Source organism: Cyprinodon tularosa, unplaced genomic scaffold (genome assembly GCF_016077235.1).
Source record: "Cyprinodon tularosa strain WSP-4 unplaced genomic scaffold, ASM1607723v1 ctg199, whole genome shotgun sequence".
NCBI classification, from domain to species: domain Eukaryota; kingdom Metazoa; phylum Chordata; class Actinopteri; order Cyprinodontiformes; family Cyprinodontidae; genus Cyprinodon; species Cyprinodon tularosa.
Window position 1 is genome coordinate 691474 of NW_024038729.1, and position 283122 is coordinate 974595.

The 283122-nt window shown below is 38.6% G+C and overlaps 9 protein-coding genes and 2 long non-coding RNA genes across 23 annotated transcripts; 4 read left to right on the plus strand and 7 right to left on the minus strand.

Annotated features, from left to right (window-relative positions):
* Positions 1-426: 426 nt before the first annotated feature.
* On the minus strand, positions 427-23886 carry LOC119782887 (interferon-induced, double-stranded RNA-activated protein kinase-like). The gene is made up of 16 exons (XM_038284075.1): positions 23716-23886; positions 16349-16478; positions 16124-16263; positions 15917-16040; positions 15661-15686; positions 13191-13281; positions 8776-8828; positions 8126-8186; positions 7613-7668; positions 7413-7532; positions 7203-7325; positions 6923-7115; positions 4886-5020; positions 2327-2425; positions 2101-2163; positions 427-1982 (listed from the first exon to the last, which is right to left on the minus strand). Exons 1-16 carry the CDS (start codon positions 23829-23831, stop codon positions 1860-1862), a joined length of 1653 nt encoding a protein of 550 aa, XP_038140003.1. The 5' UTR covers positions 23832-23886; the 3' UTR covers positions 427-1859.
* A 5575-nt stretch (positions 23887-29461) lies between these two features.
* Positions 29462-47029, minus strand: LOC119782913 (interferon-induced, double-stranded RNA-activated protein kinase-like). Its single transcript, XM_038284121.1, has 20 exons — positions 46732-47029; positions 41119-41248; positions 39501-39559; positions 39280-39414; positions 39039-39171; positions 38909-38964; positions 38742-38823; positions 38356-38414; positions 36373-36522; positions 36132-36264; positions 35074-35129; positions 34900-34990; positions 34498-34553; positions 34283-34408; positions 34078-34200; positions 33792-33984; positions 32001-32135; positions 31061-31159; positions 30839-30901; positions 29462-30747 (listed from the first exon to the last, which is right to left on the minus strand). The coding sequence occupies exons 1-20, from the start codon at positions 46842-46844 to the stop codon at positions 30625-30627; spliced, it is 2115 nt and encodes a 704-aa protein (XP_038140049.1). The 5' UTR covers positions 46845-47029; the 3' UTR covers positions 29462-30624.
* A 7603-nt stretch (positions 47030-54632) lies between these two features.
* On the minus strand, positions 54633-75756 carry LOC119782888 (interferon-induced, double-stranded RNA-activated protein kinase-like). The gene is made up of 19 exons (XM_038284076.1): positions 75565-75756; positions 70277-70403; positions 70053-70195; positions 69835-69958; positions 69657-69721; positions 68327-68476; positions 68102-68234; positions 66246-66301; positions 63993-64086; positions 63770-63843; positions 63650-63692; positions 63490-63563; positions 62023-62145; positions 61768-61896; positions 61478-61694; positions 58161-58304; positions 57648-57749; positions 56071-56133; positions 54633-54997 (listed from the first exon to the last, which is right to left on the minus strand). The coding sequence occupies exons 1-19, from the start codon at positions 75669-75671 to the stop codon at positions 54860-54862; spliced, it is 2106 nt and encodes a 701-aa protein (XP_038140004.1). The 5' UTR covers positions 75672-75756; the 3' UTR covers positions 54633-54859.
* LOC119782914 lies at positions 70881-72508 on the plus strand. Its single transcript, XR_005280725.1, has 2 exons — positions 70881-71250; positions 71823-72508. It is a non-coding gene; the product is annotated as an uncharacterized LOC119782914 (long non-coding RNA).
* Positions 75757-77348: 1592 nt separating the features above from the next.
* gpatch11 (G patch domain containing 11) lies at positions 77349-84753 on the minus strand. Its single transcript, XM_038284129.1, has 8 exons — positions 84631-84753; positions 82287-82513; positions 82158-82199; positions 81954-82074; positions 81771-81861; positions 77983-78090; positions 77730-77811; positions 77349-77652 (listed from the first exon to the last, which is right to left on the minus strand). The coding sequence occupies exons 1-8, from the start codon at positions 84678-84680 to the stop codon at positions 77597-77599; spliced, it is 777 nt and encodes a 258-aa protein (XP_038140057.1). The 5' UTR covers positions 84681-84753; the 3' UTR covers positions 77349-77596.
* A 138-nt stretch (positions 84754-84891) lies between these two features.
* On the plus strand, positions 84892-123143 carry heatr5b (HEAT repeat containing 5B). Of its 3 annotated transcripts, none has more exons than XM_038284085.1 (36): positions 84892-85045; positions 86935-87091; positions 87177-87388; positions 89941-90049; positions 90156-90305; positions 91343-91514; positions 91618-91775; positions 91872-92166; positions 95808-95963; positions 96047-96297; positions 96393-96504; positions 96582-96734; positions 96811-96910; positions 96997-97106; positions 97179-97342; positions 101228-101403; positions 101522-101627; positions 101700-101890; positions 102034-102193; positions 102282-102471; positions 104624-104793; positions 110356-110503; positions 110598-110777; positions 110855-111109; positions 112306-112484; positions 112570-112638; positions 114758-114937; positions 115016-115256; positions 115848-116084; positions 116200-116327; positions 117495-117639; positions 117720-117992; positions 118070-118294; positions 118417-118568; positions 120315-120528; positions 122084-123143. In XM_038284085.1, the coding sequence occupies exons 2-36, from the start codon at positions 86966-86968 to the stop codon at positions 122389-122391; spliced, it is 6195 nt and encodes a 2064-aa protein (XP_038140013.1). In that variant the 5' UTR covers positions 84892-85045; positions 86935-86965; the 3' UTR covers positions 122392-123143. The 3 variants fall into 3 exon arrangements, with proteins under 3 accessions (XP_038140013.1, XP_038140015.1, XP_038140014.1); XM_038284087.1 differs by having other exon boundaries at positions 91872-92121; XM_038284086.1 differs by having other exon boundaries at positions 84954-85045; positions 86938-87091.
* A 1346-nt stretch (positions 123144-124489) lies between these two features.
* LOC119782885 (striatin-like) lies at positions 124490-164079 on the plus strand. Of its 2 annotated transcripts, XM_038284065.1 has the most exons (17): positions 124490-124860; positions 141042-141145; positions 146201-146274; positions 149408-149486; positions 151569-151739; positions 152383-152518; positions 152606-152771; positions 154682-154792; positions 156443-156586; positions 156675-156811; positions 157639-157814; positions 159046-159093; positions 159188-159309; positions 159404-159571; positions 159664-159804; positions 160874-161062; positions 162516-164079. In XM_038284065.1, the coding sequence occupies exons 1-17, from the start codon at positions 124648-124650 to the stop codon at positions 162683-162685; spliced, it is 2349 nt and encodes a 782-aa protein (XP_038139993.1). In that variant the 5' UTR covers positions 124490-124647; the 3' UTR covers positions 162686-164079. The 2 variants fall into 2 exon arrangements, with proteins under 2 accessions (XP_038139993.1, XP_038139994.1); XM_038284066.1 differs by lacking the exon at positions 154682-154792.
* Positions 164080-169560: 5481 nt separating this feature from the next.
* Positions 169561-210356, minus strand: vit (vitrin). Of its 9 annotated transcripts, none has more exons than XM_038284103.1 (23): positions 210203-210355; positions 201268-201355; positions 200977-201042; positions 199081-199237; positions 198871-199004; positions 198710-198787; positions 197101-197286; positions 196568-196612; positions 193211-193249; positions 193082-193132; positions 191366-191428; positions 190847-190900; positions 185088-185162; positions 184896-185006; positions 184385-184447; positions 178780-178842; positions 177054-177101; positions 176530-176598; positions 174987-175134; positions 174795-174898; positions 172355-172581; positions 171768-172281; positions 169561-170506 (listed from the first exon to the last, which is right to left on the minus strand). In XM_038284103.1, exons 2-23 carry the CDS (start codon positions 201296-201298, stop codon positions 170328-170330), a joined length of 2505 nt encoding a protein of 834 aa, XP_038140031.1. In that variant the 5' UTR covers positions 201299-201355; positions 210203-210355; the 3' UTR covers positions 169561-170327. The 9 variants fall into 9 exon arrangements, with proteins under 9 accessions (XP_038140031.1, XP_038140032.1, XP_038140035.1 ...); XM_038284104.1 differs by having other exon boundaries at positions 170328-170506; positions 184896-184961; XM_038284107.1 differs by lacking the exon at positions 190847-190900 and having other exon boundaries at positions 170328-170506; positions 184896-184961.
* Positions 210357-217779: 7423 nt separating this feature from the next.
* Positions 217780-228839, minus strand: LOC119782877 (visual pigment-like receptor peropsin). The gene is made up of 6 exons (XM_038284060.1): positions 228595-228839; positions 226043-226248; positions 223749-223848; positions 219640-219744; positions 218518-218741; positions 217780-218435 (listed from the first exon to the last, which is right to left on the minus strand). Exons 1-6 carry the CDS (start codon positions 228731-228733, stop codon positions 217977-217979), a joined length of 1233 nt encoding a protein of 410 aa, XP_038139988.1. The 5' UTR covers positions 228734-228839; the 3' UTR covers positions 217780-217976.
* Positions 219834-232143, plus strand: LOC119782878. Its single transcript, XR_005280721.1, has 3 exons — positions 219834-220058; positions 228809-228914; positions 231827-232143. It is a non-coding gene; the product is annotated as an uncharacterized LOC119782878 (long non-coding RNA).
* A 35385-nt stretch (positions 232144-267528) lies between these two features.
* On the minus strand, positions 267529-276782 carry spast (spastin). Of its 2 annotated transcripts, none has more exons than XM_038284151.1 (16): positions 276435-276782; positions 276274-276357; positions 276118-276201; positions 274854-275005; positions 273314-273447; positions 273149-273242; positions 272988-273062; positions 272798-272869; positions 272644-272719; positions 272471-272562; positions 272277-272356; positions 269597-269639; positions 269420-269499; positions 269271-269341; positions 267963-268003; positions 267529-267874 (listed from the first exon to the last, which is right to left on the minus strand). In XM_038284151.1, the coding sequence occupies exons 1-16, from the start codon at positions 276550-276552 to the stop codon at positions 267749-267751; spliced, it is 1422 nt and encodes a 473-aa protein (XP_038140079.1). In that variant the 5' UTR covers positions 276553-276782; the 3' UTR covers positions 267529-267748. The 2 variants fall into 2 exon arrangements, with proteins under 2 accessions (XP_038140079.1, XP_038140078.1); XM_038284150.1 differs by having other exon boundaries at positions 276118-276204; positions 276435-276781.
* Between the last annotated feature and the right edge of the window lie 6340 nt (positions 276783-283122).

Below are 283122 nucleotides of genomic sequence, written 5' to 3' on the forward strand. Positions count from 1 at the left end.
TTACTATTATTATCTACATAAATTGATTCTTTAATAAGTTTGTATTAAAATAGTTATGATTTCACTGACACGTTATTTTTTTCTTTACCCCATATAACACAAAATCTAGTTCTGAAAAGGGCATTTATTCTGTACTTATCTTTAATGTTAGTATATTAATGTGCATAATTAACCACAGTGGTTTTGTTGTCAAGTAATTATGAATATATGAAAAATTAAAATGTTTGAAATATTTTACTTGAGAGTATTACTGCTGCCACCGTCTGTATTAGAGGGAAAATATTGGTAGGGGTGGCCACAGGGGCGGTCAGTGATTAGCTAAGGGGGGCCATGGCCACCCCTGGCCCCCCATCTAGCTCCTCCCCTGCTCATTTACAAACTTTTTTTTACATTTTAGGTTATAAAATTATAATACAGAAACAGGTATTTGATATAAAATGATTATTTATTGTCAGCGTCGAAATACACCAGTTGCAGAAACACCGAAGCATGAATATTCACACAAAGGTAATGACAAACAAAAATAAATGGGAATAAGAGACTTTCCAGTAAGGGTAAATTTACAGCATGAAAGAAAAGACAAAATGATGTACCTCATCAGTATTATGCATGGTCAGCACCATATTAGAAAGCCTGCTGTTACTCCTTTTATCATGGATACACAAAGTTGAATCAGGTTTAAACCAGACTTTACATCTCTGATGGTGTTTACAGTTCTATAATAGTACTCAGCAAAGTACAACAGACTTGCTTTTAATGTCAGGTAGTGAAGGGAAGTTCTTGATGGTAGAAAATAAGCACTATTTTTATGACCTGTAGAATTATTACTGACAGTTTGTATAGAGGGTCTGTTTGCTCTGTTTTAGCATTTTATATACCGTAATTGAACAGGAATTATATTTAGAAAACAGGTAAAAATAAACAGTATTCAGTCAGTATTTTTTTTATTATATCTTGTTTACACTGATGTTGGTACTGATTCATGATGGGGTTTGTAGAGTTGAAATGACTGAGGCCAGTTCTGTCATTAAAATCCAAATGTATAAAAAAAAATACATTTATAGGAAACCAAAAAAATACACAATACATCTGTATCAGAAAGTTTCATAGAATATTTCTCTAGAGATCATTTTATTAAAAAGAAACCCATCGTTTCATTTAATGTACTTACAGCTGCGTCATATCGATGAACTCAATTAAGGCAAAATGTGCTTTTTAAAGGAGTAACAGTTCAGAAAAACTACACCTTGTTTACCAGAACTTAAACCAGTGAGCCCTCCTCCATTATATTCTTCCTCTATATATATCCCATCAGATCATGCATTTGCTAGGGTAAAAAAGATTTTACAAAGCTGAACCATTTTAAGAGAATAGAAAACAAACCCATAAATTCACCCAAAACATGGTGATTTAGAAAAAGTATATAGTCACACTCACTGCATCTGTTTTATATTTTTTTCAACATTCCTGACACCTGAGCTGGCTTTGATGAGCTAAGATGTGGGGAAATGGCTGATACCAGGCTATTTTATTGGTTTAAATGGGGCAAAGCTGAAGGTGAATTAAAAAATATAAAAAACTTTGTACTTTTTGGTTGAAAAAAGGTAGGGTTTTTTTGTTGGGTCATCACAAAGCAAAATAGATCCCAGCCCTGTTTTATTGTATTACCTGTGAAATAAGATATTTTCATGCAGCCCTTGTAATGCAGTCACAGACCACTAGAGCAGTCCGAGTACCCCTTATTGTGAATCACTGATCTAAATTGAAACTGAAGAAAACTAAGTGCAGCATTTCGATTTTTTTGTAGACCATGAGGAAAAACAGCATTTCTTCCTCACTAACTCTCAGTCTTTTGATAGTCAGACAGTTTGATTTTCCAGGTGCATATGTTGTTTGTTTAATCTTTCCAGCTCTTTCTGAAGTTCGCTTGCTTCTGGTCGATCTTTTGGGTTGTTGCTCAGCAAAGATTTGATTACTATGCACTATAATGACAAAAAAAAAGACAATTAAACTTGTATAGCAATGAGGTTTCCATAAAAGCTTTTTTCTGTAAGAGGATTTTCAGTATAAATCAGGAGAGAATTCAGCATAATAATTTACCTCGAGGGGAAAAGCCTGGGAAAACTCTGTGGAAAGCTTGTTGTCTCTCACATCATCCCAAATCTAGTGGTTGCAGTTTATATAGCAAACAATAACAATGAATTAGATCTGTTTTTTGAGACATTGATCTGTTATGATCATTTAAGGGTAGAATGTTGTCAAGAAATGTAAACCACATTTTCCATTTTTTTAATTTAGATTAAAAATCTCTTAATAATCAACTCACCGTCATTTTTTCATGGAAGGTTGAGAATTTCCAAAGGAGTTCAAAGAAGATGAGTCCCAAAGCAAATATGTCCACTTTATGATCGTAACTCTTACTCTTCTGTTAAAACAAGAAAAGGTCTGTTTTATTTTAACAGTCTGAACATATGTGGTCTAGAGATGTACAGTACACCTGTTGCATGCATTAAAAGGAGATTTTAAAGAATGTTGTGTTGTGTTGGTTAATGATAAACTCATGAATCAAGAATTTACATCATCTGTTGGACTTCTTACATCAATTGATAGTTTTCATTGACTGGTAGTGGATCAAATGATTTTATTTTATTATCTTTATTTAATTATTTAATTTTCAATGCAACCACAACATTTACAGCCCTCGAACTGATCTCCGAACAGTAGAGTTTTTCTTCTTCGCCTTTGATGCCATTTCTATGAATGAACACCTTCTGACAAGAGTGGGAAATCCTAGCTTTCCTGCTTACATGATTATTAAGCAAATGTACATTTGAAACGTGTGCTCACTTAAGCACAGGTGTAATTAATAATATTTACGCAGATAAAATATGATCATTTACTGAAGTTTACTAAAGTTATGGTTGTTGAATCTGATGTGGCTAATTCGTAAAAGCTCACTGTAGTAGAAAAAGTAAGAAAAAATGTATAAGAAGACTACGAAAATGTTGCTAAGGCCCATTGGTGCATCAGAGATGGACAAGAAGCTGAGTACAAGGAGCTGGTGAACCGCTTTGTCGGAAGGTGCAGAAACAATCATATGATTGTATCACACCATGATGATGGTAGAAGTGGTTATTGAAGGACTATAAATACCTCATGAGTCATCTGGACAACATACTGGCAGCAGCACCAAGGGGAAAAATGTTATCTGCATGCCAGATTTAAAAAGAAATCACATATAGCACTGGACTGACAGTTATTCAATTGACATACCAGCCTCAAAAATGCCATACTAGTGAAATAGTGGAATATGACACCAAAATATGTGAAATACCATGAGAAAGGTAGGAACAAGACAGCAAAGCCCAAAACGAAAAAAGAGTAAAAAACAATTATTTCTAAAAAACAAAACAAAAAAAACTTATATATATTTTTAATAAAATGTGTAATTTAAATACTTGAACAGACAAATATGTGTCATTATTTTTTTCTTATTTCAATGCGAAACAAGTTCTTTATTTGTTTTATAAAACAAAACAGAAAAATGGAGAACAAGCAAAATATATAAAATAATTGATAAATTCATTTTTCAAAAATTCATTTTGGGCTCTTATTGCATCTCTTAATGAGCGTTTTAACAAATACTTCAGTCTGTGAGACACTGGTCACGTGAAAGCCGGCTTTATTTAATAAAAATGATATCAGCTGTTCTACCGCACAGTAGAGGTGTGCAAAATAATCGTCATGATGATGCATCGTGATTCTAATTTTCGTGATCTACTGCATCGATTCTTGACGCCAAGTATCGATTATTAATTTAAAGAAATGAATAAATAAAATTGCATGAATGGTTGGCGAACATCAACCAAAAACAAGTGTAATACAACTTCCAGTCCAGTAGATGTCGCTGCGGATGTGTTGACGCACGTTGCCTTGTGTCACAAGCATTTCCGGCTGCGGGATACTGCGCAGAGTCATTCAAAAACAAAACATTGAGGAGAAAATATTGCAATGCATTGCAATAATTCAAGTATCGTGATGCATCGTGATAGAATTGCATTGTGGCCTGTGAATCGTGTTTCGAATCGAATCGTCACTTCTTTGGCAATACCCACCCCTACCGCACAGTCTACTCTTTAATCCCAAATCCACCAAAAACCATCAATAATACATTTATTAATATATTTAAATTCATATGTTCAATCAAATGTTGGAGTCCTTAAAGAAAAAAGTTTAGCAAAATGTCCTCATACTGCCCATCAAAGACCACTACCTGTGCAGGAGGAATAATCCAGCTGGAAGAATAATATGATATTAAAGGCTTCCAATGTAGAACAATAAAACTCAGCAATTTGTGACAGGTTATAGGGGCTGCTCAGTGGAACAGTGGGTATCACTTCTGCCTTGCCTTGGGTAAGTGATTTTAGATTCTTCATTTTGGAGAAACTGCGGTACGATGTTAGAGGCTCCACGAAAAAGTTCTGTAGTATCTGGCAGCCAGTTTTGGACCATCTTTTTCAGTCCATGACTGACGCCGACGGCTGCTCGGTGGCGCAGTGGGTAGCACTGCTGCCTTGCAGCAAGAAGATTTAGGGTTTGATTCTCAGCCCAGGGTCTTTCTGCATATTCTCCCTGAGCATGCATGGGTTCTCTCCAGGTACTCTGGCTTCCTCCAACATTCTAAATACATGACTGTTAGGTTAATTGGCTTCTCTAAATTGTCCTTAGGGTAACCCATCACTAAATTAATGTATCTCCAGTGAGTATTGATAAAACCTTATAAAAACAGAGTTGGATAAAAAATGGTTTTAATGCTACAAACTTTTTTTTCTTTAAGTCATAAAATCAACACTTGTGTCAATTTTCAACTCATCATTTTACGGACCTGTTCAGGAGCCATGTAGCTTTTTGTTCCTCGTCCTTGTGTTCGTTCCATCACGTCCTCACTTTTGTCAACAGTGACGAGACCAAAGTCTCCAATCTTCACCTTCCCATCTTTTCCAAACATTATGTTTTCAGGCTGAGCAGTAAATAAAAAAAAAAAACAGAAGTAAGTGATTTAATTTATGATCAAACTTGCTGAATCAAAAAAAGTATTAATTGATTAAAACAATAATATTTATTAGATACAGATAAAACATAAAGAAAGTATAAAAAAAACTCAGTCAAGAGACTCAATTGACCTTCAAAATGTGAGAAACACAAAATATTAAAATAGACCTTTTGCTCCGATCCATGTACATATTTTTCATATAAAAAATTCCCCAAAAAGATGTTAGTTCTACACTCACCGGCCACTTTATTAGGTACACCTGTCCAACTGCTCGTTAACACTTAATTTTTAAGCAGCCAATCACATGGCGGCAACTCAGTGCATTTAGGCATGTAGACATGGTCAAGACAATCTCCTGCAGTTCAAACAGAGCATCAGTATGGGGAAGAAAGGTGATTTGAGTGACTTTGAACGTGGCATGATTGTTGGTGCCAGAAGGGCTGGTCTGAGTATTTCAGAAACTGCTGATCTACTGGAATTTTCACGCACAACCATCTCTAGGGTTTACAGAGAATGGTCCGAAAAAGAAAAAACATCCAGCGAGCAGCAGTTCTGTGGGCGGAAATGCCTTGTTGATGCCAGAGGTCAGAGGAGAATGGCCAGACTGGTTCGAGCTGATAGAAGGGCAACAGTGACTCAAATAACCACCCGTTACAACCAAGGTGGGCAGAAGAGCATCTCTGAACGCACAGTACGTCGAACTTTGAGGCAGATGGGCTACAGCAGCAGAAGACCACACCTTTCAGCTAAGAACAGGAAACTGAGGCTACAATTTGCACAAGCTCATCAAAATTGGACAATAGAAGATTGGAAAAATGTTGCCTGGTCTGATGAGTCTCGATTTCTGCAGCAACATTCGGATGGTAGGGTCAGAATTTGGCGTCTACAACATGAAAGCATGGATCCATCCTGCCTTGTATCAACGGTTCAGGCTGGTGGTGGTGGTGTCATGGTGTGGGGAATATTTTCTTGGCACTCTTTGGGCCCCTTGGTACCAATTGAGCATCGTTGCAACGCCACAGCCTACCTGAGTATTGTTGCTGACCATGTCCATCCCTTTATGACACCAATGTACCCAACTTCTTATGGCTACTTTCAGCAGGATAAAGCGCCATGTCATAAAGCTGGAATCATCTCAGACTGGTTTCTGGGGCAGTTCTGAACGCAAAAGGGGTTCCAACCCGTTACTAGCATGGGGTACCTAATAAAGTGGCCGGTGAGTGTATATGTTTACTCTAAAATATAAATACTAGCATATCTTTTTATAATTTATGGTAGATATTTTTTATAGTGGACAGGGTTTAAATGTAGATCAACACAAACCGTAAGAAAAGATGAAAAGAGAGAAACAGAAAAGAAAAAAAAGCAACATGTCTCGGAGTAATTCAATTCAATTCAGTTTATTTATATAGCACAATCTCACACATATCATCTTAAGGCACTTTACAGTTCACCAGATCATACAGTCAAATTGATTCAAAATTTTCTATCTAAGAAAAACTAGTTGATTGCATCGACTTATTGACTCAAATACAATCCCTCACACTAAGCATGCTTGTAGCGACAGTGGAGAGGAAAAACTCTCTTTTAACAGGAATAAACCTCCAGCAGAACCAGGCTCAGTGTAAGCGGCCATCTGCTGAGGCCGACTGGGGTTCAAGGAGACAGAAGCAGAGACACAAAAAGCAACTGTAAAAGGCGGCTCCATCCAGGAAACACACAGCCAGGCAGACGAGCTCCGAGTAGAAATATTTTATTTCCAAATTTATCCAAAAATTTAAATTTATAAAAATGAAGGTTCAGATCTTTCTAGGCTGAACCATTGAAGCTTCTCAAAAAAACAAAAACTTTTAAAAGCTCAAGCCTTACCTTCAGGTCTCTGTGAATGAGGTTGTTGTCATGAATGTATTTCACTCCAGTGACAATTTGCTTTGCAATAGGAAGACTTTCTGCTCCTCTCTGGGAGTGCTGTACCTCCTTCTCATTCATCTCTTTAATCCATTGTTTAAGAGTTGAGTTACAAAACTCCATCTTAATGAAGAGGTACTTTTCACATGTGATACTTGGGGGTTAAATGAGAAGAGGAAAATGTGATGTTACTGTTAGAAAATAAAAATAAAAATTAAACAAGGGGAGAAACAAAACATACTCTTTAAGTTTCCTTTGGATGATTTCCGGCAGCTTTTTGGAATCCTCAATCCAGCAGTGGAAGTATCTAACAATGTTTTCATGGTGGAGGTCTGATAATGCCTTCACTTCTCGAAAAGCTTTTCTAAATGAAAATAACAATACAAATAAAACCAGACTCACCGTTACCAATATTTCTGTATTTGTGCCCAGAGTAACAGTTCCTACTTACTCTGAATATGAGACGACCTTTACAGCATAATGTCTGTCCACCAGTTTCTCCTTTGCCTTGAAAACAGAACCATAACCTCCTTTACCAAGGAAAGTAGGGGTTTCAAAGTCTGATGTGACTCTGTAGACATTGAGCAACTAACTTAGAAACAGAGAAATGCATTGAACCTGAATATTAATAAAGAAAATGTTCAACTTTACCTTGACTCTACTGGTGGGGTACTTGCATTTGCAGTTATACGGTTTTCCACATCATTCTAAAAAACATTTAAAACACTTTGAAGCACTCTGTTAATTTCAAATATAAAAACTGGTATGTATATATATATATATATATATATATATATATATATATATATATATATATATATATATATATATGCATACACACCTGGCGAGATACATACTTTTGGGTCACCACTCTGCTCTCTACATGCGGTACATCACCATTCACACCTGGCCGCTTCCCCGCCCCTCCCAGCAGAGTTTGCATAGGGAAACTATAAATCTACCGCCCTTGCCACGGACACTGTGCTCAGTCTGAATGCACCTTAAGATGTGAATTGAGTTAGGTTAGTATTAAGACTTAGCTATCAATCAGTAATGGTTAGGTTAAGGGGAATGGTTAGGCTGTAGCAATGAATGGGAGTCAATGGAAAGTCCCTACAAGGATAGAGATGTGATTGTGTGTGTGTGTATAATTCTATCTCTTACATGTTCAGCCGAATGATCGGATGGATCTAGTGCCTCGTTCTGCGACACCTTAGGAGGCTCTCTTAAAGACAACAGTGATAAGGATAAGTGTTGTATAGCATTCCTAATAAACTCTACATTCCTCAAGGTTATTTATTGGAATCCTTTAAAATGGAGTTATGCAGAAATATTTACCTGCAGGTGACATGGGTCACAGCAGCCAGTTTTAATAACAGGGAAGGTATTGAAATAGAAAACTCTTTTTCTATATGTCAAAACATATACGAGCATATAAAAGCTTACATAAGAACCTGTAATGTTCAATCTTTTCACATCCAAGAATACATAACTACTAATTTTTAAATTAACGAATCAGTAATTGGGTATTCTGAAAAATCACAGAGGATGTTGTTAGTATACCAATACTGTTCAGTTCTGAAGACAGTAAAAATGTAAATAACCTTCTTCTAAAGAGAGATATAAATATAACTAGTGTTTATTTACAAGTAAAGCTTTGCATGTGGTTGTCGGATAATATGCCAAAACTAAGCTCTTGAATCAGCAATGGCTGACAAATAGCTTTTGAAATATGACAATTTGCTGATTAGCAATCCACACATCTCCATAAGTAAACAACCACAACACAAAACAACAAACCTCTTGGGACTTACTGCATGTTGGCCGATGACCCAATGCGTCCAGATCCACTTTTTCTAAACATTTTCTGGAAGTAGACAGAATCTTAAATACAAACTAAAAAAAGTTGTTTTTTACTGGAAATTTTGGAGAGAATTTTTAAATACATATTCACCCCAAGGAACTACTTGTATATATTGGGAAGAAAGATGGCTCCCTCTGTCCCTGTATTGATTATAGGGGGCTTAATAACATTTTCGGTGAAGAAATCCTATCTCCATAATGAACACCGCGTTTGATCAGGTCCTAGGAGCTAAGGTTTTCACTAAGTTGGACCTTCGTAATGCCTACCATTTGGTCCGTATAAAGGAGGGTGATGAATGGAAAAAAGCGTTCAATACGCCTACCGGCCATTATGAATATCGGGTCATGCCCTTTGGTCTTACCAACCCCCCAGCAGTTTTCCAAAATCTGGTCAATGAGGTTCTCAGGGACATGATTGGCCACTTCGTGTTTGTTTATCTGGACGACATCCACATCTATTCCAAAAACCTCACCCTTCACAAACAACATGTCCGCTCCGTTCTTCTACGCCTCCTACAGAATCAGCTTTACGTCAAAGCAGAGAAATGTGCATTCCACACTGAATCTACCTCCTTCCCTGGCTTTGTTTTGTCCCCTGGACAGATTGCATTTGACCCAGCTAAGGTTCGAGCAGTCACCAAGTGGCCCACCCCGGTTGACTGTAAGCAGCTCCAGAGGTTTGTGGGGTTCGCTAACTTTTACAGGAGGTTTATTATCAACTACAGTCAGGTCGCTTCTCCACTCCATGCTCTCACATCTAGCAAGGCCAGATTTGTTTGGAGTGAGCAGGCAGAAATGGCCTTCAAATGCCTGAAGGAACGGTTCACCTCAGCACCTATCCTCGTTTCCCCCGACCCTGAGAGGCAATTCATCGTGGAGGTGGATGCCTCTAGGTTCAGGTAGGGGCTGTCCTCAGCTAGGAGTCTGGTGATGGCCGCATTCACCCCTGTGCTTTCTTTTCCAGGAAGTTGTCAAAGTCCGAGCAGAATTATGATGTGGGCAACTGGGAGCTCTTGGCTGTTAAGCTGGCCCTTGAGAAATGGAGGCACTGGCTCGAGGGCTCCAAGTTTCCATTCTTGGTCTGGACTGACCACCGCAACCTGGAATATTTAAAGACTGCTACGAGACTCAACCCTAGACAGGCCAGGTGGGCGTTGTTTTTCAGTCCTTTCAACTTCACCCTTTCCTACAGGCCGAGGTCCAAGAACATCAAGCCCGATGCCTTGTCCAGGATTTTCGAGGAAAAGGAAGAGGACAACGACCATGAACGGGGGTTCATCCTGCCAGACATAGTTAGGTGTGCTGTTTCCGGCTTCGGGCTCGAAAGGGAGGTAAGGGACTCTCTAGGGTCTGTCCAGATACCCGAGGCCTGTCCTAAGGACAGGCTCTTTGTCCCACTCCACCTCAGACCCAGAGTCATTGAATTCTGTCACTGCTCTCGCCTTTTTGGTCATCCTGGCATCAACAAAACCCTTTGGCTCATCCGATCTCAGTTTTGGTGGCCTTCTCTGGCCAAAGACGTCAGAGAGTTTGTCTCTGCCTGTTCTCCCTGCAACCAGGCTAAGGCTTCCCGTCGCCCCCCTTCTGGACTGCTTCGACCTCTGCCCATCCCTTCTCGGCCTTGGTCCAGCCTTTCTATAGACTTCATCAATGGTCTCCCCAACGTTTTTATGTATATACAATATAAATATCAATTTGTATTTGATATGTCTGGATTTAGGGAACTCAAACAATGAGCAGTGATGTTGCAGCACAGCTAGAGAGAGAAGTGTCTGAACCTTCAGGGCTTCAGGTGAGGGTTTTTTTGTCTTGTTTTTTTTCAGTAGGAGTAATTGGATTCTGTGATCTCTTTTGAACCTCACAAATGATGCCACATGGATTTTAATATAGTTTCCCTGATTAACATGTTTGTTTGGTTGCCTGTTATCTCCACTTCACATGTATTTAGTAAGAAATGCGTTTGCAATGTTATGATAAAATTAGGGCAGAAACTAACAATTATTTTGCAAATAATTGACAGATTAGTCTGTCGTTCATTTTTTTGATGAATCGATTAATTGGATACCCAAAGGTTCTTTAAAGAAGATTATTAATGACATTAAACCAGGTGAAACTAAAATATTTCTTCTTGAGGAGTTTGGGATGGAGAATATTGACATTTTTTATTTTTTTTTTATCTTATATGCAAAATGTTTATATATATATATTTTTTTTTTTTACAATTTTGGTATAATTACTGATCTAAGTCGGTCACTCTGTCGGCCAAAGGCACATTTCACAATTATTTTATGTTTTAGAGTCTCTATACTCCAGCTAATTATGAATTACTAAATTAGTAGATGAATATTCAAATAATCAATTAATACGATTCATTTTTTCAGCCCCAGATAAAATACATGAAATGGGCGACACAGAGTAACTACAGCCCAGATGTTCAACTTTTATAGTGAAGTTAATATTCTAATGAATGTATTATTTTTGCCTGATACAGAGAGAGCATAGTAGATAAAAATATAAGAGTGGGGTTTACCTCTGCACAATTCTATATCTTCAAAGGAAAATACTGTATTTACCTTCTCTCTTAGTCATTCAAATGAAACCATTTTCAAAGTGGAAAACAGTCCTAATTCCACATTCATTCACAGCATCTAGTGAGTGTAGTGCTTATAAAATATTTTATCAATGTAGCAAAATGCTGCTTTTCTCTTTAAACAATGAATTCCTCTCATCAGTACTGATGCTCATGACAAGCATAAAAAAGGGCATGCATATTGCATAGCACCAATGACACCAGACCAATAGTGTCCCTACCAAAGTTCAAATCAAACCTACGCCCTTGGGTAAGAGTATATTTTTTCTTTGGTAATTTGTCGACACCTCTATGCTTCATACTCTTGGGTACGATTTCTGTATGTTGTATTCTGAAATCTTAATTAACATATATAAAAAAAATTAAAAATGAGAGGTTGTTTACTCTGTGGTCATTCTTTAGACATTTATATCTACCAGTAAGAAAAAAAACCCAACATAATAATCAAATACCCAGCCGGCCTCAGCAGACGGCTGCTCACTCTAGTCTGATTTTGTTGAAGGTTTCTTCCTGTTAAAAGGTTGTTTTCCTCTTAACTGTCGCTGAATGCATGCTTAAAGGAGAAGTTCGGTTTTTAACACTTTTAGCCCATTTTCTGTAGTGTCCAGGATGAAATCGAATGATCGACACCAAAATTTTGACAATTGCTCCTGTCTCTGCTTTTTGGCTCATTTAGAATCCACCCCTGGCTGCTTTAGAATGGCTTCCATAGTGCATGTCCGATAATGTCCTTAAAACAACCTTAAACGTTCTTTTTTTTAAATATGCTACTCACCGGGTCGTCAGCGCTGTTCAATGACGTTCCAAAAAAAGTTTCGTGAAGAAAAAACGTCCCTGTAGTGTTTTATTTAGCATTTTGTAAATCCCATTGAGTTCTGTTGGAATAGTCAATATTACCCTGCCACCGGAAACGGAAATGGGGCCTGTTTACACAGTTGTAGTCTTTTCACTTCACTCTGTGTACTCCGACGTCGAGGTGCTAACGTCTCTGTTAAACACTTAAAAAAACTCTGAAAATGGAATACGAAAGGTGGATTCTTGATTCTTGACGTCGGAGTACACAGAGTGAAGCGAAAAGACTACAACTGTGTAAACAGGCCCCATTTCCGTTTCCGGTGGCAGCGGAATATTGACTATTCCAACAGAACTCAATGGGATTTACAAAATGCTAAATAAAACACTAAAGGAACGTTTTTTCTTTACGAAACTTTTTTGGAACGTCATTGAACAGTGCTGACGACCCGGTGAGTAGCATATTTTAAAAAAAGAACGTTTAAGGTTGTTTTAAGGATATTATCGGACATGCTCTATGGAAGCCATTCTGAAGCAGCCAGGGGTGGATTCTAAATGAGCCAAAAAGCAGAGACAGGACCAATTGTCAAAATTTTGGTGTCGATCATTCGATTTCATCCTGGACACTACAGAAAATGGGCTAAAAGTGTTAAAAACCGAACTTCTCCTTTAATCTCAGGGATTGCTGCAGAGTCAACAACACAATGCAAGGTAATGTCTTCTTTTGCAACATGCTCATCTAGGTGAAGTGACTCCTGCAGTCAATGAATCAATGCAAACAGCTTGGTTACCTAGATGGAAAACTTCTAACCAGTTTCTCTATGATTTGATTGAAACCACTCTGTAAACCTCCATGAGATTAAATGGGCCAAAAATGTTCTGGCTTGGTTTTACCGTGTGATATGGTGCACAGTCTTAAGTAACTATTAAGAAAGTAAACTACTGTTTTAGCGATCACACTTTTTAGACTACGATGGAACAAACCTGGGATTCGGCAGGGTTTGAATAATCACAAAATATTATAGAATCACTTGAACTCGTCTGCATGTTCTGTGGTGATGAGTCAGTGAAGTCCCTGAGAGAAGAGAGATAGACATCAACACTTATGCATGAGAACGGTTTGAGTTGTTTTAGCTCTAAATCACTGCCGTAACTTTCTGAAGGACTGGTGTGGACATGTCCCCACCTATTTAGAAATGGGCGGGGACAGTTCCCACCAATAATTTGTACATTTGTGTTCGGCTCATTTACTTTAGCCAAGAACAGTAAGCTCAGGATGCACCTTAAAGGAACCAGACTATCTGTACATTATACTACATACTTTTTCACTTTTACTTGAGTAAAGAGGTCAAAGATGTCAACTTTTACCAGATTGTTTATAGATACTGCAGTATCTATACTTCTACTTAAGTAACAAATGTAGGGCTGCAACTAACGATTATTTTGAAAATCGATGAATCGGCCGATTATTTTTTCGATTAATCGATGAATCGGACACAAAATATTTTTTTTATATTAACCTCTTTATTACAAAATAAACATTTTAGACAGAACAAACAAGCACACAAGTACAGGTTTCTCATTAACTGCACTGGTGCAATATGAAAAATAAATGTTTGTGTTAAAACTACGCAAACTTACATGAGAAATGTAGCTGTACATCCACAAAATATAGGGTACTTTGTTTCATAAAGCGCAAAAAGAGACAGGCATTTTTGTTTTTTAAAGCCCCTAAGGGGTTCAAACAATTGGTCCCCCCATTTCAACAAATGAGGTTTTTTTAGACTAGAAGAGTTCTGCCTTTCAAGACAGGAAAGTACAGCAGTTAAAGTTGCTACTTGAGAAAATACTAAACCATAGAGATAAAAATAGCCCTGTGATTCAAATTATAAATTGTATTTGGAATAAAAATGAGAGAACTAGGGGTGCTAAAAAACACATCCTCCAAAGACAGATATTTACATGGAAATGTGGCAGATAATTAATTGACATATTACTGATTTTGAGGGATTTTATTCTGCTTTACTTCCATAAATTGCAGGATCTTCTTTACTTTATCTTTGCCAGAAGATTTAAACTTTAAAAGCCTTGCCCTCATAATTTGCAAGTTAATTTATTTATAAAGAAAATATAAACGCTGCTTAAGCTAATTCAAATGAAATTAAAAGTAAAATAAGAAGCCAACCTTATCACTGTCTGTAACCTACTAACAAGCTAAGGAAAGCATCAGATGAGCTACCTGTAACTTACGTTTCCCCACTTTAAAATGAAACAAACATGGTTACTCATCCTGCTGATCAGCTCTCTTCACTGCCATTGAAGGCTCCAACATGTTTTCTTTTCAGGTGCTGCGTCATAACAGTGGTGCTTCCGTGCCATGTTCATTTGTTTTTACAAAAGTTGCATGTTACGACTTTTTTCACTTTACAAAGCGCAGGCTATTTTAATTATTGTGATCAATTTGCGCCGTCAATCCCGGGGCATGCGCGCTTCATTTGCAGTCTGGACGCTGAGGGTAAACTCCTCACTAAAATCCTGCGGCTCTGACTGCAGCGCTGAGAGGGATTCCTGTGGGAGAGGGAGAAAGGGGTTGGGATGGGGGAGGCGCCCCACGGCAGCAGCTGCCGCTGGAGGATAAGAGTAGGAACGATACATGCTTTCACGTAAGAGTCTCCAAAAGCCGCCAGTGACACCGTAAAAAGTCGCCAGATTTGTCGCTAGTCGCTTTTTAAAAAAATAGTCGCTGGAGGGGTCTGAAAAGTCGCTGAGTTGGCAACACTGCAACTGCGGCGCTGACTCGCTCCGCCATATTTTTTTTTCTTCCCCGGGATGACGGCGGTGGCGGATGACGCATTAATCGCGCGACACAACTAATCGATGATTAAATTCGTTGCCAACGCTTTTAAAAGTCGATTTTTATCGATTTTATCAATTCGTTGTTGCAGCCCTAAACAAATGTGTGTAGTTTTGACGCCACTGCCTACATCTAACTTCCCTAGGGCTCAGTAATGCACTTCTGAATTGAATATAACTAGATTGATAGATGCCATTGCAGAGCTTACAGAGTTGATTTATAATGTCTAATTATCTAATTTATTGTTGAATATTAACTAAAAACCTAATCTGAGGAACTCAAAGGGTCTGATCTTCCAAAGACTTATGTGTAGTGAAGGTAGGGCTGTAGGTAATGATTATTTTACTAACTGATTATTCTCTAGATTTTTTAGATGACTGATCAAGAGCTCAGAAACAAGGTTGCCAAATTTGAAAAATGACTGACTCAGTTACTTAGGCTTATTTTATGAGTAATATAAATACATGACAAAAATACACAGGAGTTGCATCATGTTATGTCAACAATAGATTTCTAGTTGCACTGTAGCTTTTTGAAACAAAACATGTACAAAGATTTAGGCCCCTATTAAACAGTCCACTTATACAGTGATTTACCCACCTTTGCTGACCTGAAGAATCTCCAACCTTCAAATAAAACAAAAAATCAATATAATCAACAAACTTGAATTCAGTTCTGTTCTCAGTTCAGAAAAAGCTGAATGGATATTCAAACTTCAGTGAACCAAGATTTTATTGTCTTAAAAAAAAAATCTGAAGTTGTAATCTGTATTGTCATTATACTCTGGGAAAAAAACTGTTTAGGTTAAATAAACAAACAAACATGATTACTGTATGTAGATTTCTGCACTGCTTACCTGTCTAGATTGATCAGCATTTATTCTTTCATATGCCACTTTGGCAGCTTTCTCCTTTGCTTTTCTTTTAGTTTTTCCACAAACATCTGGGTATTCCGTGTCACCAACTATAAACTTACAATAACTAAAAAATGTTTATGGTTTATGGGTACATAGCTGTAAACTGGTATGTAGAGATTAATCAGTGCATGAACATGTTAGACTCACTGTATGGCATTTTGGGGTCCAGGCCGTATCGTTTCCACTGGTCTTATATGCATCCTGTTTTTTTGACCATACTCATTAAGCCAACCTATGTAGTTGATAGTTTGACTAACAAGGGGAGTGGCATTTGCTGAGTTTTCCGTCTGCAAAGATATTAGGAAGTTAGGGACTTACACACTGTTTGCATTCTCTTAAGCTTTTTTGTTTAGCAGAAAAAGGGGATCTTACTGTATCCGGAGGTTGGTTCTCACGCAGCAACTTCAGAGCGTTTTCAGCTGCTGCCAGCTTGGCATCCTTCTTTTTCTTTCCTACACCCTTTGGGTAAGGTTTCCCATCGAGGACGACTCTCATAGAGAATCTTTAAAAGAAATTGTCAAAATTAGTTCATTAATCTTTCTCCTGTTATTTTCACACTATTATTTTAGTGCATTAAAGGGCAGTATTATTTTAAAAAATTACATTGCAATGGGGCAGCACAATTTTTACTTTTTTTTTAAACCAAAATTATGATTTTCTTCAGTTTTAGCAGAACTGATTACTGCAACAGTATCTTCACAGGTCCGCCTAAGAAAATTCAATCAGATAGCTGAAGTTGATCTGGAATCCTGCTGGGGGCGTCCTCACTAAAAGTCAGAAAGTGCACTGAAAAAAATAATGCAACCGTTTTTGGCATTTACTTAATCATATTTAGTTACTTTAACACAACTATTTAATGTCCTACTCTGCAAACATCAATTATGTTAAAGTAACTAAATATGATTAAGTAAATGCCAAAAATTGTTGCATTTATTTTTTCAGCAGCCCATACATTGGCTCCCCATATCCCAGGGAATAGACTTGAAAATACTCCTGTTAGTATATAAATCACTGTACTTAACACTAAAATACTCTACCGTTCAAAATTTTGGAGTCACAGTGAAAAGTCCTTATTTTTGAAGGAAAAGCACTGTACTTTTCAATGAAGATAACTTTAAACTAGTCTTAACTTTGAAGAAATACACTCTATACATTGCTAATGTGGTAAATGACTATTCTAGCAGCAAATGTCTGGTTTTTGGTGCAATATCTACATAGGTGTATAGAGGCCCATTTCCAGCAACTATCACTCCAGTGTTCTAATGGTACAATGTGTTTGCTCATTGGCTCAGAAGGCTAATTGATGATTAGAAAACCCTTGTGCAATCATGTTCACACATCTGAAAACAGTTTAGCTCGTTACAGAAGCTACAAAATGATAAGAAAAAGAGAACTTTCATCTGAAACTTGACAGTCTATTCTTGTTCTTAGAAATGAAGGCTATTCCATGCGAGAAATTGCTAAGAGATTGAAGATTTCCTATAACGGTGTGTACTACTCCCTTCAGTGGACAGCACAAACAGGCTCTAACCAGAGTAGAAAAAGAAGTGAGAGGCCGCGTTGCACAACTGAGCAAGAAGATAAGTACATTAGAGTCTCTAGTTTGAGAAACAGATGCCTCACAGGTCCCCAACTGACATCTTCATTAAATAGTACCCGCAAAACACCAGTGTCAGCATCTACAGTGAAGAGGCGGCTGCGGGATTCTGGGCTTCAGGGCAGAGTGGCAAAGAAAAAGCCATATCTTAGATTGGCCAATAAAAGAAAAAGATTAAGATGAACACAGACATTGGACAAAGGAAGACTGGAAAAAAGTTTTGTGGACAGATGAATCCAAGTTTGAGGTGTTTGGATCACAAAGAAGACCGTTTTTGAGACGCAGAACAAATGAAAAGATGCTGGAAGAATGCCTGACGCCATCTGTTAAGAACGGTGGAGGTAATGTGATGGTCTGGGGTTGCTTTGGTGCTGGTAAGATGGGAGATGTGTACAGGGTAAAAGGGATTCTGAGTAAGGAAGGCTATCACTCCATTTTGCAACGCCATGCCATACCCAGTGCACAACGCTTGATTGGAGCCAATTTCATCCTACAACAGGACAATGACCCTAAACACACCTCCAAATTGTGCAAGAACTATTTAGAGCAGAAGCAGGCAGCTGATATTCTATCGGTAATGGAGTGGCCAGCGCAGTCACCAGATCTGAACCCCATTGAGCTGTTGTAGGAGCAGCTTGACTGTATGGTACGCAAGAAGTGCCCATCCAACAAATCCAACTCGTGGGAGCTGCTTCTGGAAGCGTGGGGTGCAATTTCTCCAGATTACCTCAACAAATTAACAGCTAGAATGCTAAAGGTCTGCAACGCTGTAATTGCTGAAAATGGAGGATTCTTTGATGAAAGCAAAGTTTGATGTAAAAAAAAAAAAATGTTATTTCAAATACAAATCATTATTTCTAACCTTGTCAATGTCTTGAATCTATTTTCATTTCACAACGTATGGTGGTGAATAAGTGTGACTTTTCAGAAAAACATAAAATTGTTTGGGTGACCCCAAACTTTGGAACGGTAGTTTATATTACATACTTGCCAGTGTATCCACCACCCAGAAAACTCAGGTATTCTTTTGATAGTTATGTTGCCTCACTAATCTAGAATAAACTCCCAGAAAACAGTAGAAAAATCTGCATGGTATGCTACTGAAATGTGCTACATAAATAAACTTGCTTGCACAATGTTTTACTTTTGACACACTTTAAATGCCACTTTTTATGGCTCACATTCATCCGCTGCCACTCTTTCATAAACGGCAAGTATGTGGAGAGCAACACTAATGGTTATCCTGTAGTCAGGTTCTTTAATCTTCAGCTCATTATCTTTGCAGCTCCTTTAAAGTTAAAATGGGCTACCTGGGTTTGCTTTAATAAATGTTTTAAATAACTCCATTTAGTTTATCTATATAGCAGCATTTAAAAAAAATATACCATCTCAAAGTACTTTGCAGAGTCACAATTTGAATGGATTCCATAGATTGTTTGTATTATGTAAAGTTTTCTATCTAAGGAAACCCAGCAGATTGCAAAGAGTTGTCGATTTGCATCATTCACTCCTCCTAGATGTTATCACCTGCATTCAATTCAATTCAATTCAGTTTATTTATATAGCGCCAAATTCACAACACATGTCATCTCAAGGCACTTCACAGTTCAACCAGATCATAAAGTCAAATTGATACAAAGTTCTCCATCTAAGGAAAACCAGTTGATTGCATCGACTCATTGACTCAATACAATCCCTCACACTAAGCATGCTTGTAGCGACAGTGGAGAGGAAAAACTCCCTTTAAACAGGAAGAAACCTCCAGCAGAACCAGGCTCAGTGTGAGCGGCCATCTGCCGAGGCCGACTGGGTTCAAGAAGACGGAAGCAGAGACACAAAAGCAGCTGTAATAGGCGGCCCCGTCCAGGAAACACGCAGCCAGGCAGACGAGCTCCGAGCCAGCTCCCATGTCAGAGGACGAAGAAAGCACATCCACCCAGTCACAGCACAGCTGATGTTTCTTTCCAGGATGACGTCACAGCCAAACAGGAACAGACAAGGCAAAGCTACTCTGAGGAAAAGCAGATAGAGCAGAAGGTTAGAGATTGAACTAACAGATTCTGCAGAATAGGAGAACAGAGAGAGAATGAAGCAGAATGATGAAATGGGGGTCCCTATGTCCTCCAGCAGTCTAAGCCTATAGCAGCATAACTATAGAGATAGCTCAGGATAACCTGAGCCACTCTAACTATAAGCTTTATCAAAAAGGAAAGTTTTAAGCCTAGCCTTAAAAGTAGACAGGGTGTCTGCCTCACGGACTAAAACTGGTAGTTGGTTCCACAGGAGAGGAGCCTGATAACTAAAAGATCTGCCTCCCATTCTACTTTTAGAAATTCTAGGAACCACTAGTAAACCTGCAGATTGAGAGCGAAGTGCTCTGTTAGGAACATAAGGAACAATCAGATCTCTGATATAAGATGGAGCTTGGCCATTTAAGGCTTTATATGTGAGAAGGAGGATTTTAAATTCTATTCTTGATTTAACAGGAAGCCAATGAAGAGAAGCCAGGATAGGAGAGATGTGATCTCTCTTTTTAATTTTCATCAGAACTCTGGCTGCAGCATTTTGGATCAGCTGAAGACTCTTAACTACAGTTTGTGGACTTCCTGATAGTAAAGAATTACAATAGTCCAGCCTTGAAGTAACAAATGCATGGACTAGTTTCTCAGCATCACCCCTGGACAGGAGATTTCTAATTTTTGCAATGTTCCTCAGATGAAAGAAGGAAATTCTAGAAACCTCTTTGATATGGGATTTAAATGACAGGTCCTGATCAAAAACAACACCAAGATTTTTTACTTTATTATCTGAAATCAGTTTAATCCCATCCAAATGAAGTGACTGACTAATCAGCTTATTTTTCAAAGACTCTGGTCCAAAGACTATAACTTCTGTTTTGTCTGCATTCAGAAGCAGAAAGTTAAGAGTCATCCAGGTTTTTATGTCTTCAAGACATGCCTGTAATCTATGTAATGGGTTAGCTTCATCTGGATTTATAGACAGATATAGCTGGGTATCATCAGCATAACAGTGAAAATTAATCCCATGCTGTCTAATAATTCTACCAATTGGGAGCATGTATAAAGTAAATAGAATTGGTCCTAGCACTGATCCCTGTGGTACTCCACAGGTAACCTTTGAGCATGTTGAAGATCTATCATTAACATGAACAAACTGAAATCGATCAGATAGATAAGATTTAAACCAGTCTAATGCTGTTCCTTTAATTCCAACAAAATGTTCAAGTCTTTCTAAAAGAATATTATGGTCAACTGTATCAAATGCAGCACTAAGATCCAACAGGACGAGCACAGATACAAGTCCATTATCTGAGGCCATGAGAATATCATTAGTGACTTTCACCAGAGCTGTTTCAGTGCTATGATGAGCTCTAAAGCCAGACTGAAACTCTTCAAAAAGTTCATTATGGTGTAAGTGATCGCAAACTTGCTTGGCAACTACTTTCTCAAGAATTTTGGATAAGAAAGGAAGATTGGATATAGGTCTATAATTAACCAAGTCATCTGGGTCAAGAGACGGTTTCTTAAGCAGAGGTTTAATTACAGCAACCTTAAAAGCTTTAGGTACATATCCCTGAAACAGAGATAAATTAATCACATCTAAAATGGAGGAGGAGATCAAAGGGAATGCCTCCTTAAATAACCTGGTTGGAACTGGATCTAACATACAAGTTGAAGGCTTAGATGAAGACAATAATTTTGCTAATTCAGAGAGTTCAACTGGATCAAAGCAGTCTAAACCCGGTTCAGATTCCATGACTACCTCAGGTACAATCGCGGATAGAGGAGTGCTTATGATCTTATTTTTAATAAGATCAATCTTATTTATAAAGAATCCCATAAAATCATTGCTGCTAAGAGCAGGTGGAATGGACGGTTCAACAGAGCTATGGCTCTGGGTGAGTTTGGCAACTGTATTAAAAAGAAATCTAGGATTATTCATTGAAACTCTAAATAATCCCTCAGCAAGCATGTGAGTCAACCTAAACCAGATGAGAAGCAGGCTCATTGGGAGAGGCTTAGTGCCACACCTGACTAGAGGTTTAAGCAAACACAGCAGAGAGACAAAAGAAACATACAGCAACCAGAAAGATTTCCTATATTCAACAAGAATAAAAGTGTAATCACAGCAGCTTCTAATGTGGGTTCATTTAGCAGAGAAAAGGAGCTCTGAGAAAGTATTCAGGACTCAAAGATGAAAGAGAGCACAAACTGTGCAGATACTCACAGATGCTCAGAAAAAAGTCTATTAGTCTATGAGTATGATAAAGTTACTATAACTTCTAAAAGACAGTAGATCACCAATAGGTAGAGAAGATAAAGTCCTTATTAAACTCTGAGGCAGTGGGTCCCTGGGCAAGACCCTTAACCCTCACACTGCTCCCCAAGGAGATGGGTTAGATGCAGAGGTAAATTTCTATCATTCTTAGCATTATCATTATTATTATAAACAGAGAAATGAGCATAAAGCAAATCACCAGGGATAGAGCTAGATTGGGGGCCAGGGGTGGCCATGGCCGCCCTTAGCCAATCATTGGCCACCCCTGTAGCCACCCCTACCATATTTTCCCTCTAATAGAGATGGTGGCAGCAGTAATACTCTGAAGGGGAATGTTCAAACTTATTAAACATTTAAAATTTTCATATATATTAAAAAACTACTTGACAACAGAAACCCTGTGGTTAATTATGCACATCAATTTACAAACATTAACGATGATAGATTCAGAATTCATGCTCTTTTCAGAACTAAATTTTGAATTATTTGGGGTAAAGATAAAATTATGTGGCCTGGGTGCCATTCCGAACTTAGTCCCGCCCACAACGTTTGAGGTCGGGAAGTTCGGTCTGGCATTGCTCAGTAGTAGCGCGAGTATGCTCGCACAATATCTGGCGGGCCAATCAAATTGTCAGGGGGGGCTTTATACGATGATGGACAGATGATCAACAGTAACGTAATCAACCACGCGACCAAAGCGCGCTTGGGTGACAACAACAATGGCTGCCGCTGGAGAGTTTATGTAAGTAGATTCTGCTATTAGGTCTGTTGTAGAAGATATCGACAGCAAATTAATTTTAAAAGAGGAACAGAGAAACGCGATCAAGGCTCATCTTCTTATTCTAGGCGTGCAACTGTACGCTTTGATTTTTGTTGACAACAACTATGCCTCGCTTAACATACGTCACGCACTCCGTTGCTTTTATTGGATGTAGGTCTATCCAATTGAGTGCAGAGGCATTTTTTTTCCTGGTTCGTTCGAAACACGCCCCATAATCACAGCTCTATGGAGCAGTATCAGACTCATATTCTGACTAGAATTGAGTAGGACTACGTCAGGCTAAAAATTCTGTGCTTCTGCAAGTCATCTACGAGTCTTCCGTGAAATCATAGATAAATAACTACTCAAATAATAACACAAAAATTCATTAATTTTGGAATTAGTAGATTTAAATATCTTTTTTTTTTTTTTTTTTGCAGACTGATTATTGATAAAATAGGCCATGACAAGGTAAAATATGTTCGCCTCAGAACTCAACCTGAAAGAATTTTGTCCACTATACCTTTTATTTACACAGCGTAGATGTTTAAATATATGTGTCTATTTGTTAGCAAAGGCTGTAGGAAAGCATAGTTTGTCTTTAATTAGAAAATATGGATGTTGTGCTCGTTCTTGTTGGAACATGGTAGATTGACCCTGAGGTTCTGGTGCCTTTCGGCCACCACTCAATGTACTTTGGTTATTGACTGGGCCCCCCTATTAGGATTTTCTGGCTACGCCTCTGCAAATCAAACAGGAGGAACTAATCATCTAAAGCAGACACTTTAGAAAAAACAATATTTTTGAAAAACTATTTGTAAGAAAAACAAATACTAACAAGCGCTTCCAGAAAAAAAAAAAAAGTTCTTCTTCACATAATCTAACAAGGTTACAAAGGCGCTTCCTCATGAGTTTAGTTTACTACTTTCTATAAAAAACACAAAGTAGACTTCATGTATTAAAGGAACAAAAACATAATTTAATTATAAGAGAGTACAATCCCGCTACAATAAGTTATAATGAATAACTATATCAGTTCTGACTGGACTGGTTCTCTCTGACAGAAACATTATAAACACTCACTGTCTGTTATTGTCGGGGCCCTCAAAGCCCAGGTCTTCATAAATCAGCTTCAAACTCAGTTTCTGCGAATAGTCGTTGAGAATAGAAACAGGGTTTCCAGTATTTGTGAGGGCCATGGCGCACAGGAGCGCAGCGCAGCGCAGCTCTGGCTCCGCAGCGTCGAACTGTTCAAGCCCAGTTTCGATTCAGCGGGATGTACTTGGCAGCCCCCGTTAACTTCCGGCTAAGCGTGGTGTCGGAATCCATTTCCTGTTTTGTTAGCAAGACTACTGGATGATCCTGGACGATCCAAGGTTTAGTTCTGTTTCAGACCATTTTCGTATTTGTTTAGTTAGCTTGGGTGATTTTCAAGATACTAATTTAGTTGTGAAATGATTCAAATGTGAACATTATAAACGTTTCCCTGTTTCGTGTTCACTTCCCCCTAGTGACTGAATTGAGCATTGTGGTAATTTATTTTTCCCCTTCTAAAGTTTGTTAATAAAGGCCACAATTAATGAAATACTAAATTCTTAGCATCCTTCTTTTGCAAGACATCGTAGCAAAACATGTTTTTTAAAAAAGCTCTTAAAAGCTACTTAATCCACAGCTTGGTGATGTTAGAACAGAATTACCTAAATGAAGAGTGTACAAAATCATTAAACTATACATCAAATAATAAAATAACAAAGCACATATTATTTGGTTTTACATTAATTCCAGTGTATCAATATGAAAGTAGAATTCACCTGTGTGAAAACAATAAAGGAAGAGACATTAAAAACTTTTAGAATATGAAATACTGATCAGGGCCGGGTTATTATGAAACATATTGATCTGTCATCTCAGTAAAATTTTGAGATCAAAATTTTCAGCCGCTTCACTGAAAGGGGGGTTGTGAAGTGATTTAAAGTACAATTATTTCAATGATTTATAAATGTATCAAGTAGGCTGGATTAGTGTGGGATTAAAGACTTTTACTTCTTAAAAATAGATAAATAAAATAGCATAAAAAAGGAGACCTTTCAGTGGCTGTTGTTATATAACATGTCGATTTGACCATTTTGAATTTGTAAACCGTGCCCAGCTGGAGCCCACCTATTGCCCATGCTTGGTCTAGCCCAGTGGTTCCCAAAGTGTGGGGCGCGCCCCCTAGGGGGGGCGCAATGCCATTGCAGGGGGGGCGCGGGAAGCGGTATGGATGAATGAAGAAAAAAAAACAAAAAAAAACAGCGCTTGCTTGACTGAGCATAATGGACAGTTGTGACACTGCAACCCAGATTTGAGAAGATCTACAGCAACAAGCAGGTTCACTACAGCCACTGAAAAGATGGGAGGATTAAAGTACAAAGAAAAAACTCTCAGGGAGCTGTTAAATGTTTTCACTCCATTTTGCACAGAGGCTTTTTTAATGTATAGATTATAGCAAAGTTAAATATTGTTACAAATAAAATAAAAAAGAAATATGTTTAAAATAACACAGACAACAAAGAATCCTCTTCTAATCTACATTATAGAACTATGAAAAAAATACAGTTACACAAAAGTATTCCACTGTAAAGATGGTGTAGTTTGTTTTGTTGCAACCTGAAGTGTGAAATAAACTTCAGTGGAGTTTGAAAACAAAATATGTGTATAGATTTATTATATCTGGTTGAACGATGTGTGTGCCCAGTTTATTCTTTTTTTTGTTTTTTGTTTTTGTTTTTTGGGGTCGGGGGGATGGGGGGGCGTGGAAATTTTATTGTAATCCAAAGGGGGGCCAAGAAGAAAATCTTTGGGAACCACTGGTCTAGCCCATCTACTGCCCATATGACTCATGTGGGCAGTAGATGGGCTGCCCACATGGCTCCCAGCAAGAGAGCCCACCCTGAGCCCAAGTCCAGCTGAAGCCCATCTATGCCCAGGTGAAGCCCATATGGGCCCCACCTGGACGTGCTTGCTGGGAAAATAAAAAGAGCTTAAAATCAAAAACGGGGTTACAAAATATCACTAAAATATGTAAAGTAGGTTTACAAAATGTAAGTGTACAAAAATAAAATGAGTAAAACTCCATCATGAAATACCTAAATCAATCCAGAAGTAAATAAATGGTTTTGTAGATTCAAACCGTTTGTTTTTAAATGCTTCTCTAGTAGGTGATCAGTTAAATTGTTAGCATGGAGAGATCTCAGATTTTTATTTACATTTTAAATGTCTCATATTTATGAAAGTTTTTTGCATTCACCAAACAAAATAAAATTAGACATAGGTAGCTCATGTAATCATGACTTAAGATCTTGTGATTACAAGATAAGATGTCACGATTACGAGTTTGCCTTTTAATTAGAGATGCACATTTGTGTAGTTTGTAGCACTGTAGCTTTACAGAAACAAGGTTCCAGCACGGGAGTCTTTCATTGAGTTTGCATGTTCTTAATAAACAACAATAAATTACAATAAATTGTAATTTGTGCCACTTAATATTGTTTTTTTTTTTAAACCACTGAAGTTGTGGTCAATTCATAATTTTATCAACAATATGGTTCAAATGATTCATGTACATCAAAATAAAAGACATTTATGTGCATAAATAGTGTACATACATTTCCCACTGATGCTGATGGCATATAAGAGTATAGTTGCCGACAAGGGAAAATGAGCAGCTAAAGGTCAAACTAGAATACAAAATAAAATATATAAATGAAAAACACAACATAAACAACACCAAAAGAAAATGTTGCAAATAAAAAGAAATTACAATTACAGAAAATGCACAATAGCCTTCAACTAAAAACAAGAATGTAAAAGAAAAATGCTAAAGAACCACCACTAAAGAACCACCTGTAAAGGCTTTAAAAAGATGTCAGAGGAAAAAAAACGAATTTTATTTTTTTTCTTAATGTTATAGACAAATATTCGCCTGGATGTCCCATCTGACTTGGTCCTCGACTTCCCTCCACTGGTCTAGCGTATTTCCAATTTATAGAGCTCGTCAGCAGCTTTTCTAAACTTTTGTGTTTTTTACTGAAAGCATTGTTTCCTTTGTATTTGCTTGGGTGGTTGTAAGGGTTCTTTCTGTTATTGCAGATGTTTTTCAATGCATTTGTACTTTATGTTTGCAGTATTCATGCCTGTGGCATGTTTTGCCATTGGTTAACATTCCTCCATCTTTGCACCGGTTGTTAGAAATTTGAATTTCTTGTCAATATTTAACTCCTTACTTTCAACAATAGAAAGCAACAGGCAGGCAATTCTTGTGGGTCTGTTAAAAGGAAAACTAGCTTTTTGAGAGTTCAAACGTGTTGAGAACTGAACTGCTAATGTGAAGGCATATTTTTCTTTGGCCTATTTGTGAGATGAAAGGTTTTGAGTGTGCCTGCCTGAATATGAGTGAGTTCAGAGATATCCTGTAGCAGCCTCTATGCTGTAATGTTTAAGGTAAGGGGACAGAAAGCAGATGCATCCCTACTCTAAACAAGGGTAAAGGGAAAGTCATGAGAGATTAGAATTTGTTCTCACAGTCGCCTCCATGTTGTGAACGGTGACCTGTTCTCGGTGTTTATCTGGCTAAAATTGAATTTTAAAGTGTTTTTTCTTGGGAATAACCAAATGTTCAAGTGTGAGAAATTTACCTTGTGCAGGGGTGGGTTCGTTCCACTGTGGGGAGAGTGTGTGTGTGATTTTGTAAGGTATAAATGTATATACTTCAATCAGAGAGCTCTATCTCTCCGTCTGAGGAAGTTAAATACATTTGAACATTATTTCTTGCAAGAAATGCCTCTGCCTCAGCTTCCTAACTTCACACCAATCAGTCCAAAATTGTACTTCTGGTTCTTCCACGTCCCAATTTTTACCACTTCAGAATGTTTTCTCATGTGTATAACTTGGTAATAAAATCAAATACATAGACATTAAAAGGGAGATTATATAAGTACTTGCATTTAAAACTCGCTTAAACCAAATCAATTAGCTCAAGCATTTAGAAATATATTTGAATGTACAAGTAGTTTTACAGTAACTGTAAAAGAAAATAAAACAGAGCTGGTAGCTAATAGAAAAGGTGAATCTTTCCAACCATAAAGTAAACACAGTTTTACTGTCAGGCATTTTGGTTTTAAGTTCTGCAAGCAAGCAGATGTGCTTTTCTGAATCAGTTTTTATGTTACTTGCTTCAGGTTGTTCTTCTGGTTTACTATACAGCATTGAGTTTATCATTTGGCTCTGGAAGTAAAAACTAAATACATGTTCGGATTTGTTGAATTCCCATGGATATAAATAGTTTAAAGCCAGTTGTGACCTTTTTGAAATACAGGATTCCTTAACATTTTCTACGGTGCAATCTTTCATTTTTCTTGCAGATTTTGACAAAGAAGATGCTTATTTAAAAATCTTTCACTCTGATATTAAACCAGTTTTTTGATACATTCTCAAGAAGTTTGTATACATTGACTTGCTATTTGTTAGAAATGCCTCATTAACTAGATGACTCAGGTCAACCTTTCTGTGTTTACCTTTTTTTAATTTAACCAATAGAATTAGGTTAAATGCTACTTTACTTACTACCTTTTAACTTTAGGCAGCCTCAAATTCAGGTTAAAATGAACCTGAACCCTTAACCTTATTATGACTAGTATACAAAGATCGATATAAATTTGATTTTGTGCAGTACAATGGGCTCTATGCACAGCTCCACTACTTCCTGAATTTAAAGCAGCTCCTTTGTTTCCTGTCTTTCATTACTGGACGGACTGATTAATCCAGGTGTGTCTGGCCAGTTACTTAGGTCATACACACCTGGATTAATCAGTGCATCCAATCATGAAAGACAGGAAACAAAGGAGCTGCTTTAAATTCAGGAAGTAGTTGAGCTGTGCATAGAGCCCATTGAATGTGTCTAGAAATTATACCCATGTATGATTCAAACTTGAGGGATTTTGTTATTGATATATAATTTGATTTCTTATGTTTACATTATGTGATGAGGCAGCAGTTTGTTAAAAGTGTTGCAGCAGAAAGGTGTGCCGAAAAATAAAAAGCATCAGTGAGATAATGCTTTGGAAAGGTATGATTTGATCATCTAGGACCTCAGAGTCGAAAGGCATAAAAAATCTGAGTGTACGTGAAACTTTCTCAGAACCTGAAAGTCAAGAATGTAATGAATTAAAGTGAACAAAAATAGGTTTATTTCTCTTCATATTTATGAAATTGATCAAATAGATTTTTAGTCTGATTTATTGTCTGACTCATATTTACAGAGTTGTATGAAAAAGTGTCTATTCTGATTTATTTCCTTTTGTGCGTGTTTGTCACACTTAGGCACATCACAACATCAAACGAAATGCAGTTTTTAAATGGTTTTAATAATTAATGCAGAAAAAAAACATCTAAAAGGCCTTATGTGAAAAAGTGACTGCTCGTCATGTTGAAACAATGCTTAACAGGGAATTATGACACCACTTTCTCTGGACACATCCAGGTCTGATTACTGCCACACCTGTAGTCAAATAAAAAAAATTACAAACACAATGAAGTTGACCAAAACATCTTTCAAAGCTAGACATCATGCTTAGATGTCAGTAACCAAAAAGAAAAAGAAAAAATCAGGAGGAAATGTAATAGGAATTAAAATAATTTTAAACTTAAAAAATTGTTTTTTAAGAAAAAAGGTTGGTCAAAAAAAATTAAACCTGAAAAATAAAGGTGTGTCCAAAAAAAACTACTTATCAGATTGAAGTTTTTTTTTTTTTTTTACTTTTATTTTCTTTTTTGTATTTGCAGATTTTTGTTTGGCTTCAAAGTTATGGTAAATGGCCTTTACTTATATAGTCAAGTCAAAAGACTTGACCAAAGCGCTTTACACTACATTCAGTCTTTCACCCATTTAACGCACACACTCACACTGATGGTGACAAACTAGATTGTAGCCACACTGCCCTGGGGTTCACTGACAGAAGAGAGGCTGCTGTGCACTGACGCCACCGGCTCCCTGACCACCATCAGTAGGCGGGTGAAGTATCCTGGCCTCTTAGGGAGAGCCACTACACCATATGCAGAAAACTAATTTCTCCCACTTATATCCAGGATCTTGTTCTTTCGGTCATGACCCAAAGCTCCTAACCATAGATGAGGGTACAGTAGGAACGTAGACTGAACTGTAAATCGAGAGCTTTTCCTTTTGACTCGGGTTTCTCTTTATCACAGCAGGCCAGCACAGCGCACTGAATCTGCTTCACCGCAGATTCAGTAAAAATCTGCCCCTCGATCTCGCGCTCCATCATTCCCTCATTCGTGAGCATACCCTAAGATACTTAAACTCATCCGATTGGTCTAGGACTTCCTCCCTGACCCGGAGAAGGCACCCTACCCTTTTCTGGCTCAATATACAAGATTCAATATACACATTTTCATTAATGTTTTTTTTTTGTACATTTAAAAAAAAAGAGCAGCTGGTTGTATTATTTTACATGACATTAAGTTGTATAATGTTGACAAATTCACTTGAGACACAATGTGCTTTTCAGAGGTCTAACGATTTATCAAATCCACAGCTTGCTTTCTGGCATCCAACACCCAAGAAGTCATGATTCTTTTCCCTTCTGTGTGATCACAGTACCACCAAGAGATAAACAATTGATTTGGGGAACACAGTTAACAAAGCTGAACCATTTGCAGTTAAGAATAAAAAGCAGCTATTAAATCAACATCACCCATAGCATGGTTATTTAGATCAGGCATGATTCAAATTGTAATGTTAGACACATTTGAAAATCCTAATAGAAGAAAATGTTCCATTTTCTGGTCTGAAGTTTTTCCCCTTTTGCATTGCTTAAGAAGAAAAATTACAGAAAAGTGTTGACATGCATCATACAACTTGACTGTTGCATGTTGACTTTGCTTGCAGATCATGGAAAAATATCTCTTCCATCTGCCTAACTAAATTCCAGATATTCAGACACTGTGATTCTCCAGGTACGGATGTGGTTGGCCTAATTCTTCCAATTTATCCTTCACCTGGCTTGCTTCAAGTCGCTCATTTGGGTCCTCGCAGAGCAAAGATTTGATTATTTTGCACTGAAAAAAATAAGGACAATAATAATAATTAAAATTTTCTAATAATGAGCATTTTTTACATAAATTATCACAGATTGAAAATTATATTTACCTCAAAAGGAAAAGTCTGAGAAAAGTCTTCGGGTAGCGACTTATTTTTTGCATTTCTCAGAAGCTAATGGTCCATGAAAATATAAAATAATACAATTATTAATAAGAAATATGAACATTTCTGTGTTATATTTGAAAGAAAAAGTGTAAAAAATGAGTTAAACCACATTTTAAGAAATTTTTAAATTTAGATTTGCAATTGATCTCTTAATAAATGACTCACCACTGATCTTTCATGGCCAAATGACATTTTCCAAAGCAGCTCAAAGAAGATCAGTCCCAAAGCAAACATGTCCACCTTACGATCATATCTCCTAGTATTCTGTAAAAAAAAAAAAAAAAAAACTAAAATGTTTTGTGATGAAATCAAACTCATCTAACAGGTCAACTTTAAATCAGAGCAATCTTTCTGAAGGGTACTCCAAACAGCCTTTTTTGACCATCCATTTTTTGTGAAGATAAGCTGTTTATTACAGGGTACTAATGTGCTGTTGATGAAAGAAAGCAGAAAATCCCCCTAAACTCCTGGCTTACAGTACGAATAAATGAAAAGTAAAGTATTTGTTGTGTCCTTTTTCATGTGCATGAGTGCATATGTAGAAATAAGCAAGTTCGTTTTGACTGGGTGTATGTCAGTGCCGGTTTATCATTTGCAAATGTGGTGGGGACAGTAGATTATTTCTTTTTTTAAAGTTTATAGATTATAAGTTAAGTTTTGTGCATTTTTTCCTGCAAGAAAGATAGTCAGAAATGAGCTGATATTTTCTGTGACCTATTTAAAAATGACATTGCGGATTGTAGTGATTTTGAGCTTTGGTGATTTTACATAAACAGAACCCTCAGTTTCATTTAGTGTGATAAATATAGTTGAGAAATCAGATTAAGATATATTGAGTATAATAATTGTATATGAAATATATATATTAAAGTAGAGTTAATTTGCCAACATGATCTATACAACTGATAGAGATGTTTATTTTGTTTGTATTTTATAGCTATACGTTTCAGCTCTTTAAACTTAAATAATCACTAGAATGTCCCCTTTACAGACTGGTGACTTCAAATACAAACTTTTCTGAACTTGTAAAAGATATTTTGGTTTTTCTTTTTCTAAATACTAAAATCAACCTCTGTGCCAGTTTTCAGCACATCGTTTAACTGACCTGTTCAGGAGCCATGTAGGTTTCTGTTCCAATGTCTTTCGTTCGTTCCATCAGTTCCTCACTTTGGTCAATAGTGATGAGACCGAAGTCTCCAATCTTCACCTTGCCATCTTTTCCAAACATTATGTTGTCAGGCTGAGCAGTAAAAAAACAACAAAAAGAGATTGAATCTATCATCAAACTTCACGGGTCAGACATGTGATCCTTCATTTAAACTAAAGTAAATGTTATTGAATACAGAAAAAAACCTGGCAAAGTTCGAAGAGAGACTAGAGACTCTAACAGCCATCTGATGCTGAAGACAAAAACCTTTATTTTGTCTCGAATATGATAAAAAGCTTTAAAGAGCTTTTTATCATATTCTAGACAAAGTGAACATAATGAAGTTTGCTTCAAACTAAAGACAATTTTTTCCAGACAAAAAATCACTTTTCCATGGATAACTTTCCAAAGTTCTGTCTAATAAGTTCATTCTAATATATATGTGTTCTCCATGAATTAATGGCAGATATTTGTATGGATCGAATTTGTGTTGCTTCGGTGTGTAAGTTTGCCAAAACAATGTCTGATCTGACCAGTGATGAAATGTTTAGCCACATGTCATCATTCCGCCGCTAGTTGTCTTGGTGGTGCCCTGAAAATGATGTGGGCTACACTGATAACTGGCAATCTTTTGGGGAAAACCTGGTCTGATTTGTAGAGACGGAATCCATCCCACGATGGATAGTGCAGCTCTTCATTCTAGGAATCTGGCTGAATTTATTAGTCCTCCAAAACCTTGAAAAACCCAGGGTGCAGACCAGGAAGCAGAGTCGTAGTTAGACAAATCTATCTGCAGCTTCTCTACAGTTACCCACACATTACTCTATCCAGACAGTTTTTCCCCATGACCAAATAAATTAGAAAATAACTCTAAATGAGTAAATCACAATAATCTAATTAAAATAAAAATGAATCCAATAGGGGAAAAAGTCAAACAATTACATGTTGTTTATGTAACATAAGAACTTTCTTCAAAATGTCTGTTAGTTAATGACTTGATTTGTGATACTCAAATTGATTTCTGTTATCTTATGGAAACTTTGCCACAGCAAGAGGATTATGTGACCATAAATGAGGCAACTCCTTCTAGCTATTTAAATCTTAACATACCAAGAAATGATGGGCTAGGGAGTTGCAATAATCTTTCAGTTTAATGTACTGATAATTCCAAAGCCAGTTAATAAATAGAACTCTTTTAAACATTTAACCGTTAGTTTCCCTCATCCAAATTTTGTAGCTTTGTATCGTCCACCTGGTCCTTACTCTTTAGATTAATTCTAAGAGTTCTAAGTGGCTTAAATGCAGCTTTTAATACTATCTTAGACTCAATTGGCTTTGTTCAAAATGTGAATAATCCCACAGATTCTCGTCTTCATACTTTGGACCTTGTCCTGATATATAGCATTACATTCTAAGGAACACAGTACATATATGTACTGTACATATATAAGGAACACATATATATATATGGTGCATTTGAAGGATAACTATTTCCGACATAAAGAATGGAAGGAAGGAGAAAAAAGAGTAATGGTAGTGGGAGAAAAAAGAGGGGATAATAAAACCAGGACACAAGGATGCAAGACAAGAAAGCAAGCCTTAAGGCAAATGGACAAAAGAAAGAAGGGATGAACAAGTGCAAGCAAGAAATTAGGAAATACACATTTAGATGATGGATTGGGGAATGATGTCTTGAAGAACAAATGAAGAAGAAATTACAGATTTGTTGTCTAAAAGCTCAAGCCTCACCTTCAGATCTCTGTGAATGAGGTTGTTGTGGTGAATGTATGCCACTCCAGTGACAATTTGCTTTGCAATAGGAAGACTGTCTGCTCCTCTTTGGGAGTACTGTACTTCATTCTCATTCATCACTTTAATCCATTGTGTAAGAGTTGAGTTACATAATTCCATCTTAATGAAGAGGTACTGTTTACATTGGATACTGGAAATTTAAAAAAAGAGAGGAAAATGTGATTATAACGATAGTCTGTAGGAGGAATTTTATTAATTGAAACAAGGGGAGAATACAACATACCGCTTTAGTTTCTTTTTGAGGAATTCCTGTTGCACCTTAGAATCCTCAATCCAGCAGTGGTAGTATCTAACAATGTTTTCATGTTGGAGTTCCGATAACGTCTTCACTTCACGCAAAGCTTTTCTACATAACATCAATCAAAATGCATCCATTGTAAAGTTCAAGCATTTGTCCTGAATTGCCCAAATAAGCACTCCATACTTACTCTGAGTCTGAAGCAGAGACAATCTTTACGGCATAATCCATGTCCAACAGTTTCTCCTTTACTTTGAAAACGGCACCATAACCTCCTTTACCAAGAACCGAAATGAATTCAAAGTCTGAAGTGAATCTGTAAACATTAAGCAAGTAGCTTAGACACAAAGAAAATGCATTGAGCCTGAATATTATTATTAATAAATGCTTGCAGTACAAATGTACCTTGACTCAACTGATGGGGTACTTGCATTTCCAATTATATGGTTTTCCTCATCTTTCTAAAAAACACAAAAAGCCTTGACTGTATTCATTATAAATATAAAAGCTATTTGCTTTATACACTGCTTACTCTTCCTGCATTATATTATAAAAATTAAACATTGGTAACAAAAGTTAATAGGTTTCAGTTTAAACAAAAATAAACTTTTATTAACAAATCAAATAAAACATTAGCAATGGAGAGCAAAATAAGGATGCATAAATGTTTGTGCTTCATATGATCTCAAGGTATGGTTGCTCAATGCACCGACAAATGCCTTGCTAAACAAGAAAAAAAATGTGGTTAATAACTGTGGTAGTAATCAAACTCAAAGTTTACATTTTTTAGGCTATATTGGAACAAACCTGGGCACTGAAGGGGTTTGAGGAATCAGTGAATATTATGGATTGACTTGGAGTCATCTGCATGCTCTGCAGTGAGGAATCAGCTGATTCCCTGGAAAAGAAGTCAAACAAGCATGTTTACATATATCATAGCATTTAGCTCTACACTCCAGTTTATATCAGGAGGTGCCTTACTCTGTGGCTGATTGTGAAAATGATGTTTCATCCTCAGACGTTGATGTGACAGAAACCTGAAAATGAGTGAAGAATGTTTTAGTTTGCCATCAGCCTGAGCTTAAAGGAATAGTACACCCAAAACATGATTAGCCTTCATTTTCTACTCACCCCCATGCTGAACAACACTCTGGAGTACTTTTTTGATATCTCAAATGCATCTGGAGATCTGGGAGGCTTCTTGCTGTCTGCTGACATTCAAATAATGGAGGTCTATGGCGCCCGAGGCAGAAAGGTCCATAAAAGTCCACAAAAAACGTGTCAATATTCCTCCATACTGCTCGTCCAATGTATTCCAAGTGTCCTCAGTGGGTAGCGTCCATAATTTACTCGAAACGAAATAATTTAGAATGTTTTTAGAGCATAAACAGTAGTGTATAGGATTTCCTAAAAGCGCGTGCCTGCGAGTTCACGACGCTACGGAAACCGCGGCAGACCAAACCAGATGAAAGTGCGCATTCAGCTCGGCAAAGAACTCATGCTCTTCCTCAACACTGAAGTCCTCAGACATTTTTCTTTCGTTGTTTCTTTCTTTGCACAGGTAAACAGCACATTTCTTCTTCTACGCTTGCATTATCGGCACAGCAGACGCTGAATGCGCACTTTCATCTGGTTTGGTCTGCCGCGGTTTCCGTAGCGTCGTGAACTCGCAGGCACGCGCTTTTAGGAAATCCTATACACTACTGTTTATGCTCTAAAAACATTCTAAATTATTTCGTTTCGAGTAAATTATGGACGCTACCCACTCAGGACACTTGGAATACATTGGACGAGCAGTATGGAGGAATATTGACACGTTTTTTGTGGACTTTTATGGACCTTTCTGCCTCGGGCACCATAGACCTCCATTATTTGAATGTCAGCAGACAGCAAGAAGCCTCCCAGATCTCCAGATGCATTTGAGATATCAAAAAAGTACTCCAGAGTGTTGTTCAGCATGGGGGTGAGTAGAAAATGAAGGCTAATCATGTTTTGGGTGTACTATTCCTTTAATATTGGAGAAATAGAACATCAGCTACCTTGCTGTTGAAATCCGACTGCTTCTGAAGTTCAGGCCAAGCCGCCTTAGCTGCATTCTGTCTGGCTTCTTTGGCTGTCTTACCCTCAGCAACAGGGTAGTCCTTTGTGTTGATCTTCAATTTATAAAAAAATCTGTATTGAAAGAAAAATTATCTTATTTTCTGATATTAAGTTTTCTATTAGTAAATATTACAGGAGAATATTCATAGCCAAAACGTTTCCAAATGAGAAGATTCTTGCCGAGGGTTATGAGGAGGTCCCCTTCTTTCTACTTCAATGTATGTGTGAGAGCAGTTTGTCTGCTGACAGTAGCTGTTGATGATTCCAATAAAGTTTGTCTCCATAAGGCTGTGATCTTCTGAGTTCGTATTCTGGCTTTTTGTCGTAGGGCTGTGACAGAAAACACATTATGTCGGAGACAACTTAACTAAACCATAGGGGAAGGAATAACTACTGTTATCATTGAGATGCCATCATCAACAATTCAGAGAAACAATTCAAAAACCTTAAATTTGACAACTTATGGTCAACACATAATTGAGTGAAAAAGATAGGAAATACCATGGATGTATCGCAGGTCCATTACGGGCAACACAGGTCGACTAACCTTGCACAGACTCTAAAACTATTCAAAATGATCACTCTACCTACGTTTTTTAGACTGTGTGAGGAAGCCTGAGTACCAGGAGAGAACAGACAGAAGCATTTGGAGAACATGGCAACTCTGTGCAGAAGATCCCAGACACCGATTTCAACCAATGAGTGCAAACTCTGCCATAAACCAGAAGGAACCAGATGGAGGAGGGAAAGCAGCTGATGGAAAGCTACCAGTCAGGCAATGGACCAATGGGAATGGATATCAGAAGTTCAAATAATTGCAAAATTCTTTTTTAACTTTTAAGGCAAAGTATTGATGAGCAAATGTAAATGTTAAGAGCCTGGGTCTCACACTTTGGAACATTATGTGATAGAGGTAGACTGATACATCAGCTGGCTGAAATCTTTGTGCTTTTTCTCTAGGGTTGTCAAAAGTATCGAAACTCAAAAAAGTATCGATACCAAAATGTTGTATCCGGATACAATACTCATTTTTAAAAGTATCGATACAGTGCCACCACCAGTGGCACCTAAGCAGTCATTCATCTAAAGTGCAGAATAGAGGAAAATGCACAATCAGAACACTGTGTGATTGAATAATTCTGTGCACTTTTCAGTTTCAGACTTTTTTTTTTTTGTAAGAGGTGCAGCTGCTGAGAATTATTTTTGTTTTTTAACCAGTTTGGCTAGTGTCATTGTTATGTGTGCAAAGCATAACCAAGGAAGGAACACTTAATTTTAAATTTATAAGTTTTTTATCAAGCTTGCTTAATATTGTACACAGCATACAACCGTTATTGTATTTATTTATTGTATTATATTTATTAATGAAAATTTTCTGTAGAATTTTGGAGTCTTTGTTTTTTTCCTTGTGGTATCGAAAATGGTATCGAGTATCGAATATTTTCCTTAGTATCGGTATCGAGTTGAAAAGTTTAGTATCGTGACAACCCTATTTTTCTCTGGTACTTGTTTTAGCCAATGCGTGCATGCATTTACAGATTAACTGGTGCATTCAGCAGCTATGCATGCAATCATGTCAAGCATGTTTATTGCAATCCACTGTTTAAGTTTTGTTGAATATATATATATATATATATATATATATATATATATATATATATATATTCATATATATATATATATATATATATATATATATATATATATATATATATATATATATATATATATATATAGATATATATATATTTTTTTCTTTTTCTAAATTGAGAAATATGTGATGTTATCACTGTGTTATTTTTACCATGTAAACAGTGAATGAAAAAGGAATGTTACTGTAAAAAATAAATTAAAATCAGCCTAAAAAAATCTGCAACACATATCAGAACTTGTTTAGACTGTCAAAATTATTGGTATCGGCTTGAAGAAAAAAAACAAAAAAAGTCGATCTCTACTACTTGAATATAAAGCACCCTCCCTACGACACTTCACAGACAAAATTACCTTTTTTTTTTTTTACATTTGTTTCATTTTACGAAGAAATCATTATCATATTAATTCACTATTCAAATTTTCTTCTATGACTTCTTTATTTTACAAAGAAGTCATAGAAATGTTTTAAGGCTTTATTAAAAAAGGTTATGCATTAAGCAGTATGCTCACCTGATATTAGTTAGGTTTTTATTGAACATCTGATTTTGCTGAGCTGGAAAATCTCCAACCTTTAACCAAAAATAACATTGTTAAAAAATAGGAATACAGTTTGCCAAATATACATTTGTTAACAGAGAAATAAGCAAAGTAAGAAGTTTACTGGTTTATAGCAATGTAGTGAAAAACAGAGCCTATTGGGTGAATAGGGTTAAGAGTTAACATCTGAAGAAAGAGTAAAGTCACGTTAAACTCAAACACTTGAACTGCTTTAAAGATTTTAAGATGCATATTAAAAATTAATTAAGCTAAATTCAACACAACAGTATCTATAAAAATGTACTCATTTCCACAAATTACCATTTTTGTTTTTCTGGATTCGAAAGATCAGAACAAACCTGTGGATTTGAGGAGACTGAAGAAGATGTTGAGTCACCTAAACTCAACTGCATGCTCTGCAGTGACGAATCAGCAGAGTCCCTAAAAGAAGAGACACAAGTATGTCCAAACGAGTATAATTATATTATTCATTATTTAAGGCAGTTTCTATCTTGAGGTGCCTTACACTGTGGCTGATTGTGAAAATGTTTCGTCTTCAGACGCCGTTGATCTAACAGACACCTGAAAATGAGTGAAGAATGCTTTAGTTCACCATCAGCCTGAGCTTAATATAGGAGAATTAGAACTTCAGCTACCTTGCTGTTGAAATCCGACTGCTCCTGGAGTGCAGACCAAGCCTCCTTAGCTGCATTCTGTCTGGCTTCTTTGGCTGTCTTACCCTCAGCAACAGGGTAGTCCTTTGTGTCGATCTTTAATTTGTAGAAAAATCTGTATTGAAAGGAAAAATATCTTATTTTCTGATATTAAGTTTTCTATTAGTAAATATTACAGGAGAATATTCATAGCCAAAACGTTTCCAAATGAGAAGATTCTTGCCGAGGGTTATGAGGAGGTCCCCTTCTTTCTACTTCTATGTATGTGTGAGAGCAGTTTGTCTTCTGACAGTAGTGGTTGATGATTCCAATGTAGTTTGTCTCTTCTTTACTTATACTCAGGCTTGATGTCTTGTCACTGTGATAGAAAATATTCCATATAGATCAAAGAAACCTTAACTAAACAGCAGGCATTTATTAAAGGCCATTTTTTAATTTACTCACCAGATGTCGGCTACGCTTTCAGCTAACACCTGGCCCTGTTGACGGGGGGAATCTCCAGCCTTGATAAAAAGTTAGGATAAAAATGAGACGAAAAATGCCTTGTACTTTTTAAGCAATTTATTAAGTCAGGTGACTCCAAACCTTACATCAAGATTATTAACAACACTAATAACTCATTGCAAAGGGATAAGATTTAGCTGGAATCATCAGGTATTGATTGTTTTTTTACTTCAATAGATGCCCAGCTATTTTATTCCACAGAACTGACAGATTATCTAATGCGAAATTTTATTCATGCCAAGATGTTAGGTTTATTCAATTATGATTATAAAATTAAAGGAATAGTATACCCAAAACATGATTAGCCTTCATTTTCTACTCACCCCCATGCTGAACAACACTCTGGAGTACTTTTTTGATATCTCAAATGCATCTGGAGATCTGGGAGGCTTCTTGCTGTCTGCTGACATTCAAATAATGGAGGTGCCCAGCGCCCGAGGCAGAAAGGTCCATAAAAGTCCACAAAAAACGTGTCAATATTCCTCCATACTGCTCATCCAATGTATTCCAAGTGTCCTGAGTGGGTAGCATCCAGAATTTACTCGAAACGAAGTCATTTAGAATGTTTTTAGAGCATAAACAGTAGTGTATAGGATTTCCTGAAAGCGCGCACATGCGCGCTCACGACGCTACGGAAGCCGGCAGACCAAACCAGCGCATTCAGCTCAGCAAAGAACTCATGCTCTCCCTCAACACTGAAGTCCTCAGACATTTTTCTTTCGTTGTTTCTTTCTTTGCACAGGTAAACAGCACATTTCTTCTTCTACGCTTGCATTATTGGCAGAGCAGACGCTGAATGCGCACTTTCATGGTTTGGTCTGCCGGCTTCCGTAGCGTCGTGAACGCGCAGGTGCGCGCTTTCAGGAAATCCTATACACTACTGTTTATGCTCTAAAAACATTCTAAATGACTTCGTTTCGAGTAAATTCTGGGTGCTACCCACTCAGGACACTTGGAATACATTGGACGAGCAGTATGGAGGAATATTGACACGTTTTTTGTGGACTTTTATGGACCTTTCTGTCTCGGGCACCATAGACCTCCATTATTTGAATGTCAGCAGACAGCAAGAAGCCTCCCAGATCTCCAGATGCATTTGAGATATCAAAAAAGTACTCCAGAGTGTTGTTCAGCATGGGGGTGAGTAGAAAATGAAGGCTAATCATGTTTTGGGTGTACTATTCCTTTAATGTGTGTTCATATGAAACATTGTAAAAATTAGATGCTCCACTCTGTCTTATGATTCAGTCAAGAGGAGAGCATCCTACAGTATCTTATGACCTGATCAACTGTCCTGTCTGAACAATACTCTGTTTGTAACCATGTGTTATGTTCTGTTAATAAAAGATGACTGCAAGGAGGGGGGTCAGAGAGAGAGTAGAGAGTTGGGTGCAGCTCTGTCTCTCCTCCTGCAGGAAGCTGTTTGAAAATCCCTTACTGTGTATTTCAGTTCTTCTTTTACAAACCTACATTTTTGGACCTAAAACAAGATATCAGTTAAAGGTAATTAAATATATGCAAAGTATGGTGTTTCTCACACAGAAAAGAGGAATCTTACTGTGTCCTGATGCTGTTCCTTAAGCAAACATTCCAGAGCATTTTGGGCTGCAGCTCGCCTGGCGTCCTTCTTTGAGTTCCCTTTACCACAAGGGTAGGTCTTACCTGCAAGAACAACTTCCTGGGTAAATCTGTGAGAAAAGAATGGCCAAAAATGAAATATTTTTTTTCTTCAAACTATTAAAAAAATTTATTTGCTAATGTTCTTATCTATCTAATCAAATCAAGAAAAAATACAGTTATTTAAAAAAAATTGACAAAATTATGTTTAAATTTTTGGATTGTATGTTTTCAGAATAGGGGCCATAACAGGGGCAAGGACCAGCTCTACTGGGGCACTGGCCCCCGTTGGCCGCTGTGTAGAACCACCCATGCTTTACAGCTTTATTTCCACTATTATTTAAAGAGCTGTTATGTAATTTTCTAATGATACTGCACCCTGTGGCCAAAGCACAGAACTTACTTAACAGCGCAATTTTATTTTTTACTTTTTTTCATGTTACCTATTGAATTGCCGTATGAGTCGAGCTGGATGCATCTGAGTATCTACAAAATCCATCTTAAACTTAATGCTTTGATATTTTGAGAGGTCAGACTTGCCAGCGTGGGAACTTCTGACCCAAAGTAAATACAGGAAAATATTCTACAGGCTTAAAGATGCATCTGCGCTGTACTCTGAACCACTGAAGTGTCAGTATTTTAAAGGTATTTTTCAGTAAAAATGTATACAATGTCTCTTTAAAAAGTAATGTGTTGCTCTTTAAGCTTTAAAATGCACCAATGATTGTTTTCTTGCTGACTACCTTTGTTTAAAAAGCCTGACATGTTGACAGGGGTGTTGTACGGGGGGGAAGTAAGGAAGATTCTAAGGGCCCTTGACTCAAGGGGGCCCAAAAAGAAGTAAACATAGGTAATTTTTTCAAAATACAAAACCTGTTTTCATTCCATGTGTACATAGATACTTAAAATGTTTTTGTTCTAAATAAGCTCTTGTTATCTTGAGAGGATGAGTTGTAATGTAAAGTTTAAAGTTAATGTATATTTAACTTTTTTCGTGTGAGGATAATTTTCCTTCGTTGAAACTGTAAGGTAAAAATTACACTGAAAATGTAAATATTGCTCTTTATATTGATCTTTATAGCAGTTTTACAGCTTTCTTCAATTTTTTTTGTGGGTCAATATCAATGTCTTTCATGGGACACCCTGAATTTAAATCTCAGTTAACTGAAGATAAACACCCATGAAACAATACAAACTAATTTTAACTGCACAAATTAGTGCTTTTGATTATAAATGAAAGGTTTAGACCAATAACATCAGGGTTACAATCAGTTTTCCATCTAAATATTGGCCGATCCCGAATCTCCTAAAATTAAGAAAATCATAGCCAATAAATCAGTGCACCCCTACTTTTATATTTGGTAAATCTTGGGTCTGCAGATTTGCTGTTGCTCTTTGACTGCAGCTCACATAATGTATCAACTATTGAATTACTGCCTTGTTTTATTTTTTTCTGAGCCCATTGAAAAAAAATATAATGTAAATCCATTTATTGTCCCACAATGGGGAAATTGGTTCTTTGCATTTTGACAATCCCCTGTGGGAGCAGTGGGCTGCTTTTGTGCGGCGCCCAGGGAGCAATCAGGGGTTAAGGGATTTGCTCAGGAACCCAGAGTGGAGGCTGTGGGGATCAAACCGGGCTCTCAGAACACAAGCCCACTGCATTTAACCCATCCCCTTATATATATATATATATATATATATATATATATATATAGATACAGTGTTGGGAAAGTTCTCTTTCTACGTGAACTAGTTCAAAGTTCAGTTCACACATTTTAAAATGAACTAGTTCAGTTCATAGTTCACAATTCCAAAAAACGAACTAGTTCATAGTTCTTTTTTTTCTTTTTTCTTTTTCATATATTGCTCAATTACACCATAGCCTATTGTAGAACCACAGACAGCAATTATTTTATTAGTTGTAACACTGAAACTGTGCGTCAGATTTCATCTTCATATCCAGCTTTGAATCCTTATCCAACCAGGGTTTACATTAGCATTGAGGGGACAGCATTTCCCCATTGTTGCTTTAATGCTTTGTTGCTGTCCATTCACTTCACACTAGTAGCAGCTGCAGCTTTCACCCCTACAGTATATTCTCAAAAACATCAGGAAAAATGTGCTGCTTGAATGGTCTTTTTTATGAGTAATTATTAAAAGAAAAATAGGAAAGTAGTCTTTAAGGTGCAAATGTTTTTTTTTTTTTTTTTTTATAATTTTTTCCATTTGAAATTCCATTTCAATACATACTAAAAAGGAATACTGGAATCCTGGAAAATTATACCAGGCAGGTTTAACAAACAAGTTACATGGATAGTAAAACCCTCAAGAACAGGGGTCTTCTATGTTTTCCAGACCAAGGACCCCCAAACTGATGGCGAGATGGAGCGGGGACCCCCTAACTATATATATTGTATGAAATTGTGTCCTATAGTCACTCTATTACAGATGGAGTAATGTAAAGAAATTAATTTCTCTCTGGGATTATTAAAGTTTTTCTGATTCTGATTCCTGGTTGATGGGACAGGTGTTGTGAAGGAAACGGTGCCCAGCTTGAAAGAGCTCCTGTGTGTCTCTGAATGTGAGCATTGATGACTGAAAGACATCTTCTGCCTCCATTTATCTGTTTACTACAGTGTGTTGATTTCATGTTAATGAGTATTTAAAGACATTTCAATTAATGGGGAAAAAAAATGCAGGGGGGAATATAAAAATATCAACTAACCATGCAGACCCTCATGCAGTACCTCCGTAGACCCCCTAGGGGTCGCGGATCCCCTGTTGAAGACCTCCGCTCAAGAAGATTTTACTAACACAAACTGAGGGACCAGGCTGAGGTAGGAATTTAAGGTTACTGAAGTGCGGATTTTTTTACTGAAAGCCGGCGGGCAAACTTGTTGCCATCATCCTCACCGACCACCTGGTCATAAAACTGTTTTAAGTCGCCTCCATGCTTCTGTGGCTTCCACGCTGCATTTTGTTTTGATGACGCACGCGGCTGTAGGCTACGACGCTGGTAGCTGGTGTTGCCAGATTGGGTGTTTTTCCCGCTACATATTAAGGCCTGTTTACGGTGTGATTTAGCCGGGGTTTCGCCTGGAGGGCTTTATAGAAATCTGGCAACCTATTGAACGGAGTTGAACTGAGAGAGCGTCCCGTTCACAGACGCCAGAATGAACGAGTTCACAATAACGTTCATCAGGCAATAATGCAGTACGTTCAGTTCACGTTCGCCCAAAATATGAACGAGTTCATGAACTTTCGTTCAATGAACGCGTTCAGGCACAACACTGTATATATATATATACACAGGTGCTGGTCATAAAATTAGAATATCATGAAAAAGTAGATTGATTTCAGTAATTCCATTTAAAAAGTGAAACTTGTATATTATATTCATACATTACATACAAACTCATATATTTCAGATGTTTATTTTGTTTAATTTTGATGATTACAAATGACAACAAATGAAAATCTCAAATTCATCATATCAGAAAATTAGAATATTACTGAAGACCAATAAAAACAAAGGATTTATAGAAATGTTGGCCAACTGAAAAGTATGAACATGAAAAGTATGAGCATGTACAGCACTCAGTATTTAGTTGGGCCTCCTTTGGCCTGTATTACTGCAGCAATGCGGCGTGGCATGGAGTCGATCAGTCTGTGGCACTGCTCAGGTGTTATGATAGCCCAGGTTGCTCTAATAGTGGCTTTTAGCTCTTCTGAATTGTTGGGTCTGGTGTATTGCATCTTCTTCTTCACAATACCCCATAGAAAATCTATGGGGTTAAGGTCAGGAGAGTTTGCTGGCCAATTAAGAACAGGGATACCATGGTCCTTCAACCAGGTACTGGTAGCTTTGGCACTGTGTGCAGGTGCCAAGTCCTGTTGGAAAATGAAATCTGCATCTCCAAAAAGTTGGTCAGCTGCAGGAAGCATGAAGTGCTCTAAAAATTCCTGGTATGTGGCTGCGTTGACCCTGAACCTCAGAAAACACAATGGACCAACACCAGCAGATGACATGGCACCCCAAACCATCACTGACTGTGGAAACTTTACACTGGACTTCAAGCAACGTGGATGAAGTGCCTCTCTTCTTTTCCTCCAGACTCTGGGACCTTGATTTCCAAAGGAAATGCAAAATTTACTTTCATCAGAGAACATGACTTTGGACCACTCACCAGCAGTCCAGTCCTGTTTCTCTTTAGACGCTTCTGACGCTGTCTGTGGTTCAAGAGTGGCTTGACACAAGGAATGCGACAGCAGAAACCCATGTCTTTCATACGTCTGTGTGTGGTGGTTCTTGAAGCACTCACTCCAGCTGCAGTCCACTCTTTGTGAATCTCCCCCACATTTTTGAAGGGGTTTTGTTTCACAATCCTCTCCAGGGTGCGGTTATCTCTCTTGCTTGTACACTTTTTTCGACCACATCTTTTCCTTCCCTTCGCCTCTCTATTAATGTGCTTGGACACTGAGCTCTGTGAACAGCCAGCCTCTTTAGCGATGACCTTTTGTGTCTTGCCCTCCTTGTGCAAGGTGTCGATGGTCGTCTTTTGGACAACTGTCAAGTCAGCAGTCTTCCCCATGATTGTGTAGCCTATAGAACTAGACTGAAAGACCATTTAAAGGCTTTTGCAGGTGGTTTGAGTTAATTAGCTGATTAGAGTGTGGCACCAGGGGCCATCAATTTTGAACCTTTTCACAATATTCTAATTTTCTGATATGATGAATTTGAGATTTTCATTTGTTGTCATTTGTAATCATCAAAATTAAACAAAATAAACATCTGAAATATATGAGTTTGTATGTAATGTATGAATATAATATACAAGTTTCACTTTTTAAATGGAATTACTGAAATCAATCTACTTTTTCATGATATTCTAATTTTATGACCAGCACCTGTATATATATATATATATATATATATATATATATATATATATATATATATATATATATAAAATTAAGCAAAAATATCCATCCATTTATCCATTTGGGGTCGCCAGGGGTGCTGGTGCCCATCTACAGCAGTCAATGGGCGAGAGGCAGGGTACACCCTGGAAGGTCGCCAGTCCATCGCAGGGCAACACAGAGACAAACAGGACAGACAACCACTCACTCACACCTAAGGAGAATTCAGAGAAGCCAATTAGCCTAACAGTCATGTTTTTGGACTGTGGGAGGAAGACGGAGTACCCGGAGAGAACCCACGCATACTCAGGGAGAACATGCAAACTCCATGCAGAAAGACCCCGGGCCAGGAATCGAACCCAGAACCTTCTTGCTGCAAGGCAGCAGTGCTAACCACTGCACCAATGAGCAGCAAAAATAATTAAGCATAAATTAACCAAAAACAGCCTACTGCTGAAGGACAGATAGGCGATAATAACACGTTATTAACATTTAATAAGTCTCTCTTTAAGAGAAAATTGACAGTGAGTAAGATATGGCAAATTTGCTTAAAGACTTCCCACCCAGTTCAGAGATAATCAATACTGATTAAACCCTCCTTCCTCCTAATAAAGAAAATATGACCACTCACACTTTCATGTGGTCCGGGCCGTCACTTCCAAGATCCTTAAAGTCTAACTGCAGTCTATGTCTCTGCGCATAGGTGCCTAAATCACCGACAGGGTTTCCACTTAGTCTATCCATGGTAATGACGCAGCAAGTTAGGATCAACTGATAGAAATGGTTTACAGATCAGCCAGCTGCTCCACGTATCCGCTGCACCGGCGCTCTACACCCAGGATCTGTCTCTCTTCAGCTCATTAAACCTTCATAAGTTTCGTTTATTTCTTTCGGAGGGGATCGGCGGAATCGAAACTGAAACTGATCACTACAACTTCCGGCAAAGTGATTAGTTTATTTCCGCAAATAAGTGATGTGCAGTGTACGGAAGAGAATTAGGGCCACTGTAAAAATAAAAAAGTTAACCGATTTGTTTTATTTTATTTCATTGTAATATGAGAAAAAAGTCAGAATTCTGACGTTTTTCTCAGAATTATGTCTTTAATCTCGTAATTCTGACTTTAATTAGAATTCTAACTTTAATCTCAGAATTCTGACTTTTTTCTCAGAATTGTGACGTTTTTCCTCAGAATTCTAACTTTAATCTCAGAATTCTGACTTTTTCCTCAGAATTCTAAAGTTAAAGTCAGAATTCTGAGAAAAAAAGTCAGAATTCTGACTTTAATCTCAGAATTCTAACTTTAATCTCATAATTCTAACTTTAATCTCACAATTCTGAGAATGGAATAGCATAACCGGGGTTTTCCCATATTAAACTGAAATAAAATTTAAAAATCAGTCAAAATTATATTTTTTTTTTCAGTGGCCATAATCCTCTTCCTTAGCAGTGGGATGACTTTAGCGCGCACTTTTTTTTTAAGGATTTCTTAGTGTAAAAAAAAAAAAAAAAAGATTCACGAAGACTGAGCAAAAGGATCTCTGACTGAATTTTCGACATGCATAAAAAGATAAAATAAGACTTCCTGCAGCAATGGAAATTTGCTATAAAATTTTAACTGTGATGGCTAGGGTGTTTTTTTTAATAACCAAGAAAAAATCATAAGTAAAAAAAAAAAAATGTTTTTACGGTGTGAAATATTTGTTCCCAAGAAAATATATTTCACCTATGGAAGCCCATTTCCATCACATGAAAGTAAAAAAAAAATGCTAATTACAAAGTCATAATTATGAGATATTCAACTTTTAAATTATATCATAACTATGAACAGGGGCATCAGCTGACAACACTATACAGGGGCACAATAGGGCACAAAAAAGAAATGCAACTGCGCAAAGCGCGCAAACTAAACATTTATGCACAATTTATCTTCATTAAATACGTCAGGAAACATGAACTTGAAAACTGAAAACTTGAAATGTGCATTGTAATAGGAAAAACAAAAAAAACACCCCTACATACACACACATACAGGTCTGTGTTTATCATTTCTATTGGGGCCCATCCTATGATGGTGTGATGGTGATGATCCTATGAGGTGTTTATATCATGGCCAGAAAGATGGGAGAGTTGGATTTTTTTTTAACAGTAAACGGTAGGGTCTCTGCTTCATTTTTGCGAAGCTGTCGATCAATTGTAACTGACTTAATTTGGAGAGTTCTCCTCTCTTAACTCCGCTGTGAGGGCGGAAAATTTATTAAAAAAATCTGTGCCCCAGGCATTGCAGATCCACAACGAGGCATGTGCCTCTGTGAAAAGGGTCTGCCAACGCCGATGACTATGACTTAGAAAGTCGGAATTATGACTTGGCTTTCTATTTGGGATTTTCTTTATTTTCATGTGGAGGAAACAGGATTCCATATTAATCTGATAAAACTCATCCAGGACAGAAAATTGGATAATATTGGAAAACAATTTTCTCCAGTTTTCAAAGGAAATAGATACTTTAAACTGAGTCACAACTTAATAAAAAAATTTAAATGTATTTGGTGTCATCAGCTCACAATAAGAGCACAAAAAAGATTTATTTTATTTACAAAAATATAGACTGATAGCTAATCATACAAATCTGTCTTCAGTTTAATTATTTACCGAGTTGTACAAATGCCTAGACTTGTCTCTATCCCAGATACCTCAACTACACCCAAAGGTGTTCAATAGCAGGCATAAAGCAGACCTTCCAACATGTCCTGGGCTGCTTCCTGGGCTTTCTTCCACTGGGTAGCTCCAGCAGGCACCTGGAACAGATCCTTGAGTCACCTCAGCTCCTCTCAGTATAGAGGAGCAGCAGCTCTACTTGGAGTCCCTCCTCGATGACTAGGTTCTTCAAACAGGAAAAGCAGTTTCGGGTGTTATTACGCCGCCCACCGGGCATTTCAGCAGCTGTATCCAGGATTTCATTGCTTTAATAATTGCCCAGATTAGTTGGAAAGTAGATTAAAAAAAATACAACCACTTTTATCATATATCTAAGTTCATATAGTGTATAGTTAAAAAATTACCACACAGATGCATGCAAAGAATTGAATAACTTCTCTCTTATGATTCTTTAGATCTTTTATTTCAATACAAAATATTGAGATGTAACATAATACAGAGATTTAGAAATGTTACTTTTTCAATGATTAAAAACTAATGAATCCAAAATTTCTTCCATCAGGTTAAGTGACACATACATAGCACATCTTCATAAAACCATTATTTCCTCATTTCCATAATTATTAGTTATTAAAGGGGAATTTCTTTTTTTTACATTGGGCCCTTGATTTTACGTTATTACATCATGTTCTACTCACCCATATGAGTTTTAACATAACGTTGTAACGTTTTCCTATGAACAACGAGTTGAAGGCACAAACTAAACTGTTCATAATGTATTATTTATGGTACGCCAGCATTCATAACATGTAGGCGAATCACTGTCCCCCAGATATCCGCCGTTATATTTTTAATATTTATATGTTTTAAAAACAAAGCGGAGTGTGTATGATGTCATCCATGCGCCGGACTGGAGGTGTTTTTTTTTTTTTTTTACTTTATTTAACCAAAGTACATTACACCAGCCAGCTACGCTCTACCCCTTCTATTCATTCGGCTAGCTAATCTGAATCGCTCAATTCCATTTTGAGAGCGAGATCATCTGTGGTAGTAGCACTAGACATCTTCCAGGTATGTGAGTAAAACTAGCAGCAGTTCAGCGGCGCGTGCGGATGACATCATACACACTCCGCTTTGTTTTTAAAAAATAGAAATATAGAAAATATAACCGTGGATGTCTGGGGGAAAGTGATTCGCCTACATGTTATGAATGCTGGCGTGCCATAAAGAATAAATTATGAACAGTTTAGTTTGTGCCTTCAAGTTGTTGCCCATAGAAAGACGTTACTTGAATATAACCTAACGGAATATCTTCAGAACAGCTCCAAATGACACAAAACTCATATGGGTGAGTAGAACATGATGCAATAAAGTCAAATCAAGGGCCAAATGTAAAAAAAAAAAAAAAAAAAACGGTGTTCCCCTTTAAGAAAAATATTCTTCAAAATGCTAGAGCTCGTCACTTTGAATTAAGAACATGTAAACTATGGGGGTGGATATTTAATAATAATAAAAAAAACTAATGTAAAAACCTTTGTTTTTAAGACATACATCACAAGCATAGACATTTTATTCAATGTCACAGAAAATGAAAAAATAAGACAAATGTCGTAAATCTTTCCACTGCAGAAAGTATCCAAAAATTTCAACATGAATGTAAAGCTACTGCCTGAAACATGTTTGTAAAGTATTTGGATATATCTAATAGCTGGATCAGTAACTAGAACCTTGGTGTCAACATACCCAACTACTGTGTAAAGTTTAAGGAATCTAAAATACTTCTTGCAAGTAAAAAGTATTAGAAACGTAATTGTATCTGGAGCGCTCTGAGCTGAACAGGTGGGTGGGGAGATGTGGAGCAGAAGCACATCTCCATGTGTGAGTAGGAGGAAAAAAAACAGTAAGTGTGTATATACAGTGGGTACGGAAAGTATTCAGAAACTTTTACATTTTTCACTATTTGTTTCATTGCAGCCATTTCCTAAAATCATTAAACTTCATTTTATCTCTCAGCACATCTTGACAGAAAAAAAAATGAAATTTAGAAGTTTTTGAAAATCTATTTAAAAAGAAAAACTGAAATATCAAATGGTCATATGTATTCAGACCCTTTGTTGTGACACTCATTAAACCCACATTCTGTCCATTTCTTCTGATCCTCTTTAGAAGGTTCTGCTCCTTCATTAGAGTCCAGCTGTGTTGAATTAAACCGATTGGACATGATTAGAAAGGCACACACCTGTCTATATTAGACCTTCCAGCTCACAGTGCATGTCAGAGCAAACGAGAATCATGAGGTCGAAGGAACTAATGAGTCAATGCAATCAACTGGTTTTCCTTAGATAGAAAACTCTGTATCAATTTGACTGTATGATCTGGTTGAACTGTAAAGTGCCTTGAGATGACATGTGTTGTGAATTTGGCGCTATATGAATAAACTGAATTGAATTGAACTACCCAAGGAGCTCAGAGACGGAATTGTGGCAAGGCACAGATCTGGCCAAGGTTACAAAAGAATTTCTGCAGCACTCTGCAGGTTCCTAAGAGCACAGTAGACTCCATAATCCCTAAATGGAAGAAGTTTGGAACAACCAGAACTCTTACTGGACCTGGCTGTCCAGCCAAACTGAGCAATTGTGGAAGAAGATCCTTGGTGAGAGAGGTACAGAAGAACCCAAAGATCACTGTGACTGAGCTCCAAAGATGCATTAGGGAGATGGGAGAAAGTTCCTCAAAGTCAACTATCACTGCAGCCCTCCATCAGTCTGGAGTTTATGGCAGTTGCCAGACGAAAGCATCTCCTCAGTGCAAGACATTTGAAAGCCGGCATAAAGTCTGCCAAAAAACACACAAAGGACTCCCAGACTATGAGAAAGAAGATTCTCTAGTCTGATGAGGCCAAGACTGAACTTTATGGCAGCGGTCCCCAACCACCGGGCCGTGGACCGGTACCGGTCCGTGGGTCATTTGGTACCGGGCCGCACAGAAAAAAGTATATATATATAGCCTATATAATTTATCGACGATCAGAGTCTGAGCGATGTTTCATTTTGAAAAATATAAAAAAATGCGGTATTCTCTCCCAATTACATCAGTCGGTGCATCTGTGCCTTTTGACACAAGTTAATTCAGTTCAAGACTCATCCTATCTATAACATCCTATATTTGTGAAGCAGGATTTTCTGTGGTTACAGCGACCAAAACAAAGCTACGGAGCAGACTGGACATCAGGAGCACACTTCGTCTGTCATTTTCTCCGATTACGCCTAGATGGGACCGGCTTGTTGTTTTATTTTTATGCTGTTTGTATTTGATTTTATGCCAGTCGTATCTCCCCCCCCCCCCCCCCCGGCCGGTCCGTCAAAATATTGTCTGACATATAGCGGTCCGTGGTGCAAAAAAAGGTTGGGGACCACTGCTTTATGGCACTGATTTTAAGCGGCATGTGTTCAATACAATCCCAACAGTGAAACATGGTGGTGTCAGCATCATGCTATGGGGGTGTTTTCAGCTGCAGGGACAGGATGACTGATTGCAAATGAAGGAAATATGAATGCAGCCAAGTACAGAGATATCCTGAAAGAAAACCTCTTCCAGATTGCTCACAACCTCAGAAGGCCGAAGGTTCACCTTCCAACAAAACAATGACCCTAAGCACACAGCTAAAATAACAAAGGAGTGACTTAGGAACAACTCTGTGGAGCCCTGACCTAAACCCAAATAAGCATCTCTGGAGAGACCTGAAAACAGTTGTCCACCAATGCTCACCATCCAAACTGACAGAACTGGAGAGGATCTGCAAGGAAGAATGGCACAGGATCCTAAATTTCCGGGTGTGAAAAACTTCTTGCATCATTCCCAAGAAGACTCATAGCTGTACTAACTTAAATGGGTGCTTCTACTCAATTCTGAGCAAAGGGTCAGAATACTTATGACGATTTTATATTAGTTTTTCTTTTTTAATACATTTTAAAAATTTCTACATTTTAGGTTTTTTTTTTCTATCAAGATGGGATGCTGAGAGAACATTAATCAGAAAATAAAATGAACTTTATTGATTTTAGCAAATAGCTGCAATAAAACAAAAAATGAAGAAATTTAAAGGGGTTTGAATACTTTCCGTACCCACTGTATAAATTTGGGGTGCACATGCAGGTTCAAATATATACATACACCCTGACTAATACTTGGGTAAATGTCCCCATATAAGTTACACCTCAACCACATGAGTTTTGTGAAAACCAACAAACTACAAGCATAATTCCTCTTAGTTGATCTCTTTGCTGAAATAGTAAAGTTTACTTAAATTGGTTGTTTTTCTGGCACAGATCTTGTTCTAAGGAATGTCCATAAACCTTTAATGTGTTTAAGATCATCCCAGAAACCAAATGTTAGCCTGCTTTATCCATTCAAGTAACAGGCTACTTTCTTCTAACCAGAAATGGTTCCTGAAAAGTGGTTTGGCTCATCCATGTGGGGAAGCTGCATCATTTAGTTAAGCTTAAAGGTTTAAAGATGAGTGCAGTGCATCAGAACAAGTTGACGCCAACCTTACTTCGCTGTAGAAAATTGAAACGACAGCTTTGTTTCTGTACATCTTGACCAGCATCCTCTTATAAAGGAATTACAGTCTGAGTCAGACGGCTGAATTTGGACCCAACTGGACAATTATCCCAAACACACAACCTCTTGCATTAGAATGGATAAAGTAGGCTAACATTTGGCTTCTGGGATGATCTTTATGAACTTCAAGATCTGGGCCAGGAAAACAACCACTCTTAGATAAACTGTATCATTTCAGCAAAAACAAATATTCAAACATCCATAATATTTTGCTAGAAGCTTGTTGATGGTTACGAAAAGCTATGGTTAAGGGAACAACTTTCTGACAGATATTTACCCAAATATTATAGGTTGATGTTTATATTTGACCCTGTATAAGTTTGAATAATTGTAAAACAAAATAAATAAATTCAGAATTGTGTCTCTACTTAAGAAAAAAATAACACTGAAGCGTATCTTAGCTGACAAGTGCAAAGGAGCAAAAAATGGCCAAGCATGCAACAAACACATGAATGATGCAACTCAAAGACACAATATCACAAGAATCAAAGCCACAGAAAAAGATTGCAAAAGACTTATGCTTTGGTCACAGAAAAAAGACAGAAACAAAGGGAAAAGCTGTGCAAATACTCAGGAAAGTAAAAGCTGGAAGTTTACTCTACAAACAGAAGTGCAGCAGACAGCAAGGGGGGTTGACGGCTGAGTTTGTATTTGACCAGATCCCCAGTAAAGACATCATCAGGATGGAGAGAAAAAATGAAAGAAACAGAGAAAAGGTAGTTTCCTTTGTGTCTTTTTATACATGTGGTATTACTGTAACAGTATTTAAAGCCAGGGGTTTCATCTGCCCCCCTAGTGGTCTTGTGCACATCTGTTTTGGAGTTAGTTTGCAGCATTTTTAAAATCTGATATTGTTTGTTAGGTATTTTTAGTAGCTTTCCTTTGCATTCAATTTTTTTGGTTGCATTTATTTATTTTGCCCCATTAATAATGTGATTGTTTTTTTGTGTTTTAAGTTGCATCACTCATGTGTCTGAACTGCGTTTTGCCATTTGCTACACACTTGCACCTGTCAGCCATCTGTATTTCTGACTCCATCTTGTAAGACACAAGTTTGCATACCTAATATATAAAAACTCCAAAATTCAACATATTTATTAATCAAGATATTGGCTATGCAATAAAATTAAACAGGCAGGAAATTAAATTAGGTCTTTTGAAAGAAAAAAAAAAACTATTTTCCAGCTTCAAAGCATAAAAAAATCTGCAAATATAATTTTTTCTAATGTGAAATTTTGCTGGGTATAAGCAATCAAAAATAAATTTTAGGGTTTGTTTTTTATAATTTAAAATTTCCTTCAGGCATGTATTTTATATGTTTTCATATGAATGTGATTTTGTCATAAAAGCAAATACTTCAAAGTTCAGATATTACAGGTTGCATTAAGTCTATAATCTGAAGCAGCTTCATTGCATCTGTTAGAAGAATACAAAAAACATGTTCTTAAATTAAGTTGATCTTTGTGAGGCCTGCAAACGTTCAGATAGTTTTACTGTCACGCTGCTTGGTTTTGAGCTCTGCAAGTGAATGTATATGCTCCTCTAAATTTATTTTTATTTTACTTGCTTCAGGTCGTTCTTCTGGGTTACTACACAGCATTGAGTTTATCATTTGGCTCTGGAAGAAAAACACAACAAACAGGTTAGGATAGATAAACTTCCCATTAATATTAATTATTTAAAGCCTGTTCCAAAAAAGTAAGAAAAAAAACAATCCACTGGACTTTGTTTCCAAGATTAAAGAAAGGTGTGGACAAGTTCATTTGTTCATGTTTTCTAAACAATAACGAGGCTTTCTTGAGCTATTGTATAAAGCCTCAAACCCAACGCTATTTCTGACATTTTGAATTGGAAAAGCTTCCAGGATGGGAAGCGAAACATCTTCAAACTTGGAAACAAAGTCGAGTATATTACTTTTTGAACTTTTTTGGAAGTAGTATGACCTAAAAGACTGAGAATCTTCACCAGCATACCTTTAAAGCCTGCTGTGACTTTTTGAACAAAGGCCTACATGCAACGTGTGCAGGCCTAATTAAAAGGCCAATCATAACATTGGCCCTCCAGCTTGTCATGCTCCCGAATCTGGCCCAGGACTAGAGTCATATGTTTCTCAACTGTTTTGTGGAACTATTTAGCCCAGTAGGCTACCTCACTGACAGATTCTCAGCTCTAATGGCTTCTTTGCTATTGGACTGAATTTAGAGCTGCTGTGCCAGTCCCATAACAACCTCGCCTTTACTAATGCAACAGTGTGAGCTTCAGTGCTTCAGAGTTGGGATGGTTTTCTGAAGGTTTGTGAACTGTGCTCTTTTTGTTTCAAATGAAACAATAAACATTGCAGTTAAACATCTTTAAACTTTATCATAAATAAGGTCTAAGAAGCTGAGTGTCGGAGCAATTTTTACTTTTTAGCCATCAGTTTGGACAAGTAAAACAAAGTCACAACCTGACTAATAAGGCATCTGAATTTTGGCTTTGATTGTTTAGGTGCACTTATTGAATTAATCAAACATTAATAAACTATCTGATTATGATGGGTGTTGTAAATTTAACCCTTCTTTGTGGCAATTGAGGCGTTTTTTCTTTGTGTCTATAAAGTCAAACAGAAATCATATTTCTCCTTCGTAATCTTTTAAATGTTGGCCAATTGAAATTTAATATGGAATACGTTTTCAGAAAACAGTTATATACCTCTCGGGAAAAATGATAGATGAATCCTTGAGGAAGCTCCTGGTTTCTGACCTTGTCCCACATCTAGAATTCATGCAGCAATAAAGAGAGTAGAGCAGTCAAAACCAGTTAAGTTACAAACTTTTTAAATCATAGCAACAATCCCCTCCCCTCAAAAAATACTATTTTCAGTCTCTTTATTTAACCAATGTAATAAAATTCCTGGAGATGTAAGCTTTAGATATAATTATTATTAACAGTAGGTGTGAACCTGTATTGACAGCATAGATTCTGGTGCAGGATCTTCTTTCTTAAACAGAATCATAAAAGGTTCCCTCTTATCTTATCTGGATTGGTTTGATCAGTTGATCAGTAATGTAATGTTTTACAGTAAAAATACTGATTAATTGCTAAAAAATGTCAAAGTAAGAAAAATATATCCTTATATCAAAGGTATAATGCCAAATGTACTGCAATGATATTCATAGGATAGGCTCCTGAAAAATTTATTGTAATAAAATAATTTCTGCCTTTTTTTTTTCCTAAGTTGATCAATATCTAGAAACCTTTGTTATATAATGCATAGCTTTCAGTTTCCATGAGGTTTAAATATAATGAGGCACATGTTTCTATGATCCTCAGTCCCAGAAGGAAATCAGTACGGACTTTTAACAAAACTGAAGAACATCAGCGGTCGCTGTAAGTGCCGTCTGAATGTAAGAAAGGCGGTAGGAAAAGAAGGCTGGATGCTTCCTATCATTAGCTCATTTAGCATAGGGGCCTCCCGACGTCCCGATCTGGCACTAAGGAGCCAAAATCCGATGCTTTACAGGTTAAATCATCATTTCTTCATGTGTATTCTGTATGACACATGCCAATGTACGCACCTTTATCTATTTTGGGTTTTTTTAATGAAGAGCTTCATCTGTTCTCTCTTGTGTGATGTGCATTTTTCGTAGTTCTTTTCAAGGGGCAATAGGCCCACTTTGACAACCAGTGTTCATGTATGTTTCCATTGCATAGAGCCTTAGGCTGTCTGGATTTCTCAAAGAAGTCATTTCTTTCCTAGCTCATGAAAAAGTGAAGGAATAACAGCTAGGAACAAAAGTCAGGAGCCATGATTTTAACTGAGCCTGGTCCGCTGGAGATTTCTTCCTGTTAAAAGGGAGTCTTTCCTCTCCACTGTCGCTACAAGCATGCTTGGTGTGAAGGACTGCTGGAGAGTCAATAAATCAATGCAATCAACTGGAAAACTTGGAATCAATTTGACTGTATGATCTGGTTGAATTGTAGTGCCTTGAGATGACATATATAAATAAACTGAATTGAATAGAATTGATTTGCTGTAATAAATGCAAATAAATCCGACTGAGATGGTGACGCTGTGGGCATGTGCCTCCTTAAAAGACCCTGGAAATCTAGGGACTCTGAAATCTGTGAAATCTGTGAAATGGTGGACAATTTTAAATACAAAAAAATACATAACCAGGAAACACAAAAAATATATACATAAATCATCCCTCGTCAAGCCATATGGTGGATGAAGATAACCAATAAAGTGATTGTTTAACTACAAGAAAGAAAGAAAAAAAACGTACCTCATTCTTGTCATTAAGAGTAGGTATGTTCCAAAGGAGTTCAAAAAATATCAGCCCCAGAGCAAATATGTCCACCTTTCGATCATATAACTTCCTGTTCCTCTGTTATAAAAGAATAAACATAATTAGGAAAAAGGCATCCGCTGGCACATAATATTAACTCCTTGATGTCTGAATTTATGTATATAAATATAAGAACATGTGCCTTTAAATGGTAGCTAGATTAAGGAGAGTTTTATTTTGGCTATTGCAAAAAAAAGAATAGAAATGTAGGGATATTGCAAATTTTGTGAAAATAGTTATTACATTTAATGTCATACACCGCCAGGGACCAGTCGTATCAGAAACAAGGGCTTCCCAAAGGTTCCTGAATGAATGTGGCATTGTGGGAAATGCATTTGACTTTCTACCTTGACTGTTTGCATACTGTAGTACAAATGGTTTGTTGCATATTTACCACAATACGCACCAAATGGATAAATATTTCAGGGCAAATCCCATAGTTCTTCTCACCTGTTCAGGAGCCATGTAAGATGGTGTTCCTTTGTACCCTCTTCTCTCCTTCTGGTTCTCTGCATCATCTTCAATCTCAGACGTGACGAGACCAAAGTCTCCAATCTTCACTGTGCCGTTCCGACTGAACATGATGTTAGCAGGCTGAGAAGCACAAACATAGTTCAGAGATTTGGACCAAACAAGCATCCAGGCTATTTGTTTTAATTGGATTTTATTCAGGGGTATCAGGATAAGAGCGTGTGGATTAATTTGGGTTATGATTTTCAGACTTTTATTTGTAAGAGAAAGTCTAAAAATAAGTTATTTCTTCTCTCCCATATTCATTCATAACTTTTAGTGCTGGTATGTCTCAGTTGCGTCCAAAGTTTTTATCATCAAGTCAGAAGTACTCAGAGGCTAAAAAAATATATTTCTTTAAATGCAAAAAAATATACAACAATTATACTGTTTTATTTACCACCTCAATCATAAATAAAGCATGTCACTTATCACTTTACTTGGATTTAGTTTTACATATGCATATATATACATACATACATATATACATATATATATATACAGAAGAGCTATATGTGTATATATTTTATCTTTATTTTTATCTTTATTATCTTGTGTAGTTGGATGTGTGTATGTATATATATGTATATATTAGGGTTGTCAAAAGTATCGATACTGAAACGTTGTATCCGGATACAATACTCGTTTTTAAAAGTATTGATACAGTGCCACCACCAGTGGCACCTAAACAGTCATTTATCTAAAGTGCAGAATATAGGGAAAAGGCCCTTTCAGAACACTGTGTGATTGAATAATTCTGTGCACTTTTCAGTTTCAGACTTTTTTTGTAAGAGGTGCAGCTGCTGAGAATTATTTTTGTTTCTTAACCGGTTTGGCTAGTGTCATTGTTATGTGTGCAAAGCATAGCCAAGGAAGGAACACTTAATTTTAATTTTATACGTTTTTTTTTATCAAGCTTGCTTAATATTGTGCACAGCATACAACCTCAAAATATTGTTCTTATTGTTTATTGTATTTTATTTATTAATGAAAATATTTCTGTAAAATTTTGGAGTCTTTCCTTTTATCCTTGTGGTATTGAAATGGTATCGAGTATCGAATATTTTCCTTAGTATCGGTTTCGAGTTGAAAAGTTTAGTATCGTGACAACCTAGTATATATATATATATATATATACATACAATCACCGGCCACTTTATTAGGTACACCGGTCTAACTGCTCGTTAACGCTTAATTTCTAAGCAGCCAATCACATGGCGGCAACTCAGTGCATTTAGGCATGTAGACATGGTCAAGACAATCTCCTGCAGTTCAAACAGAGCATCAGTATGGGGAAGAAAGGTGATTTGAGTGACATTGAACGTGGCGTGATTGTTGGTGCCAGAAGGGCTGGTCTGAGTATTTCAGAAACTGCTGATCTACTGGGATTTTCACGCACAACCATCTCTAGGGTTTACAGAGAATGGTCCGAAAAAGAAAAAACATCCAGTGAGCGGCAGTTCTGTGGGCGGAAATGCCTTGTTGATGCCAGAGGTCAGAGGAGAATGGCCAGACTGGTTCAAGCTGATAGAAGGGCAAAAGTGACTCAAATAACCACCCGTTACAACCAAGGTGGGCAGAAGAGCATCTCTGAACGCACAGTACGTCGAACTTTGAGGCAGATGGGCTACAGCAGCAGAAGACCACACCGGGTGCCACTCCTTTCAGCTAAGAACAGGAAACTGAGGCTACAATTTGCACAAGCTCATCGAAATTGGACAATAGAAGATTGGAAAAACGTTGCCTGGTCTGATGAGTCTCGATTTCTGCTGCGACATTCGGATGGTAGGGTCAGAATTTGGCGTCTACAACATGAAAGCATGGATCCATCCTGCCTTGTATCAACGGTTCAGGCTGGTGGTGGTGGTGACCACAATGTACCCAACTTCTGATGGCTACTTTCAGCAGGATAATGCGCCTAACATAAAGCTGGAATCATCTCAGACTGGTTTCTTGAACATGACAATGAGTTCACTGTACTCAAATGGCCTCCACAGTCACCAGATCTCAATCCAATAGAGCATCTTTGGGATGTGGTGAAACGGGAGATTCGCATCATGGATGTGCAGCTGACAAATCTGCGGCAACTGTGTGATGCCATCATGTCAATATGGACCAAACTCCCTGAGGAATGCTTCCAGCACCTTGTTGAATCTATGCCACGAAGAATTGAGGCAGTTCTGAAGGCAAAAGGGGGTCCAACCCGTTACTAGCATGGGGTACCTAATAAAGTGGCCGGTGAGTGTATATTTAAAACTGTAACTGGAGCGTGTAACAAAAGTAATTACCCTCTGGGATTATTAAAGTATTTCTGATTCTGATTCTGATCATCAATCACAAAAATCAATTTAGGGGCCATAAAAGGGCTGCAGGGCCTCATTTTACAAAATAAACTAATAAAAAAAAAATTAAATTGCATTGTGATATATGACAAAATATTTAAAGAATAGGTGTGAATACATAGGACTCTGCATCACAGGGATTCTTTAACTAACCCTAATGTTGCTTTAGTTTAAGCCGGGAATACACTTTTTTCAATCGTTGCACGCAGCTACAGCTCACACTGTACGACGAAACCGCAGGGTTTAGAAATTCACAGCTCACGATGCATGTCCTCACACTGTGCAACCCGACGCTCTGATGCGATCTACAAGCTCACACAGTACGTCTACAAAACCATGTCGGACTGAGCTCCGCATTGAGATGGCGCTACTTGGACTCGTCTATCTGGAAGCCAGATGAGTAGAGCAGGAATATGGAGCTCAGTAGAGTGAAGCATGCTGCCTTAGCAATTTGTGCAATTTTGTGCTGAAAGCCCTAAAAAAAAAAAAAAAGCAACAACGTATTTGGACAAACACATGGCTGAACAAACGTAGCTACTACGGTCTGCCAATTTTACAGAAATAACTCAATTTCACTCGCACCCCCACCATGCTTTTATGTTTTAATCTGAAAGGAAGAAGAAGAATCCTTGTTTGCACACTGAGCGATTTGACCATGACGGCCAACTGAATTTCAAACATTTGATTTCCAGACCTTACGACTCCTGATTGGGAGGCGTGTCGTGAGAAGCTGATCGCCCCCCCCCTTACCCCCTGTACACTACACAACGCACAATCAGGCTGAAAGTCGGCCCGATCAAAAAATTCTCGCGGGACTGGAAAATTGGCCCAAACAAGACACAAAAAAAAAAAAAATAATAATAATAATAATTCAGTGTATGCCCGGCTTCCGGTGGAAGCGGTCATATGCCTCACCTTCAGGTCTCTGTGGATGAGCTTCCTGGAGTGAATGTGCTCGACTCCACTGATCATTTGCAAAGCAAAGTTCAGACTTTCTTCTCGTCTCTTGAAGTCTCTGAGGGATTTTTTGTGGTTCTGGATATTTTTCTCATCTATCCAAACTCTCAGTGTTTTAATCTCGCATAACTCCATCTGAATGTAGAGGAACTTTGAAGGCTGGTCAGTGGAAGATCTGTAGAGTAAACAACAGAAAAATGATATAACCCTTGTGTTTAATTTGTGACAGGCAGGAGAAGAGGACTCACTGTGAAGCACTGCTGCTGCCAGTAGACGTGTCCCACTGATAGGTCCCGTCTTCTAGCCAACACGAGTGGTATCGAACAATGTTGCAGTGATTCAGGTCTGACAGCACCTTTACCTCCTGCAGAGTTTTTCTAATCCAAACAGAACAACAAGCAGCCTCTGATCACAAAGCATCACACTTTGCATTCAATTTTTAAACCAAATAATGATTCCTTTAAAAGCCTTACTGTTGGTACAAAACAGAATCCTTTACTCACTCTCGGTAGTGTACAATCTTAACAGCATAATATTTATCCTCCAGCTTATGTTTTGCTTTAAAAACACAACCAAAGGATCCTTTATCGAGTCGTTCGATGGAGTCATAGTCTGCAGTAAACCTGCTGAGAGTAATTAGGATTGTTGAGCTCTATGAAAACATGATTTATTGTTTCTTAGGGCCCTGTCACACCTTGCCAATTTAACCAGTGTATGCCCAACATCAAAGAATCTCCTAAAACCCTGGCATACGCTGAACTTTCTATGTATTTTTTCAATTTTCGGCATAGGCATAGAGTATTTATGATAAGTCAAGAACTTATGTCCAACCATACCATACTAATGCATAACACACGGTAGCATAATACCCATGAAATGTCACAAGCCATTGTCCTGAGGGGCGTAGCGATGTGTCTGGTCTGCATAAAAAGATGTCTTTGATAACGGTATTAATCTAGCTGCTGTTAACTGCCAGTTCCCCCCCCAAAAAAAGAATAAATAAAAAGAAAAAAGAAAGACAGAAGGTTTGCAGTCGCAGCCGATTCAGCATCATGTCTGCTAAGAAGTTGTTGGTCGTGGGTGTGGGCATGAACGCAGGGAGGATCCATCACACTCACGTTCTCGCTCACCCTATAAGTGGGATGAAGTCTCGAGATCTGATGGTTTCCCCCTGTGAACCCTCTTTTATACCAAAACACTGCCAATAGGTCCTTATAAAGTAGCTGTAAGTTAGAAATATGTTCAGCGGTCGTCTGGAACACGTCCATATGCGTTGGAGATAAGTTCTTGATAAGCTACGCATAAGTTATGCATAAGTTACTCATAGGTTTGGAATAATCTGGACATCATGACTTATGAGTAACTTACACTTAACATATGTAAACAATCAGATAACTGACCTGTAACATATGCCCCACGTATGGCATATGTCGAAGTACTCTGCGTATGTCGACGTGTGCCAGCGTGCTTCAGCGCGCTCCTAACTTATACAAAACGAACTCCTAACTTATGCAACTATTGCCAGCATTTTTGCCAGATTGTTCGTTCATCAGGTCATATGCTGGCTAGATTGTCACGGTGTGACGGGGGCTTTAGATGTTTTAGGTAAAGCAAATAAACACAATAGGTTTAAATAAAATTGGGGTAAACATAAATAAAACACAGAAATGACCCAATTAATTAATATTAAGGAGTTATGACATTATTGGATTTGGGTCTTTCTTAAGCACTGACCATATTAATTCCCATTATCACATTATATCCATATCACACAAAGGTTGACAAAGTTGTAGTCTGAGAAAGTTTTACATTTTCTGAAATGTTCTTTTTCCAGCCTGAATAAATGCTAGAACTGTAAATGAGCTGAATGAATACAGAATGAATATCTGGGAAGCAGCAGCAATGGCATTCATAGATGGTACAGGATGACAATCACAACCAAGAATGGATATAAACTCCTGTTGCCCTACCTTGAAACCGGCTGGGTTGGTGATTTTACACTCGGAGGATTTCCTCTACCCTCTTTTTTGAAATTTAGCACATCCTAGATAAAAGTCGAAATACTTATGTCAGCATTTTGAACAAGAACCATTGAAAATAGCTGTCATGGTTACTATCTTCTTCCTTTACCTCTTTGCTTTTCTCAGAGATATTCAGAAATTTTGCTGCGATTCTGGCAATGAAAAGTACATTTAAAATGGCATGGTAAAAAAAAAAAAGTACAGCTTTACAATAGAAACAATGGCTTACCTTATTTGAGGCTTCCCTTTTGGACTTTTCACCTTTGGAAAAAGTAGAGAAATGAACCTTTCACAAAATGCAACATTTCAAAATCCCCCATGCAGAAAAAGAACAAAGTCCATCTTCATTTTTTTAAGAGCTTAGAACACAAAAACAGTGCTAGGGTACAAATTATAGAGACCAGAGTTGGCCAGTTTTAACTGCTACAACACTTTTTGCAAAGGAAAGAAACAAATATGTAAAGTAAATAACAGACCTGATCTGTGGGAGGGTTTGGTTCACTTCTACTTGGAGTCTCATGGGGTGCTTTTGCAAGACCAGAGTCTCTAAGGTAAAAATTGAGACACACGATCAGTTCTGCATTCAACTACGCATATAACAATCTGATAAATGACTTAATCATCCAGGGTTCCTACAGCATAAGGCAAGTTAAATTCAACTTTTTAATGCCACTTGAAATAAAAATTTAAGACCAAATTCACAAGAAACACAAGAAAAACCTGATTGCGACAACTTAACCCAAAGGTTTATTTTAACATAAACTACTGCACTACTGTTTCAAATTCTGAAAAACTTTCCATACATGAAGAAAGCTAAAAACACACAAATGACAGATATATTTTAACAATTATTTAACTGAATTCATAAACTTTGTTTTAGCAGGAAACAAAACAAGCAGTTTTAAAGCCACAGCATAACCAGTGCTAAGTCATTTTTGCAGCTATTTCTTGGTATCGTTTTCTTAGTATGTTTGATTTGGTGATAAGTGGAGGCGTTGCAGAGACAAGGGTGGAACTAAACTGAGAAATACCGACTGTTTCTCGGTAACTCCATTTTGACGCTTTGTGTTTCGTGCTTCGCATGTGCGACTCCACTGCCTTAATTCCCATTGTTCCGAGCTTGAATCGCTTCTTGAACAAAATCCACTGAGCCTCATGTATGTTCCCTGGTTTTAGCCATGGAGAAAACTCTTGGCTGGAGCCAATTTTTGTTACATTTACACTTACGCTCATATTTTCCAGACAAAAAGTTAATGGCGCATCTCCGAAATGTCCCAGCCGCAACAACGCTTTTATTGGTTCCGCTATCGGGACGGAACCAATAATGGCGAGACATTATTATTTTTTTAAATAATAAAAAAAAATGTGTCAATTTTAATGTTTTATTTAGATTACAAAAATAAATCGTAATAAAAATAATCCAATTTATGATGTTTTAAAAATTAAGACCTACGAAAGACTGATTTAAGACATTTTAATATCAATTAAGGCCTTAGTTTTATTTTGAAGAATTCAATGCCTTTTAAGACTTTTTAAGGACCCGCGGGAACCCTGTCATCACATTGCATAATATAACTCTTTCTTTATAAAGTTCTTTCATATTACAACCAAGTCCAACCACGTCCCCCAATACTAAGATAAAAGAGAATAGGAAGCATGATTTTCATTTTGAAAGTATGAAGATAACATTTCACCCATTGAAATAAGGGATGTAAGAGGGATGTAGGCCTACATATGCAGAGACACTTTGAACAAATGAAAGATTCTTAAAATGAATTTTGAAATGCTGCAGAAGCCAATGAAGGGAGGCTAAAACATTTAGCATGTTTTTGCAAAGTCTAAATCAATCCCCTGCATTCTGGATCAACAGCATGTAATAAACACAGGTCTGGCTGTATCTTAACAAAAGTGCTTTATAAAACTGTATCCGAGAGGTAATCCAAAGTATTAATGAATGTTTCAAGAATACCTTTGGAAAGAACAACGTTGTGTTTGGTAATTGTCTAAACTAAAAATCGCAGATTCATTCAACTGTGTTTACCAGACTGTGGAATTTTAACAAGGGATCCATCTCTACATCCTTTTTTTTGGTTCCTTTTTACAGAAATTGAAATAGTTCAGAGCCATTGCTCAAATATTTTTTAGGAAGAAAATCCAGGGGTCTCATTTATCACACAAAAAAGGACTCTGAAAATTGTGTACTCCACCTTTTCCACACAAATGTTGTGATCTATAAAATATCAACTTACGGTAGCTAGAAAAATGTACTATCCCTCACTTAAACACATACCCCTCTTTATGAGGACGTGGATTTTTGAAACAGGGCAACACAGATGTTGACTGAGGTCGGGAACTGAAGCCAGATTGCATCATAATTACTCTTTAAATGTAGATTGACTTAATCAGAACCAAAACCACTCTGTTAAATGCTTGCAGTGGTGGGTCATAACTAAATAAAGTCTATAAGTGTTTGCAATATTTTAATGTTTTTTACGCAATCATAATTCTCTTCCCAGAGTTGTACCATAGATCAGGTGTGAGTCACTTGTAGTAATTGTTGTAAACATTTAAATATTGCTGTGACACCCAGGTGTAATGATGTACGATGGATGCATTGAAGCTGCTGGAAAAAAACTTCTCTAAAATCACTACATATAAAATACTTTAACTAGTTTACTCTTTGAGAAAACTGTGAACTGCCTCACTGTATGCTTGTTGGAGGGGAGTTCTTGGATTGTGCACCATCATTGGACCTGGCAACCTGAAAACATAAAGAAAAGCTGTTACTACATGTGGCGGTTCGACATTAGCAACATTGTTTTTGTTATATTTCTTTATAGAAGCAAGCAGCAGGTTCTATTGTCAATGTTGAATCTTATGGTTAAAAACTTTCTCCACTGAAAAAGACCAAAATATGGCGCACTATCATTACTGCAAAGAGGGCCGGTTCCTCATCTTACCATCACTCATTAAAAGAAAAAGATGCTTTAACACTCTTGAAGCAGAGACTGAAGCAGCAACTCTCCGTTAGCTAGCGCATAGGCGTCCTTCCTTGCAGGCCCCACTGTTTGCAAGGACGGATGTCTATACTACTGTTCAAAAGTTTGGGGTCACATTGAAATGTCTTTACTTTTGAAGGAAAAGCACTGTACTTTTCAATGAAGATAACTTTAAACTAGTCTTAACTTTAAACAAATACACTCTATACATTGCTAATGTGGTAAATGACTATTCTAGCTGCAAATGTCTGGTTTTTGGTGCAATATCTACATAGGTGCATAGAGGCCCATTTCCAGCAACTATCACTCCAGTGTTCTAATGGTACAATGTGTTTGCTCATTGGCTCAGAAGGCTAATTGGTGATTAGAAAACCCTTGTGCAATCATGTTCACACATCTGAAAACAGTTTAGCTCGTTACAGAAGCTACAAAACTGACCTTCCTTTGAGCAGATTGAGTCTCTAGAGCATCACATTTGTGGGGTCAATTAAACGCTCAAAATGGCCAGAAAAAGAGAACTTTCATCTGAAACTGGACAGTCTATTCTCGTTCTTAGAAATGAAGGCTATTCCATGCGAGAAATTGCATGGAATAGCTTACGGTGTGTACTACTACCTTCAGAGGACAGCACAAACAAGCTACTGCAGGTACTTTTTAATGAAGATGCCAGTTGGGGACCTGTGAGGCGTCTGTTTCTCAAACTAGAGACTCTAATGTGCTTATCTTCTTGCTCAGTGGTGCAACGCGGCCTCCCACCTCTTTTTCTACTCTGGTTAGAGCACATTGTACCATTAGAACACTGGAGTGATAGTTGCTGGAAATGGGCCTCTATACACCGATGTAGATATTGCACCAAAAACCAGACATTTGAAGCTAGAATAGTCATTTACCACATTAGCAATGTATAGACTGTATTTGTTTAAAGTTAAGACTAGTTTAAAGTTATCTTCATTGAAAAGTAAAGTGCTTTTCCTTCAAAAATAAGGACATTTCAATGTGACCCCAAACTTTTGAATGGTAGTGTATGTCAGATGCCAGTACAGCTGGGTGGCAAACATGGACTGGGGACTGGACATGCTGATTCCAGGCATGGACAATGAATGCAATCTAACTGTAAAACAATAAACTTTACTTAATCTTAAGTTTTTCACATATTTTAATGATCTTTTTTTCAGTAACCTAATAAGCTCTGGTTTGTATTATATTATAAATAAGTTTAACAATGTCTAAGTAATCCTGTGTTTGTTTTTAAAGTGATTATTTAATACAACTCGCACAATAAATTGTTGAAAAAATATATTGTACTTTTATTTTCAGTTCAGCCAATTGTGAAAAAAAAATGCCCTTCATGTTTAGGAAAGATCCCCTTGATGCAAGAGAGATAACTCTGATTTAATCAAAATGGCTGCTTATTAATTCATCCGTCCATTGATAAAAATGTGATTCATTCATTAATCAATCACTTGCATCCCTCGCTTACAGAAAACAAAATTAACAGAAATAAATACCTTCAAAAATTCTGTTTGTTGATTATAATGCTATGACATGGATGAGCTCAGTACCTTGCTGTCCCAGTCTGAATGCTCTTTCAGCGCAGACCAGGCCATTTGGGCTGCTTTCTGTTTGGCCTCCTTGGCGCTCTTGCCCTCACAAACGGGGAACTCCGTGTCATTAATCACTAACTTGTAGAAAAATCTGCAATTTCCAATGTGAAAACATTGACATGCAAAAGATTTTTCCAAAATTTCGGCTATGTATTATGCTCAAAGTAGTACCTTTAAACTTACACCGGGTTATGGGGGGGGCCGCATCTTTTCTCCTCTTTATAAACACAGGAGCGCCTTGTCTTCTGGCAGTAAGAGTTGACCATTCCTATGAAGTTTGTGTCCATTAAGATGCTGTCATCAGACTTCAGGCTCAAACGTTTAACTCGATTACTAAAAGATAAAGAAGTAAGAAAGCAGGTTGGTTATAAAAGAGGCTCCTGAATTTGACCAAAAGGATAGTTCTTTTTCTAAGATATTACTACCATATTTTCACGACCATAAGGCACCCCGTACTAAAAGGCGCAGTCTCAGTTATGTGTGCAATTACTGTATTTAACACAGACATAAGACGCACCGGATTATAGGGCGCGGGTTTTATATACCGGTAAATGTCCTCTACTACGTTTAAATACCTCTACTGCGTATTTAAAAATAGAACGGGAGCAAAACTGAGTATGACTGTGCTTTATTCATGTATTTATTACAAAGTATTAATCAAACCCATCAAAGTCATCATCCTCTGTTTCTGATTTAAACAGCTGTGCTAAATCAGACATGCCAATTTCCCCTTCTTCGCTGTCAGAGTCACTTTCCGTGCAGCGCAGCTCCTCGGAAATTATGCCGGCTTTTGCGAAAGCTCGAACAACAGTTCCAGCAGACACGTTAGCCCAAGCATCTACAATCCATCCGCAAACGGTGGCGTAACTTGCACGGCGCTGCCTTCCACTTTTCGTGAAACTGTGGTCTCCGTCGGTCATCCATCGCTCCCACGCCGCTCGCAGCCTTACTTTGAACGGCCGGTTCACACCGATGTCGAGCGGTTGAAGTTCCTTTGTCAGACCTCCAGAATAACGGCGAGCACAGCGTTCATTTTCACATCAGCTGTGAGATGGGCAGGCATGGAGTCACAGATTAACAGCGATGGTGATGCGTGGAAAAAAACACCTTACACCTTACATACACCTCCCTGAGCCACGCTTTCATCATCTCCTCATCCATTCAGCCATTTTCATTTGCCTTAATAACGACTCCAGCTGGAAAAGTCTCTGTAGGCAAAGTCTTTCTCTTAAAAAAATCATTATAGGCGGCAGTTTCTGTTCATTTGCGTGGCGGCCAATCCACGCCCACACTTCCCCCTTTAACTTTCTCATGGCGGTCTCAATAACGTCCGCAGTAACAACGCACATAGGGCGCGCCGCACATTTTGAAGGAAAAAAAAAGACGTTTATATGCGCCTTATAGTCGTGAAAATATGGTAATCAATTTTCTTATCACTTTATAATTTCTTACAACTCTTATAATCTTGTTCCTCGCTGTAAAAGGTAAAGTAGGAAGAGAACATCAGGCTCACCTTATATCTGAAGAAACTTCCTCACAATGCAGACTGGATGTCCCGCTGTCTCGATCATCTTCAGTCTTCAGATCCAACATATAAATGCATTCAGAAACAAATATTCAAATCTAATCCACAAACCTTTTTATTCTAGGTTAAAATAAGATATAATAATCTGTTCTAGATAATTTCTTACGTCTAATGTTTCACCGCCCATGATCTCATGATGCACCAGCCTTGCAGCTTCCTCCCTGGCATCCTTCTTTGTCCTCCCATAAGCAACAGGATACTCCTTATCTCCCACCACAAACCTACAACCCCTGATAATACCAGTGGATACGAGTTAATATAAACCGAACCCGTGCAACTGAATTGACAGCTTTAAATTTAGCTGGGAGATGTGAGGAGGCCTACTGAGTTAAAGTATTTTGTCCAGGTGTGATGCTTTCCACAGCTCTTATGACAACCCTATTAGTCTGTCCATATTCATTCAGCCAACACATGTAATTAGTTTTCAGCTGCATATGAGCAGGAGGAGCTTCTTCAATGCTGCCTCTCTGCCAGAACGAAAAATAAACAAAATGTATTACAATTTGAGATCAGTGCAAAAGCAGTGCAGGAAAATAAAAGGTTCTTACGGAAACTGAAGGTTCTTCCAACAAGCACTGCAAGGCATTTTTAGCAGCATTCTGTTTGGCTTCTTTCTTGTTCTTCCCCACTCCTTCAGGGTAAGCCTTTCCATTCACAACAGCTTTTAAACTGAACCTGCAAAGGATTAAAAATGACTTCATTAGTTGCATTTAAAATGCCATCCAGATTTGGTTTTGAAAACTCCTACATCCAACGCCCTTGTCGTCCCAAATTTGTGACAAATCAACACAACGCAGTCCATTGCTGTAAAATAGAAGGAAAGAATTTGAGTATTTTTCAAGGCCCCCTTTTGTGACATGGATACTGATGGCTGTGCTGCTGAGCTGTTGATCTCTGCAGATCCTCCAGAGTTACCATGAACCTCTTGGATGTCCTTAATTTGGGAGCCAATCCTTTCCTACTCTCAAATAATGTATAAAGCACCGATCAGTGAGATGCTAAAAGCTTGGAATTTTATTTCTTATAACCTTCACCCTCCATTGCTCTCTCCCTAAACTCTGTGCAGTTTTCCTCAGCTTAGGACATTCTAGACAGGGGCCAACAGGGGCCAGTGCCGCTGTAGAACTAGCCCTAACCCAGACCGATACGGTCTGTGACCGTGTACGTCACTTCCGCAAAAGCGCAATTCATTTAGGGTAGTTAGCGCCATTTCTGTGGTGAAGAGACAGCAGCAACGAAGAAAAGAAAACTAACAGAGAGCAGACGTGTTCTAGTTGCTTCTTTGGAAATAATGGGACACTGGTGCTGCGTCAAAGGATGCAATAGTAATTCTAAACAGAAAACAGCAGATGGGGCCTTACGGTTTTTCGTATTCCCCACTTGGAAAAAAAATACGGACCGCAGACAGAGGACTTAACAAAGAGGCGTCGGGCTCCGTGGGTCGCTGCTGTAAGAAGGAAAGACATCACGTTTCATGAAATATCTCCTCATGTTCGTGTTTGCTCTCGGCATTTTCACAAAGGTAAGTCCTTATAAATATACACTAATAGAAATCAACACGCTGAAATGGTTTGCTTATAAAGTTGCAGGAGTTCATGTAAACCTACTAAAACATGCTGTGGAAGAGAAGCGGAAAGTGATGTTTGTTTTATTTCTTTTTTAGACCGCTAAAATTTAATAAATAATGCATTATCTGTATATAATAATTTACACAATCTGCAATACAAATATATTTTTTTATGAATAAATATATATAAATACAGTGTACATATAAAAACACTGTACATATAAAAACACTGTACATACCCACTCATCAGCCAACTCAGTGCATTTATTCATCCTGTGCAATCTACTTAAGTTTATTTATTATAATCCTTTGTTCGTCCTGTAAGCTTTTCAGTTTATTTATTTACCTCTGGCCTTACTAGTCCGATGTACTTGTGCTGTTTCGGTATAGCAAATTTCCCCATTGTGGGAAACATAAGCATATCTTATTTTATAACACATCTAATCTAATGGGCTCTGTTATTTAGGTGCTTTATATAGTGTTTTGGATAGATGTGTAAAACACTCAACCTTTCATCTACTTTGCAGGTCAACCCGCATATGAGATGATGGAGACTGACCCAGACTGGGCTCCATCCCTGCATCTGGGCCACACTGACATCAGACCAACAGACACAGAACGCTCTTTAAGACGTGGTTATCGGGAACAGCTGAAAAAGAATGCCCTGCAAGCAACTGAAACGGGGCTCCATCAGACTGATGAAAGGACAGGAAGGACAGACAGAATGTAACCTGTGTGTGCTCAGGTGTGCAGAGATGAACCGTCTTTTGGAAGAAAACAGAGAGCTGCGGCGTGAACTTGATGAGCTACAGATCTCTGATTGCTTCTTTGGAGACAGTAATGAAAAAGTCAAGTACTATACGGGTCTACCAAACTTGGCAACCTTTATGGCCTCTCATGTCTGCTCAAAATAAAATTCTCAGTCCATTTCAAATGCTTCTGTTAACCTTCATGCGTCTGAGATTGGATCTGCCCTCACAACACCTTGCTTATCTCTTCCGTGTTTCACCAAAGACAGTGTACAGAACATTCAATGAAATGCTGTCATTTTTATATGCAAATCTAAAGCGTGCAATTGTGTGGCCAGATAGACACCTTGCACAAAATTATGCCTCATCAGTTTGTGGATGCCTTTGGACATAGAGTCACAGTGATTATTGACTGTTTTGAAATTTTCACAGAGAAACCAGCTAATAAATGAATGCAAGATCAAGTACTGTTTCAACTTTATTCTTCTTTTTTTATTCTTCTTTTCACACAAATAGAATTTCGCTTTTTTTAAAGTTACTTTTGAAAAATAACAGCAAAACAAATATAAGTTTCACCATCACTTCAAATATTAACAATGTTTCTGAGGTTGTAAAAATGTGTGTACAATAAAGAGTGGATTTGAAATTTGAAACAAGTGTTATTATCTTTTCAATCAAGCAGAGAATTTATGAAAATGCAATACAAAATCTCAAATACATAAATAATGCAGAACAGTGCAAAGCTTCAAATGTTTTACTTTTTCTTCCTCCCTCGTATATAGCAGATTGCTCTTTAGATTAAATTAGAAGATTTTCATTTTCCCAGGACTTGTTTTCACTGTGGTCTGTGGTCTTCCGTAGAGATATTACCTAACAGGTGATATCTGTGAAGAAGACTGCAGATCCCAGTGAAAACAGGCCTGGATAAAGTGAACAGCAAATACAGTGTGCAACTTATTAATGTGCAAAAATTATGACAAGTTTTTTCGTTCAGCCTGATGAGCAGCACAAACTGCTCTAATAACTGCAGCTATCTGTGCAACTGCCCACAACATCTGCCTTGTCACTGTAATAATAATATATAATATCGTTCCCTAGCAGCTTTAGAAAGTTTGTCTGGGTAGGGTATCCGTTCAGTTTTCTTGTTCTTTTCCATTTAACTGATAATCCTCACTGCTGGCAGCGCTCTCCTCTTGTTTTCTGCTGTTTTGTTTTTCTGCCGCTCACCACAAAAATGGCGCTAGGGGGCGTGTCAGTCACGTGTCTGACAAACACCGATTATGGCCCCACTATAAAATAAATTCAGACAGAGTCTGTTTTTTTATATACCACACCTTAGGTGCTCAAAGCGCTTTGGCTCAGTTAAAGGTACAGTGGGGGATTTTCGTACATTTTTGAGAAGACTGCCCTCTTCACTTAAAAAAAAAGTAAAAAATGCATATCAGAATCAGAATCAGAAATACTTTAATAATCCCAGAGGGAAATTACTTTTGTTACACGCTCCAGTTACAGTTTTATATAATATATACACACATCCAACTATACAATATAATAAAGATAAAAAAATAAAAATAAAAAGAGATCAAATATATACACATATAGCTCTTCTGTATATATATCTGTACTTATATCTATGCAAATGTAAAAACTAAATCCAAATAAAGTGAAAATCCAAGTGAAGTGATACGTGGCGTGCAAAAATAGTCCATAAATGTCAATTATGGGGGGGGGGGGGGCTGAATCACATGCACAACCCTGCATGCAGGAAAATTAGGAGGACCACTTATTTTGATGATCCACCTGAAAAAAAAACATCCTCCACTATACCTTTAATATTTAAAATAATGGACTATTGCCTTTTTTTTTTATTTTGTTCAGTGCCACCGTGATAAAATACTGGCCCCATCTTGGTCCCCCTGGTAAAGTGGGTCTGGAAACGCCACTCAGAGACGTAGCCAGAATCTTTTTTTATAAGGGTGGCCAATAACCAATGTATACTGAGGGGTGGGCAAATGTGGATAGGCACCAGAACCTCAGGGTCAATCTACACTGTTCCAACAGGAACAAGCACAACGTCCATATTTCTAAATAAAGACAAACTATAGTTCCCTACAGCCTTTGCCAGCAAATAGATGCATATATTTAAACATCCATCTAGATAAAAGCTGTATTGGATAAAATTCTTTGAAGTTTGAGTTCCATCTTCATTACTTACCTACTTTTATCAATATCATTCTACATTAAATTGATATTTACAAGTACTAATATCTATATAAATTGACAATTTAATAGGTATTTATTAAAATAGTTATTTACAGTATCTAGAATTTCACTGAAGACTCTTGGATGACCTGCAGAGACACATCATTTTCTCTTTAAGGCATATAACACAACATCTAGTTCTGAAAGAGCATGAATTCTGTACTAATCATCTCTAATGTTGGTATATTGATGTGCATAATTAACCACATTGTTTTTGTAAGTAAGTAATTGTTAATATATATAAAATTAAAAGGTTTTTAATATTCTACTTGACAAGAAAAAAATGGTAGGGGGTTGCCACAGGGGTGGTCCAAGATTAGCTAAGGGTGGCCATGGCCCCAATGCCACTGTCCTCAAGGTGCTTTATTCTCACTCATGGCCGGTTCTAGACAGGGGCCAACAGGGGCGCCTTAGATCTATCCTGGCCCCTGTTATGTCCCCTGTACTAAATACATAATACTTAAAGAAATTCTAATGATGATCTGCACTGAAACAGACATGGTTACTGATAGGTCCTTTGGATCTATTTCAGTTTTTTTCTTTACAAAAGATGTTTTACTAATTATTTAAAAACAATAGGTGATAGATTCAGTGGTATTGAGATAGGATCCCAGTTTTCATCTGCTAAGTTTTTTTTTAATTAAAACAAAGCTGAATTTATCTGTTTTGTTCTAATTCAGATTTTATAGAAAACTGTAATTACTGTTTAAATTAAGTCAAAAATATGTAAAATTCCTAAATTATTAATATATATTGATCTAATAAGAATTTTTTTTCATTAAATCTAATTGAATAGAAATTTCACTTCATGCTGTTATATTGATATATTTGATTCCCTAGCCCTGTTTTTTTTTTTTTTATTTCATGCTTTTCTGTGCCCCCATGAAAACAGGCTGGCCCCCTCCTGGCCCCCTGGTACATTTGGTCTAGAACCGCCACTGTTCTCACTGTTGATCTCCAACAAACATCAGACCTTCACTGAAACAGTGAATTAGGTTAAAGAAAATGTGGCTTTTTTCAGTTATCAGGTGACATCAGGGGTAATTGGGTGCACCAACTTTTTATTTTAGGTATCAGGGTAAAGAGGGCTGAATAAAAATGCACTGCGAATCAAATCATACACCACGTCAGACCTATTTTATTTTACACTAAAAATGCGTGGCATTGATTGCCAGAATCCGTAGAAAGTGTTGCTGTGATAATAAGCCTGGAAGTAGAAAGGAAGCCAAACCCGACAGTTTGTATCATATCAACTCACGTCTTGATGTGGTCAGGACCAACTGATCCAACTTCCTCATACTTCAGCAGCAGCCGCTCTTTCTGAGCATATTCGTTCAGTCTTGCTACATAATTTGCAGAATCCATTTTGAATGAGTTTATGAAGGGAAATATAATAAAGAAATAAACCGTGACGCTCTCCTAGTTTCATGGTAGCGCTGCTTCCACAGCTGAGGGAGGCGTAAGTTTCGATTTCATCAGAAACGTCACCCGTGGTGCTTTCACGGACAGTCGGAAAATCCTCTGCAACTGTGTTGATTAGTCTTTATTGTTGTAATTTAACCCCTTTAAGCTCAGAGTTTTTGAACAGTGACGGTTCTAGACCAAAAATGTACCAGGGGGGCAGGAGGGGGCCAGCGTGTTTTAATGGGGGCACAGAAAAGCATGAAATAAAACAAAAAAGTGGGCAAGGGATACAAATATATTAAGAGAGCTGCATTAAGTTAAAGTTCTATTCAATTAGGCTTAATTAAAAAATTATTTTCTTATTAGTTCAATATACATTCACAATTAAGGAGTTTAACATATTTTTGACTTAATTTAAATCAAAATTACTGTTTTCTATAAAATCTGAATTAAAACTCAAGAAAAACTGATAAATTCAGCTGTAAAAAACATTTAGCAGATCAAAACTGGGATTCCGCTGAAGGTATCACCTTATTCTTTTTAAATATTTGGTAAAACTGAATTTGTAAAGAAAAAAAATTAAATTGATCCAAATGACCTATCAGTAACCATGTCTGTTCCAGTGCAGATCATCATTAGAATTTCTTTGAGTATTATGTCGTCAGTACAGGGGCCATAACATGCTCTACAGGGGCACTGACCCCCATTGGCCCCTGTCTAGAATCACCCATGTTTTTGAAGCAAATTCCGCCTGATATTACATTTCTGATTAAATTTAAGTACAGCTCCAAAGTTATAAAGAGGAAATTTAAATATGTATATATATGTATATTTGTATAACAAAGAGACATTAAAGTCAATTTTTCAGGTGGGACCACTTTTGCATTTTTCATTTATATAGAGGACCAATCCTGCCATAATGAAAAATAAATACAGAAATAAATAAATGCTCCAAAAATAAATAAGCATACAATTAGTTGCCTCCCAAATATACAATAAACAAATAAATGTAGTAGAAATTAAAGTATACAATGAGACATAAATATATGTATCTCCTTTAATTACCATCTTTGTTTATTTGCTTTGTAATATTACCTTATTTATTTATTGTCCGTTTTATTCTTCAACTTTATATAGGTAATTAAAAAAAACCTTACTTAAAAGTAAAAACTACAGAACAAGAATGAACTATTTCGAAGATTTCCTATTTTTTTGTTAGTCAAGTAAATGTAATCCAGAAAATGTATCTAGTTATTATCCATGTTTTTTTTTTTTAAATCACCATTACCCCTTTTAAATGCAATGTTTTCTTTTTTGTAAATTATGAGCACTGAACCCACACAATTTAAATAAAATAATGATATAAAAAGATTCTGTAGGGGTTTTCTAAAGTTCCAGTTGAAGAGGTTGACAGGATGTGTAGTTAAGAAATACAAGCAAATATTAGTTTAATAAAGTTAAAGGCAATGAAAAAAAGTCCTCAATAATGAGAAATTTACTGAAACATCCAGTATAATGATCTCGAACACAATGAATCACTAAAGCAGAGACATTTTTATTTCCCAGATAAACTACAGTCTTTTTTCAAGTACCTTAAATTCAGCAGTAATTGTTCACCAGGTTTAAATCAAAACTCCATGAGATTTTTAAAAAGATGTTTTATTATAACCGGGAGATTTTACATGACGGTAAAAAAGGATCCGTTCATAAAATGTCTAAAAAAGAAAATGAAACACTAGACCATAGACACAGATTTAAACGATAAATGAAGCTGACTGAAATTGTTAGGGAAGTATTGTTTGACAAATTGCTCAACTAAGGTCTCTGGATCCCAACATATACTTTTCTTTCAATGCAGGTATTTAAATAAACATTTTTGATTAAGATCATTCGTGGTCAGCTGCTGTATCTCCTGGACAATTAGAGCTGAGGTCCTCTTCATCTGCAGAGAGAATGCAAACATTGGCAAATGACCATAAAACATATATAAAACTACATGAATGATGTCACCACCCTTACCATTATAAGTGGTTCCACACCATATGCAGTAAAAATGGACTCCTCGTAAGTAGGATGTAAGGATTTGCAATTTATCAAAAGACTGTAAGAAAGAAACATTGAATATGGTTTAACAGAACAATTTTACAAAAAACAGACAAATGGATTTGGGCCAAACCTCCATTTGATAACTTAAAATACTCATATGTATTAATTATATTTTTTGTAACTTGTAATTTTGGTGAGTATGATACATCTTTAAATAAATACTTACATTAAGTTCTGTAATTTCTTCCTCTTCATCCTCTTCTTCAGCAGAATCTTCCTCGTTGTCTTCATCAACTTTGGGCCAATACCAGGGTTCTCTGGGAACAGTTATTCCCTAAGAAAGACAAAATAAACTCAGTTTAGAAGCAAATACAAGCAACTTTATAAAACCATTGAGCTTATGCCTTCAAGTTTAAATGTTGCTAAGATCTTTCTTCTGTTTATTCCCTTTGATCTGTTTCACATTTTCTACCCTCAGTTGATGTGAGGGGGGCGGCTCATATATAAAGCATGTCAGCATATAAAAAAAAACATGTGGCGCAATGTTTAAAGGAATAGTACACCCAAAACATGATTAGCCTTCATTTTCTACTCACCCCCATGCTGAACAACACTCTGGAGTACTTTTTTGATATCTCAAATGCATCTGGAGATCTGGGAGGCTTCTTGCTGTCTGCTGACATTCAAATAATGGAGGTCTATGGTGCCCGAGACAGAAAGGTCCATAAAAGTCCACAAAAAACGTGTCAATATTCCTCCATACTGCTCGTCCAATGTATTCCAAGTGTCCTGAGTGGGTAGCATCCAGAATTTACTCGAAACAAAGTCCTTTAGAATGTTTTTAGAGCATAAACAGTAGTGTATAGGATTTCCTGAAAGCGCGCGCCTGCACGTTCACAACGCTACAGAAGCCGGCAGACCAAACCAGATGAAAGTGCGCATTCAGCGTCTGCTCTGCCGATAATGCAAGCGTAGAAGAAGAAATGTGCTGTTTACCTGTGCAAAGAAAGAAACAACGAAAGAAAAATGTCTGAGGACTTCAGTGTTGAGGAAGAGCATGAGTTCTTCGTCTGGTTTGGTCTGCCGGCTTCCGTAGCGTCATGAACGCGCATGTGCGCGCTTTCAGGAAATCCTATACACTACTGTTTATGCTCTAAAAATATTCTAAATGACTTTGTTTCGAGTAAATTCTGGATGCTACCCACTCAGGACACTTGGAATACATTGGACGAGCAGTATGGAGGAATATCGACACGTTTTTTGTGGACTTTTATGGACCTTTCTGCCTCGGGCGCCATAGACCTCCATTATTTGAATGTCAGCAGACAGCAAGAAGCCTCCCAGATCTCCAGATGCATTTGAGATATCAAAAAAGTACTCCAGAGTGTTGTTCAGCATGGGGGTGAGTAGAAAATGAAGGCTAATCATGTTTTGGGTGTACTACTACTTTAATGCAAACCTTGGGATGTATAACAGTAAATCTTGTATAAAAAGGTGCAGGACATTGAAGGAAAGTTTTGATATTCTGTGAGATTTTGCAGCAGGGAAGCAAAGCTTTTGAAACTTGAATGATGAATCTGAATCACACCGATCCTAATAAAACATAGCAACAAAGCTAAAAATAATAATGGAAACAGCCTCAGTGTATGGAAACTGTAAATATTGCTGCGTTTAGATCATGGACATGTGCATTGGTCTGTATGCCGAGACAATAAAATCAACACTTATTTTTTAAAGAGATTTTATTTTAACAGGAGAAAAAGGTGGCGAATCATTAGATTCATTCCAGATTAATGATTAATCAGGCGGAAAAGTTGTACTTGATCGCCAGTGGAAGAGTACTGGGGGAGGCGTTCAGACATCCTGCCGCCCAGCTGGTACAAAGAACGGCACTGAGGAACTGTGCGTCTCATCTGGAGCTCTAGATCAGTGCAACAGGGTTTTTTTTAAATGCTGCTGTCTGGTATTTAACAGTGAGCCGAGCAATGACAGCCACATCCGAATGTTATAGGATATAAAATTCCTTGGAAATGTACTGATATGGACACACATCAAATCGCAGTGTGAAAGGAGAGGTCAGTTTCCGAACGGAAACAGTGCAAAACTGAGGTCCTATTGCTATAAGGCAGGATCTGTAAATTCAATAGTAATCATTCTCAGTACAAAGCTCTGCAAGTAATATTTCTAAATAATAGTCACATTTAGAACAGACACCACGCTGGCTCCTTACACAAACGCTGGCTTCTATGGGTTTCCATCTCGTTTTCTTTTTACAATATATTTATAAACCTTAATTGCAGCCTTCTCTTCTTGTTTGTGTGGTCACCTTATTCCTAACTGAAACTTTGAGGTGTCATAGTCACTTAATCAGACATTACAATTATCTGCTTTAAGCAATAATTGAGGTGAATTAGATTAGATTAGATTAGATTAGATTAGATGAGCTTTATTGATCTCACAGCAGAGAAATTCACTGGTCACATATTGGTATAGTAATTAAAGAAGGTATATACAGTATATCAAGATAAATAAGGATTAAGGTGCAAGTGTACATGTATCACACACAATGAAAAACAAAATAAAAATAAGAAAAAAATATACAAGGGAGTAGCACAGAGATTTGAGGTGTCATATGTACAATCCGGATGGCTTATATACAGGTGGATTGACTTTTACATTAAAGTGTAGTAGGTGAGGAGCAACGGTGAGGTAGTGGTATGACTATTATATTCACAGCAACTGAAAAGCACCTGTTGGCTTTGGACCAAAATATATAACCTTTGTAGAAAAAAATGGAGCCAACAGACTTTATTTTCAGTCTGGTTCAGACTAGTGAGTCGTTGGTGTCATTTGATAAGTTGCCACTCTGGGTCTCTGAGCAAGACCCTTAACCCCACACTGCTCCCTGGGTCCACCGTACAATGGCAGCCCACTGCTCCCCAAGGGGATGGGTTAAATGCAGAGGTAAATTTCTCCAATGTGAGATCACTAAAATTCTATTATTATTAATATTATTATTATTAAGTTGTTGGTAGGCTGTAACAACTCTCTCTGAGGCACGTTGACAAAGTATTTCTGTGACAGCCTAACAGCATCATCTCCATGGTTATTTGAAAATGCGGTGAGAAGTTCCAGCTATTTAAACTACTTTACGTGTAACTTTGTAGGCGGGCACGGGGATGTCCCAAGATGTTCCTCTAGATGCATTTGATTTTCCCCAAACTGGGAATTATAAAGGAAAGGTATTCAGTTACAAGTCTACATATACATCCAACTTTGTTTTCCACCATAAGCTGAGGAGTTTTCTCTACTGGAAGCTTTTAATATGAATGCTACACACTCCTTTATGCTAAAAAAAAGGTGCAGCAAGACAAAAACCTGTGATTTTAGAAAGTTATACAAATTCCCACTGGTAATGTGCTAAATACCATATGGAGGATGTGGAAAACATGGAAGGGTCTACTCTCTTTAGAGAAGACTGAATTTGAGCCATGAGAAGGCTTTTCTTTGGGCCGCTCTATAAGCCTCGAACTCAACGCTACTCCAGACATTTTGAATTGAGAAAGCTTCCTGGATGGGAAGCAAAACGGCTTCAAACTTGGAAAATAAAGTCAAGTGATTTGTTAAAAAAATGTGTTACGATTTTGTTGCAAAAAACCTTTTAACATATATGCAAAATGGAAAACGAATACTAGAACCTGATCAAACTATCATGATGGTGAGACATGGTAGTAAAAGCATTATGCTGTGGAGAATCTGTTCTTTAGCAGGTAAAGGAAACCAGTCTGAATTTTTAGAAAGATAGTTTGAGTTAAATAAATCTGTAGAAAGCCTTTTAGAGGCTACAAAAGACTTGAGATTCAACTTTCTACAACTAAAAGCCTTAACATGCAGGCAGAGCTTCTATGGAATAGTTTAGACTAAAGCTCAGAGATTTATCATTGGGGTCATTGTGACTACTTGAAAAAGCTTTAAGATCTTTGCAAGAGAATTTATATTCAAAATGCTTTTTACCTTCTGACTGTCAAGCTGCTCGCAAGATTGCTGACTCCTCCTCAAATCTCCTTCAATCTTTCGTTCTTCTCTCTCTGTTCTGACTCTTGACCTGAAGTCCATTGAAAACAGAGACAGTAAAGCAGCTGTAATGGGAGGGGGGAGGCTCTTCAGACGGACTTTATATGCTTGTTCAAACTTCACCTAAAATCTTCCAAAGACTTGGCCTCATTCTGCTGCTTGGCTCTCACTTTCTGTCGATAGTGGTGGAGCTCCTCCTCTGCTTTTCTTTTCTTAAGCTCCTCAAGACCTATACCCCCTCTGTCTGATAGAACGGGGAAAGGACAGTCATAAACAACAGATAGAAATTAACATCATAGTATGAGAGAAAAAAAACAAACAGCTTACCTGCTTTTATGGTTAGAGGAATCGGATCAACCCTCCCTGCTCCTGAGAACACATAGAGCAGTGGTATAACATAGGAGTCAAAAGCCAAAAAGGCAATTAAAAACAAGATTATAACAAATAAATAGCTACCCTCTTTTCCAAGGCCTTGACCAGCTTTGTAACCCATCTTTTGAAGAAGAGCAAAGCCCTTGTTCTCATTGCTGATGGAGCTCTGTAAAGCTGCTTCCCGGCTTTCCTTCTCCTGCTCCTTGTAGCTCTTCTGTCGGTTTTGGATATTTTTCTCCTTAATCTTTTCTTCCTTTTTGATGGCTTCCTTTACCCTCCTCACCATGCTCACCCCTGGCTTCACATCTTGACTAGAAACAGAGGAATGAATCAATCTGCAGATAATCTTAGAAAACTTATTCAGCATTAACAATGTTTACTTGTACCAGAGAGGTAGCAAGAGGAATTGTATTGAAACTAGGGTTGTCAAAAGTATCGATACTCAAAAAAGTATCGATACTGAAATGTTGTATCAGGAAACAATACTCGTTTTTAAAAGTATCAAGTATCAAGTGCAGAATAGAGGACAATGCACTTTCAGAACACTGTGTGATTAAATAATTCTGTGCACCTTTCAGTTTCAGACCATTTTTTTTTTTAGAGGTGCAGCTGCTGAGAATTATTTTTGTTTCTTAACAGGTTTGGCCAGTGTCATTGTCATGTGTGTAAAGCATAGCCAAGGAAGGAACACTTAATTTTAATTTTATAAGTTTTTTATCAAGCTTGCTTAATATTGTGCACAGCATACAACCTCAAAATATTGTTCTTATTGTTTATTGTATTTATTTATTGTATTTTATTTATTAATGAAAATATTTCAGTAGAATTTTGGAGTCTTTGTTTTTATCCTTGTGGTATCGAAAATGGTATAGAGTATCATATATTTTCCTTAGTATCGGTATCAAGTTGAAAAGTTTAGTATCGTGACAACCCTAATTTAAACACTTAGTTTTTATATAGTCTTCAAACACAGCCTAAATCCCTTTGTTTCTGACTTTACACACAACACTAAATTATGCCCCTGGAGCAGATGAGCAAGTACCTAAGAGATGTCAGGTCAAGTCAAAGTTTATTTCTAAATCACATTTCAAATAACAGTGGAGGACAGCGGAAGGAATCAGCGGAAGGAATCATTGGGGCTCCTCTTCCCTCCATTAAGGACATTTCATCACAGCGCTGTGTGTCCCGAGCCCGTAATATCATCAAAGACCCCTCACACCCCCACCATGGACTGTTCTCCCTGCTGCCCTCTGGAAAGAGGTTCCGCAGCATCCGCTGCAGATCCACCAGGTTGTGCAACAGCTTCTTCCCCACTGCCATCAGACTGTTGAACCTTTGATCCACAATCCGAACTCTGCACCTATTGCACATTATCGGGCATCAAATGCTGCTGAACTTTTAACTTTTAGCCCTTTAAATTGTTCATCTCATTGTATTTTTCAATAACGCATTTTTTGCACAAATGCCATTTTGCACTGAACCACTGCAACTTGCACACTGTCTCTTATCCTCTGCACTGTTCACACTTTGACCACTGCTGCACTTTTTGTATTTTTCTATAACTCGTGCCATTTGAAATATCAATGCAACGTTCATAAGCTGTATGTAACGCAATTTCGTTCTGTATGCACCCTGTGCATACAAAATGACAAATAAAGAAGTCTAAGTCTAAGTCTAAGTCTAAGTAGTTGACCAAAGTTCTGGATGAGCTACGAATCACCAAAAGCCTTATAGTTTGAACAAAGAATACAATAAAACATAAACTAAGTAATAAATAGAAAATATAAGCGTTACAAAGTGCCATTCAGGAGATTGGGTGAAAAACTATGTAGAAACGTAATTTCCAGAAGAATATGATGGCCGTGTTTATCAAAGGGAAACTTTTATTGAGATAGTGTGGAATAATATCAGGAATTGTTTGTGAAATCTATTTTGCAGAGAGCCTGGTGTCTGTCAGTCTATGGTTGAATTAAGGATTTAACTTAGACAAGAATGGGGTACAGCAGATGATATTATTTTTCAGAGGCTCCAATAATTCAACATTGGCAAAAGTACACAAAATTATACACAAATATTATCTGCTGTGTCGTGATCTGTTTGTAGAACAGGGCCCACGCCAGACAGGACATTCAATAAACTTGTTAAATGAAGTAAAGAACCAGAACAGTCTATTTATCCAGCTATTGCCCTTAATTTAGCATCATATTTAGTACATGAATATAAGTAATTATTTAGCATTAAGCTAAAATACATACTATATTCCTAATTATATTAAATACCATTGTATTCTCAAGTATTTTTTCCCGTGGAACTATTTTAATTCAAGGTTATTTTCACGGATACATAATGTCTAAACATTTTTAGCAGTAATATTATTTACAATATCTACTCAGCTATTGTTATTTCGAAGCAAATATAAACGGCTTACATTTTATTGAGAAACGCATCAGACATATAATCCTCTTCCTCGTCAGACATCGTGAATTCTAAAAGAAATGTTGTAAAATAAAAATAAATAGTTGCTTTTGCTTGAAGAAAAACTCGCTGGAATATTTTGTTTGCTAGTTTGGTTTTGGTTCGTTTACAAAAAGATTCCGACCAGCTGCATGTAGCTTGCATATTAATCGTTCCGCCAGTTAGATCATAATTACAGGATGTGTGTTTATTGAGATCGTGCGGTATTATCGTTTAACAAATAAAATGTAGTTTTATGGGAGTTTATATATTCAATGGGAGAATATTAATCGGTGTTTTTAAATGTTTGTATAGTTTCCTACCGGACATAATTGTCTGCTACGCCCCCGATATTTTGTCCTCATTCATCCTGGGTCATCGAAATACAGGTAGTACGCGTATTTTGTTATTATTTAGCTCACAATTCAGAATGCTGTTGTTACGATTATGGTTTATGTGTTCCTTGGAGGTTAGAAGAGACCTCAGAAACTAGCTAACAGACCCGAAAAATGGAGAGGATCGTCGAAGTTGAGCTTGTTCCTGGTCGGAACCAGCTAGCTAGCCATGGTGGTGGTGGTTACAAACAGCTAAAACTGTCAACCACTTTAATAAAAATGACAAAAAACAAGACAGCCTACAATAGTTTTACACAGCCTCGAGGTTTAACTTTCAGGGAAGGGAATGTAAATGCAGCTAAGTACCAGAGGAAACCATATACATTTCTAGCTCTTAACCGGCGTGATAAATTTGAGTCATTTCTCTTTATTTATGTCGCCAAATTAAAGCAAATATCTAGGTAATAAGACACAAATGTCTATTTAATATCCATATGTCCAAATTCAACCTGATACAATCCTATTTATTTCCTCATAATCTAGTCTGGTTAAGTAATAAATTAGTTGTTTTTTTCTTTAATGGAGTTCAAAATTAGTGGATCACATTATAGAACTTTGTAAGAAGTAACCTAAGTAAGTTTATGTGATTGGATCAAATAGTTAAATCTGTTGTTGAATTTACAATCCCTCATCCTAAGCTTGCATAAGGACACAGAGGAGACAAACCAGTCTCTGTAACAGGAAGAAACTACCAGCAGAACCAGACTGGAACTGAGGCGAGCCCATATCACAGCTTAGCTACAAGGTGCTTTACATTAGATCAGGGCCTTGTTAATCCAGTAGCACCCACTAAAAATACATTGATTCATCACTTAGATTGATCTTTATGGAACTTGGTGTAAAGAGCCCTGTACAGCGTTAGTGACACATTGACTTGTACGTAGATTGCCAACTGGCAAAATAGGGTATTTTATATGTAATGTGCACTCATGATTTAATATAGCACTATAGAAAATTAATCAAATTATTTGTGATTAATTGATTATTTAAAAAAAAACTTGTCAACTTTTTAATGGATTGTTTTAAATGGAGTATAACTCTCTAAACATGGTAGAACAACTAAGTGAAAAATATGTATCCTGTTAGATCTCCTTGCACATTTCACTCTCTTCAATGAAATGAACTCTGCATTTAACCCATCTACTGGGGGAGCAGTGGACTGCCATTGTGCGGTGCCTGGGGAGCAGTGTGGGGTTAAGGGCCTTTGCTCAGGGGACCAGAGTGTCAGTCTGTGGGAGTGAGGCTCGAACTCAGAACCTCTGGATTCCAAGCGCAATAGCCTAACTACTAGGCCGCCACTTCCCTCTATCTATTGATCTGTTGTCTATTATTGTTTTAGCACAATAATCCTTAGTCACCGCCCTCATTTAATACTGCAGGGATGGGGAATTGTACTGCACATTAAGAGTGAAACATGGGTTTTTTGCATTGCCATCAGGTCCCCACTATTTATTCTTAATTTTAACAAATTAACTGTTTTTTTCTTTTTGCACCTGGAAAGCATTCCCAACACGCGATTTGCTTTTTTTTTTCTAGTAAGTGCTTTACAAGTGCACAGAAATGAGAAGTAAGAGGGCACCGTGCTCCTTCTTTCCTGCATAAGATTGGAGGAAGGTCTGTTCTGTCCTGGTACTAACCAGGACAAATCATCAAGTTTTAATTAAAATTGTTCAATAATTTTGAAAAAAGAGTTGGAACATTTTAAGCCGCAGTCTACTATGGTATGCCTTCAGAAGTTGCATCAGTATATTTTTTAATTATGTCCTGGATCAACAGGGCAGCAGGGAAAATAAGTCTTAAATTGATACAGTTTTGAATTGGCTAAGGGCTTTTTCTGAATTCATAACTAAGTTATTAAGTAGGAATATTGTGCATGTTTCTAGCAGACGAAGGTGTACAGTCCTGATCCTCGCCATGGAGCTGGCTCACAGTCTGCTGCTCAATGAGGATGCTTTGGCTCAGATCACTGAAGCAAAGAGACCAGTCTTCATCTTTGAATGGCTTCGCTTCCTGGATAAAGTGCTTGTTGCAGCAAATAAGGTGAGTTGTCATTTTCAGTCTTGCTTTAAAGCAGTATTTGCTATTAGAGGAACCTAGCGACGTTAATAATGTGTTTTAATGGCAGGTGGACGTGAAGGAGAAGCAGAAAAAGCTGGTGGAACAGTTAACAGGACTGATTAGCAGCGCTCCTGGACCACCAACCAGAAAACTGCTGGCTAAAAACCTTGCTACTCTCTACAGCATTGGTGATACCTTCACCGTTTTCCAGACCCTGGATAAATGCAATGAAATCATCAAAAGCAAGGATGACACACCCACATACTTACCAACAAAACTGTGAGATCCCATTTAATCATTTAATGCGTTGTCTAATCATACAGCAATTCTTAACATGTATGCTATCTTTATAGCTTTAAAACATTTCTAGATTTCTAACCTTTTCATTCAAAATTCAAGCATAAACAGTCGACTCCTCTCCAAGGGTATTAGCAGTTAAGCCTTACATTAATCTGTGGTGTAATATTAGTTTTTTAAAAGGGAGGATTAATTTTGCAGGAGCGAGTGTTTGGATGTTTTTCTTACTCCCATTAAAGGAAGATTATAACTACATTAGGCATTAATGCAGCATGTTTTCCCAGTGCGGCCTCAAACTTCAATCTATCGCTAACAGGAACACAACAAAATAATCTGTATTTGTGGAGAAAGTGAAGTTATATATGAGTTTCTTGTTAAGAAAATACATATTTAAGGTTAGCAAACATTTGTGTAAGGATTGAATGGATAAAACATTTTAATTTCTGATACAATACAGATACTGACTCAATATGATATATCAGCAAGAAATATATGTGCTTTTATTATTTATTTTGTAGTGTGGGTGTTATAAAAAGGCTTGATTAAGGGATTTTACTCAGAGAACAATATTCAACAACAATATTATCTGATATTAATGGTTTTTGAATAATCTGACCAATTATAGATGCCAAAGTCCCATCAGGATTTCCCCTGATTTGTGTTGACCCACCTGACAATGGGTCTCTCAGCTTGTTCTGTGATAAATGCTCTTCCTTGCTGGCTTGTCAGCGTAGGAGGTCACATCTCTGTAGATTCCATGTGTTCCATCACTGGAAAAAAAATCGAAATCTAGATAAGTCATTTTTTCTTTAAATAAGTGCATTTGTTCTTGGATTGAGGAGGTAAAAGAGACACTTTGCCAATTGAGCAAGGAAATTTACACTTAAAATAAGAAAACACAATTGCATTGTCTCATTTCAAGTGCATATTATCTAATTATCTTATTTTAAGAGTAAAAAATACTCATTCCATTGGCAAACTATCTCATTTAACTAATCAAATTAAAGGTAAATACACTGGATTTAAGAGATTTTTCACTTATTTCTAGATTGTTTTTCCAGTGATATTCCTGTCCATTATTTTTAAATTGATTGAACTGTGCTGTGTGAAATGTACAGAATACAGACAAGTGCCTTACTTATAAGATACACTCACTGGCCACTTTATTAGGTACCCCATGCTAGTAACGGGTTGGACCCCCTTTTGCCTTCAGAACTGCCTCAAGGTGCTGGAAGCATTCCTCAGTGAGTTTGGTCCATATTGACATGATGGCATCACACAGTTGCCGCATATTTGTCGGCTGCATTATCCTGCTGAAAGTAGCCATCAGAAGTTGGGTACATTGTGGTCATAAAGGGATGGACATGGTCAGCAACAATACTCTGGTAGGCTGTGGCGTTGCAACGATGCTCAATTGGTACCAAGGGGCCCAAAGAGTGCCAAGAAAATATTCCCCACACCATGACACCACCACCACCAGCCTGAACCGTTGATACAAGGCAGGATGGATCCATGCTTTCATGTTGTAGACGCCAAATTCTGACCCTACCATCCGAATGTCGCAGCAGAAATCGAGACTCATCAGACCAGGCAACGTTTTTCCAATCTTCTATTGTCCAATTTCGATGAGCTTGTGCAAATTGTAGCCTCAGTTTCCTGTTCTTAGCTGAAAGGATTGGCACCCGGTGTGGTCTTCTGCTGCGGTAGCCCATCTGCCTCAAAGTCCGACGTACTGTGCGTTCAGAGATGCTCTTCTGCCCACCTTGGTTGTAACGGGTGGTTATTTGAGTCACTGTTGCCCTTCTATCAGCTCGAACCAGTCTGGCCATTCTCCTCTGACCTCTGGCATCAACAAGGCATTTCCGCCCACAGAACTGCCGCTCACTGGATGTTTTTTCTTTTTCGGACCATTCTCTGTAAACCCTAGAGATGGTTGTGCGTGAAAATCCCAGTAGATCAGCAGTTTCTGAAATACTCAGACCAGCCCTTCTGGCACCAACAATCATGCCACGTTGAAAGTCACTCAAATCACCTTTCTTCCCCATACTGATGCTCGCTTTGAACTGCAGGAGATTGTCTTGACCATGTCTACATGCCTAAATGCACTGAGTTGCCGCCATATGATTGGCTGCTTAGAAATTAAGTGTTAACGAGCAGTTGGACAGGTGTACCTAATAAAGTGGCCGGTGAGTGTATATATATATATATATATATATTTTTTTTTTTTAAGTCAAACCTTTGTATGCTTTTTATTTCACTTGACAGTTATGTTCTATTTTCTGTTTTTCGTCCACATAAAATCCCTACAAAGTTACATGGAAGTTGTAAAGTAAAAAAGATGAAGGGCTGTGAATACTTTTGCAAGACTCTGTAGAGTCAGAAATGTCTTACAGTCAGTACTGGGTTGAAGGGCTCTTAGGACATATATGATTGGAGCTGGCAAATTAAATGTGGCTTTGTCCCTGTGTTTCTCTCAGCATCGTCACCTTTTTTTGGTCACATTCTGACATGTCGTTGATGACTTTGTCTCACAGTGCTGCTGTCGCCTGTGTTGGAGCATTTTATGAAAAGATGGGCCGGATGTTGGGAAGCTCCTTTCCAGACACCATCAACAATCTCCTAAAAGCACTAAAGAGTGCAGAGGTGGGAGTTAGAAACTGAGATATTTTGTGTTTTAGCCCACCACTGCTTCAGCTGGGCTCCACTGACCGGTCGGGGTGTGATATCTTTCTCCATGTTATTAATGTAGTCACAAGGCAGAGGAGAGATTCTGCTCAGCCTGCAGAAGGTGCTGAGTGGGCTTGGTGGCGCTGCAGCTTCATGTCACAGAGATATCTACAAGAATGCCCGCTCCCTGCTCACAGACAGATCCATGGCTGTACGCTGCGCCGTTGCAAAGGTCGGTGTCTAAAGAAGCCATTTCTTCTGATCTTCCTAGTAATTATGCATATAAAACCATATTTTCCCACGTCACCCATTTATTAGCTAACTGCTGCATCCTAGATATACAAATGGGAGCCTTGGGGTTGTCTGTGTATAACCAGCACTTTTCCCAACACACTGTATGAACAAATGGGAGCAGTGTTATGTTACGTTTATGTGCTTTCAGTTATTTTAAAAAGCTTATATCCTCCATTAGTTCTCTGCATAGATTTGCCTGTATTCCTGTTTGAAAATCCAGTAGCCTACACTTTATTTTAGATTTGCATTAACCAGATATTTTTGATTCAGGTTTTTTTAAAGAGTCAACTTCCTGATGCAGATATAAACATTTTTTACCCTTTAAAACAAGTTTTAAAATGTTAATGGTTATTGTTTAACTTGATTTCATGTTTTGAGCAACAGTTAATTATGTATATAGTAATTAAAAGCAACATCCCCACTATGTGAGAGGGTAGGCAGTTAGTGTAGAATTGAAAGAACAAATTATTAAAAAGAAAAAAAAATTGTGCTTAGCAGTTAGCATTGCTAGCTTTGAATATCAGCTTCTGTGTATTTTTTTTTAGAGGAAATTGATTTCCAATTTGCTGCCAAAAAAAAACAATCAACCCTGTCTAGGTAAGAAATCCAATTCAAGTCCAACAACATGAATAAACATGCTTAACGGAAAAAAAAAATCCATCTTACTTTTTTAAAAGCAGTTTTTTTTTAAAATCTCGGTCATAATGCTTAGCTAACAATCAAAGGAGGTTTTTTGAGTTTCTTCCCTCAGCAACAACGTTCATTCTGAAGAGTGTTGTTGAAATTCTACCGGGAATCTCTACTCCGTAAATTATTTGATGTGTTTGTCAGTGGGTATCCTGTCTGTTTCTGTTTGCTTATTGCTTTGCTCATACACTAAACACATGAACAACGGTTCTGGTTGATTCTATTCTATGTGTTTGAATCTAAATGCAAAGTAAATCTTAGTCTACCTCTTTGTTTCCGTCTGATCAGTGTCTGCTGGAGCTGCAGAATGAGGCAGTGTTTATGTGGACAACAGAATTGGAGAACGTGGCAACTTTATGTTTTAAATCCTTGGAAGGATCTAACTATGGGGTCCGAGTGGCGGTTGCCAGACTGCTGGGTACAGTCATGGCCACAGCCCTCATGCCCAAACAAGCTGCAGGTAGCTGAACTCGCTTAACAAGACACTATTTATTTTCATTTTGCATTTTTCCGGGTTAAAGTGGCTATTGTTGCTCTTGAAATTGAATTCCTCTGATTTCAAGTGATGCGACAGAATGTGAAACGGGCTACGCTGGATGAGGTGCTAGAGCTGATGGCGACGGGTTTCCTGCGTGGTGGATCTGGCTTCCTGAAGAGTGGAGGGGAGATGCTAAAGGGTGGAGCTTCTGTTAGCAGGGAGGTGCGAGTGGGTGTCACACAGGTAAGAGTCAATTTACATGAAATAAATCATTTCAGCTGGGAAATCAAAGTGCTTTTTTTTCTAACTTACAAGTAATGATATTTCCTCTCTCCTCAGGCTTATGTTGTGTTTGTGACCACACTGGGGGGTCAGTGGCTGGAGCGTAATTTCGCCACGTTTCTGTCCCACGTCCTGGACCTTGTGTCTCACCCCCGGGCCACACAAACTCACGTGGAGGCTGTGTACTCGCGCCGCTGTGTGTCCTTCATGCTGCGTGCCACACTGGGGGGCTTACTAGGGGAAAAAGCCCAGATTGCGGCCGGCAAAGAAATCTGCCAAGCCATCAGCAAACAAATGAGGGCTGTGGGTAAGGAGGATGGGGGGGAAATATCACGGTTCAGAGCAATACAGAGTAAGTACTCATCCATTGTTCTCACATTGAAGTCTCTCTGCGTTCAGTCTTCAAAATCATTGCATGTTTTGGTTTGGGTGGTGGAGTTCGGCATGCTTTCCTCTTCTCTTTCTGCTTTTGCTTTCTGTTGTTGCTTCTTTAAGATGAGCCTCCTTTTCCATCTCTTTTTAACCACAAGCAGCATCATAATGTCAGCAGCAGCATCATCCATCAACAGCACACATTATCAACTATTCATTCTTTTGTTATATTAGAGTCATTGTGGTTTTTTGTCTCCCAGTTTAAGCTCTATTATTGCTCTTTAATCTCTGGGCAGAAAATAACATTTTCTGACTGTAAACATCTGGCTTACATCCGCAAAAAATCTGCATGTGCCTCGAAATATATATCAAAGCATTCCACCTTTGGCAACACTGCAAAAAACATCTAGAAATAAGTAAAAAATATCTTAAGTTAAGTGTATTTACCCTTAATTTGAACAGGTAGGAACTAGTATTTTTACTCTTAACATAAGATAATTAGATAATATACGCTTGAAATAAGACAAAACAATTGTTTTTTTCTTATTTTAAATGTAAATTGTCTTGTTCCATTGGCAAAGTGTCACACTTACCCCTTTAATTCAAGGAAAATGCACTTAATTTGAGCTAAAATGACTTATTTAGTTTTCTATTTTTTGCAGTGAAAGACCTGCATTTCTAATACACCACTGAATATATTTTCTCCCAAACACTTCCCATCAGTGTGTTTTTAAGTTCCCATTACCTCAGACAAAAGGATGATTCTTACTCTGATTTGCTTTGCAACCTATAAACCCTTAAAGGAGATCACTCTGTTTATGTTGGGACAATAAAAGGATGAAAACTTCACTGTTAGCTTCTCACCAGATGTGATTCTGGGCACTTTGTTCACGTTTTACACGCTGCTGAGGTTTTTCCGGCCAGTTTGATCTGTGATATACTTAATGGAAAATTGGAACAATGTTTGTAGCTAATTGGAAAAAAAAGAGAGGTAGAGCCTGGTTAGCTTCCAGGTGTCTTTTCTAAATTTTTCTCATAGTGTGTAAAGTTTCTGCCACAGATCAAGAAGCAGCTTCAAATCTGATCCTTCTTTTCTTTGTGTGATCACTTCTGACTGTTAAGAGCTCAGAGGATTTCTAGACCTTTACATTTTTATTTTTGATTGTTACTGTTTATATGCCACAACTAAAGCTACAGTTTTATAATAAATAATGTTTCTTTGACAGAAATCCTCAGAGCTCTGGGTTTGAACTCAGTCAGGCTAATAATATTTGGACAATGACACAACATTTTGTTTTATGAGATATTTTTATAGCGAATTTGATTACATGAGTAACATTTGAAGAGGAAGAGGTAAAACATCAAGCTTATTTTAAAGCATTAAAAGATAATAAAACATGAAGAAAAAAACATAGAATAAATTGTCAATTCATTTCTTCATCAGGTAGAAATCAAATTATAAAACAAAAACAAATAAATGTGAGATCAAAAAAGTTCAATTAGAAATTAAAATAAAAAAAATACATTAAAATAATATGTGACTCATTCCTGTATAACCTGTAATACAGTAAGATTCAATATATTAGAATAAGTGCTTTAAAGAGGCTTATTTGTTAAAAATTAGATTAAAAGTTAGTATCTTTTAAGCATATATTAAACATACTTCTCATTAGGGCTCAAACAGTTACTATAATTAATCATGATTAGTTGTTTTTTTTAGAAAATATCAAGTAATTGACTAATTGATTATGATTAAACTATACCAAAATTGTTAAAATTATATAAACATTGTGCATTCAAGATAAAATAAAAGCTTTTGGCCGTGAATACGCTCCATTCAGAGCTCATCAAGTGGCTTAGTTTTAGCTTTACCTGTTTTAATTCTGCATAAAATCTTTATAGAACATTTTCCTATCTAATTATTGATCAAAAACATTATCAGCAGATGAATTGATTGTCAATATAATCATTAGTTGCAGCTCTACTTCTCATTACACCTATTTTTTTAGTAGTTCTGATATTCTCATACTAGATGTATTTTCATTATTTGTAAGAAGAAAACATCAGAAATGCTTGCTTGATACTGCTGGTACTATACCATTAGGATACCTGCTTATATTATTATTTCAGCTAAAAAATATTGTATCTCCTGGAACTATTCGCATCTTGTATAGAGATATTGACCTTCATCCCAAGACGGCCGACCGATAATTGAAAGGCTGGATCTGTCCTTACTTTAGTGATGCACTGTAAATGTTGCAGCTTTTAAACCCAGACACATTAATAAGGTTAAAAAAAACGGCAGAATTTTATAATCCTTAAACATACCTTTTACATCTGAGGACATGATGTTTCATAAAAACACTTCCTCATTTTTAGACCAGGTTAAAAATTGATGAGCCAACATGCTTAGAAATATGTTGCATCCTATAAATGATCATTTAAATGTCAAGGATTTAGATTTATGTTATTTTAACTTAATCAAAAAATTTGCTTCCAGAATTAAATAACATTAACGATTTACAATGAAAGACTTTCTTTCTTTCTTTAGATCTGCTTTATTCCATATGCAGCTATTTCCTTCTCTTTAAATTAGGGATGCACGATATAATCGGCCCCCTATCGGTATCGGCCTTAAAACTGAATATCGGACATCGGCCAGCCCTCCGATATTTAACCCGATATTTGATCAGCTTCTGAGTTTCTAAAGTCTAAAAAAAAAATAAAAAATACTACTTCTTCTTCTTCCTCAAAAACTTATTTTTTACAGACTTAAAAACTTCTAAAGACGAGGGAAAAAATATTGATACATTAAAATATCCCAATATCTCCATATGCTGATATATTGCCATTTAAAAACACCATATCAATCTCTTTTACTAATGAAATATTACTATATGTCATCGTTATGCTACGAAATCCCCCGAAAATTCACAAAATTTTGCCATATTTTTATATGTTGATATATTGATGCGGTATCGATCTATTTTACTAACAAAATCTCACAAGAATTTGCAAAATATCACGAGAGTTTGTAACAGAACGATGAAATTTCACGAGATTTTGAAAGTAAAATAGATCGATACCACGTTTTTAAAAATCAATTTGATATCAGCATATGAAAATATATTTTAGTATATTATTTTTCAAAGTGTCAGAAATGGATAACAAAACTGCTATTTTCAATGACTACTTATTTTTGTCCAGCTTTAACATCGATATCGGTTATCGGATACATGAGTTTTAAAATATCGGCATATCAGATATCAGCCAAAATCCCAATATCGTGCATCCCTACTTTAAATATGTTTTATTTAGCTATATTTAATTTAAATATGAATAAAAACATATCTGAAAATAAGGTGTGTCAGTATCCAAATATTTTTGGGTTCAAGGGTTTTACAACCAAGTGATTGAGGAACCAAATATCTGACTGTGTGACAGCACTGTGTGTCCTGATGTGGTCAATTTAACAAATTAGCATACACGGAATTTAAGATTTGAACTGATCAGTGCTTCACACATTCTGACTAAAATTAATGTTTTATGTTATATTTTTAACTGTTAGTAAAAAAGCAATAAATTTGATTTGCTTGTTTGTTTTTTTTGCTGTTTTTTTAGAGGCCGTTGTAAACGACATGAGTGGTGAGAATAAGGCGGGAGCAGCTGACGTCTCTGCTAGTCAGCATGTCATGGTGTGCGCCCTGAAAGAGCTGGGCAGTTTGGTTCAGAGCCTGAGCGCCACGGCTTCCCCGCTCATCCAAGAGCCTTCCATCGGTGAGACGCACGCATAAACGGAAAGTCCCACCCTGGTTGGTTGAATCTGGGTCGGGGGTTTACACCGAATATTTATCTTCCAGGACTTCTTGAAACAGTGACCTCAGTGCTTCTACACCCAAGCATGGCCGCACGTCTGGCGGCCGCATGGTGCCTGCGCTGTGTGGCCGTGGCTCTGCCGTATCAGCTGTCTCCGCTGCTGGACCGCTGCGCTGAGAGAATAAACAACCTGAAGAGTTCTCCTGAGGCCGTGAGTGGCTACAGCTTTGCAATGGCAGCTCTGCTAGGAGGAGTCCACCAGTGTCCACTTGGTATCCCTCACTCCAAGGGAAAGGTGTGAAAACGCCTCTTTTGTTTGTCTCATTTTAAAACAGTCAAATGTCTTTAAATAAGGAGCTGAATAATAGATGCTCTTTGCCTGATCTGTAGCTGGTTGTGAGCATAGCTGAGGATCTTCTTCGTACAGCGGCTCAGAATAGCCGACTGTCCCTGCAGCGCACACAGGCTGGATGGCTGCTGCTTGGGGCCCTCATGACTTTAGGCGAGTCTCATTCAAAAGCTTTCAAATTAGTTTCTTTTCCCCTTTCTCCACTGATCCATATTTAAATCTCTTATCAGGTTCCTCACTGGTCCGCTACCATCTGCCCAAAATGCTGCTGCTGTGGAGGAACGTGTTTCCACGCTCCCAGAAGGAGCTGGAGGCCGAAAAGGCCAGAGGAGACTCCTTCACCTGGCAGGTCACCCTGGAGGGCCGAGCCGGAGCCCTGTGTGGTAAAGACTCTTTACGCTGCAAAGTTTCCCCTTGCTTTATACTATCAGCTCTATAATATTTATCTCTACTCTGCAGCCATGCGTAGCTTTGTGGCGCACTGTCCTGAGCTTCTCACTGAAGATGTAATCCGTAGACTCATGACTCCCATTGAATGTGCAATGACCATGATGTCACAGTGAGTTTAAAGTTTAATTACCAGTTTAACATGTTGAAGGCAGAAACATGTGATGATGACTGCATCTTCTAAACGATCTTTATCAGGGTCCCTGCTATTATTAAAGTCCACGGAGCTCACCTAAAAGCAAGCGCTGCGATGGTGAGGCTAAGGTTGTACGACATCCTGGCCCTGTTGCCTCCTAAGACATATGAAGGTATTGCTGTTTTCTCTTTGCAAATGTCGCAATTTTTTTAAGGGCTGTTTAAAGTTTGTGCTCTTTTTGTAGGAAGCTTTAACGCGCTCCTGAGGGAACTGGTGGCAGAGTTCACTTTGACCGACAACTCCGCCAACACCACCACCTCTCTGTTGCGCTCTCTGTGCCACTATGATGACAGCGTGCTGATGGGATCCTGGCTGCAAGAAACTGACCACAAGTGCATTGAGGATCAGGTTAGTTCAGATTACCACTAAGGCTACGTTCACACTACAACCTGAAGTGACCCAAATCCTATTTTTTTGCCCATATCCGACCCGTATCTGATCTTTTCACAGCAGTCTGAACAATACAGATCCAATTTTCCTATGTGATCCAGGCCACTTGGCTATCTGGAAACCAATACAAATCTGATCTTTTTAAATGTGACCTGTGTCTGAACGGCAAGGTCGCATTCATCCGACGTGAACGTCATTATTAGGTCACTATTCTGCGTCTCGCTAAGCAGAAGCAGCAACAAAAACAATAGGGGTGGAACGGTTCACAAAATCCACGGTTCAGTTCGGTTCAAGGTTTCGTGGTCACGGTTTTCAGTTCGGTTCATGTTGATTGTTAGCCTGACATGTTGGTCGTGTTGCTGTTAGCATAAACAAAACGTGTTGCACAATGCTTGCACACTGTTGCACTTTTATCCACAACTTTCTTTCCGCCGTCATCGTAGATCACTCTAAATGCAAAGTGGTCCCATACAGCAGACTTATAAAGTGCTGCTGGCGCGTCTTCCAACTCCTGTTCTTTCCCACTCGCCATACCCACACAATTCTCCACAACAACTGATTTTTTCTGCTACACCCTGTTATGTGCGTCGGGCACATTAATTATATTTGTTTCTTTTTTTTTCCCTTTTAGTGTTGCATAGACCTTAGTTGAATCACTTATTTTTTTTAGAGTCTTGATAATTCTTTTTTCTTTTGTAAATCGATTACTTGATTTGCGTGATATTGGTCCGCCTATAAGTAGGCTGGGTTTCCACCTGTTAGTCTCTCTCTCTCTCCCTTCGAACCTTCTGATCGAGCCACCGTCACAGAGAGAGCGTCCAGACGAGATGCGCACGTCTCCCGTCTTTGTAGGCCGCCGCTGACCTCTCCAGCCTGCCATGTGGTATTTTTTTCCGTTAGCCTTTGTTTTTTTGCTGATTTTTTTGTAACTTTGACCTGGTGGGACCGGTTGTCCTGTTTTCATTTTTTTTTTAAATATTTTTATTAGTTTTCCCGTTAGTTCGATACTAGCAGAGGCTTCGACGGCCCTGTACAGGTGCTGGTCATAAAATTAGAATATCATGAAAAAGTAGATTGATTTCAGTAATTCCATTTAAAAAGTGAAACTTGTATATTATATTCATACATTACATACAAACTCATATATTTCAGATGTTTATTTTGTTTAATTTTGATGATTACAAATGACAACAAATGAAAATCTCAAATTCATCATATCAGAAAATTAGAATATTGTGAAAAGGTTCAAAATTGATGGCCCCTGGTGCCACACTCTAATCAGCTAATTAACTCAAACCACCTGCAAAAGCCTTTAAATGGTCTTTCAGTCTAGTTCTATAGGCTACACAATCATGGGGAAGACTGCTGACTTGACAGTTGTCCAAAAGACGACCATCGACACCTTGCACAAGGAGGGCAAGACACAAAAGGTCATCGCTAAAGAGGCTGGCTGTTCACAGAGCTCAGTGTCCAAGCACATTAATAGAGAGGCGAAGGGAAGGAAAAGATGTGGTCGAAAAAAGTGTACAAGCAAGAGAGATAACCGCACCCTGGAGAGGATTGTGAAACAAAACCCATTCAAAAATGTGGGGGAGATTCACAAAGAGTGGACTGCAGCTGGAGTGAGTGCTTCAAGAACCACCACACACAGACGTATGAAAGACATGGGTTTCTGCTGTCGCATTCCTTGTGTCAAGCCACTCTTGAACCACAGACAGCGTCAGAAGCGTCTTGCCTGGGCTAAAGAGAAACAGGACTGGACTGCTGGTGAGTGGTCCAAAGTCATGTTCTCTGATGAAAGTAAATTTTGCATTTCCTTTGGAAATCAAGGTCCCAGAGTCTGGAGGAAAAGAAGAGAGGCACTTCATCCACGTTGCTTGAAGTCCAGTGTAAAGTTTCCACAGTCAGTGATGGTTTGGGGTGCCATGTCATCTGCTGGTGTTGGTCCATTGTGTTTTCTGAGGTCCAGGGTCAACGCAGCCACATACCAGGAAGTTTTAGAGCACTTCATGCTTCCTGCAGCTGACCAACTTTTTGGAGATGCAGATTTCATTTTCCAACAGGACTTGGCACCTGCACACAGTGCCAAAGCTACCAGTACCTGGTTGAAGGACCATGGTATCCCTGTTCTTAATTGGCCAGCAAACTCTCCTGACCTTAACCCCATAGAAAATCTATGGGGTATTGTGAAGAAGAAGATGCAATACACCAGACCCAACAATTCAGAAGAGCTAAAAGCCACTATTAGATCAACCTGGGCTATCATAACACCTGAGCAGTGCCACAGACTGATCGACTCCATGCCACGCCGCATTGCTGCAGTAATACAGGCCAAAGGAGGCCCAACTAAATACTGAGTGCTGTACATGCTCATACTTTTCATGTTCATACTTTTCAGTTGGCCAACATTTCTATAAATCCTTTGTTTTTATTGGTCTTCAGTAATATTCTAATTTTCTGATATGATGAATTTGAGATTTTCATTTGTTGTCATTTGTAATCATCAAAATTAAACAAAATAAACATCTGAAATATATGAGTTTGTATGTAATGTATGAATATAATATACAAGTTTCACTTTTTAAATGGAATTACTGAAATCAATCTACTTTTTCATGATATTCTAATTTTATGACCAGCACCTGTATAGGGTTGGCCCTCTGCTGTACCGTTTTGTTGCTTTGGATCGGCTCACCAGGTCCAACTTTCTGTTCATACTTTGGGTTTTTTTTTCTTGGAGTTTTTTTTGGACACGGGGAACTGGGGAAAAATCTGACTCTGTTTTTATTTTGTCTCTTTGCAGAAAAGCAAAACAACTGATCTAAAAAGAAGTTCCAGAGATTAAGAATAAAATAATTCTTTTGAACCTCATGTTTGTCTCGTGTCCTCAAATATGTTGTGGCCTGGGTGGTCGTAACAACCCAGCTACGCCGCTTCGCTTCTTCTTCTTGTTTACTACTGGTGGTTGGCTTTGGTCGCAGTACCGCCACCTTCTGCTCTGGAGTGTAAACGCTTCGCCTATGAGAAAAAGGAGCAGCGCATGAACCGAACGCAACACACGCGAATCGAACCGAGACAGTCGAACCGAACGGTTCGGACAGTTTTCATAAACCGTTCCATCCCTAAAAAACAACAACCATGGCGGACAATAAGTAGTTCTAGTGCCGAGAGTAGTATCTATGTTTAACCATCTCTCAAAGATTGTGTTTTTAAAAATGGGAAAAGGTCGCTAGATGCGCTCCAGCACTACCATCCGGGTTTACTTCCGTTAACACAGAGCAAGCTTGCTTGTGACGTCATTGCATCCTCTACTGCTCATGCGGGACACTTAAGCTGTATGAATGCAGTTCATCAAAAACAAGTCGCATATGTTTGGAAATGTGAACAACAACGCAAAAAAAAATAAATCGGATTTCACAAAAAATCGGAATTGAGCATTAATGCCTGCAGTGTGAACGTAGCCTAATATTCCCTTCAAAATCACTCATACATAGCCTTCTAAAAGTATAAACACCCCTACTCACTTTTTCTCTCAATATAACTACAAATCTGTATTTATTTTATGTTATCCGTGCATAAAGTTTTAAGAAAGGATATTATTTACCACTTGATCTGAATCATGTTTAGTAAACTGATAATGATAAACATGAAGTTAGATGTGTTTCAGTCTTGGTTCATCATTTGAAATCCTAATCAAATAGAAGTTTGTGTTTTTTATGTAAGAACATGTAGAAATGATCCAGGGTCGCTGTAACCTGAGCAGTTATGGAGTTTCTTTAATCTCTACAGTCTTCAGTCTGTACTGTTGGGTTTAAATACGATTATAACTCTGCTTGTCAATAGCTACAGCCCAACAGCGCTTCTGGCAGCGGCGCTCTGGAACACGACCCTTCGTCAATCTACCTGCGTGTCCCCGTGGGCGAGGCCATCCCAGGGCCTCTTCCTCTGGGCGTGTCGGTTATCGATGCTTCTGTTGCTCTGTTCGGGGTGGTTTTCCCCCATGTTTCCTTCAAACACAGGTGAACAGTTTACCTGTCACAGTAAAGTACATGAACTTTTCATGAAGTCGGCTTTTTTTAGTATTTCACCTTTTTTTGTTTTGTTTTTTTACCAGTTTCTTTGCTCTATGTGTCTCAGGCTACAGATGTTAGATCACTTTGCAGAGTGTATAAAGCAAGCCAAAGGAGTTCGACAGCAGGCGGTCCAGCTGAACATATTTACTGCAGTGCTGAGTGCCCTCAAGGTAAGAAACCGGTGATGCTTCCTCTCCAAACGGGATCATTGATTATATTTTGAAATGTGTCGCTGATTGAAGGGTTTGGCGGAGAACAAGAGCACTTTGGGTCCAGAGGAGGTGCGCAAGTCGGCCCTGGCCTTAGTGATGGGAGCTCTGGACAACCCTAATCCCATTTTGCGCTGTGCTGCTGGGGAGGCCTTGGGTAGGATGGCTCAGGTGGTGGGAGAGGCCACTTTCATCGGCAGAATGGCACAAACTAGCTTTGATAAGTAAGCATAGCATGTTTTAAGTTTTTTTGTAGAGAATTTATAAATGTGAATAAACATATTTCCTCTGGATTATAAATCTTTAGAAATGTCTCTTGTTGATGAAAGCTATCAATTTTTTCTTGTCTTTCACGATGGGACTGAAGGCTGAAGTCGGCTCGGGACGTAGTTTCAAGGACAGGCCATTCATTGGCACTCGGCTGCCTCCATCGATACGTGGGAGGGATCGGCTCTGGTCAGCACCTCAAGACCAGCGTCAGCATCCTGTTGGCCCTCGCTCAGGATGGATCTTCTCATGAAGTTCAGGTATCGTATAGCGACTTTTAAAATCAACATATACATTTTTATTTTTTATAACTACACACATTTGTTTCCTGTTCATCTCTATTATCAGACCTGGGCTCTTCACTCTCTGGCTCTGATTGTGGATTCAAGCGGCCCCATGTACCGAGGTTATGTGGAGCCTACGCTCTCCCTGGTGCTCACTTTGCTCCTAACCGTGCCGCCATCTCACACAGAGGTTCACCAGTGTTTGGGCCGCTGCCTGGGAGCTCTTATTACCACAGTTGGACCAGAACTTCAGGGTAAGTTTGGGTGATGAGGCTTTTCTATGTTGCTTTAGAACACCTGCTTTCTTTCATAGTTGGGTCTTATTTGCCAGCAGGTGGCAGTAACAGATATTTCTAACAGGCCAACAGTCTAAACTTACCTCTTGAAAATAAAAAGCTTTTTATGGGGTTTTACACACATTTTATCTGGATAAAAAACATTTGGATAGTTTGGACAGATGGAAAGAGACTTTCTCCATACTTGTAACCTTAAAAAGCAATTATTCCAACACCAGTGAATGTATTCAGGAAGATGTTACGGGTTAGTTTGTCCTTCTTTCCTCCTCATACTTCCATTTTCTACTCCTGCTTGTCAGTTCAACCTTTACCACTCCATATCTTTAAATAAATTACTTTACATGTATGCACCTATGGTATAATTGTGCATCAGTTTGTTCTGTATAGTTGGATGTTCTTATTAGTTGTAGACATTAAGATTAGGAAAAATGTTCAAACTGCTTCATATTTAACTTGATTGTAGAGAATTATTATTTTATGCTTTTATTTTTCCATTTTAATTCCCATTTGGACTCACTGAGACATAGCAGATAATATCTCTAGTCAAACCAGTCATGTCTAAATGACCTTCTACTGGTTGATTTTAATCTATTTGACTTCCCAATCGGGGGTTGATTGGGAAGTGTTAGAAAGTGGCTTTTACATTTCATTTGCCCAGGAAATTACTTGCCCAGTATAATGTTTGATAAATATAGTTCCTAATATTCATTTTTGTATATATTAATGAAACATGTTTGTTTTTTAAATGTTTTTTTTATAATTCAGTAAGTTTCCAGGTTCCTGGTGTGTATATGCATGCGTCAGATAATGAACTCAAGCCTACATTACCATGTTAACATGCTTTTCAATCCTTCCTGCTCATTCTTTTCATATTAACTTTGCTTTAAACTGTTGTGTGCTTGGAAAAATATAAATCGTAATGTTAAAAATCTAAAAAACTTGACAGGTTAAAAACTTACATTACTACTAGTCACCAATTTAACATGTTTAGCTTTATAACATTTAAATGCACCACTCCAATGTCTAAGAGAAAAAATTTTTATGAACATTTTTTAATGTATGACCACTGTACAGAAGGCTTTCATATGATAGAAATATTTACACTGTGCGCATACAATTATTATTATTTTCCTAATCCCTGACTGATCATTTTTAATCTAGCGTGTATTATAGTATAGATTAAATTCATCATCCAGCTGCTACTCTACAGAATTCTCTCCCCAAGAGCTGAATGACGCCATCTAGCGGAAAATCACACGGCTTTTTCAAATCACGTGAGAATGTGTACAAAATAGAGACTGACACGGGAGTGGGTTTTCACTCCTGTCCTGTCCCACTCCCACAGAAAAAAATGGTGTCCCGTCCCGATCCCGGGCCAGAGTAGAAATCTAAATCCTGTCCCGTCCCACTCCTGGTGAAATTACTCCCACTCCCATCCCGCTCCCATTCAGAATGACTCCCGCTCCTGCACCACTCCCATTCTCTGTTGTTTTTGAGCGCGGGTGAAAAACTCTGAGCGGAAGTTACTATTGGTTTGCTCCCGCTCCCGTCTGCTCCCGTTAATGTTTAATCCTGTACCGTCCCAATCCTGTGATCGTTACTAATACTGATTCCCATCCCACGGGAATCCCGTGACCCATGGGATTCCCGAAAAAATGTCAGTCTCTAGTACAAAACAACAAAAATGGCGCTGGCAACGCTTGTGGGTCGTTTTCAGAGAATGTCGGTGATTTTAAAGTAATTTTGAGTGATAAATAATTTTTTTTTGCGATCATTACACTTGCCCGTTGGGCAAATGCAATGAAATTTGTACTCTCCCGACAATAAAAACTACTTGCCCCGGGCGATCGGGCGATGGTTAACATCGAGCCCTGCCAATGTATAAAACATCTAGAATGACTTTATAACTTTCCAAATTGTAAACATGGCTTCAGGGTTTGAACCACTAAAGTATTTATCATCTTAAAAATATAACTAATGTAAGGAACTTTTAATTAAACTAAGATGAAAAAAAAAAAAAAAAAGATTTATTAGTCCTTGCTCCAACATTTGCATTTTTTATTTTTACGTCTGTTTGTTAAAATCAGCTTCTATGTGTTTTTTTTCCTAGGAAATGGAGCAACTATTTCCACCATCCGCTCATCCTGTCTGGTCGGTTGCGCCATAATGCAGGACCACTCTGACTCCCTGGTCCAGGCAGCTGCCATCTCCTGTTTGCAGCAGCTGCACATGTTTGCTCCTCGACATGTGAACCTGTCCAGCCTGGTGCCCTGTCTCTGTGTAAGGGAGACACAAGTTCTATTTCATCCCTACTGACCGCCAGAGGCGGTGCTTCAAGCACTGAATGATCATTCATGCGCATGCGCAGGTCGAGTATTAATGACAACAAAGTCAGCTGTGACCTGCCGGGGACCCACGTGACTCTATATAGTCACGTGGCACCCGGCAATCAATCCCTTTTGTTCTTCTCGCGCGCAGGTGTGTTGAGTACAGGAGTGTGGTCGTGTGAAGCTGCTTGCTTCTGTGTATACCACTAGTTTCCTGGCTGCTTGTTGCTGGTAGCCCCGTGACCGGGTTTGGTCGGAGCTGCGGGTAAGTCTCGCCCTCCAGGGGCTGCACAAGCTGCTCTCACCTTACCAGATCTGCGGTGACTGGTAAGTTTTCGTTCTTTTCTCAGCAGTGGTTTACTGTTCGCTTTGATTTGCCACGTTAATTTTGTGGCTCTTTTGACTCACGGTAGCGTTTCTGCTGATGACGCTTGCCCCAACTGTCGCGTCATGCCCCGGTCGGTCAGACTGGATCGGTTGGCTGCACTGGAGCAGCCTACCGACTGGGCGGGCGCTTCGCCGCGTGCTCGTTTGCCGATGGAGAAAGCGGTGTGCAAACGTTCTACTGGGGCTGCACCTTCGGTACCGACAAACCGTGCTAGACGGACCGATGCAGGGAGGTTGTCCACGAAAGTGGATCATCTCACTGCTGAGCTGGCCCAAATGAAAGCCCTCCTCCAGTCCTTTCAGACTGCTGGTGATCGTGGCACGGCTCTCCCTACCGAGCAGGATGAAACGTCAGTCAATGACGACGATGCTGTTTCCGTGGCGGCCTCTGGCACCCATTTCTGTGAGGACCTTCCGCACTGCAAAAAAACATCTCGAAATAGGTAAAAACTGTCTTAAATTAAGTGTATTTACCCTTAATTTGAGTAGGTAAATAAGATGATCTGCCAATGGAATGAGTATTTTTACTCCTAAAATAAGATAATTAGATAATATACGCTTAAAATAAGACAAAGCAATTGTTTTGTTCTTATTTTAAATGTAAATTGTCTTGTTCCATTGGCAAAGTGTCTCACTTACCACCTCAATTCAAGAAAAAATGCACTTGATTTGAGCAAAAATGACTTATTTAGATTTCCATTTTTTGCAGTGCGGAGCTGGGCTCCGGGGCCTCTGGGTCGGACTCCATTGCCTCTCAGGAGGATACGGGGGAGTCTGTGACATCCGCTATTCGAACGGCTCTTGCCCGTTTACAAATTAGTGTTCCTCAGGCCCAGCCTGCGGCCTCCAGCGCCTTCTTTAGGCGCAGTAGGTCAGAGACTGCCTTTGTGGTTCCTCCCTCGGCGGAGTATGTGCGGGAACTGCATGCTTGCTGGTCAGACACCAAGGCGTTTTCACGTCTGACGACGGATGGCAGGGTCCTGGCAGCTATGCAGGAGGCACCCAAGGTTGGCTTGGGGCAGATGCCAGCGGTGGAACCGGGCATTGCCTCTCTTATAATCGCGCCTGATGAGGCCTTGCGGCCCAATGCCCGTTGTCCGCGTCCTCAGTGCCGTATTACCGACGACCTTCTCTGCAAGGCCTATGACTCTGGGGCCCGCATGGGCCGGATTGGGAACTCTCTCTCCCATCTTATGCTGGCCCTGTCTTCCTCCTTGGAATCTGTTCCGCTGGATCATGCCACGCAAGGCCTGGTTGATGCATCTCTGGAGGCCTTTGCTCTTATGACGAGGGAACTTGGACGCACACTCTCCACACTGGTTCATGCTCGCCGCCAGGTCTGGTTGGCGCAGTCACCACTAACTGAGCCTTGTAGGAGGACCCTCCGGGCCCTGCCTGTGGTCCCGGGGGAGCTTTTTGGTTCTGCGGCACTGGACGCCTTGGACCGTACGGCTCAGGCCTCTAGAACGAGGCAACAGCTGGCAGGGCTTCACAGACGTGATCGCCAGCCAGTAAGCACCTGGGCAGCTGCGGGTCCTTCACGGAGGTCCTTAGTGCCTTCTCCTTCTCCCACTGAGCCCCAGGGTCTGTTACCAGGTCAGAGATCGGTCCAGAGACCTGCTCTAGATCGGAGGAACAGAGCTCGAGACCAGGCTGGAACAAGGTCCTTTCATCCCTTTCGGGCCGCGCAGTCTGGCCGGCGCCCTCCTGGGCCTTCGAAGGGCCGGGGGACCCGCAGATGATGCCTTAGGGCCGGCGGTCGGTTATTTTTCCCCGGAACAGCTCAGCTTCTGGGCTGCCCACACCCCGGACTTGTGGGTGTTGTCCACCCTGTCCCGGGGGTACCGTCTTCAATTCCGCCGCCGGCCACCTATCCCTGGCTGGGTCAGGATGACTGTGATCCACGACCCGGTGAAGGCACAGGCACTGAACCAAGAAATCTGCACCTTGCTGGCCAAGGGTGCTATAGTGCCTGTGGACCCCCTGCTGGATCCAGGGGGCTTTTATTCCACGTATTTTCTGGTTCCGAAGAAGACCGGGGGCCTGCGTCCAGTCTTGGACCTCAGGGGCCTGAATGTGTACTTGAAGGCCATGCCCTTTCATATGCTGACCACCAGGGAAGTGTTGCAGGCGATTTCCCCGGGCGATTGGTTCACTTCCATAGATCTCAGGGATGCTTATTTTCACGTTCCGATCGCTCCGCCCCATTGGCGGTTTCTTCGTTTTGCTTTTCAAGGGAGACATTTCCAGTTCAGGGTCCTCCCGTTCGGACTTTCACTGTCCCCCAGGGTGTTCACCCGATGTGTTGCAGCGGCTCTCTCTCCTCTGCAGGCACAGGGATTGAGGATCCTCCCATATCTGGACGACTGGCTCATTTGTGCTGCGACGTGGGACCAGGCGGTTCGAGATACTCGGTTAGTGCTCCATCATGTGGGATGCTTGGGCTTGCAGGTGAACATGGAGAAAAGCAGTCTGACTCCCTCACAGGAGACTGTCTTCCTGGGCATTGCCATGGATTCCATCTCAATGACTGCTTGCCCGTCACCCCAGCGGGTGGACGGTATATTGAGCGTGCTCCCGGAATTCAGGCGCGGCATGGCGCTGCCTCTTGTGCGGTATCTTCGACTCTTGGGCATGCTTACAGCTGCGTCCGCCGTAGTGCCCTTGGAGCTGCTGTCATTGCGGCCCCTCCAGATGTGGTTGAACAGCTTGAATCTGGATCCCACACGGAACACTCATCGTCTCCGAAGACTTCGGGTGGGGCCTCAGTGTCTTCAGTCTCTGTGCAAATGGAGGGTGAGGTTGTTTATGACCACAGGGGTCCCGCTCGGTTCCCTCCCGTGTCGTCGGGAAGTTGTGTTTACAGATGCATCCTCCACGGGCTGGGGTGCAACCTGGCGGGGTCAAATGGCACAGGGGACATGGTCCCAGCGGCAGGGCAGGGAACACATCAATGTCCTGGAGTTACAGGCTGTACTTCTGGCTCTTCAGAGCTTTCTTCCGGGCTTGCGGGGGAAGCACGTGCTGGTGAGGTCAGACAACACCACAGTGGTCTTTCACATCAACCACCAGGGGGGAACGAGGTCAAGGAAACTGTTGTGCTTGACTCGACGGCTTCTGACCTGGGCAGCTCCACGCATAGCCAGCCTCAGAGCAGCCTACATCCCAGGGCCGGAGAACGTGCCAGCAGATTTTCTATCCCGTCAGAAGCCGCTTCCAGGGGAGTGGAAGCTTCACCAAGAGGTGGTGGAGTGCATCTGGAAGGTCTTTGGCAGGGCGGACGTGGACCTCTTTGCCTCAAGGGACGCATTTCATTGTCCCCTTTGGTTCTCGTTGGACAACAGCAGCCCTCTGGGCCACGATGCTCTGGCACACGACTGGCCCCGGACCCTCCTTTATGCCTTTCCGCCATTCAGCCTACTTTTTCAGACTCTCCTCAGGGTACGTCAGGAGGGGCACAGGGTCCTGCTGGTGGCCCCCTACTGGCCAGCGAGGACTTGGTTTCCTCTACTGTGCGAGCTCAGCTCCGGCTCGCCAATGCGTCTCCCCTCCAGGAGAGATCTTCTTTCCCAGATGGGGGGTCAGATCTTGCACCCCGAACCGGACCGGCTCCAGCTCTGGATTTGGCCCCTGCAAGGCCGGGGTCCACCTTCTCGAGATACACTGGGTCCATAGGGCATACAATGGCTAATGCATGGGCGCCGTCCACGCGAGCTGTCTATGCTAACAAGTGGACGGTCTTTGCCACCTGGTGCCGTGATAGAGGGCAGGACCCGGTTCAGTGTTCAGTTTCTGACATACTGACCTTCCTGCAGGCATTGCTGGACCAAGGACGGTCTCCATCTACCTTAAAGGTGTATGTGGCTGCCATTTCCTGTTGGCATGTTGGGCTGAATGGTTGTTCTGTGGGCCGAGACAAGGATGTTGTACTGTTTTTTAAGAGGTGCTCGGCGTTTGCACCCACCCAACCGCCCTGTGGCACCGGCGTGGGACCTTTCTCTTGTGCTTGAGGCTCTTCGGTCCCTCCCATTTGAGCCCCTGGCGTCGGCGGACCTCAAATGGCTCTCACTGAAGACTGCGTTCCTTTTAGCTATGGTTTCCGCAAAACGTGTAGGGGAGTTACAGGCTCTCTCGATAGCCGAACCCTGCTGCCGGTGGAATCCTGATGGCTCAGGCGTTACACTGTGGGCTGACGTAGCGTTTATTCCTAAGGTATCACTGCCAGCAGGCAGCACCCAGCCTCTCCATCTTGCCCGGTTTGACTCCGGAAGTCCCTCTGAACCACTGTGTCCTGTTCGTGCCCTTGAGACATACATCAATGCCACGGCATCCTTCCGAAAGACAAATAGCCTTTTTGTTTGCTACGCTGGCTCACGGAAGGGTCAGGCACTTTCTAAGCAGCGACTTGCACACTGGGTTGTGGATTTGATCTCCAAGGCTTATGCCTTGCAGGACCGGCCACTGCCGGCGGGAGTGAAATGCCACTCTACAAGGGGCATGTCGACATCGTTTGCTGCTATGACTGGGGTGCCATTGGATGTTATATGCCGTGCGGCCTCCTGGAAATCACCTAGTACCTTTACTCGGTTCTACAGGGTGAATGTGGCTGCGCCCCATCCGCTTCAGGGAATCCTCGAGCAGCATGCCTCTACATCACATTAGGTGGGTGGTGTAGTCGTTGTTCCTTGAATGTTGCTGATTCCTCGTGACCTTGTTGATATGAGTCATCCAGTGCTTGAAGCACCGCCTCTGGCGGTCAGTAGGGATGAAATAGAACGAAAGTTACTACCGTAACTACGGTTCTATGAATCCCGGATGACCGCCAGAGTGCTTGGTCCCTCGGAATCTCTGCTTTCACGAGAAGATTGAGGGATTGATTGCCGGGTGCCACGTGACTATATAGAGTCACGTGGGTCCCCGGCAGGTCACAGCTGACTTTGTTGTCATTAATACTCGACCTGCGCATGCGCATGAATGATCATTCAGTGCTTGAAGCACCGCCTCTGGCGGTCATCCGGGATTCATAGAACCGTAGTTACGGTAGTAACTTTCGTTTTACTCCCCAGAAGGGAACAGATTGAGCTGATTTCATTTGTGATTTCTAACTTTGTTGTGTGATTTGCTGCAGGTTCACTTGTGCAGTTCTCACTTATTGCTGCGTCGTGCCGCTGTAGCGTGCCTTAGACAGCTCGCCCAGAGGGAGGCGGCGGAGGTCTGTGAGTATGCCATGAGTCTGGCAAAGAAGGCAGGAGACGGCAAAGACAACTCAGCAATCAGTGAGTATAAGTCATTAGCTTGATAAGGCCGATCCTGTTGGATGATATTGGTTCACCAAGATACTGACTCACATTGTCCTTGTGTGCGGCTCAGAACTAAACATAACAGAAACTGGTTTGGAAGGCGTTCTGTTCGGCATGCTCGACCGGGAGACCGACAGGAAGTTGTGTTCAGACATCCATGATACTCTGGGTCACATGCTGTCATCTCTTGCTGTGGAAAAGCTGTCTCATTGGCTCAAACTCTGCAAAGACGTCCTCGCAGCAACAACAGGCAAGTTTTCCCATTGGGGGGGGAAAAAAAATCACCCCAAATGATCGCCTCATGAAAATACTCTCACCCTCTTTCAGACGTGGGGGGAGCCGTGACATTTGAGATGGAGAAGGATGAGGAGGACTCAGAGAAAAAAGATGAAATGGACGACGACACCATGTTCACAGGCCTGGGAGACGATGACAAGTCCAAGCCCTCTGTGGCGCCTCGCTGGGTGACCCGGGTGTTTGCTGCAGACTGCTTGTGCCGCATCATCCTGTTATGTGAGAACGCAAACAAGGCGCACTTTGACCTGGCAACTGCACGCTCTGCACAAGCAAAGAAACCCAAAGGTATCATTATATACCATGCTCCTGGTGTATACTAGCATCCTAATCTTTTTTTCATGCATTCATATATTTCTGTTTTTGCCTGAGTAAACGGTAAAAGATCTCAGAGCCCCTGGGGAGCTCTATGGTCTACTTATAGGAAATAGCTGATCCATGTGTGTTTCCAATGAAGACTGAACAAAGGAGACGAGTCAGCAGAACTGGGAGAGTTTTTCCACTATGATAGATGAAGGAGCCTGTATTTATATTAGCGTCTCTGGAACAAGCAAACTCAGTGCAGAGCAAACGTGGAAGAGCTGCAGCGACTGGGATTTTATTGTTGCTTGTTCAATAATCAAGACGACTTGCAAAAGTATTCAAACCCCTTTAACTTTTTCACCTTTGCCATATTAAATGACTGATGTTTATGTATTTCTCCGGGAAGCTTCTTTCAGATGGACAACATTCTCTGCCTCTGCTGTCGGTGCAGCCATGAGGTCTGCTGTGCCTGTTGTGGTGTAAAGTAAAGGATGCCATCAAGTTTCCCTCATTAAGAAGGGGGACCAGATGTCTGATGAGAACTAATAATCTAGCTCACTGTGATACAACTAGCTGCACACATTTAGTGTGTTAAAATACCACTGATTATTGTGAAACAGGATTATTTTACATTAGGGGTGGAACGGTTCACAAAATCCACGGTTCGGTTCGGTTCACGGTTTCGTGGTCACGGTTTTCGGTTCGGTTCGGTATATGTTGATTGTTACACTGGAAAAAAATCGAAATTTAGATTTCGATTTTTGCATGAAATTTAAATTTCATGCAAAAATCGAAATCTAAATTTCAAAAGGACAAAAAAACATTAAAGTTTGGAGCTTCAATGTGAGAATATGTGTCAAAATGCAGCAATTGTATGAAATATTTCTCATTTAGAGCAAATCTTAAGTCTTAATCTTTAGCCTTAAAGTCAGTATTTGTTTTCTATCAACTTTGCTAACACAACTATTGCAAAACTAATACAAAAAAAAACATTTTCTTCTAATTAAAGGAACATCAGACCCTAAACAAGGACATTAAAACCTGACAGTCTCATAATATCTATTTTTCTTTGTTGATGATGACGGTTCATTTAGATCAGACTTCTGCAAACATTGCCTGTAAATTGGTTGTCACCTCTCATAGACCACTCGTTTCTTTCTCCATGTCTTTCCATTCATTAGATCTGTTGGTGCTCCATTTGTCTGACCTGATCCGTATGGCCTTTATGGCGGCTACAGACCACAGTAACCAGCTGAGGATGGCTGGTCTGCAGGCCCTGGAGGACATAATTAAAAAGTTTGCATCTGTACCAGAGCCTGAGTTCCCAGGGCACGTTATATTGGAGCAATACCAGGCTAATGTGAGTTATAAATGGTTTCAGAAGTCTTCAGTGAGTAAAATTAGAGAGAGAAAAAAAGGACTTAATGGAAATTTTATGCACTTAGGTTGGAGCTGCCCTCAGACCTGCATTTTCTCCTGATACACCATCTGATATCACAGCTAAGGCATGCCAGGTAAACTGCTCTGTTCAGCGATATTTCTTTTCTTTTTGTGTGTGTTATTTCTTTTTATAACCCTTACTAAAGCTCTGTACTTTAGAAGTCGTCTCACTGGGCCCTCAAGGGGATTGCAGCCACTTCAAAGATATTTACAGATTAGTTTACTGTGTTTTATGAGATTTATGAGATCTAAATTTGAGGCCTCCTTCTTTAAATGTTCCAATTTTTCCAGTTTATTTCTGTTTTGTTTTGAGCTTTGAAAAGAACTTTGTGCTTCAGAGTCTATAGAAATATAAAGACGAAGTTAAAGAAATGCTCACAAAAAAGAACTGCATGCACATGTTTCATAAATAAATAGATTTATCGTAAAAGTGTTGACTAATCCACACTGGGTCAAATTTGTACATGTAAGTTCAACACATGAATGCATCCCTACAAGAATGAAACTGTCCTTTAGAGAGCTACACCTGAACCCAGCACAGTCTTTCAGCCATGGTTGAACTAAAGCTAAGTTTTTACCAGGAAATTTACCCACTTAAGTACCTCGTTTTGTATCGATGCATCGATCCAACAGCCGATGATCCGATGCATCGACACGTCCGCAAGAGAATCGATTCATGTTTTTTTTTTCCTCCGGTCTATTTTTATCCATTTGCTCCTGGGCATAATTCTCCCTCCCGTGCTGCGGTGGCGCTAAACCTATTTTCCCCTCCTACCTCGCTTCCTGGTTATACTCTTACAGCAGTGTGCTGCAGTGAGCTTGACACAGACATTTTTAAATTATGCTTAATATTGAAGCGTGGTCTGTGCTACACACTGTGGGTCTAGATACGGCCGAGGCGGCGAGGAAGTGGGGGCGAGTTTAGTCCGACGATGGAGGGACATGAGGGCCAAAAAGAGCGGAGATCCAGGTGGAAAAAGGGTCCCAGGGTTTTCGCACACCTCGCTCTTCTAGCGGGTCGAACTTCACAAGTTGTTTTCCGCAATTTCGTCATAAAAACAAAACAAGCTGTCCTCCTGTCTGCGGCACTGTCTGCGGTCAGCTACAATTTGGGAGAGGAGCACCGGAGCGTCTGCGGAGGGGGCGGGGACGTCTGGAGCCGAGGTATTGCATTGCACTCATTGCACTGATTTTGTGCAGTATTTTAAGATGCAAGGCCTTTCAGAATCTATAACGCAGGGGTATTATTATTTTTCAGTGAATGAGGTTTTAATAGGAATAGGTAGAGTACAACTTTTCTGTTGTTATTTGCTGTTGTTTCTCAAAAAATTGCATAACGATATTACAGCTTTCATTGGTTTATTTCAAATTTGAAACATTGTCTAGCCTGTAAGCTGTATAAAAAAAAAAAAAAAGAACCAATGAATCGAATCATATCGTGGTGTTTTTTTGAGTATTGAAAGTAATCGAATCGTTGGGTCAGGAAACCGATACTGAATCGAATCGCCAAAACTCCACCAAATCTATGTAGGGATGTTTGTCAAAATTCAGGGTTTCCGCGGGTCATTAAAAATCATTAAACTATTACTCTTAAGGTCTTAATTTGCATTATAATTAATTAAATTATTCAATTATCCTGGTATTTAAAATTATTTATTTAAAAAAAATATACGATCTAAAAAAAAAAAATTCGACAGATGTATTATATCGTGATATATTTGCGCGGACCTGCTTCCGGTTGATCGTAAAGCCGTCGATCGGAAAAGAAGCTCGAGGCGCAGAGAAAGCTGGAGAATGGGGGGAAAATGCAAATTTCAAGAAAATGGGCTGAAAAATGAGGAACTCTGGACATGGCTGCAGCCTGTCGACGGTAAAGATGACGAAGGATTTTGTTATATATTGTTGATGGCATTGAAATTATTTCTAAGAGCATTAAAAAAGCATTTAAAAGCATTAGAGTTACTCATTCCTGTGTAAACCCTGACATTTTTGTACTTATGTTAAATTTGACACTTTTTTGATTAGGTAGACTCGAAAATAAATTCAAACCCATTCCTAGCTGTGCTCCTTACAATTCAAATAAAATGAACAAAATTGCTATGGCACCTTGATGCAGACTTTATTCTTTATCCTTTGCTGTCATTGTTCGAAGACTTATCAAGACTAACGCCTGTTTTCTGTTTGTGTTTAAAGGTGTGTAGTACTTGGATTGGTAGTGGCGTAGTCAGCGACCTCAACGACCTGCGGAGAGTCCACAACCTGTTGGTTTCATCTCTAGACAAGGTGCAGTCTGGGAGGAGCTCCTCCAGTCAGCTGTACAGTGAGAGCGCCACCACCATGGAGAAACTGGCAGTGCTAAAAGCCTGGGCTGAGGTGGGGTGGAAGATTTTAATATTTGATCATTTTTACGCCAAACATAATCTGATCCTGCTGGCCGTCTGTTTTGGACAGGTTTACGTGGTGGCGATGAAAATCAAGAAGGAGGCAGAGGCTAAACCTGCCAAACCAGTTGGAAGAGGAGATGAAGATGAGGATGAGGATGATTTGGGTGCAGATGTGCTTCCTCCAGACAGCTTGATCACCTTAGTGCAGCCAGAGCTGCCGTCTCTGAGCAGACTGTGGCTGGCCATGCTGCGGGACTACGCTCTGCTCACTCTGCCTGCTGAGTTCTCCAGTCAGCTGCCTCCTGATGGTACAGGACCAAGTATTTTCTACAAAATTGTTTCCTTTTTTTTTTAAAAACTTCTGTTTTTCTGGAAGATTTCAGGTTTGTTTGAATGGTTTTATATTTAATATAGTGATGCGCAAAGTAATCCTAAAGCTTCATGTAGAGAAATATCACCGCCAAGTTTGCATAATAAAGGCCCTTTCTAGTCAGCAAGTTAGAATATCAATAGTAAAGTCATTTTTTTCAGTAATTTAGAATGTAAAACTAATTCAACATAGATTCATGTGTTAAGGATTATGGGTTAAGGCCAAACTAACTCCCTAAATTAGGTAAAAGTGTGGCAGAAAATGGTGCATAATCGACAGATTCTTCTTCGGGGTTCTCAGTTTTAAAAAGTCTAATTAAAAAAGCATAACATGAACAAATACATATAGAAAAAGAAAAGTGTGCAAAAATATATATATATATTTTTAACAAAAGATAGAGAGAACCAGTTATTTTTAAAATGGGATCATCACATAAATTAATTATGTTGGTTTTGTAAAAAGCTAAAATCTGTAGTTGGCCGGTTTAAGAAACACTTTCCATTTAATGCGTGTTTTTTTTTTTTCTCAGGTGGAGCATTTTATACCCCAGAGACGATAGATACCGCAAGACTCCACTACCGTAGCTCATGGGCCCCTGTGCTGCACGCTGTGGCCCTCTGGTTGAACATCACAGGCTTTGGAGCTCATGATAATCAAGAGGATGTCTCATCAACTCCCACCAAAGGTCCAGGCGCTCCTCAAGGAGGCTCTTCTGTGAGCAAACCTTCGGAGGAGTCGGTCAAAGACAGAATGCATCTTATGCTTGGTAAGGAATCTTGGAGCCTCTAGCAATACTCTCTGCTATATTTATCTATTTTCTTTGCAGCTAAATTCTAGATATTAAATGAAAAGATGAAAAGAACTCTTAACATCTCTCTCAGGTGTCAGCATAGAGTTTCTGTGCTTCCCCCGACCTGAAGAGCCCATAGAACACGTGATGTCCTGCCTGCAGGCTCTGTCCACTCTGCTAGAAACCCCTTCTGCTAAGATGCATATGGCAGAAGACCAGGTATGGAAGAACCTTAAATTGGAACATTTCTGTACTAATATTTTGCAGTGAAATGATATAATTTGCATCAATCTATTAAACTTTAGGAACCTTCTTTCTTGTTTAAAGTATACATTATATGAATATTTTTAGATTAGATTAGATTAAACTTTATTGTCATTACACAGGTACAGGTACAAGGCAACAAAATGCAGTTTAGGTCTAACCAGAAGTGCAAAAGCAGCAAGTGCAGGATAAAAAATGGTTCTATAAATACAGGACGTGGGTATTTCTACTGAATGAGTATAGAGATGAATACTATTATAAATAATGAATATAATATATAGATAACTAGTGTTATGAACTAAATTTACAGCTGGATATGTACCGAATATAATATACAGGTGGATATTACTATTAAAAAAAAGGTTTTTACAGTTATGTACAATAGCATAATATACAGATGGGTTTTACTATAAAATTAATAAGTAGAGTTTGGCCAGAAGCTATCTAAATTAAAGTGCAGTGGAAGGTAATTGCATTTTCTATATATATGTGTGAAATGAGAGGAAAGTGGGAAATGTATAAAGTTTTCTAGAAATAAAAATCAGAAAGCAAAAATTTTGGATTTGTACATGAAGAGGGTCTATTCCTGTTTGAAAAATAATGTCAGTCTAACAGGATGGAATCCAGGAGAGAATCTGTCAGCATCAACGGAAATCAAGCTTTTCTGGCCAAGTTTGAGCAAAGAGCCTGAATGTTATGCTGCATCTTTTCAGCCTACAGATATTTCATAATTAATTATATTAAACACACCGAGGTATCCTGATTTAAACATTTCATTGTGTCTCTAGTTGTATGTGGTCCTGCTGGAAGGGAAATCTTCCCAATCCCAAGTCTTGCAGGTTTTGATAGGGCTGCCCTGTATTTAGCTCTGTTTATTTATGCTTTTTTTCTGCTCCTCCATTAAGACCATATTTGTAAAGTTTTAAAGTTTCTCCAAAGTTCATGTGGTTGGCCTGTATTTAATTTAGGAGTATTAGAGTAATGCTGGCTTGATCACATATGATGGTTTTAGTTCATCTTTATGAAAATAAGATGGTTTACAGTTTGTCAGATGAAGGGATTTACATTTGTTACATTTTAAACTGATATTTCTGATCAACCGTTTCCTCGACCCTAATGTAGCTACTAGCAGTGGAGCTCCTGAATGTGCTCCATAGGCTACTGCTGACAAGGGATCCACCTGGAGTCCAGCTTCAGGTCACCGCTGTTGTCCAGGAGATCATCAGAGCTGCACAAGATCATCTGCAGCAGCGAAGGGACACCAGAGGTTAGGAATGTTATGCTTACAGCTAAGAACGGACGTGTTCTGTCTGCCGATGTCTGAAGCGTCTCTTGGGTTTGATGTAGGGAAAGAAGAGGAAGGTGAGAAAGATTCTCCAACCAGCCTGGGAGAAGGCGGGGACACAGGGGAGCTCTTACCTGGAAAGTCGCTTGTTTACGCCGCCATGGAGCTGCTAGTGTTCATTCTGGTGCGCCACCTACCGCAGCTTAATTCTCGGGTGAAGGAGTCCCCCAGTCATGCTCCTCTGAGACCTCAGAGACTGCCGGATGAAAGCGCTCGCCTGGTGGCAAACACAGTCTCTATCCTGGCCGAGCTGCCTTCGCTGTGCTCTCCTGCTGGTGAGGCCAGAGGCAAACAACAAGCTGAAATGAATCCAACCAAAATCCATCCTAAATTATTCTTTTTGTCTTGACAGGAGCAACAACCATTCTTCCTACAGTGCTTTTCCTAATCACTGGGGTATTGAAGGAAACTGCAATTAAAGCTGCTGACAACTCTGTGCCTGTTCCTGTAGCAGCTGCTCTGCAGAGCATTAAGACCATCATCACCTCACCCCTGGCCCGACAGGAGAGCATCCAGACCCAGTGGACCACCCTGGTTAGGAGCAGCCTTGCATCAGTGCTGGAGTACTCGCAGCCAGGTAAAGCAAAAACGCATATTTAAATAAAAAAATGGATCTCAGTTTTATTCTTTCTAATCATAAAAGTAAAGTTATGAAGCAACTTCACAAACAGAATTACACCATGCGTTTTATTTTTATAGATGAGTCCAGACCTGACATGGATGAGGTCAGTATGTTGACAGCAATAACTCTCTTCCTGCTGTCAGCCAGTAGTGAGCTTGTAGGAGTGATCGTCCTGCAGAACGGCTGCATGGATCGCTTCCGAAACGCCCTCAACTCTAGTGATCCCTGGGTAAGAAAATACAAACACACACAGGAGGGACAATATTTTCTCATTTTGAATTTAAAGGCCCCAAACTATAAAAGTATCAACAATGAGGCTCCCAGAGCATGTTTTTTTTCTGTTTGTGCAGGAAATTCCTCTCAGATTAGGCAGACAGCCAACACAAAAAATCTCCTTATTCAGCCCTCCTCTGGATGAGCTGTTTTGGAGTGAATTAATTTAACATAAGCATTATTTTTTCAGAAAATAGAGATTTGTAAAGTATGGTTTGCATTTGATTCCGCTAGGTTGCAGCTGCAGTTTTGTTGGAGGATGTTTCTTCCAGCATCGAACACCCAGAGACAGAAACTGTCATCCATCCTTCTTTGCAAAATGGCTAAAACTTGTTTGGGTTGGATGGAGAATTAATGTTCAGTCTCAGTTTTTATATAACAGGGTTACCGCGGGTCCTTAAAAAGTCTTAAAAGGCATTGAATTCTTCAAAATAAAACTAAGGCCTTAATTGGTATTAAAATGTCTTAAATCAGTCTTATTTTTTTAAAACATCATAAATAAGATTATTTTTATTACAATTTATTTTTGTAATCAAAATAAAACATTAAAATAAAATAAAAAACATTTTTTATTTAAAAGAAAATAACGGCTCTCCGTTATTGGTTCCGTCCCGATAGCAGAACCAATAAAAGCGTTGTTGTGGCCGGGACATTTGGGAGATGCACCATTAACTTTTTATCTGGAAAATATGAACAAGTGTAAATGTAACGAAAATTGGCTCCAGCCAAGAGTTTTCTCCATGGCTAAAACCAGGGAACATACATGAGGCTCAGTGTATTTTGAGCATGAAGCGATTCAAGCTCTGAACGATGGGAATTAAGGCAGTGGAGTCGCACATGCGAAGCACGAAACACAAAGTGTCAAAATCGAGTTACCGCGAAACAGCCGGTATTTCTCAGTTTTGTTCCACCCTTGTCTCTGCAACGCCTCCACTTATCACCAAATCAAACATACCAAGAAAACCATACAAAGAAAAATAGCTGCAAAAAAGACTTAGCACTGGTTATGCTGTGGCTTTAAAACTGATTTGTTTTGTTCCCTGCTAAAACAAAGTTTGTGAATTCAGTTAAATAATTGTTAAAATATATCTGTCATTTGTGTGTTTTTAGCTTTCTTCCTGTATGGGAAGCTTTTAAAAATTTGAAACATTAGTGCAGTGGTTTATGTTAAAATAGACCTTTGTTTCTTTTGAATTTGGTCTTAAATTTGTTTCTTTTGAATTTGGTCTTAAATTTTTATTTCAAGTGGCATTAAAAAGTCTTAAAAAGTCTTATGCTGTAGGAACCCTGTAGAACCTATAAAATGTATTCTTCCTGAATTGTCCAGTTTTATAAACAATCCATCTAAACATCAACTCTAACTTCACATTAAAATTTGTTATGTTCAGTGGTTCTTGGGATGCATTTTTTTCACTAATATTCTTTAACAAATATCTTACTCTGTACAAAACAGCTAACTACACACAGGTGGACTACATTTACTTATTAGTTGACGTCTGAGGGAATTTAGTTGCAGGATATTAGATTAGATTAACAGAATCACACCTTTAGCATTTTATTTATAAAATTCTAATGGATTCTAATGCAAATTTCAAATAAAATATGCATAGTTTTGTTCTAACCTAAAAAAAAAAAAAAGGTTTGAATACTTTCCATATTTAATCCCACCAAGTAGACACAAATTACACTTTTGTTTCCTCAGGTTCAAGCTCGGTGTTACCAGCTGCTTCTGTCAGTGTTTCAACACTCCAACCGAGCCTTGTCCACTCCTTACATCCACGCCCTCGCTCCACTCATGGTGGAGAAGCTAAAGGCGGTGGAACGCAGCCGACCGGGAACTGCTGCTGAGCTGCAGGCCGTACAGGAGGGCATCAGGGTCCTAGAGAATCTGGTCGGAATGGGGGAGGAAAAAAACAGTGAGTGCTTTTACTTAATGGACCTCTGAAGTGCTCTTCTATTGTTATGATGCCATGTTGCCTTAGCTGCAGAATTTAGAGCTCAATGCATCAGATTAAATTTAGAATCCCACCGCTATCTTAATGTCAGTTTTATTATTGATTTTACCATAACATTATATCATAGCGCACATTCTCTTTTCCTTTTAAAAATGACTCTTCACATCCAGAAGTTGTTCATATTTAGGCATTCTGTTGTTGTTTTTTGTTCTTAGGTGAGCTGAAAGATGCTAATTTTTATTTTTTTTATGTGTACACCTTTTTTTAAATATTTTTATTAATATAGTAATAACTTTGCTTGTAAAAGCAAATAATCCTAACCAAACGAACAACAAATCCATTGAACTTTATCCGAATGCTTTGGTCAATAGAGATACAAATAGAGCTTTAAACAGCAGATACTAGGATTCTGTGGTAAAACAAAGAAATGTTGGTGGAAAAGAAACAAACATCCTCTCTTCGGTTTTGTGTAGGATCTGAGGGTCTGTTTGTTTTGGAAAACTCTTGAAAACCTTGTTAGAATAGCTGCCATTTTGGAATCTTTAAGTATTAGGGTGTTGTAAATATGGGCAGATACAGTCCTAATGGTCCCATAGTGAGGAAATGTGTCCTTAGAGAGCAGCATGGTGCTTCACTGCGCAGCATTCTTTGGTGAAAGTTACCTGCTTGGGGACTTAAACTTGTTACACACTCAGCAAAAACCAAGAACTGTGTTCTTGTTTCCAAAGTGACAAGAAGAAAGAAATTGATTTTGCCTCCATATATTCATGTTTCACGAGAAGCTCAGCTGCCAAACTCATAGAAAGGCCAATACCCACAAAAGTGAACACAAGAGCAACACAATAGCAGATGAGGCATTATGGGGGAGAGCAAAATGCTTCGTATTAGATGTAGTGTTGTACAAATGTTCATATTTTCTCACTGCCTCTGCCAGTGGATCCTCAAAACTCTCCATAACAAAACAGATCACTGTACCTGTATTAAAGGGGGAGATTGCTGACCTTAATACAAAATGGGAAAAACATCTCTGCTTTGGCTACTTTACTGCTAAGAAAGTTCTGCCCAGACGCTGTGTTAAGAGCAAGCAGTGAGAATCCCCGATACAGGGCTGGGAGAACAAAATAACGTTCTTTAATTCTTACAGCTCTGAAACAGAGAATAAAGTTCACTCCTGGCAGAATATGTAAAAAGCCTAAAAGTGTCAGTTTGAGATTCCTGCAGCATCTTCTGGATGCAAACACCTTGCTCTCTAACCACTAGGTCACTACTCACCCCAAAATCTGGTCGCTTTTGCCAGAAAACTGAAAAAGGACTTCAGAATTTGAAAACCAATATAATACTCAGTGGTTGAATGAACATGGTACAGCCTAAGCACAGGTTGGGTTGCTTTTTCAGTTTGACTCGGTCTGTAACAGTGGAGAACAGTGCAACCATGACTCCAATTGGTCTCAAAGTCTTGATTCTGAATGATCTGCATTTACTGTTAATTTAATACATGTGTTGTTTGGTTCAACAGGAGTGCAGCTGTTGGCTCTTCTCGTTCCAACCCTCATCTCCTACCTTTTGGATGAGAATGCCATCTCCTCCGCTCCCCCAGTCTCTAAAAACCTGCACGATTTTGCCCTTCAGAACTTGATGCGAATCGGCCCACTGTATCCAGCTGCCTTCAAGACAGTAATCGGGGCAGCACCAGAGCTTAAAACGCGTCTTGAGTCCGCTATACGAGCTAACCAGGCCAGCAACAAAGCCAAGGCAGCAGCCAAGCAAAATCAGCCAACTGTGCAGGCTGCGCCTACGATTAAACTCAAGACCAGCTTCTTCTGAGCACCTCAACATGTACTGCACTCTCTCAAAACACTTTATGCTGTGTTGGCGTTTTTTTTTTTTTTCCTGATGGCCATTTACTCCTTACCATATTTGTTATTCATCTCTGTTGTAAAATGTATATATTTATTCTTCATCTCATCTTTGTTTTAAACTATTCTAAAAGTCTAAATGGTCGTTTGTAAACAGCATTAAATAACCTTTTGATCACTTTAGAAAGCCTGCTTTAACATCTCAATAATTTATTTGATGAATGTATCACATGCAGGCTTAACTTTTGTTCCCTATAAGTGACGAATACCATTTAACCTTAACTCCAGACTGAGGTTTAGCCATGTTTTTCATCTGATTTTCACCACCATTATGGAGGTTACTTTGTCTCACAAAGTATAATTCTGTGTATTTGTTAAATAGTTCTTGCAGTATCTGAACCTTCAGTTCTGCCACGTTTATTTAGTTTTAATTAATATTTTTGCTGTGAATTATGTCTTAACATTCCTCCTAAAAGCGATGGAACAAAATTAAAAAGTGGAGCCAGCTTTGAGATTGTGTTGAAATGTTTTTCTTTTGCTAATGAAAGGCGTAGGGTATATTTTGAAATTTAATGATTGTGCTTCAGATTACATTAACTGTTTTTCCCCATGAAGGAATGGCAACCCTCACTTGTATTCACTGCTAATAATTATGTAAACATTAATTGTTTAAACAATTTAAGAATTTTGGGGGAGTTTGAATAAATTTTCTTTGACTCATCTGTGTTTTCTGAATGTTGTGGACTTCACCTTATTGTTTTTATGAAGCCAGAAAAACGGTAGTCCAGTGAGGAAGAAAATCTTGAAATGTTCATGTCTTATGATTATATTCTGGAAAAGAACCACGAAAAAAAAAAAGCTGGACTGGAGGTATTTTTGCAAATGAAACATTTTACTTAATACTTCATTTATTCATATCTATCCATCAATTACTCATATTTATAGAATTATAATAAAACTGCATCTCAAGCACTTGGCTATGTTGACTATGGCTTGAGTTGGTTTTTACAGGACCAAGTTGTGTGCGATTAGACCACGTCATCTACTGCTGTTACTCCACTTTTTATGTCCAAATTCTAACCAGTAACCTACCAGGACATTATAGTTGTTCACAAGTCCCTCTTTTAACAAGCATAAATTGTGAATTGATTAAAACAATTTGGACTTTAACGTGGCAGCAGGTCAGGCGCATTGCTCCCATTCAATGCAACACTGGTGCAGATTTTATGTACAGTAAAAGTATTAGTGTAACTTTTGTAGTACTCATCGAGGTACTTTTAGTGGGCTTACTTTTCAATCTTAAAACAATTTACTTATTAAATAGATTTTCTAAAATAAGATAACATAGCCTAGATAATTGTCATGTAATTAATCAAAAGTAAACATTTTAAGTATGTGAATAATCTATGTGTTTATTCTAATAAATTAAGGTGATTAAGTGCTTTCATAACTAATAAACTTTGTATTAAAATCTTATTTGCGCATTTTTTTTTTTATTGATTTGTGGAATTTTAGACTACGGAAGAGGATTAGGGCCACTGAGGAAAAAAAAAAGTTAACTGATTTTTAAATTTTTTCATTTCAATATTAGAAATAAGTCCGAATTCTGACTTTTTTCCTCAGAATTCTGACTTTAATCTAAAAATTCTGACTTTTTTCCCCATATTAAACTCAAATAAATTTTAAAAATCTGTAAACTTTTTTGTTGTTTTCAGTGGCCCTCATCCTCCTTTGCAAACTGGAGATAGGCTCCACCCATAGTCATAAGAAAAAAGTCAGAATTCTGAGATTAAAGTCAGAATTCTGAGAAAATAGTGAGAATTCTGACTTTAATCTTAGAATTCTGACTTTTTCCCCCACATTAAACTGAAATAAAATGTAAAATTCTGTTAATTCGTTTTTTTCAGTGGCCCAAATCCTCTTCCGTATTAGTTCCCCCAAAAATGGATGGTGTAAAAAAAAAAGGTGATTTGGTCACTTCCTGTGTGTGCTCTCCGGATAGTCCGGTGGACAAATCGAGCGTTTCATTCAGCTTGTTGTGGGCGTGGCTCCGTTGCTGGCGTCACTAGATGACAGCTAGCTGTCAGAAAGTGAGTTCACCCTGAGTCGAGTGGAAGGAGCGTAGTCGATAGTTTTTTTTATTTTTCTTTTCTTTTGCGCCTCCAATAATATCTAAGTATATCGACTCGGCAACAACGGATCAACCTCCCCACCGAGCCCGGCCATGGATGAACAGGCAGGGCCCGGCGTGTTCTTCAACAACAATAACAACTCTGTTTTAGCCGGCGGTGGGAAAGGACCGATGCCCGATGGCGACGGAGGGGAGGCGGCCAGGGCGCAGTACAGCATCCCGGGGATCTTGCACTTCCTGCAGCACGAATGGGCCCGATTCGAAGTAGAGAGAGCACAATGGGAGGTGGAGCGGGCCGAGTTGCAGGTAAAAATGCTGCAGTGTGTGTAGCTTCCCGTAGTTTCATCTCTGGTTGTGGTTTGAATGATCTGTGCGTTTTAAATCCTGCTGAGTTTCTGTTTGATCGTCCTGGCTACTAAGCTAGCTCGTTAGCTTTAGCTCAGTTAGCCACAGGAGCTACAGCGCCCCCCTCATCCAGCTGCACGACGACTGTTCTCGACCTTTTTACTCTTCATTCCAAACCTTAAAGCCCGTCAAATATTTATTAGACTATATTTAACAATTACTTTGATTCAAAATATCTAATAACCAAACCCAAATGACAGCTATTTACGGTCAAATTACTTATTGTGTAGCAACGTAGATGGGTTCCTGCCTAAATCTATAGCTTTATCGTCTAAATGTTTGTTTTTTATGTTAGTCCTAATTTCAAAACATAAAAAAATAATATTTGTACATTTTCTGATATTCTGTTTTATTTGTGGGAATATATAATAGTGTTCTAGGCAGTGCGTAGCCCTGCGAGAATCCGGAGTCGAGATTGTTTATCCAGCTAGCTTCCATGCTAGCATTAGGAAGAGGATACTGTCCTGTCTTTTGTCCAAGTTTTCTTACTTTAGATCCGCATGTTATTTACTGTGTATTTATACCTTAATTAATTCCTCTTAATCAACTGTTTGGTAAAACGAAAGAAGACATTAGATTTTGATCCTTAAATCAAAGTGATAGGTCGAGTTGGCAAGCCTGGATTGGAGTCTTTAGCCTGATGACACTATATCGGTTTGATGTTTGGATTCACTTTTAGGGTGTTGACAACAGTATAACACACAATTGTGAACATTGGGGACTCGTTTACATATTCATAGGAATTGGCAGGAGAATAAACTTCATTTTATTCCCCTCTGCCTTGCATCACCATTGTCACTGTTATGATTTATCTGGAAAATACTTTTATTATAAGGTTTTCATAATTTTGAGTGGTTTAAACAGTGCAATGATAGTGTTTGACACAAAAAAACAAACATATTTAGTGGATAGTAAAAAAAAAAAAAACAATTAAAAAAAATAACAACAACAAAAAAAAGAAAAATTAAACAGAATTTTCTTCAGGTCAGAAATTCTAACTGGTGAAGTTGGAGGTTCCTCTCCTTGAGCTTGAACATCCTCTTGGCTGCTTGATGTCTTATTAACTTTACATCCTATTCAGCTTACAGTGTTTCATTTGCTTTCTGTATACTTTGTGAGTTCGCATTGGCAATTAAAAATGTATTCACGGGAAACAAATGAGAAACTGATTTCTTTTTGAAGACGATGAACTTGATGTATGGTTGGGATTGTTATCTTTGTGATTTTTGACCATTACTGTCTGCTGCTGGATGGTACAGATATGAGTTTATGTAGCAACAGGTATATAGCACAGGTGGCATTGAATACATTTGTTTTTTTCCATTCATTTTCGCTTACCGCTTTGGCAAGCCTCTAATTGTCAGGAAGGGTCAAGAAGCTCCAGTTCCTACCTGTTTTTGTCTGACTGTTGCAAACTTCAGTTCAAACTGCAGAGTTTTGAAAGCATCAAAATGATTTTTATTTCAATTTTTGCAAGTAGAATAAAATAGCACAAACCACCAAACTCTGCTAAAGTATCGTTGTTTGCTGTAGGTTCATTTGGTCCAGATGTGATGAGTCTAAATGTTAAACATCTTGTAATGGAGCAGTCTAAATTTGTTTTGATCTAATAATTGTCCTTAAACGCCTTACACTGCTCTTGAGTTGGCGGGACAGCAATGAAATGCCATTAGGTCAAAAACATAAAATATATTAACACACACCATAAACATTTAAATGCTAATTTTAAACTAATAAGTTGAGAAGATGTGATAGAAACAAAGTGTTTTAATGCTGTAGCTAAAAGTTTTTTTTTTTTTTTTTTGGTCGTGATTTAAAGGAATTAAAATTTTTGTAGATCCCAGGTTTGTTGGGATTTTGGTCCAGAGTTTGGGAGCATATTAGCTGCAGATGACTAATCTTGTTGAGTCTTTTTTTCAGGAAACACTGTTGGTGTGATGTTTCTAAATCATCTATATGTGACGATTAACTCTGAAATGTATCTACGGCTATTTTGTCCTACAGTGCTTGCCATTTAAGCCAACAATAAACAGGGAGTTTTGTCAATCTTAAAGTACAGCTGTAATATAATACATTTTTAACAGCAACTTTTTTTTGGATAAGCTGCAATTGCCTTAATTTAGTTTTATTTTACACACAATTCTATTGAAACTGTTTGGCAAATATAGCTTCTTGAAAAAAAAAAAAAAAAGGACATGCTTATTTTCTTTGAGACTGGTTCAGATAGGAAACTCTTTTATCAATTTCCTTAAATTTATTGAAATTATCAAATAAAAAAAATTAGTTTTAGTTTGAAAAAAGAAGGCTTCTTTAAAAAAATTATTGGAACTTTGACTTCAACACATAACTGAATATAATAGGTTGACTATTATAGTGGAATTAGCACTAAAAAAAGGAAAAATCTGGAATCCTGAATGTGGTTGACCTCCTATCCCAAGACCTGTTTTCTTTTTGTTGAAGCTTAAAACTCCTTAAAAAGCTTAAAACTACACAAAGACGAATTATGAAAAATAAAAAAAGTATCCTCCTTTTTTTAGGACATGAGCATTCACTTTATCAGGGTTCAGTTACGTTGCAATATTACCCCCCCCTACCGTACCTTTCAACTTCTGACCCAGTTGTAAGAATTGTCTTTTCTGGATCACATTGGGCAGAAAAATATTTGTTTTTTTATACAGTTTGACTGCAGGCAGCTCCACAGGGAGCAGAGAGGGGAGACACTGCATTGTTGGTAGATGGATGACGTATAGCTCGATCTAACTGGTTTTTTGACTCAGCCTCCTGCAGCACTTTCATCCTGGCTGCTGTACTCTGCTTCCTGTCTGCTGTAATGAAATGAGCTTATCGGCAGAGCAGCCGCTGCAGCAGCGGCACGATTCGACAAGGTTGCTTACGCGGCTTTGTGGGTAGTTTGTTTGTGGCGGCAAAATGGGGCGCGCTCATTTTGAATTCTCCTTTTTTCATTCGCACTAAACCCCAAACATAATCGACTTTCTGTAGACCGTTTCCAACGTCTGACTCACTCATTTGTTGTACAATAATCCCTCCAACTGATCCTAAAAGGGATTCAGCTTTTGTCTGTAGTGGAAATTGGCCTTAGTAATTGTTTCCTATCTTTATTTAGCAGTTCCTCAGAACAGTGTAACAGGTACAATGAAGGCTGTAAAGCTTCCTTATAGGTTGTAACCTTGTGCTATCCTTGAGTAATGCTTACAGATAATGTACGTCTACATAGAATATGGTGGATTAACATTTAGTAATGAATAATGAATGGCTGCATTGGACAGGATTCCATATCAGAAGATGCCAACTCACTACTTCCTGCTGCAGCATCCGATGCCCACATCTGTGTTTTAGTCTGGACTGATTGGTTGCACCTTTAAAACAAAACAAACATCCCTCTCAGTTTTTTTCTTTCTTTATTTTAAATGAGCGGTTGGTTTGACAAAAACCAGCCGTCCGCTAAACGTGTCTCAAACCAGGTGCTTGTAGAAATGTTGCTCAACCAGCCTGTTAACTGGTCCGGGGGCCACTCCTCTTCGCCGACAGGGCAAAGAAAGCTGCTGTTGTGTTATTTCTCAGTTACTCATTCACAATTAAATTCAGTGGGTGTAATCTTTTTTTATCAGTTCACACACTGGTTATAGGTGAGAAATGTTATTTCTGGTTGCAGGTTTTTCCTAGTACTAAAACTAACCAACCTTGCTGAATATCATTGTTTTATTACATGCTAACCAAGTTATTATAAGTTTTTGCTTTGATAAAAATTCATATATTGCTCCGTAGATGGCTTTCAGAAATGAGATCTGTACAGTTATGTATAAAAGCCTAATCCCAGTTAAGTTAACCTACTTAACGGAGAGGTTTACAGTCCTGGATGAGATTGACAGACCGTGGGCTCAGCTGAAGAGGGACGCCTCAAATCAAATCTGTTAGCGTTTCCTCTGCTCCTTTAGGGGATGAAAGGAGAAAAAAACAATAAAAAAGAAAGCTTCCTCTGCGGCTACAGCTCTGCTAACGTCCAATAGAAAGATGTAGCAATCAGACATTTTTGAAGGTTACATTGCTTATCATGGTTTAGTAATGCTTTGGCTTGTTTCTAAGAAATAATTAAAATAATACCTCCTAGTCTCCTAATTATTTTTATGAGGAGCAAAGATGTACTCTGAGGAGAGAGGGGTTACTCTAAAATGAGATTTTATTGACAAAAGACAAAATGATGATGAAACTCACATTTTAAACCACCTTTAGCATCTTATTTTAGCAGCTACTGCAGTTACTTTTACTGTATATCTGTTTTTTTACATAAGAAATAAAGGAAGCGTCTGATTTGCTGGAAATGTCTTAAAGGCATACTATGCAACATTTTCCAGTTAATTAATGTGTTCCATAACGTTTTGGATGATTAAATGAGTCATTTCAGGTCGAACAAAGGTTTTCTCAGCCGCCCTAGTGGTCTGTAGGGGAAATACCGTACTTGCAATTGCAGGAGCCCTCGGCCCGCACCCACAGGCTCAGAAGTCTCGTGCATCACGAGAGTCGGTCTTGCTTTACGGCGAGAACTGCTACATGCCCCCAGTGAAAGGCATGCTCGTTGCTAGCGAAGTGGCGATATTTATGCAGTTATCATGGCGGAACCAGCGAGAATTTTTAAACTCGAAAATTGGAACAAAATAGTCACTTACCGCAGTAGACATTGTGATTCGTTGCGTTCGCCTGTCTGCTAAGCTCAAAACAACCGCGCCTGGCTTGACGGAGAAACCAGGAGAACAGCTATGCATATTTACGACAGTGCACTTTTACTTTCGCCCTCTGGGGGGAGCCTCGCTTGAAAATCAACACCGGTTGCATAGTATACCTTTAATAACTCCATAACATTTAAAACAGTTGAATCTTTCTATTGTCTAGATTTCCTAGCTAAAAGCCAGCAGGTATTTATGTTTTGTTTGAGTCTGGATCACATTACACCCCATGAAGGCCACTGATCCAGTGAACCTCATCAGCTCTTTTTGCAGCGGGGAAACCCCTCGCTCTGTGGGGGTATCTCCTTGCTTGAGGTATTAATAATCAGACACCAAGAGAAGGTTGAAGGTGACTCGGAGTGCCTTACTTCTCTCAGCACTACATCAAGCTGCAGCGTTACTGTTGTAATCGTATTTACCTTTTCCAGATAGGATCAAACCATGCAGAGACCCACACATCTCCATCATTCCTGAGTTGCTACCACGTCCATCCCCCCATGCCGCAGTTTATTTTTGCTCACCTACTGCCTGGTAAAGCTTAAAAAGGCTCTAGTTTCCTCACTAAAAATAGCATGGTGGAAGTACTGGTTTGTCACTATATCCTCGTCCTCAGAAAAGGAGTTACTTATCTAAAATACTCCATAGTGAGTAGTTTTAAAAAAGGGACCATGTTTACTTGTTTGACAGTCCTCTGGGAGCCGTGTTGCTAACTAAAGCATCTTCCTCTGAGCTTTTTGCATCAGAACCGACACCAGAGCCTTTTTTTCTCTTCACTGCTGAGATGCCTCTCTGTCAGCTCATTAAAGCCTTTCTCCTTCCTCCATTCACACTTAACAGCCTTCATCTGGTTACGTGGGTGTGCCACAGAGTCGCCTGCCTCCTCCCGTTTTACAATAAATGTGAGCCACAATCCGAGGCACTCAGAAACTCAAGTAGCCATCTCCGATTAATTTTATATGTCACGTTTTCTAGCAATGTTTGGAGGAAAACTGTACTTTGCAGTCTTGAATGAGAAGATTCACAATTGTGAAAAGTTTCTGTGAAGATACCAATACTTTTTATTTTATTTTTTTAAGATAACTGCTCCACGTCCAGTTTCCAACAAGCTTTTTAAATGCAGCATCAGTTTAAGGATAGATGCATTTCTTCGTATGACAGAGTTAAGGTTGTGTCAGATTTTATAATACACACTGATGTCTTCATTTATAGAATAGAATAGTAAATTCCTTTATTGTCCCATAATGGGGAAACTATGGTGTTTACAGCAACAAAAAGATTACAGAAAAAATGGTCACACAAATGTGGACCTTAGAAGAGTGCATAAGAATAACATAATAGTAAAGAGTTAAAAGATAGATAAAATATAGTACTATAAAGTGTTTTAATATAAATATGCAAGGATATCTATGAACATGCTTACAGTAATCGATATTTAAAAAAAGAGGCGACATCAGAGATGTGCAAAATGACAGCAGCATGTTATTACCTGACTAAAGTAGAAACTGCAAAATCAGCATGAAAGTAATCCAGCAAAAGGAGGCTTGACGATCGTCTTTCTCTGAGTATAAATATTTTGGAACATTTTGGAAAAAAATCACTTTTTGCCCCCATATTATGTAAATCTATGGGATGTTCATTTCTGTTCTATAAGAAATAGAATAAAACTTAATCAGTCCTGCAGAGAAACAGCCAATGCTGAAGCTTTTTGCTCTTTGCCTGCACGTTCCTTATGTCTTGCATAATTGTTGTTGTTGTTCTGAACATCCTACATCATGCCTTTACTTGCACTCTCGGTGAGGCACTGCTGTCAGGTTTAAAATGAGCTAAGTTATAAAAAAAAAAAAAAAAGCAGTAAAAGCAACTCATGGCTGGATGAGTGGAAATCTGCAGAAAGAAGTCATTCTGGGCTGTTTCTGGCTGTCTAAGATTGGTTTTTACAGTGTTCTGAGAAGGAATCAACATCCCAGTGAGAGGAGCTCACTTTACCAGCCTGCCTCTCTGAAAGCAATCACTGGTGTAGATCGATTTCCAGCTGTTGAAGGCTTCTCACGCTGTAATCTGGAATAAAGTGACTCAATATTAATGTTCCCAACAGACAGTCGCAAAGCCACCCAGACCTCAAGCGGAAGTGTGCAGACCAGAAGCAGCTGTGATTGGTCATTGGTATATTCCGGCTGTCTGTGTGGTCGTCCTTCTCGATTTGTTGCAGATGCGCACCATTTTTAAAAACCAAGGAACAACTAAAATGTGCAACTACGATGAAAGGTTAATCAAGGAGGTTCGGAAGGACAATCCGTCGAAGTTCTCGCGAGTTCTCCAATAGGCTTCCCCTTGCGCTTTGCCGGGAAACTGCTGTACTTCCCTAGCCAAACTGGTTCGCAACCAGACCCAAGATGATGAAATGCTTCTTTTTTCTTTTTTTTGGTCATATTAGAATTATATTTCAAAGAGGTGCAATGGAAACACTTTTTTTTTTTTTGCATCACACAAGTCACGTGATCTGCAGCCGGAACGTACTGCCATGTAAAATGATGAAGACCAAGTGTAAAGGCATGTGTGGAATGCACTTGGCTGCTTAACAGGTCGGTCATCGTATTGCTTCGTGTAAAGAGCTGCTAACTGAACTGCAGTTCGTTTGCATTGTAAATATGGGATTTTACACCAACACCCCTCTTTCCTGCTCCCGGTTTGTGGCCAATGGGGCCAGCCTGTGTGACCAATTTGTTTATGTGGAAATCCCACAGTTGTGAAAGTGTCCACAGTGTTTCTTTTCCAAATGAAGGAAGCAGGGGGTTTTTCAGTTTGCTCTGGATCCGGATTAAATGGACTCATTGTGTCTGAGCAGATTTGTAGATGATCCAGAATATATCTGGTGTTCAAGATGTCAGACTATGAATGAACAATTCTTAAAAAAGTTGTCTTTTGTTCTGCGTCGTCTTTTTTGTTTTTTCAGTAGCATTAAATGTAGAATAAATCACTGCATCTCATTTTGTTCTCTTTCCTGTAATCATCCTCTTATTTACTGAAGGTTAATAGAGAAGTTTGTCAAATTAAAAAGCATTGATTAGAATCCACACATAGCTTGTAGTTGATTTTCCACTGATCATTAAAGCTGTCCCTTCTGCCTCCTCTCCCTCCCTCTGAAAGGCCCAGAGTAGTGCTGGATGGAGGCACCATCCCTCCATCAGACAGACTGAGGGGCCCTTATCCAGCAGGGCTATAATGCAGTCAGTGTAAGGCTGGGAATTAAACGGTTCCTGTGTCTCTTTATGGCCAGAGTTGACTCATTGCATTCTTCCTGGGGTTAATGTTTGATAGAAGCGAGATGCCGAGGCAGGGACTCACAGAGCCGCTCTCTTCTTCTCTTATCTCTTGCACGGCAGCACGCCAAGGGGCTCCTGGGGCCAGCGCTTCATGTGGACGAGGAAGTGGATGGTCTGCTTGTTAGGACCATCATTGCAGATGCATTATTATCTAAATTAAAACGACAATCTAGTGTATAATTTTTTTTTTTCCAATTTCAAATTAGGCAAACCCTAGTTGACATCACCATCCTCACATATTTTTGTTTATTTTGACTGTAGCAAAGGTTTCTCTATGCAAACAATGGCGGAGATAGCTTAGTGAGAGCTTTAGGCTAAGTCGTTTGGTAGCTTTGAAAACGACTTTCCTGGATTTCTGATGCCCAATTGCTGAGTTTGAATACAGGCCAGATTCCTCCGCTGATTACGTCATAGCGCGGCGCTGAGGCCTGTTCTGATTGGAAGATTCCTCGTTGTGCGGCCGAAAAAATGCTGCCTCCTTTTTGCGTATTTTAAAGGACAGGTCCGGCGTATCCTACGTAGCCTTGGATATCCCGTGGTTCATTGCGAATCCAAGCAAGGCGGCTGCTCCATGTTCAGACGAAAAAGGTGCTTGACGCGGAACAGGAGTGATTATTGTAAGTGCAGTTTATTATAATACAAGTATTTAAAAAGTTCTGTCGGACTTCTGTTTGTCTTTTTTAAAATGGTTATTGAGTCAGATATGTTGCGGATAATATTTAGTTTATTGAAGGGTTTTATCTGTCCCTGTGTAAATGGGTTTGGCTGACATTTAAGGACAGATTCCATGATATCTGCAGTGTAGGGACTATAAATCTGATATTCATGATGACGGTACTGCCGCTGAAGCTCTTCGAAAATGTTATTAGCACCCAGAACAGTAGTGAGAATTTCGGCATTCATTCTTTGCCTGGTTTGGGTGTCAACTGTAAAGTTGCTAGGCGACAGGGCATACCGGCGGTGAAAGCTGGAGAAGACTGGACCTGTTTGAATCCATAGCCAAACTTTTATGGCCCCCTTATTTTCACAGACCTTTAAAGCTGAAGTCTGTAAGTTTTTAAAAATCACTTTTTTGTCATATTGGCTAAAACTGTCCCTATGTCCAGACAGCAGTACATGTGATATGTAACCTGTGAAAAAAACTGCTTCAATTGGTCCTGCCTACTGCCTGTATTTCAATCTGGAAAGAATAATTCGGGACGAGTCAAAACAACCAATCACAGCCAGAGGAGCGTCTGATGGAGTGTCAATCACAGCTCACACACGCTGAATCCCCCCCCCCCCCCCCCCCCCCCCTTCTGGTCGCATGCGGTAGCCGCGCAGAGAGGGTGGGGGAGTGGCGTGAAACCTGTTTTTCTTCAAATTTTCAGTCGAAGTCTGCTCTCTCCTCAATGTTACAGACTGCAGCTTTAAGGACCCGGTCTAGGTAGACCGTATCTTTGGAGAATGCAGCCTCAAAAATCGAACGCACCCTATGTTTGCCTCAAATGTTTGAATCCATGGGTTCATGATGACATAGCAGACAAGTACAGTGCTCTCCCAGGAGGAGATAAGACACTCACAGCGAAACCCTGAGTGGAAATACCTCAGTGAAAGAGAAAGGAAAACTCCAATTTAATAAGAAGTTGTACTGCAGGATTTAATAGTTTTTGTTTGATTGCCATCCAGCTCCAGCTTAAGTTTAATTTCACTCTCACTAGGGCGACGCCATGGTTAGAGTGACGGCTAAGAATGAGGAAAAACTCTGATCACGCCTATTTCTTGGTAAAATGAATTAAAACAAGGGCACATAACATTCTGCCACGTGTAGTATAAACTAAAGTGGCAGAAACATGCTGTGTCAGAAGGTTGGACAGTTCAGATTTGATGTAGAGCTTCTCTATATCAACCTTTGGTGGGACGATATGTGTACTATTAATGATGGCTGCTATGGTGCAGTATTTTAATTTCCATGCGATCATGCTCCAACTATCTGTTAGTAATATGTTAGACAAGTTGGATCATGATCTCCACATCTGATCTAGGAGTTTGTGACTGAGATGCTAAAAACTCCTTGAGGGTAACATGAAGACAAAATTAGGTGTTTTCCTGATTCAACAATAAAATCACAATAGGTGCTATTATTGTTGATTTTTTCAAGCCATTATTTGAGGCATAGGAAAATATTTTCATACAGCAAATAGAAAAGTGACCACTTAATGCAAAAAGTACCCAAGTTATGTGAGAGCAAAGTCAGAAATATACATTTTTTTTTTTATTTTATTTATTTTCCACTTTACTATTTTTTTTTTAAGTTGGTTAAAATGATTATGCATTCAGTTCAGAATAGAAAATCAGAATTTGCAGAAGGAAAATAGGAATATATTGATATGGATGCAGTGTAACCCAGTGGCGCCCGGCCCATAGGGGCGCTGGGGCACCGCCCTCCCTGATAAGAAGAGAGAAACGTAAAATATATTTTTAGAAATTAACTCATAAATGTCAGTTTTACTCTCTAGACTGTGTACCTATAAGCAAAACAAATTATATAAGCTACATTTCCCTATCTACTGTCATTAATTTGTGAATTTCCACAGACAGACTCCTACCGTCTCTGTTCTGGGGACGCTGATCAGACTGCCCCACATTTGCAGAGAATCTGTCAATCATGTACTATTGCTAGGTGAATTTAATGGCCAATCAGCGTCTCGGAACTTTATGGTATTGGGGCGCTGAAAATACTGCGCTTTAACAGGCTTCTGAACCCAAGCGCAGGTGCAGACAATTAGAGGGAAGATGGCGAATGTAACGACCGAGATGCAGCTTCCACCAAATTCGGTGAGATCCTTATTTATCTACCCGTTTGCCAGAAGAACATCCCTGTTGTAGGATATGAACATTTCATGTCATGGTTATTGTGACTGTGACGAATCCACCTCGTCGCTTAAAACAACCTCTCTAACTTTGCGCGCCACACACACATTCCTGTTATACTGTGCTTGTGAGGACCAATACACTCGCGCTGAGATCAGTAGCTCCATGAACTTAAAACACACAAGCTGTTCCTGGTTACCTGCTGGCATATTGAGGGTGCACACTTAATATTTCAGTGGGGTTAGCCGTGTGTGTGTGTGTGGGGTGTGTGTGTGTGTGTGTGTGTGTGTGTGGGGGGTGTGGGTGTGTACATGTTTATGCTATGGGGACTTGTCATCTTCAGTCTGGCTGCGTCTTTGCTAGGTTCAAACCCAGTTTGGTGTAATTGAATAAGTCAATGAATCTGTGTAAAAGAATTAAGTTGTAAAAATTATTTGTTTTTGTACATCAATTGTTTGTGGAGGTAATATATGGACAAAACTGATTAATGAGAAGAAATCAGAAATAAGAGAGCCTGAGGGTAGGGGCTTAAACTATTTAATGAGGGCTGTGGGAAGAAAAGCGGCAATTTTTGTTTTCTGTTTCTTTGTTACATTGCTGGTAACTGGAGGGAGGCTGAGGCCCAGAGGATCTTGTACATGTTTAGTTTCTTTTGCACCCTGTTTTGAGTTTTTGAGCACAATAAATCACCAACACCGGTAACCCGACTGAGCCTGGATTCTTGGAGGCCAAAGAACCCCGTCACAGTGACCCAAATCATCACTGTTACTGTTATTATATAGTAAATTAAATCATTACTGTTAAATTGTATGTATTGTCCAATTGTTTATTTGAATTCTTATTCCGGATTAGTTGGAGACATACACTAGGCTATATCAGCCCCACCAAAAATATGTTTCACCAGCCGCCACTGGTGTAACCCATACTTGGGAACCTTAGCAGCTTGAGGGATTTAATATATTTGAACTGATTTTTTTTTTTATATTTGAGTTGCAACTCATATAAACCGAGGAAAGCACTGGAAAAACTTTAATAAACATCCTGTTTTGTGTAAGAAACAAAAAAAGAATAACCTAAGGATTATCATAAAGATCCACTTAGCTGTTATACAGTCCCAGCTACCAGAAGCTGTGCTCCTCTCTGATGGGTGGATTCCAGCGTCTTTAACCAAAGTGAGTTATTTACAGAGACACGCGCTCAAGGTCCAATAAAAACAGTGATTATTTTCCATGAGAACTATTTTGCCTATTGCCTTTTTTGGTAAAGCAAGACATCTCTTTTCGCATAATTTCTAACTTCAGGTAAGCTTCTCCTGTCTTTGTTTTCCACCTAATAAACCAGTTGAACTAATATAGTAAACACGATGCCTCTCCCAGTTTTTCATTCTTTAATTTAAATCCTTTTATAGTTTTCTCAGCTCTAAGCCATCCTTGTTGTTGAACCACAGATGTTATATAAGGTTTTTAACGCTGCAGTTTCCAACTACATTAGCATAGATCCAGGTAAGGGTAGATCCTTTTAGACTAGATTGAATCAGGAGCTTCAGACTGTGGCATCGCAGTGGGTGGAGTGCTGAAAACTCTGCGCTGATCCACCTTTCTATGGAAATGGATGAATTTTTCCTTGCTGTCTCTCAGCATGCGCTCGGTTCCAGTGACATACTCCACTGTTTACCCTGTCAAACCGAGTACCAGCAGTCATGTTCATCCTTGTTGAGCTGAAAGAGTTTGACGGAGGTTGTTTTTAGGGCAGTCCTGTGCAGGCGTTATGAAGATGCCCATATTCATACGAGCCAGACTGAGCTGCCATGACTCATTTCTGCAGGCAGTAACTGCTGTTACTTGTGATTTGCTCTAAAAGACTAACCCAGCCTACTCAAGCTTGCACCTTCTGTATTATAAAGCAGTGAAGGAAATGAGTCTGTTTATTCTCTCTGGAGACAAAGTTTGATGTTTGTTTTGACATTACACTGAGGTCTGGCTAATTGTGCTCGTTGGTGATGGATTTTAAAGGAGTGATTTAAGAGGGAGTGAAGAAGTGGAACAGCTTGCTTGTCCTCTTTGTTCTTTGGCAGCTTTTTGGCCTGATAATGCCTGATGATTTTTGTCTGTTGAATGATGTTTTTGTTCCTCCAATAGTAGTCATAGACTTTAAGAATTTTCATATTTTTTTCACTTTATGACCTCAAACCTTAACCATCTTAATTGTACAGCATAGCAGTCCATGCATAAATGTGAGATGGCAAAAAAAATGTTAATTTGCAAATAAAATTCTTAGAATATAGAATTTAAATGTTTTTCCACTTCCCTGAGTCAAAGCTGTGTTGAAGCATCCTTCTCTCCAGTAACATCCCTTGACATGTTAAGGTTTGTCTTTAGCAGCTTTGCTCATCTGATAACCAGCTCATCTATAGACCAGTATCGGGTATAGCATGCTAAAAAAGCACCTAAACGAACTCATTCATCTTGTTTATTTTGCATATTTTCTAAGCCAAAACAAGGCTTTGTTTCTGGTCCACTCTATAAGGCCTCTTACTTAACGATATTTCTGACGTTTTCAATTGAAAAGGCTACCTGGGTGAGAAGTTAGACGTCTTCAAACATGGAAACATCCAGTGGATGTTTTTTTTTTTTTTTTTTTTTTTTTACTTTTTTGGAAAGACTATGAGCTGGATGACTGAGGATCTTCACCAGCATACATCATCTGATGATAGAAATGTTGTCCCATTCTGTTCTGCTGAGTAGCTCTAGTTCACTCCAGTTGGATTGGGAGCATGTGCAAAGTTCTACCACAGAGTCTTAAATGAACTGAAGTCTTGATTTAAAATAGACCATTCTAACATCTGAACTAGCTGTGATCCTGCTGTCCAGCTGTGATGTTTTCTCCAACTCTGCTGATACGAATGAGCTCAGTACTTTCTCAGCATGCTATCACGTTCTGCAGAAGCCCTGCTAATGAGGCATTGATTTGATTCAGCTGCAGAGAAATGGCTGAAACCGGTCCTTAAGGATTGACTTTGAGCACTCCTGAGCTAAACCATTAGAGCATTACTGTAGCTCTGGCTGTCTGTTTTTTTGTTTTTTTTTCCTGGTTCCATCTCTGCATCTAGTGTTCTGCAGCCTCTAACAGGTTTTTTCTTTAGTGTTGCCCTATTTTAGCACCCAGCCTTCTATCAAATCCTGTGAAAGGAAAGAATCTCCACAGCATAATACTAACACCACCACCATTATTTCTGAGGTGGTGTTTAGTGTTGTTTTTTTTACACCGGTAGCATGAAGACCTGGCTAAAGTATTTTGCAGCTTTTAGTTTACTTCAAGGTGTTTGACGAACATTAGATGCATTTTTTTCCTCAAGGAAGAAAACGAAACAGCTATCTTCTTTGAAGACTGGATTAGACTTAGTCATTGGTATACACAAGTGTAAACAAAAAGAAATTTTATTTAGATCTGCTCTCTAGACGATTTCATTTTTTAATGTGCAGCCTTAATAAGGTAAGCAGCAGCAGTTGTTATTGAGCTGCTACTACTGCCTCCAGCTCCTGAAGCACTCGCTTCTCCTGGCTCAGGGGAGGAAGATGCTGTGAGGGTGGTAGCCCCCTGGGTTGAAGAGGCTGACATGGCTGAAGCAGCAGTGTTGCCATCAGCTGGTTTAGCAGCGACAGACGATGCTGGAGAAGGTGTGGAAGCCGAAGGGAGCCGGGCGGAGCTGGCTGGGGATGTTTCATCATTTGAAAGAGAAGCATCTAGAGCACTTTCCTCATTTTCACCTGCAGAGGGCTCTGCTTCCCCTCTAGATGCCGAAGATTGCCTGGAAAAAGTCTCAGAGGAGCCTCCATTCACGCAGAGACCCCGTCAGAATGATGGCGCAGCAGTTCCAGTCGGAAATTAACCATATTTTTTCCAACAAGCGGACGTTTACGGATCTCTCTCTTTAGCTTTGCAATTAGCCCCCCTCTGCAGCCTCCATTTCTCCATCTCGTGCTTCTCTTCCTTCGTCCGTTATTTTCCGCTGTTGTTTTGTTGACATCCATCCATAGCCCTCCGCAGCTTTTTAAAACGGTCAAAAATGTCAGTATTTAAATCATTTTGTGACCGTAGCTCCAGCAGGCGTTGGTGATCATAGATGTGATGTATCGTTTTAAGTGGCATATTTTGTGAAATTGTCTAGAGGAGCTGCTCTTGGCCGCTGCCTTGGAGCGCCACCGTGGTAAGTAGCAACTGATTGCTCTCCTAAGTCCTGCCACCAGAGCTGTGGACCTCAGCAGCTCCTCCAGTTACCATGGACCCCTTTGCTGCTTTGATTAATGCTCTCCTAAGTCAGTCGGCTAGTTTAGTGGGGCAGCCACACCTTGGTTGGATTGCAGTAGGGGCATATTCTGGAGTGACCAGTTATTCAAAGCTTGGTCCATTGTTTTAAGACCTACCGCTTCTTCAACCTCCATATTCCCCCCCATCTGCTGTTCAGTACTAAAGTGAGAGCTAGCAGTTAAAATTAGCTGCTTGGTGTTTTTTCTCCAAACGAATCAGTATAAAGTTGGATTATAGGTAAAATACAGTGAGGCTTAGGGGTTGTAACGTGACAAAATACAGTATTTTTGCAAAAAACTGCATCGATTCAGGCAACTTTCTTTTGACACATGCATCAAATGATGCTAGTAAGTAGGAAAAGGTCATTGTAACTTAGATGCATATGAGGATATTTTCTGTTTGCAGCCATGAAAACCTTAGAACTGCTTCAGCTTGTGCAAAGTGTCTCCCCCCCCCCCCATGCTTAAAGGTGTCAGTGTGTGTGGTACCCAGCAATGTAATGTCATGTAATGCTGACTCAGACTGACAGCTGCTGCCTGTTACTGAAGAGAGGCCGCGGTGTGAGGAGGGAGAGGGACGACCGGTGTGTGGGAGAGTGTGAGGAGGGTAGATTTAAATAGAATAATACTGTTGGGCTTTTAATTTCCCATCATGCCACACTTTTTTTTTTCTTAATCTTAAACCATGCTATTTCAATCTTGACACAAGAGGGTGTATTCAAATGTTCCCTGATGAAGGTTTCCTTTGTAATAAAAGCTTTGTGTGGAAACGTTGCTTCTATTATTAGGAAATATCCGCATGAAATGTTTTAGTGTTTTATTTTAAGCTGACAGTGGTGTTATTTTGTGGTTTTCAGGCCCAGATCGCCTTCCTGCAGGGGGAGAGGAAAGGCCAGGAGAACTTAAAGAAGGACCTCGTCCGGAGGATTAAAATGCTGGAGTACGCGCTGAAGCAAGAAAGGTGAGCGCCTCGGGTCGTCCAAGAACCATCGAGTATCTGAGCTGGTCTGCTTCAGCTGCGGTGTTTAAATAACTTGCTGTCTCAAATAAATCTGTAAGGGGATGCCAGGTCGTTGGTCAACGAATCAGCTTCCCTGTTACAGAACTCTTAACACCTGAGACCATAACTTTTAGTCCATCCTTACTAGAGTAAGGATATATTTCTGACTTAAGGTATTTCCTTTCCTGTTCCTTCCTGCTTTGTGTAGCTGCTATTTCCTCATTGGGCAGCTACAACTTTTAATTAAAATTGCTCATTAAACAATCACTTTTTTTTTGTTTCTATTCAATAAATGGGACTAAGCAGAGTTTTCCTTCTTTTTAAATTTTAATAACAACCCAACCGTTTTTTAATTTAGTTTAATTAAAATTGAATTACCGAGTAGGCAAAAAGAAAAACCTGGAATGAAACATGATTAGAGGTCAGATTTCTGAAAGGGTTTCACTTATCCATCGGCCTGGTATCAAGTTAGCTAACAATAATCCACTAATGTTAATTCACCTTTAGCAGGTTAAATATTTAGCATTTTAATAAATGCATTAATGTGAAAAAAACAACACTTTTTGAATTGGTTAACTTGTGTACAAAAAAAGGTATTTGATGCTCATTAGAAAAAACAATCCACTGGACTATGTTTTCCAAGTTGAAGACATTTCGCTTCCCATCCAACTTTAATTTAAAAAATTGTGATTATTTTTTATTTTATTTAAAAAGCTTCCTGGATGGGAGGCGAAATGTCTTCAACTTGGAAAACATAGTCCAGTGGATTGTTTTTTTTTAACTTTTTTGGACTGACTATGAACTGGATGACTGAGAATCTCCACCAGCACATGTTTTAAGTTAGATTTTTAGTTAAATCAAGTTGCCTGCATGAGTATATGCATCAATAGCTAAACAACAGATATCCTATTTATACTACGCCAAACAGCATTGGCTTTAAACGTCATCTCTGACTGTCCGTTCCTTTGCTTTCCTTTTTCCCCTACAGCAGATTTATTCCGCCTTAAAAGCAAAACAGATTTGTCGGAGCTTTCTTTAAGGCTGAAACAATTAATCAAATTAATTGATTATTGAATTAATCTTCAAGTAATTTATTAATCAATTGTTAACTATATATAAACATTTCCATTTAAGATAAAAAAAAATAGTAATAAAATTGTCAATTTTCTCTATCCAGAACATTTTGCATTTAATTTTTCTTCTGTCATTATGCTCAATCCAGAGCTAGTGATAGTGGAAAAGTTACACCTTGTTTATTTTCATAATCTGATTATTAATTGATGAAATAAAAAAATAATCAACAGATTAATTGATTTTCAAAATAATTGTTAGGTACAGGCCTAGCCTTCTTCATCCAGCTGGCAGGCAGTGTGCAGAAACAATTTTTTTTCTGAATAACTAAAAAATATTGTAAGTGGCATTACAGCAAATAATTCATATCCTGGTATTTTACATTTATAAATCTGAAATTATTGCCTTTTTTTCACTGCTCAGATAACCTCCAAATCCTTAAGGTTAGAAGGCCTCTGTGCAATCACCCTTATCTTTAGCTCTTTCCATATACCCCACTAGCCTTGAAAAACTGATCCATGCCGAGACTGGTCCGAGCTCAGATCAGTTAAACAGGCCGAGCTCGGTTCTGACAAGCGTTTACACATCACGCTATCTCGGTTCCTCGACTCCTCGCCTCCTAGTGATGATCTGCGGTATTGCTGCCAGTATTGAAGGCGGAAATCAAGCAGTTGGTGGCGGTAATGCACCAAAAGTTGTTTGCCAACCGCCATAAAACCCAAGAAGAAGGAGGGAATCAAGCAAATCAAAATGGCCGTGCCCGTCACATTCAGAAAGTTATGCTTGATAATTATTGCAGTACTTCGGTGTTATTATTTAAAATGTCATTATTTAAAATGTTGCGTGTAGAAGATTTCGATTGTTGTTTATAGTTGAGTATAGAAGTTGTTCTTCTTCTTCTGTTTCCGGAGGGGCATTACCGCCACCTACTGGAATGGAGTGTGAATCGCGATGTGCAGCCAGACGGAGATGACGCGTTCTGCTCATGCGCTCTTGTTATCAGAGAACCGAGCCAGGTAAAAAACCGAGCCGAGCCCACCTCTGGAACTGGTCTGCAGTTATCTCGGTTCGGTTGTGTCTATCTCGGTTCAGTTCAGTTTGCTTTCCATTTACACACGATAAGTTATCTCGGTTACTGAGCTGGGACCGGTCTCGGCACGGTTTTCCAAGGGTAGTGTAAATGGCGTAAGAGATACTAAGATTGAGGCTGAATCTCCCCCAGGAGTGTGACCTATTTTGGGTTCAACTATACCTGGTTGTTTGTTCATTTATTATGTTTTACAGACACGGTGAAGTGCAGGTTCTACAAGCTGATTTATTTACAAAGTTACAGAACAACCAGTCAGAATGATCTCCGACACACCCGACAGAAAGTCAACAACCAAAATGAGACATGAAAGCTTTTGGGGAGAGCTTCCCCAGATGATCCACGTGTCAGGCAGCAGCTGACTTCATGTTCAGCTCCTCAGTTGTTATTATTTACATAATTCAGGCTGAGTTCATTCGTCACGCCTTTTCTTGTGAATAGGTGTGAACTAAGGCCGGGTTTTTCTTCTCAGGACAGCCACTCCCTGGCTGATCAGCCCCACAGGATGTTCTCAACTTGTTTGTGGTTGATGTTAAAGGACTGATCCTGTAAATGACATCCATCGGGAGGAATTCTGCGAATGCAGACTGTTCTGACGCAGGCCCTAGTCAGTTGTGTAAGATAAGGCAGAGTCGTACTCCACACTAGGAGTAGGGAGTAAATCACACTCCTTGCTTCGGGTGTTTTTCAGGAACTTGCAGCAGGGAGATTAAGTGAATAAAAGCCTTAACACAGCTGTGTCAGCGCAGTTTTAAAATGGCTTTTTCGTGCCTCGTCATCCCCCTCCCCTCCAGCTCCAGCATTAGTTAATGTTGCTCCGTGAGGAACATCGTCATGGGTTGTTCATCCTCTGACTGTTAACAGCCTATTTTTATCTACTTTGCCTCAGTGAGATCACTGCAGGCCATCCCTCAAGAGGAACCCTTAACCCAGAAATACTACCATGTCTCCTGGTTGCTAGGGAACAGGTCACATCTCTGAGGGTGTCTTGAAAGCAATTTCAGAGATGTGGTGTCTCTGATTGTGCCCTGTTTGAAATGAATTTCATTTTAATGGGGTCACCTCCTCTAGTGCTGGACGGAGGGCAGCTAAGCTGAAATTTTGTTTCCTCTTTATTGTCTGCCGACCTCAGCTGGGGAAACGTTACACATCCTGATGATAATATGATATAGTTTAGTTTGTCAAGCTGCATCATAGTCACGGGAATTATATTAGAAAATATGTTTGGTACAGTAATTCACCCATTTAAAATATATTGGATGTCAAAATGCTTAAAATCAACATTTTGGGATTTTTTAACTTGTTTTAAGAAAAATAATTATGCAGTAGGGCTGGGTATTTTCGCCAAAGTCCTGAATCGATTCGATTTTGATTCATGCAGTTCTAAATCGATCCATTTCGCTTTGATCTGTTTTTACAACAATGATGGGGGTTTAACTGTGTTTCAAAACACTCATGTATTTTATTTTTTCCTGTCATATTAAACACAAAGTGCAAACTTGTAAATCAGTTTAAACTTGAGATGTGAACAAAACTGTCTCAAAAGTGCAAACTTGTTTGTGAAAAGGGAAAAAGTGAAGCCCCTATTTGTTAATGTCTTCAGTCAACCTATCGGCTATATTTGCAGCTGTCTGGCTTTCTTGCTCATTTGAATATGAACATCACTCGCGTCACTATAAAACTAATCGATCTCATTCCCTACACATGGATTTTGCAAAAATGTAAAGGAATCGATTCCAAATCCATTAAATCGTTTTTTTTTACCCAGCCCTATTATTCAGTATGTGTTTTATGTAACAAAATTGAATGTAGATGAATGTTTGTATGTTACAGATTTGTATTACCTGTCCCTCTGTTTAAAAGTTCTGACAATCCGTCTCTTAATTCATCAATTTCCTTCTAACTTTTCCACCCTTTTGAGATGGAGATTTATCTTTGACACCTTGGAAAACAAACACCCACACATAAAAATATATGAGCATATTTACTATATATAGACAAAAGTTTTTCATCTAAAATTAAATCTTAAATTTGACTGTATGATCTGGTTTAATTGTAAAGGGCCTTGTGATGACATTGGCGCTATATAAATAAACTGAATTGAATAAAATGCTAAAGGTAAAGATATTTTTGTACAAAATTGGGATTGTTCTTTCAGCCACTTGGATATTTTACTCTGTATAACCAGTTAACAATTATTTGATGACTAAGTTAACTGCAGATTATTTTAATAATCAGTTTATCAGAATTAATAAAAAATTTTTTTGTATGCCTTTATCACACACGCATAATAAATCACAGTTAAAGCATTTCAACTTTTCATTTTTGTATATTCATCTGGAAAATTTTATAAAAAAAAAAAAATTAAAAAAACATTTCAACTTGATAATCCATCCATGCATTTAGTTTTTGAAAACGTTATACTGATTTCCTGATCTTTAAAAGCTGCAGTAAATTTTTGATGGACCTTTTTATATGTCTGTAAACTGTTAATGTAAAAAAAGGTGTTAAAATTCTGGATTATTTATCATATTTTCTTAGAGATTATGTGCGTTTTTGGCTTTCTTTAAACATAACCATAACATTTATGACCTCATTTTTGTAGAAGTTAAAACGAAATCACTTAAATGATTTTAACACCGTCCTCTTAAATTATATAATTTAAAAGATTTATTTTATTAAGATGCTTTAGTCTAATAAGAATAAATCCTCTTCCAACCCAGAGACGTTCTGTGTGGGATGAGGTTATGCAGACATCATTTGTAAAAAGTTTTAAGTGTCCTTTGAGGTGGTTTCCTATTTTTGGCTTTTTTTTAAACTTCTATTTGTTCCTTTTTTTCTTCTTTTTTTTCTTTCAGGGCAAAATACCACAAGTTGAAATACGGGACAGAGCTAAATCAGGGCGACATGAAACCTCCAAGCTACGGCTCTGGTAAGTTCTGCCAAAGTTTCCCTCACCTCTAAATCCCTGTGGTTGCTGAGCTCACACATACCTCAGATGACAGCACTGGGACACAAGTAGAAGGCTGCATTCATGTTGGTTCTTGTTCCTCTCTGCTCGTTGCTTCACAGCGTCCCTAACCTTGGAATTATGAAAGAGCAATTGTTGCAGATGCAGGAGACATCACGACAGATTGCAAAAGATTTGCTCACTTAAATTGAACAGTTGTTTCTTATTGCAGGTGTTTTGAATAGAAATCAGCACATCTCAAGTAAAACAATAAGACTTTATGGCTACATAAGAAAGAGGAAAAACTTTGCAGGTTTTATAGTTATCGAATAGCGAATGGTTAGGGCGATTTTAGGACACATTCTAAACAAAAACAGGCTGTTTATAACTTTGGTTGGATCAGTGGTGGCTATAAGTCTAACAGCCGATGGGAGGAAGGATCAGCGATGACGCTGTTTGGTGCATTCAGGATGCCACTGAAGGAGCTCTGCAGCAGCCTTTTAAGTAGTTACTGTTGTATTGTTTTCCTCACTTTAAAGTGGAAACTGTTTATGTATTGTTCAGAATTATGTAAAAGCAAAATCTAAAACAGTCTAGTTGATATATGTGTTTGTTATTCTTTAATCCACTGAGCTGTCTGCAATTTTCTTATGTTTATGAGAAGGAAGAGAAAAATAGCCTCAGTACAAGTGTTGCTTTGATGATTATTTCGAGTTTTGGTATATTTTTAGATCACAAAATAATTTAAGGTTCACTATAATTTAGGGAAACAGTGAGGTAAATGTCTATTTGATTATAAACACACGTTAAGAGTGAGCCGTATATATTTAGTTGCTTAACAATGAGGATGCTATCCGCACATCAGCTGCTTCCTATTATTTCATCTTCCTAATGTTGAAGTGCTCTGCAGTCATCGAAGTCGGAAAGTGATTTTTACTCTTCCCTCATCTCTATTCATGAGGACCGTTCAAAGCACAGCACCCTTGAAGTGTTGATGATTTGGAGAAGGTGAAGAGGGAGAGGTGTTAGATGAAAGGGGTGAAGACGGAGAGGGTGAGGGGAGCTGGGAGGCGTTACTGGTTTGATGGCAACCCATCACCCCTCTGTTCATTCTCATCCAGTTTTTGGGGCATCTTCATCTCGTCTCTGCCACACCCTCTCCTTTGACACTCATCTGCTCTGTGCTGCCTTGCTGCATTTACATCCATATAATATGAACCCTTTATATCATTACAAATATCAGAAATTAACTTTATTGGGATTTAATGTGACAAAACAACAAAATTGTGCATTTTGACAGATAAAGGATTTGATCCATAAAGGTGTAGAAACAAAACCAAAGCCATTGGACTTTATTTTGTTCTATTAAAGATGTTTTGTTCTTTAAGTTTAGAGCTACTAGAGAAGCTCCAAGCTTTAAGCTGTTGGAAAATCTACAGATGAGAATTAAAAGTCCACCTGTTTTGATTTAGTTAATTTTTGTGTGTGTGTGTGTGTGTGTGTGTGTGTATTCCACCCAGTTTTATCTATCGCTTAAAGGAAATCCAAATCGCCTTCAAAAAGAGACCTTATCTGCTTGTAATTACATTTTTTTTTTTTATAAAAATTGCTTTTCTTTGAAGCTATAAGGTCTGTTGGAGAACAGTAATGGACAAAAGGGCTTCATGATGATGAAGAAACACACAATAAGTTAGAGATAAGGTGTAAAAGAATCAAGAAATCTGGAAAAAAGGGTCCAGTTTGTGGCTAACCTGACTCGCCCCTTCCCAAAATTACTTCAACCGAAGGCGAAAATACTGGTTAGCTGATTGGCCTATGTTGGTGATAGACGGGCCAAATAAACCAATCAGATCAACGAAGCATATGACGTACTAACAGCCAGGCTACTCTTGCCGAAACCAGTCGGGAGAAGAGCAAAAACATCTTTTCCTCTGTAATTCCGATAAAACTTGCTCGATAGCCACGCTAACGCTAGTTTCATCGGCGGAAGCCGCCATGTTCTTTAGACTGAAAGGTCGCGCTTCTCGTTGCGTCACACCTCAACCCGCCTCAAAGCCAACGCTGATTGGACGTTCGTTTGGTGAACGGCTCCAAATTTTCTTAAACGGAGAGTCTCCAGACTGATTAGCGAGTGAAATCTTGAAAGCTTGCGACATCAGGATGGTCTCACGAGGCTAGTTTGTGGCTACACATGTGAGCAACCCACCAAATGTTTTAAAGTGGATCCTATAGTTAGATTAGATCTAATTGGTCTCGATGCAAAAATAAAAAAAATTCAGTTGGCTGTTAGCTGTTCCTCAGAGAAAAAGGCAGAGTAAAACCTGTTGCACACGGATTAAGACCTGGGCGGAGGTTTGCCATCCACCAGGACGATGACTCTAAGCAGAAAATCAGACATACGATACTATAGTTTAGCATCAGGGTGTCTTAATATAAAAGCACAACTCACCTTTTAGATTATGTTTAACAAAAAAAAGAAGAAGATAATGCATAAACCCAAATAAATCTATTAAAATGTTTGGTTTAAAATGACAAAATCTGGAAAAGTTAAAGTGGTATAAAAGCTTTGGCAGGGCTGTTCAACTCGTATTAACACCTTTGGACTGATGAGCAGTGTTGACATTTTGTTTTATAAAAACTGACATCAAATAAAATATTATTATTTATTTATTTATTTATTTTTAACAATATCAAAGCTTGTGTTGTTTCCTTGGTGATGCTGACATTTCCTGTTTTTCTAGTGTTTCATGGTACACAGGTGGAGCACAGATCATACATATACGTCAAAATCACATCAGATGACTTGTTTAGGTTTTAAGTGTTTGGCCTTGTGTCTCTAAAAGCTTCATTTGTATGCCGACAGTTTTAATGTTTGGATAAATGTGTGCAAACTGAAGGGAAATTACATTTCAAAGTTTAAAGCCCCGTTTTTTTTACAGTCCAGAGAGAAAACGTTTCCTGTTCAATGCGACTTGACATTTTGTTTTAGTGAGTCCATGAAAGAATGAGCGTCAGTGATGCAGGAATGTTCTTGTTGTGTTTGCGCAGCGGAAATAATGTCAGACGCTTTGCCGTTTCATGGAGCTCTGATTTGTGTCCTCCTTCTCTCCTTCAGACGAGGCCAACGAGAACGACTCCTCTGGATCCCTCAACAATCAGCTGTCTTGGAAACATGGCCGACAGCTCCTCAGGCAGTGAGTGCAGAAAGAGCTTTGAATTGATCCTGAACACAGAAATAAACCAAATTAAATCTGCCATGATTGTATTTTTCTGCGTGGCTGAGAAGTCACTCCTTTCAGTCAAGCAGGTTTTGTGAGATCATTGTCTGAGTACCGGTAGATTAAAAAAAATCTGTGGTGAAGAGCACCCTCTAATGGACAGCTGCAGTCATTACTACAGCAAGGTTTTCCTTCCACATTCCCTTTGGGTTCAGGAGGTGGTATATATTTTAGACTTTAAAGCCTGTAAGTTTTCCTAGCATGGCACCATTTCAGCCCCTCATCTGCTCTGACATGCAGTCAAATGAAAGGTGCCGTTTCCTTCCGCAGTCTGTGTTCAGCTACAGATCAATAACGCCCCTCCCTGTCCGTTAGTCGCCCTCTTGGATTACAAGCGCTTCTTATTCCTCACTGTGCGGCTGGTGTAATATTTGATGAGCAGGTCGTTTTGCCTCAGCAGCACTGACTGCATTAATCGAACTCCTCAGGGATGACATGTTCTTCCACATCTCTTTCATAAACTCATGTCAGGAGATCATGATCAAGAGATAACATCTAAAAATTAGGTTTTATGATTAAGTGTAAGGTTGTTTTTTTTTAGATGTGGGAAAGTAGTAGTTGAGTAATGTATAAACACTTGAAATTATAAGAAGGATGGAAAATTACTTTTTTAATCAGATTAGTAAACATAAACTCTGTTTTCTGACTTATATTAAATGTTTCCAGGTGATTTTTCAGATTTGATTGGTTTTTTTATACATAGTACTTGTCAATTAATTATATTGGTACCCTGGTTAAGATGTATAAAAGTCTTTAAATTGTTGTTGCATTTTTACTTGTTGTGGGGGACCGAGCCAAAAAATCAGAGAAGCACAGGGAAGTCATTGATGAAAAAATGGTAACAAATTTATTTTGCAAAAATAAAGTTCAAAAGTTCAAACAAGACTGGGCCCATCAAGGAAAACAAATGACAAAAATCAGCATAATGCAAACCTGACACAGGAAAAGACCTACCTAACTGACACACAAGGGAAACATATATATACACTGGTTGAACAGACCATTTTGAAACAAGAGGGACACATAAAATACATTTTCCTAAACAAAACTACAACAAAAGAAAAAACTAATCAGCATCATACTAAATCAGCGACCTATGAGGAAGAGGACTTAAATATTAAACTTTCCAAATGTTATTATAGAAAACAAAACCAAATACAGAAACCTAAACCCTTTCTACACCCCTTCTAAATGTAAGTGGAAGAGTCCAACTAGGCCTCTATGTCAATGAGGAGATCCTTTGCACCTGGGGCCTCCTTTCCTTTACTGGCTTCACTCATGACAGCCTCCCAGAAACTGGCAACTCAAATAAAAACTATATTAATGTACAGAAAACCAAACAAGCAAGAAATGGCAAAATGGGTCAACTAAATTTGTACACCCAAATAGTTAACCAATGCCAAATCAAAGTAGAAAAACATGGAATACAGTACAGTAAAATAGAAGATTTAATGAAAGAATTACCAGACCATTTGTGTGGTTGCACATGCAGCCATCACACTTGTCCAAAGTAAAAATATTAGAAGAAATTTAATTTGTACATCAGTAGTGATTTAGTTGGATGGTTCAGAGTTATTATTCAGAGACTTAAATGTTGTACTTTGACAAGGTTCCCAAAATTATATTAAATTATATTAAAATAATAATCCCACAGCATCACCATTCCTCCACCTTGCATACCAAAAGACCTGAAGGGCTTCTTCATTTTGTTATCTTTAATTTTGAACCAGAAACTTTTAATATTTTAGTTGGAGATATCAGAACAGAGAGATTTGCCTCCCTAACATCCGTCTCACGCTTTGTGATGAGATGCTGTAAATCTGGGTCGTCATGGCAGAATATAAAGCAACATTAAACTCTGTCACATTACGTAAACATTGTGGCTGCAGATGCAGAGATGGGGTCTATTTATTTATGTTTTTTTTATTCTGAAAGGTGTATTCTGCTACTCTGTTTTCAAAAAAGATTCCTATTAAACTCATTTTTATATGGTTGCAGGTACCTGCAGGAGGTTGGCTACACTGACACCATCTTGGATGTTAAGTCACAGAGAGTCCGAGCGCTCCTGGGACTTGCCGGGGACGGAGCCGGGAAGACCGGCGAACGGATGAACACGGAGCCCTCAGTGAACGGGCCCAACTCGACACCAAAGGGCATGGGGACCAGGGGGTGAGTTTACTCCAGATAAGAAGGGAGAATCATTTATGAGGATATTCAGACAGCAAAATGAGTTTCAAATGTTTATCTAGAGCTATATATCTATAGATCTAAACAGCGGTGGTAAAACCAGAGCGGGACCCTTGCCTCCAGCTGCAAACAGATGTTTGGTCCTTGCTGCTAAACTGCTGCCGTCACAAGCATCAAGCAAACATTTTTTTTATTTCAGATAGTTTCTGCTTTATGACGTTTTCCCGGCTGCAGAAATTCAATCTTGTTTCACTACTCAGTTTAGAGCAGATCTTTCTAATAAACATCATACTACATTTCACCTTTTTCCTTTTAGTTTCTTTTTACCTGATTAAACAATAAAACAGACTTTGGAAAGTGAAAATCCCATCCATCTATATTCTCTCGCTTATTGCATCAGAGTCGTGGTGGGGCCGGTGATCACCACTCTGGCAGAGCAAAAGAAAATTGTAGTCCTTAAAAACTATCATAACGGTTTTTAAGATAAAAAAAAATGACAGAAAGCTTCTTTATTATTTTTAGCTTAGCTCTAAAATTACCTCTAAATATAAATATCAGGTTTTTGTTGGTGTAACGAGTTGCTAACTCCACTACTGTGCTGATTAACTTCAAATTGTCTGTGCAGAAAAGTGGAGCTCTCCGATACGAACGCTGTGCTGGAGGCCTTCAAATTCATCGAGAACGCAGCTGCAGAGTTCAGCGACGAAGACGAGGAGGAGGATAACGATGGGAAAGACCGGACTAATGTGGAGTCCAGGACTGTAAGGAACCAGTCCACTTTTACCTGTAGAACCTGTTTGGTTTAAGATCTTCATGCAGAGTCTGAAAAAAGATGAATTCTTCTTCAGATTGTGCGGAAGAAGCACTCTTCGTCGTCTTCATCGTCATCTCCGGCCAGTATGGACACCACCGAGGACCCGGACACAGAGGAAGCCCTGAAGGGCTTCGACTTCCTGTCAAATCCAGACGATATGGAGACAGAGTCCAGAGGGACCGGAGACGGCACAGACTGGGGTAACTAGGATTTAGACTCTGCTCACACAGCTAGAGCATCTAGTATGAGATCAGGACCGATGACTAATGATTCAGTGCAGAAATCTATAACCGTTTCTCCCTCAGTTTGATGCTTCATGGAGCCTTTCGTCATTCATTTATCACGCTGTGGTCATAAATCATGACATTAGGACTGTCTCTGTTTAACCAACAGTCTGTGTCCCACTGTGTGTTCCCATAGCCGCCCCGCTGTGTGTCTTCCACTGGTTTGTTGTCAGATAGATCTGATTAGCTGCAAATAACTCAAAGCCTTAGAAAAACGGCTTGCAAAAATATCCAGACCCATTTATATGATAAACACAAAGTAGTGGTTAACTATTGCTTTTTAGACATGTTTTTAGACATAATGCCAGCAGGAATGCGAACCTACGCGTACTGTCGGACCTACTGTGGAACAGTTTAGATCAAAGCAATGGCTTATGCTACGTTCAGACCGCAATCACTGGAAGCAGAAAAAAGGCTGCTGCTGCTTCAGTTTTGATGTTTGTTCACGTTAATGTCTGATGAGCATTAAGAACAGCTTTTACGCTCCTGAAGTGCGTCCAGTAAAGTGTGTCCAGATGCGCCTGATGCTTTTGCTGCTCCTCTGTTCAATGGCAGAGAGCAGCTATGCTATATTTGCTGTTCTAAGGGAGCAAAAAGTCGCTTTAATATGTTTTTAAGTGAGAAAGTCCACCTGAAAACTTAATCTGTGCAGTCAGTTCAATACGATTATGATCATGCCTTCAAATATTTCTCTATTGGCGCCATTCAGACCCCTGTACACCAGCGGTGCTCTGTCCCTTTAGATCCCCTGCAATGGCAAGCTCTGGCCCGGTCGCCTCTTTGCGGTTTTCCGCTAATATTCTCAGTGATCTGCATCAGCAGTGCTGTGTCTGTCTCCCTGCCAGCCCCTAAATCAGCTTCTCTGATTGGTCGATTCGGCACTTTGAGCAGCAAAAGTTACATTTTTTCCCAATTCCAACTTCTGCTGCTTTTTCAGCGTGTCCTGCGTGTCAGATGCTCAGAGTCTCGCGGCTCAGAACGCACTGCAGGACCTTTGCTGCGCATTGATGTGCATCAACCATTGACTTTGCCTGTAAACCGGCCGCTTCTGCTGCCTCTAGCGCATACAGTCTGAACATAGCATAAGTCCAGGGTTCCTCGGTTCTGGTCCTGGAGGTCCGCTGTCCCTATGCGTCTTTACTTCCCCACATCAGGTCTTTATCAGGACTCATGCTGAGGGGGTTCTTCAGCCATTTGATTCATGTGCGGAGGCAGAGACGCATCTAAAAGACGCAGGAAACTGAACTTCAAGGACTGTAATCTAAGAACCCCGGCCTAGTCGAAGCTCAGACAAGATTAGTTATCTGTGGAAGAACTTCAACTTTCCATCGGTGGTTCTACCGAGTCGGGGAGCTAAGATTACCTTTAACTCCTAGATAAGTTACAGACTAAATTGTTTTGATCTAATTCATAAAATTCTGATAAGTTTCATGTTTTTTTAGGGTTGGGACATAAAAAAATTCTGAAAGTTATTTTAGCGTCATCTCAAAAGTGGAAAAAATCTCTATAATGTATAAATTATTCAGAAGATGATGCTTTATTTAACAGTCTTGACAGTTGTCTTTTCGAATATAAGTGTGAGTAAAAAGATATGGGAGAAGTCTGTGAGTCCAGTTTTTTAACAATATTGGCATAAGGGCTAGTTTTAAATGTTTACTTTCATCACTTGATTAAAAGAAAAAAGAAAAACCTTCACCAGCTCACTAAATCTTGAGAGCAGTGGAGAGTTTAGCATTTCCTGCTCTGCTCTTTTGGAGGTCAGCCTCTCTTCGACCCACGCCGCTCCTCAACAGCCTCTCGGTCTGGTTTTTGTTCCCCCTGTGTAGAAAAGGACGAGCAGGGTCCCGTTTCTGAGGCCTGGGACGTGGACCCGGGCCTGATAACCAAACTCAAGGAGCAGTACAAAAAGGAGCGCAAGGGGAAAAAGGGGGTGAAGAGTAAGTGCTGCTAGACATTGCTGCCTCCTTCAGTCTCTTTTCTCTGCAGAGCCTGACTTTCCTGAGCTCAATCAAAAACGCCTCTGATAAAAAAAAAAAAAATCATCTCTATTTTTTTCCATCTCCTCCTCTAGCCGCTCCCTCCTTTGTTTCTCTCTATACTCCTTGTCCTCTACTTAGTGCTTGCAGATGCAAACTCTCCTCCCAAATGAAATATGTTGCTTGATGCATGTTTGTTCGTCGCATTTGTTTGTTTTTCCTTCCCCTGTATGTTCATGCCGTCATCTAGTAAATATCAGAGTCTAATGTGTCAGTTTGTGGCAATCAGGCGATCCATCTCCCATCTGGGCTTCCAGCCATCTTTGCACACATCCGTTTCTGTGTCTTTGTAGTCATAATAACATAATGATCACCATCAATATCGTCACCCATCTGCCACGTTGATACTCTAGTAGCAAATAATATAGCTGCTGATGTAGATTAATAGCTAATATGAGCTATTTTTCAGCCATTCAGAGAAGTGACTCTAATATTGCTCTCAGATTAAGTGCGCACTTTAGCCTCATTTATCAACTTGGAGCTCTTATGTTTCGCATTCATGCAAGCTATCCCTCAGTCCTTGATTGATCATGAGATCAACAACATCCTTCGACTCTCTTCGTTTCTCCTCATGACTCAACCACCCCCCCCTTTTTTAATGCTTTGATTTCTCCTCTTCTGATCTAGCAGAAATCTGGATTTTTTCTTTCATTCCTTTTGGTGCTTTATCACATGGGTGTTGATGTGGAGAGGCTTTTTAGAGCAAAATTAAGTTAGAATAACTAAACCAGCGACCGACGTCAGTCTTTTTTGAACACAAGCCTCCCTTTGACCAACCTGGGATGCATTCTCTCAGGCCTGTTAGAGCTTGTTGTTAGATTAGTCAAACTTTTAAGTGAGTCATCAAACCTAATATCAAGCTAACAGGCAGGTGTTTAAAGCTGGGATAGAAAAACTCTCTGAAGGAGTATAAACTCCATATATCTTTCTAGGCTTTTAATCAGATATTTAATTATTTTACACAATAAAATCTAATGTAAATGTGTTTTCTTTACTCCACATGAGGTTGAAATGACTTAAGGCGCAAATGTAGACATAAACTCCCTTTAATGTTTGGGTGTGTCTGTTTTAAAGCTTGAATGTATGTTTTCCAATTTGCTAACAACTAAATTAAAGTCATGCTTTAATATTTTTACAAACATTTCTCCAAATAATCTGAAGGGAAAACAATTGTATTGCCCGTTGTGTTATTTTAAAATTTAGAAACGACTGAAGTGTATTATTGTTAAAAGAACACCTGACTTTCACGGGGCCGTGCGTTTAAATTGGGTCTTATTTTGAAAAGCTCTCCACACGGTTTACTGTTAAAGATGGATGTACCTCAACATCTTTTCTGTCTTTCCAGGACTCTGCTGCTGGTCTGCTATCATCTTCTGTTTTTACTGGTTTTTGGTTCTTCCACTTTTTTCAGCATCGCTTTCTTCCCTTCTCATATTTTGCTTATACCCACTGCTTTCTGATTTAATTTTCTTTCTTTGTTTCTATTATTCTACCCACCCCCCCACCCAAACCTTATGGGTTGTATGAACTTCTAACCTCACCTGTTAACAGGGCCCAACCGGTCAAAGCTACAAGACATGTTGGCTAACCTGAGAGACGGGGAGGACCTGTCTCACACACAGCCTCCATCGACCCCGCAGTCCCGGCCCAATGCGGCCCGCTTCAATGAACACGAGGGAAACAGAACGGATGAAGGTGATTTAAAAAACAAAAAAAGAACAGATTTCCTTTCTTAGACAGTTATCCATGTTGTTACTAATGTTTTTTTCGTTTTTTTCTGCAGTTGAATCGCTCACTTTCCCTCCCTCACCAGGGAAGACGTTCATCATGGGGACAGAAGAGGGCATGGAGAACGTTCTGGGTCTGGGGGAGCTGGCGGGACTGACCGTGGCCAACGAGGCCGACAGCATGGCCTATGATGTGAGTGGGAAAAGTTGACTTTTTGCACAAAACTAATAAAACTACCTTGGAAAAAATTGCATTCTTTCTGGATGGCAAGATTATGTTTATCAGGACTTAGATTTAAAAACACTTTGAGAAAAGAGATGGAATGAATTTGGGTTCTAACCAAACATTTTTATCTTGCAAACATTTTGTGAAACTCCAGATTTATCTAACAGGCCTCTAAAATTAAATGAATCACATTAGGGGTGAAACAATTAATTGGATTAATCATGATTGATGGATTGAAATCATTGTCAACTAATTTAGTAATCAATTAACCATTAACTGGAGTTTAGACTCTAGAGGACACCTTTAGCTGAAAGGAAATCCCAGTTAAAGCAGTGGTTATACCAAAAATACAAAATATATATATATATATATATATATATATATATATAAACATTTTCCCCCATTGTTGGACAATAAAGGGATTTTCTATTCTATTCTATTTTGCATTTAAGATAAAAAAAAAAAAAAGATAAAAAAATCTTTGGTGAATAATGCTCTACCCAGAACTCCTCAGGTGGAAAAGTTTAAGTTTCATCTGGTTTGATTTCAGAAAAAGTTTTTTTAAAAAGAGTCTTTGGCTGTACAATTATTAATTGAGTAATCAAAAAAAAAAAAAAAAAATCGATAAATTAACCGATTTGCAAACGAATTATTAGTTGCAGCCCTAGATCACATGGTGACATGCTTAAGGTTATGTTTATATTGTTTTTAGGTTTTGAGTTTTATTCTATTGATTTTTTATGATCTTTGTTTCTTTTTTTCTATTTATTCTTTGTTTGATGTTTTGTTTTCAGATTGGCAACAATAAGGACGCCATGAGAAAAACATGGAACCCTAAATTCACCCTGCGGAGTCATTTTGACGGGATTCGTGCTCTGACCTTTCACCCTGTGGAGCCTGTCCTGATCACTGCCTCCGAGGACCACACGCTCAAGATGTGGAACCTCCAAAAGACTGCCCCTGCCAAAAAGTAGGACTCGTTATTCCCTCTCATCAGAAGGCTGTTTTAGCTTTTATCCCAAATTGAGCAAGAATATTCTGAAGAAAGAACTTTTTTTATGTCTTTGTCAGTGATTGTGCAGAATGACCTAACACAGCAGCAGCATAGAAATAGGAAAGACTAAGGGCCTGATCTGAAAAGAATCCAAATAGGAAGAGATAAAAATAGTTACACATGCAATAAGTAGAGGCATTGCACTTATTGCAGCAGAATTATGCTGGTTGTCCAATAGAGAAAAAAACAACTTTGCACACGCTGCTCGTTCACTGGCACACACAAATTGTTTTGCACCTTGTAAATCAGCTTTGTATGTGCAAATATTTTGATACATGCAAATATTTAAAATGTAAGGCCTTTGTATGTAATTATTATTATTCTAGCTATGTCTAGGACTCCCATTGTCCAAACACATCACAGACCGATCATAAAATGTGGCATAAATAATTATTTAATTTTAATTTCTACCTGCAATTATCTATACCAGTGTTAATATCACTTTTTGCACTAAGAAAACACTAATTAGTGTTTGTTTCTTTTTTGTATAACCAGAAATATGGCAAAATATTGAGCTGAAAAATGGGAGGATTTATATAAAAAGGAATATGATGTAATATTAATGATATGAAGCGGGGATACTCATTTTAGGAAAATATATATAGAATGCACAAATGGGTTAGAAATATAAATTAGAGAAATAATGATGTTATTGATAGATGTAATTAACTATTTGCCTTTCTTCTATTTCTTTATACATTTTAAAGCTTAAAAAAATGAACTATGAAGTAAATTATTTTATTTTATGCAGAATATAATTTCTCTTTGGAGTTAAGCTTTTGAATCTTTAGAAAATCCATTATTATTGATAAGATTTGGAATAAGGCTTTAACATAATGGGAGAAAAAATGCAGTGCTGTGAAATCTCTCTAGATTCACTGCATCTTTTCCTTGTGGAAACTAAATATGTGTAAAACTAACATGATTTCCATACAAAAGTATTCAGATTCATTATTTTATTACTTATGCTCCAATTGATGACACCAAAGTGTCTGGGTTTCCTTTATGTGTCAAAGAGCAACAGGCAGTCCTAACACCCATGTATCTTGACCGATAGTGATAAATAATCTATCCGTGTGAAACGTAATTTCACTTGGATTGTAGATTTTACTGACATTTGTTTATTAAATAATCATTTTCTCTACAGGAGTACATCTTTAGACGTGGAGCCCATCTACACTTTTAGAGCCCACAGGTAAAATGCACTTTTACACTTTTATCCAATAATTTTTTTTTTTCAATCCTTAAATAAATGATTAATGGTCATTTTATTGTCTTCCATTAAACAGAGGCGCTGTCCTGAGTGTGGTGATGAGCAGCACAGGAGAGCAGTGTTTCAGCGGAGGGGTCGACGGCACCATCCAGTGCTGGAACACGCCCAACCCAAACATCGATCCCTACGACTCCTACGGTAAACCTCAGCATGTGTTTTGATTCGAATCAGGAGGATTGAAAGCTGTGAAGCAGAAAAAGTGATTGTGGTCATGGTGTAATCTCTGTGACAGACCCATCAGTGCTGCGTGGGGAGCTGAGCGGACATACGGACTCTGTGTGGGGCTTGGTGTACAGCAGCGCACACCAGCGCCTCCTCTCCTGCTCTGCAGATGGGACGGTCAGACTGTGGGACGCCAACACCACCTCCCCTTCACTTGCAGTATTTAATGAAAACAAAAGTAACTAACTCATCTACATTTAGTAGTTTTACCGTTTTTACTGTTTTTATTTGAAATCAAATGTTTTTTTTTTTGTTTCTTTTATCTCCTAGAGTTGGGAGTTCCCTCCTCTGTAGACCTGGTGTGCAGTGAACCAGCTCATCTCGTCACATCCTTCACAAACGGCCAGATCGGCCTTTTCAACATGGAGACCCGGCAGCTGGTCCTCAGTATGGAATCTAATTTGGAGCCAGGTTCGTTCAGAATTGACACCATAAATAATACATTTTACTGCAAAAAAAAAAAAAAAAGCATCAGTGCACTCTAACCAATTAATCATTGATAACTTTTATTTTTTGCAAACACAGTCCTCTTCACCTCCCATTCGTATGTATCCCTGAAACATAGACTTAAATAGATCAGCATCTGAAATCAGCTCTACCTTTTGTCCAATCCACTTTATTTATATAGCACGATTTAAATAAACACAAGGTTTCCAAAGTGTTGCACAAAAAAGATTAAATAACTAAAATAAATAAAAGTAAATAAAATAAAATGTGTGTTTATCCATCTCACACAGACTCTGTCCTTTACTCACCTCCTCCACTGTTGGTGCTCTCACCATCTTTCGGTTAAATTTGATAATATAGCAAAAGTTATATACTTTAACCTGGTATTTTTAGAGGGAAAGAGGCTATAGCGTCTGATAGAGCCATTGCCAGTAGACAATGCAGGTGAAGTGTCTTGCCAAAAGACACAGCAACATTGAAAGCCGGAGCTTAAACCAACAACTCTTCGGATTTAGGGCAACTCCTGCATCCTGTGCCGTTTAGCACATATGCATTAACTTGATAATAATAAAAACCCTCAATTAATATAATGTTCAACAAAATGACAACGTTGACATCTTTCTTTACAAACTCAAGCTTTCGACTTTCCTGAGATTCATGATCTAACACCATATTTGCTTAATTATGGCTTCACATCTGTGGTACAGGGAGGCGACCAGCTTCCGGCAGCCCAGGAAAATCCTGCTACGATCCACCATTCCTTTCCATCTCTGGGTTTCGCCTCACAAACCGCATTTAAAAAAAAAAAATTTTTGTCAGCCCACAAGTTTTAAGTGTTCTTTTCCTCCCGAATACTAATGAAATACGTTGTGTTCCAAGACAGAATAACCTAATTTACAGCTTTGTGAACAGCATCTTAAAACACTGCAGTATTGTAGCTTGTATTAAGCTTTCCATTGTCTGTCTGTCACTTCATTGTTGTCTGTTATCAAAGGATTTACATGTTTAATGTTTTTTTTTTTTTTTTATCCAGGCACTCCCTGTCACATTAACAAGGTCCTCAGTCACCCGACTCTTCCGATCACCATCACGGCGCAGGAGGACAGACACATCAAGTTCTTTGACAATAACAGTGGGAAGCTGATCCACTCCATGGTGGCCCACCTGGATGCCGTCACCAGCTTAGCTGTGGATCCAAACGGACTCTATCTCATGTCAGGCAGTAAGTATCAAACGTCTCTTTTGAGTTCCTATTCTGTGACCTGACTGGTCGACTTAAACCCACTCCAACAATAGCTGACAGTATTTAGAAAATCTGAATCATTCCCAGCAATGATTATAAATTATATTTATCTACTGTAGAACCATCCTAATGGAATCTGCTAGTAAAGTGAAATTCTGCTAAACTATTTATTTAGCCTTAAATTTTGTTACAGCAGATTTATTCAGACGAGAAAATCTCTCACTTTCCAGTGAAATTCGCCATTTTTGATCCCAAATCGATCACCTCCGTGACTCATGTGGGTCTGATGTGGGGTGTTTGCTATCCTAGAAATCAACTTCTTTTTTTTTTTTTCATCATTTTGGCTCCAATGTCAAAACTTAACATCAAGGTTAATGACCCAACATCACCTTTCTCACCTTTTGTTCATGTATTTAAAAGGCAAAATAACCCAGCTTTAATATTAGCAATGCATTTTAAGGGTAAGCAGAGCACAAATTATTGAATAATGGCTATTACAACAAAATTATTGGCAGTCCTACTGATTTTTAAAAAGATCTAGATTCTATTTGGTCAGTTTTCTTGCTGATATTTTATTAAGAAATGCATGACTTCCTGTTATGATGGGGTATAGATTGAATGAATTCTACTGCCATTCACAGAGAAAGAAAATTAAAAATTATTACTTTGCATTTATCAACAAATTCCAATCAGCCTAAAATCCACATAAAACCTTTACATAAAAGGTCAAAGGGCAACTTGTAAAAATGAAGTAACTTTGCAGCTAAAGGAGAAGTGCAGACAGTTTCTCATAGCTATTAAAATCAGAGGTAACAGAGGGAATTAAATGAGGTGGATGTTTGTCTTGAGTCAGGAAATGTAAACAGAAACTTAGCTACTAACTTAGAACTGTAATTAAACGGAATAAATCTGAAACTTTCCAACCAGGCTAGACGAGGACCCAAGGCTCTCTAGTTACCATCCTCACTAAAAAGGAGATGGTAGCTGATTTATTTTTTTTACTATTAAACTATTTTTATTAGCTATTGAAGATTTGACTTTTTGAACATTTTAACAACATGATGGGAAATTGTTTTTTTTATATTTATTATTTTTTTAATTTATTTTTATTTTATTTTTATTTATTTTTATTCCTAACGCACCTTTTCCTCCTTGTTTGCACCTTCTTTAAGTACTATGCCAATATATGACCAGTGAATTTCTCCGCTGTGAGATCAATAAAGCTTATCTAATCTAATCTAATCTAATCTAATCTAATCTAATCTAATCTAATATATTAATGTTGAAAAAAAAAAACCCTGAATAGATAAAGTAAACCATTAGTTTTCTTTTTTTTCACATCTACTTACGTGTTTTTATAAACTTTTTATACCAAAATACAGCATTTCTTTTTAAAGGCAAAAGTCAATGTCTGGCCTTGTTTTGTCCACAGGTCACGACTGCTCCATCCGCCTGTGGAACCTGGAGAGTAAAACCTGCATCCAAGAATTCACGGCTCACAGAAAGAAGTTTGAGGAGTCGATCCACGACGTTGCGTTTCACCCGTCTAAATGCTACATCGCCAGCGCCGGGGCGGACGCTCTAGCCAAGGTGTTCGTATGACACGCAGAAACGCGTCCCCCCTCCCCCACAGCCACGCTCTGTGACCCAGCCTCCAGCGATCAGGGACCAATAGACACAAAGCAGGGGAAGGACCGTCAGGCAGGGGGTCCAGTCCCACCTCAAACTACCCGCTGGTCTCCTGTTGGATTCGCAGACCATGTAGCCAATAGCCTCAAATAGGTTGGAAGGAGGAGAAACTGCTCACTGGTCCCAACCATCTTCCCTGCTCACCATCCAGGCAGGCCTGGTTGTGACTGGCCACAGCGCCCCCTGCAGACAGACTCAAACTTCCCCTCCACAGAAAGGAGTGAGGCTCAGGACCGGTGGTGGCAGCGAGAAGCGGAGATGTGAGGTCCCATCACGCCCCCTCTTCCTTCTCCTCACGTGGCTCCATGCTCATCCCCGATCCTCCTCAGATAAACCAAGTTTTCCTCCAGGTCAAGTTTCGTGTTGCGTTTAAGAACCGCGGGGTGCCAAAGGCTCAACCGGAGCTGACGCAGAAGCCTCCCAGCTCCTCTCCTCAGCGTCCCACACTGACTCTGCTTGCTTGACCTGCCTTTATTTTCCTTTTTAAAAACCTATATTGACGAATGTGCCTTTGCTTTAAAAAGGTCTTTAAAAATGTTCTTTTAACACGCTTGTTTATTTGGGAAGGGGGGTTGAAAAAAAAATGGGAAGGGAGGGGGATGCTGGTTGTCACAATGTTGTCGGTTTTAACATTGGATGTAAAATTACAAATGCTTATAATAAACAAAAATATATATTCAGTCTTAAATTTACAGTGCAGCGTGAGTTTGAGTTTTTGGTAAGTGTGGTTGGGATGTCATTTCTGTGTGTATTGAGACAAAGCTGGTAGAGCGATAACGACCATTTAACACGTTGCCTGTTTTTAGTTTCAAGCAACTGAACACTTCAGATTACAAGCATAATGTGTCCAAAGTGAACCATCTTGGTTATATAATTAAAACTAAACAGACTGGATTCTAGATGTCGACCTTTAGGATTATCTAACACATTTTGGCCAGTTTGCTCTTGTTTGAACTGAATGCTGTGTACTGTATATATTTTTTTTTCTTCCCCCTCCTCTCAGCTGTGTGGACATGCTTGACCACAATGTGATGTATAATGTCCAGATATTTACAGTAGTCCAGTGTTTAGCAGGAAATTAGTGCAGTACTTTAGGACTATTTGAAACGATGATTTAACCAAGAGAAATGTCCTGCAGTTCCAGTTTACTGTAAATCTGTGAGATTTGAAAGAAAACAAAGATAAAAAAAAAAAAAAAGGCAAACGGGATGTTGTACGAGGAGAGTACAGCTTTACATGAGCCATTTTCTCAGTCACTGGTTTGTATATGAGAGTATGTTCGAAATAAAACCTGCTGTAAAATGTTATTGTCATGTCATTTTTAATGCTTTTTTCATATAAAGGATAAAACCTGAGAACAAGTTATTGATTAAAAAATAGATTTCTTGGGTAGGTTCTGGTCAGACATTTACAGTCACCCACCAAAAGTTTTATTTAACACATGAATGATTTCTTTAAAGCATTCTTTTAAGTGAAAAGTGTTAATAAACGATACTAGGACTTTAAAGAGTTGAGGTTTTAAATCATTGCTAATGTTGACTATTAAACCAAACGTTCATCTTTTTGAATTTCAGGAAATTTCAATAGGCAAACTCAGAAATTCTGTTAAAGGCCTTAAATATGTCCAGATTTTCCTTATTTGGGTCTAAAATGGTTAATTAGGAACTTTTTCAAATGAGTTTATTTCTATAGCGCCAATTCATAACACATGTTGTCAAAGTACTTTAGAGTTCACCAGATCATCCAGTCAAATTGATTCAAAGTTTTCTATCTAAAGAAAACCAGTTGATTGCATCGACTCATTGACTCTACAGCAATCCCTCAAACTAAGCATGCTTGTAGCGACAGTGGAGAGGAAAAACTCCCTTTTAACAGGAAGAAACCCTGCTGCAGAACCATGCTCAGTGTGAGCGGCCATCTGCTGAGGCCTACTGGGGTTCAAGGAGACAGAAGCAGAGATACAAAAAGCAACTGTAAAAGGCGGCCCCGTCCAGGAAACACACAGCCAGGCAGACGAGCTTAGAGCCAGCTCCCATGTCAGAGGATGAAGAGAGCACATACAGTCATAGAAACAGGACTACACTAATTTTGTGCTTGTTGGTCAAATACCAGATCTGAAAAGCAAATCAATTAACCATTAAACACTATTTTCACAACTAGCAAAAAGAATAAAGGTGGGCTCTACCAAGTTTGCTTCACTCTGCACCTCTGGAGTTGTTAACATCTGCTAGCTGGAATTTGGCAGCGGGTGTAACAGCGAACTAGTGGGCAGAGGATTCACGTGCATTCAAATAAAAGTTCCACTGGTTTGCTGCATCCATAGCATCTTCATCACACTGACAGAAAATCACAAGTTAGGAAGAAGAAAAAAAGTTATTCATCCCTAAAGGGATTAATGTCTCCTGAAATGGTTTTATTTGACTGGATAGGTTTTCTTTTTTTAAGAAAGTTACAAATGTTTAATGTTATGTCAACTTTAATAGATGTTTAAGTAAAATTTGGGAGACTGGTTGGTTTAAAAAAATAGATGTTATTGGAAAATCAATTTGTTAGACATTTGGAGCTTTTTCATCTAAAAATGGCAGCAGGTTATAAGTTCATACAAGTTAGTATTATGGTGCAAGAAGTTTGAGAAAACATAGCTTAAATGTTGAGATCTTCTTTATGAATATGTAGATAGAGATATGTGTATACTGTCTATAGTAATTGGGGTGTGTATGTATATGCATGTATGTGTGTATGTGTTTGAGATACGGGTGTATGTGTAAGTATGCATGTGTGTATATATATGTATAGGTATCTGTGAGTATGTGTATGTATATATATATATGTATATATGTATGGGTGAGTGTGTGTGTATATATGGATATGTATGTATGCTTAAACATAGGTAGATGTTAATATAGAACAGGGGTAGGATTTAATAAGTTTTATTACTTCTTCCTACTCCTTTTCGAACATGATGGGATGTACATATGTTTTTTTTTTCTTTTTCTTCTTTTTTGTTTGTTTTGTTTTGTATGACTTTAATAATTTACTTATATTTGCTTTTTATTAAGTGTTCGAAATAAATGATCAAATAAAAAAAAAATAAAGAATTAAAAAAAAGCTGGGCTTCTCAGAATATGACTCACAGTTACAGGTAAAACTTTACAGAAATGTTTTCTTATGGAATAGCGAATCAGACTGCAGAGCTTCTAGATGTCTTGAAAATTATTTTCTCTGGCATCCCTGTAATAGACAGGTTCATAAATCTATTTTTTCTCTTTTTGAGTTTTTACGGCACTAGTGGCCCATTTGTTCGACAGTAGGCTGACAGGAAAAGGGGTCGAGACATGCAGGAAAGGACCACAGGTCAGATTCGAACCCAGGTCGAGGACCAAGGCCTCTGCACACAGGTTGTGCATGCTAACCACTGTGCCACCTGCACACCTGTGAATCTTTTAAAAAGCAGAGCAGAGACATAAGTAGGGACAGCTGCAGATTTAAAGGTGATTTTTTTTAGTGGATATGCAAAATGCATTAAAATATATCTCCAAGTTTGCCAGAAAGTTTTAAAAAAAATATATGCTATGCTAAAATTAAATTTAACATGTCGTTTTGTCTTTTGTTTTTCAGCAAGAATCAGAAATTGCTGTGCCAGCCAAACCAGAGCCAGTCAGACTCACAAGGCAGACTTAAAATTAAAATATAAGAAACCTACAAGAATTAAAGCACAAATAATAGAGTAAAAATCAGTGTATAAATTATTTTTGAAATGTAATGTTCAATACATAGATTTTGGCTGTCAACAATATGTTGGACAAATTTCTAAATCTGATTTTGCTGCTTGGGAAGCAGGATAATCACTGATGTAGCTGAAAGGAAAACCATCCATCCAGAAAAATATGGATGGATGGAATAGAAATTGTGTCCATATTAGGGATGCACAATGTATTGCTGTTGGAATCGGATATCGGCTGTTATTCATCATTTTTTTATACAATATTTTTAAACCCTTTAAAAATAATGCACTAAAAGGCATCTGTCTAACTCTATAAATATAAATAGCAGTGTATTTTAGTGTATATATACTCTTCTGTCTCAACAATAGGAAAACATTAAATAGATACATGTTTGGAGAATACAAATCCCTAATTAAAGCGTTCAGGTCAAGTAACTGTAGGTCCATCAGCACCAACCGAGTGTCCCCGCCGACTCCCATCACAGAGTTACACCCTTGACCCTGCCTGTCCTATAACCCTATAGGCTGCAAGGATAAGCAGGTGATGGATGGTGTGAAGATCACCTACTATTAACTCAAACTACTATAATTAAAAGAGGATAGCTGACCATACAAACACTTATTAACTTTACTACTGAAGTTATGTGGGTAATTTGTTTAAAGCTAATTTCTAACTTGCAAAAAATTATATATATACATATGTTTATAAAAATAGAACTAAATACTGTCATGGTTTTGGTTATGTTGTGCTTTACTTTGCTCCTTGTTTTCTAGTTTTATTGGTTTAATTCATATTTTGTCGTATTTCTAGATTTATGTTAGTTCTCATGTTGTCCTCTTGTGTGTGTGTGTTCCATTCCCCTTGGCTCCCTCGTTGTCTCCTCACACCTGCTCCTTGTCAGCTCGTTAGCCCTGCCTTTGTCTCTGTCAGCTATTTATGCTCTCCCTCTGCTCTCACTCTTTGTTGGTTCCTCTGTTGTTGCTGGTCCTGCCATCGCTGCAATCGTCTCCCCTCGTCCCTCCTTCTACGTGTTTTCCCTTGATGTCTCCATGGTTCTGGTCTGTTACATTTTAGTTGGATTTTTGGACTGCCTTTGTCAACCTTTTTTCATTAAAACTACAAGTATTCACCTCAGCCTCTCTGCCTCTGCATTTGGGTCCTCCAAACCACAACCAACTCTGACAAATATGGTGTGCATTTATATATATATATATAGGACAAAATATTTTTGTTTTGCACAAACTGTTATTTATTCCACCCAGACTAAAAAAGTGTGAGATGAGCCTGTGTAAATGTATGACTGAAACTATAAGATTTTCTTTATATTTGCAAAGAATGTGACAAGTGTACAATCAGGCTATTTACAATATGACACGTTATCTTCATTTTTTTTATTAAAAATGGGTAAAAATACGATCACACGATAAGCAAAGCCTTTTAATAAGCATATGTACAAACATGAAAACAAAAGCTTTAATTTTATAAATACTCTTTAAACTTCGAAATGCTTGATATGTTAAGAGCCGCTCACTATCACAATACAAAAAGGGGTGAAATAAATTGCTTTTGTTCCTGAAAAGGCATTAAAACAAGTTCACTTTTCACACGAGTCCTCATCCATGCTGGTCATTTGCTTTATAAGAATCAGATAACAGCACCATAGTCTCTGACTTGATCTCAGATCAGCTGTCCTGCTCTGAAGATCAGAATGCACCGACTGTAAGAGAGGGTATCCTCTTTACAGGTAATTATATAAAAGCACCATTTTAACACGTGTTTGAAGTATAGGAGGAAGCCATTAGAGGAAGTGTTAGGCATGGATCAAACCTACATTTGTCTGCAACGTTAATCACATTCAAATCTCTCTCCTGTAACACAGAGGAGGGTTGCATTGTGGATCTTTCTCATAAATCTTTAATTTTTGGTTTTAAACTTATACAAGCCAAACTTTTAAATAAATCTATATTTTAGACAGCAATGTTCTTAAATTCAGAAAAAAATGTGATTTAAAGGTTAATTACTGAAACCGGCAACCCAAACGTTCTATAAACGAGTTAATTTATCCGCATTAGTTTAACAGAATTAGATTAATGCTGTTTGTGTCACCAGCAAATGGTGCAAAACTACAAGTCTAAGATGCACAAGAGTCAAACTTTATGCTTTTAATGATATGGTCTTAATGAGCTTTTTCTGTGTTTATGACAAATGTTTGACGCATTTAAAATAAACATCCAAATTCTATAACGGATTCTATGAAAAGTTTACATAAACTCATCATTAGTGTGAATATGAGTGAGCTTTTGAGGGGAGGTGTTTGAACCATTTCTGTTAAGGTTTGATTGATTTGACAACAGAAAACTAAGGAATTTGAAAAACAAGAAATAGTTGCACAAGATAGATTTTTTTTTTTTATACAACTTGTTCCTCAGAGACGAAATTATAAAGATTTAATATATACATCCTCAATTAAAGAGATTTTTTTAGAGTTGAATCTTTACTTCTTATATACTTTAGTCTCCATCAGTAAGATTCTGTCATAATTCTGATTAGATATTTGATAAATCTGCTAGTAGAGCTAATTTAAATCTGTTGCTCTGCTTAAATAGACACAGCTTTTGAGGATTGTCTGAAACTTTCAAATAAGGTTGAGGTCTGAGCTTTGGCAAAGCCGGTCTGAAGCAACTCCATTCAAAAATTAGATTCAGATTTGAGATTAAAAGCTGTTGATGAATCTCTGGACTATTTTTTGGATTAATCGATTAATAATTGGATTGCCAAAGATTCCTCAAAGACGAAAAAAAAATAAAAAATTCCACTTGTGGTGTCCTGGATAGAAAATATTGACAATTTTATCTATTTTTTTTTTTTTATCTTAAATGCAAAATGTTTATATATTTTTTTATATAATTACTGCTCTAAGTGGGTTGCTCTGTCAGCTAAAGGCATGTTTTAGAGTCTTATACTCCAGTTAATGATTAATCGATTACTAAATTAGTTGACGATTATTTCAATGATCGATTAATCACGATTAATCTGATTATTGTTTCCGCCCTTTTTTTTATATAATGAACATGATTGTAGTGCTTCAATAAAATAAGAAATGCAATTAAAATCTCAAGTGAATATATTTTCTATGCATGGTAATTTTAATCCTCCAGCTCTTATCCAGATCTTATCACTCCATGACAGCTTCTTCTCTGCGGTCCACTTTTCAGATTCAAGCAGATCTTAAAGAAGCAGAAAGAGGCTTAGAAGTGATGCAGGGGTTGCTGCTCTCCTTCTGGATATGCATGTTAAATGCTTACCGATGCTAACCATTAGTATAACCTGGCAATCTGATGACAAATGTTATAGTTTTAGGAGCTATTGCTGTTATTATTCCATTTAAGAATATCTATATCCATAATGATAAATTGCACAATTTGATGGTTTGATGGTTGCTATACAACGAAGAGATTCAAGCCTGTTAATGGGGGTCTTTCAGCCAGTGGTACTAAGAAAGAAGGTGATCCTGTGAGGTCTTTAACGGGTAGGCGTCTTAAACTTGGACTTCAGAACTGGTTTCAGGATGGATAAAGCTGGCTAACAAACTGGTTTTATCATCAGCACAACCTTGATGAAAATGTTTTTGTTTCCACATAGGGAAACCAATTTTAAAATGATATTACAAATCCTGCTAAGGGTGGTCAAATATTTAACAGAAAGGCTTTGCATCCCACCCGGCGACACCGTTGTTGGGCCTGCAGGGTGAGAATGTTTACGTTCCTTTGAAGAGGGCCTGGATCCAACATGCTCCTCCTGACACTTCCTCCTCCGTCACACCTACAACCTCAGTTTCTGGGCTGAGAGTTGAACTCCTGGCAGATGTTGTGGATGATTTTGGAGACGTATTTGTAGAGGTTGTCAAATTCATCCACAAAGAAGGAGTGCTCCTTGTCGGGGTCTGTAGCGATGTACTCCAGCTCGTCCTGGGCGGCCCAGGCAATGCCGATGGAGTAGGCGATCACACCTGGAGAAGAGGGGAGCGGGTTACACATATCAGGCCGTGATATGTATCTTTTAAGTCTAGTGTGAGATTAAAGCCATTTAGCTTCTACCTTTCAAAGGGAAGTTATCATCACATGTTTTTTAGTTAATCAGGGGAAGGTGCATTTTGCAGAACAAGACAAAGTATTCCATAATAAAGTACAAGGAAGGTATGGTATTGTTTAAAGCTGTGCTTCCCAAATGTTTGTTGCTAGGGACCCCTTTGTTCACAGGAAAGTTTTCACGCCCTCTATTACCCCCTCCTCATGCACAACCTTATGAACAGCTCAACATAGAAAAATCAACCTCAAGAGATTCTCAAGAGAGTAAATAATTTTAATGCATAAAACTACCAATTTTAAATTTTAAATGCTTATTTAATCTACATTGCTATCGAAATTTTTTTTTTCTAAAATATAACTTAAAATGGGTCATTTATTCAATTCATTTCTACGGTGCCCCCCTTGTGATAACAATGGGCCCTCATCCGGAGGGCCCACCCCACTTTGGGGACCAACAGTATAGAACTAAAAATATATTAGCCTTAATTTAGCTCCGTCCATCTTCCAATCTAATTCAAGCGCTTCTTTCTTCTGTTAGAGAACAGACCCATAGCATGATGCAGCCACCACCAAATTTTCCCCATGAGGGACGCTATATTCCTTAGTTGTTGCAAAAACCTATAAATGCCAGAGCTGTACATGTTCCTCCTTCAACCCCATCTGACCAAAACATCCTCCTACTCTTTTCTTAATAAATTCAACCCCATAGCCTGATGCCAACATCACCATATTTTATACAATGATGGTGGTGTATTCAGGGTGATGTGAAACTAATCCATTTAGAAAGTGTAAACACATGCCACACTTAGGATTTAATTTGTAGTAAAATTTTTAAACAAGTTTTAATTTTTTCTTTTACATTAGTTTTATGATTATGCGCTATTTTTGTTAGTCTGCTGCACTCTGTAGCATTACGTTAGGCTATAATGTATTTCATCCAGTCTAAAGATTTAAGGAACCAATTTAATTGGCTCATTATGTCATTATATTCTTAATCAACGTGATAAAACTAATCTTGATTACGAAAGGAACGCATCTAAAAAAACTTTTTTCTCTAGATAAAAACTTTATGAGAAACCAATTACACAAAAAATTATGATTTTAACTTCAGAAAATATAAAAACAAACCAAACAAAAAATATATTCCTTATATTCCTAACCTTGTTTGGGGTGAGGTCTTACCTTGGCGATGGACCGCCAGTGCAGGTGCCCTGACGTCATCATAAGAGCGCCCGTCTGTGATAACGATCATGATCTTACGTTTGTTGGGTTTGGATTTGCTAAAGAGCTGGTCTGCTGCAAAGGTGATGGCGGCCCCGGTGCTGGTCCCGCCACTCCAGTAGTTAATGCGCTTGATGGCGTTCAGCAACTCTGCCTTGTTATTGTATTGTCCAAAGGCGAACTCCAGCCTCTGCTCATAGGTGTACTGCACGGCTCCCACTCGTGTGTCTGTGTCCGAGATCTCAAACTCCCGTGTGACGTTGGCCACAAACTGCAGCACAGTGCGGAAGTTGCCCGTCCCAACGCTGCTGGAACCGTCGATCACGAAGGCGATGTCGTTGGCGTTGAGGCAAGTCTTGCTGCACACCAGGCGGTCTGTGTCACACACCCGCTTCACCAGAGGCTGGACGGCCTTTCTCAGAGCAAACCAGCTGTTCACAGGAAGGGAGAAGAAGCCGTTTGTTCGGCACACAGCCTGTGGGACGAAGAACAAGTGTGTCAGACCGTTTTAATGAAAGCACTGACAAACCTACAGAACAAAACATCACCTTCTCAACAAAGTTGGCCTCAACTAGGTTTTGTTTCTCGTTCTCATCCGCGCCCTCGATGGTGACAAAGAAGATGTTAATGCCAGACTCTCGGGCAAGGCGAGAAGCCTCCTCGACCTTATCAGTGGGCCAGCCATCCACAAGCACCACAGCTACGTTAGGAGCGCCTCCTCGGTTTCCATTGGCGTCACTGAAGTACTGCTTGTTGATGTAGGAGAGGGCCTTTCCTGTTTAAGCAGCAGAAGGGACCAGGGAGACAATGAACTAACGCTGCAGTGCATGGCACAAGTAAAACCAATAGCTTCCCTGTATTTAATGGGATTTTATGTTACAGACCTACAAAAGTGTCCGAAGTGGAGGGAAAATAAAGTTTTGAAAACAACCAATGAAGGCAGCTATCAGCATAGGGTATATACGGTATGTCTGTCAGCTTTGCACATCCCAATGATTAATGTTCTTTGCTGTTTGCAAATATCTAAATAGGTAGCATCACTGACTATAAATCTTTAACCTCTTGCCACAGATTTCACACTGAAATAGGAACCTTCACCCAAGTCTTTTGCAGCATCTTTTGTTCTGCACTTTACTTTGCGTCTATGCACAAGAAAAACATCCCGACAGCATGATTCTGCCAACCTCATGTCTCTTCATGCAGACAGTGTGCTCAGACTGATGGAAATGTTGCGTTGTTGGTGCCAAAATTAAGACTATTGCATTTCCTGCGGTGCCTTCTTTCTCATTGTAGGAGGCTTCATTCAGATGCCAGCAACTGATCTGATTAAAGATAGTCTGGCACTGAGTGGTGCAGGCTAAATAGCTTTAGCATTGGATAGCATGCCTCTGCTGGTCATCCACTACAACAGACACATAAAACTAAAGTTGGCTTCCGATGGCAGTTTTCGAATCAAGAAACATCTGCCGGGTTATTTGTCAGGGGTTTTGTCTATAATAGGCTCTAGTTTAAAAATAGTACTTAGTCTTTATTAGAGCACCTCGAGCCATTTGCATTTAAGATGCTAAAATATTTTCTGATGCAACATCAAAAATATTAACATAAAAGCATTACAATAACTATAATAAATGATGTATAAAGTGTTTTATGTTCTAGGTTTCTCAATGACTAAAGACTTTGATCCAGTGATTAACATGGAGCACAACAAGCATGAGGAAATAAATGGAGAGTTTAAATGCATTGCAATTTAAATTCAATTTGTTGGTTCCTTGTTTGCACTTTATATAAATTGATATATTGTTACTATAAACATTACCAGCATTATATTGTTTATCTTCTTAAAAGATTCACTGGCCGATTACTTAAGGATTCACCTTGAGTTGAAACAATATTTATCTTATCATTATTATTATTTAAATCAACATTCTCAAAGTGATTTTTTTTTTTTAATCTATAGTTGCCGTTTAAGTATTGTCAAAAATATCTTACAATTAGATGTAATTAAATACTCATATTTTAAAATTTCCTGTCTACTTTAAACATTTTTAAACTTAAGCACATTGGGCCGTCGTTGGGTTCTTATAGGGAGGCCTTCCACCAGGCTTAGCCGGTTTTCTCATGTAAAGGATTTAGTGAGCAGAGCAGAGTTGGAGATATTTTATCAAAAGCATGGAAAATTGCTTTGTTAACTATCCTTGCTTTAATTTTCTTAATAACATTACTTGTAGCAGTAGATTTTATTTAGGAGTATCAGACTTTAAAGGGGCTCAGTACTGTATATTATATGCAATTATGCATTAATTTTTCAACATTAAATCCTAAACAAAATCTTTTAGAATTTTGGTTTGTATCCTGACAAAATGTAATAACGTTCTGAAGAATAACTACATGTATAAGGCACCATATAACTACTTTGTTTATGCGGCAGAGTTGTACACAAACAGGTGAAGCAATCCTCCATCTACCTAGCAAGTGTACTCTGTTCAAAAATATTTAACTGTTACAGAAGAATGTGCTAACCTACATTTAGTTTGTCAGTGTCTTGTTAGTCTCGGTGGCAGGAGAGGCTCCGCTTTAGATTACAGAGTTGTTTACATTTACCCACAGGGTTGTATGATTGTGGGCAAACCCCCAAAAAGCTGCCTTTCTATCGGCATGCAAAATTTAGCAGGTCCCAGAGGGAAACAAGCTCCAGCTGATGATTGCTGCAACACCAAATCAAAGCAACAAAACAGCAATTTTTGAGAGCTGACCCCCAAAGGCTTGTAAAGATATAACCTTTTCTGGTCAGAGCAGAAGAAAAACACGCCTTGGTAGATGAGAACTGTAATTTAGCCTGCTGCAATCCCTGCAAATTTAGATTTAATTCTATCCTTCCATGTGAAAATGTGCCAGGGTAGTAAAAACCACGCGATAATTGAAACCCTTTCACTTACGCTCTTGAGATTGTATTTGTCACAGCTGGTATCAACCAGTAGGGCAACTCACCCACATTGGACAAGCCACCCTTCTGCACAATCTTATCTACAGCTGCCTTCACATCCCTGGAGCTGGAGTAGGTCCTCAGACTGAACTCTGTCACAGGTTCATCACTTCAAACAAAATAACAAAAAGTCACTTTATTTATTTTTGTAGCCTAAAATGTAAAGAAAAAAACCAGACAAAGAGCAGCAGGCTTACCCGTATTGGATGATGCCCATCATGGGTCCAGCCATGCCCACGTTGATGACCTGAGCCACCTCCGCCAGAAAATCTTTCTGAATCTTAAAACGGCGCTTCCCGATGCTCCAGCTGCCATCCATCAGGAACGCAAGATCGACCTTACAGTCTGGAAAAAAGTAACACACCATGCAGTTAAATTGTGGTGGACAGGCATTACTTTTTTTAATTTCTTTATATATAAGACCTTTAACCAAAAAAAAAAAAAAACTTATAAAGAGTTTAAAGATAAAGAGAACTATTTAACTTTGTGCCTCTTGCATTTGTTTGATGGCAAGTCTTGAAATGTAGTTATCTTTTTTTTTTTCTTACTGGCATAATTCAGATTCGCTAATCAATAAGGAGAGCTGTTCTGCTCCAAATCCAGTAAAACAATCCAAACCATAATGCGACCTCTCGTCTATCCACAAGACATTCTTCAGACAAACTTCCGTTTGACTTTAAAAAGAAGAAGGATGGTATTATTCTTTATTAGGGCATTGGTTTGGACCTTGCAGAAGCTTCAAATAGATCATTGGTTTTTCGAGCTTGTCAGCTGGCAGACTCGCAGTTGGAGAGAGAATTTCTAAAAGAGTTTTTGGACTAGGAAACTCCCTAATTTTAAAGTTTGTTTCTGAACTTCCTTCCTTTTCCACAAAATCCATTTGACTGCGGTTATGCAGAGAGGAAATGATCCACAGATTACTTCTGCAGTGAACTGTCATCCCCAGAAGCTCACTGATAATCAAGCTTTAGGATAAATCAAAAGGACACAATGATAACATAAAGTAATGAACATTATTGGCACAATTATTTATAGAAAACATACAAAAATAGGGCACATTTTAAACAACACATATTTTATTGAAATCAGATGGTTAAATACAGTTTGAAAAGACAAAAAAAAAGATTAAAACTACTGGTTTTGCTCAGTGCATAAAATCTATGTGCTAAACGTGTGCAAACAAACGTAGATGAGTAAATATCAGAAAACCCTCACATTTAAAGTAATTTAACAAGTTCTTCATTTACATCTAGAACTGTGCTTCAATAAAAAATTGTCCAACATCATGAACAAGATTAAAACACATTATGATAGAAACCATATTCCTACATGGCGTTTAATTTAATAGTGGAAAGCAGCGCAATAGGAAGCAGCATTATTCTTGAACTGTTTTGAACTGTTTTTGAAAAACATGATTTCCATGTATGAAGAATAAGAAGAGGATGCTGTGGTAAGGTTTGCAAATAAAAACTGGCATTTTTTTAACCTTATACTTGTTAAAATTTCTCACCTAAGCTAAGAAGCCTAACTCTGGGCATGGATTAAAGGGGTGAAAAGGGTTTCATGCAGGAAAACCTACTAAATATTGAATTAATCTCAGGTGTGTAAACTTAAAAGTCCAATATGGCCTCCTATAACTGAAGCTAGACGCATGCTTGAATGCTTGTCATAGATCTGAAGGAAAAAAAATACTAATTTGCAAATTTAAAGGTGCAATTAGATCTACTAAGAAGAACATACTTGGGTCTCCCTGTGATGCAGGGAGTTCAGGTGCTCTGGGTGGTGGCTCTTGTTCTCTCATGCTAAAACCTAAAAGACAAGAAAAAAAAAATGTGTTTACGGTTTGAAATACAACAGAATATTTAATCTCCTCCTTTTTATCTTGATTTTCTTCATGTGGGATAAAGGAATGGAAAACAACCAGTTTAACCTTTAATCATCCAGGAAAATGGAGTGCGTTTTTTGCCACGAAAATAAAACACTACTCAGCAACAACAAAGACAGCTCCAACGCCTACTTTTACAAAATTACAATGAAGGTTTGTAGGCGTCCTCCTTTGAGTGATCCCAAATGTTTCCAGTCACAAACATCATGCCTTTAGACACTGTGCCATCTGACTTTCGCTCCAACACCCCTTCAATTATGGACCCAGCCAAAACCCAGAGTCTTTTCCTTGGATAGCTTTGGTTTGGATCGCACTTACTGACAGGGCTGAGCGTTTACAGCCAATGTGTCCAAATGAGAAGCCGTGCAACCGAACATACCTGATTCATAGGGGGTCGCTCCTGGTCTCCAGGCATTTGGTGGCTCCACTGCACGGATGACATTTTATAAACTAAATGTTAGCACACTGCTGCCACGAGGTAGCAAGAAAGACTTCATAAAACATGCCGGAGTCATTGTGTTTTGGTCAGAAGCATTTAGCTACAGAGCTGTGAAAAGTTTCACCCTTACAAGTTTCTTTATTTTACTTTTAAAGTCAAATTTAAAGATTTCAGATCATCAATCACTTTTAATATCAGTACAGTAAAATGTTAGTAAATAAAATATTTATTCATTTATCAAAGGCAAAAAACAACCCACAAAAACAACCAACCCAACCCTCTGTTTAAAGTTTATGGCAATTCTTGTTAAATTAATAAATATTTAGGATTTTACAGATATATTAACAGGAATAAGAAACAACCACTGGAATCTTCAGGACTCCAGCAAACCACAGCGAGAGCCACTATAGGCAATTGGAGAAAAAAAAAAAGGAAAAAAAAACATAAGACAGCATTAATAATTTTTTTTGGATTCAAATCTTCTTCTTAAGAAAAAGAGCCAGAATTGACATTGGCATATTTTAAAAAGATTAATGATTTGTTAAACTTCAAGGAGACCTTGAAGAGTCTTTTTTTAATTATGGAAAAACAAATGCCAGTTAGTTTACTGCGTGGGGACACAGGAAAAATGTAGACCAGTCTCTAGAATTAGATCCAACCTGGTAAATGGATGATTAAAATGCAAGTGATGGTTAATTACAGTTGGTTTCAAAAGGTCTCTGTTAATAATGATTTAAGTGTCTTAAAATGCAACTTAAGAACCATCGCAGTGGTTCTGTCAAGTTGAGTGGAGGTTTTGGAGGACCCAAATGCAGAGACAGAAGCTGGAACGGTAACTTGCAGATTTAAGCTTTCAAAGGGGTGGCAACTGAGGCAAAGATCCAAAATTAACATAATACAGAAAACCAAAAACTAGAAGACATTAGGGAAAACACACACGATGATCTAGAAACGATGAGGAAACAGCACTGAGGAACTGCACAGGGAGAGTATAAATGGAAGACAGAAGAAAGACTGGGCTAATGAGCTGAACAGGAGCAGGTGTGGATGGAAGAATCTAGAAGGGAGCTAGGAGAAGCCTGACACAAGGGGGCAACAGAGGGTCAACAAAAAATACATAAGAACTCAAAAAATATAACCAAAAAACAACTAGAATAACACAAAATGGAAATCAAACCAATGAAAACTCAAAGCCAGGACAGGTTCCTGTTGGCAGGTCTGCTAGTCGCTGTCTATACTTCAGCTGAAGGAAAGAAAGAAGCTTTCTGTGGCAATTTTTGACTTTATAAGAAGAAAATTACGTATTGGTTCGTTTATGGCCACCACTGCTTCCCACTGCAGGAACATTATAGTTATTCTGACTTTTACTCAGAATAGGGAGAAAAAAAAATCTCCATCGGACGAATATTTATTCCTTCCTGATTCGCTTTTACACTCTTGCTTAAAATAATTCTGCACCATAAAAAAAGTTGAAATTAAAGTGTATTCTGCATTAACTCAGGTCATCTTTTTCTTCTATTAGCATAAGTTTAATGATCTGAAATATTTAAGTCTGACCAAAAAAAGTGAAACCTGTAAAGGGTTAATCACTTTTTCACACATCTTACAGTGAAAACCTTAAATGCTGCATGACCATCCTCCCTGCAAGTTCACTGTGGTTTCTCACCTTTAGCTTGCGGCAAATCCAGGGGCATTTTATGGCTGCCGTCTAAATCAGAGGACCGAGGGGCTAAAAATAAAGACATTATCAAATAAGAACAAACTGGGACCAAAGAAAAAACAAACACTGTAGTGGGGAGCTAGCACCCCACTCTCTTTAAATGTTTATTTTGGCAGGATATGATTGTATTTTTATGAAAGCAGCTTGAAATGCTTTCCAGACCTCAAAAAGAAAATAAAAATGATATATGACATTTTGGGCTTCCTGCTGCCCTTTTGTCTTGTCAGCTCGCCATATAGCAAGTCAGTTATATTGTTGAATGTGAAGGCATGCCAATAAAACAAATAAAATGTGGTTTCCTTTACTGAGCAGTTTAGGTATTTTGAGTTTTACTTTCATGTGCATTCAGACGGAAATTAACCCGACTGTAATATCTATGTATTGTGCAGCAACTAGGAAAGAAACAGAGAAACAGGCAACCTGGCTCTGTTTATACTTTGAATTAAAAATAAAGGCGAGATGAAAAATAATCCAAATAACAGAAGCTGTTTCTGAATAAAAGAAAACAAAAACCTTTTTTTTCCTTTTACAATGCTTACCAAAGTATTCATGCCACTTGAACCTTTCCACATTTTATTTACATCATAACCAGACTTTAGTGAAAATCACTGGGATTTTAAAAAGTAGGTAAACCCGAGGTTCAGTTATTAGGGTTAAAAAATGAGATATGATTTTTCTGAAATATGTTTCCATTACAAAAACAAGTAAATCATCCTCATGTATTTTGATATTACAAAACAAAACCACAAAAGCTGCATTTATACTGAGATTAAATGACAGAGAAGTCGTCTATATATGTGTGAAGGCTGGATTACACTTTACTTTATTCAAGCGCATCTGAATACAAATGCACATTAAGTTAAAGGTTTGCAGAACCACCTGTCAATGTCTTCCGGCTACAGGTCTCATTGCTTTAACAGCTTAATTTGGAGAATTAACTCCTTGCTAACTTTTCTTAGCAGAATTGCTGTTAGTCAGACTGGGGAGTAGAAATTTCAATGCTGAACTCTATTGAAGTTTGTATTTTAACTGGGCCGTTTTAAGAGATGAAACTGCTTCAACTTTTAAGGTATAGTGGAGGATGTTTTTTTTCCGGGTGGATCATTAAATTAAGTGGTCCTCCTAATAGTCAATCATTCTGGTGATATGTTTATGTAAGGCCGTCCTAAGTGCTCGTAGTTACTTTCCAAAAGAAAGTACGCTTGTATGAGCGATACAAACAGCAACTTTTACACTGAGCGTGCACGAGGGCTTGTGCATGCTCTTGCACGTGTTTAATAGATGTTCCCTCTTAGGAGGGGTTACAGGGTTGTTCATGTGCATTTTTTTAATAGTGGAGAGGGTGGGTCTTTTCAAACATTTGCGAAAATCCCCACACTATACCTTTGACCATGTCACTGAAATTCTTGCTACATGTTTAGGGTCGTGATCCTACTGGAAGGTGAACCTCTTCTACATTCTCGCCTTTTGTGGGTTATTTCTATCGCACAATGCTGTAACCATCATAATTTATATGGTTTATCTAGGGTCATCTGCAGTGGTATTTTTCCACGACACATTGTCTTAGGTGTTTACTGTTCTTTAATACTCAAAAAAACACATTCATGTATACTATGAAATTACATACAGGTGAATCCTATTAACAAAATACCACTTTTGAGCGCAACAGAACTACGCTGGGGGAGTGAACGCTGGCACGACTTGCTGCCGCTGCTCGCCGGTATTTTTGTATTCGTTGCTCACTGCCTTCGCTCACCGGTAACTTTTAAACTTTTTTACTTTCTAACGGACAGTCTAATTGTTTTTACTGGGATTGTTTTTACTGGGAATACGTCCACGATTCGTCAGCACTACAGGACTGTGTGAGTCCCAACTAGGCTACTACCAGTAGCTCACCTGTCCTGCCTCGTTTTCAGCCTCACCTGGCGTTTTTAATAATGTGGACCGGCAGGACATACACCCTGCTTGTCTGTATCTGGATATTCCTACTGCCCGCTCACCTGCAAGTGGCGGGTTTGCTGCAGTATTCACCCGCTGACCTGCTCCGGCTCCGCTGTCACTTCCTTGGACCTGCGCCCGAGGCTCTCCACCTTCACCCGGACATCACCTTCCAGCCACGTTGGAGATACATCCACCGAGGGTCCCGTCGGATTGTCCACCGCAACGGTTCAACAGCAATAAAATCCATCTGGTTCAGCTCCCGACGGTGGATTCGTCGCCCTCCATGCTCCACCAGCCGGCCTGTCGACCACAGCGTGTTAGCCCGCCTAGCTCGGTCGGCTAGCACCACCACCAGCTGCGACAACAACGCACTCAACTTTGCTCTGCTCAACATCCGTTCACTGACAAGCAATGGACATCTCATTCAGGATCTCATCACTGACCGTAAACTGGACTTTCTCTGCTTAACCGAGACCTGGCAACAGCCCCAAGATTACTCTCAGCTCAACGATTCCACTCCTAGTGGGTTTGTTTACATCTCTCAACCCCGTGGTTCCGGTCGCGGAGGAGGTCTCGCGATAATTCATCGCGAGAATTGGAAAGTCTCGCCGGTATCAGCTCCAGTTTCAAGCACGTTTGAATCCACAGTCTGCAAGCTATCTGGTCCAACTCCAACCATCATTGCTGCTGTCTACCGCCCCCCAAAACCGAATAGTGTCTTTTTAACTGAGTTTGCTGATTTTCTCACCCACCTATCCTCTCTCTCACCAAACTTAATTCTGCTGGGTGATTTCAATATCCACATGGACAACACCAATTCGCCTCTCACCAAAGACTTTACTTCCTGCCTAGAGAGTTTTGGATGTCAGCAATACACCACTACCCCCACACACACCAAAGGACATATTCTGGATTTAATCTGTTGCTCTGGTATCATCCCCCACAACATAACATCTGATGAACTCCCCATAAGTGACCATTTTCTCCTCTCATTTGCAGTTAATCTTACTCTCTCAGTCTCTAAAACATCCCGCCTCATATCCTTCCGGAACATAAAGAAAATTGATCCCTCCACCCTTATTTCCAGTATCCACTCATCCTGCCTCCTTGACTTCAATAATCTGCTAACCCCTGATGATCTGGTTTTTCACTACAACACTGGTCTCCATAATATTCTTGACTCACTTGCTCCTCTAAAAAATTGATTTGTTTCTTTCTCTGTCTCCTCCCCCTGGTACACCCCAAATCTCAGAAGCATGAAAACCAAAGGACGGCAACTTGAAAGACTTTACAGAAAAACTGGTCTTACTATACACAAAGAAATGTACAATAATCACATTATGCACTATAAGGACTCAATTGCCAGCACCAAATCACAGTACTACTCCAACTTAATCACTGCCAATCAACAGAGCTCTAAGTCACTTTTCTCTATACTTAACAATACCATCAAACCCCAGGACCCTTTCCCCCTGCACCTTTACACAACCTCCTTCTGCAATGACATCATGTCATACTTCACAGAAAAAATCAAGAACATTCACCAGAACCTTGGATCAACGGCTCATCTCAACAACTCAGCAGATCTCCCCCCACCTACACATTTATTCTCCTCCTTCCATCCTCCCACTGTCTCGGAAATCACAGAGCTCATCCGGAAATCCAAATCATCCACCTGTCAACTGGACCCCCTCCCAACACAACTTGTCAAAACCTGCCTTCCCTCTCTGGCTCCCCTCATCTCCGCTATCATCCACTCCTCCCTCACCACTGGAACTGTCCCTACACCTCTCAAAACTGCTGCCATCACCCCGATTGTAAAAAAACCTGATGCCGACCCCACCAACTTCAACAACCTCCGTCCTATCTCCAATTTACCCTTCATCTCCAAAATTCTTGAAAAAACAGTTGCCTCCCAGCTCCATTCTCACCTATGTGCCAACAGCCTGTATGAAGAATTTCAGTCTGGTTTCCGGCCCCTCCATAGCACTGAAACAGCACTCATCAAAATCACCAATGACCTCCTCATGGCATCTGATTCTGGACTACTCACCATCCTCATCCTCCTCAACCTGAGCGCAGCCTTCGACACCATCTGTCACACCACCCTCCTCAGTAGGCTTTCTTCCATTGGCAGCACGAGCACTCCGTTGGACTGGTTTATTTCCTATTTTTCTGACCGCACTCAGTTCATTCAACTGAAGACCCTCAAATCCACCCCCTCCCCCGTCACCTCAGGAGTGCCCCAGGGCTCTGTTCTGGGGCCTCTGCTCTTCATCATCTACCTCCTTCCCCTTGGCAATATCTTCCGTAAATTCAATATCCACTTCCATTGCTATGCCGATGACACCCAGCTCTACCTCACCACGAAGCCATCGTCCTCTCTTCCGCCCGCCTCCCTCACAAATTGCATCTGTGAATTAAAGGCCTGGTTCACCAACAACTTCCTTCAATTAAACAGTAGTAAAACCGAGGTTCTCCTCATTGGTACCAAATCAACTCTTTCCAAAACCGACAGTTTCCAAGTCAATATTGATAGCTCCTCCATCTCCCCCTCCCCCCAGGTTAAGAGTCTGGGTGTCATCCTCGATAGCACACTATCTTTCCAATCCCATATAAATAACATTACCCGGTCTGCTTACTTCCACTTAAGAAACATCAACCGCCTCCGTCCCTCCCTTACCCCACACACTACTGCCATACTTGTGCACAGCCTTGTCACCTCCCGACTAGATTACTGCAACTCACTCCTCTTTGGACTTCCTCAGAAATCACTCCACAAACTACAACTGGTCCAGAACTCAGCTGCTCGAATCAAAACAAGAACTCCCTCTATCCACCACATCACTCCGGTCCTCCGACAGCTCCACTGGCTCCCCATACAGTTCCGCATTCAATATAAAATTATCATGATGACTTTCAAGGCACTTCACCATCTTGCCCCCCCATATCTGTCAGACCTCCTGCATGTTCCCACCCCCTCCCGTGCTCTTAGATCCTCATCTGCTTTGCACCTGTCTGTCCCCTCCGCCCGTCTCACCACCATGGGGAGCAGAGCATTCAGCCGCTCTGCCCCCCGCCTCTGGAACTCTCTACCACCCCAACTTCGAAATACGGACTCAATTCTCCATTTTAAAATACAACTCAAAACCCATCTGTTCAAGATTGCTTATTCTCTTTAAAAATATCAATTTCACTGTCACAGCCTATGTATTTTTAAATGTTTTTAAATGTTTTTATAATTATAATTTTTATTTTTTCTGACACTTTTTGTTTTGTACGGTGACCTTGAGTGTCCAGAAAGGCGCCTTTTTAAATAAAATGTATTATTATTATTATTATTTAATTTTTATTTACAGTATAAGAATAAAGTATAAGGGCTACAGTATAAGAATAAAGAGGGTGGATTTAAAGCTCTAATAAAATAAAGTTATTAGAGTACTTGTAAACTTAGAAAATAAGTTTATGGTTGTGATGTGTTCAGAGATGAAAAAGTCCAACGGTATAAATACTTTTGCACTGTAGACATATCTTATCCCCACCCATTTACTGAAATCTAAAACCTGGAGATTTGTTAGTGCCCAACAAATAGAAATGCATGAACACTTACGGTATGGTCCAAAGCTATAAAGCCACCGTTCATACTCTGAGATATCAGGCCTGAGATCCCGAGCTAGAGGAGGACGTTATGAAACCCGTTAGTGTGGAGGAAACTAGTGGGAAACGCACTTGTTTCCATGGTTGCAATTGATCTGAAATCATTCATGACCAATCCCATACCAGTGAAAACAATGGCTTTCTTTGCACAATTATCACCTCAGAGTACATCACTATCACATGCATCAGTATCCTGCCCCATTCTCCTTGTGCGCATTTCAAAGAACCCCTCATATGGCACGCAGCCGGCATGTAAACGCAGTGCTCGCATGTGCCTTCTCACACATGGAGCCAATTCAACACATACATGGTCAGCAGATACTGAACTGTACCAGTCACATGAGCCTGCTGCGTTTACAAATGCAACACAGCTGGATATGAGGCGTGGAAATGCGCTGTAGAAAAAATGTGCAAAACACACCAAAACTTGAGCATGCTGGTTAAAAGGAGGTGCATTTACTTACCTGGAATCTCAGGTGTGTCTGTCTCACTCCAGGCATATCCTGAGTCTGGAACAGCATAACTAACATCTGAGTGTACAGCAGAGAACATTGATGCATCAGCAACTGTAGGGGCTACATCCAGAAAGCTTGGTTAACTCTGGAAAGAATGCTGCATTGAAGTCTTTCCTTAACATTTATCTGAGTCTTTGCTACCTGCTGGTCGTCGCGCTCCTGGAAACCAATCGGGACGACCATAAGAAGAGGGCGGCCAGTCCCTTCGTGGGAAAGCTGTGCACAGGACAATTAGAAAGCAGTTTTAAAGCCAATCATCAAGGAGTAGCATACTGTGATCTCCAGTGAAATGTTAAATATGGAAGTTAGGTCCCCCTGAAAGCGGCTGCGCCTCGGAACTTCCCTACCGGTTCTTTACAACGGAGCAAGTCATTTGCAACTCTTAACTCAAACTGGGTAAAACCATATAAAAAAGGACTATAAAACAGGAGTAAAAAAGTGACAGCGTTTATTCCAGGTCAGGTCGTTACAGGACAGAGAAATTGCTTAGGGTTGGCACAGCTGTGGGCACAAAAAACGTCAGCGAGCGTCCAGCAAGGATTAAGCAAGGATTGAGCTCCAAACAAAGTCATCTCCTCCTTCTTATACCCCATGAGTCCATGTGTTGCATCAGGTGGATGCTTAGCTGTCCGTATCAGAAACTGACACGCCATCCATGCTCTGACCTTTATGCATCTTGCCTCTTTACCCCAGGATTACACATAGCTCTCCTTTATCAGTCCGCCTCCAAGATGTGCCCATATCCTGTGTATTTTTAAGGACACAAAGGCTGTTCTGATTAGATGGCCTCCGCAAACACAGTGACATCCACCATGTGAAGGAAGGCCTTCTACTCTGTCCAATCTGGCTAACAAAGTAACAAGTGATGTATAAAGAATAAACCTAACAGAAGTAACAAGATGTTCAGCGCAACACTGAACAAACAACTGGGAATTCAGACACCGAAAACCTACTGGTTAAGAAAAGGTAAAGAATATTTAATATGAAATTTCTTCACTGTTTTTATTGAATTTTGGAATTTCCGTTACTGTCATGTTCTTGGTGCTGATGACTGGCTTAATTACTAACTCTATTCACTTTTTTAACTGTCCGGTTTCTCATCACTGTTCTGATCTGTTTGCCTGACCTGGCTTCGGACTCCTGTATGTTCTCCGGGGCGCAGCATCTAGGACACTCTGGGCAGCCCCGCCACATCTTGTTGCTAGCTGACCGGCTGGTATCTACCCCGTTCTCAGTTAAAGTTATTTCATTGTCTGTCTTGCCTGAATACTGGGTCCCTCTGTTCTGAGTCGTTACAGTTGCACACATGTTCTAACATTTCAGTCAGATTGAACTGTTTTACCAATTGCCTTTTCCAGGCATAATATTCCACATCCAGGCTTGATCATAGAAATGTCAATATTGGTTAGACTGAAATAGGGATTAATGACATTTTTAAAAGTAGATCACAACTGCATGTTCTCTCTGTATGGGATCTGTAAGTTCTTCCTCTTATAGTCCAAAAACTCGGACTTTCTTAAGCTGCCTTTTTATGTTCTTGTCTTTATTGGTTCCAGTGTTTCATGACATGATTATCGCCGTATGCCATGTTTGGAGACAGAGTTTGGAACCACAGCTAAAGTTACTTCATCTGGTTTATAAAAAAAGAGACACAAGAAGATCTGGGTCACAGTAAACAGTTCTTCTCCTACTTTGATGTGGAAGTATTGAAGTACTTCATACTGTTTTTCCTCTATTAATAATAAAATAAAAGAACAAAGGCCAGCAACGCTTTATTTATTTATTTATCTATTCATTATTTATTTAATTTATATAGTGTAACACTTCTTATACACTAAAATTTTTTAAGTGTGCTTTCAAATTTTAATAAAAGTTACTTTAATTAGTTTGAGTAATATAAGTCTCCAATTTCTTATTCAGAGCTATAGTAATAGATTATACTCAATTTTAGCTGGTTTATTTTTCTAATTTATTTCTGCTATATTAAAATATTAAGACTATAGAAGAAATGTAAGTATTTCTTAATTATATGTAATTATATGTTATCTTATATGTAAGTTATAAGATAAAATCTAATATGTGATCATCTTATATGTAAGTATCTGAAAAATGAACAGAATATCTGCATTCCTGATGTTCTGACTAGTTATGAAAGAATTAATTGCATAGACCTTTAGATTTCTTTTTACCAAAAAAGGGATCAATGCAGCAAGCTATCAGCAAGCTATCAGATGGCACATGATGCTTATTTTTTAACTTTTCCACACACAAATGCAAGCTTTAATCTGCCAAAAAACTATTTAAAGATGATTGATATCATTGATCACCAAAGGTAAAAAAAAAAACAGCCATCACTCCACACTTCAGTTAAATCCAGGTCAGGCAGCTTGCACAAACACAGCGTCTGCTTTGAGGTTCCCATACAGCGACGGCTTGTGTTCAGGGCCTTTGTTTACAAAGGCGGCCCGAGAGAGAGCAGCCAGCAGCTCACTGAAGCGTGGACGTATTATTATAGAGCCGATGTCAAACCAGGGACAGTTTAGATAGCCGGCAGAGATAAAGCTAATCTGCCGCTGGTCAAAGAACTGGTACAGCACCCCAGACAATACGGTTGGTTTTTGTTTTCTATTAAAACTGCTGCTTTGAAGGATTTAGTTCAACTCCCTCAATCATAACTATTTCACTGATCCCTGAGGTCAAAAGGTGAGGATCATCATCCTGGGTTGGAGCGTATTTTATATCTACGGAATCAGCATTATGTGTTAGCAAGTGTTGTAATGTTCAGAACTGCAAAAAGACATCTGCATTAAACACATTAACAGTACACCTTTTTCCAATATAAATCAAGTTACACCCCATTGAAATAATATCAATGTTTTATTTTTTTAAGTGTAGCTTATATTTGCATTCATTCAGCCTGAGTTTCTGTAATAACCTCTGCATGTGTTTTGAGGAATGTGTCCACCATCATAACACATCTTTAGTCAAAATGTTTAAAAAGCTTCAATGAGCATTTTTGGGTCTGGGTTTTAACTTGGTCATTGCACCACAAGATTATGCCCTGATCTTTTGTAGCCTGGTGCATTTATTACCCATTATTATGTTTCACAGCATAGACAGAAGGTTGGGACCGATTTATTGGCCCTTTATTGGGGAGTGGCGGCCTAGTGGTTAGAGCATAGAGCTTGGAATCCTGAGGTTCTGAGTTTGAGCGCCACTCCCATCGACTGCCACTCTGGGTCTCTTAGCGAGACCCACACTGCTTCCTGGGTGCCCCAAAATGGCAGCCCACTGCTTCCCAAGGGGATGGGTTAAATGCAAAGGTAAATTTCTCCAATTTTAGATCAATAAAGTTCAATTAATATTATTACTTTTATTTGCAAAGTTTGCTTTGCACAAAAAATGTCCTTTGGTTTTATCTGATTAGACTGCCTTTATCCACATCACAGTTGGACTAAAACCACCTTTTCAAGTGTTACTAGGTACTCTGTGTTTATCACTAAAAAAATCCCAATGAAATAGTTTGATGCTTGTAGTTGTAACCTGACAAAATTTGGAAAAGGTCAGCGAGTATGAATTTCTTCCTAGTTGAAGCAGCAGTTATCAAAATATCCTCATGCACCTCTTTAGCTGTCACACTGACATGTTTCATAATAACTAGCAGTTGAATTTAGATCATAAGTTAAAGCAACAACATCTAGCATCTGTTTTAAATTGCTAGGTGCCAAAGTTAAAGAGAAAAAAACATTTTAGCTCATAAATCAGAAACTGAAGGGTCAAAGTAAAAAAAGCATCCATCTTGGAAACTCCAGAGGCACTTTGCTAACGTTCACCTCAAAATTCTTGACTTCCACCTAAAGATACAGCCTCCAGGGATCAATATCTTATTTTGTAAAATTGCATTGTTATCCTCTAATCTTAATAGCTGCTTCCTGCACAGGTCAAGCGCTCGGCAGCTGAAGGTTTAGCCAAAAGAACGACTGTGTTCACCCTGCCTTTCATAAATCAGACCCTACAATCAGATGTCATTTAAACAGATATATGCCTGTCTAATTTTAGGGAATTCATGGCTTTGCATTCCGCAGAAGGAAAAACAGAGGCGCATTCCTAAGACGGCCACACCTTGGCTGGTTTGTGGAGCTTTTTCAGAGATTGGACCCATATGCTGCAATGGTTGCAGACTGTGTGCACAACTGGACCACTTGGCACTGCTTCTTTCATCTCTCTGAACCCTCACTGCCAAAGTACACAAGGCTAGCAACTACCGCCTATGTTTAATAACTTTTATGAGCAATAAGAACAGCTGAATTATGGCCATTAAATTATAAAGCAGTCCCTTTTATCAACTCCATTAGTTACACGCGAATCCCAAATTAAATCTCAGCAGGGAGTTATAGCTACAAATAAAAAGAAGATTTCTATCTAAGGCAAATTTTAACAGAGAATGCTCCAGATATGGTCGTGTAGCCTTTGTCTGGGTTGCTTGTTTTTTCGGGCTGGCTGGCTGCTTGAAACTCTCTGTTTTGCTCCACTCTGTGAATCAGAGTGGGCAGATGCACCTGTCTCTCTTTTAATCACCCTCATTGCTCCCAGCTATTACTCTGCCAATCAATACCTGCCTCTCTCTAGCCTGATCTAATTGGAAAGGACACCTAAGCTACAAGGGAAGTGCATCAGCGGTTGACATAATCTGTACAATCTGAATAGTGCTGGCAGCTGGGAAGGAGCTAGGACCAGAAGAATTATGCTTCATGTGGTTAGCATGGCAATGCAGTTAGCTTAGGGACTTCCTGATGTCCCTAACCACCACTAAGGCTGGAGGCTGTCTAGTCCAGACCTCCTTTCCTACCCTGGATAGTTTTCTCAACGTTGATCCCATGAGAGGTGAAGGAATCAGGAGCTAGAATTTGAAGGATCTGGATCAAGCCTCAGTCAGTCTCCGCCAGATCGCCTCCTTGAGGTCTGTTCCAGTGACTGTGAGAACTTCATCTGTATTTCTGTGCTCGCCTTGCTCTAATTGGATTCTCATCGGCCTGAGTCTATCACCAACCTGCCTACATCCCCAGTTCGGTCTATCAACTCCCCCCCATTCAATAAACCTTTTGATAGCAACACCGTGTCTGAATATTGAATACTTGGTTATCTGAAGACTCTTGTTACAAATACAAATGTATAATATTAAATAACCCCAGTGCTAATGGATGAAAGGAAAAAAAAAGCCATTCTAATTTAATTATTAGACAAAGATTAACAAATGAATGCTCATGGGCTTAGTTTTTTTTTTCAAGAAGAATTATCTTACCTAAACTTTTTAAATTATGAATCCTCTGTTTATTTCTTAGACCAAAGGTTGAGTATATATCCTGTTAACCGTTCCCCTTCACATTCAGATAATTGATAATAAAAATTCTATCAAACCAATTCAAAACAATTCTTTTGTTGTTAGGCCTGTTGCAGAACTAAGAAATAATTAATTTAATTTAAATCATAAAACTTAGCACAACAGCTGAACAGGGCTTAACAGCAAAGATATTTGCAGATGAAAAGACATAATCCAAAGGTTTGTTCAGACAACAGACGGCTATAGATGTTATGACATTATCACAGCACTGATGGAGGAGGCTTATCTTGAAGCTCATATCTAATCAAAATGAATCTAAGTGACTGATGGATTAATCTCTTTGGCAGTTCAACTAATTCAGTTTACTTTGTAGCAACAATGACATCTGAGCATCTGCTTTGATTTGGGTACATCATGGCGTTACAGTAGTTAAAAATATAAACTGCTTTGTAAAACATTTCACCCTGAACTTTTCTAATCTGATTAACTCTCCTGCTTGCTCTGACCCGTCTGCTTTAGCGTGGTTAAGGACTCCTGATCTGATGCCTCAGAGACCCACCAGAGTTTGACTGGATCGTTGGTGTATTTCGTTCGGGCGGAGCTCTGTTAAAAGCTGTTTGCAGCCATGAGAAAAGTGCAGATAGAAGAGAAGATAGTGCGGAGGAAAGGAAGGAGAGATTCAGTTCAAAAGCAGCCCAGCTGTTTTGCTTTGATGGAAGTTGCAGGCATTATTATTTTTTCTCCACAGAATGCTATCAAAACAAAAGGATGTGCGTGGGCGTGTATACAAGCACTGGCTCTATTTAACTTTGCTCGTTGGTTCTTGTAAAATGAAAATATGACAATGAAAGATGCTCCTGATGAAAGAAAACAGTAGTTATGTAGAGAGAAGTGTAAGCTGGGACACTCAGTGGATGTATTAGTGCTGAGCCTGGGGGTGAAATATCAGAGTTAAGGGTGTGAACATTAGGGTCAGACATACAGCAGTCTGCTGACGTTTACCTGCATTCCTTCTGTCTAGCCCACCACACCTACCTGTTCAAGTTGTGTGTGTAAGCGTGCTAAGCAGGAGGCTGACCTGGTCTGGCTGGAGAGGATGGTTGCCTCCTAATGACTGAGCCCGCCTCTGGTCGATGCACACCTTGAACCGAGATTAGGAGGAATACATTTTCTGAGTCTGTACTGACATTAAACTGAAGCACAAATCCAACTGTAAACATTTCATTAACCTTGCTTCTGGAAGACAGTTCAGGTTGTTTTGGAAATCAGAGGATTGCACCAGTGTCTAAATATCAGCAGTTTCCAAAAGTGTCACCCCCTCTGGTAAAGATGTGTGAAAATCAAAATAAATATTTGAGTTGTTGCATTCTGATTATTTAACTGGTTATTCCCCATTTTTTTAATACTAAGATAAACATACATTTACAAGACCTGATAGGTATGCTCTCTGGTCATTCTAATTTTTAAGAGTGACTAACATAATTCCTGTCATGCCTTTTTCCACCAATTAAGAAGACAATAAGTCACAAATAACCGAACATAAGTAAATTATTAATAAATACATATAATAGGCCTCAGTAACAAATATGTTTTATTTCTACCTATTGAATAAATGTATTAATCTTCTTAATGCCTGAATATGCTTTAAAAAAAGGTAAATCAATCATGTCTTTAGTGTAAAACAATCTCTCTATTAAATGGAGACTATTATTCTTAATGCACCATTTGAAACAAGTATATATTTACATATGACGGAAATTATTTGCAAGTATTTGAGCAGGACAATAATTAAGGAAACACTCTTGTTTCAGGTATGTAGATTATGCTAATAAAGCTTTTTTGCACTGCAAAAAAGATCTAGAAATAAGTAAAAACTTTTGACATTAAGTGTATTTACCCTTAATTTGAGTAGCTAATAAGATAATTTGTCAATAAGATGTTTTAATCTTTAAATAAGATAATTAGATAGTATGCACTTTAAATTAGAAGAAGTGTTTTTTCTTATTTTAAATGCAAGTTGTCCTATTCCATTGGCAAAGTGTTTCACCTACCTCTTCAATTCAAGAAAAAATACACTTATTTTAAGATAAATTACTTATTTAGATTTCAGTTTTTTGCACTGAAGGCTTTGAGATTCAGTTACAAGATATTTTTTTGTACCTATCCATTTTAATCATGTTAATTTAAATGCAACTTATTGTGCTGAAAATCAACCGGATGCCGTTTACACTCTGGGGACTAGAGGACTGTAAAGTCCTTCAAAAAATAAGCATAACTGATGCAGGGATTATGTGCACAGTGGTCCCACAATTTAAAAAACTGCTGGGTTAATTTGTCTTTGTTACCGTGTGATAACCCTTGTCCAAGATAAATAGTCGCTGAAGACTTTTACAAAAACATGACGCCGGATAAGCAAATATAGACAAAAACAGATGCAAAGATGGTCTATAAAGAGTTAGAAATTAGATTCTTAAGTCTACGGTTGTAGTAATGATACAAAGGAGTTAATTTATTTGAAGTCATTTCATGCATCTTTACCAGGGGGTTGAAAATATATTCAAAAAAGTTGAATCACCCAGAGAACTTCAGATTCCATCAAAAACATATTATCTTTGTTTGAACATATGCAGGTAAAGCAACTTTGTCGATGCAGAAATACATGCAAAGTACATAATATGTGTAGAAGTGAAAAAAAAGGTAAAGTCTGAGTGCCAGTGTAAAAGAAAAAGAATCAGAGAAAACCAAAAGTTAGCGGGTTGTATCTGGAATTTCCCAAGTTTTCAGGTTGACTTACCTGAAATGCCACGATGTGGATATCTGTTTGGGTAGGAGCTACCTCTGAACGCTGCAGAGATGGTTTAGTCAGACTGGAATTGCTTTGTGTGTAACTTTAGCTGGATCTTTTTAAAACGTATTTACCCACCTTGGCTGGGACTTTTCCCTTGGATGCTCTGTGACTGTCCTATACCAATCATATAGTTCATGCAAAGAAATACTTTGATTAAAATTAACATTACAATCTTATAGCCATTTAGTTTTAGCATTTCAAAGTGACAGGTTCACTACTTCCTAAGCAGTGTATGGCTAAAAACGCAAAATGTCACTATCCTGGTGAAGATTCTCGGTCATCCAGGCCACAGTCATCCGAAAGAGTAAAAAAAAACAAAAAAACAATCCACTTGACTTTTTTTCCCCAAGTTTGAAGACATTTTACTTCCCATCCAGGAAGGTTTTTCTATTCAAAACATCAGAAATAGCGTTTAGTTTGAGGCTTTATAGATTGGACCAAAAAGCCTTGAACTCAAGGCTATTTCTGACATTTTGAATTGAAAAAGGTGCCTGGATGGGAAGTGAAATGTCTTTATATTTGGAAACAAATTCCAATGGATTGTTTTATACCTTTTTTGAAAAGATTTCACTACATTTGACACAAAACGTGTGATAATTCCAGAGGGAGACCATTGTTATTCATTAAAAATCCCCTCACGCATATTTTTTGAGATTTTACATGATAAACCACTAAATAACATAAACTTGTAAAATGGAAGGAAACACTTATATACATATACTAAAGTTGTGGCCTGCATAGTATTTATTTTACCTCTGATTTTTCAGTGTGTGTCTAATTGGTCAACAGAGATTTAGCTCAGAGGTCTGAGATAAAATTGTTGACAATGTTAAAGCAGAAGTGGCATAACTGCAAACTGAACAGGACATGGCCATCCATCAAAACTGATAGACAGAGTAGAAAGTGTATTAGTCAGAGAAAGAAGCAAGAGACCCATGGTAAGCCTGGGGAGCTGCAGTGGTTCAAAGCTAAGATTGGGATATATGTTGATACAATAACCATAACAGGGACAGGAGGAATGTTATTAAGAGTCAAAGGTGTTAAAGGAAAAGTACACCCAAAACATGATTAGCCTTCATTTTCTACTCACCCCCATGCTGAACAACACTCTGGAGTACTTTTTTGATATCTCAAATGCATCTGGAGATCTGGGAGGCTTCTTGCTGTCTGCTGACATTCAAATAATGGAGGTCTATGGCGCCCGAGGCAGAAAGGTCCATAAAAGTCCACAAAAAACGTGTCAATATTCCTCCATACTGCTCGTCCAATGTATTCCAAGTGTCCTGAGTGGGTAGCGTCCATACTTTACTCGAAATGAAGTCATTTAGAATGTTTTTAGAGCATAAACAGTAGTGTATAGGACTTCCTGAAAGCGTGCGCCTGCGCATTCACGACGCTACGGAAACCGCGGCAGACCAAACCAGACGAAAGTGCGCATTCAGCGTCTGCTCTGCCGATAATGCAAGCGTAGAAGAAGAAATGTGCTGTTTACCTGTGCAAATAAAGAAATAACGAAAGAAAAATGTCTGAGGACTTCAGTGTTGAGGAAGAGCATGAGTTCTTTGCCGAGCTGAATGCGCACTTTCGTCTGGTTTGGTCTGCCGCGGTTGCCGTAGACTCGTGAACGCGCTTTCAGGAAATCCTATACACTACTGTTTATGCTCTAAAAACATTCTAAATGACTTTGTTTCGAGTAAATTATGGACGCTACCCACTCAGGACACTTGGAATACATTGGACTGTTGGGAGCTGGAGAAGTTCCACCTTTCTCCAGCAGAGTCCGCCGTGGATCCTCTGAGGGAGCCTCCTGCACAGCTGCAGCTCGTCTAGATCATCAGAGGATCCACTACTTAAGCTGTCTTCAGACCTTGCCTCAACGCCGCAGTGTTGTTCCAGTTGGTCAGCGCTTAAGCCTAGATCCTCAGAGTAAATCTATGACTTTTGAATCCAGATTGGATTCTAACCCCTGTGTCTGTTTTCCAGGAAACCTGTGCCTCCTCTGTGAAAGCTCTGGAAGAGCTAACCTGCCGAGCCGACCCTCTGAGTCAAACCTGAAGATTCACAGAGAACCTCCAAGCAGCTCTGGACTTGAGCTGAGTAACCCAAAGCCAAGGTCTGTTCTAAGTAGACGTGAGACGCTGAAGCAGCTACGGACTCTGCTGATGAACTCTTCCCCAGAACCAACAGTGACTCTCCCAAAGCTAACCTCAAGAACCCTTAAGGTACAATCAGTAGACTTCTGGAAATCAAACCTCTGTTGGCAACGCTAACTGAACTGTCTCTCACGCAGACTCCGGTGAACCAGAATCCAGGCCCCGAACCTGAACCAGAATATTCAGTGTGCTTGTGCAAAATAAAACTGTTAAACTTTCATCCTTGTGTCCGTCAGTGGTGTTCTGCATTCTTGGGTCGCTTTCAGTGAACCCATCATGACATGGAAGAGCAGTATGGAGGAATATTGACACGTTTTTTGTGGACTTTTATGGACCTTTCTGTCTCGGGCACCATAGACCTCCATTATTTGAATGTCAGCAGACAGCAAGAAGCCTCCCAGATCTCCAGATGCATTTGAGATATCAAAAAAGTACTCCAGAGTGTTGTTCAGCATGGGGGTGAATAGAAAATGAAGGCTAATCATGTTTTGGGTGTACTATTCCTTTAAGTACAAGTCATGCATTGGAAAGATAACAGGGAAGAATGTGCTTTCATCAATACAAGTGCCAAATGCTATGAGGGTGTCGTTTAAAAAAAAAAAGAAAGAAAATGCATACATTACTCTGGACACAGTCCCTACCATGAAACATGGTGGTGGCAGTAATATGCTATGGGAATGTCTCTCTTTAGCAGAGCATGGGAAGCTGGTTAGAGTTAATTAGAGGATAGATGGAGCTGATATAAAGAAATACAGCAAGCAGATCTGTTAGAGACTGAAGTGAGAAGTGAGACCATAGCAAAGGTTTAGCTTCCAAAAGAACATGTCCTCACAGCTACAGCATTTGTGTTAGAACGGACCAGTTAAAGTCTACACTTAACTCCAATTGAGAATATATAGCAGGGCTGGAAACTGATGTTTAAAGACGCCCTCTCTCCAATCATTGGAAACTTGAGCAAATTTATGCAAAAAAATATTGGCCTTCTAATATGCAAAAGACCTGCAAATTTAATCATAGGAAAAGTTTGTTCTAGAAAGTGGAAAACATAGGCATTCTTTTTGTTAAACCTTTCAGCATTTTCCAAATGATCATTTTGTTGGCTCATAACATAAAATCCCAAAAAATACATTTAAGTTGAATTAAAAATGCAAAGTGAGGGGATGTGGAAAAAGTTGTTTTGCAAAGGTCAGTGTACTGTACACTAGAACACTCCATTACCACTGCAGCACCTTATTCTAACCCTCCTTCTGTAAAACTGTCTCTGGTTTGCTTCACTTACTTGAACTTGTGGCGGCCACATGGGCAAGGTACGGATGACTGCTGCCTGCATGGAAGAAAAACAAATGGTGTACCGGTGTGGAAAGAAGGAAGATAATGTTACAGAAATGAAAGAGAGGGAACGCTCGGGAGCCTATTTGGCACACTGCCCATCTCATTTGAAAGCATACCTTAAGATACGGTGGCACTGTCTACCCACCGTAGCTGAACTTCCATCCAAAATGATGCAGACTCTCAGTGATCACTGCCTGATTGTGTGTTCATTTAATCAGTGATGAAAGCTCTGCTGATGTGCAGTTAAGACAGCCTGTACTGTATTAACTTCATCACAGAGGATCTGTAGCTGCTCCATAATTGCAGTTGTAATTACCAGCTGCAATCATTCGTCTTCATCAGCCATTACAGAAAAGAATGATTGTTGTGGCAAGCTGTAGGTTCAGATTACAAGCTGCTAATGTTGCAAGTTAGATGTCAAGCAGAGGAGGCGGGTTGCTTGTTTACCGTTTATCATTTTAAACTGCTTGTTTTATTCACCTGCATCCCTAACTTTATGCACTGCAGCTCTGGCTTTGGTGGTGGTTGGCGGTGGTGGAGGTGTAGTGGTAGTGGTGGTGGTAGTGGGAGCAGTTGTTGTGGTTGTGGTTGGTTCCGGGGTGGTTGCAATGACTTCAGAGGCTGTCGTTGTTGGCGGCAGTGTTGTTGATTTGGCGTCTTTTTGACCTGGAAATGAAGAAAAGATGAAGGCGGTCACAAACAACAAGAATGGATGAGGCAGGATGAGCGTCTACACTGTAACCTCTGTGTTGTTTTGCATTCTTGTCATTCTTAGACGAGTGCAGCAATCCAAATCCTTATTCTGGCTGAGTGAAATTCAGCATGCCAGAGACAAATGTAGTGTAGATTAGATTAGATTAGATGAGCTTTATTGATCTCATAGCGGAGAAATTCACTGGTCACATATTGGCATAGTAATTAAAGAAGAAGGAGCAAACAAGGAGGAAAAAGGTGCATTAAGAATAAACAATATATATACAGTATATCAAGATAAATAAGAATTAAGGTGCAAGTGCACATGTATCACACACAATGAAAAACAAAATAAAAACAAGAAATAAAAAAATTAAAAACACAAGGGAGTAACATAGATATTTGAGGTGTCATATGTACGATCCAGATGGCTTATATACAGGTGGATTTACTTTTACATTAGGGTGTTTACGTAGGGTGTCACCTTTTGACTCAGAAATGCAATGATGCACACATGTGAAGTCTAAAGGTGTCATGAAATTCCAACCACCTTTTACTGCAAAGTGTGAATGCTTCAGAGGACATCTTCATCAGCTTTCTATAGAAGGCATTTCCACCTTTTCTGCTTTTAAATACCTCATCCTCAGACAGATAATAGAACTGGACTATTCAAACATTAAGACATGCTTTGGTCTAAACCAATTATTTCTACAGCTGTTTGCTTAAGGTTTTTGAGCCTTTATCAAACAGGGTTTCTTCGAGGATTGTCAATTTCGTATTATCTCAAAACAATTTCTCCTTTCCTTCTGAATACAGGCACTACCTCAGAATGACACTGCCTACACCATGTTTCACTGCAGGCATGTTGTGTTCATAGTGATATGCAGCATTTTGAATTTCTATTTTTTTTATAAGTCTCAGAGGTTTTCATGAAGCAGCAAACTAATTTAGTAGTTTAATTTGATTAAATGCATGGCAGGTCTTTGTTTACAAAAAACTTTAAACATTTTTCAGTAATTGCTGTTGTTCTATAACGTACCATCACAGTAAAATATATTGGAGTTTGTGTTTGTAACGTCAAAAAAAAAAATACTGAACGATTCCATTGATGGGAAAATGTGAAAGATTTGAGCTCTTCTTTCAACTTCTTTTAAATAATTTGTGTCTTAAATTTCTATAGCTAAGGTCTTAATAACTGAATTAAAAAATAAGTAAACATAACTGTGAAAAAATGATTCTTTTAACGGGGAATCTGTATCATTGCAGAATGAATTGTAAACCATAAAACCAGTGTTCATCAAGTGTAACACTTGGAAACGAAGAGAAGAAAACTAAAGGAAATGAATTAAGAATCTATATTGTTTGTGTAAAAAAACAAAAAATAATCTACTCTGACCTGTTTTCACATATGTTGGTCTTGAAGTAGCGTAGTCCAGAGTGGAAGGGTAGATGACTCCTTTCTTTGGTTTCCCGACTGAAACACAACAAACCCAGTGTTTATTTGGCAATTATTTTTTATAATATCTTCTTTGAAATTATATAACCCCACAACAGTACCTGAGACCACAAAGGACTCCCTCCACTTTGGTAGGGACAGGGATCGCACCCCGTTAGAGTTGCTGCCTTTGTAGACGTTCTGCCCAGCCATTTTCCTCACAATTACTTTCCCTCCTGCGTTTGTGATGATTCCACTGTGCAGACAGCATGTTTGTTAAACATAACTCTTACCAGTCATTTGTGGTGATATTTATTCCTCTGTCTCTATACCTATGGATGGCTGCATTGCAGATGCTGGAGATGGAGGCATAGATGCCCGTCCCGTAGACTTGCTGCTTGGTTTCTTTACAGCGTGCCGGACACCTGGCAATAAACTCTGGAACAGTAACCTTCCCCGCTCTGATGTCACACTCTATATCTGGAACAACTGTGGAAAATGAACCAAAAAAACGGCAAAAAAGTACAGAAGGTTATAGAAGGCATAACAAATATGTCAGCACATTATAATCTCTACATTTTAGGGGAGATTTGATTTAATTATTTATTTATTTTTATTTTAGGGCCTCTAACACAGAATCCACCCAATATTCAACAGATCTTTGGCTGTATTTCAGGCACTGTCAACACCAAGGTAGAAAAACAATAAACTGCATCCACACAAGTGCATGAAAACGCAGTTGAAAACACTGCAGATAGTATGCCAGCCCCTTTGTTGGCGCTGTTACACTATCACAAAAACCCACTCAATCCAGTAGACAAAAACAACTGGTTCCAGGTGAACAGAAGAACTTGACTTTCAGGTTACGGACCAAGGTGGTACTACAACAGCATTGTTTTTAGAAATGAAACATTTCTTATGCACACAGAACCAGCTTTTTGACATTTTTTCCACTTTAAAAAATGATCAGTTTATGGTTAATCAAAACTCCACATTCATGTAGACACAATAAGAAAACACCTTTGAAGATCTAAGTTTGTCTCTATGTGGACAGGGCCTCTGTGTAATAGTTAAGCTTCAATGTGGCTGACAAGAAAGTCCTGCAGAAGATAGTGAAGGGAGCTACTGTAAGAGTGTCACTCAAAAGTCTCTTTTCTCTGTCTGCTGGAGGTTTCTTCCTGTTAAAAGGGAGTTTTTCCTCTCCACTGTCGCTACAAGCATGCTTAGTGTGAGGGATTGAATTTGAGTCAATGAGTCGATGCAATCAACTGGTTTTCCTTAGATAGAAAACTGGATCAATTTGACTGGATGATCTGGTGAACTCTAAAGTGCCTTGAGATGACATGTGTTGTTAATTGGCGCTATAGAAATAAACTGAATTGAATTGAATTGAATTCAGAGATCTGGTCTAATTTAAACTGTGACACTAAGAAAAATAGGTTAGAATGATCAGAGTCACTTGAGTAGCCTCTGAGAGTCTAAACCCTTTTAAGAACTGGTAACTGTTGGAACAGCAGCGTATCTGTAGACCAAGAAACTATTTTCTCAGCTCCGTGGTTTGTAGGATGTCAACTAAAAAAAAAAAGAGCCCATCAAGCTCTGAAATCTGGGGCTGCCCACAAAGACAGGAAAAATTATTTTCAAAGAAAATAACATTTATATCTCTCAACAATAACAAGAGAAAGGTTTGAAGTTGACTAATCAAGAGCACTGGAGCAACTGTCAAGCATGGTGGTGGCAGCATCAAGGGTGTTACTGCTGCACTGCTGGCGGCTCTAATGGATTTCACAAAAAGGATAAAATAATGACAAACTGCTAAATAAACAGCTGGATGGGTAAAACTCAGTCACATTTGGGTTTTGCAACAATGATCTCAAAAACGCATCAGAATCTGCTTTTGTTTCATAAAAGAACAGTTAAATGGTCTCATTAACAGGTCAGAATAGCGTGACATGGATGGCCATTATGGGTAAGTTAGAGCATTAATATGAAATGACCATTTACTGGCATTTTAATTTTAATCTTATGAACCTTTTAAATAAATACCATCAACAAAAAATGTCAGATTTCTCTCAGCACTTCCTGTGCCCTGTTATATTCTTCACTTAGTGCTGTTGCTGCAACTTTCACCTTCCTGTGAACCCCAGTTTACTCAGAAAAGTAAGACATATAATAACAACGATAACATTGAAAATTACAGGCTTTTGGCTGCCGATGGAGACATTTACCTTGCTTTGGTTTCTTGCTCTTTGATCCATTCGGCTTGGCCCAGCATGCCCAAGACAAGAGGAACGCTGCAGGTGAAGAAGAGGCCGTTAGACATATTAGCAGGCACAGAAACCTAATCGTCAGCATTTTTCCTGCATCCACAAGGCTGCAACAAACAGAAGATGCAGCTGTTTGATGGTGTGGATTTACTGCAGTCTGATTCTGATGGAGATATGAGACACTGTAGACAAGACTGAAACATTTTAAAACAAGGGAATCAGTGTAATGCATAGAGACGGATTGCTTCTCACCGCAGAAGATGACAGTAATGGATCTGATCATGATGAATGATGCTCTGGTTCAGCAGCTCAGCCAGATGTTCTTAAATTACTGTTCAACCTTACAGGGAAAGGAAAGGGAACACATGCTTACTTATATCTTGAGACTTCATCCTTTTTCCTTCTTAATATCTTAAAGAAAGAAGATATTTGCTGGTTATAGTTTCAGCATTTTGCGTCAGGCATAGAAAAATCAAAACTGCAAGGTATTAAACAGGGAATTTACAAATTTATCGGTATTTGGAGCACAGACAGCATTCAAATAAACAACAACAAAAACGGAGAGTTAGTTTGTTCATCGGGGAAATATTGAATTTGAAGACTTGGACCAAAAACACATGACAGGCAAGAATTGCTACACTGTTTGTTCAGTTTGCTGTAAACCTAAAAAAAATAAGTAAAACATTTTTATTGATTATGGAAAATTGTATCAAAACAGATATGTAACATTATTTTCTTAGAATAAAATAAACAGGCTAGATTGCTATTTTTATACTACCTTACATACTTGTTTTACCTTAACCAAGAGACGACCGTCTCATTTCCTATCAGAGAAAAACTTCTTAGAATTATTTGGAATCAAAATCTAGGTGCATGACTAATACTGAGCTTGAATGTACAGTAGCTAAAAGTGGGCAATGAATCAATATGTATATATAGCGATAGATATCTTATCAATAGAAAACACATCAATAAAATGTTCAATAATTCGACTGAACTCAGATCCAGAGCCTCTCATAAACAAACTAAGCAAGGTTTGCAGTCAGGTTAATAATGTTTTAGTTTGAAGGTCATGTTAAGATAAGGTTCCAGTTATAGTTTAAATTCTTAGCTTTTTATCTAACCCTTTTTTCAGATATATAAACAAAAAATACTAATGATAGAAAATTAGATAAATGGCTTATAATATGATACATTTTTCAGCCATATTGCACAGCAAACACCTAACAGTAGCAACGGGATATTTAATAGGTCAGTTTATTAAAGCCAAATTAGTTTAATTTAATTTAATCAGAATTACCACAATATTTATTTACTTTTTGGTAATGGTTATTTCCATTTGATGTATTTATATATCAATATATTTGATAGATGCAGATAGCTTAAGTCAATGTGTAATTTAAATGTATTTATTTCTAAACTTATTTCTAAAAAAAGAACTGCTTAAATACTTATAAAAAAAATGTTATATGTTTTTTGTTTTGCATTATCAAATTTTCAGAATTATAAATACACAAAGTCAAAGAAAAAAAAAGAAAACTTGTTTTATGGATACTGCTCTCATAAACAAACGATAAACGATTTTGCATTGTAAGAGGCTTTAATCTAAGCCTTTTTAATAGAGCAGGTCAGAGTTGAAAAATATCTATAAATCTTTAATCAGTTCATTATATGTAATTTCTGCAGGAAACAAGACCACACAAATCTGTTGATTGTTGCCTGCAGTCTGAAACCACCCTGAAAACCTGGTTACTTTCGAACAGCCGAAAGGACTAGTTAAGCATTTTTCTTTCGTTTTAAGTCATGTTTTTGCACTTCAATGATCAGTCATTTGAGGTAAAGACTATTATTAGTCAATCGTAATCTCCCCATCAAACGTGAGATAAAACGGCATAAAGAAATCCACCCACCATCAACCATGCAGTCAGCTTTATTAGAGAGCACTCACAGACATAATCTAATGAGAAAGGAATGGAGAACTGCCCTCAGATGGTTTCTGTGTTTAAGGTGACAACCACATCAAGCTGGATCCTGATTGGAAGCACTGCCTGTTTACAGTCAGGAGAAAATCTCCCTTAGCATCTGTCATTTAGATTTAGAGGTCAACACGTGTAAGAACATCCAGCATGCTTCTAGCATGTGTTACATGTTAGGAGTGGCTAAAGCATTGCTTCATGCACTGTAATGTGTCATAATGCCATTGCTGCACGCAAATCATAAAAAATGACAAAAGCAGTGAGAAAGAGCTTCATTAGAGAGCCTGGCCTCTTGTGTGGTCCCGTTAGCAATTTGATTTGGACTTTACTTTCCTGCCAACATTAGAAAACGAAAAAATATTCTCTGAAGTTATATATTCAGTGTTGTCCAGATGCTCTTCCCTGATTAATGATGATCCTGACCTTATTTATTTCCAAGGTTGATTCAAAAGCTGCTGTGGAGGAAAGTTATTTCACCTATTAAGTATCCATGATCTAATTCTTCAGCCATTACTTATATCTCGTGATCTATGATAACGGTTCAAATGTAGAGCAATCAATAAAACAAGAACTTGTGTTTTAGGCTCATATGTTTCTTAGTTACAGCAGATTTGGCCACAATCTATATCTCCATCCAATCATTGTCTATACCTGTATATCTTCTCAGGGACCCCTTTCTCAAGTCATCTCAGGGTTTCTCATGAAGATTTCCACATCCTGCTCCAACCTACCAACACCGATTCATCAGATACCAAAATAAGAATGTAGCTACTGATGACTGAGCTGGAAGGGGCAGTCCACCTTTACAGTTTGACAACAATGGTGAAAGAATTACCTTTATTTCTGCTGATTCATGCTTGGCTACAAAATGCAGGAGTGCATGCAGAAGGTCATGGTTTGAAGACAACAACAGGATGACATCTGCCAGAAAATAAACCCTGCAGTTTTCATATCAGACATAGGCCTTTTGATGAAGACGCCTTTAGACCTCTTAACTCTACCTACACCATGGACTGGGAATGGTTGTAAGCTGTGAATGTGCAGCATTTGTCTTGGTGACACAAGGAATGGATGGAGCTTTATTCACCTGGTACCCAATATCCCTGCAACAAGTCCTTAAAATGTCTTGAACATTTTTTCCAAGGACTCTCCAGAACTCAAACACATTAAGACTAAACAACCAAGCTCCCATGACACAGTCAGAAAATAAACTTTATAACAAAATGACTTAGTTTAATCCAAAAAAATTGAAAAATAAATGACTTTAGGCCACCGACCAACAGTCTGGTTCTTTTTCTCCATTTCCCAGGTAAGAGTCTTATGGCGTTTATTGTTAACGCTAAAAATCATTATGTCATGCTTGTAATTTTTTTCCTACACCACTTCGACTCAATCTTCCAATGATATATTTTGATATAGCATTCTGACCAGCCGGATTGTTTGATAATAGTGTCTGGTATCCTACTCTTCATATGGAAGGAGTCAGTATCTGTCTGCTGAACAATTTGTAAATAGCCTGTACTTATATAGCGCTTTTTTCAAGTCAGAGGACTTGACCAAAGGGCGTTACACTACATTCAGTCATTCACTCACCCACTAATGGTGGCAAACTACATTGTAGCCACAGCTGCCCTGGGGCATGTTAAGCCATAACATCACCTTCAAAAAATTTTAACTTTCTGAATGCTTATTTTGTTTTTTATTATCCATTAGTAGTGGGGAACAATTAGTTGGATTTGTAACATAATTGCAATATAACAAAATCTAATTTCCAAGTCGGAAAAGCACTCAGTTTTGGTCATGTTACATTTAACAGGACTGACTTTCTCCCTCCAGCCCTTTAGGGGCGGTAATATGCTTACAGTGGGTTTATTGCCACACGAAACTGAGGAGAGTGCTGCAGTTTGTGAGCAGATCCATGTTTGAAAATAGTAACATTTTTCCACAAAGAGTGACAGTAAAGTCCTGCCATGATGGACTCCAGACAAGCAAGATCTCATGGTCCTGAAAACTATGAAAACGTGGAGAAAAACATCTACAGGCGCGTGACTATTGCAAAGGAAAATCAAATTAACATCATAATCCCATTATTGGTTGAAATAAATATAGATTTTTGCCAAAACACTTCCAGCCCTAGCAATAACATTAACCATCTGTATGACTCTATCAATATCTAAAAATCCCTCCAATTCTTTTAATAAATATTAGTTTTTACTGGTGGCATTATTGTTGACTCGATATAAGAGCATCGATGTTAAAGCTGACTTTGTTTCCATTGCAATTTATAGTATTTCTCAGTTTTCTTACGCTAAAGCATTAAATGAATACTCTGCTGAGTTTATATGTTAAATATAGTTATTGTCTGCAGTATGTTAGCATTAGGGACTGGAAACAGAGAGGAAAAACTGGCGTGTCTATGCAGCAAAGCCTCTTATGGTGCAGCAAATGCAGTTATTTGGCAAAGGAAAGCCCCAGCAGGATAATTGACTAAATATTGACTTTGATAACTAAACTTCCTGAAATATAATAATAACCTCTTTTGTTGTGCAAAGCATGTGATTTATCATTCTTTGTAGGAAACTATAAACATGACTGTCCCGATTGCAGCATTTAAGAGCTCCAACGTGTTTTTCTCCCACAGCGTTTGGGTTTGACGGGTAGGCAGATGAATACTGCACAGAAAGGACTAAAATCTTTCCAAACCGAGGGAGGAAGCTGAGCCCATGAACAAGCTAGAACAGATACGTGCATCTAGAGCACCAGCGATACCAAACAGGAGCGCAGCAGACATCATCTTGGCAACCGCAACAGATCAGCTGACAGGAAATATTAAAGCTAATGTTTCCTAAATGGAGAGTCACATTTAGTAAACGCTTCTACGGAAACATAAAGATGCACCTCTGCACGGAAGGATGATGTCACAGCAACAAAATTACAATAATTTCAGCCGTCTTAATATAGGTGTGCAAAGTGAGACTCCTCTGAGTAAATACACAACGAGAAAATTATGTCTTCTATGGACTGCAGGGAGTTTACTGCACTGAGGATAACAGAACCCAAACTATTACAAAGAACTTAACCTCACTCCTTCAAGCACTGTACAAAAATAATTACCAGACAGCTTATTGTGCGCCTTTAAAATTTTCCTAATTTTTTATAAACATAATCCTTCACATTTAAAACATGCTGTAAGTTTAAAATCTCTTGCATTTAAATTTTAAACAAGGGGTGGGATGTTGCACCTCTTTCAGGCTATTTGTTTTGTGTGGAGTATGCATGAATATCAATAAAACACAAATGCATGCAAGATATGCACAGATTAAAACCTGATAACTGGCTTTTTTTTTAATTCCAATCCAAATCACTGTGATACCCTTAAATAAAATCCAAGGCAGGTTTCTTTAGGGACCACCTTATTAGTGAATCAAGATATCTTGTTTCTAAATCCCAAGATATTTTACATCTCATGGAGCACTATTCACTCCAGAGGAAAGTTCTGGTGTCCTGCATGCATACAGGTGCTGGTCATAAAATTAGAATATCATGAAAAAGTAGATTGATTTCAGTAATTCCATTTAAAAAGTGAAACTTGTATATTATATTCATACATTACATACAAACTCATATATTTCAGATGTTTATTTTGTTTAATTTTGATGATTACAAATGACAACAAATGAAAATCTCAAATTCATCATATCAGAAAATTAGAATATTAATGAAGACCAATAAAAACAAAGGATTTATAGAAATGTTGGCCAACTGAAAAGTATGAACATGAAAAGTATGAGCATGTACAGCACTCAGTATTTAGTTGGGCCTCCTTTGGCCTGTATTACTGCAGCAATGCGGCGTGGCATGGAGTCGATCAGTCTGTGGCACTGCTCAGGTGTTATGATAGCCCAGGTTGCTCTAATAGTGGCTTTTAGCTCTTCTGAATTGTTGGGTCTGGTGTATTGCATCTTCTTCTTCACAATACCCCATAGATTTTCTATGGGGTTAAGGTCAGGAGAGTTTGCTGGCCAATTAAGAACAGGGATACCATGGTCCTTCAACCAGGTACTGGTAGCTTTGGCACTGTGTGCAGGTGCCAAGTCCTGTTGGAAAATGAAATCTGCATCTCCAAAAAGTTGGTCAGCTGCAGGAAGCATGAAGTGCTCTAAAACTTCCTGGTATGTGGCTGCGTTGACCCTGGACCTCAGAAAACACAATGGACCAACACCAGCAGATGACATGGCACCCCAAACCATCACTGACTGTGGAAACTTTACACTGGACTTCAAGCAACGTGGATGAAGTGCCTCTCTTCTTTTCCTCCAGACTCTGGGACCTTGATTTCCAAAGGAAATGCAAAATTTACTTTCATCAGAGAACATGACTTTGGACCACTCACCAGCAGTCCAGTCCTGTTTCTCTTTAGACGCTTCTGACGCTGTCTGTGGTTCAAGAGTGGCTTGACACAAGGAATGCGACAGCAGAAACCCATGTCTTTCATACGTCTGTGTGTGGTGGTTCTTGAAGCACTCACTCCAGCTGCAGTCCACTCTTTGTGAATCTCCCCCACATTTTTGAATGGGTTTTGTTTCACAATCCTCTCCAGGGTGCGGTTATCTCTCTTGCTTGTACACTTTTTTCGACCACATCTTTTCCTTCCCTTCGCCTCTCTATTAATGTGCTTGGACACTGAGCTCTGTGAACAGCCAGCCTCTTTAGCGATGACCTTTTGTGTCTTGCCCTCCTTGTGCAAGGTGTCGATGGTCGTCTTTTGGACAACTGTCAAGTCAGCAGTCTTCCCCATGATTGTGTAGCCTATAGAACTAGACTGAAAGACCATTTAAAGGCTTTTGCAGGTGGTTTGAGTTAATTAGCTGATTAGAGTGTGGCACCAGGGGCCATCAATTTTGAACCTTTTCACAATATTCTAATTTTCTGATATGATGAATTTGAGATTTTCATTTGTTGTCATTTGTAATCATCAAAATTAAACAAAATAAACATCTGAAATATATGAGTTTGTATGTAATGTATGAATATAATATACAAGTTTCACTTTTTAAATGGAATTATTGAAATCAATCTACTTTTTCATGATATTCTAATTTTATGACCAGCACCTGTACATTTGTCCTTCCTCCATAATACCCAATGCAAATTTGATAAATAATTATTTGGCATTTTTGTCATCTTTCATAGTTCCATGCTGGCCATTTTCTAATAAAAATGTTTTAGGGAGGAAATAGGAAATAGGAGGAAAAAAAAAATATGCAGCTTTTGTGGTAAGCTAGATGAGCTGAGAAGAACTATGGCTCAGGTTTAAGAGGAAACTATTAATCATGCTGTTCATAAATCCAATGCCAAAGGGAAGAGCTGGTATTAAAATAACAATCTAAGAGATCCTGTTTACAATTAACAACGAGTGATTTATGTAGGTGACACAATGTGGAGGTTCTATCAAGTGGGACAAATCTAAACTTTTTACAAAAATGAAAAATGACACGTGTGATTAAAAATGAACAATGCACACCGTCAATGAAACACAGTCATGGCAGAATCCTGAGGATATGATGCCTTCATTTAGGGACGTGGAAGCTGGTCAGAATGAGTGGGAGATGAACTGAGCTAAACGAAGAGGAATCAAAGATGTGACTTGAAGCTGTGTTCAGAGTTTGTCACAGAATGAACGGTGATGTTTAAATATATTAAGATAATTCTGGGTTATAAGCTATCCATTATTTTGGTATATAAATAAATCCAGATAGATCATAAAGTTTGAGGAACAAACATGCAGCTCAGAAAAGGGAACTATTGGAAGTGCAGCACAGCTTTAAGTAAGCTCACAAAGCTTTGAATTTTTTTCCCCCTGCTCGGATGCCAGCTAGTTTGTTTCAATGTTGTGCCAAACCACAGCAAATCAAAGAAAGCAGGGCCCATATCATACCTGGCAGGTGTTTCAAAGGTATGCAGGGGCTGCACTGCAAACAGGATGTGCACAACATGGGCTGGGAAACCACACGTGTCTTACAAAGCCTGCACAAAGATTGTGGTTTTTCATGATGAGCTCTAAACACACAGTGTGCAATTAAAATTATGTTTTCACCTATTAGAGTGAACTTTGCATATAGATTTATGCCAAATATTCCCTATTTGAAGACACATCCACTGTCTGTAGAGGCCAGCACAGATGCATAAAGGGTTAAGAGCTGAAAAGGATTGGGATTTATTGGAGAACTTGGTATTACCCTGTTCCTGGGTGAAAGCAAGTCCAAAGCCAGACTATTTACACACATTACCAGGGAGAGTTAAACCCCACCATTCACAGGTGTCAGTGCTGTACTGCACACGTTCAATGTACCAAAAAAGCTGCAACAACAAGCGGAAAAAAGCAACCTCAGTGAAGAAAAAAAAATAAAAAATCCAGCTCCAGCATGTCTCTACAGGGTCACTCCTGCTGCTGCTGCTTCTGATACACTATTTGTTTATAGGGTTCCTCACAGGCTGAATAACTTTAACTCTTGGCAATCAGCTTACAGCAAGCTACAGCTTGCAGCTGGACTGGTTACACTGAGACCACCTGTGCTTAATCATCTTCTCTGAAAACATGAAGGAAAAAATCAGAAGCAACACACAGAGATGTCAAACCTGCTTTAGAGGTGGAAACGTTTCCTCTGTCACTGCTTATCATCTATCTATCTATCTATCTATCTATCTATCTATCTATCTATCTATCTATCTATCTATCTATCTATCTATCTACTGTATCTATCTATCTATCTATCAGTACATTTATGTCTTGATCACTATTGATTAGAGAAATAAACTGTTGTTTGTTTTTTCTTTAACTTCATTTGAAACTAACATGCATGGTTTAAATGGTCAGATAATTTTAATAAATAAATGCAAACGACAATTTTTTTATTTATTAGAAATGACTTTATTATTTATATATTCAGTCTTTCCTGTATCTTTTTCGCTTCTCTCTGGTATTATTTTTTTTTGTCCTGTTCACTGTTCTATGTTTCGCATCTGTAATATGAATATGATTTGATAATTATAATAACAATAATAAAAAGAATCCGATTATTGGGAAGCTGCGAAGCGAAAGGAATCTAATTCAGCATGCTGATAAATCACTGGAACCCCGAAGTGAATCATCAGGGAGAATGCTGCATTAAAAAGCTCCCCGGAGAGCAGCGCAGGAGCCTCAAACCTACCTGAGGAGGAGGTAATAATCCCGTCCGCTTTTCAAACGTAATCCCATGCGGAATCTTCTCCTGGTATTCCTCCTGTGGATGCACCGGGCAGCAGCGATCCCTCTACCTGGAGTTTGAAGTCAAGCTTTGCTGATTAAAAGTGGAGAGCAGGATGGGTCCACAGTCTCCCCCCTGTTTGCCCAGCCCACTTCAGGCTGCAGCTTTGCACCCAGACACAGATCAGCAAACTGGGAAACACAGAGGCAGGATATTCAGCGCATTCATGCCCAGGGACCACTTTCATATAACATCATGTTGTTTGAATGGGAAGTTATCTGGTAACCAAATTAGTCGGGATTGATTGCTAACTGGTAGTTTAACCTCTTAATATTCACCTCATTTTGGTAAATTCTCATTTTGCACACCCAAATGGAAAAGCAAATAACCTAGAAACTGTAAACGAAAATTTACCGAAGAGGATTAGGGCCACTGAAAAAAAAATAAAATAAAGTTAACTGATTTTTTAAATTTATTTCAGTATTATATGATTTTAATCTCAGAAGTCTGACTTTAATCTCGGAATTCTGACTTTTTTCTCAGAATTCTGCCTTTAATCTCAAAATTCTGTCTTTTTTTCAGAATTCTTACTTTAATCTTAGAATTCTAACTTTAATCTCAGAATTCTAACTTTAATCTCAGAATTCTGACTTTAATCTTGGAATTCTGACTGTAATCTCAGAATTTTGACTTTTTTCTCAGAATTCTGGCTTTTTCCCCCCAGAATTCTGACTTTAATCTCAGAATTCTGACTTTTTTCCCCCAGAATTCTGGCTTTTCCCCCCCAGAATTCTGGCTTTTCCCCCCCAGAATTCTTACTTTAATCTCAGAATTCTTACTTTAATCTCAGAATTCTGACTTTAATCTCAGAATTCTGACTTTAATCTCAAAATTCTGACTTTTTTCTCTGAATTCTAACTTTAATCTCAGAATTCTAACTTTAATCTCAGAATTCTGACTTTTTTCTCAGAATTCTAACTTTAATCTCAGAATTCTGACTTTAATCTCGGAATTTTGACTTTTTTCTCAGAATTCTGACTTTTTTCTCAGAATTCTAAATTTAATCTCAGAATTCTGACTTTAATCTCGGAATTCTGTCTATAATCTCAGAATTCTGACTTTTTTCTCAGAATTCTAACTTTAATCTCAGAATTCTGACTTTTTTTCCCTCGGAATTTTGACTTTAATCTCGGAATTCTGGCAGCTAACAAACATGTTAGCATCAAGGCATAGCCATGTCTGTTTTAGAGACTAAACTAGCTCTCTTGTTTTAATCACCTTCTGTTCTTCCATTAATGGAATAGCATCACCAGGGACCCCTCGGGCACGTAAAAAGTTGCCAAATTCCGTCATTTTGTTATAAGCCCTCTCAAACAACTGACATCTTAGTCAGTGAAGCTGAGTGCTCCCACATCTCTTCCATCATGGTGCCCATCTTCATTAAGATCCAAATTATGAGATTAAATTTAGAATTTTTAGAAAAAAGTCAGAATTCTGAGATTCAAGTCAGATTCTGACGTTTTTCTCATATACTGAAATGAAATAAAAAAAAAATCAGTTAACTTTTTTTATTTTTTCAATGGCGCTAATGCTCTTCCATAAAAATTACACGTGTGATATATATTTGAAAGCTAACACCTTCTGGTTTCTAAATATATACATGAAAATTGGGTGAGTAAAATACAGCCCAAGCTGCATCAGTTCAAACATGACTTCTTATTCTCATGACTTTTTATTCGTGAAAATAATAGGTCTTTTTTGAACAGCAGTAATAAAGACATGCTTGCTTGTTGTGGCTGCTTTGTCGAGTTTACATTTTGACATGCTCCTATATCTGTGTTAATTGTGCTTTGGTGCTCGCTATGTCCATAAAATAAACTAAGTGGTTGAATTGTGGAGAATCTAAGCTTTCCAAAGATGTCTAACATGTCTATATTGATAAACATTTTACCAGTGTAATTTTCAGGCATTCTGAGTTATTATTTATAAACACTTTAAAACTCCCTGCATAATTATAATAAAGCAATTTATATACATGAAACAAGTGGAGCAGTATGGCAATTGCCATACTGCTCCACTTGTGAAAGTAAAATCTGTTGGGCTCCTTTTGGCATCAAGACAATTATTCTTATTGCCACCTTGCCAGACAGGACACTGTAAAAAAATAAATTAAAAAAAATAAATAAATAAAACTGTGGGTTTTGAGAGGCTAACTCATATCTGAAATGTGTGACAGTCATACTACTTGACCTGATAACCCTAAATAAAATCAAATTCAATGTAGCCACCGGATTAGTTTTTAGAACAGACCTGTGTGTAATTTAATCCCAGTACAAATCCAGATGTTCTTTTGCAGCTTCAGGCATTCATTGGAGAGCATCAGAGAACAAACAGCTTCAACCCAGACCAAGGAGCACAGCAGACATGTTTAGTAAGGTGCATGGAGATGTTTAACACTGATTTAAGTTAATGACTAACATCCAAATTATCTCACAGCTCACTGTTCAGTCCATTATCTGTCAATGAAAAAAATAATTACATCCTAAATCCTGCTAAAACTGACCAGCTGTGCAAGGAAACTGAGTAGAGGTAACTCTGCTGAGGATGCATTTGGGCCACAGATCCAGTTGGGAAATCTCAAAACAAAACCAATATTTATAACCTCTTAATGTACTCCTCTTACTGAGGACATATGGTAGATAAAGAAAACCATGCATAAATAAGTATAACTATTTTATTAAATATAAAAAGTAATAAAATACTACTTCGTGGCCACGCAATAAGTTTAACGTGCGCAGGAAATACTTATTAATAATATTAATATCATTCCTGGACAACTGGGTAAGCAAATCAAGCGCGCCTTCTCTAAGGTCTAAGGCGCGCTCGATTTGCTTACCCAGTCGGTCTCCGCTAGTCACGTGACATTTGTTGCTAAGACGCCATTTTAGGTGGAAAAGGCGTAGTGTAAACAACCGCAGCATAGCTAAACGAAGGACTAAAGGCCCGTTTACATAGCAGCTTGTCCAAGATAAGTCATTACAGTTAACATAAGTCTGAAAACAGGGGCAGATTTATTGATATTATTAATAAGTATTTCGTGCGCACGTTATACTTATTGCGTGGCCACGAAATACTACTTCGTGGCCACAATTAAACATTTTTTTTGACCATGTCATCAGAGGGGCTCCGTAGTACTGTTATACATGTCAGTCAGAAACTTGGTCTTGTGTTGCAGACCTCAACAAAAACTCTGATAGATTATACTGTATTTAGCTTTTGTGTTCGACAGCATTCAGTTGTTGTAGTAAAATGCATCAAGTATAGGTCTCTATTAGGAGTGATACAACAAAAATGCCTTTGGCAGCTTTGGCTTCCTCTAAGTCAGGGGCGTACTTACAAAATTTGGGGCCCTAGAAAAAAACAGGCAGGGGGCCCTTTGAATTGAGAAGACAACACATAAAACAGACCTATTATACAGATACAGAAATTTTAATAGAATAGACTTACTTTATTTGTTTTATGATTTGTCCTTCTCTTCTTGTCCCTTTTCTTGTTGTTTTGTACTCAGCTGACTTTTCATGCTGCAAAAGGAATTAAATTTTTTTTTTCCAAGCAATAAGCTCACTTAGCTGATTGCCCTTCCTGTCTTTCCAAAAAGGCAACGGCAAAATTAAATAACACATTCCTTCTTTTCACTGTAGACAAGCCATGATCTGCTTATCTGTTCTCCATTTTTCATTTGGACGAAATAATAGCTGCATGAATCATGACAGCAGGCAAGCTAAAGGAGAGCAGGAGGCGGGGTTACCAATCTACTTGCTCTGGAGAGCAGAGTTTGCTACTTTTAGATGTTGTTGCCAAAGTCTCCAGTAGCAGAAAAAAGTCGCTAGATTTGGCGCTAGGTGCTTTTTTTGAAATAAAAGTGCTAGAGGGGTTTGAAAAGTCACTAAATATAGCGACAAAAGCACTAAGTTGCATCAAGTGGCGTGCTGCTATTTGTTTGGACCTTATTGATCATGTGCAGCAAAAGAAGTGATCCGTTTGCCGGAATGGTGTACATTGAAGAGGGGGGGGGGGGGGAGGGGGGGGATGGTGATGGCATTTCTAATGGCATTTTAGCAAAAGTATTTTATAACATAATTAATGTGCACAAATAAGGAATGATTGTATTAATCATACATGTATACAGAGTCATTTATCAAATTTTTAAGAATTTCAGAGATTTTGAGCTGCTTTGAAAAACAATATTCAATAAAACCCACAAGGGCTAGAACTGTCTCATGAAGATGTTTCAGATAAGGGATTAGGTTGCCACCACTGCAGAGCTTCTCCAGGAATGGCAGCATGTGTTGCAAGTGCCAGGAAAGGTATAAAAGCTACTTTAAGCCAAACCTAACCCTTCGCCCGTTTTAAACGCTTTTGGTCATCTAGAAGAAAATCTGAGCTGTACCCTTAATACTTTGTATGCAGACACTCGAGTTTCCTTAAACCATTCATAGGGTTGCTTCTCAGCCAAGAGAGTAGAAAATATTATAAACAAATATTCAAAAGGCAGAAGGAAAGGTTATATTGAATATATATCCCAGCAGCAACTTTGCTGAATCATTCAGGAATAATTTGTTGAAAAAAAAGGTGTTTTCCATGAGTGAAAGAGAGCAAGTTAGTGGTTTAGAGATAAAAGCCTTGAGATTTTGGATTCAAAATTGATGTCTGCAGCTTATTGCAGATCATTTCCACCAAACAGGATAGTCCAGAGTTGTTTTGCAGCCATTGTAGTAAACTCTACTGGCTCACCTAACCCAATATCAGATTTAAATTACTCCCAAATGCTGAGGTAAAGTTGGTCTCTGCAGAATGTTGGCACATGAGGTGTTGTGAATGCTTGCCTGAAACTCGGACATATAAGTCTGAAGTACTGCTTAAAAAGAGCTCATTGTGTTTACTGTTACAGTCTCTGCAGAAGTCACTAGGGAGCTTTATTCAAGATTATATCCCTCTGCTCCAAGTAGGTCAAGGAAGTGGACTATGGTTCAGCACTGCTCATTTCCTTTACACCACTGCCATCCTCTTGACAGGTTGTCAACAGAGCAAATTTGTAACTCACTGCTCCCTGGACTGGATTTCCTGCGAAAACAGAATCACACCCCTCCTGATTTTAGCTGTCCACCATGACGAGGAGACAAATGGAGGAAGGAAATAGTTTAGCTCTTTGCATTTTGTGTATTCTAAAGCATTTTTTGTGAGTTTTGACTGTGAGCACCCTCCAGGCTGCACAGTTTAATACCATCAGATACTCCATTCAAGTCAAAGACAGTTCAGTGGTTCCAGATGTTGCCATAGATCTCATGTCTCACCACTTTACTGCTTCCACATTTCACCCGGTGGGTTGCTCCAGAAAGGTTTAGACATGTTGGTTATGCCTTTCTTTGGCTGCTTATTGTGTTACTTATAGAAAGTCTCAGTTTTAATTATTTGCCAGGGGATGCTTCTCTAGTTGTTTGCAAAGTTACATTAGGAAGTACCAGAAGCGCTTATTCAATAATATTTCTTAAGTGGAGTATAAATATGCCTTGGGTTACTTACAGTAATTCTATTCAGGGAAGATGAGTCACCTCAAGTGTTTTCCAGTTTCTAGTTTGAACCCAGCTGGGATTTGCTAAATACTGTACTCAGACACAGCATCAGGCTAACTGCTATTACAAAGCACTCTGATAACAAAAATGCAGCTTACAGTCATCAAGTTTCACAGATGGGGCCATATTGGACTTTGAGACAAGAGTTGAAGGGAAACCTCCACTTTTCTAATCAAAATTTTGACTTCAGAAGACTTGTAACTTTTGCACTTGCAAATGGGAAAGTTCATTGAGTTAGTAGCCTACTAATGCATCATCAAAAATATGAAACCTATTAGGCAGGTAAGAATCTTTTTGTTTTTACTTTTATGATGTAATTTAATACATTTAAAAATCTACTTCTAATTTTAGGGCTTCAGAATGCATGGGATATTGGTACTACCAAAAACCTCCACTTCAGGTGAGACTCGAAGAAAACAAATGTATCCGTTGTGATGCAAACTTTACTGAGCTTGGCTGGTTATCCTCCCGCAGCAGTGTGTCGCAGTGAGCTTGTCGAAGATATTTTGGATTTATGCCCAATATTGTTAGCCTCGTGAGACCATCCTGATCTCGCGAGCTTTCAAGATTTCACTCGATAATCAGTCTGGAGACTCTCCGTTGAAGAAAATTTGGAGACGTTCACCAAACGAACGTCCAATCAGCGTTGGCTTTGAGGCGGGTTGAGGTGTGACGCAGTTGAGTCTAAAGAACATGGTGGCTTCAGCCGATGAAACTAGCGTTAGCGTGGCTATCGAGCAAGTTTTATCAGAGTATTTCTTCACTGAAAGAAGAGCAAAACACTGCTCTGGAGGCTTTTTTCAGAGGAAAAGATGTTTTTGCTCTTCTCCCGACTGGTTTCGGCAAGAGTTTGATCTATCAATTGGCTCCTCTTCGTCGTCGCTCTGTTACGTCATATGCTTCGTTGATCTGATTGGTTTATTTGGCCCGTCTATCACCAACATAGGCCAATCAGCTAACCAGTATTTTCGCCCCTTCCCAAAATTACTTCTAAGGAAGGTTTCCAGATGGATATGCGGAGCAAATCCATCTGGCGGAGTCAGGTTACAATATTGTAGCAAGGTCTGTGCTATGTTATCCCACACCACAATGCAAGAGGGACAATCATGAACTAGCTGTGGGTCTAGATACGGCAGAGGCGGTGAGGAAGTGGGGGCAAGTTTGTGCGACAACGGAGGGACATGAGGGCGAAAAAGAGCGGGGATCCAGGTGGAAAAAGGGTCCCAGCGTTCTTGCGCACCTCGCAAATACAAATACAACAAGCCGGTAAGGTACCAAACAGGAAATACGCATAGTGTAGAGCAGATGTAGATTTGATTAATCAGAGGCCTCCTGTCTGCAGCACTGTTTGTGGTCACCTACAATTTGGAGTGGTGCACCAGAGTGTCTGCGATAGGTTCAAAAGCACATTTGCATTCCCTTCACACATGCAGACAACCTGGTGTCTGAGTATAAACCACCCTTAAAAGTGGTCATAAAGGGTGAATCATGAAATCCCTGCATTAAGAGTTCCCAAAGTAACAGAACAAATACCCCTTTTGTGTGGCATTGGCAATACAAATGTTGTCATTAATCTTTCAGCACATTGCACATTGAATCAACCTTGTCATGATTTTTCTTTTTTGGACTCTTATTTTTCCACATTCGTGTTTGTCTTGTTTTTTTTCTAGTCATGCTTAAGTTTCTTATGTAGTATTATTGTTCCCACCAGGTTCACGTAATTAGTTTCATAAAACCAAACTGCTTTACATGGAATTTCAAAACTTGTGTTCGAGATTTGACTCAGATTTCTTACCTAGAGGTTTGCCTCAATGCTTGGATTGAAACACCAAACTTACTACTGAATCACAATTATTTTCTTCAACCTCTGGGTGTTATAACCTGATAGATGGACACTAGTGAGCTAAATGCTGCATATTGATAAGATTTATTTGTGTTATCAGCTTTTCAAAAATGTCTTTAAACAATTCATAATAACCCCAAAAATTATTTATAAGCACACAACAGATTACAATGATGGGTACATCTGTTAATGAATATGGGTAAGATGAAGAAATATAAAAACACAGTCATTCTTCTCATTTTACAGTTGGTTAAAAACAGTCTCAGAGTTTGTCACACCAGTACTCAGATGTTTCAATGTGTGAGGGGACATCGATGTGGAAGATCTCAGGAGGTGTCTCAGACGGACTGTTGACCCCTGAGTCGCTGTCAGGGATGGAATGGTTCAGCTCTTCCGCAGAGTATTTCGTCTCAGGTATCTGGGAGGAAAGAAACGCAGCCTGGGGCAGATTCTCAGCCTTGGGTTTGATGTTTTTGAAGCGTTGCAGATGCACGACTTCCCTGCTCTCTGGAGTGCACGGAAACAGCATTGAGACCTCTTTGCGGAATCTGGAGCTCATGCCGAAGTATATGAGGGGGTTGTAAAAGCTGGCAGACTTGGAGAAGAGGCGGGTGACGATGCTGGTTGTGCTTGGCACATGGAAACCCCAGGCAGACCACATTGAGACTACTGCGTATGGTGACCAGGCCATGATGAAAGCAGTGCAGATTACAATAGAAATCTATTGTGACACACAAAGAAAAGATAATAGTTTTACTTCAAATTCTGCACACCAAGACTTAATCATTCTACACTGGACCTACCCTTGTGACATCTCTTTCCATCTTCCTTTGTCGTGCAGAGAGAAACCCATCTGCAGACATTGTATTTGTGCTTTTTACGGTTTTTATAATAGATATATAGGAGAAGAGCATGACCATCACAGGAATGAAAAAGCAAAAGATGAGGATGGAGATTATGTACGACTTGTAGATGGTGGAATAATTGGCTTTGGACCAGTCCACTTCACAAGTGCCATAACCCCGATCTGTGAAACAGAAGATGGGCACAGTTAGGGTGTGTTATGATACAGTAGATCAACTTCTACTCTGTTTTGGTTTTGGTGTTGTTTTTAATTGAGTTGCATATATAACACCCGGGTACAAGTGATTTTCCCCTTTCAACATTTTAGTTGTTTCATACCAGTCATGCATCAGTTCCTTCCTATTTTGGGAGTGTTTGATAATTAAAAGCATAGTTATATTTCCCCATTAATGGTGGCGACTAGTTGCAGATATTTGGTGCTATTTTATGTGTGATCTCAGATCTTAGTTTTTTCATATTTTGTAGAAACCATCCGATCCACAAACAAATGGAGAAGAAAAGGTTTACAGAGATAGGAAATTATACATAAGATTCAAAAATCCTTTGTGTCATTTATCCATAAAAAACCTTACCAACCAAACATTACATTTGATTAATTTAACTGTCCGCATAAGAGGAAATATTTTTGGTTTACCTTCTTAATTCAAAGCATTACATTAGAACACAAAATACAATATAATGATACGGATGCAACCAGTAAGTGATTAAAAACAACTACCTTAATGTGCTATATACCATGGTTTTAGGCTCTTGTTCAAAATATTGATTGAATTTGACATAAAATGGACCCCTATAAACGTTCTCTGTTGGTATTCTGTAACAATGTCCAGAGGGCTTGGGTTATGGATCTGGCCATTCTGCTTACCATTGTTTGCTAAAGAATTTTCAATGTTTTTTTGTTTGTTTTTTTTTCAATACAAGCCAGTCACCTTCTTTGCAATTTTTTTTTTTTTTTTTTTTTTTTTTTTACAATTCTGTGTGGATTATTTTTTTTATCTTTCCCCTCTGCAAGGTACCCAAACCACACAATGATATCAAAACAAGAACGTCTTTAAACAAACCTGTGTAGCTGCCCCATCCCAGCAGAGGAGCAATGGACCAGAACAACGCACCGGTCCAAATGAAGAGTACCGACACTGCGATGGTGTTGATGCTGATGCAATGTGCTGGAAAATATAAACAAGAACATCAGAAGACAACCTCAAAACAAAGCTATGCAGATTTAAGCCTTCTTCTGGGATTGATTTCAGTTTAAAGGTTAAAGGTTGGGATTTTGGCAAACACAGAACAGAAACAGTGAGAGGCTTTGAAGGAAGGAAAATTCTTGCTCCTTGTTATGAATTTCAGCGCTCTCATTGACATTTGTTGAACAATGAAGCCCTTTCTTGTATTGACAGCCTTTACGGAACGTTTGCATCTGAAAAGAACATCTGTCGGAATGATTGTACACACAAAAAAGCTTCAGAGGAAACTACAAAAGGTCAGCTGCTTCTTGGCAACTCTAAAATATAATTCAACATTAAGTTAAAGAGCATTTAAAAAAATTTATATAACTTTTTGATATTCGCATATCAACAAAAACAAACGTCTGTGTATTTTGTCTATTTTTTGTGTATTTGATTTTGTCTCACAGACACAAAACAAAATATAATTTTAAATTTTATGAATAGATATAAAACAGGCTATTTTGATTATTCAGGCTGTTATTCTCCTCTGAGACCATACGTTATGGAACCTTTTTTGATGCAAATAGAGCTGGAGGTCTTTTAATGCATGTCTCCTGCAGGTACACACATGAAATGGAATGAGTCTTTAATTTTTGCAAATTTCTTTTCTAGAATTGTTTTCTTGAACCATTGCCCTGAGTTTAGGTCGATTCTGTTACATTTAAAATTTTCTTTCTCTTTATAATAACATGTTTGATGTTTTTTTTCTTTACCCCAAGCAGTTTAATTTTATTTTGGTTTCGTTTTAACATAGCACCATCTTCCAAGTATTCATATAAAAACTAAGAATTTTCACTGCTTTCATTTGCTATTTTTCCAAAAAGGCCAAATTTCAGGTACAGAAACTTTCCTTGTCATGACCTAAGGATTTCTGCAACTCCTTCCAAGTTACAATTGGCCTCTTTGGTGGTTTTCAGATGTAGTGTTCCCTTCATTTTTAATTAAATGCCATATTTTAAGCCATCATTAAAGGTGTCCACAAATTAATCTTGATTATTTTGCTGTGATTCAAATCTTGGTCTTCTTGATCTTGTGCCCTATTATTGGACTCTAATTATTACTTTGTGTTAGCCTACCATATGAAATAGGAATGGCACTAGAAAAAAGATTTATCTGTGAAACAGCCATGAGAATGTTAATCGTTCATTTGGACGATTCCAAAAAAGAAAAGGTAAAAAAACAATCCGCTGGACATTGTTTCCAAGTTTGAAGACATTTCACTTTCCAGCCAGGAAGCTTTTTCAATGGAAAAAGAACAGAAAGTTTAAATATAATGGGATTTTGAAAATAATGTAAGATGCAGAAAAATTATGAAAGGTCTAATAAATCAGGGGCATTGATCTTGAAGGTGCTATAAAATATTTTTTAGGCCTCCCAAAATCAACTACTGGCTTTTAATATCGTAAAAATATTGCCTTTGGTACTGCAGAATATTTATCTGTTATGGAATATTGTTTTGTGGTGCAAATGTTCCAATCTTTAAGAAGGTCACTTGCTATCACAAGGACCCTGACTCTCACCTCATGGGTCCACCCATTTCATGCCCCTGAGCTGCTTCAGCATGGTATCAGGCTACTTCTGGCGATTATTCACTAAGGCTGAACAAAGGGTCACAGCCAAAAAAATGCATTTAGACGTTAGCTAGAAAAATAGAAGCTATTGAAGTGCTTAAAGAGCCAATTCACCTAAACTTTGAGCAGAAATGATCACTGTATTACACCAACGCTGCCTGATCAGCGAACGTGGGTGTTTTTCTAACTGATCAGGGAAGGTAGATGGTTCCTAGAGGAAGCTGATAATCATTGCTCTTAGAATAGTAACGGTCACTCATTTCAGGACAGGTAAATGCTGCTGCAGCTAAGGAGGCACAATACTCAAAAAAAAGTATGATACTTTTAATTGGGGAGTGGTTGTCTAGTGGTTAGAGCATTGAGCTAAGGTCCCAGAGTTCATGAGTTAAAGTCCCACACACTCCCACAGACTGCCACTCTTGGTCCCAAAGCAAGACCCTTAACCCTGCACTGCTCCCCAGGCACCACAGAATGACAGCCCACTGCTCCCCAAGGGGATGGGCTAAATGCAGAGAGTTAATTTCGTTGCTCTCTATCAGTGTAATGACAATAAAAAGTTGGGGGGAAAAAATTACTTAGACTTGCATGGATCAATTAGAATACTCACTTTGGGTATTGTTTTTTTAAGCTAAAAAAGTTGACTTTGCATGATAACTATCCTTTAAACGTGTGTTTAACGCAAATTGGAACTGAACTGCTCATAAATTTCTATCTAGAAAAGAAAAAAAAAGAAAATGTAGAGCCACTAAAATGACCATGCCTACATAATCTGTCATTTGATGCAAAAGAAATAAGACTTTACAGCCGACTTAGCTAAAATAGGAACAATAATAACATGCCCCCTCATTCAGTCATTGTACTTTAAATTTTAACCCCTAGAACCCTACGGACCCACCGGCGGGTCCAGCTGCTACGTGACCTCGTAATTTTAACAAACCCCCAGTATTGATGTAAAAAATACATTTGGCACAGTTTGGTGACATTTCTGGATAAATGTGCCAAAATGGCCTCTCCGCCTAAGAAATTTCTCACTAATACCATTCTAAAATAAATATGATTCATCTGATTGAGTCCAAATTTGGTATATTTTTACAGAACATTTAGATTTAGAAGTCTGTACTACTTTTTTGTGCTATAAATAATATTTTGGTAGTGTTTTGCAATGTTTATTTCAAAGAAAATTTTGGCGAGGTTAAAAAAATGCAAAATATTTAGTATTTTGTCCCTAATATTTCAGGCAGGGTCAAAGCTACAATGGTGCTGACACCAGAAAACCATTCTATGACATCTTACCTTTACAGAGGTACCAAAAGTTTCTTCTTAAATCTAATAGCTCTGAGGCTATAAGTGATTTACTTTTGTGTGTTTTTGTCAGGCAGAAATTTATTTATACCCCCTGAGGGTGTAAGAGGTTAATGTTTTAAAAACCGAAAGGTGTGTAAGTCTCTATAGTCTCCAAAAGGACTCCATGATGTTCTGGTCAAACATTGTAGAGCTCCACTCAGTTGCTGATGCTTTTGTGGCATTGTTGCACTGCTGCAAAGATCTCTCTGCCTCTTCTACAGGTTGGAATATGATCCTAAACATAGGTCCATAACTTTGAAACTATAAGTCCTATAAGTCATTATTTCTAAACCTTTTATTAGAAAGTACAGGAGAATAATAATGTGAGACTTATTTTGTTGAAAATAGATCAGAAATGGATCATATATAGTAAGTGGAAATGCTGACTATTATTCTCCCTGATTAAAAAAAAAGAAAAAAGAAAAGCAATAGAAAAACATTTTCACTGTTAAAAAAGTTTGGTCATAATGTGATGAAATAGAGATAGGTTCAAGAGCTTAAAAGTACTTTTGCCATGCAGTGTACCTTCAAGATCTCAAACAGAGCAATTGTAGCTTTTACACAAGCTCACTATGCAGACCCAGGGGTTATTTGCACCTTAGATCATTTGAATTGCTCTAGTAAACTCTGAATGAGTTGTTTTCAATGACAACCTTACTGCACATAAAGCCACTGGTGATATTCCACACTTACCACTAATGGGCACCGTTTACAGTCACAGAGTTTTAAAAACAACCACCAACACCATCAAATCAGATACAGTTTTCAACCTCATTTCCATGTAATTAGAACATTCTTTGCAGTGGATTTAGTCTCAAAAATAGTAAATTCCACCTCAAATTGTTCTAATAACATGCTGGAGAAATATAAATGGAATCCCTGGAGATGTAGGGTGGTTATTTTACTAGCTGAAAACAGAAATTCACTTTTCTGTGAGATAAGGTCAGTGGAATGAGAAGGATGGCAGCCATGCTGGTAAGAAGCCTCCTTTGTGTTTCCACAATTGTACTCTGAGAAGTTTGGTCTGACCTTTTTTTGGATGGCATCCCTTGATGTATCTGGTGACGCTGATAACTGTCAATGTATTGATGCTCACGAGGCCAAAGAGCAAGGTTAGGAAGCCATCTACCTGAAAGGAGACAGAGATAGGATTAAATATATCTTATATGGCTCCATTATCATATTTTAGCTGATTTTATGCTTTAGTCTGGAAGTTAGAGGCATCCATACTGCATTGCACGTGCATTTGACAAATTTAATCATATCTTTGTTTTTATTGTCACCTTCATTTTTCTTGATTTTGTTTCACAAAAATAAGGAACTCCGAGTTTATCAAGTTTGTTTGGTGTCACTTATCTCAGTGTCTCGTGTAAAGACAAAGAACTATCCCCTAATTTCAAAAATAATTATGGTAACTTCAATTATGCTATTTAATATTTTTCCAGCATTTTTTTTTTCAATGTTTTTTCCATGCATTATGGCAAAAACTAAGTGGAACATCTAAAGAAAATTAAGCTGCTGCAGAGCTGAGTCTAAATTGCACCCATATTTTGACAACATTCAGGTTAAAAAATTCCCTGAGATCCATAATTAGCATTTTATTACTTAACTAAAAAGAATATGCAATTGAATACTGCTAGAATATGACTTAGTAAAAAGTACAAACAGCAATAAAAAATGACAGTAAACAAAAATAACTAAAACCAAAGAAATGACCTTCTCAAACAGTCTTTAACCTATTGCTAATTCAAGTAGGCAAACCTTATGATGGGAGGAAATTGTGCCTATATTACTGTTATTTACATGGTAATTCACAAAGCTACTAACAGAAACCTAAAAAAAGAACCATAAAAAGAAAATTTTTGCAACATTTTTAAATGTATTTTCGAAGAGTATGTTGTAAATCCCTCATTAAGGTTAGAAGTGCAGAATATTTAATTGAGAACTACTAAAAAGGAGATAGCTAGACAATATTATATCACAATATTATTGAAATAAAACAACATTCATTCACATTCCCTGCCAATAGTGTAAGATATTTTTCCTGATCTGTTTGGGTTATGCATTGTTTCAGACTGATTATCTCTGAATCATAAGCCTTCTTAGAAGGCATTATGTTACGGTGCCTCAGTTGGGTCCAAGTATTCAACACCAGACGCCCTGCTGGGTAACTTCCTGGTGACACGCCTTATTTAAAGTCCTTTGCTGATTGATCTTTCTTTGTCCTAATCCAATTACCTGCAGTCACCACAGTTTCACACAAATTATGGCAAATGCCCTTGTGTTTCAATACACAGCTCTTCTCTTGCAAAACTTTTATTTCCACAAGAAGATTTAAAAGAGAAATTATCTGTGAACTTAATCTTCAGTACTCCTGTTTGACTGCAGAGTCCAGTTAGGCTTAAAGTTAACCAAACAAGGTCCTAAGGTGCAATGCAAGTCTTTAGTCAGATCACTTGGGTGCAACGCATGGATCTGGCTTGGCTTTGTTCTTGTCACATCATGCTTCTTGCATTAATCTGCTTTCCACCTGCTTGTTCACATGCTCTTTCTTTCTAAAGTTTTAAGGATAAACTATAGTATTTTATTTACTTGGAAAATCACCACAGTCCATCTCAGACCACCCATGGATAATGCAAAATAAGGATAGAAGACTACAACTTTCAACACCCTGCTTGAGTATGATTTTTCAGGGAGTTTTCCCTCACCTTCCTGCATGGATATAGCAGTTTCAACCAGAAATAGCCTCGAGCAAAAAAAATAGTCTGCTTGAATTCCAAGCGAAAGAATGACAACAATTTAATTTTGAGCTCTGGCCGTGAGGGGATAAGAAAACACATGGATGAATGGTGCACTTCACAGCTCACACTCAGAAAACTGTTTTGATATTAAATCTTCTGGAAGCAAATTGCCCTAGTGCTAAAAAATATGAGGAAATCATAAAACTATGCAAAAATATCAGAGTATAAGCTCCTAATTATTCTCCATTTGGGTGCTGACTTACTACTAGAAGAGTTCTGCACATTTAAAGGTCTCCGCCATGCTAATCTTATTACAGATTTAACCTCTAGCCTACATGGCTATTGCTAAAAATCCCTTGCATTGACACAAGCACACAGTCACACGCATGTTCGTTCAAAACCTCTGCTGTTTTGTAAAGCATTGAATTAATCAGAATTGCACAAAGATAGAAAATATACACAATGTTAACAGCAGCTCAGAACATCTAAAGATACAATTTTTGGGGGCATTTAGTTAGGGCATTCTGAATACAACGAAAAATCCGGAAATATTTTGGCATTTGTCTCCCGATTTTCTTCTACCTGGCAAGTCCAGATCCATGTGATCAGGAAACCATCGTCTTTTAGGATGTTAAATATCTCTACAATTCCTCTAGAGTAGCCAAACACTGAGATGCTGGCATCAGAAATGGCAAGGTTTAAGGTGAAGAAATCTGTTGGTTGGAGTAAGGCCCGCTGTCGATACAGGACAAAGATCACCAGACTGTTTCCAAACCATGATAGCCATCCTGCAAAGAGAAAAACAAAAAAAACAATTCTATAATGTAGACTACAATGTAGTTCCATAATGCAACCAAAATCATGTTAGGAAAACCTGTAAAATTAAAGATTTGTGGAAGAGTTGTGGAGTGTTTTTTGTCTTTTTTGTGACCTTGTCCGTCAATATATTAAATCAAAGTATTACTTAAAAAATTATTCCTCTCTCCATTGCTTTTTCTTCATGGTCCAGGGGCCCTGATGGCTCCAGCAGTCTATGCGTGAAAGGTGGCTTATCCCCTGGAGAGGTCGCCAGGTCACGGCAGATGAGAGACACAAACATTTACAGACATCACATCTCAGGACGATATAAAGACACAAACATCGTTTTTAGACTGTGGGGGGAAGTCAGAGTACCCAGAGAGAACCTACACATGCAGAAGGAGAAAATGCAAACTCCATGCAGAAAGATCCTAGGCAATGGATTGAACCCAGGGCCTGCTTGCTGCAAGGTAACAGAGGTAGACGCTGCGTTGCCATGCAGCAATTTATGTAAATGTCAGATTCTAATAATTTAGAGATTCGGAAAGCTTTGAAATAAATTAATGATTTCACCTACTTTTTATTATAATTTCTGAAGGTGAAATTTAATCTTTTAATGCAGTAGAATGATGACACATTGGAAACCTTAAATAGTGAAGTCTAATTTTATGGATGTAGTATGAAAAATATTAATATTTACTGTTAGGCGCAACATCTATTTTTTTGCTATCCAAGGTTTGCTTCACCTCACAATGATTCCTAGAAGAAGCTATGACATTGAGAAACTCAGGGAAGATCTCATGATCAATAAACCCAGCAGGAAATGCCTTGCTTGTCCAGAAAAATGTACCATTCTCTTCTAGTTTGATTGCAATTAATGTCCTATTTGCCATATGCTCTTTATACTATTGTGCATTTCTAGAATTTAGTGCCTGAATGTGTCACTAGGTTTAGAGTAGGGCCCAAGTGGGGATAGAAATATCAGAAATGAAACAGAAACAGCAAAAGGATCTATGTCAGCCGAGGAGCGTGTATATCATGAAGGACAGTGGAAAAGGGAATTAAACACATGTAAGTAAGTCTTGAGATAATGTGAAGCAGCAGGGGCAAAATGAGCATATATATTGTTTCTCCTATTACCATGAATAAGGTCGAACTGGGATATAAGACAAAGCCACCAAAAGGGAACATTTAAACAGGAAAATATCAGTTGATATTTTCCTGCTCTGTTCTCTGCTCTGATGGCCCCTTTAAACAGGGGCCATCCGGGCCCCTGTTTAAAAATATCAACTGATACTGCAATAATGAAATAAACCTGAATCAACAAGGAAATACTGAAATTTAAAAGCCTAGAGATTATAGCATCAAATATATGTATTTGTCTTTTCTTGGTACCTGGGAGGTGTTCGTGAATCCTAGGATTTTTTTTTTTAGGCCCATCATCTAGTCCAAATAGAGCCTTTGTATAGCCCCTTGTCTTTTTGAGTGACCTCGAGACAGACGGTACCAATTCAGGAGCAGTAAAGCTGCTGATACATGAAGATTAGAGCAACAGAAACAGACCAGAAACGGAAGCAGTTCCAAGAAAGTAAAAGTCTGCTTCTTAAAAAGAGCTTTTTATTCAAGACACTGTTAGCATTTGAAGAAAACATAGATTTCTTACCAACACATTGGAAAATACTTTAAGCAATGGATTTTTTTTAAGTATTTTTCAGATACTAATAAATTACAGCTATTACAGCGGTAGCTGTAAATTAGAATTAGTGTTAGCATCTTTACTGATACTATTTTGTACCTTTTTCTAAGGTAAATGGTTAAAAGTAGATCATAGATTAATGATGAATTTTATTCTCAATATATGAAACACTGTATGCTTTTTTTCAATACTAATAAATAAGTGTTTATAATCAATTTATGTGAATAAATATTATTAATTAAAAAAATCATGTTTTTTTTATGTATGTTTGAATTTTTCAAAAAGGAAAATCCTCCTCCTGAATAATTTTTAATGGCTTGTTAAACTAATTATAATGCAATATTTTTTTTTTTTTTTTACTGAAAAGTTATATATCTGGAAATGTATACTCAGGAGTCTAACCTTAATATAATAGTGTAGATAACAATTAAAAACATCATATGAGAAGAAAAAAAAAATTTTGGAGTTGCAGGTTTTCCCTCGTTTGGTCCAGACTTTTAGAGCAGGAAGAACTAATGAGTATAGGATTTAAATCCTTTTAATTTTATCTCACCACAAATTCTCAGCAATAGCCTGATATTTGATGGGAACATAAATATTTGAAGAATAGCAAAGTAAGTTTGTGTGTTCTTTGACTTACCCAGCACTAACAGGTAGATTCCAACAATAGTTTCTCCTTGTTCAGAGAGAGGAGGATCTGTATGCAGAGTGCTGAGGTTGTTATTCCTCCATGGAATATTCACTATTTTCACTGGAAACCCCTTCAGTGTTATTTCCATGGCCTGAACTTTGATGCCTCTACATGAATCCTTTCTGCCTTTAAAGACGGCTCTGCTGTCCTCTGCTTCCTATAGACACTGTCGTCTTACACCGACGGGGATGACTGGTCAGTTGGTTTTAAATCCAGCTTAGACACCGTCCCTAATGCCTGACTGCTCTCTGGCTCCAGCGTCTGCACAGGTAATCCTATTTATTTCCTACAACCAAGAAAATAAGGATTTTTGATGGAAATCCTGTCAGTAGCAATATATCCAATAAGCCTAATACGGTCATTTCATTTAGTTTTAATTAGCCAAAGTACCAGGATTAACCAAACCTTAAAGACAGCAAAATATCTTACCCAAATCCCAAACCTTTCTTTGCTGGATCTGCTGTTTCTTCTGTATTCATAAGTATTTTTCCTTTAAAGAACTAATCCCATGGAAGGCCCCATAGCAATATAATATTTCAGATCGTAATCATGTCCTTTATGTTAACTTTTTTAGTGAAATATATTGATTTAAGTTTTTATCAAAACCTTTGTGCAATATAATATTTTCCAAATTGCTATGATATCCTAAATTTAAAAAGGTTAAGACTAAAAAAGCAATTATTTTAATGAAAAAGATTTTGTAGGGGTGTAACTTCAAATATAGGATCAAACACGCTGGATTTCGTAGATTATGGCTCTTTCCGAATACCTCAGTTTGTAGCTCTTACCTCTTGTTCCTAGCTCCTATCCCTTCAACTTTAATGTGATAGTAGGCAAGAACACTTTCCACTAAAGATAGAAAAGGAGCTTCGGACTGCTGTGCTAAATCCAGAAACCCTTCAGCCTTATGGATGTTATTACGGGGTACATATGCATCTATGATGTTTGTCAAACTGGGACAACAGTCTTCTGCAAAAACAACAGAAAACAAAAGTTATGCAAATGATGAGGTTCTCTATTATAAACCCCAATACCCATGAAGTTTGTACATTAGCATGTGTTATATGCCACTAAATAATGTGTTTTTGTTAAATTTGTGTTTATCTGTGGGCAACCGTATAGCTTCTAGTGGCAGACAGGAATGTCAGGAGGTTCCTATGCTAACTGCATCAGCACCAGGAAGCATAGTGCTTTATGGTACTAGGTCCTTTTAACAGTCAGCACTATGCAGATAGGAGTTATTCTGGTGACGTGGGAGCACTTCCACCGTGGCTCCTTACCGATTTGAGATTTTCAGATCAAGCCTAAATCATAGGTTTTCTTTGGAGGAAAGGGTTACCAAAGCATGACTGGATGTATGATTTGACCTAACAGCAAATGCAGCTAAAAGGTTTTACAGCAATATTTTCACTGACAGATTAAAAATATTGTGTTTGTCTTTTGTTTTTACTAAGCTTTAATTTCATGGTACATAGTGGCTCAAACATCAAGTCAATTGGTTTATTAGCTTGGCTAAATAGAAAAAAGTATTTTTCTTAAAACAAACAAATGAAAAGAAAAAAAAGAAAACTCTTTGGTCCTTATTGTAGAGCAAAGCTTTTTATAGACACATCATAAAAACATCTGAATGATACAATTCGAGTGTTATCTCTTAATGACATAACAGGCTATTTCTATGAAGTACAAAAAGCTTATTTCTCTTGTGTATGTCTTAGTTTTTTTGTTGGTTATATCTTTGCTTTCTCTGTTGATTACTTTTTGAATTATTGAAGGGGTTCTCTTAGTTACTTTTTGGATTTTTTTTCCAGTTGATCCCAGATACTCATTTCTCCCTCAGCCAGAGCCTTTTGTCAGTTAACAGATTCCTTTCACCCTTTGTCCCTTGGCCTATTGTTTGCACCTGTTTTCTCCGTTAATGGTTAGGGTCAGTGTTTACGGGCTGATTTTGGATTCAGCCACTGATTTGAAAGCAATCCCTCACACAAAGAATGCTTGTAGCGACAGTGGAGAGGAAAATTATCTTTTAACAGGAAGAAACCTCCCGCAGAACCAGGCTCAGTGTGAGCGGCCATCCGCTGAGGCCGACTGGGGTTCAAGGAGACAGAAGCAGACAAATATTGGCCACTTTACACCATTAAAATAAAAGCCCACACAAATTTGCACTATGTTTATGTGCCATTATCTTACACCTAGAAAAACATATAAAGAAACAGAGGGTTGCAAAAATCAAGTTAAATAAATGGGCCCAGCCTTAAAAGAAGATTGCTGAAAGTTTTCTTCTTTTGCAACTTTTTAAGGTGACTGAGGTAATGAAATTTTCTTAAATAATTTTTCATTTTTCACATCAATTCTTTATGTTTTCAGTATCAAAGGAATTCCAAGAATAAAGAGAAATTTTTCTCTTCAAGAAAATAGTTTTCCCATGAGAAAATGAAAGTTCTAGATCTATATTTCTTTCCTGAAGATGATTGTGGACGAGAAGTGACCTCACTGATAGATTTGAAAAACCTTTGCAATGAAGAGTGGAAAAATATTGATAAATCAAGATCTGGGATTTCCTAATCCTAAAACAAATTACTGGACTCTAAAAATAAGGTTGTGCACATTTCAGTAACCTGGATACTCTAGCAGAGGAAAATGATAAGTTCCGAATTCAGATTTATAGCTACTATATTGAAAAAAAGATTCTCTTCAAGATACAACGATAATCTGATTTAACAGAAATCTGTTTTCAACAGACTTTGGGCCTGACAATTTGCTCAGTATGAACTTTATGCTGTTTTGAAATCATACTGACCGAAATCAAATATCTTTAGTTCAGGACTTCCCCGATTTAACCAGTCAGAATCTCTGGACCGTCTCTCCAGTGGGATCTTTGACTTCCACTTATCAGTTCCATTTATATGAAGCTATGACTCTATCCTGCTACCATGACCTCTCTTTCATGCATGATATGATCAGGCTTGTGCATGCTGCACCAGGTTCAATGTGCATTGATGTCACAGTTAGAGCATCTGGAAATTCAAGGATGAAATGTGTGAAGCAATACCATATGAATTACAGAACTACAAATTTTTTTTCAGTTTTGTCCAAATGAGGCTAGTCCTGTCTTATTGATTAAAATATTTTTGCAGACTAATCGTTGCAACACATCTCCCCTCCTCCACTCTTCTCTTTACAGTGAGCTGCTCTGTGGCAACACATCTACTGAAGAGGGAACCTGAGCCACCACCCTCCATGTGCATTCAGCTTACAGTGCACAACTTGTTTTCCAGATCAGGCTACCACAGCTCTACTGGCCCTCAGGATGTGGAGGGAAGGGCTGCTGCCAGATCCCTTAATGCTTCTGCGTCCTCCTCATAAAACCCCTTTATAGAACCTCTGAAATTGTCACCTGTCCAGTAGCTAACAGGAACCACCGTCTTTGCTCATTTAAACCAGTTGATTCTGCATGACAGCTTCAGCTCTGCAACCATCTGTGTATGCAGGCCACGGCGACAAAGAAACATTCAGAATCCTATTTTTTTTAATCATTTGGTTAAGCTGTTTAGAGTGGTGACTTTTGTAAAAACATCAAGCACAACATTGCTGGGTGCTAAGTCGTGACCCTGCTATAGTGAAACCTCTTATGGTGAAAGTCAAGAGATTGGACTGTTTGGTAGCAATCAAGTGGTATGCTTCATGTTGAGGACAATTGCTGGTGAGGTTATGCTGCAGTTAACTGAAGAGGTCAAAGGTCAGTGAAAACCCTGCATTCAGCAGGTGCTAAGAATAACAAAACATCTGCCAGCAACTGACATAAAACAAGAGTATAAAGGCATGGCCTTGTTCACTAGAACAACACCATTCTTGACAAGTCAGGCTTTGAAGCTTGGCACAAACATGTGAGAACTGGGGTTTTCATTTATCAAATCTAAACCTCAGATTTCTGTGTAATTTATTTGGGTTTTACATAATAGAGAAACATGTGGTAGTACATGAATCTAAGGTAAAAGAAAGGGATATGTGGGTTTCAAAGTTCTAAGAAAGAAACATTGAAAGATTCTGGTGTGTGTCATTGTTTGGCATTGCTGGGTAGCTAAGACAGCATCTGCATACAGAGATCTTTGCCAATATTTGATTTTTATGATAATGTATGGTATTTACAACAAAAGGAGTGAACAGTTTAACTTCAAATAACTTAAAATGTTCTTCAGCCTCTGGTGGAGCACATACCAGTTTAATGGATATGAATGAGTAATGAACTCAAAAGCTAGAAACTTAGCAGCTTGATATTCCTGCTATGTGCTCATGTTAATGTTTGATTTTCACCCGAATTATCTCTGCAAAGTGATATTGCTTCTCAAACATCCATAAGCCCCGATTGCTCAACGGGCGTCCACGATGGCAGCCCACTGCTCCCCAATGGGGTTGGTTAAATGCAGAGGTAAATTTGTCCAATATGAGATCACTAAAGTTAAATTATTAAGGTGTTTTTTGCAGCCTAGTTCTGGCTGTATGTTACATTTGCCCACTGGAAGATTAACTTCCAGTCTGAGGTCTTTTGGCGCTTCCATTGGTTTTTGTTTTATTTCTTCAGGATAGCCATTTATTTTTCTCCATACATTTTGCAATTTGACCAGACATCCTGTTACTGCTAAATGAAAATGATGCTGCTAACATTCAGTTCTCTTCCTGCAGGACAAGCAGTTACATCTTTGTGACAGATATATTTTCTGTTTCCTGTGTAGCAGATGGCTTGTGGCAGAGTGCAAAAGAGACTTCTTATGGCTGTGCATCTACCTTGCTGGTCAGGTATGTGATTGGTCCAGGAACTGGGTACAAAAACATTATACAGTTGAAATAGATTGTGTTCGGGCAGCATTGCTCCAGTACTGCACTGAGCAAGGAGTAAAAAAGAAAGTTCTTGTTCGAGCATAGTTGTGTAAGTATGTGCACCATTCTGTACAATGTGACATTTTGAAACAGGTTTGCCTTATGATTCATGATCTTAATCTCTATTTTCCTTTTCCTCTTACTTGTACTCAAAAGTCATTGGTCTCATGTTGGATGATTTTCCCCTGTTTTTAGTACAATGGGAAAGGAAATGTTTAATTCTACGAGCCAAACCGACCAATCATCCAGATAATCTGGACAAAAACTGACAGTTACAACCCTACCAGGGCATGTTTTTAAGGTACATTTTTGGGTCTTAGATTGGGTTGATAAAAATGTGACCTAACCCACAAACATGTATCAATACAATCACTAAAATAATTTAAATGGGTGCAGCCTATTCTTTTTCTGACTGGCTTCCCTTGATACATTTTCAGTTGTGTCAAATTATTTCAATCTACAAATGGTTCATAATGTCTGGGATATTAGTTTATAAACTAACCCTGTTTCAAACTTCTCCCCATCTTTATTTTTTCCCTTTTTTCTTGGTTCCTTTGTCATCACAGTTTTATACAGTCCGCTCGTAGACCCATGAATCTGTCCAGAATGAGTTTAAATTACACACAGAAGGACTCTATGAACCAAACGGTGAATTGTAGAAGAAAAATGGTTGGGCTGGATTTTATTTGAGAAAGCCAGAGTAAAGGGGTTGTGAATAATTCAGATGTTTTTGGTTAAAAAATTGACATTTCTTCTGAATATGTAATACTTTGTGTTTGACTATCACACAATGAATGCCAATGAAATAGAAGTTTCTGGTGTGATACCAGGTAGAGTTGGGAAAGGTTAATTGAATGATACACAACACCATAATTTAGCCTAACCGAGTCCTGTTTAATTAGGGATGCTCTGTGTGCTCACAGTGGGCCACTATATTTTTAAACTCATGATGATTGTTGTCTCAAGCAAAGCTGTCGAGGAAAGCCTGCTGTTTTCTAAATGGAAGTGACAGACAAATGTACTTCTGTAAAACCATGTGTTATAAGCTACAAGTCAGTCAGAGGGCAACAAAGTCTCTCTTCACAGAGGACACGGACCACGTCAAAAGACCAATACAGGATCTGCTTTTATAAAAATGTCCACATACTCTCTCCTTCCTCGTCACTAATTAAGAGACACAGAGACTACTTGTCTGAAAGGTGCATTGACTATTGAACTAAATGGCCCACTTGTCATTTTCGAGGTCAGACTGTGATACATTTTAAGTTTACTTGGAGCTATGGGAGTTCACCAACATAGTCATGAGCTCCTCCAGAGGGAATCTTAGACAATTTTTTTTAAAGAAAGAATGTTAAAGTCAGTTTTTCAATCATTTGGTATCAGAAAAGGATTGTTAATTGTTTTCTCTCAAGAAATGCTTAACCTAGACGCTTTCAATGGGACTTTGATCTGGAGACTAGACTAAAAAACTTTTGATTTTGTTTCAGTCAACCATTTCTGTGTTGATATGTGTGTTGGTATGTGTTTTGCTTTATTATTCTACAGAAAGACCAAATGATGACCCATTAATCCTAAAGGTCCTCATTAGAACTCTTAATATTCTAATGAGCTAATTATGCCATTTGCACTCTGGCATGGTTTGAGAGCGCAGGCCTCCACCAAGCAGCAAATTTTGTCCCAAATAGTTTCTTATATCTACAGCTAAAAGTTGCACATGATCTGGATCATTATCAAATGTTCTGCTCCAACCTTCTTCATTCGCTCTGCTCCCTTCATACATATTCAATCAGCAGATTAAGACTTCTAGTGAGGCATGGCTCACCTTTCCTGTGTTTTTGTCTTTAGTAGTGTTGCGCCAATGCCATTTTTTGGCCCCGATACGATACCCGATACCTGGCTGTGCAGTATCGGCCGATACCGATACCATAATAATGTAAAATAATTGCGATCATGGCTTTGTCAAGCTGCTGCCTACCTTTGTGAAGCAGGAAAAAATCTAATACAAAGTGAATCCAGTAGAACTTTTTATTGCCTACCACACTGCAAAAAAACGAAATCTAGATAAGTAATTTTTTCTTAAAATAAGTTAATTTTTCTTGTATTGAGGAGGTAAAAGAGACATTTTGCCAATGGAACAAGACAATTTACACTTAAAATAAGAAAACACAATTGTATTGTCTTATTTTAAGTGCATATTATCTAATTAGCTTATTTTAAGAGTAAAAACACTCATTCCATTAGCAAATCGTCTCATTTACCTTCTCAAATTAAGGGTGAATACACTTAATTTAAGACATTTTTACTTATTTCTAGATCGTTTTTGCAGTGCAGGAGTGGGTGACAATAGCTGAATAAACTTGGCTCTCAAAATGGTATCGGTGCCCTATTTGTTGGTACTCGCCGATACCGATACCACCATTTTAGGGCAGTATCGGGGCCCCGTCCGATACTGGTATCGGTATCGGTGCAACACTAGTCTTTAGTATAATATTTCTGAATTTTTTTGAGTCAGATGGTGAAGCTGTCAATAGTCACTGCTGCCACTCTCTGGTTCAGGGGAGAACTGCTTGTTCCGCCAAAGAATGTTAAAGGTATAGAGGAGGATTTTCCTGAACCACCCTCTCCTCTTAAAAAAAAATGCACATGCAGAACCCTGTACCTGCTTCTGAGAGGAAATGCCTAATAAACATGTGCGAGAGCATGCATTCTCCTCGTTTTACTGGCAGTGATGTGGAATGGATTTCTCCAAATAGCATGCCAAGCTTTACCTGTCGATTAGAAACTTTGCAATATGGGCATCAGTGGGAAGCATGCCCTGTGCTTTCAGTTTCAGCAACATCGTGTGAAAGAATCTCCCAAAAACAATCTGGTCTTGTTTCTCTCCTCTGAGGCTTTCTCTTCTTCTCATACGCTTTGTAGACACTTTTTCTCTTAAGACTCTTGGCTATTTTTAAAGAACTGCGGTGAGAAAGGTGAGCTTCAGTGACTGGCTGAAACCATAGCTCACCACACATATACACCTGAAAGTGCGCATGGGCAGAAACATCTCACCGGAATGATTGACAATTAGGAGAACCACTTATTTTGATGATCCACTTGGAAAAAAACATCCTCCACTATACCTTTAAGGAACCCTTTAAAAAATTCTGCATCCGAAATATGATGTGGATCATCAACAACATGTAATGGATTGTTACTTGGACTAAGGTGCAAATTCGGTAAGATTGTCATTTAATTCCTTTCATAACTTATAAGTTATACTTTACACAGCAGACAACAAACTTGCCAAAAAAAACATAACCTCCTTGTCATTAATAAAGTCAAGCCATCATTTTCCTTAGAATTCAGCACCATGAGGTGAGTGGATCATCAGCAGTGATGACACAGCGCAGTGGAAGTTTATGTTAAGTGTACGTTATTAATATGTAATTTCTGTGAAATTTGCAAGGCAAGGCAGGTTTATTTATATAGCACATTTCAGTAGCCCAACAATCCAAAGGGCCATATATGAGAAGAAGAAAAATACATTGCAGTGGCATAAAGACAGCAGAATGAATTAAAGAGCATAACTTTAATAAGAAAATGTAGATGTTCATATTAGAAAAATATAACATCATAGATTAAATGAAAGTGGACTTAAGGTCAAAGCCTTTTTCATCTGTCAATATGCTCTATCCAAAACTCCTAAAGTGGAAATGTTTTAGTTTCATCAGGTTTAATTTTGGGAAAAAAATTGTTTTTAATACTTAATTGATAATGGTAAAATAGCACAATCAAAGGCCCCTACAAACAAATATATTTTCATTATCGATTTAAAGCAAGTGAAAGCTTCAGCAGTTTTATAGTTTTTCAGGAGTTTATTGTAGATTAATTAGGTTAATTCATCTGCGGTCCTGGTTCTGGGGATGGAAAGTAGATGTAAGCTAGAAGACATAAGAAGTATGGGCAAATGATACACTGGCAACAATCTATAATGTATTTTGGAACTAAGCTGTTCAGTGATTTATAAACCAATGAGAGTATGGCTCCTTGTACTCTCTGGGATATAGGGAGCCAGTGTAAATACTTTAAAACTGGGGTGATGTGATCTATTTTCTTAGTTTTAGTGAGGATGCAAGCAGCAGCACCCTGAATCAAATGCAGTTGTCTGATCTACCATTTAGGCAGACCCCTGAAGACAGTGTGGCAATAATCAGTTCTACTAAAGATGGATGTCGCAACATTATTCCTTAAATCCTGAAGATGTTCTTTATGACAGAAAGCCAACTTAGTCACTTAGCATTACAAAAGTATATCATATAATTTTTTTTAATTTGCTAATTATTGAATGCAAATTAAAGATCATATTTGATCATAAGTGTGAGATCCAACTACTATTTCAAAGCTATAATCCCTTACCTATTTTTTCCATCCATCCATCTATTTTTTTCAGCTTTTTCTAGAGCCAGGTCAGGGAGGCAGCAGTCTAAGCAGAGATGCCCAGACTTCCCAATCCACACACACCTCCTCCAGCTGCTCTGGGGGGACCCCAAGAGGACACCAGGCCAGCTCAGAGAAATAGTCTCACCAGTGTGTTCTGGGCCTCCCATGAGGCCTCCACCCAATAGGACAGGCCTGGAACACCTCTAGAGGGAGGAAACCAGGAGGAATCCGGAACAGATGCCCGTGCCACTTCAGCTGCATCCTTTCGACGTGGAAGAGCAACAACTCTACTCCGAGCTCCTCCTGGGTAGCTGCTCTTCGCCCGATTATTTTTTCTGACTCTTTTTTATGCTTTTGTACGGTGACCTTGAGTGTCCAGAAAGGCGCCTTTTTAAAGAAAATGTATTATTATTATTATTATTATTCACGATCTTGTCGTTTTGGTCATTACCGAGATCTCCTGATCATAGGTCTGTGTGGGAACGTAGATCGATTGGTAAAGCTTTGCCCCCCCGACTCAGCTCCCCTCTTCACCAATACAGTGATCGCGTTACTGCGGACGGTGCACCAATCCATCTATCGATCTAACACTCCATCTGTTCTTAACTCAAGAACGAGCCCCCAAGATACTTGAACTCCTCCACTTGAGACAAGGACTCTCCACCAAACTGTAGAGGGGAGTCCACGTTTTTCCAGTGGAGAACCATGGCCTCAGATTTGGAGGTGCTGATCCTCATCCTGGTGGCTCTGCTGCATTATATTCCTGACAATTATTTAAAAGATTTAAGCACTGGGAGTATATGTTGAACCAAATATAAGTGAATATTTCAATCATGAAAAAGAAAATCTAATATTTTATCTTAACTGAAAAATGTTTGCATGACATAGCATATAAAGAGGTACTTATTCCTGTCTTTAAAAATGGATGCTAAATGGGAAAGGGAGAAAACAATTAATGGTAAACAACTTGTGAAACAAATTCAGCTTTTTTCAGTTTAACACCTCCATGGATAAATATGTTTCTTTCACTAAATAATAGATCCAGGAGAGCTTATTAAACAACTATTAGTATTATTAGTCCTAACAGTAGAAACTATTTTTACTAGACAATGTATGTGCTCTTGTTTAAAATTGCTCTAATAAACCCTGCAGGTAAAACATAAAAGTGTATGCATATGAAATCGAGTGGAAACCAAAGGTAATGTAGCCTGGTTATGTGGCTCTGGCTCTGAACCACATGCAAACATTTATTTGGGCACTCCTACCTGTTTGCAGTTTCCTGTTGGTCTAAGCGGTAACTTATGCAAGCATATTACACTGAGGGAATAGTATTAGACTTTACCAGACTTGATCCAGTGAGCCAGGTGTCAACAGGTATATTACCCCAAAATATGAATGGAGAAATTTGAACTTTTTTTTTGCTTCTTCCTTTTAAGAAGAGTCTTAAAAAGTAATTATTTTTGTTTTAAGATATTTCAAGTATGGCAATATATCTGTGATTCTTGCGATGTGGGTGTTTCTGCGTCACCAAAGTCCAGTGTTGTTTCTGACCGCCATCTTAGATTTAGTCTTAGTCTTCAGGACAAAAACTATTATTAGTATTATTGGCATTTTAGTGATTACGATATGTGATAGTTTTAGTCAGTTTTGGTCGATTTTATGTTGCAATTCATGAAACAGTTGACCTTTAAATTTTTAAATGACAACCAGATTCTTTATCAGACTGACAGCTCTTGCCTAGATACTACAATAGCTGTGTATAGAATCCTGCCCTGCACCTCATCATTGCTGTTGGGTAGAAAACTTTAATTTATAGAATTAAAATAAATTATTTTTTTTAATGAATGCCCTACTTTATACACAAAAGCTGTCCCACAAAAGCTGTGAAAATAACAGATCTAGTTTAACATCACATTTGTTAATATAGCAGAAAAAGAAAAGCTAATGAAATATACAATAAAGAAATGGTTTTAGACATACAAGGTTTCCATCCCAAAGCAAACACTTCCTGATCTACTTTGGAAATTTTGGCTTTATTTGTTCAATTTACCCCTTGGGTACCACTGCTCAGGGGTCAAAGTAGATTTCATTTCATAGGAGTCTGATATAAAAAAAAAAAAATACAGAGAGAACCTACATATGAAAACCTATGAGAACCTATGAAAATTCATACCCTAATTTAATGAATATAATATGCTAACTAAAATGTTGAAATATTTAAAGGAAACAGAGAAAATGTTTTAATGACAACACAATGAAACATTTACATCATATTTACGTAGATAGAAAAACAAGAACTATGAGAAAGAAATATTCAAAGGTCTATGTACCTTTTCACCTGGCTCTTTATCCAAAAATAAACACTATGCAATGAAATATTTTCTTTGGATGTAATTTAGGGATTCCTATAGGTAAAAATTAAAGAAGGTTTAGCTCCTCTTGTAAGCTGGAAGAAATAAAATCTTAATAGCTAGACAAAAGGAATTTTTACACTTGGCAAAGGAGGATCAGCTACATATAGTTTATTGAGTAGCGAGGGCAGGAAGAGCCATACTGCTGAAGCACAGCTGGAAAAGAACAGTTTGTCGGAGTTGAGTGTGCAGTACCGGATGATTCCGGTTATTTTCCCCCCTGCACTGTTGCCATGGTCCACCTGTACACTTTTTAGGTATCTATACTTTACTCTACTACTTATTTTTCTTCCTACTTCTGACTTCTACTCATTACATTTTCACACTGTTCTGTACTTTCTTTTCCTTACATTTTTAAAGCAAACGTTACTCGTTACTCTTGGCTTTGGTTTAATGTTTAAAAATATTTATTTCATGTCATGTGCGCCATCCAATGCAGATCATTGGCGCCATCCACATCTAGGGAAAACTAGTGTAATTGGATGAGTCATATAACACAAACACTCATTGGTTAGCTATTCATCAAATTTGTGCTGACGCCAGTGGCGGCTGGTGAAAAATATTTTTGGTGGGGCTGATATAGCCTAGTGTATGTCTCCAACTAATCCGGAATAAGAATTCAAATAAACAATTGGACAATACATACAATTTAACAGTAATGATTTAATTTACTATATAATAACAGTAACAGTGATGATTTGGGTCATTGTGACGGGGTTCTTTGGCCTCCAAGAATCCAGGCTCAGTCGGGTTACCGGTGTTGGTGATTTATTGTGCTCAAAAACTCAAAACAGGGTGCAAAAGAAACTAAACATATACAAGATCCTCTGGGCCTCAGCCTCCCTCCAGTTACCAGCAATGTAACAAAGAAACAGAAAACAAAAATTGCCGCTTTTCTTCCCACAGCCCTCATTAAATAGTTTAAGCCCCTACCCTCAGGCTCTCTTATTTCTGATTTCTTCTCATTAATCAGTTTTGTCCATATATTACCTCCACAAACAATTGATGTACAAAAACAAATAATTTTTACAACTTAATTCTTTTACACAGATTCATTGACTTATTCAATTACACCAAACTGGGTTTGAACCCAGCAAAGACGCAGCCAGACTGAAGATGACAAGTCCCCGTAGCATAAACACGTACACACCCACACCCCCCACACACCCACACACACACACACACACACACACACACACACACACACACGGCTAACCCCACTGAAATATTAAGTGTGCACCCTCAATACGCCAGCAGGTAACCAGGAACAGCTTGTGTGTTTTAAGTTCATGGAGCTACTGGGCTCAACGCGAGCGGATTGGTCCTCACAAACACAGTATAACAGGAATGTGTGTGTGGCGCGCAAAGTTAGAGAGGTTGTTTTAAGCGACGAGGTGGATTCGTCACAGTCACAATAACCATGACATGAAATGTTCATATCCTACAACAGGGATGTTCTTCTGGCAAACGGGTAGATAAATAAGGATCTCACCGAATTTGGTGGAAGCTGCATCTCGTTCGTTACATTCGCCATCTTCCCTCTAATTGTCTGCACCTGCGCTTGGGTTCAGAAGCCTGTTAAAGCGCAGTATTTTCAGAGCCCCAAGACCATAAAGTTTCGAGACGCTGATTGGCCATTAAATTCACCTAGCAATAGTACATGATTGACAGATTCTCTGCAAATGTGGGGCTGTCTGATCAGCGTCCCCAGAACAGAGACGGTAGGAGTCTGTCTGTGGAAATCCACAAATTAATGACAGTAGATAGGGAAATGTAGTTTATATAATTTGTTTTGCTTATAGGTACACAGTCTAGAGAGTAAAACTGACATTTATGAGTTAATTTCTAAAAATATATTTTACGTTTCTCTCTTCTTATCAGGGAGGGCGGTGCCCCAGCGCCCCCTATGGGCCGGCCGCCACTGGCTGACGCCAAAGGAAATCATCAGAAGCAAGCAGATGTTCTTCAAACTGCAAACGCAAATTGTCTATGCCATGCCACAATGTCGGATTCAGAAAAAGATGTTGAAATGTCTGAAAGGTTGGACACAGGCGAGAGCGTATCGGGAGATGGAGACCAACAAGACCTCCCTCATCCTTCAATCCAATCCAATCCACTTTATTTAAATAGCACGATTTAAATAAACACAAGGTTTCATCCTTGGCCCTATCTCAAATAATTTTTCGAAATATTTAACTTAAAATCATGGTTCATTGCAGCACAGTTAAGAGAGTAAGAGGAGCATCCACCCTTTGCTGGTCGAATTTTTTGTTTTCTGACTTGCTATCTCTCCTCGGGGCCTATGGACATCAAGATGTTTAGTGATCCTGCACTTCTTAGGAGTTTCATTTGCAGACCTGTCTGAACATTTTGAGGGAAACAAAACTGTCTGCCAACATGTGAAAAGGTTAAAAAAAAAACTACTTAAGGAACAAAGACAGAGCAACAGAGTTTGTTCCCAGCTCTCTTAAAGCCCTTAGAGTCTTATTGTGAGCTGACCTATGCAGACAGGAAGTCAGAGGGATGCCTCCTTATCCTTCTCAGTGGTTTTTACTTAAGAGGACATGCTGGCTCTAGTTAAGCAGGTCCTTTACTGTTCGCTTTAGTTCTGTTTACCAGAAAATAGTAAACAGACAGGAAATAGGAAATAGGAGGAAATATCAGATATTGATTTACTTATGTTGACTCTGAAGCTCACCATCAGGTCTCATGTGAGTTGGCTGGAGAATTTGTGGTACAAATGTGAACACTGACATTAGCTTTGCAAACAAATGTACCTGCTATAACATAAGCTGCACTGAGATGATTATGACATTTTGTGCATCAGATCTGTGGAAATAAGAAATACCGAATACAAAGGTTCTAACTTGGGATTTTAATGTTAAAAAAAAGACATTTTAAGAAAAATATATTGGGTTATTTTCTTACAGTTTTTCAAAACTAGCACGTTAAGCAAGTTTTTATATATATATAAATAAATAAATGTGTGTGTGTGTGTGTGTGTGTGTGTGTGTGTGTGTGTGTGTGTGTGTGTGTGTGTGTGTGTGTGTGTGTGTGTGTGTGAGGGGGTGTATATGTATGTGTGTATAAATTACACAAAAATTTTATTAACCAACTATGTGACTTCTGAACTTTATTGGTTAAACCAGGCTTATTTTGAAAAATTGGGGTCAATTTAGAAACCCATAAATGAACCTTATTTAGTAAGATATCCCATTGTTTGGCTAGTATTTATATGACCTCTGACCTCTTCTCCATTTCGCAGTCCATATATAATCCCCGTATACTGAGCTCAGGGCTGAAACATCAGCCTCTTCATTTATCACAGAACAGCACCCTGAGGAGAATCACCTTCTTTTGTAAAAAACATAACTGTAGAAAAATGTCTGCCCTGAAGGCTATGACACATCTTTTCTTAAACAGGATGAATCCTTGCTCAAATTCTTGACCTATGATCTGTTTTCCAGGGCGAGGCCAGATGTTTTCCTTTCTTTAAGGCTTTTATGATGACTTAAAGATATACAAGAAATAACATGATTGGAAATATATTTGTTCCTTCTTGAAAATAAATGAAAAATAAAACATCTTAAGAGATTTCTTTATAATAATGGGAGAGCATTATTTAAAAATGTAGGCTTCAAAATCATCACCTCTGTGTTACATCATGGAAAAACACAATGCGTGTGGATGTCTGTCTATTGATTAGACAACTTTGACTATCACCCTGGGGGTAAAACATGAGGTCATTTCAGTGACAGAAATTGGGTTAAGTTACTGGAGTCAAAGAGGGGAATAAACATTAATAGTGAATTAATTAAATATATTGTCAGGTTGGGTGGAGGTTTGTTGATGACCCAAACAGAGAGATAAAGAGGCAGAGATGGGTTTAGCTGATTTTAACCCTATAATGCCAAATGTATCATATTTGATACATACGGTTTCTGAAATGTTTTGCGTCTGACACCTTTTACATAATTTAATGGTAAAAACTTTGCTCAAAATCCTATTGTACACAATCAGATATTCCTGATAACAGAGGGCAGAAGACTACACAAAAAATAATCTTGACTTATTGCATAGTAATAAATTATTAATATCAAAAATGTATTTCTGTTTTTTCTTCTTACATATTTTGTTAAAAGGCCAAATAAGGACTTCAAACCAAAAAAAAGTAATTTTCTGTTTTGTTTTATTCTTGGATCAGGCTTTAAAGGGTTAACAGAAACAAAAAACCAAGAAGCAAACTACAGGAAACCAAAAAACAGGAGACATCAGGGGAAAGCATACATGAGGAGCCAAGTAACAACAAGAAACCAGCAAAGAGGAACTGCACAGGAGGTGTATATATGGGAACAGAACAAAGACTGGGGTAATCAGCTAACAGGGAGCAGGTGTGGATACAAGTAACGAGAAGAGAGCTAGGGGGAAAGGAGACTGGCACAAGGGGGCAACAGAGAGTAACTCAAAAATATAATACACCTTAAATATAGCGCAAAATGGAAAAAAAAACAATGACAACCCAAAAACAATAGTGTAAATACTGAAAAAAGGAAGGGTGCAAAGTGAGAACATATAATTTTACATTTAAATAGCTGGAGGGGAAATATATGCAAAGCAAATGTAAGAAATGTAAGTGCAATGGATGTTTTAGATGAGGAGGTTCAATTAAAACAGAATACACAGACTAAAAACCACAAGTAACATAACTGTAACAAAAGAGTAGGAAGTTTTTTGCTTTTGGGGGACCTGCATTAACACCGGCAGATTCTCTAGGGTCCAAGCTCCTGCCCGTTTTTGTGCATGTTCAACTTTTGGCCCAGCTGGCGTCATTACCAAAGATGTGTGACATATAGGAATCCCTCTTAGTGTATTTTAACTTTTTAAGTTTATTTAAACTTGTATTATTCATTTTTTCTATAATAATACAAAGACGGACCTTCTATTATCCTATTATCTTCTGTTACTACAAGTGTGCGCTCAGTAATAAATTATTTTTTGATTGTCTTTTTGTGTTTACTTCTATTATCCTTAAAACCAGTATAACGACACAGGTTTGCCTTCAGAAACAACATTTTTTAGAATGTTCAGTTTGCTAAAAGACTGAAGATACAGCTCATGTTTTGTGTGCAGATCCATCTGTTGGCTAGCCTCAGATTTTAAAAGAAAAAGTTCAACTCCAAATCATGCCGGTATTTACCCAAAAGGTTTTGGAGTTTGGCCTTTTTATCACCCCACGTAAAAGGATGTGGTTTTGGCCTTACACAGCTGGAAGACTATAAGGAACCAACTTGTACCTACTTTTCAGCACTGACTGCTACTGTTTCACCAGCCCGCCGACCCAAAGCGTAGCTTCATTTTACCATGAAAATGTTATGCTTCTCTCTCATGGGATGCTGGCTGCCAAGGCTTCTATCAAATAGCAACATCTGTCTTTTATGAGCAAATTTATTTTTATTTTTCCCTGATGGTTATTTATAGTGTTTCACACACAGTAAGTGTGTGTGTCTACTAAAAATAAAGCCATTGCTTTTGGATAGTTAGGTACAGTAACCTATACAGTACATACTGTAGCTAAGATAGTTTTTTCAAAGCTAACCTCAATTTGGACCAATGTGAACCATTAAAATAGAGTTGATGGCATATAATTACCTGGTCAGTAAGATCATATTAGTTTTGGGCTTTTCATTATTAATTTGAACCAGTTCTGTCGTATAGTGGATTTTGACTAGTCTGAACAAGGGGCATCATTTTACATTAAGGGTCAAACTTGAACAGACACAGACAATGATAGGATAAATGCCCTTTAGCAAATTAATCTTTACCCACATTTTTTTTTTGTAGCTTTCAACAAGCTTCTGGTTTATTTCTGTTTGGACATCTGGACACTCTTCAGGACTTTATCTAAAATTAACTTTGCTTTTAGAAATATTAAATAATAATATTCAGTAGGCTTGAGATCAGGGCTTTAAAAATGCTGCGCCACAAACTAAATATCTAAGTGCTTTATTCATTCCGAAACCTTATTTGTTTTTTAAATGGGATCATTGTCCTGTTATAGCAACTAAATGTACTCACTTTTCAACAAGCTGACACAAAGAGTTACCCTAAAATACAAATAAAGAAATGTTAGAATTTTTAACAATTAGCCAGTGCCTAACAAGGTTCGAGCTATAATTAGCAAATTCTAAAGACCAAATGTCCAAAACTGACACTCTTTATAGCCATATGGTAATGGCAAATTAATTTTTTTAGATGAGCCAAAGACCTAACTGTCTGATAAAAATGTAAAGTATTATATTTGAAAATAATTAGGTTTATCATTCTAGGTTTAAAGAAAATGCAGAAACTGTAAAGCATTTTAAGTCAGCTCATAACACAGCTTTTCCTTGAAGAATCTAGTATATTCCAGAGTACCTCCAGGCAAGTTCCATGTAGGATCTATAAAGTTCCAGAAACATTCTGAAAGTTCTGGTACGAGGTAAGGTTTGGAAATTATCTAACAACTTCTAGGGAAGTACACCATCATACTACAACAGTACCAAGAAGGTACAAGGAAAGATCCTGGTAAATTTTAAGAAAATTACAAATGGTCAGGATTTGGTCGAGGTTTTGAGGACACACATGCAGAGGTGGTGAGGCAGAGGTGAGTTCATGTAGTTTTAATTGAGTTCCTCACAGGCAATAGATGCAGGAATTGAGTTTTCACAGGCAACAGTGGCAGGAATCCAAAAATTCAACAGAAAATGCAACACAAACCAGAACCATGGAGACATCAGGGAAAACATGCACGAAGAGCCAGGGAAAGACAGGGAAGACAAGGAACCAGCACTGAGGAACTGCACAGGGAGAGTATTTATGCCTGACTGAACAAAGACAGGACTAATGAGCTGATTGGGAGCAGGTGTGAACAGAGGCTTCTAGAAGGAGCTAGGGAAAAGGAGACCAACACCAGAGGACAAGCAAAGAAAAACCTAAGAACTCAAATAAATTCAGAAAAAACCAAAAAGGCTTCAAAACAAAGAAAAACATGGATGAACGTGAAACTGATAACTCACAGAAAACTTAACAGAACCAAGACTGTGACACAAATAAGCTCCATGCACTTCAAACGTATCAGTTTAGTTATAGAAAATAACTCACCAGCTCTGAAAGGAACCTTGCAAATTGGTGGACAGCCCAGCACTACATTACAAGTCAGCTCATAATTTAGCATGTTTAGTATTTACCCTAAATTTTCTTAGAAATCAGTAAGTTTATTGTAAGTTCCATTTACTTGCAGATAATATATGAAGTAACTGATACATTCTTATTTGTGGATTCCTACTGCAGCTAACAAGGTGTCAAAATGTCATGGATGGAGCCAAGCAAACTATCCGTCACTTTAGGACATGACCTGTACCTCTGTTAATCTCTATGACTTCAGGAGTCACACCCTTGCCTTGGACCTTTTCAGAAACAAACTGGACTTGACATGAGCACAGGTCTAAAGTGTTCTCTTACGCAACTATCTAAAACATAACGTCGCAGATTTGGTTTTAATTCACAAAGATTCATATACTATGGCGAGAAGTGACATTCTCAGTAATATTATGCCCAATCTACACGATAGCTAAGACATATTGGACAGAGGTGGACATGTTAAGACATGCGTTTGATGCTGGGGGAAAGCAAGCAGAGCATTGTTAGAAAAAGCTGCAGGCAGCCCAGAAGTAAATTCCTTTAGTTGGTTTGCAACCATAGGACTTGTTGAAAAATGAAAATCCACAGAGGACATAGTTCTTTCCTGGTAGTAATTATTGGTCACAGTAGTGTTCCATTGATTTCTTTCCTTTGTTCCTCACTCTTTGTCCTTCTGCTTTTTCTTTTAAAAAATCTGCTTGAGGACTAGAGTAATGTTGAAGAGGCCTGAAGAATGTGTTACCGTCTGGAAATTTCATCTAATTTCATTTGAATAAAGAAAGGTTAATGGATGGAGAATATCCATCCATCCATCCTTCCATCCATTTTCTGTAACACTTATCCAAAGCGGGTCCCGACGGGTGCTGCTGCCTATCTCCAGCTATCTACCGGCGAGAGGTGGGGTACACCCTGGACAGGTCGCCAGCCGATCACAGACAAATTGGAAAAACAATCATTCCTGCACACACTTACACCTAAGAAGAAGTTAGAGACGCCAACTGGATAGAGAGCAACAAAAAATCAATTGAAATTAAAAATACATACATAAATAAAGCAGTAGAATTTCTTTTATTATTAGCAACAGTATTTAAAAAAGCAAAAAGGATATTGAACAGTAAAATACTTCTACAGGTGAATTTCTTAAAGGTAGAAAAGGTAGACCTCCCTCTGCTCAGCTCTCTCTTCATCATAACAGTACAGTGCAGTGTTCAAATTCTAGGATTCAATGTGGCACCTAGTTTGTTAGGAGTACTGGGTCCAGATGTTGACATCAGTCATATTTGTTTATGATTATTGCTTTAGGAGGAGGTTTTGCTTGGTGGATTCCAAACATTGGCTAACTAGCATTAAATAAAAACTAGCACTTGTCAAGAGGTTTGTACCCCAGACATTTGAGATAATCAGCACTGGATGTAAATGGCACTACAGAAAAAAATTACAGATATCAGTTATTTCGATATTTCAGCTAGAAAGAATACAGACTTTTTGAAGTAACAATCATGCTTTACTGAGTCACAGGAACACATTAGAAATCCACAAGCGTCAGGTTGAGTGGAGGTCTTGGAGGACCCAAATGAGACAGAAGCTCAAGTGGTTTCTTGCAGATTTAATATTCCAAAGGCAACTGAGGCAAGAATCCAAACCAGTAGAGGTCAGGGAAAACACACATGAGGAGATTAGATATGACAAGGAACCAGCAAAGAGTAACTGAACAGGAGGTGTATATATGGGAGACAGAAACAATGGCAGGAGTAATTAGCAGATGAGGAGCAGGTGCGGACAGAAGAAGCTAGAAGGGAGCTAGGAGAAGGAGACTGACGCAAGAGGGCAACAGAGAGCAAACACGAAATACATAAGAACTCATGTAGAACCAAAAAAATCTACAGCAATTCAAAATGGAAATAAAACCAATGAAAACTCAAAATAAAAACATAAAAAGAACAAAAACTATGACAAGTTATTTTTAGATCCTCATCTGGTCAACTTAGGGTTTACACTATGTTCAGTTTAATTTAATTATATATGACATTCCACAACAAATTTTCTTTCAAGGCACTTTACAGGGACAATTCAATCAAATCATACAAACTGACTGGTTAAAAAGTTTTTCAATTTAAGGAAACCTATCCAATTATGACTTTTGCTAACTAACACTAAATAAAATGGGATACTTTGTGAGGGGAATGGGTGGAAACACTACTTACAGCGTGCCCACACTTGTTTAAAAAACATGAATAAAGATGAAAACCTAAGTAAAAAGACTTAACAAAATGGTACCATAAAAAAAGGGGGGGAAATCTTATTTCTCCTTGTCAAAACATCAAAACATAATCAAGATGCTACTGGCTACCTAATGCAAATGCGTCTGGATAACAGAGCATACACACTCACAGCTGCTCTTATTCAAACATTCTTCAACATGGTAGACTAGTTTTCTGTGGATCTCATTTGTGCCTTTTGAAAATAATTTGCTTCGGCAGGTATTGAGGGAATTAAACTCTCACATTCTTGCTTTTAAGTTAGCAGTGCAGCCAAAACAACAAGGCTGTTTGAAGATTTGCATGTTGGCTTAGAACACGATATACCTCCCTACTACATTCCTACTAGAAACACAAGGCTTATTCCATCAGTTTAGGATGGGGTATGCAAAACAGCGACAGTAAAATAAAAGCAATATGACCAAAAAGAAACTGCAATAACATGTTCTTGTTTAACGCCAGTTGAAACACCATCTTATGTGATGTAGTGCATTTAAGGCAATAAAAAATGCTGTAAGATGGTCTGCTGAAATCTGCCTACTGAGAGACTGTTTCATCTGGATGTTTTAAAACAGAAAGCCTTGGCCATCTGCCCGGACACGAAGCTGCGTCTCTTTCATCTCTGTTTTTTACAGCATGTAACAGCCATATTTGCATTACACATGTAGTTCAAGAATTTTGTATATATATATATATATATATATATATATATATATATATATATATATATATATATATATATATATCTCAAGTTCAAACAATCTTTTTTCTTTTCTTTTTTTTTTTTACCAGGACTGACAATTATTTCTTTTATTTAGGCCGGACTTTAAACTGAAGTTGCTTTCCAGGAACACTGGGCCAAGGAGCAACTGTCTGCAGAAGCTGTAAAATAGAGGTCCTCTCCTTCAAAGGAGAAGGACTCATGATCTGCAGTTTTCTTTGGCAGGGGAAAAGAAGGTTTGGTTACAATAGCAGTGTTGTTTTTCGCATTGTTTTAAATACTAATATCAGAACGAACTACAGCAGGGATGTACAACGTGAATCCTCCAATTACTATTTAGATACAACAGGAATTTGCCCCTTTGAGTACAGATGTTAGATGCAAATTTATTTTTTTCTTGTTGATTAAGAAAAAACTATATATATTGATTTATTAAACCCGACTATGTCATGATCTGGCCTGTCTGCTCTCCCTTAATTAGTCATTCCTTTGACCTGTCGTTTTCCCTCCCTGCCTCAATTATAATTTATTCTTCTCACCTGTTTCCTCTGGTTTATATTCAGTTCAGCCTGAGCATTCAGTGCCAGATCATTACTTGTCTTTCTGCTAGCCTGTCTGTTCAGTTTTGTTCCTTGGTTCGTGTCCTGGATCCTGGCAGCCAGTGGAAGGAGGGTTTTAGTGTTTGTCTCGTCTCCTGATCGTCCACTGTTCCTCCCCCGCGAAGTCCACCGGGTTTTCGGCTCTATATGTGGGGAGGTTCAGTTTTTATCCAGTAAGCCTGGCTCCAGGGAGGAGACCAGTTTAAAGTCCTGCATCAAGTTCCGGTTCTACGTTCTGTCTCAGCTACCCTCTTTCACTGAGCCTGCCTGTCTGCACCTGATCCTGTCTGCTCCTGTGCGTGACCGCCTGGTCATGCTTCTGGTCCCAGTCAGACTCTGAACACTCCTGGGAGCCTGTGGATGCCTGGAAGTCTGGATCCTGCCACCTGTTTCTGTTCCTCCCTGATCTGGATCCTGTTCCTGTCTGTTCTGGATCCCTGACCAGGATCAGCTTCCAGCATGTCCTCTGGAACTGCAGCACTTGGGGACATTCTATAATTGGACTGTTAAACCAGGTAAGTGGCCAACTAAGATAATCATCCTTTGTCAGATGATCGTGGTCACTTACCTGTGTTTCTCCTGCAGAGTGTCTGTGATTGGGCGGTGCCCCGCTCCCCATCCTGCAGTGTCCGCAAGCCACAGCTCCGCTTTTGTTTTGCTTGTTTATTTAATAAACGTTTTGAACTTTCCTACTTACTGTCTCTACTTGAATACTGGGTCCCTCTGTCCTCGGTTCTTGCAACCGAGGCAAGAATCCAAACCAGGAGAGGTCAGGGGAAACACACATGGGGAGATAAGAAATGACAAGGAACCAGCAAAGAGTTACTGAACAGGTGTATATATGGGAGACAGAAAAAATGGGAGGAGTAATTAGCAGACGAGGAGCAGGTGCGGACATAAGAAGCTAGAAGGGAGCTAGGAGAAGGAGACTGAAGCAAGGGGGCAACAGAGAGTAAATACGAAATACATAAGAACTTATATACAACCAAAAAAATCTAGAGCAATACAAAATGGAAATAAAACCAATGAAAACTCAAAATGAGTTCCGGGAAGACAATGGAGGAGACGGACGCATAATTTTGCTGCTCCACCAGACCCACAATAAATAGCCGACAAAGTAATGAAAAGTGATAAATGAGTACTAAAATAAAAGGAAAGGGCTCAAGAGGACGGAGTTCTAGTCAAAATACGGAGAAGAAAGACATGAAGGCTGGTAGAAAAGACGACGTTATGGCAGGCTCCAAGCAGCTAACGTTAGCTGAAGCTACACCGTTGAAAGCTACAGGAGAAGCTAGCGGGGAAACAGCGATGCTAACGGAGTTACGAAAACTACGGCAGGAAAACACAGACTCATTTCGGGACCTGAAAAGCTCTCTACATCGAGTAGAATCATCCATGGAGGACTTAAAGAAACGAATGGAGGGGCTGGACAGAAGATTGACTCAAGCGGAGGACAGAGTAAGTGCAACGGAAGACCGAAGCATACGGCAGGAGAAGGCGCTGGGATATTTGCTAGAGAGGGAAGCTATCCTCACGGCTAAATGTGACGACATGGAAAACAGACTTCGCCGTAATAACATCAGGCTGTATGGCATCCCAGAGGGAGTGGAAAAAGAAGATATGGTGAACTTTGTCACAGACTTTCTGAGCACCTCTCTAGAGTTCCAGGAAGAAGTTGTAATTAAACTAGAAAGAGCACACAGAGCGTCAGGTCCAAAACCTAAAGCCGCGGCGCCCCCAAGATCCATTATAGCCCGATTTCTGGACTTTGATGTAAAACAAAAAGTGCTATTACAAGCTTGGAAGCAAAGAAACATAAAGTACCAAGAGCACACAATTTACTTCGACCATGACTACTCACCTGACTTGCAGAAGAAAAGGAAAAAGGTCAGAGAGGTAATAAAGAAGCTTAAAGAAAAGAACATTAAAGCCCAGTCACCATACCCAGCTAAGCTTAAGCTCTTCATGAATGGGGGTACAAAACTCTTTCCCTCACTTCTAGCTGCACACTCTACACTGAAAGATCTTGGCATTGAAACATCCCTGGAGGACAGAGAGATATTGGAAGAGGAGTTGACAAGGGACAGATGGACAACCCAGGGAAAGAAGGGGAAGAGCCAACAGCTTAACCCTGCTGAGATCAGAGCCATTATCCATGGTGACAACAGAGAGGAGAGAGCCAATGGTCGTGAGTAAGGTCCTCATGTCTACTCTAGAACTGGTTGGAAGGTAAATAAAGACAAAATCTTTTGACGAAGAACACGGAAGACAATGGACAATAATTGTAGAATAAAAGAAAGACTAGAGTGGATTTGCAGGGGAATGTCATTTATCACAAAATATTGACTTAAATATATAGATTTAGGCTATAACATAATCGTTGGTAAATAAGCTACAAAACAGTGGGGAAGGGAGAAGGAGGGAAATTGGATGGAGCAAACTTTACAACCATGGCGGTGTGAGGACACTTCGGGGACGTCCTGGAGGACCATCGCCCAGGCACTTTGTGCACAACACCCAGAGAGCTTTGTCTCTCTGCCTAAAGAAGATCAGGGGTGGGGACCCCCTGACTTTGTTTGTATGGTTATGTTTATGTTCACTCCAGTTCAGGGGCAAACCACTGGGGAATTGGACGTTCACAGTTGTTTTTCATGTTCAGGAAAACTGTTTTGTTTCTTTAATGTTCTGTGTCTCTCAGCAAACAATGTTTTCTATGTTGCTATGGCTTTTGACATTACACTGATGATAGTTATTAAGCACAGTTACAGGGAAGAGACAATAGTCAATTAGGTATGTTTATAAGGAAGGAAAAAGAAGAGGAAAAGAAGAAAAAAAAAGGGAAAGAAAGGGGAAAAAGAAAAAAAAGACCTTAAGCAATAAAAATGGATACATTAACAGTTATCACGTATAATATAAATGGAGTAAACAATCCAATAAAGAGAAATAAAATTTTGACCCAGTTAAAAAGGCTGAAATGTTCAATTGCAATGCTTCAGGAGACCCACCTTAATGAGACGGAACATAAAAAACTTAGAAGGGCGTGGGTAGGGCAAGTTTACAGCGCTTCATGCGAGGGGGGTAGGCGGAGAGGAGTCGCCATCTTATGCCATAAGTCACTAGGCTTCGTTGTAGAGAACACGTATGAAGACAAAAAGGGACGCTACATTCTGGCTGTAGGTACAATTAGAGGAGTGAGAATATCCCTCCTAAACATTTATGCGCCTAATGAAGATGATCCTAGCTTCTTCAAGGAAATTTCAGCTCTCTTGTCAGCAAAAGCTGATGGATTTATACTAACTGGAGGGGATTTTAATTGTGTGATGAACCACAAATTGGATAAATACCCACATGAACAGAGACCAGTGCCCCAGAAGGCAAAAATTCTGCCTAGTTTGATTGAAGAACTGGGGCTAGTGGATATATGGCGTCAAAGCCACCCCAAGGGGCGTGATTACACCTTTTATTCAAAGGTCCATGGAAGCTACTCCAGAATAGATCTCTTTTTTGTCTCAAAGAGGGATGCACATAAAGTTACAAATTGCCATATTGAACCAATAACAATATCAGATCACAGTCCAGTAGTGATGACAATAAATTTAGAGAATAATACACATCCTAAACAGTGGAGAATGAATGTTTCACTTCTAAATGATCCAGAAATAGTTCAAAGAATTAAAAGAGACTGGACTGAGTATATGGAACACAATGACAATGGGGAAGTATCAGTGTCAACTCTTTGGGAAGCTGGAAAAGCTGTGCTGAGGGTTAGGTTGATTTCTTTGTCATCCCAAATAAAAAGAGAACGCGATAAAAAAAGAGTGGAGTTAGAAAATCGTATACGACAATTGGAGGAGGAACATAAAAAGACTAATGATGAAACTACTTTAAAATCTCTTGGCGAACACAGACAATCACTGGATGTTTTGTTGACGCACAAAGCAGAGGGGGCATTACGGTTTGCTAATCAAAAGTATTATGAATCAGGAAATAGGGCCAGTAGATTACTAGCATTTCAGCTGCGTAAGAAACAGGCAGATCGAACAGTGGAAAAGATAATGAATCCTCTCACAAAGAAAATTCTGTCTCAGCCTAAAGACATTGCAGAAGCTTTTTCAGCTTACTATGAGACACTTTATGACTCAGAGGAAATAGACAGCAAAATAGACAAGATTAAGAATTTGATGGGTGAAATTCAGTTACCAAAATTAACTGAAAATGATGCCAAAGAGATGAGAGATCAAATCACAAAACAAGAAATTGAGGTGGTCATAAAAAATTTAAAGAACAACAAAGTGCCGGGAGTCGATGGATTCCCGGCGGAATTTTATAAGCATTTTAAAACTGAGGTCACCCCCTTATTACAAAGAGTATTTAATTATGCCCTCACGAATAAGGACCCCCCAAAGCAATTGGCAGAAGCAATAATATCCATAATTCCCAAAGAGGGCAAGGACCCCATAAATTGCTCGTCCTACAGGCCAATAAGTTTGCTCTGCTGTGATTTAAAAATTTTAACTACAATACTGGCAAACCGAGTTCAAAAATGTATCCACACAATAATTAAGCCGGACCAAACAGGGTTTATAACGGGACGTTTAGGGATAAATAATATTAGGAGAACCTTGAATGTGATCTCTGTGGCGAGACAGAAACAGGATCCTTCAATGCTTCTCAGCCTTGATGCTGAGAAGGCATTTGATAGGGTGGACTGGCAGTACCTGAAACACACACTGGCAAAAATGGGATTTCATAGAGACTTTATCAATTGGATTAGTGTGCTATATTCTGGACCCACATCCATAGTACGGGTGAATGGATACTCCTCAAAGAAATTTGGTTTAAAAAGAAGAACTAGGCAGGGATGTCCTCTTTCACCTCTACTATTTGCTATCAGCATTGAGCCCCTGGCAGAAAGAATACGGACAGACCCTAGAATTCATGGAGTAACAGCAGGTGGAGTCACTCATAAAATATCACTATATGCTGATGACATTATTTTGTATATCTCTAATCCTCTGTGCTCAATCCCTAGACTTATGACTAGTTTAAAAGACTTTGGAGAAATCTCCGGCTATAAAGTTAATGAAACCAAGTCAGAAGCTATGATGTTAGTGGGAAAATGGCCTACAGATTTAGATAAAGAGGTCACCTTCAATTGGTCCAAGAGGGGATTCAAGTATTTGGGTGTGACGATTACACCACAAACCTCACAACTATTTAATGGAAATTTTAGTAGCTTAATCACACAAATAAAATCAGACCTGTCTAGATGGGAGATTCTCCCTCTGTCCTTTTTGGGCAGAATAGAAACAGTGAGAATGAATATACTCCCACAATGAATGTATCTATTTCAGGCACTTCCTATTTGGATAACTGCCTCCACTTTTAAAATTTTAGATAAAATTATTAATAACTTTATTTGGCAAAGGAGGAAAGCAAGAATCAGACAGAAGTTACTGTTAAGCCCAAGAAGAAAAGGTGGCCTTGGTTTGCCTAATTTGAAATTGTACTACTGGGCAGCACAACTTAGCGCGGTGGTCCAGTGGCTTGTGCAGGATGAGGAGACGAACTGGATTGGTCTGGAGAACAATGCTTGCCCACTGGTACCTCTTGAAGCGATGCCATTTATGGAAGGAAAAAATTGGAAGGATTTAAAAATTGAAAATGAGTGGATTAATTGTACATACAGAGTCTGGTCTCTAGTGAGGAAGAAAATAGGAGCACCTTTAACTATATCACGCATGATAAAAATAGCCAAGATTACTGACTTTTTTCCAAACAAGCTAGATACAGGTTATCAGAGATGGGCTTAGAAAGGATTAATAAGAATTAATCAGTTATTCAGTGGAGAAAATATTAAGACATTTAAGCAATTACAGGACAAATATGGATTATGCTCAAAAGATTTCTATAAGTATTTACAATTAAGAGATTATCTTCTATCACATAAAGAATGGCCTAAATTGAAACAAAATACTTCACCTTTGGAAATATTTTTGATAAAATGTGTGGAGGAAAATAATAAGAGGAAGATCATATCTAATCTATATAAACATTTACAAATGCATTTCTCTGACAGCTCTATAGACATAAAACAAAAGTGGGAACTAGAAATGAATATTGTTATTGAAGATGAGGAGTGGGAGGAGATTTGTGAGAAAGGTTTTAAGATCACCCACAGTCCAAATTGGAAAGAATTTGACTGGAAATTAAAAATGAGATTCTTCAAAACACCTTTCAGTATTTCAAAATACGACACAAATGCTACAAATATGTGTTGGAGGAATTGTAGTCAGATTGGGGATCACACTCACATTTTTTGGGACTGCCCAGTACTGATTCCATTCTGGCAGGGGGTTCAGACAGAAATTAAAAATATACTCAAGTTTACGCTACCACTGAACCCACTGCATTATATACTGGGTTTGACCCCAGGAGATGATATTGGGAAAAAGGAAGTCCAGTTACTACAGATTCTGCTACTAGTAGCAAGAAAAATGATAACTTTGTCTTGGCTCAAGCCTTTGCCTCCCACCCTTCAACAGTGGCAAGACAGATTGAAGAATGTGTATATAATGGAAAAGATAACAGCAAAACTTCATGTAAAAATGGACATTTTTCTGAGTGTTTGGACCCCAGCTATTTCCCACTTTGGATGGCCACTTTGATAAAGATGCTAAAACTGCTAATCCCCTTGACATGTCTCTCTCTTTTAATGAAAGACACTGGATATAAACATTTCTCTTTCATGTGAGCCGATGAGAACCTCTAAATGTCAATTGCTAAAATGGACTTAAGTGTTTGCTGAGACCCCCCCCCCCCGTTTTTTTGTTTGTTTGTTTTTTGTTTTGTTTTTCTTTATGTAAGTACATGCATAAATATACATATGTATGTGTTAGGGATTCCTAATAATCTTAAATAAAGAATGTTAAAAAAAAAAAGAAAACTCAAAATGAAAACATAAAAAGAACAAAAACTATGACAAGTTATTTTTAGATCCTCATCTGGTCAACTTAGGGTTTACACTATGTTCAGTTTAATTATATATGACATTCCACAACAAATTTTCTTTCAAGGCTCTTTACAGAGACAATTCAATCAAATCATACAAACTGACTGGTTAATAGTTTTTAAATTTAAGGAAACCTATCTAATTATGTTGAGTCATTGACTTTGCAGTATTCATTTCTCCCAGCCTTCCGCCGATGCCAGCTGGGGCTTCAAGGCTAGATGATGCCTCCCTTTGGTATGCTGTCATAGCCAAAGAGAGCACCAGGCCGGATGAAACCACTGTGATAAAAAAAAGGCAACAACTTTTTTAGAACTTGGGCTAATAAATAGAGTTGGATCAGAGAATAGCAGAAAAATGAAGTAGAATGATAAGTCTATAGCAGCATAAAGAAGGTTTTTAAATCCTAACCTGGTTTCAAAAGGAAGACAATGAAGGGAACCAGGAGAAAAATAGATTTTGAATTAACACCTGGGTGCTGGATAACAGCCAAATGTATTTGCTTTTACTAATGGACTATAATCGATGTTGCCATAGAATTTAACTTGGTAATTGAGTATGAAACTTTATTAAAAGTGGTGGAGGGGAAAAAAAAAAAAACTATGCAATCGACACTGAGACAGAAAGGGAGAGGGAATAAAGATCAAGGGGAGAGTGGAAGAGGAACTGAGAAAGGAAGGGAGTGACAGAAAGAATAAGGGAGAAAAGAGGGAACATTCTGAATTACTAAATTAATAACTACTTGAGGTCTGCCTCCAGATGTGCAAGAAATGAGATGGAAGAAAAGAAAAAAGATAACAAAAAACCCAATGGACATGCAGAAAATACATGTTTACAAACATGAAAAACACAAACTATGAAGATATATAGCTATATAAGCTATATATCTGAAACTGGAGCTTAGTGTTCTGCATGTCTGTCCGTGAGCACCAGGATGCAAATGCCTGTGGTGTATACCAATGGGTGTTTTTGTGGATATAAGTTTTTTTATGGCTCCTTCAGCAGGAAGATATGCTAAACAGTGGGGGTGGAGGCACCCACACCAAAGCGCCATGGACTGACACAGAGACCAGAGCTCCAGATATATAAATTCACCCCTGAGTAAAGGGACACAATGAGGACAATCACAAAGAGGGTAGCGCCCATCCAAGACGGACATAGGAGAGACCTGGGGCTATGGTGCTGAAACTTCTTGGAGCTGTAGCAACACAGCTGATGGCCCGAAACGTAAGGCTCAGGGGAGACCTCACCCAAGTAGAAAGCTCATAGGGTCAGGGTGCCCAGGCCCTGCCTAGCAGCCACCTAGAATGTGAGGGTACTCAACAAAGCACAAAGAACGCTGTGTAGAAAGAACCAAAATGCACCAGTGCAAAGAGGTACCGGTGACCTGCAGGAAGAACAAGGAGGAGAGGCAATGAACCCACTAATGTTTGGAACCTATGATGATCCAGTAGATGAGGGCAGCCAAACACTGTGACTAACAAGAACATATTCACAGTTCCCCAGTCACTTTCACACAATTCCACCCTTATACCATAACACAGACATGTCCATCCATCCATCCATCCATCCATCCATCCATCCATCCATCCATCCATCCATCCATCCATCCATCCATCCATCCATCCATCCATCCATCCATCCATCCATCCATCCATCTTCTGACAGGCTTTATCCCAAGCAGGGTCGCAAGGGGTGCTAGTGCCTATCTCTAGCTGCCTACGGGCGAGAGGCGGGGTCCACCCTGGACAGGTCGCCAGTCCATCGCAGGGCAACACAGACACAAACAGAACAAACAAACCATTCACACACACCCAAGGAGAATTTAGAGAAGCCAATCAGCCTAACTGGTCATGTTTTTGGACTGTGGGAGGAAGCTGGAGTACCTGGAGAGAACCCACGCATGCGCAGGGAGAACATGCAAACTCTATGCAGAAAGACCCCGGGCCATAAGCAGGCATGTCCACCCACTCAACAAAATGACACAAAGAAACTAGACACTATTACGGTGTACAGGGTTTTGCTGTTTTTCTGTTGTAAGTGAGCTTCCTGTCAGAGTGGGTCTTCACTGTTGACTCTGCTGACCCATGCTCCTGCACACTTTAGAACCTTTCTAATTTAAGATGACTAGCATGTATATAAGGAAGCAAATGTTCATATCTCTTCACTGGATGATTACCCCAGATAACAACCAGTGAACCCTGGTTCGTCTGCAACCTTCATGGAAAAGGTCTTATCTGAATGCAGCAGTTTTTAGTCTTCATCCCCTGCCTGCCCAGTCTCCAGCATGATGCCACAAGAAAGTACCAACTCTGCCTGATCTCACATTCCCCTGGACCTCTGGGGTACAGTCTGCAAAGCCCACTGAAACAAACACCTGCAGATCCATGCTAAGTGCCAATGAATACATTGAAAAAAAAAAATAAGTAGCTGTTAGAAACATATATGAGGTCTTAAAGCAATTTTGAAAATTATAACCTTCAGTTCTGTAATGCATCTAAATCTCTGCTTGTATGCATGTAGTGATGAACAGGAAGACTGCTATTTTCCTCCATGTAACATACAATTATTCTTATATAAAAGGTGACATCAATTTCAACTCATCCTTCACTGGTGTGCATCCTACCAGTCTCTACTGACATATTATAGATGAGAAGATGATGTTACTGCTGATCAACAAATGCCATGATGCAATTCAAAAAGCTTCTTTTAGGAACCACGTACCACTGACATCCTAAGACTGATAACCTCATTTATTGTTTTCTTCCAAATTCTCAGCCCATATTTGTGGGTGCACTTAATTTATTGGGGTTTAACTTTTCTGTTTAAATGAAAAAACTGTGCTTTCTTTAGCTGAAATGTAAAGAATTAGAAGGTAAAAAGGGAGATTTCCTCTGAATTGTTTTATTACTCAGCTGGTCTATAATACACACATCCACGCACATTTCTGAATAACAGAGCAAAAACCAGTGAAAGCCTAGATCTTGGCAGGTGTTTTACAGCTGGGTTATTAAAGTGAGTCACTATGAGGACCAGCTGTGTGTTATGTTGCCAAGCTTTTCTGGGACCCTCTCTTTTAAGTGAGAGTTAGCCTCTAGATTACACCTCCGCATATGTAAACTGACAGGTATTCAATTTCCACCAACCATTTTTTCTGCTATGCTCCATTTTTTCCTCATTAATCAAATTTATGACGTTTATACATGACTTAAGCATATTTATTGACATCCTGTATTTTCCCTAGAGCAGGGATCTGCAACCTGCAGCTCTGGATTAGCAAATGTTTTGGACCTTCCACAACTGATCTAAATAAAAAATATGAAGCTTAAATTATGTTTCAAATGACTGATATGGTAATAAATGCTGGTTTTAATATATTTTTTTAGTTTTTCATTGAACATTTACACTGAATTTCATTTGCAGAATAACTAGTTATAGATTTACTCGTTTAAATATATTTTTCTTGTCATTAGGTTGAAAACTGCTTTTTTTTTCATATTTATCCAAACATATTCTATTACATGGATGAAGCACGAAAAGAATACTGTGCCCAGCTTCATACCTCAGCTCACACTTATGGAAAAGACCAACTGCCCATTTACTGAAAAAGGAAAAACTGTTCAATTCAATGAAAACACACTTTGTTAATCGCAAAGGATTAATTGCAGTAACTCATAGTTGTTTTGTTTTTAACCAGTTGTTGTAGATGTGTATGATGTATGCACAAAGGATAATCTGTAGTGGACCATCTTGCATCTGTAGAAAGCTCTTACTGGAGACATGCTGATATTCGGAGATTGATGGTCTAGTGGTAGGGCATAGAACTTGGAACCCTAAGGTTCTGAGTTTGAGCCCCACTCAACAGACTGCCACGCTGGGTCCCTGAGCAAGACCCTCAACCCCACACTGCTCACCGGGCGGTGCACGATGGCAGCCCACTGCTCCCCAAGGGGATGGGTTAATTGTAGAGTTAATTTCCTTGCTCTGTACTTGTGACAGTTTAATGACAATATAAACTGGAAAAATAAATATTTGTACAAACACTTATTGAGTTCTTTTAAATGGTAAATGGCATGTATTTATATAGCGCCTTTATTCAAGTCAGGAGACTTGACCAAAGCACTTTACACTACATTCATTCACCCATTCACGCACACACTCACACACTGATGGTGGCAAGCTACATTGTAGCCACAGCTGCCCTGGGGCTCACTGACAGAAGCAGGGCTGCCGTACACTGACGCCACCGGGCCCTCTGAGCACCATCAGTAGACAATGCAGGTGAAGTGTCTTGCCCAAGGACACAACGACACTGAAAGTCAGAGCTGGGGCTTGAACCGTCAATCCTACGATTTGAGGGCAAACTCCCACATCCAACACCACTGTCGCCCTAATTCAAGGCAGGGATGATTTTAAAGGCTAATAGCTGCTTGGAGAATAAGTCTGTTGTTTTTGCACCTAGAATGTGGTAGTTTTTCATTGAAGGGGCTCTCTAGTTAAGCAACAGATAAATTGATGGGGATTTTAAAAAAACAAAAAAAACTAAAATATATCCATCCTCTTAATTTGTCCAAAATGTGTATCTCTCTCTTTTTTACAATCTAAAATAGTTAATAGAATGTTTTTCTTTCTAAATTGACACCAACTTGTGTAGTAGATTTTTTAGAATTTTATTTATTAAGAGTTTCCTTTAAAAAATGAAATATAAAAAAAGTCATATGCAGTTCCAATGAAGTTTTATGTAGCTGGACTTTGGCCAAAAAGTGGTCTTTGGATTCTACAGATTGCAGATCACTCTGCCAGTGTAAGAAAAACCTTCAGATCTGAAGAATAAGTGAAAACCCAACTGGTAACCGACTTTATAGGCTGTGAATTGTAACATCCACCGATCTTGTAAAAATCCATGAAGTGTCTTGTTAAGCTCTCAGAGGAAAGTAAACAGAAAAAAGGTTATGACTACACCATAACCCAAAAGTCTTCATTCCTGTTATGAAAGAAGCTCTTCAGTCATGACATGCTAGAAAGAAGAAAAAAAGCACTATCCAATATCTGTCCCCTGAGGGAGAAAGAGGAGGTGTGGTTACGCCACTGAGAGGAGCATTTTTCAGGTCTATCTCATTTAAAAGATCAACAAACTCCATGAGTTTGAGGAAAGGGTTTCCCTTGCAGAGAATCGTAGCATGCTATGATGCTGTCACTGGACTTTATAAGAGACGGAAAATTAAAGGGAAGTTAGCAGGGATATCAAGAATCTCTAAATGAACCCAAAGATTTCCAGTACCTTGAATTTTACATCACTATTATTTACTATTTATTTGTTTCTTCTGTTCTAACAAGATTTTTAAGTATTTTATGTAAAAAAAAATATTTCAGAGTTCAAAATAATTAAGGGTATCTAAAGAAATTCTGAAGCAGAATGAAAATGAGGGTTACTTTTCAAAATGTTAAATAGAAATCTGAAATGTGAGAAATCTATTTCCTTTACCTGCTTTAACTTTGTCTATTACAGCTTTTGGAAAATGGTTCCACCAGCGTTGCACTTTTTGCCATTTTTTTCTTATTCTTCTTACGAAATCCTTGCTTTAGGGATGAAACGGTACACATATTCAAGCTAAAAGTACACAGCCTTTTAGTGCGGAGCTAAATGCACCTTTCAACATTCAATAGTGCAAGTTTTAAAGTAAACAAAAACAGACAGGACTCCCAGCTATTATTCACCTCTGCTGTTAGGAAAATTAAGGTTTCCAACACAAGTACAGTAGGGGCACAAAGGTGGATCAAGCAAAGACTTCATATACATGAATGCAGCTCACTCTGCTCTAAGCTGAATTACTCATCTGACACAGAGGCAAGCTGCAGCAAACACGGTTGGACTCAGGTAGAGTCCAAATCTAGTTGCCTTCCTCAGCCTTCAACCCTTCTGTACAGATGCACAGTCTGAGATGCATCAACATACTGGTACTGTAAGTTGCTTTGACAAGGTGGGATTTCCCAACAGCTGATACCCTGCATCATCTAAATATGAAAATAACTTCTAAGTCATTTAAACATTATTCATCATAAAAAGCAAACACAATCTCACTTAAAAAAAATACCAAACTGGATAGAGCACAAAGGTAGTTGATTGCAGTATAATCTGACAGTTTGTCAATCCATCTGTACCAGAATATCCTTTATTAATGAGAAGAAATCCAACCAAATAACTCACTTCTATAGTGAACTTTAAATTTCTCTCTTTTGATTTATTTAACCCATAAAACATAATGTACAGCGACTATAAAGCCATGCTCTTTTGATTTTTAGCTGATTGTTTATAGAGTGATCTGTGAAGAAAAGAAAGAACAGTCTGCTTTAACCCCAACAAAACTCTAAAGAATTCTCAGAACAACAGGATTAATATTGAGATTAAATTCCTCACAGGTTAACTAGTTAGATGATTTCTTAAGGCATGTGCAATGGATTGTATTTAAGGATACCACTGTAAATGGAGTTTTAGACATTAATGCCACACATTTTAATAAAGAATATGTCGATCAAGTTTTATTTTCTTCTAATTTTACAACCACACACTTTCTAGTAAGGGTCTTTCACAACAGATCCCAAATACACATAAGCGTGTTGTTATGTGACTTAATAATTAAAAGTTTAAGAAGTCTGATCGCAAGCTGTTGGGGTAATTAGCTTAAAATTCCAACATTTGATGATGGGTAGTTTTACAGCTGGATTATTCAAGGTTACAGGAGCACCTGCAGTAAAAGGTCATGAAAGAAAAGCACAACTGAGTTTTTCAGTTAAAAATAATAGATAAGCTAAAATCTTTAATTAACTTGAGTAAATCTTAACTATCAGACACAACTAATAGACAGGTTATAGGCTTAGAGAGAAGTGACTTAATAGATAAAAGAAGAGCTGCAGCACCATCTACCTCCAAGAAACATACATTGAAGAAAATACCTATTTGAACTCCCTGCAAGTTCTCCCACTTAGAAATCATGGAGGGGTCTAAAAATGTCATCGTAGCTGCATGTCCACTGTGAGGGACATAATGTTGACATAAATACTAAATTAACATATGATTTTTTTTTTACTATTTATTTGTATGATACAGCTGTAGGTATTAGTATTTGAACCAGAGATACTCCTTGGTTATCATGGCAGTGTGCTTGGGGTCATATTATGTTGGAAGACTCGACCCATCTTCCATGCTTTGACTGAGGGAAGGAGGTTGTTCCCCAAAATTTTTACAATACATGGCCCTGGTCATCATCTCCTTAATACAGTGCTGTCGCATTGTCTCATGTGAAGAAACACAGCCCCAAAGCACGATGCTACCACCCCCATGCTTCACAGTAGGGATGGTGTTCTTGGGATGGTACTCATCATTCTTCTTCCTCCAAACATTGTAAGTGAAATCATGAACAAAATGTTCTATTTTGTTGTCATCCGACCACATGACTTTCTCTCGTCACTCCTCTGGATCATCCAAACGATCACTGGCAAAATTAAGACGGGCCTTGACATGTGCTGTTATAAGCAGAGGAACCTTCTGTGCCATGCATGATTTCAATCCATGACATCTTAGTGCAGGGGTCTTCAACGTTTTAGAGGTTAACTGATGGTGAGAAGAAGCGGGGACCCCCTAATTATATATATTGTATGAAATTGTGTTATATCAAACTGGTCCTATAGTCGCTCTATTACTGATGATGTCATGTAACGAGGGTCATTTCGCCCTGGGATTATCAAAGTATTTCTGTCTCAATTTATCTATTTACTACAGTGTGCTAAATTCCTGTTAATGTGTGTTTAAACACATTTCAATTAGTTGAAAAAAATGCAGGGGAGAATATATATATATATATATATATATATATATATATATATATATATATATATATATATATATATATATATATATATAAAAAGTTTAATCAACCAAAACTTTAGCGAACCCCATGCAGTACCTCCGTAGACCCCCGTTGAAGGTGTCTCTATGCAGCCAACGACCTCAAACAGGTGCATTTAATTTAAGATAATAAATGGAGCGGAGTTGGACATTTTAAAGGCAGATCAACAGGTCTTTGAGGGTCAGAATTCTAGCTGATAGACAGGTGTTTAAATATTTATTTGCAGCTGTATCATAAAAATACATAGTTTTAAAAAATCATATATTGTGATTTCTGAATTTTTGTTTGAGATTATATTTCTCACAGTAGGCATGCACCTACGATGACTATTTTAGACCCCTCCATGATTTCTAAGTTGGAGTACTTGCAAAATAACAGGGTGTTCGGATACTTATCCTCGCTGTAACTCCTTCCCTGATGTACTGTGAAAGTGGGAAGGAAAAGGTTTTAATTAGATGTTAAAATTTTAGCAGTAAATAAAATGTACAATAAGTGTATAGTAAATATTACTATACATGAGTTTTGCAGGGAAGGTCATTAAAACACTGCTTTGTTTACTGAGGGGTATATATTGACACGTGTTAAGAAAATTTCCCTGGTCATTTTGTTCAGTGTTAAACTTTTCTGGGTGTCACTGCCTTATATTTTAGGGCAGAATTATTTATACCGTGCAATGACCACTAAGACAAACACATGGTCTTCAGCCTAAGTTTAGCTGCTAGTTTGGCCTGTATTTTATGTTTTTATAAAACTATTCAACATATGCATGTGAAATATCAATAAAGAGCCACATTTCTAGCATAAATATTAAAATTCCACACACAGATCAACACGGGCATGACGATTTCATTAACAAATAATACAAAACAAAATCAATTAACTTTGCAGAAGCAACTGACTAAAAAATAACAAATAACATGGTGGATGAATGGATTTTATCACCAAAGGATGGATGGAGAAATATAGATGGCTAGATGGATGCTTTGGTTGTTGAATGTCTAGTGCCTGAATGAATGGATGGACAAACAAATAAATCGATGGATACAGGAATTAGGTGAATGACTGATGATTGATCAATAATTTCTGAGACACCATGATTGATAGCTGGTTAGACTGAAAGAAATGGACAAAAGGAAGCAAGGCTGAAAATGTATTCTGTATCTTTTCCAATACTTAAACTATTGATTAACCTGTAAATTTAATTAGGAGACAATGAAGGTTTAATGAATGTTTATTGACAGATGGAGAATTTTACATTGAGTGGATTTAATCAGCTACTGAAAGGAGAAACAGTTCATTAGGTCCTACTTGTACATGAAACAGAAGTATCTATACCTATAAACTATGCATAAAAGGAAAAGTGTCTGAATTCATAAGCAAAAACAAGCACTTTGGCAGTTCTCCCAATTATTCTCATTCATTAATACTTACAGCACTTAGTGATCAAAACCATCAACATTTCTGTAAATCTATTGCATCTAAAAAATAGGATGTTTTTTTTCCCCCCAGGGATGAGAGTCATCATTTCAAACTCTACTTAATATTATAAATAACAATTTTTATCAAACAGTGCATAAGGAGTGTAACTAAATACACTTTTTAAGAACGGTATTAGGAAAGCATTTCCACAGAACAGGAAGTCATCCCATAATGCTCCAACAGAGCGCCCCACCATTTTTATCCATGCAAACATGGAAGGAGACAACTGTTGTTTCATCGGGTTCAAAAAGCCGATGTGTCGCCATAATCTTTGTTCCACTTGCTGTACATATTCAAGGTTGCTGGACTAACAGAGGGCTTGATGCGCTTCAGCGATTCTTCAAAGTCTTTCATCTTGATGTTGCGCATCTGTGAACAAACAGAAAGACTTCATTACTGGCTTGTAAAAGCACACACTAAAAAGAGTAGTTTTGTGGGTATTTATCTGTTATCTCACCTCACTAGCAGACATGTTGCGGACGTGTTCAGGTCCCAACTCTAAGAGGAAAAAATTAACATGAATGCTCTATCCTGAGATAAAAAAAAATGAATGCAATCACTGGAAAAGGATGTGCAAAAAGCAATCACCAGTATTTTTTTTTCCATAGAAGCATAATCTCAATCTGAAAAATAGCTGCAACATTTTTTGTTACCCCTAACAGTTCCGACACCATTTCAATTTGTTTTATTGTAAAATGGGAAATGGCCATTGCTTTATCAATTGTGCAGACCCCAGAAAGTTTCACACTACGTTTAGTCATTCAAACACAGATTGACACACTGACGCCGGTAAACTACATTCTGCTGCCCTGAAGTTTTAATTAAATTAAACAATCAGGGTAGCGGAATTCCACTCTCAATTTTGTCACTATTATGCTGAAAATGAAAGCCAATAGGTTCATAAAAATGAGCTTATCGGCTTGTCTGTCCAGAGCTTTTCAGGACAACCGATGGCTACACTAAAGTTGCCAAAGTTACACTCAATTCAGGCTGATATATGTTTTTTTTTTTTTTTTTTATGGCACTAGTGGCTCGTTTTTCTGACAGTAGGCAGACAGGAAAGGGGTTATGAGAGAGAGGGAGAGACATGCAGCAAAGGACCACAGGCCGGATTCGAACCCTGGGTCGGCCATGTCAAGGACTAAGGCCTCCCTACATGGGTTGTGCAAACTAACCACTGCGCCACCTGCACGCCCACGCTGATATATTTAATTTTAAGGAGCGTAACAGTGTTTTTTTTTTAACACTAATACCTGCTTATTTGCTCATACATGTAAGAAAAGCGCTATGAAAAATTGTCTAAGCCCTTCAGACTCGGTCATTAACTCAAGATTCACCCTGAAAGCTTGCAACCCTGCCAGGAGACAGACAGCAACCTATAAAGCAGGGGAGAAGCATCCAGCTTCAGAAGCATTACCAAACGGGTGTTCTTTAAAGGTCTGAGTGTTTTTTTCTCCTCTCAATCAAACACAACATCGCGTGTGTACCCGCCTTACAGGTGAATCACAGCATACCTTTACATATTAAGGGAAGACACAGATATGCCACATCTGTATTCAAAACTATCTCAGTTTCATAATAAGTCTTCTCAGAGATTTTTACCAGAAAAGCCAGATATTGTGAAGAGAGCTCTAAAATACTGTCATGGAAAACAATGTTTTCTTGTGTGAAATGTAAACTACTGGCAAATACAACAAACATGACAAAAAAAAACTTGTATTCTTCCCCCCGACTGTATTTGACCAGTAGGACAGATGCATCCTACCTCTAATGGGTCCAAGTGCTGCGTCTTTGGCTAATGATGTCAGGTCGCTTCCTGAATATCCTGCTGTCACTCTGTCAGATAACATTGCTGGGAATTAATGCCAAAGCAATCAACAAAATCACACATTATTAACAGTGTGTAGCACTCACTTTCCAAGCTGGGAAAGTTCCCTATCGTTTAGCGGATTCCCATGTTTTCCTAGAAGGTTTTTAAGCAAGGTGCATCGTGTCTAAAGGAAGCATGGAAAGCAGAGTCAAAAAATACATAAAATTGTTCCCATTAGTCACAGTGAAAGCAAGCATGGCACACTTATGGATGGTTGATACCTTTTCATCAGGCAACGACACATAAACCCTTTTTGCAAAGCGCCTGCAAGATAAAATACAAAAAAAAGCTTTAATTATAAATATAACAAAGCTAGAGTAATTAACAATGCACACATTATAGACCAGCACTGCGGCACATTGATGATTACAAAGACCCTATTCAGAGTTGGGTTTGTTACGAAGTTGGAAAGATTAAATTAGCTAGGTCTTTAAAAACAAAGTTAGAGGAAAGACATTTTTTTGGACATTTTAAGAAAGGAAATAACTTTCAACAGACACAACTCCACTGTTCTTCCATTCTGCCACAAGAGGGGGTCAGAGTTCATACTGATATTTGAGCAAAGTTTCCATTTAATCTTTTGGGATAGTTTAGTATGTTTTATCACAAAACATGCTAGATTAGAAAATCTTGTCAGTAAGGGTCTATAGGGGCTATCAAAGAAGTCCTTGCTTTTTATGGTAATAATACAAATAATCCTACGCTTAAAATAACAGGAAGAAATTCATTCTATTTTGAAATGATAACATTCAGTTTAAATGTAGAGCTCAGTAACACCAGCTGCTCAGTTCAACGTCATCTAAATATGACGGGACTAAAAGGCTCCAGAGTATGTTTAGAATACATGATTAATAATCTTTTCCCAAAAATCGGAGCTTTACTTCTTTCAGATATTAAGACACAGCTGCTATTAACTATTTTAAATGAATATTGTACAACACTATAGATTTTGTAATATTGTTTTGATCAGCACTGATTAAGGCGGCAGCGGACGCACTTCCACCGGTATGGAAGAAAAACAGTCTCATTGGAATCTGCGTTTTTTTAAACACTAAATTAACACAAATTTTTAACACTGAATGTTTTTAAATCCGAATTTTAAACACGGAATTTTTTTAGACATTTAATTCCTTACATGCAATTGTTATCTGGTAAAAATTCAGCTGCAAAAAAATCACCTGCAACAATTCCGCTGAGCGCAGCCGTTGTGTCGCGTGACCAAATGAGCTAATTTCATTGGCTAGAAGCTCCTCGACTCTATTGAGTGTAGATTGCTTTGGCTTGAGTTCACCAGAAGGTCAACACTTTTGCGGCTGAATTTTTTTGCAGCTGAATTTTTTGCAGCTAATTTTTTTGCGGCTGAATTTTTTGCAGCTGAATTTTTGGGAGCTGAATTTTTTGGAGCTGAATTTTTGGGAGCTGAATATTTTGGAGCTGAATTTTTGTAGCTGAATTTTTTTGCAGCTGAATTTTTTTTCTGGTGAATTTTTACCAGATAAAAATTGCGTAGAGGGAATTCAATGTCTAAAAAAATTCATGTTTAAAATTCGGTGTTAAAAAAAGGCAGATTCCAATGAGACTGTTTTTCTTCCATACACCCGGGCTGAAGTCTTTACCAATAAGAGGCATTTGGATCGAGCCTTGGTCTGGCTCCACTTAAAGGAATAGTACACCCAAAACATGATTAGCCTTCATTTTCTACTCACCCCCATGCTAAACAACACTCTGGAGTACTTTTTTGATATCTCAAATGCATCTGGAGATCTGGGAGGCTTCTTGCTGTCTGCTGACATTCAAATAATGGAGGTCTATGGTGACCGAGACAGAAAGGTCCATAAAAGTCCACAAAAAACGTGTCAATATTCCTCCATACTGCTCGTCCAATGTATTCCAAGTGTCCTGAGTCGGTAGCATCCAGAATTTACTCGAAACGAAGTCATTTAGAATGTTTTTAGAGCATAAACAGTAGTGTATAGGATTTCCTGAAAGCGCGCACATGCGCGCTCACGACGCTACGGAAGCCGGCAGACCAAACCAGCGCATTCAGCTCGGCAAAGAACTCATGCTCTTCCTCAACACTGAAGTCCTCAGACATTTTTCTTTCGTTGTTTCTTTCTTTGCACAGGTAAACAGCACATTTCTTCTTCTACGCTTGCATTATTGGCAGAGCAGACTCTGAATGCGCACTTTCATCTGGTTTGGTCCGCCGGCTTCCGTAGCGTCGTGAGCGCGCTTTCAGGAAATCCTATACACTACTGTTTATGCTCTAAAAACATTCTAAATGACTTCGTTTCGAGTAAATTCTGGATGCTACCCACTCAGGACACTTGGAATACATTGGACGAGCAGTATGGAGGAATATTGACACGTTTTTTGTGGACTTTTATTGACCTTTCTGTCTCGGTCACCATAGACCTCCATTATTTGAATGTCAGCAGACAGCAAGAAGCCTCCCAGATCTCCAGATGCATTTGAGATATCAAAAAAGTATGAAGGCTAATCATGTTTTGGGTGTACTATTCCTTTAAGGATGAAAAGTGGCGCCCTCTTGTGGATTGCAACCATACTACAATACTAAAATAAGATTTGTCTTAAAATGGGACGTCAGTTAATTGGATGGAACACATTTTAATCTAATAAACTATTAGTCAATTGCAAGCTGATTATTTGTTTTCATCTCTCAAATTTATTGCATCCCTATTATATGATCAAATCCTAGTTTTATTATAGACTTCATTCTTTTACTATTAAGATAAAAATAATTTATCGTTTATGGTTCTTAAAGAGATACAGAATCATTAGATCAGAGTTTTACACAGCCAGTCATTTAAAATTGGCCACAAATCCTCTGACTGATGCATCTTTACATCATGGTGCAGCACTCATGAAGAGCTTGTGTACCTTAAGGCTGCTTCATCAAGCTCCTGAGGTCTGTTAGTTGCTCCCATCACAAGAACCCTCTCATCTCCGCCTGACTGCACCTGTAATCCAGAGGTGCTGTTGTGAAAACGACACCCAAGTTCCCACGTGTGACAGAACGGAGACGCTCTGGTAACAATCCCAGATCAAATTTCTGAGCATGCTCTCATTCTCACCCCGTCAAACTCGATGAGAAACTCTGTTTTTAAACGACGGGAGGCATCATGTTCCCCCTCCCTCCTCTCACAGAGCAAGCTGTCCACCTCATCTGAGAGGAAAACAGAAAGCAGAGATAAAACCTCTTTCTGGCCAATGACTGGAAGGCAAAGCGTTAGAGAGTAATACAGACCAATAAAGATGACGGAAGGCTCCAGTTCTCTTGCAACAGCAAATAAGGCTCTGACTAGCTTCTCACCTTCTCCCACCTTCAATGGAAACAGGGTGAAGGGTTGAGAAGAAGAGTAGGACGGATATTTATTGCAGCAAGAAAACATCCTTCTTACCCATTTAGAAGTCAGACTAGCAGCACTAATGTTAAAGAATGTGGCATTAGACTCTGCAGCGACTGCTTTGGCCTAGAATTGGAAGAAAAAATGTAACTCAGATAGACATGAAGGTAAAATACTGTGTCTGAAAAAAAAAAAAATAATAATTGTCATAATTTCAGGTTGTTTTCATGTTATTGGATTATACCAGCATGGTTTTCCCATTTCCAGGTGGGCCAAATAAAAGCAAACCACGTGCAGGCGCCCTCAGTCCAGTAAACAGCTAAACAGCGAATGAAGACTTGTTAGACGTTTAACTGAAAAAGCATAAAAACAGTAAACAGAAAGAAAGCAATTTAAAATATTAACCTCGGGTCTTAAAGAGGGAAGGATGACAATTTCTTGGAGTGCTTGCTTCGCCAAATCCTGTCCGGCGATATCTTCAAAGGATACAGAAGCTCCCCTGCAGAGAACATAAACTTCTAATCTGGCTCTTTTTTTTAAACCTCATATATTGCAGATTATATAACATACCTGTCAACTATTTCATTCAGAATTAAGTTGGCCAGTTTACTGTCTACATTCTTGAAGTTTTTCATATCTTTCTTTGGAGGCCGTTTCACAGCAGGAGGCTTTCCATTCTGATCTCTCCCCATCCGAGGGGTCGCCTGAATGGGAAGAAAGTTTACAAAAAGCATTACATATGATTTACTTTAGGCACAGATGCTTGCCTTCTCAAAGGGCAGCAGAAGAAACAAACAAAGTGTAGACGAAGACCAAAAAGAGGCTGTGTTTTTTAGCAAAGAAAATGTCATGAAACTATTCTCTTCACTCCTGATTGAGAAGCAGCTCTGCAGAGCATCCAGAAAATATCTGTAATGTCTGTTTTCTTAAGAGGACAAGTTATCATTAAATCAATATCCTTAATTCTGCACTTATATCATCACATTAGCTTTTAGAAAAATAACGTAATCTACACCTTCAATAGAAATCTCTCTATGGTAACTCTTAAGAATCCCTCCTCTTATTTAAGTTTTCACAAGGACAAAGCAGCTCAGGTTCATCACTGAATATGACTGGCCGAAAATGCTTCACAGTAGCTTAATTTGTCCTTTTCTAATGCTTCTACTGATTAAATGAGTCATAAGCTGGTATTTTATTTATGCAATCCTTCTGAAATTGCATTTCAATTCATGTTTAATTATTTTAGGAGAAAATAATAATAATAAATTTAAAAAATAGCTTATTCTGACCTTCTCTTTTTTTCTCTCACAATATATGTGAATATATGTGCATTCATGTGGAAGTACCATTAGCGATATTATTCGTTTCCTATGGTTGGTCTATCATTGTTACACAGTCTCCAACACAAAGGAAAATCTGATTTCTGGGTGATAATTCCTTTAAATTCTGCAAAAGGATTCTCCGCTTTCACAAGTTTATTGTAACTAATCTGACTCCAGTAAGAGGCTTAGTTTTTTGTTTTTACCCTGGCAAAAATTATTCAACTAGAGTAAAATACATTTCTTTTACATTTCTTGTAATTTCATCATTTTTAAAGGTATTGTGGAGGATTTTCTTTCTCTGGATGGGTCATCAAAAAAATAGCAAATGTTCTTTTGGAAAGTAAGCCTGTATGAGCGAAGCAAACAGCAACTTTTAAACATAGCGTGCACGAGGAGAAATGGGCTTGTGCACGCTCATAATAGGCGTTCCCTCTCGGGAGCGGGTACAGAGCTGTGCACGTGCATTTTCTTTTTTGTTTCAAACGGAGAGGGCTTTTCAAAAATTCGCGAAGATCCTCCACTATACCTGTCATAGTAAAGCTTTAACCCCTCTCTTTAGTGCCCCCTTTTATCTTTATCATTTTCGTTTACAGTAAAAAAAAAATAAAATAAAATAAAACTCAAGCTTTACGGCAGTTTAAAGTGTAACAGGACACTTTCCAAATGAATCAACACTTATTTTCACTCTCTAACAGACTTTTTGTGTGCATTAAAATATGTGTTTGTTTTATTTCTGAAAGTGAGACTAAAATAATCTAGATGTCAATATAAATACAGGACAGAAACACCTTTTGTTCAGTGGGTCTTGTTGGGGGTCTGGCAGAAGCAGAAGGCCTGGTGGTGGAGGACCCAGGAGGCTGTGTTTTAGACTTTGGCTGTGGATTGGCCAGATTTGAGTTCGAACCAAGAGGAGTTTTGCTCTTCGATTCCAGTGTGGCCTCTGTGGAGGAGCAACAGGGCAAAGTAAATACACAGTACTTGTAATCACGGTTTAAAATCCCCTTGAAGTTTTTTCTAAGTTTAGTTATAACTTCTAATGATATTCTGAATTATAGACCAAAATAAATAAGAGCAGGGGTTCAACATTTTCCAGGCCTATGACCCCCAAATTCATTGTGAGAAGGAGTGGGGACCTCCTAATTATATATATTGTATGAAATTGTGTTATATCAAACTGGTCCTATAGTCACTCTATTACAGATGGAGTAATGTAATGGGAGTATTTCTGATTCTGATTCCTGGTTGATGGGACAGGTGTTGTGAATGAAACGGTGCCCAGCTTGAAAGAGCTCCTGTGTGTCGCTGAATGTTTGCATTGATGACTGAAAGACATCTTCTGCCTCCATTTATCTGTTTACTACAGTGTGTGGAATTTATGTTAATGTGAATTTAACCACATTTCAATTAGTGAAAAAAATTGCAGGAGGGAATTTTAAAAAAATGTCTAATCAACCAAAACTTTTGCGACCCCCATACAGTACCTCTGTGGACCCCCTAGGGGTCGCGGATCCCCTGTTGAAGACTTTCGAACTAGAGCATACTGGTAAAGTTAAAAATGATTTACTAATAAAATCAGAAGTGTGGTGTACATTTGTAATGAATCTCCTTAGATGTAATACCCTTAAATAAAATCCAGTCCACCCACTTGCCTTCAAAAGTGACCTAATTGATGCATAGAGCATCACACATCTAGAAAACCACCCCTGCTATGAACATAGTGGTAGCAGCATCAAGCTGGATGGGGAATGGAACTAAATAAATGAAAATCCCAGAATAATGGATGCAAAAGAGTTGAGTGTTGGGTGGAGGTTTTTTTTGCGTGTGTGTAGCTACGATGACAGCAGCAACATCTACAAAACAGAAAGGGAGCCAAACACACATGCATGCCACACTTTTCAGTTTTACTTTAACAAATGTTACTGAAAAATCCTTAAAGTGGGACATGATGCTCTATTTTGTGTTGCCTCATCACATGACATCCAAGGAAAACTCGTGGTAATGAGCAAAGTATACAACCCTTCTGGATGTTTGATGGGTAAAACCCCCACCTACCTAACAAAGCAAGCCTGTCTTTAGCCATGGTGAGGTTGGCTTCCATTTTATCTCGTAATCTCTTCGCTCGGTCATAGTGATCTCCTGCTGATAAAACATAAAATGTAAAGCGAAGCCAAATTGCCCTGCAGTTGATCACAGAGATCAGATCCTTACCTGTCCCCGTGATCTCCACCGCAATTCCTCTCTGCAGCTCAGCTATTCCCTTCTTGTACCACTGAACAGCTTCCTTCTTTTCTCCTGGCGAGATAAGACACAGATTAGCCGTCACGACACGACCTGTCAGTTAGCCAGTTTTGTAAAACAAATAAACACACCTGCATCATCCTCATCGATCTTTAGGGCCTTCGATATATACTCGAACGCCTGCTTGTGGTGGTTTTTAATGAGTTCACCGCTATCCTTGCTCTTAAGTGCATTTGTTTTGGCAGACATTACTCCAGCGTTACTTTCTCATTCCTCCTGGCTCAGTTTGCTCGTCGTGAAAACAAATGTCACGGCATCGACACACAAACGCTTATTAAAGAAGTACTTTGATTAATATTATAAGCTGCGTGTCTCGAACGTTATTGAATATTTATGCAGCAGATGCGGGATTAGCTTCGTGTGTTTTCATATATCTTCTTCTTGTGTGGTATTGTTGGTATTCTTCTTCTTCTTCTATATTGTTGTCAATAGTGATTGATGAACAGCTTAAACGCACAGTGGCGTTACCTACTGGGAAGGAGTGTGAGTCGATGTTTCTTCTTCTCTTGTGTATTATAGCACGAACAGTCTGCAACATCAATTTGTAAATCGCTACCGCCATCTAGCGTAAGGTGAGGGGGGGATACATTTTGTTTAGTATCGAAATAATTTCTGTCAAAAACCATGTTGCTATAAATAATAATAGAACGTTAATATGTTAACTTCCTTTCATTTAAGGTGAACTAATAGACAAACTGTTAGGTATGGTTCAAACATTGAGAATTGTACAGAAAGTATCTTTATTGTGCCACATTGGGGAAATTCTGGTGTTTATAGCAGCAAAAAGATTATAGAAAAATGGAGAAAAAGATGTGGACCTCAGTTAAGTGTATAAGAATAACATAACAGTGAAGAGTTAAATAATAAACAAATAAAGCACTCTACTGTAAAGTGTTTTAACAATATAAAACATTGCACCTGGAGAATAAATAACCAATATACAGCTATGGACATTTTTAATAGTAATGGATATTTTAGAATACCAGAAAAATCTGAGATGTGCAAAATGACTGCAGCATGTCATGTAACTGACTAAGATAGAAACTGCAAAAATCAGCATGAATGTAACAACTTACGGTATTTAGGTTGTTGGGGACAGTGGTGGTAATAGAGTCTTTCAGCTGCTGGGAGGAAGGGTCTGTGATAACGCTCCCTGGTGCATTTAGGGTGCAACAGTCTGTCACTGAAGGAGCTCTCCAGTTCTGCAACAGCTTCATGCATGGGGTGGGAAACATTATCCAACAGAAATGTTAATTTAGTTAGGATCCTTTTGTTTCCCACCTCCTGCACTGAGTTCAGAGGGCATCCATCACAGAGCTGGCCTTCCAGATCAGCTTCTCCAGCGGCTTTCTCTTATATTCTCCATATTTAAAATTGTAGTTTTACAGGGAATCCTTTGGATTCAACCACAAACCTGAATGTTATTTTTCAGATTTTTTCTCATTTTACAATAGAGGTGAAACATTTTTTTACACATACATGTAAAGAGTGTGGTCTGGATCCGTTTTACACATCTTCCTTCACGTGGCAGAAGACTCCACCTGTGAGTAATTTAATCTCAATATAAGTTCTCAGTTCTACAAAAGTCTCCAAGATTTGCTAGAGAATATTAATGAACAAACAATTTGATGACCATAGAACACACAAACAGGTCAGAAATAACCTATTTTGGCCACAGCTTAAATCCCTTTAGGTAACGTTTTTGCATGTATTATTTGCAGTCTTTACTTGCTCCATGTGTTTTTAAATCCATGCTGCCATCACAGAGCTTTGTACCATGTTTTCCTTTAATGGTCTGTTGTCTTTTATTTCTATACCCTTTCATATGATCTAAGTGTGCCAATTTTGCACTGAAAAACTTCTTTTATAGAAAAATGTTTAGTCTATTATCCTAAAACAGAAAGAGTACATCCTTTTAGGACACAGTTTTCCATCTAAACCAGGGTTCAACAGTAAGAGTTCTTGAGGTGTCCTGCACCTTTTATATGTATACCTTTTAGTCCATTCTCATTCTTATTATATTTGGTTTGGTTTCTTTCCTACATTTGCCCCCAATATCCCTCTGTTTATTGTTCTCCCCCTCCCCCAGTCTTAGGCTTAATTCTCTTCAGTTGTTGTTAGTTCTCACCTCATTCCTTTCACCTGTTTACCCAGGCTTTTCCTTCTTCCAGTATTTAAGCAGTGGTCTATTCACTGCAGCATCATATTGCCATGTTTTTCCCTTGCATGTGGTTAGTGTTAGCATAATCTTTTTATTTGCAGAGCACTTTTTGTCTAATGCACATTCATGTATTTGCAATGTGTCTGCACATTGCCTCTATTTTCTGTGATTGCTGCATTTCTCTTTTGAAGGGTTTTTCCTTCACAAATGTTTTGTGTGCATTTCTGCAGTCCCCATTTTCGTGGTTTTTGGCATGTTTGCAGCTCTCTTTTTTTACTTTGAAGCGTCATCTTTAGTTACCTTGCAAGCAAGATGAATTATCGTGAGATTTGTGAATTCCCGAAAATACAACTTGGCAGGAGCCAGCAGAAGGCTTAGCCTCGATACAGAAATGTTTTGGACCAGTGAAATGCAGTATGGCATCAATCAGAGATGGAAGGCTGAAGCAAAACAAACATGCATGTGCTCTCATTAGCTGGATCACCCTCTATTTCTTTTTGAAAAACGATCAAAGAGACATGATTTACAAGTGAACTCCTCTAGACATAAACAAAAAAAGCTGCTACTGCTGCTGCGATTGGCTAAGAACTCAACATTGGAGGCAGATACCCAATAAGCTTGTAGAATTGTACTTATTGTCCCTCCCCTTTGCAAACACTTTCAATGTGTGGCTTTCCGGTTGAATACATTTAGTTAAGTTTCAGACTGGCTTATGCCAGTTTACAGCTTTGGGCCTCCACATCTGGAAGAGGCACACTATGAGGGTTTCCCACATTATACTGTAGGCTACAAACTAGCACAGTGCAACGTTTCCTTCTGTGGGGTGTACAGCATGACACCAGCACCATTAGCTTGACCTATCCTATGGTGCTTAAGTGAAGGGAACTTGCATAGCTATGCAGCCCTTTGTATCATATCTATTGCTCTGTCTGAGGCTCAGGCAGTGAAGGAAGCAGCAGGTGTTCAGTGGGTAGCTTTGATCAAATAGAGATAATCATTCAAAGCAAATGTAAATATCTCCCATATTTCTATCAGTAGAAATGGCACCAGGCAGTCTCAGAAACAAGGTCATCAGATTCAGCGAATCACAAAAACAAAACTTATCTAGAAGCAAGGCATCACAAACAGCCCCCTACTAGAAGTCTGTTTCTGACATCACTATTCAGCATTATAAAGGAATCATGTAATAAACCAAACTGTCATGCCACTATATATGTTAGGCACATATGAGATGCACATGTATTTAATGGAGCACCTTGCTATCACAATTTACAGACAGTGCCTTTATATAAGTCAGAATCTCCATTCCAATGTGGAAATAGGCTTAGGGCTGGGAACTGCAATTCAGTTTTTACTTCAACAGGCCTGTAGGGAACTTTCTTGTCTGACAGCATATGCCAACACAAACCGCTGGCAGTGCACTAAAAAAGGGATGACTGTGACATAGCTGACCTGTCAGCCAGCTCCCTCTGATGTGCTCCTATTGGAGAAATGTAATTGTAGTGGAATACTTGAACTGGATCCTCCAGGGAACCGTCTGAAATGCAGATGCTAGATACCTATGGACATATGCCACCGTCTCCGCCTTTTTCACCTTATTACAATACAATGATCCTACACAGCTATGTTTTCCAATGAGAGTTAAAGAGCCTCTTAGATTACTTATATTTACATCCACACATTGCAAACACATAACTTTTACATCCAATTGAACTTAAACCATAAACTTCAAACAATAAAAAAATAATAAAATAAAAAACATTGGGTTTGATATTCCTTTAGGTGAAAACAATTGAAATAAGTCATATTTCAATCCATTTGGTGAGACATTAATACTAGTTATTGTGAATTGCAATAGTGTGTGTTGCTGCCTTTCATTTTCACTGGAGGTTAAAAGTTTACATGTATTTGTGTGAAGCTAGATCTAAAATACATACAGATATTCTTGCACAAATATTTTTTTTTCCTTTTTATGCATCATCCAGAGTTGTGCATGACACATTGCACAGCAAGGATTGGTAAATTAGGTTGTGCTTGATGTCAACTGATTAACACCTGAATTAAAAGATGTCAGGAGTACAGAGGGAGGGAAAAACCTAACAAAAAAGTCAGATAGTAAGTACTGAAGACCAGCATTGAAGCCCCTGCAGTGGATTATAGTCAGGGTGGAGATCATTGATCAACTCTTTTTATCTTCTGTTTATTTAGAATACAATTTACTCAATAAAAGCTGGATAGTCTAATTACTCTTTTTCACGATTTATGAGATTGTTGAAAACAAGGCAAATATTTTTTGCAATCTAAAGACACAGAAGTCACAAGTAACTTTATTCTTTTAGTGAAACAAATAAAATAAACTTTTATTCTTTTCAAATAAATATCTATATGCTTTTGTCTAATATTATTAAAGTGCATCCCCTAAAAGCAGAGGTGTCAAGTAACTGAGTACAAATACTTCGTTATTGCACTTAAGTACACTTTTTAGGTATCTATTCCTTACTTTATTTTTCTTCCAACTTCTGACTTCTACTAATTACATTTTCACACAGGTATCTGTACTTTCTATTCCTTACATTTTTAAAACAAACACTCGTCGGTTAGCTATTCGTCAAATATGTGCTGACGCCAAAGGAGATCATCAGAAGCAAGCAGGTGCTCTTCATACTGCAAATGCGAATTGTCTATGCCATAGGTCTTCAACAGGGGGTCTGCCAACCCCTAGGGGTCCACGGAGGTACTGCATGGGCTTGCGAAAATTTTGGTTGTTTGACTTTTTTTATATTCCCCCCTGCAATTTTTCCACCAATTGAATTGTATTTAAACACACATTAAAATGAACAGATAAATGGAGGCTAAAGATGTCTTTCAGTCATCAATGCACACATTCAGCGACACACAGGAGCTCTTTCTAACTGGACACCGTTTCATTCACAACACCTGTCCCATCAACCAGGAATAAGAATCAGAAGTACTTTAATAATCCCAGGACAAAATTACTTTTGTTACATTACTCCATCTGTAATAGAGTGACAATAGGACCAGTTTGATATACCGGTAACACATTTTCATCAATATATATAATTAGGGGGTCCCCGCTACTTCTCGCCATCAGTTTGGGGGTCCTTGGCCTGGAAAACTTTGAAGACCCCTATCTCAAAGAATAGGGCCAAGGATGCCAATTTCAAAATAGTCGAAAAATTGCACTTTGAATTCATATAGTGGCATCTGGCTGTTTTTTTAAAGGTTACTTTATACTTTTAAGTAGTTTTTTGAAGCACATACATTTTCACTTTTACTTGAGTAAAGAGGTCAAAGAGGTCAACTTTTACAAAATTTTACCAGATATTGTACCAGACTGTAGTATCTTTACTTCTACTTAAGTACTTTTGGCACCACTGCCTAAAAGGGGCCCTAGGATCCCTGGTTTCCGTCGACGGAACTCAGCTCAGCTTGTAGTCGCTCTCCCCCCGCCTCCCCGGCTGAAAGATGCTGCGGAGCTTGATATTTTAGTAAAGGCTCCACCTTCTTCCCTTATTGACCAATCGCATATTTCTTTAGCATTTTTTCAACCAATCAAAACACTCGACGTCACTTTTATAACATTTTAAGCTTCGCCCCTTACCTGGTTTTCCAGACAAATCAGTAATCCTCAGATACCGACTGTGACAGTTTTAGCTTCTCATATTGTGGTCTTTACTAATATAAACTGGCACAGTGCTTTATGATTTGTGCATGGTGTTGGAAGCGGCGAGGCGTTTGGTGCATGGCGCGTGTTTTGAAGCTGCTCTGCTTGTGGAGAAATGTCCTGGGCCGTGAGTAGTGAGGAAACAGGAAGCGATTCTTGTGGGATGGAAGAGGGAAATAGTGACAATGAAGGTTGGAAGATAGCAGCATCAAAAAATGAGAAAAAGCGGAAAAAACAGAGATCAGTTAAAGGGGAATCTAGTTCAGAACAATCCAGTGATGATCAATCCATACATTCCACAGCACAACAAAATGAATTCAAAGTCATATTCAAAGTCGTTAATCAGGCAGACTCTTTTACAAACTGGAATCCGGTTCACTTAACAAAAACCATCAATAAACTTGTTGGAGAAGTCAGAGGTGCCAGAATTCTGTACAGTGGAGACCTGCTAATTAACTGCAGAGACAGCGCCCAGCAAGGCAAAGCAATACGTATTAACAAAATTGACGGGATAAGAGTTCAGTGCAGCCTAATGGAGAACAAAAAGATCAGCAGGGGAGTCATTGGAGGAGTTCCTCTGAAAATTTCTGAAAAAGAGATTCTGGAAAACATAAGCGGTGCAAAAGTAAAAGAAGTAAAACGGTTAAAAACAACAAGAAACGGAGAAAGATCTGACAGTTTATCTGTACTAATTAAATTCGAGGAAGAGCAATTACCAAGCAAAGTATTCATCGGTTACATCAGTTACAATGTCAAAATCTACAATCCACCACCATTGAGATGTTTCAAATGTCAAAAATTCGGACACATTGCAGCAGTTTGTAAAGGGAAACAGAGGTGTGGAAGGTGTGCAGGAGAACATGAATATGGTAAATGTGGAAAAGAAGCTAAAATAAAATGCTGTAATTGTGGT

What these genes read in the sequence shown, in the direction of transcription:
- LOC119782888 (XM_038284076.1), bottom strand. Translation starts at nt 75,671, where the DNA reads ATGGATTCTGCAAATTATGTAGCAAGACTGAACGAATATGCTCAGAAA. An exon ending in GGTCCTGACCACATCAAGAC is followed by an intron (nt 70,404 to 75,564) that starts GTGAGTTGATAT and finishes AATCCTTTGCAG; the next exon opens with GTTCAGTTTAAAAGCTGTTG. An exon ending in TCATCCACAGAGACCTGAAG is followed by an intron (nt 58,305 to 61,477) that starts GTGAGGCATATG and finishes TGTGCTTCTCAG; the next exon opens with CCTGCTAACATCATGTTCAG.
- heatr5b (XM_038284085.1), top strand. Translation starts at nt 86,966, where the DNA reads ATGGAGCTGGCTCACAGTCTGCTGCTCAATGAGGATGCTTTGGCTCAG. An exon ending in ACATACTTACCAACAAAACT is followed by an intron (nt 87,389 to 89,940) that starts GTGAGATCCCAT and finishes TTTGTCTCACAG; the next exon opens with TGCTGCTGTCGCCTGTGTTG. An exon ending in AAGCACTAAAGAGTGCAGAG is followed by an intron (nt 90,050 to 90,155) that starts GTGGGAGTTAGA and finishes TTATTAATGTAG; the next exon opens with TCACAAGGCAGAGGAGAGAT.
- LOC119782913 (XM_038284121.1), bottom strand. Translation starts at nt 46,844, where the DNA reads ATGGATAGACTAAGTGGAAACCCTGTCGGTGATTTAGGCACCTATGCG. An exon ending in GGCCCGGACCACATGAAAGT is followed by an intron (nt 41,249 to 46,731) that starts GTGAGTGGTCAT and finishes CTTTTCTCACAG; the next exon opens with ATTTACCCAGGAAGTTGTTC. An exon ending in TCATTCACAGAGATCTGAAG is followed by an intron (nt 32,136 to 33,791) that starts GTGAGGCTTGAG and finishes TTTACTGCTCAG; the next exon opens with CCTGACAACATAATGTTTGG.
- gpatch11 (XM_038284129.1), bottom strand. Translation starts at nt 84,680, where the DNA reads ATGTCTGACGAGGAAGAGGATTATATGTCTGATGCGTTTCTCAATAAA. An exon ending in GATGCGTTTCTCAATAAAAT is followed by an intron (nt 82,514 to 84,630) that starts GTAAGCCGTTTA and finishes CTCTGTTTCTAG; the next exon opens with TCAAGATGTGAAGCCAGGGG. An exon ending in GTGTGGAACCACTTATAATG is followed by an intron (nt 77,653 to 77,729) that starts GTAAGGGTGGTG and finishes TTCTCTCTGCAG; the next exon opens with ATGAAGAGGACCTCAGCTCT.
- spast (XM_038284150.1), bottom strand. Translation starts at nt 276,552, where the DNA reads ATGTCTGCCAAAACAAATGCACTTAAGAGCAAGGATAGCGGTGAACTC. An exon ending in CAAGACCCACTGAACAAAAG is followed by an intron (nt 273,448 to 274,853) that starts GTGTTTCTGTCC and finishes CTTCCCATTCAG; the next exon opens with GCGACCCCTCGGATGGGGAG. An exon ending in TGTCGTTGCCTGATGAAAAG is followed by an intron (nt 269,500 to 269,596) that starts GTATCAACCATC and finishes TGCTTCCTTTAG; the next exon opens with ACACGATGCACCTTGCTTAA.
- LOC119782877 (XM_038284060.1), bottom strand. Translation starts at nt 228,733, where the DNA reads ATGGAAATAACACTGAAGGGGTTTCCAGTGAAAATAGTGAATATTCCA. An exon ending in AATCTACCTGTTAGTGCTGG is followed by an intron (nt 226,249 to 228,594) that starts GTAAGTCAAAGA and finishes TTCTCTTTGCAG; the next exon opens with GATGGCTATCATGGTTTGGA. An exon ending in CATGGATCTGGACTTGCCAG is followed by an intron (nt 223,849 to 226,042) that starts GTAGAAGAAAAT and finishes GTCTCCTTTCAG; the next exon opens with GTAGATGGCTTCCTAACCTT.
- LOC119782887 (XM_038284075.1), bottom strand. Translation starts at nt 23,831, where the DNA reads ATGGCCCTCACAAATACTGGAAACCCTGTTTCTATTCTCAACGACTAT. An exon ending in AAGGTCGTCTCATATTCAGA is followed by an intron (nt 7,326 to 7,412) that starts GTAAGTAGGAAC and finishes ATTTTCATTTAG; the next exon opens with AAAAGCTTTTCGAGAAGTGA. An exon ending in CCCAGGCTTTTCCCCTCGAG is followed by an intron (nt 1,983 to 2,100) that starts GTAAATTATTAT and finishes TTGTCATTATAG; the next exon opens with TGCATAGTAATCAAATCTTT.
- LOC119782885 (XM_038284065.1), top strand. Translation starts at nt 124,648, where the DNA reads ATGGATGAACAGGCAGGGCCCGGCGTGTTCTTCAACAACAATAACAAC. An exon ending in AAGGGCATGGGGACCAGGGG is followed by an intron (nt 151,740 to 152,382) that starts GTGAGTTTACTC and finishes TTGTCTGTGCAG; the next exon opens with AAAAGTGGAGCTCTCCGATA. An exon ending in CGGAGACGGCACAGACTGGG is followed by an intron (nt 152,772 to 154,681) that starts GTAACTAGGATT and finishes CCCCCTGTGTAG; the next exon opens with AAAAGGACGAGCAGGGTCCC.
- vit (XM_038284103.1), bottom strand. Translation starts at nt 201,298, where the DNA reads ATGATCAGATCCATTACTGTCATCTTCTGCG. An exon ending in TGTGGCCGCCACAAGTTCAA is followed by an intron (nt 193,250 to 196,567) that starts GTAAGTGAAGCA and finishes TGATTGGTATAG; the next exon opens with GACAGTCACAGAGCATCCAA. An exon ending in TTATAGCTTTGGACCATACC is followed by an intron (nt 178,843 to 184,384) that starts GTAAGTGTTCAT and finishes CTTTATTTTTAG; the next exon opens with CCCCTCGGTCCTCTGATTTA.